The 288358-nt window shown below is 46.1% G+C and overlaps 3 protein-coding genes and 2 non-coding genes across 8 annotated transcripts; 1 reads left to right on the top strand and 4 right to left on the bottom strand.

The window, feature by feature from the left end:
- Positions 1–14630: 14630 nt before the first annotated feature.
- On the bottom strand, positions 14631–135098 carry HELQ (helicase, POLQ like). 3 transcript variants are annotated; one of them, XM_063919746.1, is made up of 19 exons: positions 134734–135098; positions 133381–133887; positions 130856–131531; positions 110754–110932; positions 110259–110459; positions 102864–102936; positions 76636–76733; positions 75690–75788; positions 72803–72948; positions 71290–71529; positions 69405–69546; positions 52647–52751; positions 51836–52049; positions 51582–51739; positions 39565–39663; positions 28471–28644; positions 27089–27202; positions 15574–15708; positions 14631–14857 (listed from the first exon to the last, which is right to left on the bottom strand). In XM_063919746.1, the coding sequence occupies exons 2-19, from the start codon at positions 133558–133560 to the stop codon at positions 14744–14746; spliced, it is 3147 nt and encodes a 1048-aa protein (XP_063775816.1). In that variant the 5' UTR covers positions 133561–133887; positions 134734–135098; the 3' UTR covers positions 14631–14743. The 3 variants fall into 3 exon arrangements, with proteins under 3 accessions (XP_063775816.1, XP_063775810.1, XP_063775818.1); XM_063919740.1 differs by having other exon boundaries at positions 134623–135098; XM_063919748.1 differs by lacking the exon at positions 39565–39663 and having other exon boundaries at positions 134623–135098.
- Positions 135099–135163: 65 nt separating this feature from the next.
- Positions 135164–160541, top strand: MRPS18C (mitochondrial ribosomal protein S18C). Its single transcript, XM_063919758.1, has 6 exons — positions 135164–135521; positions 147960–148006; positions 150355–150438; positions 158254–158311; positions 160303–160362; positions 160435–160541. The coding sequence occupies exons 1-6, from the start codon at positions 135251–135253 to the stop codon at positions 160497–160499; spliced, it is 585 nt and encodes a 194-aa protein (XP_063775828.1). The 5' UTR covers positions 135164–135250; the 3' UTR covers positions 160500–160541.
- On the bottom strand, positions 155039–155159 carry LOC134932355 (U5 spliceosomal RNA). Its single transcript, XR_010179326.1, has one exon. It is a non-coding gene; the product is annotated as a U5 spliceosomal RNA (small nuclear RNA).
- A 689-nt stretch (positions 160542–161230) lies between the features above and the next one.
- On the bottom strand, positions 161231–240241 carry ABRAXAS1 (abraxas 1, BRCA1 A complex subunit). Of its 2 annotated transcripts, none has more exons than XM_063919750.1 (9): positions 239786–240241; positions 239158–239248; positions 237114–237150; positions 236577–236643; positions 228638–228831; positions 228232–228351; positions 227785–227869; positions 188087–188195; positions 161231–161817 (listed from the first exon to the last, which is right to left on the bottom strand). In XM_063919750.1, the coding sequence occupies exons 1-9, from the start codon at positions 239870–239872 to the stop codon at positions 161420–161422; spliced, it is 1188 nt and encodes a 395-aa protein (XP_063775820.1). In that variant the 5' UTR covers positions 239873–240241; the 3' UTR covers positions 161231–161419. The 2 variants fall into 2 exon arrangements, with proteins under 2 accessions (XP_063775820.1, XP_063775824.1); XM_063919754.1 differs by lacking the exon at positions 239786–240241 and adding an exon at positions 239331–239698.
- Positions 165371–165486, bottom strand: LOC134932329 (U5 spliceosomal RNA). Its single transcript, XR_010179309.1, has one exon. It is a non-coding gene; the product is annotated as a U5 spliceosomal RNA (small nuclear RNA).
- Positions 240242–288358: the final 48117 nt, after the last annotated feature.

Consider the following 288358-nt stretch of genomic DNA (forward strand, 5'->3'; position numbering starts at 1 on the left):
ACGGTTGTCCAAGAGTAACAATTGTTACTAAATATACAAGAGATAATATATGGATATTATTTATAAATGAACTTTAAGGGCAATTTTGAAAGAGTTATTGTATGTGGATTTATTTATATTAATCATAGTAATTTTACACATGAATTTATATATATGGTTTTATGTCTTATGTTGTATATTTGGAGTATAAATAAATTAAATACATTTAAATCCAACAAGGTTTCCAGCGCTCCCTTGATAGTGTATACTATCTTTTTCATATAGATTACATTTGGTGGGACAGTGCCACCGGTGGGAGACGCAGGAGTCCTTTGTGTGTGTGTGTGTGTGTGTATATATATATATATATATATATATAGCAAGAAGGATGTAGTAGGCACTCACTAATATAGCAGCCACCGGGGTGCCATCCCATGAATGTATATACAGATGCAGTCCACTGGTGTAGAATAACCAAATAATTCCCCCAGACAGGGACCAGGCGGCACTCCACGGATTTTTGAAAACAGCAGCTTATTTATTTAAAGTGCAAAAAAGTGCATCATAGTGAGCATAATACCGACGTTTCAACGCCCATAGGCGTTTTTTTCAAGGTGCTCAGACTAGTGTAGTAAACACAAAACAAACACAGAACCACCAGTGTACTTACCTAAATAGACTCCACATGTAAGGTCTCCCTCGGTCAGCTTCTGGCACACCGCAGGCGTCCGGAAGCTGACCGAGGGAGACCTTACACGTGGAGTCTATTTGGGTAAGTTCACTGGTGGTTCTGTGTTTGTTTTGTGTTTACTACACTAGTCTGAGCACCTTGAAAAAAACGCCTATGGGCGTTGAAACGTCGGTATTATGCTCACTATGATGCACTTTTTTGCACTTTAAATAAATAAGCTGCTGTTTTCAAAAATCCGTGGAGTGCCGCCTGGTCCCTGTCTGGGGGAATTATTTGGTTATTCTACACCAGTGGACTGCATCTGTATATATATATATATATATATATATATATGATATATTCAAACAGTTTTTGGTGGTTTGTAAGCGCTGTGTTTCTATATAATATATTGTTGGCGATTTAAGGAACTGCAACACCACATTAAGATCCCATGGCGCCGCAGGAGGCACAAAGGGAAGTTGGATGCACAGAACCCCCTTCACGAACGTCTGGACCTCAGGAAGAGAAGCCAATTGTTTCTGAAAGAAAACTGACAAGGCCGAAATCTGAACCTTGATAGATCCTAATCTCAATCCAGCATCCACACCCGCCTGTAGAAATAGGAGAAGTCGTCCTAATCGAAACTCCACCGCAGGAGACTTCCTTGATTCACACCAATATACATATTTTCTCCAAATACGTTGGTAATGTTTGGACGTTACCCCTTTCCTGGCCAGAATAAGTGTGGGAATGACTTCATCTGGAATACCCTTACGGGCTAGGATCTGGCGCGCAACAGCCATGCCGTCAAACGCAGCCGTGGTAAGTCCTGATAAACTAACGGCCCCTGCTGAAGCAGGTCCTCGCGAAGAGGAAGAGGCAGAGGATCTTCCAGTAATAACTCTTGAAGATCTGGATACCAAGCCCTCCTTGGCCAGTCTGGAGCAATGAGTATTGCTCGAACTCTTGTTCTTCTGATGATCTTAAGAACTTTTGAAATAAGTGGAAGTGGAGGGAACAGATACACCGACTGAAACACCCACTGGGTCACCAGTGCATCTATCGCTATTGCTTGTGGGTCTCTTGACCTGGAACAAAATATTTCTGAAGCTTCTTGTTGAGGCGTGATGCCATCATATCCACTTGAGGAACGCCCCAACGACTTGCCACCTCCGCAAAGACTTCTGGGTGGAGGCGCCATTCTCCTGGATGGAGATCGTGTCTGCTGAGGAAGTCTGCTTCCCAGTTATCCACTCCCGGAATGAAAATTGCAGACAGAGCTTTTGCATGTCTTTCTGCCTAGAGGAGTATCTTTGTCACCTCTGCCATTGCTGCTCTGCTTTTTGTTCCGCCTTGACGGTTTATGTAAGCTACTGCCGTTACATTGTCTGACTGGATCTGTATGGGACGACCTTGAAGAAGGTGTGCTGCATGATGAAGACGGTTGTACACAGCTCTCAACTCCAGAATTTTTATGTGAAAATGAGTTTTTTGACTTGACCACCTTCCTTGGAAGCTTTCGCCTTGCGTGACTGCTCCCCATCCTCGGAGACTTGCATCCGTGGTCACCAGGATCCAGGCCTGAATCCCGAACCTGCATCCCTCCAGGAGGTGAGACATTTGTAGCCACCACAGGAGCGGAATTCTGGCTTTTGCTGACAAGATTATCTTTTGATGCATGTGGAGATGCGACCCGGACCACTTGTCCAGTAGGTCCCACTGGAAGACCCTGGCATGGAATCGGCCATATTGTAGCGCCTCATAAGCCGCTACCATTTTCCCCAACAGGCGAATGCACTGATGAATTAACACTGTTCTTGGTCTCAAAAGTTGTTTCACCATGCTCTGTATCTCCTGAGCCTTTTCCACCGGTAGAAATACTCTCTGTAACTCGGTGTCCAGTATCATTCCCAAAAATGATAACCTCGTCGTCAGTTCCAACTGAGATTTTTGGAAAGTTGATGATCCAACTGTGCTGTTGAAGTACCATCAGGGATAACGCTATGTTTTGGAATAGCTTGTCCCTGGATCTCGCTTTTATGAGGAGATCGTCCAAGTATGGAATTATGTTGATTCCTTGTTTGCGAAGGAGAACCATCATCTCCACCATCACCTTGGTGAATATTCTCAGAGCCGTGGAGAGCCCGAACGGTAATGTCTGGAATTGGTAGTGGCAATCCTGAACTGCAAACCTCAGGTATACTTGATGTGGCGGGTAAATGGGGACATGCAAGTAAGCATCCTTGATGTCCATTGACACCAGAAATTCCTTTTCTTCCAAGCTGGAAATCACCGCTCTCAAGGATTCCATCTTGAATTTGAATCTTTTCAAATGCAGATTCAGAGACTTTAGGTTTAAAATCGGTCTGACCGAGCCATCCGGCTTCGGTACTACAAACAGGCTTGAATAAAAGCCTTGATTACTTTGTTCAGCAGGAACCAAGGCAATTACTTTGTCTTGACATAATTTGTGTATTGCGTTCAGGACATTTGTGCTGTCACGAGCAGAAACTGGCAAGGCTGATTTGAAAAATCGGCATGGGGGAAGGTCTTGAAATTCCAACTTGTAACCTTGGGATATTATCTGTAAAATCCAAGGATCCAGGTCTGAGCGAAACCAGACCTCGCTGAAAAATAGTAGACGTGCCCCCACCCGATCGCACTTCCGCAGCGGAGCCCCAGCGTCATGCTGTGGCTTTTGCAGAAGTAGTTGCTGACTTCTGCTCCTGGGAGCCTGAGGGTGTTGTAGGTTTTCTACCTTTTCCTCTCCCTTTTCCTGTGAAAAAAGGGGTACTTTTAGCCTTTTTGTACTTGTTGGGCCGAAAGGACTGCATAGTATGAGAATGATATACTTGTTTAGCCGGTGCAGCTGCCGACGGCAGAAATGCTCATTTGCCAGACAGTAGTTGATATCATGGCATCTAGGGGGTAATTCCAAGTTGATCGCAGCAGGATTTTTGTTAGCAATTGGGCAAAACCACGTGCACTGCAGGGGAGGCAGATATAACATGTGCAGAGAGAGTTAGATTTGGGTGGGGTGTGTTCAATCTGCAATCTAAATTGCAGTGTAAAAATAAAGCAGCCAGTATTTACCCTGCACAGAAACAAAATAACCCACCTAAATCTTACTCTCTCTACACATGTTATATCTGCCTCCCCTGCAGTGCACATGGTTTTGCCCAATTGCTATCAAAAATCCTGCTGCGATCAACTTGGAATTACCCCCCTAGTTTCTCTCCAAAGAGGGCCTCACCATTGTAGGGGAGCGCCTCAATATTTCTTTTGGATTCTGCATCAGCATTCCATTGGCGTATCCAGAGTGCTCTGCGGGCTGAAATCGCCATAGCAGAGGCCCGTGAGCCCAGTAACCCTACGTCCTTCATAGCCTCAACCAAGTAACCTGCAGAATCTTTGATATGAACTAGAATTTGCAGCATGTCATCTTTATCGACCGTGTAAATATTAACAATCAAGTTATCTGCCCACTTTTCGACTGCGTTACCTACCCACGCAGAAGCAATTGTGGGCCTGAGCAACGTACCCGTAGCAACATACTGTAGATGGACTTTAAAGTCGTCTCTAATTTGCGGTCAGCAGGTTCTTTTAATGAAGCTGACCCTGGGGCAGGTAAAATGATTTTCTTTGACAACCTAGAGACTGAGGTGGCTATCATTGGGGGTGACTCCCACTTACGCCTATTCTCTTCAGGGAAAGGGTACGCTACCCGCAATCTTTTAGGGATAGCAAATTACTTTTCCGGGTTAGCTTAGGATTCCTCAAAAAATGTATTTAAGTCGTTAGACGGAGGAAAAGTCACCACCTGTTTTTTATTTAAATTTAAAATAATATTTTTCCTCAGGTGGAGCTGTTGTGTCAGGAAATTCCAACACCTCTTTTATAGCAACTATCATACATTGAATACTCTTAGCCAGTTTGGGGTCCACCCCCCTCAAATCCCCAGTGTCGACGTCAGTGTCGGAATCTGTGTCAGTGTCCCTTTGCATAATTTGGGCCAGGGACCTATTCTGGGAACTGGAGGGGTCCCGAGTGGATGATGCGGAACAATCAGCAAATAGAGCATCTTCCACATACTGTCTCCAATGCTTTGTCTGTTCCTCAGACTCAGAGACTTTCTTCGCTAGTTTTGCCATATTACTCTGCAGCTTTCTCACCCACACAGGCTCAGAACACTCTTGTGCCTCCAAAATGGGTTCCTCTGGGGAAGAGCTTTCTCTAGACATGGTACACACGTGTACATTCACACCACTCACACACACACGGGAGCTAATGGGGACAGACTTACACTAAAGTCTGTCAGAGGGACCCAGAGGGAATGATAGTCCACACCACGCGCCCTATATGTATTGCATACAATGAATATACATATATACCAACACAGCGCTTTATATCCAATGTGAAGCTCGCAGACTTCAATAAATTACGTGCTCCCCTCCCCTCTATAACACCCTGGTACTTGTATCAAAGATGTGTGCGGAGAAGCAGCGTGCAGGATCAGCGCTCCGGCGTCTCTGTGAGGAGAACATGGCGCCAATTGAGTGTTACAAGCAATTCTGAGAAGCCCCGCCCCCTGTAATGGCGCGGTTCAGCCACAGTAATATAATATTTATACTGACAGGGTAATGTACACCAGCGGCTCCCTTGTGTGTACTTTAATGCCAGTGAGAGTAAGGATTTATCATGTCCCTCAGAGCGCTTTCCCCCCTCGCGCGCTCTGCCCCCTGTGCCGAGAGACATGTTTTGCTGGAACCTTTATGCCGCCATGATGACCGGAGAGCCCCTCTCTGCAGGTCTCCGGTAAATACTCACAAGCCTTCTGACTTCTGGCTCTGTTAGGGTGTGGCGGCAGTGCTGTAGGAGTGAGCAGCAGCCAGGCAAGGGCTGTGTTCAGTACCCTTCAGGAGCTAATGGTGTCCTGTCAGCGGAAGCAGAGCCATTAAACTAACTGAGAAGTTGGTTCCTACTTCCCCCCCCTAAGTCCCACGAAGCAGGAAAGCTGTTGCCAGCAGCTTCCCTGTAAAATAAAAAACCTAACAAACTCTTTTCCAGCAGAACTCTGTAGAGCTCCACTGGTGTGCATCCAGTCTCCCGGGCACATTTTCTAAACTGAGGTCTGGAGGAGGGGCATAGAGGGAGGAGCCAGTTCACACTGTTAAAAAGTCTTAAAGTGCCGAAGGCTCCTGCGGAACAGTCTATACCCCATGGTAGTAAAATGGACCCCAGCATCCTCTAGGACGTAAGAGAAATCAGCCATACTCTTCTTCAAATCCTGCGTCTCTTGCTTGGCCGAAGCCAGGAGATGTTAGTAATCATCCCTTTAATGGAGTCTAGCCATGCTGGCTCCTGCAGACTGCGTCCCTGAGAAGGGACACTACATTGTGTACGTATCAATGATCCTTCCGGTGAAGGGTAAAACGTAATGTTACATGATGACAGAGACTTTTTGCTAGACATACTGTACAACAGAATACACACACACAGGAAAAAAAGGGTAAAACACAACCTAACCAGCCTGCTAGCAGAGACAGAGGGAGAGAGAACTAGCACACCTGCCCCATAGCTAAAAGCAATGCTTCGCTGGGCAGTGGATTAAGGGGCCAATTCAGTAAGGATAGCAAATTCTTCTAATCAGCAGAATTTGCTATCCTTTTGCACGCATGCTGGAGGCCGCAAAGTGCTGGGCAAGCAGAAATTGCGATCACCTCTAAGGTTGACTCCTGCCGCGGCCGCAGGAGTCCCAACGCCATCTTACCTGTCGCGGTGGCTGCAGCCACCGCGACCATGCCCCCGACACGACACGCCCCCGTTCGCGCCGCACAGCCCACCGTTTGGGTTGCCTTGCCCTCGCAATGCTCTGTTTCCTCCCTGAAAACGGAGCGTTGCCGCACTCTCCCGCCCTGCGACCGCCTCTGCCTGATTGAAAGGCAGAGGCGACCGCATTTTCTGCGGCCTGCCACAAAAAATGCGGACGCATGTGCAGTAGGGCCCGCGGCACCCCCACAAAAATTCCGGCCAGATCGCGATTTGCAGGGCAGTGGATTAAGGGGCCAATTCAGTAAGGATAGCAAATTCTTCTAATCAGCAGAATTTGCTATCCTTTTGCACGCATGCTGGAGGCCGCAAAGTGCTGGGCAAGCAGAAATTGCGATCACCTCTAAGGTTGACTCCTGCCGCGGCCGCAGGAGTCCCAACGCCATCTTACCTGTCGCGGTGGCTGCAGCCACCGCGACCATGCCCCCGACACGACACGCCCCCGTTCGCGCCGCACAGCCCACCGTTTGGGTTGCCTTGCCCTCGCAATGCTCTGTTTCCTCCCTGAAAACGGAGCGTTGCCGCACTCTCCCGCCCTGCGACCGCCTCTGCCTGATTGAAAGGCAGAGGCGACCGCATTTTCTGCGGCCTGCCACAAAAAATGCGGACGCATGCGCAGTAGGGCCCGCGGCACCACCACAAAAATTCCGGCCAGATCGCGATTTGCGATCCGACCTGAATTAGCCCCCTAGTACACAATACGGTCTTTCCGCTTTTTTATACTGGCATGTCTCTGTTACATATGAAAACGGGGTTAGAAGTTAGAACCCCTTATCAGAGCCAATGTGGGTATTGACCGGAGACACAGTCGCTCTGTTGTGGAGCCGTGCGACTTCACCCTAATGCCGCCAATGGAGCCGGCGACCCGCTACTCGGGACGCCAGCCCTGTACTCACCACTCTTCATCTCTTCAGCTATGTTAGGGGTGGCGGCGTGCTGCAGGAACGTACGCTCACCTTCAACGTGAAGCCATGTCCTGTCAGCGGGAATCGGGACCATTAACCCTATAAGAGGTTGGTACCGACCCCCTAAGTTCCACAATGCAGGCAGGCTGGTGCCAACCAGTATTGAATGAAAATAACAAACAATAAAATAAATGCAGAAAACTTTCTGAACCTCCAGAGGACATGACCGGCTCCATTGGGCACATTTTCTAAACCGAGACTGTTGGATGGGCATAGGACCCAGCACACACGCTAAAGATTTCAAGTGCCAAGGTTCCAATAGGACCCATCTAAACCCCATGGTACTAAGACAATCCCAGTATCCCCTAGGACGTTAGAGAAAATAAGATTTTACTCACCGGTAAATTTATTTCTCGTAGTCCGTAGTGGATGCTGGGGACTCCGTAAGGACCATGGGGGAATAGACGGGCTCCGCAGAAGACTGGGCACTCTAAAGAAAGATTTAGGACTATATGGTGTGCACTGGCTCCTCCCCCTATGACCCTCCTCCAAGCCTCAGTTAGGAACTGTGCCCGGAAGAGCTGACACAATAAGGAAGGATTTTGAATCCCGGGTAAGACTCATACCAGCCACACCAATCACACCATATAACACGTGATAGGAACCCCGGTTAACAGTATGATAACAATTGGAGCCTCTGAAGAGATGGCTCACAACAAAACCCGATTTTTGTAACAATAACTATGTACAAGTATTGCAGACAATCCGCACTTGGGATGGGCGCCCAGCATCCACTACGGACTACGAGAAATAGATTTACCGGTGAGTAAAATCTTATTTTCTCTGACGTCCTAGTGGATGCTGGGGACTCCGTAAGGACCATGGGGATTATACCAAAGCTCCCAAACGGGCGGGAGAGTGCGGATGACTCTGCAGCACCGAATGAGAGAACTCCAGGTCCTCCTCAGCCAGGGAATCAAATTTGTAGAATTTAGCAAACGTGTTTGCCCCTGACCAAGTAGCTGCTCGGCAAGTTGTAAAGCCGAGACCCCTCGGGCAGCCGCCCAAGATGAGCCCATCTTCCTTGTGGAATGGGCTTTTATTGATTTAGGCTGCGGTAATCCTACCGCAGAATGCGCCAGCTGAATAGTGCTACAAATCCAGCGCGCAATAGACTGCTTAGAAGCAGGAGCACCCAGCTTGTTGGGTGCATACAGGATAAACAGCGAGTCAGTTTTTCTGACTCCAGCCGTCCTGGAAACATAAATTTTCAGGGCCCTGACTACGTCCAGCAACTTGGAATCCTCCAAGTCCCTAGTAGCCGCAGGCACCACAATAGGTTGGTTCAAGTGAAAAGCGGAGACCACCTTCGGGAGAAACTGAGGACGAGTCCTCAATTCTGCCCTATCCATCTGGAAAATCAGATAAGGGCTTTTACAAGACAAAGCCGCCAATTCTGAAACCCGCCTGGCCGAAGCCAGGGCCAACAGTATGACCACTTTCCACGTGAGATATTTTAATTCCACAGTCTTAAGTGGTTCGAACCATTGTGATTTCAGGAATGCCAAAACCACATTGAGATCCCAAGGTGCCACTGGGGGCACAAAAGGAGGCTGAATATGCAGAACTCCTTTGACAAAAGTCTGAACTTCAGGCAGTGAAGCCAGTTCTTTCTGGAAGAAAATCGACAGAGCCGAAATCTGGACCTTGATGGACCCCAATTTGAGGCCCAACGTCACCCCTGCTTGCAGGAAGTGTAGGAATCGACCCAGTTGAAATTCCTCCTTCGGGGCCTTCATGGCCTCACACCAAGCAACATATTTCCGCCAAATGCGGTAATAATGTCTTGCGGTGACATCCTTCCTGGCTTTGATCAGGGTAGGGATGACTTCCTCCGGAATACCCTTTTTCTTTAGGATCCGGTGTTCAACCGCCATGCCGTCAAACGCAGCCGCGGTAAGTCTTGGAACAGACAGGGTCCCTGCTGCAGCAGGTCTTGTCTGAGCGGCAGAGGCCAAGGGTCCTCTGCCAGCATCTCTTGAAGTTCCGGGTACCAAGCTCTTCTTGGCCAATCCGGAACCACGAGTATGGTTTTCACTCCTCGCATTCTTATTATTCTCAGTACCCTGGGTATGAGAGGTAGAGGAGGAAACACATAAACCGACTGGTACACCCACGGTGTCACTAGAGCGTCCACAGCGATCGCCTGAGGGTCCCTTGACCTGGCGCAATATCTTTTCAAATTTTTGTTGAGGCGGGACGCCATCATGTCCACCCGTGGTCATTCCCAACGGTTTACCCGCATTTGGAAAACTTCTGGAAGAAGTCCCCATTCTCCCGGGTGTAGGTCGCCCATCGGAGAATCCTTGTGGCTTCTGCCATCGCCATCCTGCTTCTTGTGCCGCCCTGTCTGTTTACATGGGCGACCGCCGTGATGTTGTCTGATTGGATCAGTACCGGCTGGTTCTAAAGCAGGGGCCTTGCTTGGCTTAGGGCATTGTAAATGGCCCTTAGCTCCAGAATAATTATGTGAAGCGAAATCTCCTTGGAAATTTCTTCCCTGTGTGACTGCACCCCAGCCCCGAAGGCTGGCCTCCGTGGTCACCAGGACCCAGTCCTGTATTCCGAATCTGCGGCCCTCTAGTAGATGAGCCCTCTGCAGCCACCACAGCAGCGACACCCTGTTTCTTGCCGACAGGGTTATCCGCTGTTGTATCTGTAGATGGGACCCGGACCATTTGTCCCACAGGTCCCACTGGAACGTCCTTGCGTGGAACCTTCCGAATGGAATTATGCTTCGTACGAAGCTACCATTTTTTCCAGGACTCGTGTGCTTCCACTGGAAGAAACACTCTTTTCTGGTCTGTGTCCAGAATCATTCCCAGGAACAGAAGACGTGTCGTCGGGACCAGCTGTGACTTTGGAATATTGAGAATCCAGTCGTGCTGTTGTAGCACTTCCCGAGAGAGTGCTACCCCCACTACCAACTGTTCTTTGGACCTCGCCTTTATCAGGAGATCGTCCAAGTACGGGATAATAAAAACTTCCTTCTTGCGAAGGAGTATCATCATTTCGGCCATTACCTTGGTAAAGACCTTCGGTGCCGTGGACAACTCCAACGGCAGCGTCTGGAACCGATAGTGACAGTCCTGTACCACACATCTGAGGTACTCCTGGTGAGGAGGGTAAATGGGGACATGCAGGTACGCATCCTTGATGTCCAGGGAGACCCTGTAATCCCCCTCGTCCAGGCTCGTAATAACCGCCCTGAGCGATTCCATCTCGAACTTGAATCTTCTGATATAAAAGTTCAAGTATTTTAATTTTAAGATGGGTCTCACCGAACCGCTCTGTTTCGGTACCACAACCATTGTGGAATAGTAACCCCTTCCTTGCTGAAGGAGGGGCACCTTGACAATCACTTGTTGTGATTATAGTGTTGAATAGCCACCAACACCGCCTCCCTGGCAGAGGGAGGTGCCGGTAAGGCAGATTTTAGGAAACGGCGGGGGGAAGAACGTCTCGAACTCCAGCCTGTACCCCTGAGATACTACTTGAAGGACCCAGGGATCCATGCGAGAGAGCCCACTGGGCGCTGAAATTTCTGAGACGGGCCCCCACCGTACCCGGGTCCGCCTGAGCAGCCCCAGCGTCATGCTGTGGACTTACCGGACGCAGGGAGGACTTCTGCTCTTGGGAACTAGCTGTGTGCTGCAGCTTTTTCCTCTACCTTTGCCTCTCGGCAGAAAGGATGAGCCTCTAGCCCTCTTGCTTTTCTGGGGCCGAAAGGACTGTACTTGATGATACGGTGCTTTCTTTTGTTGTGGGGTAGCCTGTGGCAAAAAAGTCGATTTCCCAGCAATAGCTGTGGAAACGAGGTCTGAAAGACCATCCCCAAACAGTTTTACCCCCTTATAGGGCAAAACTTCCATGTGCCGATTCGAGTCGGCATCGCCTGACCATTGCCGAGTCCATAACCCCCATCTGGCGGCAATGGACCTAGCGCTTATTTTTGATGCCAGCCGGCAAATATCCCTCTGTGCATCACGCATGTATAAGACCACGTCTTTTATATGCTCTATTGTCAGCAAAATATTGTCCCTATCCATAGTTATTTTCCGACAGGGAATCGGACCACGCAGCGGGAGCACTGCACATCCATGCCGAAGCAATGGCTGGTCGCAATATAATGCCCGAGTGTGTGACTATATCTTTCAGGGTAACCCCCTGCTTTTTATCAGCAGGTTCCTTCAGGGCGGCCGTATCCGGAGACGGTAGTGCCACCTTTTCTGATAAGCGTGTAAGCGCTGTATCTACCCTATGGGGTGTTTCCCAACGTGACCTATCCTCTGGCGGGAAAGGGTACGCTGCCAATAACCGTTTAGAAATTATCAATTTCTTACCGGGGGAAGACCACGCTTCCTCACACACCTCATTTAATTTCTCAGATGCAGGAAAAACTACTGGTAGTTTTCTCTCACCAAACATAATACCCTTTTATGTGGTACCTGGGGTATTATCATAAATGTGTAATACATTTTTCATTGCCTCAATCATGTAACGGGTGGACCTATTTGGAGGGTACACTAGTCTCATCGTCGTCGACACTGGAGTCGGTATCGGTGTCGACATCTGTTTCTGCCATCTGAGGTAGCGGGCGTTTTTAGAGCCCCCCATGACATTTGAGACGCTGGAACAGGCACAAGCTGAGTAGCCGGCTGTTCTGTGTCGTCGACCTTTTGTGTAAGGAGTTGACACTTTCACGTAATCCTTCCATAAGTCCAACCACACCGGTGTCGATCCCGCAGGGGTGACATCACATTTACAGGCATTCGCTCCGCCTCCACATCATTATCCTCCTCATACATGTCGACACAGCCGTACCGACACACAGCACACACACAGGGAATGCTCTGACAGAGGACAGGACCCCACAAAGCCCTTTGGGGAGACAGAGGGAGAGTATGCCAGCACACACCAGGGCGCTATATATCACAGGGATATCACATATAAAGAGTGTTTTCCCTTATAGCTGCCTATATATATTGTATACTGCGCCTAAATTGTGCCCCCCCTCTCTTTTTAACCCTTTCTGTAGTGTATTGACTGCAGGGGAGAGCCAGGGAGCTTCCCTCCAACGGAGCAGTGAGGGAAAAATGGCGCCAGTGTGCTGAAGGAGATAGCTCCGCCCCTTTTTCGCGGACTTTCTCCCGCATTTTTATGGATTCTGGCAGGGGTTAAAAAGCACCTATATAGCCTCTGGGGCTATATATGGTGCCAGTTTGCCAGCCAAGGTGTCAGTATTGCTGCTCAGGGCGCCCCCCCCCCCCCCAGCGCCCTGCACCCATCAGTGACCGGAGTGTGAGGTGTGCATGAGGAGCAATGGCGCACAGCTGCAGTGCTGTGCGCTACCTTGGAGAAGACAGAAGTCTTCAGCCGCCGATTTTCCGGACCACCTTCTTGCTTCTGGCTCTGTAAGGGGGACGGCGGCGCGGCTCCGGGAACGGACGACGAGGTCGGGTCCTGTGTTCGATCCCTCTGGAGCTAATGGTGTCCAGTAGCCTAAGAAGCCCAAGCTACCACCACTTAGGTAGGTTCGCTTCTTCTCCCCTTAGTCCCTCGATGCAGTGAGCCTGTTGCCAGCAGGTCTCACTGAAAATAAAAAACCTAACAAACACTTTCTTCCTAGGAGCTCAGGAGAGCCCCTAGTGTGCATCCAGCTCAGCCGGGCACAGAAATCTAACTGGGGCTTGGAGGAGGGTCATAGGGGGAGGAGCCAGTGCACACCAGATAGTCCTAAATCTTTCTTTAGAGTGCCCAGTCTCCTGCGGAGCCCGTCTATTCCCCCATGGTCCTTACGGAGTCCCCAGCATCCACTAGGACGTCAGAGAAATATCAGTTTTCAATACTATGCATTTTGTCGGTCACTCGACGCTTCTTCGGATATGGAAATGTACAGATGGTATAAGAACCCACTAAGGACAGCGAGCACAGCCGAAACACCGTTACACTCCAGCAGGAATAAACACAGCTGCTGACACAATGTCATAATAATCACAAGTTTCGTTCCTTTTACTGCGTAATTTAAGTTGAGATAAGTGTTGCCAAACTGAAGACCATCCAAGCCAGACATTAGTTTTAGGTAAACCAGTTTTAGTGGTGGCAGAATAGGATTACGTAAATGTGAGGGTGGATATGAAAGGGGGCTTTTTCATCATTATAGGACAGAATGGGTAGTTTGGTGTTGATCAACCCTTGCACACTCACAGGTCATGCAGACTCACGGGTAGATGCACCACAAGATGTGTTAAATTCTGTATATGGGCAAATCTACCTTTTTTCTCCATCCTCACAATTTGGTAGCACATTTCCCCAACTTCTGTCCAACTGTGAGCAGACCTTTAACAAGTACATACAAAAGGATAGGACGGTGTACAAACAACCATTTTAATCCCTGAAGAGACTAATTTAGTAAAAAGGGGATGTAGCTCTGCCTACATCCCACCCCCTGAAAATCACAACAGTTAGCTGACTAGCAGGGACTATTCCCACACCGAGCCCGCAAGGGGCTTGTTGCGCTCGCCCCCCGGCATACTGCTGCTGGGATACCGACGGAGGTATGCTGACCGTCGGCCCTGCAGTGGGACAGGATATACCCACTCACCAATACAGCCACTATACTATTCTAAACACCATTATCATCCACAGAACAAGTGCACAGAACTATAGAACTACAAAGCTTAGTTGGATGTGCCTGCTCCACATAATGTCCCCTACGCCCCATGGTTGGCAGTGTCCCCCAGGAGGATAAAAGAGAATATCTAATTATGGACACAAGACATGCAATTTAGGACTTTGGCTAAAAAGATTGACTATATTAATATAGATTTAAAATCTCAACTTCCTTATCCCCCAAGCCCCTCCCCACCACATAGAAACAGAGAATTTGACAGCAGATAAGAATCACTTGGCCCATCTAGTCCGCTCATACCCTGTATAATCCTGTTTTCATCACATCCTACTCTCTCCATTCCACCTGATAATTTCATTGTTCACATCATAAGGTCAGATGAGAAGAGAGAACATGAGATAAGTATTATTTACATAGATGTGGAATGTAAGTTATCAATTTCAAGGGAAGATATATTTGCTGCTAACCAAAAATCAGAATAATTTGCAGCTCAGCAGTGAATGGAGTCCATTGAAAGAAATCCATACCAATTGGTAAAAAAATAAAAAAGGTTTAATTTATTACATTTCCTGCGAGTCAAATGTTCAACAATATTCTGATTTAAATATATATATATATATATATATATATATATATATATATATTTCCACAATAGACAATACAAATTCATTAATTTGTTTTAAGGTGTTCAGTGCCAGTGATTAGTTCTGGTAGATCCGAAGGAAGTCGGAGAAGCTCTTCCACTTCTTCTTGTAGGGCTTCTGCCTTCTCATTCAGTAACATCTACAAAAAGCAAACATAACATTATTAGATGTACAATAAGTCCCACCAGTGTATTACAGCAGAAGAAATAAAACATGTTTAATGTTATTTACAGACATTTTTCCTTGCTTTGTATTTCTTTCCTATGTATTTTTACTTTACATTAATGCTGGCAAACTCATAACTCAGGCCCAAAGCTCAGAATATGGACAGTACACGTACTGGTATACTCTGCATGCATGGTGCATAAGCATCTTTTTTTATGCATGGAACTTTCTGTATGAGAACTGTGTATTTATGGGTGACATGTAGGTGTATGCATGGAGGAGAACGGTCACCTGAGTGTGTTGAGGGAGTGTTGCCAGAGTTACTCACCACTCTGTGTCGTGTGTAGGTGTAAATGGTGGTGACAGAGAGGACTGCTGCTTTTGCAGACAGACCTGCTGGGGCAGTTCATAAATAAAGATGCATACAGTACATAATACAGACATAGAATTGCATTTGCAAACTGATCGTAATGTGCAACTAATAGGCATTATTTGTTCAGGCTTGGGTTATATTTTGTCAAAAATGCAGGAAGCTAATTATAAATGTAATTATCTAAAATTGAAACATTTTTAAAATTGTGTTTAAAAATTTTAGAATATTGTTAGTGTATAATTAGTGTTGGGACTGATATAGTCTGACCATTTTAGAACTAACCCTTTTAAAAGTGTAAATAACTTAGTGATATTCACCTTGGCTGAGCAAACAATCTGGTTTGCCTGTCGTTTTGACAAATGTTCAATGGTCTTCACCATCACCTGTGGATCAGCATTAGCCAGGTGGGCAAGAGTAGTATACCCTGCATTGAAAAGTTGCCTGGCACGAGACTATAGAGGAAATAAAGGAAATGATTACAATGTTATCTTTTGTGATATATTATTTCTGGTTCTATAGTAAAATAAACAAATGTTACAAACCGATAACACAATTTATTTTGTAATTTGTGGGTAATATGCAAAACTGCAACTTTACCCAAAAAGCTAATTAATATTATTGCAGTAAAAATAATAATAATTTAAAAAAATATATATATGAAAAGTTTTTACACCGGTGCATTCTATGTAACAATAAAATTTGTTGGTTTTTTTTTTCCAATTAAAATTAAAACATTGACAGTGCAGAAGAATCAGAAATAACACATGTGTTATACACTAATACAATTATTATCACAGATATGTATTTTGTTAATTAAATGGCTTTTCATAATTAGTTTATCTTCAGTGAGTCTACAATTTTAGTTGGAAACAATAAAATTTCAGTCATAAGTCATTATAAATAAGCTTATTTTTATGGATTTCTAACCTTAGAGTAAAAAAGGCTTTCATGTGCAAACATACACTAATACCCCTTTCACATCGCACAAATAACCTGGTATCGACCCGGTATATTGCCCGGTCTACGCGGGTCACTGTGCGATGTGAAAGGGGCCATGGAGAATTCCCGGGGTAATTCAACACGGGTTATAAGAAGGGTTATTCCCGGGTTGAATACCGGGTCAGTGGCAGTGTGAACGGGTTCCTGGGTCGATGTGACCCGGGTCCTATTACCTACATAGGGAGAGGCGGCACGAAAATGAGCATATTGCCGGATCGGGAAGCCTGCTGTTAGGGTCCAATGCTGGACCCCACCCGGGATGGACCGGTTTCCAATTCCTGGGTGGGATACGGCATTGGAGATGTGAAAGGGGTATAATAGTAAGTGTGCCCATGCCGTCAATGCAATCATTTGGGAAATAATAGTCATAATTTGATAAAACACATCAGAATTAGGGAAAGCCCTGACGCAAGTAACACAGTTATCTCAATACTTCTGTTAACAAAACAGATATATTTTTTCCTATGAAAAAGGTACATCCTAAATGCTATCATACAAGGTATACCTTTATTAAATAGTCAGCTCATGTGACTTTGCCATACAAATACCCTTATGCAGATTACTGAAAATGGAACACGGGCTAACACAGAATAGTATTCCCGTATTCTGCATGAATTTGTGCTGCGTATGCGTGCACAAACATAATGGCAATGCAAAGTGCTATGCATTTCCATCATTTCTACACTACAACTGAAGAAACTGAACAGGGATGTAATCTTGCAATCACACACAGACAAGGATCAGTAAGGGCATGATGCTGCCAATGTGGGCTATCTGCAGGCCTGGACACAAGCAAAAATACAACTGCTTGGAGGTGTATCTTTTGCACTCCGTTAAATACAGATGCAAGATGACTAGTTACAAACTATATGCATATACTACACAGGTAGATACGGTTGCCTGTCAAGAGGTGTACAACCCAGCAATTAACACCCAATTTACTTCCAACTCTGTAACAGAACCATAGTGAGTGGCAGACCAACAACCCCCGCAGACCCCCCGGTGTCTTGGAGGTGCTGGGTGGTTTGTGGGCTCTGGTGGACTGCAGGGGCTATTTTTACGCAACTGCCTGGACCGAGGAAAACCTATCTGCAGTCCCATCGTGCATGCCCCCATTTAAAATGTCCCTTCCAAAATGTCCATTTTGGGAGGAACATTTTTAATGGGGGCAAGCGCGACAGAACCGCTGACCTGACATGGGGGGGGGGGGGGGGGGGGGTAATTTATGGTTACACCACTGACCATAATCTGTCAGATTAAAGAAGAAAATCTAGAACTCTGTCAAGTTCAAACTTTTTGCATTTCTAATAGATTTGATTTTAAATGAAAGCATAACAGATTGCTCAAAGAAGCTGCTGCTGACTGGACTTCATGGTGGGAAACACTCCTTTCCGACCACAAAATCAGATTAGTTACTTTGCTGTAGATGTATTATCTGTCGTTATGGGAGAGAAGTGGTATCAGTGCACATCATGTGTCCTGATATCACTTCTTCCCCATGTATTACAGTGGCAGTGCGGGTCTGAATGACGGGCACCCTTGTCCATATCGGCACTGCTGTCTAAAACATAGCATGCCGATGTGGCAGGTATGTATGAAGGTCAGTTGCAATGACCATTCTGACACCTGCAGCTATCGAATTCAACAGCTGCAGGTGTGGTTGCCCCATTCACCGCAATAGGGACACTGCCAGGTGCCAGCTCTTGGCTGCAGGTGAGATCTTGCGAGACTTGTGAGATGTCGCGCATGCCCAGTGAGCCAGCTGGGGGACAAAAAGCGCATCAGCTGGCTGATAACTGGCATCGCCGGAGGGGAAAACTTTCACTTCCCCTATCCGGAATCCGAGACGTTAATACATCTTGTCGCTAGTGCTTCCTGTTACGCGTCGGTCCAGAGATGAAGCTGGAAGAGTGATATCAGCACCATATGTGCCAGTATTATACATTTACCCCCCAGTTCTATATTATTCCAGACTTAGGGGGACATTTACTAAGCAGTGATAAGAGCGGAAAAGTGAGCCAGTGGAGCAGTGGCTCCATCAACCAATCAGCAGTTCTGTATCATTTTATAGTATGCAAATTATAGATGTGACTTCAGTGCTGATTGGTTGCCATGGGCAACTTCTCCACTGGCTCACTTCTATGCTCTTATCACTGCTTAGTAAATGTCCCCCAAAGTCACAGCCTGGAATGAAATGGAGATATTTATCCTTCAGCGCCATATGTGGACACAGAGATAATGGGGGTAATTCCAAGTTGATCGCAGCAGGAATTTTGTTAGCAATTGGGCAAAACCATGTGCACTGCAGGGGAGGCAGATATAACATGTGTAGAGAGAGTTAGATTTGGGTGGGTTATTTTGTTTCTGTGCAGGGTAAACACTGGCTGCTTTATTATTACACTGCAAATTAGATTGCAGATTGAACACACCACACCCAAATCTAACGCTCTCTGCACATGTTAAATCTACCTCCCCTGCAGTGCACATGGTTTTGCCCAACTGTTAAAAAAATTTCCTGCTGCGATCAACTTTGAATTACCCAAGCCAAGAAGTGAACAAAAAACAAAACAAAAAAAAAAAAAGGACTGGGAAAATTCACCCACCCCTTCCTTTTCAGCACCATGCACAACTCGGTCACCTGACAGATATTTTTGTCTTCCTTCCTCCACCCATCTTCAGGCACGGTGTGCAGTCTCTCCTCTACAACAATGGGTCAGTCTTCCTAGTGCAGCCAGCACCTGCCATTTTTCTAGCCAGTGATGTTTTTATTTCTTGGGGAGTTGCCATTCCTTTTTGTGTCAAGATATCAGATTTTTAGGACACTGCTGTCAAATTAGGAGCTCAAAATCTTTTAGGTTCTTCAGGTTTTTTGTTAGTGCTTTAACATCGGGATGCATTTTATTTACCGGTTGACGGGATCCCGGCGTTCAGGATATCGACGCCGGAATCCCGACATGCCGCCACCCAAGGAGGAATATAATAGTGTGGTGAGTGAAGTTTGCCACCGTGCCCAATGTGCGGCGAGCGCAGCGAGCGCGAGGGGACTCTCTGCCGGCATTCCAGTTGTTGGGATTTCTGTGTCGATCTCCTGGCTGCCGGGATCGCTACCGTCGGTAAATTATACGAACCCCTTTATCACCATCTCTGTGTCCCCCATACGGCAAATCCCTTTATCCTGACCAGTTTTCAGAAGCACATTGTCCTGAATGCACCACCCAAAACGGATCCCAAAAATAATAGGATTTCAATTACCTACCGGTAAATCCTTTTCTCGTAGTCCGTAGAGGATGCTGGGTCCACATTAGTACCATGGGGTATAGACGGGTCCACTAGGAGCCACTGGCACTTTAAGAGTTTGAGAGTATGGGCTGGCTCCTGCCTCTATGCCACTCCTACCAGACCCAGTCTAGAAACTGTGCTCGAGGAGACGGACATCTTCGAGAGGATTACACAGATAGTGGTGAGATTCACACCAGCTCACACACAAGGCAACCCAAGCTAACTAGCTTGAAACATCAGCAACAGCTGAACAGAATTACTTACCAAGTAACAAAACAGTACTTACCCAGAACTAAGCAGTACTGAACTAAAGAACAACTGCAGGACAACAAAGTGCTGGGCGGGCGCCCAGCATCCTCTACGGACTACGAGAAAAGGATTTACCGGTAGGTAATTAAAATCCTATTTTCTGTTACGTCCTAGAGGATGCAGGGGTCCACATTAGTACCATGGGGATGTACCAAAGCTCCTAGAACGGGAGGGAGAGCGCGGAGGCTCCTGCAGAACCAATTGACCAAACTTAAGGTCCTCAGAGGCCAAAGCATCGAACTTGTAGAACTTTGCAAACGTGTAGCTACATGGCAGAGTTGCAAAGCCGAGACACCCCATGCCGCCGCCCAGGAAGAACCCACCTTACGAGTAGAGTGGGCCTTAACAGACATAGGACACGGCAAGCCTGCCACAGAATACGCATGCTGGATAGTGAACCTGATCCAGCGAGAGATCGTCTGCTTAGAAGCAGGACACCCAATTTTCTTGGGATCATACAGGACCAACAGAGAGTCCGATTTTCTGTGACGAGCAGTCCTACTCACATAGATTTTTAGAGCCCTTACAACATCTAAGGACTTTGATGAAATTGAGGAGTCAGTCGCAACTGGCACCACAATAGGTTGATATGAAATGCCGACACAACCTTCGGAAGAAACTGCTGACGGGTCCGACGCTCAGCTCTGTCTTCATGGAAGACCAAGTATGGGCTTTTACATGACAAAGCCCCCAGCTCTGACACACGTCTAGCAGAAGCTAAGGCCAACAAAGTGACAGCCGTCCACGTGAGAAACTTGATCTCAACCTACTGCAGAGGCTCAAACCAGTCCGACTGGAGGAACTGCAACACCACGTTAAGATCCCAGGGCGCCGTAGGCGGAACAATAGATCCAGAAGATCCGCGTACCAAGCCCTTCTTGGCCAGTCCGGACCAATGAGGATCGCCTGAACTCTTGTTCTCCTTATGAGGTTGAGAACTCTTGGAATGAGCGGAAGTGGAGGAAACACGTACACCCACTGGAACACCCACGGAGTCACTAGGGCGTCCACCGCCACTGCTTGCGGGTCCCTCGACCTGGAACAATACCGCCGAAGCTTCTAGTTGAGACAAGAGGCCATCATGTCGATCTGGGTTACGCCCCAAAGATCTGTTACATCCTTGAACACCTCCGGATGGAGACCCCACTCCGCTGGATGGAGATCGTGCCTGCTGAGGAAGTCTGCTTCCCAGTTGTTTACTCCCGGAATGAAGATTGCTGACAGCGCCAACGTGTTTTTCTGCCCAGAGGATGATTCTTGTTACCTCTGACATTGCAGCCCTGCTCTTCGTTCCGCCTTGTTGGTTTATGTAAGCCACTGTCGTTACGTTGTCCGACTGCACTTGAATGGCCCGATTTCTCAGAAGATGGGCCGCTTGGAGAAGACCGTCATAGACGGCCTTTAGTTCCAGAATGTTTATCGGCAGGCCGGCTTCCAGACTTGACCACCTTCCTTGGAAGGTTTCCCCTTGAGTCACTGCACCTCAGTCCCGGACACTTGCATCCGTGGTTAGAAGGATCCAGTCCTGAATCCCGAACCTTCGGCCCTCCAGAAGGTGAGGTAATTGCAACCACCAGAGGAGTGAAATCCTGGCCTTTGGCGACAGACGTATTCTCTGGTGCATGTGCAGATGGGATCCTGACCACTTGTCCAAGAGATCCAGTTGGAAGGACCGAGCGTAAAACCTCCCATACTGCAGAGCCTCGTAAGAGGCCACCATCTTTCCCAGAAGGCGAATGCACTGATGAACAGACACCCGGGCTGGCTTCAGGACATCCCGGACCATTGTTTGAATCACCAACGCTTTTTCCTCTGGAAGAAACACCCTCTGCACCTCCGTGTCGAGGATCATTCTCAGAAAGGACAACCTCCTGGTTGGTTCCAAATGTGACTTTTGGATATTCAGGATCCAACCATGCTCCCTGAGAAGCTGGATCGTGAGAGCTATTGACCGAAACAGCTTCTCCTTGGACGATGCCTTTATCAGCAGATCTTCCATATATGGAATTATGTTCACCCCCTGTCTGCGGAGGAGAATCATCATTTCCGCCATCACCTTGGTAAACACATTCGGTGCTGTGGAGAGGCCGCATGGCAGCGCCTAGAACTGAAAATGACAGTCCAACAGAGCGAATCGGAGATAAGCCTGATGCGGCTGCCAAATCGGAATGTGGAGGTACGCATCCTTGATATCCAGGGATACCAGGAATTCCCCCTCTTCCAGACCTGATATCACCACCCGTAGAGACTCCATTTTGAACTTGAACTCCCTCAGAAAGGGGTTTAGTGATTTTAAGTTCAGAATAGGCCTGACCGAACCATCCGGTTTCGGTACCACGAAAAGTTTCGAATAGTAACCTGTGTTCTGCATTGGAGGAGGGACTGGTACAATGACCAGTGCCTCCACCAACTTCTGGATGGCTCCCTGTAGAGTAGCCCTGTCTGCCGGCAAAGCTGGCAAGCCCGATGTGAAGAACCGATGAGGAGGGAGATCTTGAAATTCCAGCCGGTACCCATGGGACACAATATCTAGTACCCAGGGGTCCAGGCCGGACGACACCCAGACGTGACTGAAATGTCTGAGTCTCACTCCCACCGGCCCCATCTCCAGGCCACGCGGTCCACCGTCATGCGGAGGACTTTGGTGCTCTTGAAGCATGCTTCTGTTCTTGGGAACCTGCAGCAGCAGGTTTGTTGGACTTTGGTCAACCCCCTCTAAAGAAGGTGTTGGCCGGTTTGGTCTTTCTTGGTTTAGAAACCCGAAAGGACTGAGATTCAGGTGAAGAAAATGGGTTTCTTCGTAGCAGGAGCAGCTGAGGGAAGAAAAGGGGACTTACCCGCTGTAGCCGTGGAGATCCACGCATCCAATGCTTCCCCAAATAGAGCCTGACCTGTGTAGGATAGGGTCTCCACACCTCTCCTGGATTCCGTGTCGGCAGACCACTGGTGCAGCCACAGTCTTTGAATTCTGCGTCGGCAGACCATTTGCGCAGCCACAGTCCTCGACGAGCTGAGATGGACATGGAATAAATTCCTGCAGTCATTGAACCCAGGTCTTTCATGGATTCCACCATAAAACCTGCAGAATCCTGAATGTTACGGAGAAACCGTTCGATGTTACTCTTATCTAACGTATCCAAATCCTCAAGTAACGTGCCTGACCACTTTATTATAGCTTTGGAAATCCATGCACAGGCAATAGTAGGACGTAGTATCGCCCCTGAAGCCGTGTATATGGATTTGACCGTAGTATCAATCTTGCGATCAGCCGGCTCCTTTAAGGCGGTTGATCCTGGGACAGGTAAAACCACCTTTTCTGAGAGTCTGGATACAGACGCGTCCACTATGGGTAGGTTTTCCCATTTCTTTCTATCCTCCTCAGGGAAGGGGAAAGCAACCAGAACCCTCCCAGGGACCTGGATTTTTTTTCTCTGGATATTCCCATGCCTTTTCAAAAATAGCATTTAATTCTTTGTACGCAGGGAAGGTTAGCGAGGCTTTCTTATTGTCAGTGAAGTAAGCCTCCTCAACCTGTTCAGGTGTTGTGTCAGTAATATTCAACACATCTCTAATAGCCTCTATCATCAGCTGCACCCCTTTTGCAAGAGATGCGGCCCCACTGAGCACGTCCCCATCAACGTCTGCCGTGTCAGAGTCGGTATCCGTGTTGTCTTGCATGATCTGGGCAAGAGCACGTTTGTGGGAACCCACAGAGGGGGGGGGGGGGGGGGGGGCCTGAGGTAACAGGACCAGACCAAACTGCCAAAGAATTCTGTAAAACCTGAGTTGCAGATTCATTCTGAGCAACCCTAGCAGAAATCTGAGAAATCATAGTTTTGATAGAGGATAACCACTCCGGCTCCCTTGCTGGTATCTGCGCTACAACAGTGCAATCCTGATTACATGGAATGAGATCATCCTGAGAGGACATGTCCTCAGCTGTATATGACACAGAGTCCCTGGATATAGCTAACTGGATACCCCAAACACTCCACACACACACAGGGTAGGTTAGACAGAGGTTCCCCCCTGAGAATGGCAAGAGAGACACAGAGATCAGAGCCAACCCAATCACAGCGCTGTTATATATAAAGGACACCCTTTATCAGCACCCACTGTGTACTGTAATAGTTGCACAGGTCTAATTCACCGCCCTTCCCCCCTTCTACAACCCCCTGGTACCGCACAGGATAGCTGGAGTTGCTTGGAGGGAAAGTGGTGCTGAACGCTGCTGGGTCCGCTCTGAGGAGAAGCTCCGCCCCTTGAAGATGGCGCGTTTTCCCGCACAAATTCTTTATACTGGCCTGAGGACTCCGTTGCACTGTGGGTGGGATTCCGTCCCCTGTTGAGCGTCTGACTACGGAGGATTGTGACGCTAGCCTGGGGATTCAGTCTCTGGTTAGCGTCTGTGACCAGTGTAGGGTATTAAGACGCTGGCTCAGGACGCCCCTCAAAGCGCCAACACTGTGTGCCGCTGAGCCTTCCCGGAGCGCAGCCGCTCAGAGCTGCGCTCCTACCCTTGTGCCGCCATATCTCGCCTCTTCTGATCTTCTGGCTCTGTAAGGGGGTGGCGGTATGCTGCCGGGGTGAGCGATCCCCTGTGGCGGGGAACGTTTGATCCCCTCAGGAGCTCAGTGTCCTGTCAGCGGAGATAGTGGCTCAGACCCCGCAGGGTGGACACTACTCCCCCCCTTTGTCCCTCGAAGCAGGGAGGCTGTTGCCAGCAGCCTCCCTGTAAAATAATAAACTTTAAAATAAACTTTTACTAAAGAAGCTTTGTAGAGCTCCCCTAGCTGTGACCGGCTCCTCCGGGCACATTTTCTAAACTGGGTCTGGTAGGAGGGGCATAGAGGGAGGAGCCAGCCCACACTCTCAAACTCTTAAAGTGCCAATGGCTCCTAGTGGACCCGTCTATACGCCATGGTACTAATGTGGACCCCAGTATCCTCTAGGACGTAAGAGAAATTAGTTTACACAAATGGGAAGTTATTCCTCTTTTAATCAAGCACAGTCATGGTTATTACAGATTGCAGGGGCCCACTAAGATTGAACAAAAAAGTACAAATGAATTGGCAATAAATGCTTTTACCCTACATATTAAATTATTTAACATACTGGATATGACTTATTATAGGCATTAATGTTTGTTCCATGGAGCAGATTTAAAATTGTATAGGATGGATGCACTACATAATTTAGCATTTTAAGTATTTAATGAGTTTATTTTCAGTATATTAAAAATGCAATAGATTTCTTTGGTATGTGCTAGACCTATAACGGAGTGAAGCAAAACAAACTCCCAGATTTTAAAGGTTAACAAAAAATGCTTGGCAAATGCTATTCAAACTTTTAGTACAATATAAGAAAGTGTATGGAATACAGTTTATTTTCAATTGGTTATAAATATATCGTCCAGATAATGGCCTTCATTCATGATACACATTTGTAGACAATTTCTGAAGCTTCGCATCACTCGGCAAGTTCTTGACAAAGCTTACTTTCATTTGTCTGGCTACATTAACAAGCAGAATTTTCATTACTCGGCGGTAAACAATCCTCATCAGCTCCATGAAAGGCCTATTCACACGCAAGGGGGCCATCTAAAAGCTGAGGTCTACAAACATCGACCAAGAACCATTAATGAACTAAAGGCTGATATACGCTAAGAAATTATATCACATTCAAAACCAAAACCAAATGAAAATAAACTGTATTCCATGCACTTTTATATTATGTACTAAAAGTTTGAATAGCATTTACCATGCCTTTTTTGATAACCTTTAAAATCTGGGATTATTTTTTTTTTGCCTCACCCTGTAATTCCAAATAACAATTTCTGAGAAATATATTATTTGACCTTTATCTAATCTATCATTAATAGCTGATGTTACCAATCCCCCCCCCCCCCCACACTTTTTTTTTTATAATGAAACTTAGACTAATGTAACTTCGGCATATCAAGAGCAACATTACTAAATAACTCACTGTATGTATGTATGTATGTATGTATGTATGTATGTATGTATGTATGTATATATATTAAATAGAAACCAAAAAAGTTTAATTGTAGTCTCTTTCAACAGGGGATCATCTCTGTGTGGAAGCTTGCCCATTGATAAAGGTGTAGTGTTGAAGAAATTGATTCAAAATATACTAACTGATTTTGAATAAACAAAACAGTAGTTCTAATTCTAGAGCGCATCAAGGGATTGTGTAGTGTTTATATATATATATATATATATATATATATATATATATATATATATATAATTAGAACACAATCTCCCTTATTGCGCTTTATTAAAAAATATGTGGATAAGGATTTGTGGGCTGCCTTATTACACTAGGTTCTCTGCTAGTCAGAACCAAAACAAACACATATATATAAGGACATTATTGATATTTCAGCAATGTTTTAATAAAAAATCTGTATATTGGAACTCACTGTGTATTTTATGCTCTCTGTAAGATATCTTGAAAGGGATACTAAGAAAAGAGGTGTCAGGGGTATACCTCCCCTAGGGCGCCAATTTCACTATTGTTGTGTATATATATATATATATATATATATATATATATATATATACACACCGTATTTGCTGGCGTATAAGACGACATTTTGGCCCTGAAAAACATGCCACCAAGTGGGGGGGTCGTCTTATACGCCGGGGGTCGTCTTATACGTCGTATACGCCGCAGTGCCTCCCGATGCACTGCGGCCGTGGCGGGTCATCAGCGTGGCTGCGGCGATACAGGGGTGCCAGCCTTTTCGGCGTGACCGTCCTGTTCTGCTCGGGAAGCAGCGTCGCTCCGGCCCGCCCCTTGCGGTCATAATATAGTAATGTCACTTGGTATTAATAGACTGCTGCTAGTGACAGGGAGACAGGGAGGGCAGACAGGGAGCAGGGACCAATCCAATCAGGCTTTGTATACAGCCAACAGCCAACCACAGTACTGCACCATTGTACAGTACAATACAGCATAGAAAAAGTCCAGCCGTCAAACGCCTATCAACCCTATCATGGCACCAGCAAAAAGAAAGAAATATGATGCAAGTTTTAAACTTCTTTGTTCTTTTACGTTTTATTTGGTGTGTGGAAGGTGTGCGGAAGAGGGGGTAGTCTTATACGGCGAGTATATAACAAACTCTATATTTTGAGTGGAAATGTTGGGGGTCGTCTTATACGCCGGCAAATACGGTATATATATATATTTTTTTTTTATTTTTTTTTTTTTTTTACTAACCTCCAAAACACCAGTCACTTCCATTAGTGGTATTAGCTCTGATTTCACACAGTAGCTGAGTTTTTTGGTGACTTCTAGAAGCAAAGCTTTATATGCCCAGAATTCATCTAACTCCTTTTGGGAAGCAAAAAACATAGAATATTCATGAATATTAACTATAGAAAAAGATAGAGAGTAATGTCATCTGAAACGTTTTTCTTAGTGGTAACTATAATGTACTCTATTACTAAACAAAACCATAGAATAGATGTACAGATGTGTCCTCATTCACATAGCGCATTTGACCATAGGCTTGGTGCGACTTAAGGTGCCCATACACTAGACGATATTTTGAGCGATTTGGCCATTTCCGATGGATCGGAACTACAAATCATTCATAACAATGCAGATGATGCGCGGCCCCGCTGGTCGTTGGTCAGAGCTTCTGATCTTCCCTGCTGCAGGGTAGATCTGAAGCTATCATCAACTACAGCATGCTACTGGATGTAGCCACTCCCATATCTTAAGATATACTATATATCTATATACTATATAGTTTGCCCAGGACTGCCGGGGGAGTTCAAGGGAAATCGTTAATGAGAATGCATCATTTACAGACTGTCTAGTGCAGGCATTCCCAACCGCGGTCCTCAAGGCACACCAACAGTGCAGGTTTTAGTGATATCCAGGCTTCAGCACAGATGGTTAAATCAAAATAACTGAGGTACTAATTAAGTCACCTGTGTTCAAGCCTGGATATCACTAAAACCTGCACTGTTAGTGTGCCTTGAGGACCGTGGTTGGGAAACACTGGTCTAGTGTATGGGCACCTTTAGGTGATCCACCATGGGTCATACTTTTTGAAAATGTTGTGTCTTATTTGCATTGTAACTGCTGTATACAAAGTTGCTCACAGGTACCAGACACACTAGATCAGTACTTTTTGCCTGTATGTAGTCATAATGTCGACAATACAGGTTTAGGATTAGGCTACAGTTAGGGTTAAGGTTAGTGTTATGTTACAGTTAGATTTAGGGTTCTAACAGTAGAAAAATATTTCTCAAAATGCGTCACAAAACAATTGGTTTGCAGTCGCAGATTAAGCATAACAATACGTGGCACGAGGCATGGCACGGTCCCTCCTATCAGAATTCTGCCTGTTGCCTTTTTTACCCTACAGAGGAGTATGCCAGCGGCAGTAGTCAGTGTACCTTTGCACTGTACTGTTGTTGCATTGGGGATGTGAATCATTTTGTGAAAATGTCTCTGGCGGGACGCTTGGTGTGCCTAAGATGCAGTGGCGCGATCTGTGCAAAGGTGTATAAAGACACATCTGTATTAATCTGAAGAAACACATACTTACTAATTCATTTAGAACCTGATATTAAAGCTATAAATGTTACCTCACAGAAATGCAATACACAGGAGGAGAACGATGCAGAAGAGCTGAGCAGATTTTGAATGAAACCTCGAGGCATGTTGAATTTTGCAGACACGCACCAGATGTCTAGCTCTTTTATCAAGGCATACAGGATAAAGGACAGATAAAGCCGATTCACCACTCTATCATCTGCACTCTACAAGTACAAAAAATTGAATAATATTTAGTCAAATCACTTTAAATGCTTTATTTAAAAATTAATATTCTGATGAGTCTTGCAAAGACAGTTTACAATCTATATTCCTTACCATATGGACACGATAGGGTAAATTTTGTCAGAAATCAATTTACCTACCATGGAGAATATTAAAATGTCACACACATAAGGTGTCCTTGGTCAGACTCAAAGATGACCCCAGTAATCTTAAGGTAGCAATACTAACCTCTGTGCCAAAATAATATTCCTGATCCATTTTAGATATCTGGCATAATTGTAGACACAACGTGGAAAATTGGATGCACGGTACCAAAGAATGTAGGGTGCCTGTTAAATGAGGCTCTGGGTCATGCACTATTAACCCAGTGAGTAAAGCAAAGAGTCTAAATATATCATTATTTTTATTTATTTATATGGTGCCACAAGGGTTATGCAGCGCCTAACACAGTATATAAACAAAATTGCAAAACAAGAAAACAGTGACTTACAGTACAAGACAATGTAGGACAAGTACATGGTATATAAACATTGCAGGATCATCGGACATGACACTGAAATAAGCATCAGGTGGCAGAAACCAATGGTTAGGTGCTGTTGTATTGAGGATGGAGTAGATGATAGTCTAAGAGAAGGAAGAGCACGAGGGGAGAGGGCCCTGCTTGTGAGAGCTTACATTCTAAAGGGGAGGAGCAGACAGAGGTAACACAGATGGGGTAGACAGTGAGCGTGAAACATAGGGTTAGGGTTTGGATGAGAGACGCCTGGGTTTGATGAAGAAGTGGCTCTTGAGAGCCCTTTGAAGTTTTGTAGAGTTGGAGTCTGATGGGGAGAGGAAGAGATTTCCAAAGATAGGCAGCAGCATGTGCAAAATCTTAGAGGTAGGAGTGGGAGGAAGTAATCAGTAGGCAGGAGAGATGGCATGCATTTGTGGAGCAAAGAGGGCAGGTGGGAGTGTAAAGGAGATAAGGTCAGAGATGTGAATGGGAGTGGAATGGGTGAGAGCTTTATAAGCGAGTTTGAGAAGCTTGAATTGGATTCTGAAGGGGAGGCGAGCCAGTGTAAGTAATTTAATAGAAGGAAAGCGGACAGCAGCATTGAGGATAGATTGGAGTGGAGAGAGGCGGTTGTCATGGAGGCTAGATAGGAGGAGGATTACAGTAGTCCAATCTGGAGAAAACGAGTGAGGGGATGAGGGTCTTAGTAGCATCCAGGGTAAGATATTTTTTAAAATGGTAATGACAGGATTGCAAGAGTGTGGTTTGAAGGAGAGGAGGAGTCAAGGATTACTCCAAGACCTCACACATGAGGGTTTCGAAGTAAAAAAAAAAAATTACATAAAGAGAACATACAAACTACACACATATAAGTAGCTATACTTGCAAATACGCACAGCAATATATGGTAACACACGCATTTACACGGACATGCCACAGAGATGGATTCGACACTTATTTCATACAGTACATAATTATAATAGTATCTTGCGCTGGACATCATGGTGATTTGGAATTATGTAATGAAGTGGTGTCATGTATGTGTATTATTTGAACGAAACCAGATACACCTGTCATGTTTGGTATTGAAGCAAGCAGATTGGTGTGTAGATTAATTTGATACTTGTTATTAAGTTGTAGGACATTGCTACAAATAGTTATGATTACATGTATAAAAGCTAAAATCACTTTTATTAGAACAATGGATGTTCTAAATAGGACAGTGGACAATAAGCTCAGGCCAGCCCCTTTGGACGTCCCCAGGGCTGAGCCTGTTCAGCCCATACAAAGGAACTGGTGACTTATCGTGAATCCCTCCCCCAGAAACTAGATAACACATTGATCACAAAGGAGCTCAGTGGCTTTTTGGTCTCAGAGGATGATGGACTTGCTGCCAGTTCAGTTCCTGTATTTATTTACAGAGAGAGAGGGAGACATAAGATGCATTGGAGGGAATGGTAATTGTATCGCTGGCATGTAACTGTAACTATACGTAACTGTATGTAATTGTATGTTTTAACTGCTTACTGTGTGAGTGTAACCATGTAACTATAGGTATACTGTACTTTGTAATATATATTGAATCCATATCCTTTTAATAACAAATATATACATCAATGAGCTTTGGAACTCAGATAATGTGTGGGTGTATTGTTTTCTCTTATGGGATACAGTGTTTTGCGATGTACAGCGCACTTTTATCGTATATGGTAACAAGATGCGCCTGGCGTCTGCAATATATATTAGAGCGGGCATTTTAAATATTTGTGAGAAATCAATTTGGCATTCTTAGATGGGGACTGGTCCGCGATATCACATTCTTAATGATGCACTGTACATTATAAACGCGACACTGTGGTCGATCAGCTTGTGATGGACGCATCCTAAAGCTGAGAAAATCATCATATCCATGTGTATGGTTGTGTTATTAGTAAGACGCTGATATGAAATTCAAGGGACAATGCGTTTCTCATAATATTTAAGATGCTAAAATGTATTTTTATTGTTGCAAAACAAAGTTCAAATAAGTCATATTGTGTTTGATTCAGATTGGATTGTTTATCTGTTTAAGTAGGTTTAAAAGTATATTTCAAAGTTGCTGCATAGCCTTGATATAGTTTTTATTTTTAACTCAGGCCTAAAATAACTTCTGGTGCTTGTATGATGTGTGATTTCTTTGTGACAAAGGAAGTCGCATGGTCTGTCCTCCATTTTGGACTAACCACATGGCCTGTCCACCATTTTGTGTAACCCTCATGGATGTGGAAGGGGGAGGAGCAGCGACAATTTTGGGAAGGTAATTTTTCTAAATGGCTGATTTTCACTGCTCAAAATAATCTGCTTTCCTTGGTCACATCAACCATCATTTATGAGTTACCAATGCATTTATTTAACCCATGTCATAGTCAATTACAAATAGTTTCAGCTGGGCCTAGTGAGAGTTAAGAGATGAATACTTGATGTAAGAATTACACACAGATATTTAAAAAAAAATAGTTTTTTTTTTCTTTTACCTCTAGGATTCAGGTAACTCTGCTTGCTAGTTTAGGATAGCCATTGAAATGTTAATTAACCTGTCCCACTACCCTCTTGAACAGGCATATGAACCTCTGTTGATATGCAAATTAGAAGCACTGAATGGGTAAATGAGTCTCATAGGGGACCAGTGAATGGTACATATATATAATATTATTATAATTATGTGTATATTTATATCAGTGTATGTTCTGCAGGATAGTTACCCAATCTGAGTCATATCATTTAAATTATTGATTACTGCTAGAGTCATTATAGATCTGTGAAATAGGATACATTTGTTGCTATATAGTTAAAACGGAAATAACAGTATTTTAAGGAAGTAAGCGTAAAGACACAAACGCAGGTCTGCAGAAAAGTTTATACAGAACAAGTTGTGTCTAGTGGGCAATAGTAGTTAGTATTGCTCACATTTATAGAAGCTGTGTGATTTGTTTTATTGCGGACGCAGGGTTTTGTACACGTGTCTCGGACAAAGTAAAGGACTGCGCATGCAGCATAAGAGACACGCACGGTCGCGTGTTTGCGCAAAGTGCATCAGAATGCGGGCGCTGAGTACAAATTATACAATAGTGTAGTTTAGTTCAAAGGTGGGATATTTAATACAATAGATATAGATAGATAGATACAGATAGATATTTAATACAATAGTACATAACTATCAGATTTCAAAAGCAGGTTACTCTAAATTTAGTTTTAAAAAACTGTATTGCCTCTGGGGTAAAGCTGCCTATCTGAATGAATTTAAATATTTTCTGTACAGAAAAACCAAAGTGTATTTGAGTGAGTGAAAGCGGTGCAAGTGGAACTGAACCCAGAAACTGAAGTGGTCTGAAGTGGTAACACCGGGTAAGTAGAGGCCCGGCGGCGTAGGGTTCGCAACCTTGCGTGATTAGAACTGATGTGGTCTGAAGTGGTCTTAGTGATCCCATACAACTAAGTGCTGAAGTGGTCTGGAGTGGTCTAGGCTAAGTGGTCTACAGCAATCGTAGGGCATATAGATAACTAGTATCTATAGGCTGTGCTATTGCATCACACATCCATTTGTTCTGCACAGCGCAACGTGATATTATTGTGTTATATGCGCTGTGGAAGAGCATACGCAGACGTGATTGTATAGACAAAGGGGTTTTTCTTTGACAACGTCGGGAAATCTCCCTGGTGGGCTTCACTGGAAAGGGTGAAGGATAGTTATCTAATTTCTCTGTTTTTCACCCTGCAAACAATTCCAGTTGAAAGATACCGAAAAGGAATTTTTCGCTGCCTCTCTCAGGAAAATATTCCAAACAGAACTTCCACCGAAAGAAATTACGGTGTTGTAAGGTCTGATAGGAGCCCTAAGTTGGGTACATTGCCTTCGCTATTGACAGTGTATGGTAGTACTGGCCAACGTGGGCGGTGAGCGGGTGAAGAGCGCTCTGAGAACTTTCACCGTATTTTGGTGTTTGTGGGAAAAGGCCCACAATTATGGGAGCCAGTTGCTCAAGTAAGGGACGTTTAACCAGGGTTCAGGTTGAAGAGCCGCGGCCCAGGGGGTCAGCGAAGTTTAAAGGAAAAAGTATTATGTGTGCGAAATATGGTCCACACGCTGAAGACTTTTTGTGTGAATGGGAATGTATGACTGACAAAAATAGGGTACCATTCCCTAAGGTGAGCAGCTTTGAACCAGAGATATTGCAGAACTTAAGGATAAGAATATGTCTGATAAAATCCTGAAAACAAAGGGTCAGACATACAAATTGTTTAAACCTGTGACAGCAAGAGGGGTTGGTGAGTTTGATCCTAAGGTATTGCAGGTGGTATGTTTAACCAAAGTCATATAAAACAAGAATGGAAATATAAGAACTGTTTGAACTTGCAGCAACAATAAATAAGTAGGAAGAAAAAAAAAGAGAATGCAAGTACACCGCCTTATGTAGATGTGGAAGCAGTTACGGCCAGCATACAAACTATAGAAAATAATAAAAATATGAAAAATATGACTGTAACCCATATATGTACTAATGAATGTTGACGTTTTATTTAGGAGGAGAAGGTGACCTGATTGTTTTCAGCCATTTCTCATGCACCCAGAGGAGTATCCAACCGGTAAAAGAAGAGCAGTAGCCTGTGGGGAAGTGGCTGAGACCAGTGGAACAGGTAAGTATGGTATCATTCGTGTACATATAAAGTAAACAAAAAAAATAAAGAAAGTAATGTCAGAAATGGAGAAAAACCTGTCCGCACATTAATATTTGCCAGTAGGAAAGCGGACAGAGACAAGGTAACCCCCTGGGTATTTCTTTCAGTTACCATATAAGAAGTATTCATTCCTAGTAATGCCCCTAGTCAAGATGAGCTTGGAAATGTTTGTTGAACCGTGTACAGACCCTTAATACCGGTTGAGAAGAATTGAATGAAATACTTTGCATGACTTAGAAGCTTGTTAAAAAATTTTTTGTTTTTGTCTCTTGCAGAAATAGAAAACTCTCCATCTGGATAAGATCGCTGGTGAACACTAATTCGGCAAATGGGAGGTGGCTGTCTCTGTGCAAATGGACGGGCTCAATAAGGCATCAAGTGTCAGGGTGCAGACTTCTTTGCAAAATTGGAAAGGGGTCACAGTAGCTAATCTTAGATAGTGTGCTATTGAACATCACCAGAATAGTGCTAGGCGCAGAGAACAACAGGTGGAGAGGTTGAGGACGGTAAGTATACTGGCACATACAGGAAAGACCCATCAGTCCAAGCCCCAGATCCCTAATGGTCAATAATATGTTACACTTGTAGGAAAGAAGGGCATTTTGCCAGAGATTGTAGGAGTAGTAGGACACATAGTCAATATAGATCCCCTAGACAGAAAACACAAGCCACATTATTAAACACATAGATGGGACCAAGGGACATATAGTAAGGAATCATAAGCCATATAAAAAACACAGATTCGGCAAATGGGAAGAACAAAATAAATGCAACATTACCCTTTGACAAAACTTGTAGACTAATGTCGCATTCTACTGTTCTAGATGCATGTCCATCACAGGTAGAGGAAATTATCTCACAGATACCGGGTTCCCTATGAACTTAGGATGGACAGGACACTGGATTGATGGCTGGGATAGTCCCAGTAGAGATAAGACACACAGATTTTTTCTTTAGGGGTATAGACCAAGTAGAGAATCACTTCCCCATAGTGCCCAATCCAGTTGTCAAATTTTTATAAAATCTTCTCCACCTCTACAAACTCATCTGTCACCAACCTCTATTCTGTTTCTCTACAGTTTTCCTCTTCATCTTTTGCGTTCACACAGGGTGGTACAATACATGGACCCAAGTACAGTTCAAACTCCACATGCCTAGGTCCTCCAGAGTTCTGCCCGAACCCAGTATATCTCAACAGCACGATAACACCAGTATTACTGCAGTGTGCCTTGTCATGCACAAAGGGTGAAGAATGGGAATACTGGTGAAGGGAAATTTTGTATAGACACTGATATGCTTGTTGGTGAATGGCAAACCTGACATTTTCTTTTTCATTTTCTCCTTCTTTCTCTCCTCTAGAGATGTTTCTTTTTTGAGTTATGCTCATGGTACTCTACATTGCAAACACACGATAGTTAAATTAAGATACAAAAATGTATGTTCCCTGCAGGAAGAGGCAGTCTGGAGGACAAAGGGGTATGGCCAGGAGTCCTCAGGACTGTGGGCAGGTGGACACGGTATGCCAGTAGCCCCCAGAGCATACCTTCCAAGTCTAGCTGAGGTGGCACACGGTCTGACGCATCTAGGCAAAGAGGGTAGGTACAGGCTGATGAGAGCCTACTGGTGTGCGCCAGGATTCTATTCTCATGCAGGTAAGAGAGCAATGACCTGTCTTACTTGCTTGAGGAAGAATATTGGTAAAGCAATACCAACAGAGCCATCCCATATCCCTCCTGCAGACGGATCTTTTCAGGAAATACAAATCGACTTCGTACAGTTAACACCCTTTAGGAATTATTGTTATGTATTGGTGTGCACTAATGTTTTCTCAAACTGGGTAGAGGCATTTCCTGCCGCCACGGATGCTGCTGTGTTTACCGCAAAGAAAAATTGCGCAGAAATTTGTGTGTAGATAATGGTACCCCTAGAAGTAGGAGCAAAGCCTGAAATTGTACTATTGTAATCATAGATACTGCCACTAGTATTATGGAGCTTCGGAACCACTCCCAGATCTTCACTCGACGAATCACCCTCTTCGAAATTTGTTTTTGTTTTGGTATTTGTGTCTTTTTGGGTTGTTTTTGGAAGACAACCTCATGTCATGATTGATCCGCACAATGATCAGAAATACGGGATCCGGTTTGAAGATCGACAGTGTCTAGGTCGACAATGTTTAGGTCGACAGTCACTAGGTCGACATGGATGGAAGGTCGACAGGGTTTATAGGTCGACAGGTCTAAAGGTCGACATGAGTTTTTCACATTTTTTTTTGTGTGGATTTTTTCATACTTAACGATCCACGTGGACTACGATTGGAACGGTAAAGTGTGCCGAGCGAAGCGGTAGCGGAGCGAAGGCACCATGCGAGGGGACGCGGTGCACTAATTTGGGATCCCGGTCACTTTACGAAGAAAACGAAAAAAATTTAAAATCCTCATGTCGACCTTTAGACCGGTCGACCTAGCACATGTCGACCTAGAAACCCTGTCGACCTTCCATCCATGTCGACCTAGTGACTGTCGACCTATAGTGGTCGACCTAAACATTTTCGACCTAGACACTGTCGATAAAACAAACCACACCCCAGAAATACACCAATGAGGTGACAGTACAGTACCTTATTGAGATGAGCCAGCATTTGAGAACTTGACAAAAGAACTTGAAACTGTTGATTGCTGGTATGCCAAATGCTAACTGTCTTGCTTGTGAACCAAGAGACTGTGTGATTGTTCTTACGCTCAGGTTGCCTAATAGACAGGTGGGAAGGACCATACCAAGATTTGTTGACAGCACTAAAGGTCGCCGAAAGAGAGATTTGGGTCCACTCGTCCCACTGCAAGAAGGTCGCTGACCCGGAGAGAACTCGTGACAAAGTAGTTTATTGCTCACATTCATCGAGTTTGTGTGTTCGAAGTGAACTGTGTGTTCCAAGTGAACTGTGTGTTCAAAGAGCAAGGTGGAGAGAAAAGTGAACTGTGTGTTCCAAGTGAACTGTGTGTCCAAAGAGCAAGGCAAAGAGAACCTCGTATCACCAGAGACTCTGTTCCGTGAAGACTGAGAGGCGGCACTGTTGGACACTACCTGAGCGTACTAAAGGATTGCAGAAAGACCAGTCATTGTAATTGATTTGTTATGAACAAGAGTTGTTTTGTTCTCTCTCTCTTTTCTCTCTTTCCCACTGACAAACATTTTCTTTCAGGATATTCTATTTTTGCAAGGTTTTTTTTTTTATGAGGAATCGAGTGTGGGACTGGAACTGGTTCTGTAGGAAGGAGTGATTTCCTTATAGGATCCCAGGATTAGCCGATCAGTTTGTTAAAATCAGAGAAAAATCAAACTAGTAGTTATGGAGTTCAGAGGTAATCAGGAACAATCAGACAATGGCCATTCACACATTGCAGATAAAGAGCTCATTAATATATGTGGAAGAAAGGTTTATGAGTGTCTCTCACCGAACTCCGAAGGTTTACGTTATTTAGGAAGGACACTACTTATAACCCTTGTTCAATGATTAAACAGACCTAGCATACGTTCCAGAAATGGAAACAATGTTCAGAAAGTGATAGGAATATGTAGATCATGAAAATTTTATATGTCACTGTCACGATTTGTTTGTGTCTTTTTCATCTACCCAGCAGAACCTCAATTGAATCCAAACATCAGTGTACAAAGACGTGGGTACATGTATGTGTGAAATGTTCGTCGCAAATCAGACATTATAGGCCAGAGCACTGTCCCAGCATACTCTATAGGTTGAATGTTGTCCCACACCCAACCAGTGGTCCCGTGACCGCCGAGTGCATATAGAGGATGTCTCGTCCTCCTCCCTGTCTTCCCCAAATATAGTCAAGTGTCTGATTTACGAAATGCATACATACTTGTGTCTAGGTCACCAATTATGGTATGAAATATTTTTTTCTTATGTTAATAATTGATGGCAGTTATTGTTTACTGCCAAAGGGTGGACTGTCGAAGTAAAAAAAAAAATATTACATAAAGAACATACAAACTAGACACATATAAGTCACTATACTTGCAAATACGCGCAGCGAGCACAGCAATATATGGTAACACACGCATTTACACGGACATGCCACAGAGATGGATTCGACACTTATTTCATACAGTACATAATTATAATAGTATCTTGCGCTGGACATCATGGTGATTTGGAATTATGTAATGAAGTGGTGTCATGTATGTGTATTATTTGAACGAAACCGGATACACCTGTCATGCTTGGTATTGAAGCAAGCAGATTGGTGTGTAGATTAATTTGATACTTGTTATTAAGTTGTAGGACACTGCAACAAATAGTTATGATTACATGTATAAAAGCTAAAATCACTTTTATTAGAACAATGGATGTTCCGAATAGGACAGTGGACAGGAAGCTCAGGCCAGCCCCTTTGGACGTCCCCAGGGCTGAGCCTGCTCAGCACATACAAAGGAACTGGTGACTCATCGGGAATCCCTCCCCCAGAAACTAGATAACACATTGATCACAAAGGAGCTCAGTGGCTTTTTGGTCTCAGAGGATGATGGACTTGCTGCCAGTTCAGTTCTTGTATTTATTTACAGAGAGAGAGGGAGACATAAGATGCATTGGAGGGAATGGTAATTGTATCGCTGGCATGTAACTGTAACTATATGTAACTGTATGTTTTAACTGCTTACTGTGCGAGTGTAACCATGTAACTATAGGTATACTGTACTTTGTAATATATATTGAATCCGTATCCTTTTAATAGCAAATATATACATCAATGAGCTTTGGAACTCAGATAATGTGTGGGTGTATTGTTTTCTCTTATGGGATACAGTGTTTTGCGATGTACAGCGCACTTTTATCGTATATGGTAATAAGATGCGCCTGGCGTCTGCAATATATATTAGAGCGGGCATTTTAAATATTTGTGAGAAATCAATTTGGCATTCTTAAGGGCTGGAGGAGATAGTTGTGCTATCAATAGATAATGAAATTGTGGGAAGTGAGGTTGTGCGGATGGGTGAGAAGATGATCAACTTAGTCTTAGACATGTTAAGTTTAAGAAAGCTCCGGGACGGACATCCAGGAGGAGCTAGCACAGAGACTATTGGAGATATGAGTGAGTACAGAGGGGTAAGGTGTGGGGGGGGGGGGGGGAGCATCAGGGGAGGAAAGGCAGATTTAAGTATCATCAGCATGGTGATGATACTGGAAGTTAAAAGAGTTAATGAGCTCACCTAAAGAGGATGTATAGAGACAGAAAAAGGTACAAGAACAGAGCCTTGGGGGACACCTACTGTTAGTGGAGGGGGGGGGGAGGTGGAGTCATGAGAAGGGACAGAGTAGGAATGGTCAGAGAGGTAGAAGTACAGCCAGGAAAAGGCAGCATCCGACCAAGGGAGTGAAAGATTTGCAGAAGGAGAGGGTGGTCCACAATGTCAAAAGCAGGAGAAATTTCAAGAATAATAAGCAGAGTAGTGCCAATTTGGCAGCAATGAGGTCATTACAGACTTTTAGGGCACTTGGAGTGGAGAGGACAGAACCCCTACTGAAATGGGTCAAGCAGGCAGTGGGAGGAAAGAAAGGCAGTAAGATGGTTGCAGACAATAAGCTCAAGGAGCTTGGAGGCAAAAAGTAGGAGAGAGATGGGTCGGAAGTTGGAGAGAGTGTTATATAAAATGTTACTGTTCAAAACTTTACCTTTTTTAAGGATTGACCTGACACTTTGCGTGCTAGGAAACTTTCAGGCACTCCAACACTTCCAGCCACTTTCTGATCCACAGGATCAAGCTGATTAAACTGAAAACATATGTAAACAATATCTAGTAAGCCATGGTCATGGAAGCTGAATAAGTTCAGCATATACTGTAACATTCTACGTTACTGAAGTACGTTTGCATTGTCCATATGCAAATGTACAGGCTGTCTCTGAACTGAAAATGTGTCACAAGCACAAAAGAGACATGGCTACACCCTGAACATATTTAGTGACTTCTTCCAAAGCAATCACTGGAAACATAGGGGGTAATTCTGAGTTGATTGCAGCAGGAACTTTGTTAGCAGTTGGGCTAAACCATGTGCACTGCAGGTGGGGAAAGATATAACATGTGCAGAGAGAGATAGATTTGGGTGTGGTGAGTTCAATCTGCAATCTAAATTGCAGTGTAAAAATAAAGCAGCCAGTATTTACCCTGCACAGAAACAAAATAACCCACCCAAATCTAACTCTCCCTGCAAATGTTATATCGCCCCCCCCCCCCCCTCTGCAGTGCACATGGTTTTGCCCAACTGCTAAAAAATTTCCTGCTGCGATCAACTTGGAATTACCCCCATGATGCGGGAGGCCAATGTGCACAACACACCCTGCACCCAATTACAGATACTCCACTGAGATTTGTCAAAAGCTTCAGCCCTAACTGCAAAGTAGAAGCAGTGCAAAAAAAGGAGAAAGAGAATTGAATAAAGAAAGGATGACACAAAAAAAATAGGAATTTAATACCTATCGGTAATTCCTTTTCTCCTAGTCCGTAGGGGATACCGGGATGGTAAGAGTTACCATGGGGTATAGATGAGGTCCATTGGAGCTTGACACTTTAAAAATTCTTCAGTGTGCTGGCTCCTCCCCTCTATGGCCCTCCTGCAGACTCAGTCTAGGAAAACTGTGCACCCAGTATCCCCTACAGACTAGAAGAAAAAGAATTACCGGTAGGTATTAAATTCCTATTTTCTCTCACGTCCCAGGGGACACTGGGATGGTAAGAGTTACCATGGGGATGTCCCAAAGCTCCCAGAACGGGTGGGAGAGTGCTGAGACCCCTGCAAAACCGAGTGATCAAACTGAAGGTTCTCAGTAGCCAAGGTATCGAACCTGTAAAACTTTACAAAAGTGTTCAAACCAGACCAAGTAGCAGCTCGGCATAACTGCAAAGCAGAGACACCACGGGCAGCAGCTAAGGAAGAACCCACCGACCTTGTGGAGTGGGCCTGAACTGAACTCGGCAGCGGCAAGGCTGCCGAAGAGTAAGTCTGTTGGATAGTCATCCGGATCCAACGAGCAATGGACTGCTTTGAAGCAGGACAGACAATCTTCGTAGCGTCATAGAAAACAAACAGGGAATCAGATTTCTGGTCACGAGCTGTTCTCTTGACATACACCTTCAAAGGCCGAACATCATCCAAGGATTTTGAGGCAACTGACGTGTCACACAACACAGGAACCACAATCGGCTGGTTGATGTGAAATGCAGACAAAACCTTAGGTAGTCCTGAGCTCTGCTCTATCCTCGTGAAACACCTAATAAGGTCTTTTAAAGGATAAGGCCCCCAATTCCGAGACACGCCTCGCCGAGGCCAAGGCCAACATGACAGTCTTCCAAGTCAAGTACTTCATGTCCACCCGGTATAATGGTTCAAACCAGTCAGATTGGAGAAAGGTCAGGACTAAATTGAGATCCCACAGTGCCGTGGGAGGTGGTTGAATACAGTGTGATATTTTCACAACAACGGAATGTCCAAATATAAAAAGAAAACAAAAAGCAAACAAACACAGAATAGTGTGATACTGTATAAGAATAAATTTCTCCCAACAAGTGTTTGAAGGAAAAAGAGGTGATTTAGAAATAGTCCCAATCCAGCTTTAGGTTTCCTTCCTCTTTCACGTAAACACACGAAATAGTGATGGATATGACACTCGAATAGATGCTTATATGAATGCTTACATGTAAACAATGGGTGTGAAGCACATAAAGGTTTCTGGTGTCTGTACTCACCACTGCAGCGACTTCAGCTCTGTTAGGGGTGGCGGTATGCTGTTGGAGTGCGCAAACACACCCTGTGGGTAATGCGAAACAACACCTCAGGAGCTCCAGAGAATGCACCCGGCTCAATGGACACATTTTTCTAAACTCAGTCTGCAGGAGGGGTATAGAGGAGAGGAGCCAGCACACTGAAGAATTTTTAAAGTGCCAGGCTCCAATGGACCCCATCTATACCCCATGGTAACTTTTACCATCCCAGTATCCCCTAGGACGTGAGAGAAATGTGGATTGAAAGTTACCACATACAGGTATGGGATCAGTGATCTAAAAATTTCCAGAAAACAGAAATATAAAAAAATGATGTGATCTATGCGGGCCATCAGATCAGATTCTGAGTCAGATGCAACGCTGATAGCCACATAAATGGTCAGTGTTTTTCATCTGCGCATGCATCTAATGCTCTAAAAAGTGGCACAGCGCATGTGTCCCAGTTGCGATTGAGACACATGATAACAGGAATACAATAGAAATATGCTGGTCATTCCTGAGCGGCGACTATTCAGATGTTACCTCCTTGTGAGGAAATAACTGCTTCTCAAAGTTACCATTACTCCCAAACAGAGTGCAGTGGGAACACTGGCATCACAACCTTTGCTCTTATTTTTATATACTGGCGGACAGGCTCATATGAAGACCTCTTAACTAAATCCATGATGCCCTCTCCGGGGTATTTTTACAATGTGCACAACTTAACCAAACATCGAAATTGCTGTAATTCAAGATGCCCCTTTCAAATTTCAGCCCTTATGGTGTCTAAATGGGATAAGCAAGGAACATCTGTCATTTATAGTTGGTTAGCAGTAGCACTGCAATTGGGCTGGGTATGACATCCCGGTGGTTGGGATGCCGGCAGTCAGAAGACCGACCAGCGTGGGGGCCATGATGCCGAATATCTATTTTAGCCATAAGAAAAAAATGTCACTAAGTAAATGTATATTGATTATGGCAAAAAAAGCTTGTCTAATCCCGTACTAGGACCATTTGTTTCTCTCCTATTCTGGGAGAGATGTACCAAACCTCCGGGAGAGCTAAAGGGAAGAGATGAGTACCAACCAATCAGCTTTTAAACACAGCCTGTAAAAAGACAGCAGCTGATTGGCTGGTATTTTGTCTCTCTCCAAGATTTGATATATCCCGCCCTCTGTGTCTCAAAACATATTTTTGGACTAATTTAATTTTACTCATTTCAACAGAAGTGATATGTTAAGATTTGATTGCGGATCCTCATTTCCATTATCCTTTCAGACTCATATTTATTCCTGCAACACAGATCAATCCCTCCAGAGTAGGGTTTTCACCCAAAGGATACCTGATGTATGCATGTAAATGAGTTTACGTACTTCATTATTACAAACCTGCACAGTCAGATTGGGTTACATGGACGTCTGCCCTGAGTAAAGCTATATAATATACTTTGTTCTACATTACATTTTTATAGGAAAGACGCTAAAGTGATTGGTATGATAAAACAGAAGTGTTGCACATCCTTGTAGATGTGAATGACATATTTAATTTTGTCAACTGCTGGCATCACTAGTAATCAAACATAATGTATTTCCCTATGGTGGGCATGCCGGGACACAGCCATGTCAGACAGCAGCACAGATAATATACTTCACACTTGTTTATATATGTACGGTGTTTGAACACTTACCATTACCAACATTGTCTCTCATTACCTCAACCAGATATTACTCTGCCCTGGCCCCTTCATCCTGTACACCAGTTTCCAAAACTCCGCCATTACAGTCCAGGTTTTAAGGAAATCCATGCTTGAGCCCAGGTAACTTATTTAGTACCTCCGTCAATTTTATTCAACCATCTGGACTCAAGCATGGATATCCTTAAAACCTGAACTGTAGTGGCAGTTTTGACATGCTTCTGGACACAAAATTTTCTTTCATGACACATTTAAAAAAAGTAAAACAGTAAATAAATATTTAAAACAAAAAAATAGGAATTTAATACCTACCGGTAATTCATTTTCTCCTAGTCCATAGTGGATACTGGGGTCTTGTACTTTAGTACCATGGGTATAGATCGGGTCCACTGAAGCCTGGCATTTTAAAAACTTTTAGTGTGTGCATGTGTGTGCTGGCTCCTCCCCTCTATGCCCCTCCTATCAGACTCAGTCTAGGAAACTGTGCCCAAGGAGACGGATATAATCTGAGAGAAGAACAATACAATACAACAGCGGTGAAGCAAGCCAACACACAACCATAAACGAAAGGAGGGCGCTAAACAGAACAGAGGATAGCAACACCAACCTAACCAGGATAGCAAAGCTATCCCAACACAGAAGAGGACCGCAACATTGGTCCAACCAAAAACTTACACAGGTAAGCAGGAATGAAGCACTGAGGCGGGCGCCCAGTATACACTACAGATTAAGAGAAAAGGAATTACCGGTAGATATTAAATTCCTATTTTCTCTTACGTCCTAGTGGATACTGGGGTCCTGTACTTTAGTACCATGGGGAAGTCCCAAAGCTCCCAAACGGGCAGGAGAGTGCCGAGACCCCTGTAAAACCGCCTGACCAAACTGAAGGTCAGCCTTGGCCAAGGTATCGAACCTATGGAATTTAACAAACGTGTTCGAACCAGACCAAGCTGCAGCTCGGCACAATTGTAGGGCCGAGACACCCTGGGCAGCTGCCCAGGAGGACCCCACCGACCTCGTTGAGAGGGCCTGAATAGAAGTCGGCAAGGGCAGAGCCACCGAAGTATAGGCCTGTTGAATGGTCAACCTGAGCCAACAAGCAATAGATTGCTTAGAAGCTGGCCAACCAATCTTGGAAGCATCATAAAGGACAAACAGCGAGTCAGATTTCCGATGACGTGCCGTCCTTTTGACATAAATCTTCAGAGCCCTGACCACATCCAAGGACTCAGTGCCCACAAAAGCGTCAGATAACACTGGAACCACAATAGGCTTGTTCACATGAAAGGCAGACACCACTTTAGGTAAAAACTGAGAACGGGTCCGAAGTTCCGCTCTGTCTTCATGAAAAATCAAGTAAGGGCTTTTACAGGATAAGGCCTCTAATTCAGAGACACGTCTGGCAGACGCCTATGCCAATAACATCACCGTCTTCCAGATGAGAAACTTCAACTCCACCCTATGTAAGGGTTGAAACCAAACCGATTGGAGAAAAGACAGAACCACATTGAGATCCCACGGAGCCGTGGGAGGAACAAAGGGCGGTTACATATGAAGAACTCCCTTCAGGAAAATCTGTAATTCTGGCAACAGGGCAAACTGTTTCTAGAAGAAAATAGAGAGCGCCGAAATCTGGACTTTAATGGAGCCTAGACGTAGGCCCATATCCACTCCCGCTTGTAGGAAAAGCAGAAAACGATCAAGTTTAAACTCCACAGGAGAAACCTTTCTACTTCCACACCAGGAAACATACTTTTTCCAGATACGATGATAGTGTTTTGACGTAACCATCTTCCTGGCCTGGACCATGGTGGAAATAACCGGAGAGAGGAGACCTTTCTTTGCTAGAATCTCCCTCTCAACCTCCAAGCCGTCAAACGTAGCCACTAAGTCTGTATAGACGAACGAACCTCGCTGAAGATGATCTTTTTGGAGCCGCAGAGGCCAGGGATCCTCCAGAGACATGGGCCCTCATTCCGAGTTCGCTCGCTAGCTGCTTTTAGCAGCCACGCAAATGCTAAGCCGCCGCCCTCTGGGAGTGTATTTTAGCAGAAGCAGAAGTGCGAACGAAAGGTTCACAGCGCTGCTACAAAAAAAGATTGTGCAGTTTCTGAGCAGCTCGAGACCTACTCCTAGCTTGCGATCACTTCAGACTGTTTAGTTCCTGTTTTGACGTCACGAACACACCCTGCGTTCGGCCAGCCACGCCTGCGTTTCCTCAGGCACGCCTGCGTTTGTATCTGACACGCCTGCGTTTTTCAACACACTCCCCGAAAACGGTCAGTTACCTCCCAGAAACACCCACTTCCTGTCAATCACTCTGCGGCCAGCAGTGCGATTGAAAAGCGTTGCTAGACCTTGTGTGAAACTGCATCGGCTGTTATGAAAGTACATCGCACATACGCATGCGCTGAAGTGGCGTTTTTGTGCCTGATCACTGCACAGCGACCGAAAACAGCTAGCGAACAACTCGGAATGACCCCCATGGTCAGGAGGTCCGAGTAGCTCGCTCGTCAAGGCCAATTTGGGGCAATTAGAATTGCCTGAATGCTTTCCCTTCTTAGTCTGATCCCACAACCATCATGTGTCCTTTCCATCATTTAGCATAGTCACTGTGTATATATTTATTGTTGCCAGTCTGTTATAAAATTGTGCCCGTATATTGGATTAGGTGCTGTTCCTGGCGTAGGATATAACCGTGTGCCTACTGCACTGCAAACAGCCCTCCCACCGCACTGAGTCAGTCGGGTGTTTCCACACAGGAGAGCCGCGGCTTACAGCTGACACGCGCGGCGTTACTGAATAGAACGCTGCGGGACAACAGAACCACACTCTGCAGTCATTAAATGTGGGGCCCCGATAACTGGATACATACATATATATCCCAGTGAGGGAATAGTGATCAGTGCGCTATTGAGGGGATATATTACAACGGGATGTTACACTGTATGTAAGAGAAAGGGTAACACATACAGTGTTTATGAATGAATCTCCCATTGCGTGCAGTAAATGAAAACTCTATGGAAAAAAAAGAAAAAAAGAAAAAAAATTATATATATATATATATATATATATATATATGAAAGTGTCATAGAACCTTTAATACACATCATACACGTGTGTGCAATAGGTGCTGACAGGTAAATCAACAAGCGTGGATTATAACCACACAGAAAAAGAGCGTTGCAATTCTAGCAATAAAAATTATTATATATAAAAAAACATGTGCTCTAAGTTCAGCAGTACATGAAAAACTGTATGTGAGATGTGATATAAACTTCCCCATACGTCACGTGTGTATATATATATTTGGTGGTGATACACAAATCATTAATAAGGTTAATGACATAGAGAGCAAAACATCCTGAATAAATTATAAATTCAGGCTTCATATATAGGGAGCAGCAGCACTGGGAATTCTCCTAGGGGCAGCAAATTCCTAACAACAGGAGGCACTTAAAGTACGATCCACCACTCAAATATAACTAGTCAGTGATGCGCACACTGCAAAAACCATAATAGTGGTGGCATATTGGAATTGTAACAGGAGCATTTCACTCCTAGATACAAAGGTATCAATATCAGACACAAGGCAACTAGCATTGCTACAGATATTGCAACAGTGTTCAGATACTGGAGACAGTGAAGAAACACAACAATTACAGTGACTAAGCTTTTTAATTCACTTTATTATGTTTTCACAATTTATTCACATGCACTATATTTCGCCTATGTTTTAAAGAATTCAATAAAAGCTATATTTTAGATGAGTGGTCATCTATCATGATAGATATTTGACTTTATGAAAATAATACAGTCCGAGTGTGCCCAATATAGGGAATTCTTTCTTTCTTCCTTTTTTGACTTTCTACGGTTATGATATCCCTGGAGCACCTCCCAATAAAAGGCATACATATGCTTTATTGAATAAAGGGAAAGGACATAAAATAATACATGAATATAATTTATCAAAATAAATGTCTGTGCGACCCCTCTCTCTTCCTTGACATCCACGGTGTCGTCAGTACGTCCACTGCTACAGCCTGTGGATCGCTCATTCTGGAACAGTAACGGCATAGCTTCTTGTTGAGTCAAGAAGCCATCAGATCTATCTGTGGCCAGCCCCACCGGTGAATTAACTGTTGAAACACCTTGGGTTGTAATCCCCATTTCCCCGGATGGAGGTCGTGCCTGCTGAGGAAGTCCGCTTCCCTTTTCTCCTCTCCCGGAATGAATATGGCGGAGATGGCCCTTGCGTTCGCCTCCGCCCAGAGGAGGATCTTCGACACCTCTCGTATCGCCACTCTGCTACTTGTTCCCACTTGTCGGATGATGTACGCCACTGCCGCGGCGTTGTCCGACTGAACCTGGATCGCCTGATGAAAAGCCTGTAGAAGAGCATTGTAAACTGCCCTGAGTCCCAGGATGTTTATTGGTAGGGCAGATTCCTGTCGTGACCAAATCCCCTGGAACTGGGCCCCTTGGGTCACAGCCACCCAACCGCGGAGGCTGGCATCCATTGTCAGTAAAATCCACAGGTGGATATTGAAACTCCTGCCCTCCACCTGGTGAGGAACCTGTATCCACCATAAGAGAGAAATCTGGGCTTGCGGGAACAACGTCACTTCCTGATGCATGTGAAGGTGAGACCCTGACCACTTGTCCAGCAGATCCAGCTGAAATGGTCTGGCGTGAAATCTGCCGTATTGGATTGCCTCGTAAGCAGCCACCATCTTGACCAGTAATTGGATGCAAAGATGTATGGATACCTTGAGAGGACCGAGCACCGAGCGAACCATAGCCTGGATAGTCAAGGCTTTGTCCCTTGGGAGAAACACCTTTTGAGACACTGTGTCCAGTATCATTCCCAGGAACTGAAGACGTTGGGTCGGTTCCAGGTGAGACTTCTGAAAATTTAGGATCCACCCATGATCCGTCAGTAGTCGAGTTGTCAGATCGATGCTGTCTAGCAAACGCTCCCTGAACACAGCCTTTATTAGGAGATCCTTCACGTAGGGGACTATGTTCACTCCCATCACGCGCAGCTGCAGCATCATCTCCGCCATGACCTTGGTGAAAACCCTCAGTGCTGTGGATAAAACAAAGGGTAAGACCTGAGACTGGAAATGGTCGTTCAATATGGCGAACCTGAGGCAAGCCTGATGAGGGGGCCACATGGGAATGTGTAGGTAAGCATCCTTGACACCCAGAGATACCATGAACTCCCCCTCCTCCAGCACGGACACTACCGCCCGCAGGGATTCCATCTTGAATTTGCATACCAGCAGATACAGGTTTAGAGACTTCAAGTTCAAGATGGGGCGCACCGAACAGTCTGGTTTGGGTACGACAAAAGACTGGAGTAAAAACCCTGGTTGCGTAACTGAGGAGGTACAGGCACCACCATCCCTGTCTGTAAAAGCTTTTGAATAGCCTCTTGCAAGGTAACTCTTGCTGCGGGTAAAGCTGGTAAGCCCGACTTGAAAAACCTGTGAGGAGGAAGTGTCTGGAATTCCAGCCAGTATCCTTGGGAAATGAGGTCCCTCACCCAAGGATCCCGGCAGGACTCCACCCACACGTGGGCATAGTGTTGAAGGCGAGCACCTACCTGAAAGGCACCTCTCCGCTGGGGCCAACCGTCACGCAGAAGGCTTAGCGGCAGGAGATCCGGTGGTCTGGTCCAGGAAGACGGCAGGTGCAGGTTTACAGGACTTACCACGAGATCCTCTGGAGGTGGTGGAGGCCCCTGCCTCTGAACCTTGCCACACGAAAGGACTGCAAGGAGGGTCCTGTGTAAGAACATCTAGCAGGTGGCGCAGCCGACGGCAGATCGGTAGACTTACCCGCCGTAGCCTGGGAGATCCATTTATTCAATTAATCTCCAAACAAGGCATCACCTGTAAAAGGAAGATTTTCTACACCCTTTGTGGAGTCAGCGTCAGCAGACCACTGACGTAACCACAGAGCCCTGCGCGCCGAAACAGCCATAGCAGTAGTGCGCCCATTTATTTTACACAACTCCTTAATAGCTTCGCTCATAAAGTTTGCAGCATCCTGTGTATGTTGCAGCAGAGTAATGACCTCATCCGGGGTAGAGAGTCTAAACCTTCAATAAAAGTGTCAGTCCACCTGACTACCGCCCGAGAAATCCACCCACAAACTATTGTGGGGCGCTGTGCCGCGCCCGCTGCCGTAGAAATTGCTTTGCGTGTAGTCTCAATCTTACGGTCAGCCAGCTCCTTCAGGGATACAGCCCCTGGTACCGGTAGTACTAATTTTTTGGACAGTCTGGATACAGACTTATCGACTTACAGGGGTTTTTCCCATATCTTCCTGTCCTCAGCAGGAAGGGGAAAAGTAGTTAATAACCTCTGAGGGATCTTACATTTTAAATCATGGTTTAACCAAGCCTCTCTGGCCAGGGAGATTAATTCCTTAGACACAGGCAAAGTTGCTGAGGTCTTTGGTCTAACATTAAAATATAATTCCTCACCTGGTTCCGACTCCTGACCTGGTATGTGGAGGACCTCTCTAATATCAAAGATGAGAGCCTCCACTCCAGGGGACAGAGAGCTGTCCTCATCCATATCATTATCATCCACATCCGGCTGATCAGAGTCAGAATCAGACTGTAATGCCTGAGGCAGTGAGCGTTTATGGGATACCACTAGAGGGGGCTGATAAGCCTTCTTGGCATCTGCAGCCTTAGCCACTCAATCAACAGATTGTATTAGCTGTATCTCTCTTTTAGCAGCCATTAATTCTGAATTTACATTCTGCATCATGCTTTTGAAGCTATCTAGCCAGTCAGGTGCCTGTGAACTGTATCCTTGTGGTGACAAAGAACGTTGCTCACACATGAGTGACCCCGCTGAAGAGGGGGTTGAATTACCAGCAGTACACATTACCATGTCCACAGACATTTTGGACAACCGTAATACAGCTTAGCCCACTGACTAACACCTCCACGCAGACCCTAGAGAGCACCTGGAGTGACACTGAGGAGCGGATACCAGCACACAAACACAGCAGCACAAAGTGTGAAAGTATGTGTATGACCTGATAGGAGTGCAGTGGCGCTACCGCTGGCGTGCTCCCCACTTCTATGACCCCCTGGTACCAGCTTACAGTCTGTAGCAGCATGGATCCCTGGAGGAGCAGCGTTCATGCAGCCTGATGATCCGCAGCAGTAGGAAATGGCGCCTTCCCGCCTCTTTTCCAGCTCCGGAAAGCCCCGCCTCCTGTAATGGCGCGCAGTCCCTGACAGTAATTTTATACTGGCAATGTTAAAAATAACATTAGACATCCATATACAGTCCACACAAAGCCTTAAGACAGTTAGTACTGTGAGGCCTGTAGCCCAGAGCCAGTCTGTCCGTGGCGGGCACTGCAGCTCCGGGCCCGTGACCGCTGTGTGACTTGCCGCCAACAGACCAAGGTGTAACACTCACCGCACCTGGATCTTCGGCATTTGTTAAGAGGGTGGCGGCTAGCTGCCGGCGTGGGCACACACACTAACGGAGTGTGATCAGCACCTCAGGAGCCCAGTGTCCTGTCAGCTGGGATTACGAACCATAAACCCTCAGGAGGTTGGTTCGGTCCCCTTCTAAGTCCCACGAAGCAGGTAGTCTGGTTGCCAACCAGAACTACCTGAAAATAATAAACTTAAAAGAAAAATCTCTGGAGCTCAACAGAAGTGCACCCGGCTCCTCGGGCACATTTTTCTAAACTGAGTATGATAGGAGGGGCATAGAGGGGAGGAGCCAGCACACACTAAAAATTTTTAAAGTGCAAGGCTCCAGTGGACCCAATCTATACCCCATGGTACTAAAGTACAAGACCCCAGTATCCACTAGGACGTAAGAGAAAAGAAAATGACCAAACAATCATTTTTGATTCTTGGGGTCAATTCAATTCAGCGCGGATTGAATAGTGACGGGAATTAGCTCCCGGTGCTATTCAATTCAACGTGTTGTTATGTCGGAGAAGGCCGTTTCTTGCGGACTAAACAGGGCGTTTTGTCGCAAGAACCGGCATTCTCTGACTAAAGTGCTGGGGGCGATGCTGTTTCTGGCTTGCTGAGGCCAGAAACAGTATAAACTAATGTTAAAAAAGGATAGTAGAAGTCACCTCAGCGTTCCATGTACGGTCAAAAAAAGCTCTCAATCTACTGAAACTCTTTTGTGACTACTAACAACCATAGATTTCACAGGAGGTGCATTGTCATATAGCAGTTTTACCTGTCTGAAGTAAATCATCCAGTCTGGGTTGATCTGAGCTACCATATCATATGGGGTCACCAGGTAGAGAAGATGAAAGTGATTCTGAAGGACTAACCCTTCCAGGCCTTTTCTCAGATCACTGTACAACACATCACAGTAAGATAAATCAATAGATCCTAAAAGAGATTAGACACATTAGTGACTACAAAAATACAAAGTAAAGAATTACACAAATCCATATCCAGAATTTGGGTTAGGATCACACTGCTCACCTTTATAGGTTGCCTGACCTAGTCTTGTGACCTCATATATCTCTTGCTCTGTTTCATGGCCTAGTTTGCTGCATATAAGACCTTTCTCTACTAAATACTCCAATGATTCCTTTGTTATGTCCCACAAAGACGTTTCTTTACACAAATGTTGTTGTTGAACACTGAATAGAGTACAACATGCAAAATTGTATATGTCCTTAGCCGTTTCTGCAATCTGGGGAAAAAAAAATAATACATCTTATTTGATATGACTTCTCATTGATACAACAACAACACTGCAATTAAAGAAAGGTGTATAATTATACTGCTCAACAATAATGAAAATACTTTTAACCAGACAATGTAGCTATTGTAAACCTTATCAGAATTATGTTTCAGCAAGTGCAAATAAAAGGCACTAAATAAGAGGAATTTGGTGACAATGAAGCCACATGCCTCATGTTACAGGTAGCAGCCATTCACATCATGCACAAGGTATGTTGATGACATCATGTTAATGGAAGATAAGTAACATTAGGAAAATGAATAATGGCAACTTTACATTTATTTAAAGATTCTCTTTTTAAACAAAGTAGCTTGATAGTTACAGGGCACTCCCCAACAGGCCCTTTAGTACTAGGCCCATTAAGCATGCTATAGCGAATTGGTAGCATTCTGAAAAGTCAATGGTATGGTTATCATCTCAGTTATTCTAAAAAAGGTTTTACAAATTCATAACTAAAGCCCATTACAAAGACATTCACTAAGTAATATCATCAGATATGTGGTTTGTAGACTAACACTATATATACATTATATCTTTAAGGGATACCTTCAGGCCAACTAGTGACAGCAGCATACTTTGGAAACCTTTTCCGCAGTTATACATCAAGTTGCTGTAACAATTCTCTAGTGGTTTACTAACCAATTCCTGAACCTAAAATGTAAAAGAAAATGAAAAATAAACATGTAAGCTATGAATCACCAATACTAAAAACTTAGAGCCACTTTTAATCTTAAGCGTGTTCAGGTGTACCATCAACATGCTGCTTTGCTAATGTGCAGCACTTTTTAATTATTATTGCTTATGTGCTTATAAAAACTTGAAATATATACAATTTTTAAAAGCAAATAATTTTTTATGCAAGACCACAGCAAAAGAAAAATATACCCTATGTACTAATACAATTGCCTGTTACCTAAACTAGAGAATCAACTTTTCCCACACCTACTGTATATGCTTTGGATGACTTAGGGGGAGATTCATCAAAAGTATAAGATTATGGGGTCTACTTACTAAGTCTTGGAGAGATAAAGTACTAAACAAATAAGCTCTCATCTGCCACGTTAAAGTCTGTGTTTGAAAAAGGACAGCTAGAAACTGATTGGTTGTTTTTTTGTCTCCAAGCTTTGATTGATCTCCCCCTCAGTCCATACACTGTGCTTCATTAGAGCTCTACAGGCACAATGGATGGCTGCCAGTGCTTATCAATAAAATAAAATAAAAAATATTGGAAGAAAATGAAAGTAGTGAGCAAGCTCTGTGACACAGGTCACAGGAGAGTTTCTATTAGGGGAAAAGGTGGGGCAGAGCCATTGGCAATACATGGAAAGCATGGTTGATTAAGAAAAGGTTGAACAGAAGTAGAAAACCCCCTTTAAGTAAAATTGATACAAATAATAAGAATTTACTTACCGATAATTCTATTTCTCATAGTCCGTAGTGGATGCTGGGGACTCCGTCAGGACCATGGGGAATAGCGGCTCCGCAGGAGACAGGGCACAAAAGCAAGCTTTTAGGATCACATGGTGTGTACTGGCTCCTCCCCCTATGACCCTCCTCCAAGCCTCAGTTAGGTACTGTGGCCCTCATTCCGAGTTGTTCGCTCGGTATTTTTCATCGCATCGCAGTGAAAATCCGCTTAGTACGCATGCGCAATGTTCGCACTGCGACTGCGCCAAGTAACTTTACTATGAAGAAAGTATTTTTACTCACGGCTTTTTCTTCGCTCCGGCGATCGTAATGTGATTGACAGGAAATGGGTGTTACTGGGCGGATACACGGCGTTTCAGGGGCGTGTGGCTGAAAACGCTACCGTTTCCGGGAAAAACGCAGGAGTGGCCGGGGAAACGGTGGGAGTGCCTGGGCGAACGCTGGGTGTGTTTGTGACGTCAACCAGGAACGACAAGCACTGAAATGATCGCACAGGCAGAGTAAGTCTGGAGCTACTCTGAAACTGCTAACTCGTTTGTAATCGCAATATTGCGCGTACGTCGGTCGCAATTTTAAGAAGCTAAGATTCACTCCCAGTAGGCGGCGGCTTAGCGTGTGTAACTCTGCTACATTCGCCTTGCGAGCGAACAACTCGGAATGAGGGCCCGTGCCCGGACGAGCGTACACAATAAGGAAGGATCTTGAATCCCGGGTAAGACTCATACCAGCCACACCAATCACACCGTACAACTTGTGATCTGAACCCAGTTAACAGTATGATAACACAGAAGTAGCCTCTAAAAAAAAGATGGCTCACAACAATAATAACCCGATTTTTGTAACAATAACTATGTACAAGTATTGCAGACAATCCGCACTTGGGATGGGCGCCCAGCATCCACTACGGACTATGAGAAATAGAATTATCGGTAAGTAAATTCTTATTTTCTCTGACGTCCTAGTGGATGCTGGGGACTCCGTCAGGACCATGGGGATTATACCAAAGCTCCCAAACGGGCGGGAGAGTGCGGATGACTCTGCAGCACCGAATGAGAGAACTCCAGGTCCTCTTTAGCCAGAGTATCAAATTTGTAAAATTTTACAAACGTGTTCTCCCCTGACCACGTAGCTGCTCGGCAGAGTTGCAATGCCGAGACCCCTCGGGCAGCCGCCCAAGATGAGCCCACCTTCCTTGTGGAGTGGGCCTTTACAGTTTTAGGCTGTGGCAGGCCTGCCACAGAATGTGCAAGTTGGATTGTGCTACAGATCCAACGAGCAATCGTCTGCTTAGACGCAGGAGCACCCATCTTGTTGGGTGCATACAATATAAACAACGAGTCAGATTTTCTGACTCCAGCTGTCCTTGAAATATATATTTTCAATGCTCTGACAACGTCCAGTAACTTGGAGTCCTCCAAGTCGCTAGTAGCCGCAGGCACCACAATAGGCTGGTTCAAGTGAAACGCCGAAACCACCTTAGGGAGAAAATGAGGACGTGTCCGCAGTTCTGCCCTGTCCGAATGGAAAATCAGATATGGGCTTTTGTACGATAAAGCCGCCAACTCTGAAACTCTCCTGGCTGAAGCCAGGGCCAGTAGCATGGTTACTTTCCATGTAAGATACTTCAAATCTACAGATTTGAGAGGCTCAAACCAATGAGATTTGAGAAAATCCAAAACTACGTTTAGATCCCACGGTGCCACTGGGGGCACAATCGGGGGCTGTATATGTAGTACACCCTTGACAAAAGTCTGTACTTCAGGCACTGAAGCCAATTCTTTCTGGAAGAAGATTGATAAGGCCGAAATTTGAACTTTAATAGACCCCAATTTGAGGCCCATAGACAATCCTGCCTGCAGGAAATGTAGGAATCGACCCAATTGAAATTCTTCCGTTGGGGCCTTCTTGGCTTCACACCACGCAACATATTTTCTCCAAATGCGGTGATAATGTTGAGCGGTCACTTCCTTCCTAGCTTTAATCAAGGTAGGAATAACTTCCTCTGGAATGCCCTTTTCTTTTAGAATCCGGCGTTCAACCGCCATGCCGTCAAACGCAGTCGCGGTAAGTCTTGGAACATACAAGGTCCCTGCTGAAGCAGATTCCTTCTTAGAGGTAGAGGCCACGGATCCTCCGTGAGCATCTCTTGAAGTTCCGGATACCAAGTTCTTCTTGGCCAATCCGGAGCCACTAGTATTGTTCTTACTCCCCTTTTCCGAATAATTCTCAGTACCTTTGGTATGAGAGGCAGAGGAGGAAACACATACACTGACTGGTACACCCACGGTGTTACTAGAGCGTCCACAGCTATTGCCTGAGGGTCTCTTGACCTGGCGCAATATCTGTCCAGTTTTTTGTTGAGGCGAGACGCCATCATATCCACCTTTGGTTTTTCCCAACGGTTCACAATCATGTGGAAAACTTCCGGATGAAGTCCCCACTCTCCCGGATGAAGATCGTGTCTGCTGAGGAAGTCTGCTTCCCAGTTGTCCACTCCCGGGATGAACACTGCTGACAGTGCTATGACATGATTTTCCGCCCAGCGAAGAATCCTTGCAGCTTCTGTCATTGCTCTTCTGCTTCTCGTGCCGCCTTGTCTGTTTACGTGGGCGACTGCCGTGATGTTGTCCGACTGGATCAACACCGGCTGACCCTGAAGCAGCGGTTTCGCCAAGCTTAGAGCATTGTAGATCGCTCTTAGCTCCAGTATATTTATGTGAAGAGACGTCTCCAGGTTTGACTATACACCCTGGAAGTTTCTTCCCTGTGTGACTGCTCCCCAGCCCCGTAGGCTGGCATCCGTAGTCACCAGGACCCAGTCCTGTATGCCGAACCTGCGGCCCTCTAACAGATGGGCACTCTGCAACCACCACAGGAGAGACAACCTTGTTCTTGGTGACAGTGTTATCCGCTGATGCATGTGCAGATGCGATCCGGACCATTTGTCCAGCAGATCCCACTGAAATGTTCGTGCATGGAATCTGCCGAATGGAATTGCTTCGTAAGAAGCCACCATCTTTCCCAGGACTCTTGTGCATTGATGTACTGACACATTTCCTGGTTTTAGGAGGTTCCTGACAAGTTCGGACAACTCCCTTGCTTTCTCCTCCGGGAGAAACACTTTTTTCTGAACCGTGTCCAGAATCATTCCCAGGAACAGCAGACGTGTTGTCGGGGTCAATTGAGATTTTGGAAGATTCAGAATCCACCCGTGTTGTTGAAGCACTACTTGGGTTAGTGCTACACCGACTTCCAGCTGTTCTCTGGACTTTGCCCTTATCAGGAGATCGTCCAAGTAAGGGATAATTAATACGCCTTTTCTTCGTAGAAGAACCATCATTTCGGTCATTACCTTGGTAAAGACCCAAGGTGCCGTGGACAAACCAAACGGCAGCGTTTGAAACTGATAATGACAGTCTTGTATCACGAACCTGAGATACCCTTGGTGTGAGGGATAAATTGGGACATGCAGATAAGCATCTTTTATGTCCAGGGACACCATGAAGTCCCCTTCTTCCAGATTCGCTATCACTGCTCTGAGTGACTCCATCTTGAACTTGAATTTCTGTATGTACAGGTTCAAGGATTTCAGATTTAGAATAGGTCTTACCGAACCGTCCGGCTTTGGTACCACAAATAGTGTGGAATAATACCCCTTTCCCTGTTGTAGGAGGGGTACCTTGACTATCACCTGCTGAGAATACAGCTTGTGAATGGCTTCCAATACCGTCGCCCTTTCTGAGGGAGACGTTGGTAAAGCAGACTTTAGGAACCGGCGAGGGGGAGACCTTTCGAATTCCAACATGTAACCCTGAGATACTATCTGCAGGATCCACGGGTCCACCTGTGAGCGAGCCCACTGATTGCTGAAAATCTTTAGTCGACCCCCGACCGTTCCTGAGTCCGCTTGTAAAGCCCCAGCGTCATGCTGATGGCTTTGTAGAACCCGGGGCGGGCTTCTGGTCCTGGGCAGGGGCTGCTTGCTGCCCTCTCTTACCCTTTCATCTGCCTCGGGGCAGATAAGACTGTCCTTTTGCCCGCTTGTTTTTATAGGAGCGAAAGGACTGCGGCTGAAAAGACGGTGTCTTTTTCTGTTGGGAGAGGGTCTGAGGTAAAAAGGTGGATTTGCCGGCAGTTGCCGTGGCCACCAGATCCGATAGACCGACCCCAAATAATTCCTCTCCTTTATATGGCAATACTTCCATATGCCTTTTGGAATCCGCATCACCTGACCACTGTCGCGTCCATAAACTTCTTCTGGCAGATATGGACATCGCACTTACTCTCGATGCCAGAGTGCAAATATCCCTCTGAGCATCTCGCATATAAAGAAACGCATCCTTTAATTGCTCTAGAGTCAATAAAATACTGTCCCTATCCAGGGTATCAATATTTTCAGTCAGGGAATCCAACCACACTACCCCAGCACTGCACATCCAGGCTGAGGCTATTGCTGGTCGCAGTATAACACCAGTATGTGTGTATATACTCTTCAGGGTAGTTTCCAGCCTCCTATCTGCTGGATCCTTGAGGGCGGCCGTATCAGGAGACGGCAACGCCACTTGTTTTGATAAACGTGTGAGCGCTTTATCCACCCTAGGGGGTGTTTCCCAGCGCGCCCTAACCTCTGGTGGGAAAGGGTATAATGCCAATAACTTCTTAGAAATTAGCAGTTTTCTATCTGGGTTAACCCACGCTTCATCACACACGTCATTCAATTCCTCTGATTCTGGAAAAGCTACAGGTAGTTTTTTCACCCCCCACATAATACCCCTTTTTGAGGTACCTGCAGTATCAGAGATCTGCAAAGCCTCCTTCATTGCCGTGATCATATAACGTGTGGCCCTATTGGAAAATACATTTGTTTCTTCACCGTCGACACTAGATTCATCTGTGTCGGTACCTGTGTCGACTGACTGAGGTAAGGGACGTTTTACAGCCCCTGACGGTGTCTGAGACGCCTGAGCCGGTACTAACTGGTTTTCCGGCCGTCTCATTTCGTCCACTGACTTTTGTAATGTACTAACATTATCACGTAATTCCATAACTAAAGCCATCCATTCCGGTGTCGACTCCCTAGGGGGTGACATCACCATTACCGGCAATTGCTCTGCCTCCACACCAACATCGTCCTCATACATGTCGACACACACGTACCGACACACAGCAGACACACAGGGAATGCTCTTATCGAAGACAGGACCCCCTTAGCCCTTTGGGGAGACAGAGGGAGAGTTTGCCAGCACACACCAAAAGCGCTATAAAATGTATATAAACAACCCTAAAAGGTGTTGTTTCTGTTATATGCGCTTTTAATATATAAATATCGCCAAAATATGCCCCCCTTCTCTTTGTTACCCTGTTTCTGTAGTGCAGTGCAGGGGAGAGTCCTGGGAGCCTTCCTGACAGCGGAGCTGAGCAGGAAAATGGCGCTGAGTGCTGAGGAGAATAAGCTCCGCCCCCTTTTCGGCGGGTTTTTCTCCCGGGTTTTGAGATATCTGGCCTGGGTTAAATACATACATATAGCCTTAATGGCTATATGTGATGTATTCTTTGCCATCAAAGGTATTAAATATTGCTGCCCAGGGCGCCCCCAGCAGCGCCCTGCACCCTCCGTGACTGGTCAGTGTGAAGTGTGTAGCAACAATGGCGCACAGCTGCCGTGCTGTGCGCTACCTTCATGAAGACTGAAGAGTCTTCTGCCGCCTGTTTCCGGACCTCCGATCTTCAGCATCTGTAAGGGGGATCGGCGGCGCGGCTCCGGGACGAACCCCAGGGTGACCTGTGTTCCGACTCCCTCTGAAGCTATGTCCAGTAGCCTAAGACTCCAATCCATCCTGCACGCAGGTGAGTTGAAAATCTCTCCCCTAAGTCCCTCGATGCAGTGAGCCTGTTGCCAGCAGGACTCACTGAAAATAAAAAACCTAAAAACTTTTTCTAAGCAGCTCTTTAGGAGAGCCACCTAGATTGCACCCTGCTCGGACGGGCACAAAAACCTAACTGAGGCTTGGAGGAGGGTCATAGGGGGAGGAGCCAGTACACACCATGTGATCCTAAAAGCTTGCTTTTGTGCCCTGTCTCCTGCGGAGCCGCTATTCCCCATGGTCCTGACGGAGTCCCCAGCATCCACTAGGACGTTAGAGAAATTATAATAGTTATAGAATTTGCACATGTTCATGTCCAATATAACAGATTGACATGTGTCAATCATAGATTTCGATAGATCCATTACATGTACCACTAAAAATATAAATTAATGTAAAATGGTTCCATAACGTTAACAAGCAAAAGGATTATTAGTATTATTATCATCCTCCATTTATAAAGAGTAGATATCTTACACTCCCTGGATCTATTTAACAGGTAAGGCACAGATGGCGGCATCAGTCTTCTCAGCAATCATAGGGGAATTTAAGTAGTGCTCAGTATCAGTACCCAGCTGGGGCAGAGAATCCTGGTCAAGATAGTCATTCTCACTTACTAAAGGTGGGAAACTACAAGAGACTAATGCGTGACAGCAGTAATAACAGGCTGAAAGAAAATGCTCTATACAGATATCTACTAGTGATGAGCGAGGTTCGGTTTTACTCGGTTCTCAAAACGGCATCTTATTGGCTATCCAAAACACGTGACATCCGTGAGCCAATAAGATGCCGTTTTGAGAACCGAGTAAAACCGAGTAAAACCGAGTAAAACCGAATCCGCTCATCACTAATATCTACTAGATATTTATTAATATCTGAAAAACTACTTAACTTTTATATTTATGACAAACACTCCCTATTTGGGTCCCCACACATGTACTACAATCCTCCATCTACAATGGCTCCCCTTCAGAGTACAATTCAAACTTCCTCTCCCATTTACATATCTAACCTTAAGTGACCTACGGATAGTGGCAGTTTAGGTCTACCCTTTCTACAGAATTACTATTATGCCACCCAACTGAGTGATATAATCTCATGGCACACACCCCCTGGAATAAAGAAATGGGATGACATTGGAAATGCACTGTTCACTTGCTAACCACATATTCACAGACTGGCCTTGGCCTATGCTCATCCCCCTATTCTATTCACACTAACGACCTGGGATGCAGGGAATAGACATTTGTAACTCGTATACCCTTTAATGCCTATTTGGAAGCATCCTTTATTCACCTGGGTTCTCTGGTAGAATAGCCAAACCCTGGCTTTTATAAGAAATTACACATGGTTTGCACATTTCTGCCCAGTTTGCTCCCACCACATTTGCGGACTTTCATTAATATTCTCGTTCCCCTCTACTCTTTACTATCCCTATTTACAGGGTAATGCGCCGGCCTTCTCCATTTGAATGTCAGTGCCTGTATTCCGTGGGACTTAAGGGTGCTATACCAGTGTTATATTTTTCCATCATATCACCCAAACACCCCCCCAAAGGAAATTTTGGAACAAGAGTGGGAACGCAATCTCTGGTTACAGCATGATGATGATGACGGATGGTCTTGCACCAGACAACGGATTGCTAAAGCTTCCATAGCTTTCCTTACATTCTCTACATTTGATGTCCATGCTATATACTTCTTCCAACCTGTTCACCTTTGAGTAGCTGTCATTTACCCAAACTTCTTAACCTCCCCGCTTGGTCTCTCCCAGTGGACCTTCTCACACTCCCATGTGAGTGGGCACTCACTTGACCTAGTCTTCACTTACCGACGTGATATTTCTGACTTTTCCAACTCTCCATCCCCCTTTCTGACCATCACTTGCTCTATTTTAACTTCTCCATCTCTGCTTCTCCATCTCTACTGAAAAGCTTCTCTCTGAAAGCTTCCATCGCTAAGCATAACATTGAGGCCATCAACACTGTTTTCTTACAATGCCTGTTTGACTCCCTTCTCTCCTATTCACTCTCTCCTGTCCTGAACAAGACACTTCCTTATACAATGCCTCCCTTACTTCTGATCCTGACTCTGATGCTCCAGCAACCACTATTCACTCTCGCAGATCAACACCTCAACCCTGGCATTCCAAATTCACCAGATAGCAGAAAAAATGTTCACGCTCTAAAACAGATTTCCTCCATTTCAAATTTATGCTCTCTTCCTATAGTGCTGCCCTTTCTGTCTGTAAACAGTCATACTTCAAGAACCTCATCTCCACCCAGTCTTCGAACTCCTGCCGTCTCTTTGCCACTGTCAACTCCCTCCTCTGCTCACCCCCCACCTCGATTCCCTTCACTCTCTGCCCTTGACTTTGCCACCTTCTCTACATACAACATGGACTCCATACGCCAGGACATCACATCCCAACAGAACCTCAACAACCCACACCCTCCTTTCCCCGACCACCTCTACCCAATTATCTAACCAACTCTAAATCTTTTTCCCCTGTAACTAGGGATGAAGTAATTAGAGATGATCAGCTCGTATTTAACTCAGATTTTCCCACCAAAACAGGAAATCAAAATGAGGCAAAACTTTATAATTTCTCGCCAAAATGGCATCTTTGTCCTTGGAAGATTATGGTGAGAAAACTTCACCTTCCATGGGCTAAAATTACATTTTAGTGGGAAGAGATTACATTTTGCCTCATACTGAGATCCTATTTATTTTGCCAGTAAAAACCAGTCAAATCTGAGCTGCTCAATTCTAGAAGTAATGTCCGTCATACAGTCCTCTCCCTCCTCGGCCCTATCCTCCCTTGCCATCTCCGCTACCGCTCTCCTTCTGCATGTTCCCATCTTTCCCACCTACTCAATCTCTTCAGGCACTGTCCCCTCTGCCTTCAAGCATGCCCTTGTCTCCCCTCTTCTTAAAAAACCTACTTTGATACCAACACTCTCTCCAAATACCGACCCATCTCTCTCCTCCTTTTTGGAGGCTTATGTTCTCCTCACTCGACTGAAACTGCCCTCACGAAAGTTTGCAATGACCTCCATGCTGCCAAATTTAAGGGCCACTAGTCCCTGCTTATTCTCCTTGACTTCTCTGCTGCTTTTAACACTGTGGACCAGATCCCCCCCTCCTTCCCCCTCCACCTGCAAATCCTTCATTCCATTGTTATGCATGATACTGCCATCTCCTGGCTGTCCTCCTACCTCTCCTTCTCTGTCTCCTCTCATGACTCCACATCTCACACACTTCCCCTAACAGTACCGTAGGTGTACCCCAAGGTTCTTTTCTTGTATCTCCCCTTTTCTCTCTCTATACGTCCTCTTTAGGTGAGCTCATTCGCTCTTTTGACTTACAATATCATCTCTAGGTTGACGATACTCAAATCTACCTTCCTTCCCTCCCCAGCCCTCTCCTCCTTTCTCCTCACTTGTATTTCCAGCTGTCTCTCTGCTATCTCTTCTTGAATGTCCCAGTGCTTTCTTAAAGTTAACATGTCTAAGACTGAGCTGATCATCTTCCGACCCTCCTGCATAACCTCACCTCTCACAATTTCTTTATCTATTGATGGCACAACTATCTCCTCTAGTCCCCAAGTACACTTTCTTGGAGTTATCCTTGATTTCGCCCTCTCCTTCAAACCACAAATTCAGTAACTCTCGCATTCCTGCAGCTTCCATTTCAAACATATTTCCAGGATAAGACCCTTTCTCACCCCGGATGCTACTAAGACTCTCATCCACTCATTGGTCATCTCCAGATTGGACTACTGTAATATCTTCCTATCTGGCCTTTTTGACAAATGCCTCTCTCGACTCTAACCTATCCTTAATGCTGCTGCCCGGCTCATCTTCCTCTCCAAACAGTCTACATCCATCTCTTCTTTTTTAGAGGCCCTACAATGGCTCCTCTTCAGAGTACAATTCAAACTTCTTACACTCACTTACAAAGCCATCATCCATTTCTCTCCCATTTACACATCTGACCTTATCTCACTCTACTTGTTGCTTTCTTCGATGACATGCAGGGTCTTTAAAATATAAGTTATGGTTAGAACTTACCATTGATAACGGTATATCTCCTAAGTCCACAGAATAACATTGGGATATGATGAAGTGACAGCGGATTTGCACCAATCGGTCAAAGCTTTGCGGCCTCCCAGCATGTAACGGGTCCGCCCAAATATTCCCGCCTCCTGGATCAGGCAAATCAGTTGAATTCCAAAGCTCAAGGCAGGAGCATCATAGATAGCCCTAATCAGGCAAGAAGAACACACATACACACCCTTCCGTACAAGAAGGAAGAGGTTAGTGAGTAAAAGGATCCTCAACTCAGGTGCGTCAAGGTGGGATCCCTGTGGATCCTGTGGACTTGCCATTATCAACGGTAAGTTCTTACCATAACGTATATTTCTATGGCAAGGTTCACAGGTTATTCACAGGATAACATTGGGATTTCCCAAAGCAATTTAGTGGTGGGGACCCTCCTGATTGGACAGGAGAATCCTTCGCCCGGATTCAGCGTCATGAGAGGCAAAGGTATCCATGGCATAATGTATAATGAATGTGTTAATGGAAGACCATGTGGCTGCCTTACATATCTGTTCTGCTTAAGCACCACGTTGTGCTGCCCATGGTGGACCTACCTTACGAGTAGAGTGAGCAGAGACATTAGTCGGAACAGGGAGATCAGCTTGAGAATATGTTTCTGAAATCGTCATCCAAAGCCACCTTGCCAATGTCTGTTTATCAGCATGCCATCCTCACTTGCGAAATCCATAGAGAATGAAGAGAGAATCTGTCTTTCTGATGGCACTGGTACGATCCATGTAGTTCCTAAAGGCATGGACCACGTCCAGCAATGCATCTACCGCAGAAAGGCCCGGTACCGGGAAAGCCGGGACTACAATTTCTTCGTTATGGTGGAATTTAGACACCACCATGGGAAGATACCCAGATCTAGTTCTGAGAACTACTTTATATGGATAAAAAATCAGAAATGGGGAACGACATGGTAATGCCCCTAAATCTGATACTCTTCTAGCGGACGCCATGGCCAGTAGAAAGAGAACTTTAGTTGTCAACCATTTAAGATCCACTTTATTAAGTGGTTCAAGTGGGGCAACTTGAAGGGCCTTTAGGACTAAATTTAAGTCCCATGGCACTGTAGGAGGAACAAAAGTAGGTTGAATGCGCAGCATTCCCTGGAAAAAAGTACGCACATCATGTAAGTTGGCAAATTTCTTTTGGAACCATACAGTCAATGCTGACACTTACACTCTCAAGGAAGCCACCTTCAAACCTTTATCCATTCCTGCCTGAAGGAATGCTAAGACCCTGGAGACTCTGAAAGACTTAGTATCCATTTTCCGTTCACTGCACCAATGAATATAGGTTAGCCATATTTGGTGATAAATGCGAGCTGTGGAAGGTTTCCTTGCTCTGAGCATTGTTTGAATTACCTGTTGTGAGAATCCTCTTGACTTCAGGATAGAGGTTTCAAGAGCCACGCCGTGAAAGACAGTCGATCCAGACGTCTGTGATAACAAGGACCCTGCATCAGTAGATCTGGACGTTGAGAGAGCAGGAGTGGGGCATCCATCGTCATTCTCTGCAGATCTGTGTACCAATGACTTCTGGGCCAAACCGGAGCTATTAGTATCACGGCACCCTTTCCTTGCTTTATCTTTCTCACCGCCCTGGGTAATAGGGTGATTGGAGGAAACACATAAGACAGATGAAAGTCCCATCTCACCAACAGGGCATCCACAAAGATCGCTCTGTGATCCTTTGTGCTTGACCCGTATGCAATAATTTTGTTGTTCTGGCGGGACGCCATGAGATCTATCTCTGGCAACCCCCACTTGTCTACTAGGGTCTGGAAGACCTCCGGGTGTAGAGCCCATTCGCTTGCTTGAATGGCGTGTCGACTGAGAAAATTTGCTTGCTTCCAGTTTAGGACTCCCAGAACGAACACTGCGGACAAGGCTGGATGATAAAGTTCTGCCCACTTTAGTACGTGGCTTACCTCCTTCTTCGCTTTTCGGCTGCGATTTCCTCCCTGATGTTTTAGGTATGCTACTGCCGTCGCATTGTCCGAGCGGATCTGAACTAGTTTTTCCCGAAGAATGTCCTTTGCCTGAATCAGTGCCATGTATATGGCCCGAAGTTCCAATATATTTACTGGCAGGCAACCTTCTTCCTTGGTACATTTCCCCTGGAAACACAACCTTCCTGACACTGCTCACAAGCCCTGGAGACTGGGAAATACTGACAAAAGATGCCAAATCTGATATCCAAAAGGGTCTCCCCTTGCCCAGATGGGATGTCTGTAGCCACTAGGCTAATGACCTTCTTACTTCTATCGTAAGAACCATAGTCTGTGTTTTTATCATCTGATGCAACCCATTCCATTTGGCAAGAATCAGATGCTGCAGAGGCCTTGAGTGGAATTGTGCATACTCCACCATGTCGAACGTTGACACCACCAATCCCATCACATGCACTGCTGCGTGAATGGATACCTTTTGACTTTGTAGCAAGTCCTGAATCCTTAACTGAACCTTGGATATCTTGTTCAGAGGTAAGCTTACTCTCTGAAGACTTGAATCCAGTACAGCCCCCAAGTGAGTCATCCGCTGTGACGGAACCAGAGACTATTTTGCCCAATTTTTGAGCCACCCGTGCCTTTGCAGACACGTTATTGTCTGTTGCAGATGACATAGGAGCAATTCCTGCAACTGTGCCAGGATTAAAAGATCGTCAAGGAAGGGAAAATTCTTATCGCCTGCTGGCGGAGATAAGCTACCATTACCACCATAATCTTGGTAAATACTCTGGGGGCTATGGCTATCCCAAACGGTAGGGCTTGGAAATGAAAATGCTATTGGAGAATAGCGAACCTGAGAAAGCACTGATGGGACAGTGCTATAGGAACATGTAGGTAAGCATCCTGTATATCCAGGAATACCATATAATCCCCTGGCTCCAAAATGATGGAACGTAAAGTTTCCATATGAAACCGAGGTACCCAAATGTACGTGTTCAGCACTTTGAGATTGAGAATGGAGTGAAATGACCCATTTGGTTTCTGAACTAGAAAAAGGTTGGAGTAAAAACCCTGTCCTCGTTGCAGGAGGAACTGGAATGACTACTCCTGACTGAAGCAATTTCTGAACTGCTTCTTGCAAAGTCCTGGACTTCGTCTCTTCCCAGACGGACTGGTACAAACAAAACCTTCGAGGAGGGTGCTTCTTCAATGCAAAAGCATAACCTAGAGATATCGCTTTCTGCACCCAGGCATCTGTTGCAGACTGCTGCAAGATCTGTGCAAACTGAAGAAGTCGGCCCCCAACCCTGGGATCCCCTAGGTGGAGGCCGGCACCATCAGGCTGATGGCTTATTATCTGTTTTACCACCCAGTCCTCTGGTAGCCCAATGCTTTTTAGTCTTACCAGAATTGTTGTATTGGGACTGCCTGCCATTACTTTTTCCTTTAGCTTTTCGTAGGGCCGAAAAGCCAGAACTTTAGGTTTGAAATTGTATGTGGAAGGAAACTTTACCTTCTTGGAGACTGCTTCCAACTCCAAAATATCTGTCAATTTGTAGCCAAACTGCTCTGCGAGCAGCGATAGTTGAAGCTGATGCCCTGGAGGCAATAGTACCCATATCCAATGCTGCTTCTTCCAAGAACATTGCAGCCTGTTTTATATGTGCTATATGGGATTTTTGCTCTCTTGATGCTATTGATAAATCCCCCTCCAATGCATCAGCCCAGGCAGCCACTGCCTTTGCCATCCATGCTGAAGCCATGGCTGGCCTTATGACTGCCCCAGACAGTGAAAATATGGTTTTTAAAAAACCATCCACTCTCCTATCCGTGACATCATTTAATGATGTTGAAGGCAAAGGTAATGTAGATTTTCACACTAATCGAATCACATGCATATCTACTTTAGGAGCCACCTCCCTTTTTAAACAATCCCCAGCTGGAAGAGGATAATTGGAATTCAATTTCTTAGGAATTCTAAACTTCTTATTGGGCGTAACCCAAGCCTCTTCCATGATTTCCGTCAGCTGATCTGACCCTGGAAACTCAGTCTTAACGATTTTGGGACATTTAAACACGGGTGCCTTGGTTTTTAACACAGGCTCTGCTGAATCCTCTAAGGAAAGAATGGCTTTCATTGCTTTAATTAACTCAGCTATATCCACTGAGCCGAGACCTTCCTCCTCCTCACTGTATGCCGAAGCAGAGTTTATTGAGCTTTCATCCTCCAATGAATCCTCATCTGAAACATGTGTAGCCTGTGAGGATGAAGATTTACTTAGCACTGTCTTATCAGCCTGTTTCTTATGAGAGGCTGCTGCTGGAAGTGAAAAACCACAGGTGGGAAGCTGCATGTAAGGGTTAAATCGTGTAACCTATCCCTGGTACAGGAGTTGGAGGAATTTTCCGTTCAGCTATACTGGATAATGTCTGTGCAAACATAGCCCAAGGTGGATCAACTTGCACCTGAATCTGCCTTGTATTTTCAAGAGACCCTGGTGAAAACTAAAACAAATTTGCACACAAACCATCCTGAACCAGATCCTGAGAAGTCAACACAGCTTTGCAAGACAAACATGATATGAGTGTTGGTGTTGCTGTGAGTGTATCTTCCTCACCTTTGCCGCTCTTAGACATGATAAATAATCAACACTTACACAGTGTACTACACAATTTGTTACTGTAATCACTTTAAATTTCTTAAAGTGACCTACAATCCGACCCTACCCATGCACCAGCATTGAAGATCGGAATAGAAAAAACTGACATAATATAAAGTCAGCAATCACACTAGCAGTCAGTAACATGTTATACATTAGTATAATAAGCAATATTAGCACATCATCAACTACATTTCAAGTATGTAGGAGAACATATCACTGAATCATGTTTAAACAGAGCTACGGTATTCAGACGCATAGCGAAACAAACAACAGTAATAGTATACAGACTCATATGCAATAGGCACTTATCTAACTATTCGTACTGAAAAAGGTAGAGACTTAGTGCTGCATTACCCGTACTCAGTAGAGTGGGATACAGGGAGACTCACCTCTCTTCCAGGACCGATCAATATGTTAGTGAATTCTGAGTGGATCCAGACGCTACTAGTGTGCACTGCCGCTCCATGAACCTATAGTGAACACAGACGCACAGTGAACACAGTTGCACCCATCACGCAGCCGCCTATGCTGCGACTGGGTCCCCTTCGTGTACAGCATCTGAGACTAAAGCGGTAAACTAGTGGGAGACTCGGAGGAAACTGGTCATGGGCTGGGGGGAGGGGCGACCAGGAGAGTGTCTGACTCCCACTGCAGACATCAAGCCTAGGGATCGCGGCCTCATACTATTCCTGGACTCTCTGATCCCTAAGGCCTATCGCTGGTGCACCCGAGGTGGCAGCTGCTTCAGCGACTGTTTGGTAGTCTCCTCCCAAAACAGTGCGGCTGTGTTCCTCTTCTAAGCAGAACCGATGCCTTACCTTCTCTCCATGCTCCGGCCACAGCCTGGTAACGTCTGCTGGACCTGCTAGTATATCCGACACAGACGCCCGCCGAAACAGCACTGTACTCGTGGGTAAGCGTTGTCGCCCTCTGACCATGGTCCGGCTCCTGCCGCACCAAACAAAAAACTGATTTGCCTGAGCCAGGAGGCGGGGATATATGGACGGGCCCGTTGCATGCTGGGAGGCCGAAAAGCTTTGACTGATTGGTGCAAATCCGCTGTTGCTTCCTCATATCCCAATGTTATCCTAAGGATAACCTGTGGACCCTGCCGGAGAAATAAAAGGTTAAAAATATCTTCCTTTACGTGAAGAGAACATTACTAATTTTAGTTAACTATTTAATTTATAAGATTAAACTACTAGAAGAAACACTTGATAAATAAAAATGAAAAAATCCAGCATTAACATTTAAATTGTAGTTTACTGCCTTTGCCTGTATGCACATTACCATTTGTCTGTCTTTTTCCTGTACAATAAGGATACTCTCCCCTGAACTGTCGATACCAGCTCGCCCAGCCCGGCCAATCATTTGCTTATACTGGGCCCTCTTGAGGAAATCTTTGGCAACATATGGTGCTCGTAAAATAACTCTAGAAAAGAGTGTAAAGTTATTAAATTGATATATAAACAATCAAAATTATTTATTTGCATATAATCTGTATGTAGGTGTGGTGGTGTTGTCCTTCTGAGCCGATTTGTCCTGATCACATAGTGCTGATCACCGGCATGTAAACCCTTGCTATCCATGAACTTGCCACAGTAACAGGAAATATGCTTATGGTTGTTACAGTTTTCTTTCCATTTCTGGTTTCTAGTTTAAAACTCTGAGCTGTAGTGTCTCCCTCAGTTTATTTTTACATCTTCTCCTTTATGAGTGGATGAGGAAGATGTATAGATACTAGAACTCCCAGAGGATGTACAATGGGTCTCTGCAGCACTATACTGGCTTAAATAGCCTTGGGATATCCTGACCCAACCTCCTGAGTAGACTATTTGGCACCAGAGGGGATCTGCCAGTCAGGCATATAAGGAGAGCAGGTCTCAATGGAGTGGAGTCTATTGTGGTGGATCCTGTGAACCAGACATCAGCAGGAAACACTCTGAGCTGGGCATCGCTGTGCCACCAGAGGAAACCCTACCAGGACAGGGTCAGTGTGAGCCAGTACCCCAGGCTGGGGGACACAGGACTGTCTAGCAAGAGGTAGTGGTAAGGATACCGATTATTGCTATTGCTACTTATGGATGCTGACTGCAAGAGGCTGCTGGAGGATACGTGCTACCAAATACCCTGTAACATGTGACTATTTTCTGGTGTTGTGCTATCATAATAAAGACTTATTTTTTATATATTCTGATCTGCCCGAGTGAATTGAATCCCACAGAGGGTAACCACCATCCCAGCGAAGCGTGGTTTCCTCACATACATAATAAACTAGAACCTTTTAAATGCCAGCATCTATACAGTAGATTAGTCAGTGCTACAGCAAAGATGGGGCTAGCAAACATAATTACTGAAAAGAAGAGAAACTAGTTCAGACCATGGCCGTAACTAGGGGTGTGCGAGCTGTGTCGTTGCCCACAAAATAGGGTACTATGCCACAGCACCTTAAATTGGCTTGCAGTGTGTCTGGAACAGCACCCTGCAGCCAGTAGGGTTGTTGCAGAACTGCCCAGCCACCTGCAGCCTGTACATCCACCTGGAGCTTCCTAAGGACGCTCTGGGCAGTACTGTACCACTTGATGCAAACGACCCTGCACACTCAGCATAACATCAGGTCACTTGCTCAGAGGTGGGTCAATCACAGACTTGTAAATCACCATTCGCTGGCACAGGTTTATTCTGACAGTCAGAAGATTCAAACTATTAGGGGGTGCAGCTGATTTTAGAGAACAACTGCAAACTGTCAGGAATTTAATAAATACAATTAAAAATTATATATTACAGCTACATTTATCATGTAAAAGGAGGACCTCTCTTTAAAACATTTAAATCTTCCAGTTACATCTCAGCAAAAGCAAGCTTGGGTGCATTTAGATAAAATACTACAGTATACAGAGAAAGTGAGAGTTGACCCCTGCGCACTAAGGAGCTGCTTCCATTGACGATGTCAAAGTAGTGTCACCATAGACATCTACAGGATTTCTAGCAAAAACAAATATTAGAGACACCGCCTTCAACTGCTCTCACATATTCGGTATCACAGTATCTTATACAACATATCATCATGATATGTTGTATAAGATACTGTGATACCGTATATGTGAGAGCAATAGAAGGCGGTGTCTAATATTTGTTTTTGCTTCTTGATAATATGTAACACTGTACGACTCACCTTTTGGCAGGCAGATTGACCCCAGCAGCTAATGTAGAGGTGCAAGTAAGGAGACAGAGGACTCCAGCCGAATAGGCTTCTTCCACCAGTTTCCTTTCGTCACTGGTCAGTCCACTGTGATGATAAGCAATGCCAAAGGGAATGGTGCGCTTTAATACGGAGCATATTGTTCCATTTCCTGTGGTCTTCAGGTCTTCAATTAAAATCTTCTTTTCTGATTCTCGGTGACTCAAGTATGATCTTAAACATATGAAAGTAATGTAAAAAAATATTTGTTTTAATAGCATGAAATAGTGTATAAGTACATTTTTAAATGTTTTCATCACAAGTAAAATGGTTACAGTGATAACCTGTTGAACCTGACAGCGCTATACATAGCAGAAATGAAATGGAGAAAAGTAAATGAAGCCTACTTTAGTTAATAATAATAATAATTTTATTTATATAGCTCTCTTTCTCCAATAGGACTCAAGGCGTTTAACAGATACATAGCATAATATAGTACAGAAAATAATGAAGTACAGAACAGCTTTTCATAAAATACAGAAGCATGTGGGTACTAAAGGGACATTATGGAAATGCTTGAGTAAACAGGAAAGTCTTAAGTCTATTTTTGAAGGATTCTATAGTTGGGGCATCTCGCACTGTGTGGGGAAGTGAGTTCCATAGAGTCGGAGCTGCATGACTAAAAGCTCGACCCCCAGATGAATTATGGGAGATTCTAGGTACTACTAAAAGTCCTTCATCTACAGATTGCAGTATTCGAGCGGGGCTGTATGGAATCAGAAGCTGCGTCAGGTACCTTGGGCCCTGGTCATGTAGTGCTTTGAAACTCAGTAAGCCAATCTTGAAGATGATTTGCCATATTACAGGCACCCAGGGAGGAAGGGAGGAGATGATGGGTGTTATGTGGCTAGAAAGGGGCTGGTTGGTTAACAGCCTGGCACCTATGTTTTGCACCAAGCGGTGCAATTCTTTTGCTGGGAGACAGAGGTAGAGGGCATTACAGTAGTCTAACCGAGATGATACAAATACATGTATGACTTTTGGCAGATCATCTGAGGGAATGAAGTGCTTGATCCTGGCTATGTTCCTCAGGTGAAAGAATGAGGATTTGATAATGGTAGGACTTTCAGTAACTAATAGGCCCTATACAATCTGCGATGGATTGGAGAAATACCCCGATCCCCCAACGCTGTCAAATCAAATATGCTGGGTTTCACAGATTTGCTGAACCCAAACCAAAATATATGCAAGTAAACCAACAAAACTTGTTCAAAGTTGCACTACACCCTAGGAAGATATCCCTCCCCCAACAATCAGCACCTTCCTGGGGATCTTATGGATAAGACTTACAGACCAGGCAACTCATTTGGTATCCAACATTAAAAGTAGCTAGAGGAGAGTATGAACACAAAGACCAACTGCAGGTCACAATAAAATGAGATAATATTTTTTTTACATATTCTAAAGTCAATTATATTAAAAATTACTAAAGACAACAATCCCTTACTTGTTAAGATATTTACAAATCATTTCGGCAACATTTTCACAGTTCTTTTTTGTAGGACAGAAGACCAGGCAGGAGTAATTTGGTATGACTTCGGTCACCAAGGCAATGATATGGTCTGGATCTATTCTAAGCATGTTACTTGAATACTAAAATGTAAATTAATACACACAGCAAGATCAGTAAAAACAACATAACCATTAAAATCTAATACAACGGTTTAAGGAACTTACTTTTAAAGCTTTTATAAGTATATATTACATATCCATTTTTGGCAATCACAAGACTTCTTTAAAAAAGAGCAAAATGGTTAAGGAAAAGCATAGAGAAAGAGGTGGAGATTGCTGCAAAAAAGGATGAGTGGGAATCCTCTAAATCCCAAAGCCCTGGTTGATTTTCTGACCAATGACACTAGAAACATCCCCATGGCTAATGCCTTTACCAGACTTACATTTTAACTGACTTCTCAATAAAAACTACTTTCAGGTAGAATTTCCATTAGCCAACACCTGCATAATGCTTAAACGTGGGAAATATGGCACCATGTCAATCCTCACCAATTTTAAATTTTGATTTAAAATGTTAGCCTCTAGAACCGGCTTTGGTTTGGATGGTCTAATCTACAAATATCAGGTTGGCTCCATCATTAAATGTCAGACAGAGAACAATGTAAGTAGAGTAGCACATTTCTTGCACGGCTCACTTTTCTTTATAGCCTAGAGCAGAGGTTCTCAAACGCAGTCCTCAAGGCACCCAAACGGTCCAGGTTTGAAGTTTATCCATGCTTGGCCACAGGTTACTTAATTAGCACCTTAATCAATTTCATTTAATCATCTGTGCTGAGCCATGGATATACCTAAAATCTGGACTGTTGGCGTGCCTTGAGAACCTCTGGCCTAGAGTGTTCATTCATTGCTAGACTTTTCATACTTCATGTACATATCTCTTTTTCCAAACAGGGCTCTAAGGCTTCAGGAGCCAAACATTTGAGCTTAAGACACAAGTAGCAAGCAGTAGTGAAAGCTGCAAAAACGGGTAGGAAATAGCAGGACAATATGCCAACTGTTCTGACTCTGCTGGGACAGTCCCAATTTTTGGCAACAGGCCTGCTGATTCTTTAGGAAAGTTGGGAGATATGTCCCACATCACTGCTCTGTTCATGAAGGGGGTAATGTGTGCACCTAACAGTAGGTGATAGCAACACTCCTCATGTCAGTAAATGGGATAGGAAGGGGTTGGAGAGCGACCTAGCACTGGCTAAAACGAATGCCATTTCCTTTGTACGGTGGTCAGTGCCCCTCTAGTCCTTTTACTTTTACTAGTATTTACTAAATACTTCTGTATAGTCCAAGGAGAAGCATTTTTCTATTATTTGATGTACAGTATCCATTTATCTAAAGTGATTCTGGCCCAGATTTATCAAGTCTTGGAGAGTGATAAATTTGACAGTGATAAAGTACCAACCAATCAGCTCCTGACATTTTTCAAACACAGCCTGTAACATGGCAGTTAGGAGCTGGCTGGTACTTTCTCACCGTGCAATTTATAACTCTCCAAGGCTGGATAAATCTGGGCCTCTGTCCCTTCACTATACTATAGTTGCATGTGCTTGCCATAGAATCACCTTTGCAAGCAGAGAGGGCTATCCATGTGCAGCAAGACAAAGCAGTATTTTCTGACTGAGTGTTCAACTGTAAATGAAAACCTGCTGTGAACAAGCAAAAGTGATAAACTTTATGCACAAAAATTATTTTCTGCCCGACACTTTTATGTTTCTTAATTTATGCTTTGCAGAACCTGAATTTAGGTCGGTTATACTAAAATAAAAGATTTTATGTAAGCACTCTGCCTTCAGTCTATTTCTAATATAATCCAGCTGTATTTTGGAAGCTGAGTAGCCCGTTGAAAGATCAGAAAATACGACAAACTGGGTGCGATACTATATATACCTGTGCGTCCTTTGCCTATACCTTAAATAAAGAACCACAATTTACTTGATGAAACAAAATAAAATGTTTTATTAAAACTTGTACAAACCAAACAAATGGTCTGCTCAGTAATGCACAAAATGAACAAGCCCACCAATGTAGTGATGATTTGAAATGGAATGAACTGTTGCCAAATGCATACACTAACAGTAGATCGCCAAAAATGTTAAGATAATAATCAAATAGATATTATGTCATTTTTTAAAGCAACCCTGTAAAATGCACATCATAATCTCACTCCTACATGAATTGTTAATGTAAATTATTTTCAACATTCTTTTATAAAATGTAAAAAGTGCTATTAAAGAGGGACAGGTACTAGTTTTACTTCCATTTAATTGTGCGGAAAATACTTTCATAAAGTACCAACCCAGGTCCAGAGACCTGCGGATCCCACCACCAAGACAAAAAATATTGCTAAGCAGGGTACTGGCTATGACATGATTCCCATGCACTGAAAATGTACAGGAGATGACAACAACCTCAGCACAAATGTACTGTAGGGTTCAGATGGGCTTGATTTGATTGGACCCACATGATTCCATTAGTTTGCAGATACATAGATGGGGCAACATTTTCTCTTTAACAAAAACATTTTATATTCATGTTTACTGCACTCTACTGTGTAGCATGTGCTCTGCCAGCCATACAGACCTTATATATACCTAGGGGTTTATTTATGAAGAGTCAGGTTGTAAAAACCTGTGACTCCAGGTTGTGTTTTTTGCCCATATTTAAAAGGGAAATGCTTCTACCAGCCATGTTTTGCTACTAAAAGCATTGCCCTTTTAAATATCAGGTAGAATCATGATTTGAAGTGTTGGGTTTTACAAACTGACTCTTCATAAACAAACCCCCTAGTTTGTTTATTCTCCTTTCCACACACTGCAACAAAAATGTACCTTATAGTTAAGAGGTCGGGATAATGTAAAGTTGTTTTCTGCCTTATTATCAACTTCATATATACAGTCACGCAATTTTACATACTCCTTCAGTTCTACCTGGAATATAACAAAATCTTTAATTTATGGATTATGAAACATATGTTGCATTCGAAACATATATAGTAGATTAAAGTGGCAGAGTTAAAAACGATACTTGATCGATGTCCAATTTGGCCACATGCAACTGCGGGGCTGTTAGTGAGGAGAAACAAATGGCAGTATGCGCAGTTATTTATACAGATCATCTTGCGGCTACATTTACCAGCATGGCGGCTACATTTACCAGCATGACTGATAATGATCCTATCAGGTTTAAAGAGCGGTTGTTTGAGGACCAAATACTGTTGTTGTTTTTTTTTTTTTTTTAAAGACAATTCCTCGGTGTGGCAACTTTACTTTTCTATATGCCATGTCATTGTTCTTTAGTATCTTCTGATGCTTTAAAATAATATTTAGATATTTCATAGGACATAAGATCAAAAGCAGAATGTGTAGAAATATGCTACTCATCAATAATTGCGATTGAAGTAATCCCACCGATTATATGATTTCTCTCTGCCTGAATGTGGTTCACATAAGTAGTGCTACTGCATTGTAAAGATGGCCACACTTGTAGTGACTGCGGTTTGTCATCTTCAGGTGAAATTTACCAGAATGTCCGATAACGATACAATTGATTTTGATTGGCTTATTAATCGGCATTGTGGTAATTTCTGTTTGGCCAGTAGAAAATCAGCTTTGTATGTGCATAGAAACAAATTGGGACAAAAGGTGCTAAGGTAACTGTATAATTAGTATTATAAATTACACATTCCTACAACATTTTCTTTACAAAAAAATAATAAATTGCAAGCAATACCGAGAAAAAACCAACAACAAAAAAAACCAACACATAAATACTTACAGGTCTGAAATTATCCGTGTAATAATCAGCTTTAAGGAATTGCTGCAGCTCAGCAACATTATTTAACGTTGCGCTCATTCCAATGATATGTGTGGTTTCTGTAAATATGAAATGAGACAAAGAGAAATGTATAGAATGCTGGTACTTAGGGGTTCAAGTATATTGTAGTTGGGGCATGATAACCGGGTGCGGAGAATTTCATGTGGATTTAATTTTTCTTTGTTTATTTTGTTACCTCCGGTTCTATAGTCATGATACTTAATTTGTTTATAGTGCCACAGTGTTGGTTATTTGTTGGTTTATTTGGGTGTTGGGTGCAGTGTGGTTTATTTAGTCATCATGGGGGTGGAGATATATTAATTCTTTCAATACAGATAGGATGCTACATCTTTGCAGGACACGTTTCCCTTGTTCGCTGCGGTTTTGCTTGAATGGTGCCTTCTTGCGTGACCATGCGGCCTGGATTTTTTGGTCCCCGTAGCTCGCTTTTTTTCTACACTATGGTTTTCTTGTATAACATGGCTGGCTCCTACTTCTCACGTGATACTCATTACATGCAAAGACAGATATTTCAAGCTTTTATTTGTTATAATTTTGATGACTGTGTCTCACAGCTTAAGATAACCACAAATCCAAAATCTCAGAAAATTAGAATATTACATAAAATCAATAAAAAAAAAGGTATTATAAATACAAAAATGTCGTCCCTCTGAAAACTATAATCATGCAAATGCACTCAGTACTTGGTTTGGGCCCCTTTTGCATGAATTACTGCCTCAATGCGGTGTGGCATGGAGTCTATCAGCCTGTGGCACTGCTGAGGTGTTATGGAAGACCAGGATGCTTCAATAGCAGCCTTCAGCTCTTCTGCATTTTTGGCCTCATGCCTCTCATCTTTCTCTTGGCAATGCCCCATAGATTCTCTATGGGGTTCAGGTCAGGCGAGTTTGCTGGCCAATCCAGCACAGTAATCCCACGGTCACTGAACCAGGTTTTGGTACTTTTGGCAGTGTGGGCAGGTGCCAAGTCCTGCTGGAAAATGAAGTCAGCATCTCCATAAAGCTTGTCTACTGAAGGAAGCATGAAGTGCTCTAAAATGTCCTGGTAGACGGCTGCGTTGACTCTGGACTTAATAAAGCACAGTGGACCAACACCAGCAGATGACATGGCTCCCCAAATCAACACAGGCTGTAGAAACTTCACACTGTACTTCAAGAATCTTGGATTGTGTGTCTCTCCATTCTTCCTCCATACGCTGAGACTTTGGTTTCCAAATGAGATGCAAAATTTGCTCTCATTAGAAAAGAGGACATTGGACCACTGAGCAACAGACCAGTTCTTTTTTTCTTTAGTCCAGGTCCAAGATCCGTCTGTGTGTGGTGGCTCTTGATGCACTAACTCCAGCCTCAGTTCACTCCTTGTGAAGCTCCCCCACACTTTTGAATGGCCTTTTCCTGACAATCCGCTCCAGGCTGCGGTCTTCCCTGCTGCTTGTGCACCTTTTTCTTCCACACTTTTCACTTCCACTTAACTTTCTCTTAATGTGCTTTGATACAGCACTTTGAGAACATCCAACTTCTTTTGCAATTTCCTTTTGAGGCTTTCCCTCCTTGTGGAGGATGTCAATGATGGTTTTCTGCACAACTGTCAGGCCACAGTCTTCCCCATGATTCTGAATTGTACTGAACCAGACTGAGAGACCATTTAAAGGCTCAGGAAACCTTTGCAGGTGGTTTGGATTAATTAGCTGATTAGGGTGCGACACTTTGAGCCTACAATATTGATCCATTTCACAATACAGGTTGAGTATCCCATATCCAAATATTCCGAAATACGGAATATTCCGAAATACGGACTTTTTTGAGTGAGAGTGAAATAGTGAAACCTTTGTTTTTTGATGGCTCAATGTACACAAACTTTGTTTAATACACAAAGTTATTACAAATATTGTATTAAATGACCTTCAGGCTGTGTGACTAATGCCGCTTTCAGATCGCAAATGCCGGATCCTACCAGGTAAGAGAAACGTGTACTTACCGGGTGGGATCCGGCATTTGTGCTCCGTTGCTGGCTTTCCGACCCGGCAATATACCGGGTCGGTTGCCATAGCAGTGGAGGGCGCAGCAGCAGCAGGGGCGGGGGTGGAGGCGGCGCCGGGAGATGAGCTCATCTCCTGCGCCGCCTCTGCCTATGCTGTGAATGGGAGCCGATTCGCATCGGAACGGCTCCCATTCACACTGTGCCTGACCCGGTAATCAACCCGGTAAGAACCCTTCTTTTTTACCGGGTTGAATTACCGGGTCAGGCGACCCGCTAATTCAACAAAGGACCTTTCACATCGCACACGGACCCGTTTCGACATGGCAATATGCCGTGTCGATACCGGGTTTTCAGTGCGATGTGAAAGGGGTATAAGGTGTATATGAAACATAAATGAATTGTGTGAATGTAGACACACTTTGTTTAATGTACAAAGTTATAAAAAATATTGGCTAAAATGACATTCAGGCTGTGTGTATAAGGTGTATATGAAACATAAATGCATTCTGTGCTTAGATTTAGGTCCCATCGCCATGATATCTCATTATGGTATGCAATTATTCCAAACTACGGAAAAATACGATATCCAAAATCCCTCTGGTCCCAAGCATTTTGGATAAGGGAGACTCAACCTGTATTCTAATTTTCTGAGATTTTGGATTTGGGGTTTTCTTAACCTGTAAGCCACAATCAATCAAAATTATAACAAATAATGGCTTGAAATATCTCACTTTGCATGTAATGAGTCTATATAATATATTAGTTTCACCTTTTAAGTTGAATTACTGAAATAAATGAACTTTTGCACGATACTCTAATTTTCTGAGTTTCACCTGTACATCAAGGTAAGAAGTAATCAACATAAATGAAACTTATCAGCCTTAGGATCAATCCAGGTACCTCCGGCCAGCAACCAGTATATGATCTTGCGACTCTATACTATAGTTCTATACTTCTTGGTCTCCTGCTCACTGCAAATTAGCATGTGACGTCACCACGTCAAACATCCTCTAAACCAAATCCAACATGTTTCGGAAGCGGTGACTCACCTTAATTAGTGTAAAAAAGGCAACAGGTACTTTTTTTTATTGCTACTCACAAATCCACATAAAGATACGTAAATTATCAAGACAGCAAAATGTCAGCCAGCACCATCGTTAACAAAGCACCATAAAACACACATTCACCCAGGACTGGTATTTATACCAGTACCAATCAATAAGTAGTAACACAAGTGGGCTGGTTAACAATGTGCCAGAATAAGTGTATCAAAAGTATAGAAATGACTCAACATTAAAGTCCCATCTTGGGAATTAGTCAGCATGCGGCAATTGCCCTCTCTGTGAAAAACAGGGTCACAGAACCAAGTAAAATACTTCTAAAGGGAGAAAACTCCCCGACCAGAAGTTCCTTGCATTCCACCACGTGGAACCCATTCTGACCGGAACCAGAAGTAAACTACCTTAACACTCTAAGTAGCGCTATACATTTTACATACCACATTGATCAAAACTCAATGAATTTTCTTGACGTTACCATTTATCGTGATAATTGTCGGCTATGTTGAACATTGTACCGGACTGAAACAGATCAGAATATGATTCTGCATTCAACAAGTCATTACTTAAGGAGAGCTTACCTATCTCTCAATTTATTAGAAACAATACATCATCTGAAGCTACCAAAAGGTAAGATTGAGGAAATGTATTCATGTTTTTTGGATTGAGGATATCCCAGAAGGACTGTTCAGAGATGTCGTACTATAGCTAGGCACAAGTACTTACAAACTAATGTCTGCTTTCACCGGTCACTTGAGCCTTGCAGGATGATTTTTTTTTTTATATATTACATTTTTATTGAAGTTTTACACAAACATCAGAATATAAAACAAGAAGGGGGGGGCGCAGAAAAAAACAAAAACAGTAAAGACACAGAAAGGGGAAATGGACATATCAGGTAGCAACCCTACATAAACAGAGCAAGGATACAAAAAGCAAAAGCCACATAAAGACTTCAATAGTTAAGGATTCGGGGTCGAGTCCGACCTGTGAGATCTCAGTACAGATAAGTCCACAGGAGCACTATACATAAAGCATTTACCTGACCTCTCTTTATATAAGGTCCACTTATACCATTTCATGTGGATAGAAGAAGCCGACAAAGAATATTTACATTCTGCCGTTTCAAAAAAACGAAATGTTTATGGACCTTATTTTCAATCGTCAATATAGTAGGAATTGCGTCAGACTTCCACATTTGTCCGATATAGGCCCTAGAGGCTATTAGAATATGTCCCAGAAGGTATTTATCACAACTAGATATCTCACCGGGGTAGTAATGGAAAAGTGCTAAGAGGGGGTCAGCCGAAATAACCACTTCCAATACTTTTAAAATAAGAAGGTATACCTTCGCCAAAGTGGCTATATCACCGGACACAACCAAAAAATATGTAAGATATCTCAATTCCACCAACAGCTTGAAGAAACATCAGACCAAATCCTATGTAGTCACTCCGATGTAAAATATACTCTATGAACTAACTTTTAGTACATTTCGAAATGATTTATACATTTGGAGATTTTAAAACAGGAGCGAAAGATGTCATTCCAAATAGTTTCCGTAAATACATTAGGAAGGTCTTTTTCCCATTTGGCCTGTGACGGAAACACCCCACTTCGTGATCCCATAATCAGATGTTGGTACCATCTAGAAATACCACCTCTATTGGTTAGCGACGTTAAAAGGGTTGTCAATATTTTAGGGAGACCTATATGGTGGGAACGCTTAGGGGGCAACCGTGAAGCCAATGTCGCAGTTAGAGGTATTTATAAAAATCTTGCATAGGTATTTGAAATTTCGTTTGAAAGAGAGGAAAGGGAACTAAATTACCTTAGAAGATAACATCCTGTAAATTCGAGAGTTCATGCCATGTATTCAATTGTAAGTCAGGGATCATAAGGGCTGTAGCACGAAGAGACAACTGTGGGGAGGGTAAAGCAACACTGGGTATAGATGAGATCATATAGTTTGCCAAGCTAATAACGTCGTTTGAACTTCTTTACAGTTGGCAACCCTTGAAAAGACTAAAAGGAGTGGGCAACCAAAGCAAATCCGGTAAAGAGAAGGGAAGCACAGCTTTCTGCTCTATAGAAACCCATGGTTTGAGAGTGCCCTGTGTGAACCAGTCCCTGGCCTCACTAAGTATACATGCCGAATGATATTTCTTCACATCAGGATATGCCACTCCTCGTAGCGGTCAAAGTATTTCTTGCAATTTTCGGCTTCGTTCCCCCCCAAACATAATTATATAATAATCGGTAACATTTAGTACAGACAACTTTAGGGAAAGGCCGGGGGAAAGTACGAAATAGGTACATCATTTTTGATAAAAGAACCATTTTCGCAGCTGCCACCCGACCCACCCATGAGACTTCTTCGATGATCCATTCCTTAGTAAGCATTTCAAATGCTCGATAGAGCGGGTCGTAGTTGCACCTTAATAAATCACCCTCACTAGAGAGGTTAACTCCCAAATGTTTAAGCGATCTATGTTGCCTTGCGTATTTATCTTTCAAGCGCTTAAGCATACTGTCAGAGATATTCAGACGGAGGCCCTCAGTCTTTGTGATGTTCAGCTTGTAATAGGAAATTTCCACATATGAATCTAGGACAGAGTAAGTGTGGAAGAGAAGATTCAGGCTCTAGAAGGCATAACAAAATGTCGTCAGCGAAGAGACAGACCTTATGGGGCGTCTCTCCTATAATGGGTCCAATAATCGAGTCTAAAATTCGCTCAGCCAGAGGCTCAATAGACAAAGCAAAAACCAGAGGTGATAAAGGACAGCCCAGGCGAGTACCATTAGTAATATTGAACTTAGAAGAATTACAGCCATTGGTGAAAATGGAAGCCGATGGTGGAGTACAAAGCCAGAATAGAGTTAAGTATCCTATCTGCAAATCCAAATCTCCGTAAAGTAGCCTGTAAATAATCCCAATGAAGCCTATTGAATGCTTTTTCTGCATCCAAGGAAAGGACTAATAGAGGCTTGCCCTTTAGCTGGCAGTTTTCAATTATATTAGTAACTCTACGCGTGTTGTCTGACGCCTGACTGCCTAACACAAACGCCCATCTGATCATGATTGATCAGACTAGGCAAAAGAGGGGACAATCTATTCGCTATCATTTTAGCAAACAGTTTAATATCGGTGTTCAGCAATGCTATTGGGCAATAGTTCTGAACTGATGTGGGCGGTTTACCTGGTTTAGGTATAGTAACAATTCGGGCCTCCAACATTTCCTTTGGGAAGCAGGTAGCGCTGGATGCTTCATTAAAAACCGATAGCAGGACCGTGGCAAGGTTAGATTTAAACTTTTTGAAAAAGTTGGAGGGGTAGCCATCTGGGCCAGACGCTTTCTCTAGGGGAGAAGAATCGATGGCTGCTTCAACCTCTCCTTGCATCCATTTAGAGCTAAGGGAATCACAAATCTCAGAATCAATAGCGGGGATGGATAAACCTTTCAAAAACCCATTAATATCCACCATAGACGGTTGGGGGGTACTAAGGTCATCTTTTAAATGATATAATTGTGAGTAATATTCAGCGAATGCATTAGCTATCTCAACCCGATCCGTAACCTTGGTGCCCTTAGTCGTATGAACTGCATGCACACTTTCTTTAGCTCTACGTCCCCTCAATTTTCGTGCCAATAAACGTCCCGCTCTATTCCCAAGAGTATAATACCTTTGGTTGAGCCGCTCTAGATTGTAGTGCACTTCCACAAGAGCAAAGGTGTTAACCTTGTCCCGGGCAGCAAGTAGTTGCTTAAAGAGAGATATGTTTGATGGATCAATTTTATGTGCAGATTCTAATTGAGCTACTTCTCTCTCAGCTGAAGTATATCGTCGTTTAAAATCAGGTTTAAGCCTAGCTGCTATTTGGATTGCAGAGCCTCTATCCACAGCTTTCAGAGAACACCAATGGGTAAAAACCGACGTATCCTCAGGGCGATTAGTATCAAGATATAAATCTAGAGATCTCAGAATGGCCTGATGAGCCTCCTGCTGAGTGAGTAGGTGTGCGCCTAGTCTCCAAGAACCCGGGGGAACTACCCGCCTGCTAACATCCCAAACAAGCGAAAGAGGAGAGTGGTCTGACCAAGATATCGGTAGTATGTCAATCTTGTTTATGGAAGCTAGCGTCCAACTATCTACTAATGCCAAGTCAATTCTAGAGTATAAACTATGCATGTGGGAATAGAAAGTGTAGTCCCATACTGCGGGATGTTTGGACCGCCATGCGTCAAAATGCATATTCGGCCAACAATTGACGAAACTTACTAGAGGGGTCCTGGGGTTGACTCTAACGAAGGACTTGTGTTGGGGACTCCAATTAATACAGGGGTCCAAGACCATATTAAAGTCTCCGAGAATCAAGAGCGCACCTTTTGAGTGGTCTTGGAGAGTTCAACAAAAGGTCCTAAAAAATTAAATTTGTTTGGTACTTGGGGCGTAGCACAGACCAAGGTAGTCTCAACATTGTGTAAGTGACCAACTAGTATTAAATATCTCCCTTCAGGATCTTCATATTTGGAAGACAAAACAGAAAAAAAAAAATAATAATCCAGGAGAGCGACATCGGCCTTTTTAGTGGGCCCATTAGCCGTATAGCAATGGGGGTATCTAGAATTAGTCAAGAAAAAAAGGGGGGCGGGGGATTTTGACTGTTAAAGTGTGTTTCCTATACAGCCACATGTGCTTTAAGCTTATGGAAATAATTTAAAGCTAATCTCCGTTTTTGGGGGGAGTTGAACCCCTTAGCACTAATAGAAACTATGGCCCTCATTCCGAGTTGTTCGCTCGCTAGCTGATTTTAGCAGCATTGCACACGCTAGGCCGCCGCCCTCTGGGAGTGCATCTTAGCTTAGCAGAATTACAAACGAAAGATTAGCAGAATTGCGAATAGATAATTCTTAGCAGTTTCTGAGTAGCTCGAGACTTACTCCTACACTGCGTTCAGCTCAGGCCATTTCGTTCCTGGTTTGACGTCACAAACACGCCCTGCGTTTGGCCAGCCACTCCCCCGTTTCTCCAGACACTCCCGCGTTTTTCCCTGACACGCCTGCGTTTTTTAGCCAACGCCGGGAAAACGCTGAGTTGCCGCCCAGAAACGCCCCTTTCCTGTCAATCATTTACCGAACACCAGTGCGACTGAAAAGCACCGCAGACGCTAGAGCAAAACAGCTAAGTTTTTAGTAAAATAACTAAGCGCATGCGCTCTGCGTACCATGCGCAGTTAGCGGCTAATCGCAGTATAGCGAAAATCTGCAACGAGCGAACATCTCGGAATGACCCCCTATGTGTACCATACTTCACAATGAATAGGGCTTTTAGAAAATGGGCAAACTCAAATACACGGACACATGCACCTGATAAAAGGGGGATAGTAAACAAAAAAAACCACACATTTGGGAAAACATAGGGAAAGTAGAAAAGACAAAACTAAACTGATCTCCCTTGAGATCACAACCAGTCGCCATAGTGTGGCGACTGTGTATATGAAAGGGGGGTAGTAGCAAATCTCCTACCCTCCACCCTGTAAATATTATCAAGAACAATAGATACAAGAACATACAAGAAATACGAAAACAGATAATCAGACATAGAAAAACCTGAACATTGTGAGCAAACGGAGTAAAACCAAGTATAACAGTATGGCATCACCACTTAGTAATCACAACTGCATGCCTCATCCAGTGTCTCAAAGCATATCGAAATGCCCGAAAAAAAGAGGAAAAGGACATTATCAATAACTGACAAATCCATGGGGACTACGGCAACAAAACATCTATGTCATGAGAGGCACTAGACCAGTGGTCAGGGAACGGGGGTAAATTACCCCAAATGGGGTAAAAATGAAATTCCTGGGGGTAATGGACGATCGCGCTGCCGAGACACAGCCCCGTCCGGCTCGCAATGTGACGTGCTGACGTCACACTGCGCTCCCTCTTGCACGCCCTGCGCTGTGCTCCTGTCCATGGTGTTCTGTGGCGGACCACTGACAGAGTTCCGCAGGATCAGACAGTGGCCCACATAACAGTGGAAAATTCCCACTGGAATTACTGAGGTGAGGATGTGACCATATGTCTCCTAAAAGTCTTGTCCCTCCCCACTCCCCCCTTCAGCCCACATCCATTTTTCTTACATTCATTCTGTTTTGGGGAGAAAGTGTTAATTAACCCATGCATTGCCAAAAATAATAAAAATATAAAATAAACAGATTTTATATATATATATATATATATATATATATATATATATATATATATATATATACACACACACACACATACATACATATATATATACAGACACAGAGAGAAAACCACAGCACTCGCTACCCCAGAGGCGGGGTACAGCTATGCACTTACCACTCACAGGGTGGGGTGCATGTAACACAGCACTCTCCACCACAAAAGCAGGGTACACAGCTGTACTTACCACTCACAGGGCGGGGTGCATGTAGCCCATGACCACATCGATCAAATAAATACAAACAAAAAACCCAGCACTCACCAAAGTAAGCTCACTTATCCTCAACAATTCAATAAATAAATGATGGGGGTTTAGTTAGTGGATTGGCCAATGCACGGAAGCCTGCATACCGATCTCCAAGGTACCCCACCTTCATGCAGGTCCTACACTATCACACAGAGTCTTAAAACCTGACTACTTCACTGCTGTTACACACATCATCTGCCTGCTAGATTTAATGTGTACCTGCCACACTTCTGGGATGGCGAGTGCTGTGGTTTTCTCTCTGTGTGTATACAATGGGGTTAATCTATGGTTAACTCTTATTAACCGTGGCCACTAGCTTTCTCATGCACCCCTGTGTGGACTCTATTATCCTGAACCTGTCTCAGCTGTTCCTTAGCAATCATCTCTGAGCCAGTGCAAGGTGACTAGTGTACCTTTAAAAGCCATAAAGGGTGTGGCAGGTACACATTAAATCTAGCAGGCAGACGATGTGTGTAACAGCAGTGAAGTAGTCAGGTTTTAAGACTCTGTGATAGTGTAGGACCTGCATAAAGGTGGGGTACCTTGGAGATCGGTATGCAGGCTCCGTGCATTGGCCAATCCACTAACTAAACCCCCATCATTTATTTATTGAATTGTTGAGGATAAGTGAGCTTACTTTGGCGAGTGCTGGGTTTTTTGTTTGTATATATATATATATATATATATATATATATATATTAGGATTTTGATACCTACCGGTAAATCCTTTTCTCCTAGTCCGTAGAGGATGCTGGGGACGACATCAAGACCATGGGGGTATAGACTGGATCCGCAGGAGACATGGGCACTCTAAAGACTTTTCATTGGGTGTGAACTGGCTCCTCCCTCTAGGCCCCTCCTCCAGACCTCAGTTGTAGGAACTGTGCCCAGGGAGACTGACATTTCGAGGAAAGGAATTACTTAACTAGTGGTGAGATATCTACCAACTCACACCCTCAACCATGCCGCACACATGGCATTCAACATAACACATGCCAACAGGCATGAACCAATTGCAGCAACATGCTGAACTAAAATAACATAGTAACATAGTATCTGAGGTTGAAAAAAGACAATTGTCCATCGAGTTCAACCTATTTGTGGTCTCCTATGCATACACAACTTGTGTAACTGTAATTACTAAACTGCAGGTAAAATACGCACTGGGACGGGCGCCCAGCATCCTCTTCGTATTAGGAGAAAAGGATTTACCGGTAGGTATCAAAATCCTATTTTCTCATACGTCCTAGAGGATGCTGGGGACGACATCAAGACCGTGGGGTCTACACCAAAGCTTCAGTACGGACGGGAGAGTGCGGATGACCCTGCAGCACCGATTGACCAAACTTGAGGTCCTCATCGGGCGAGGTGTCAAACTTGTAGAACTTAGCAATTGTGTTTGACCCTGACCAAGTAGCTGCTCGGCAAGGTTGTAATGCCGAGACTCCCCGGGCAGCCGCCAAGGATGAGCCCACCTTCCTAGTGGAGTGGGCCTTTACCGACGTCGGTAACTGCAATCCAGCCATAGTATGACCTTGCTGAATCGTATTTCTAATCCAACGTGCAATAGTCTGCTTGGAAGCAGGACAGCCAATCTTGTTGTGAGCATACAGGACAAACAGAGCCTCTGTTTTCCGTATACGAGCTGTTCTAGTAACATAGATTTTCAAAGCTCTAACCAAATCTAGAGATTTTGACTCAGTGAATGTGTCTGTAACTACTGGCACTACAATAGGTTGGTTTACGTGGAAAGATGAAACCACCTTCGGAAGAAAATGTTGACGAGTCCTCAACTCTGCCCTATATTCATGGAAGATCAGGTAAGGGCTCTTTTGATACAAGGCCCCCAATTCAGACACCCGCCTTGCGGATGCCAAAGCATCACCACTTTCCAAGTGAGAAACTTCAACTCTATCTTTTGTAGAGGCTCAAACCAATCTGATTGAAGGAACTGCAATAGCACGTTAAGGTCCCATGGTGCCACTGGAGGCACGAATGGAGGTTGGATGTGCAGAACCCCTTTCACAAAGGTCTGAACTTCTGGAAGAGAGGCCAATTGTTTCTGGAAGAACACTGACAAGGACGAAATCTGGACCTTGATTGATGCCAATCGGAGGCCCGCCTCCACACCATCCTGCAGAAAATGGAGAAAACGTCCCAACTCAAACTCTTCCGTAGGAGCCTTCTTGGATTCACTCCAAGATACCTATTTTCTCCAAATACGGTGGTAATGTTTCGACATTACTCCCTTTCTGGCCTGAATAAGGGTGGGGATGCCCTTCTTCGGGAATACACTTTCTGGCTAGGATACGGCGCTCAACAGCCATGCCGTCAAACGTAGCCGAGGTAAGTCTTGGTACACACACGGCCCCTGCTGCAGCAGGTCGTCTCGAGGAGGAAGAGGCCGAGGATCTCCTATGAGTAACTGCTTAAGATCTGGGTACCAAGCCCTCCTTGGCCAGTCTGGGGCAATGAAGATTGCTCGAACCCTTATTTTTCTTATGATCCTGAGTACTTTTGGATCAGCAGAAGTGGAGGGAAGACATACACTGACGGAAACACCCACTGGGTCACCAGTGCATCCACTGCTACTGCTTGAGGATCCCTCGACCTGGAACAGTATCTCTGAAGCTTCTTGTTGAGACGAGATGCCATCATGTCTATTTGAGGAACTCCCCACAGACTTGTCACCTCTGCAAAGACATCTTGGTGGAGGCCCCACTCTCCTGGATGGAGATCGTGTCTGCTGAGGAAGTCTGCTTCCCAGTTGTCTACTCACGGAATTAATATTGCCAACAGAGCTTGTAGATGTTTTTCTGCCCAGCAGAGGATTTTTGTCGCCTCTACCATTGCCGCTCTGCTTTTCGTTCCGCCCTGCCTGTTTATGTATGCGACTGCTGTTACATTGTCCGCCTGGATCTGCACAGGACGGTCTTGAAGAAGATGTACTGCTTGTTGAAGGCCGTTGTAAATGGCTCTTAGCTCCAGAACGTTTATGTGAAGGCAGGCTTTCTGTTGTGACCAACGTCCCTGGAAGTTTTCTCCCTGAGAGACTGCTCCCCAGCCTCGAAGACTTGCATCCATGGTTACCAGGACCCATTCCTGAATCCCGAACCTGCATCCCTCTAGTAGGTGAGAGCTGTGTAACCACCACAGGAGCGAAATCCTGGTTTTTGACGACAGGATTATCTTTCTGTGCATGTGTAGGTGTGACCCCGACCACTTGTCCAACAGGTCCCACTGGAATACTCTGGCATGGAACCTGCCAAACTGTATGGCCTCGTAGGCCGCCACCATCTTCCCCAACAACCGAATGCACTGATGGATCGACACACTTGATGGTTTCAATATCTGTTTTACCATTTTCTGGATTTCCAGAGCCTTTTCCAGTGGAAGAAATACTCTCTGAACTTCTGTGTCCAGAATCATCCCGAGGAAAGACAACCTTGTCGTCGGTTCCAACTGTGACTTTGGGTAATTTATGATCCACCCGTGTTGTTGGAGTATTGACAGAGAGAGTGATATGTTTTGTAACAACTGCTCCCTGGACCTCGCCTTTATCAGGAGGTCGTCCAGATAAGGAATTATATTGACTCCTTTCTGATGAAGGAGAACCATCATCTCCGCCATCACCTTGGTGAATACCCTCGGCGCCGCGGAGAGCCTAAAGGTAACGTCTGGAATTGGTAATGGCAATCCCGAACCGCGAATCTCAGATAAACCTGGTGAGGAGGATAAATGGGAACATGCAGGTAAGCATCCTTTATGTCCACCGACACCAAGTAGTCCCCCTCCTCCAGACTGGCAATCACTGCCCGAAGTGATTCCATTTTGAACTTGAACCTTTTTAGGTAACCATTCAGATCCTTTAGATTTAGGATCGGTCTGACCGAGCCGTCCGGCTTCGGAACCACAAAGAGGCTTGAATAAAAACCCCTCCCTTGTTGTGACAACGGTACCAGGACTATGACCTGGTCTTGACATCATTTTTGGATTGCCGCTGTTACTGCTTCTCTTTCTGACGGAGAAACTGGCAAGGTCGATTCGAAAAATCGGCATGGGGGAACGTCTTGAAACTCCAGCTTGTACCCCAGGGATACTATTTGCAACACCCAGGGATCCAGGCCAGACAGAATACAATCCTGGCTGAAGAGTCTGAGACGTGCCCCCACTCGAGCGGACTCCCGCAAGGGAGCTCCAGCATCATGCTGGGGATTTGGCAGTAGTAGGGGTAAACTTCTGCTCTTGGGAACCTGGAGCCGCTGTGGGCTTCTTTCTCCTTCCCCTAACTGCAAAGAAGGGGGAACCTCTCGTCTTTTTGTATTTATTGGGCCAAAAGGACTGCATTTGCGGGTGATAGGTCTTTTTTGCCGGTGTAGGCGCAGAGGGCAAAAATGGCGACTTACCTGCGGTAGCCGCCGAGACTAACGCACCCAGGCCATCACCAAATAAGGCCTCACCTTTATATGGGAGAGCCTCCATGTTTCTTTCGGAATCTGCATCCGCATTCCACTGGCGAATCCACAACGCCCGCCAAGTCGATACTGCCATGGTAGCGGCCTGTGAATTTAAGAGTCCAATATCCTTCATTGCTTCTAGCATGTAGGCGGCAGCGTCCTTGACATTCCCTAACTTAAGGAGTATCTCATCTTTATCAATTGTGTCAATTTCTGATGACACGCTTTTTGACCATTTTTCAATAGCGCGACTCACCCATTCGTAGGCAATAGTGGGCCTAATCAGTGTACCATTGGTAACATAAATGGATTTCAATGTCGTTTCCATTTTGCGTTCTGCCGGCTCTTTAAGAGAAGCCGTGCCAGGATCAGGGAGAATTACTTTCTCTGTCAACCTGGAAAGTGCACTGTCTAACACAGGGGGTAAGTCCCACTTTTTCCTGTCCTCAGCCGGGAAAGGGTAAGCTATGTGAATCCTTTTGGGAATACGAAATCTTTTATCAGGATTCACCCACATCCCTTCAAACAGAGCATTTAGTTCGTGTGAAGGGGGGAACGTGACTTTTGACTTCTATTCCTTACATAAATACGCCTTCTCCTGAGGTACAGGAGTGGTTTCTGTAACCTCCAACACGTCCCTTATAGCCACAATCATATATTGTATATTTTTTGCCAATTTATGATCTATCGCTCTGGATTCACTATCGTCGACACAAGAGTCAGAATCCGGGTCGGTATCAGTATTTACAACATTTGCAAATGGTCTCTTATGTGACCCAGAGGGGCCGCCCGCATAAGGAATAACAGCATCCTGAAAAATCACATCTTCCACAGATTTTCTCCAGCATGCAGCCTTAGATTCAGATTTATCTAATCTACAGTTAATCAGATGCATACGGTCACGTATCTTTCACCCATGCAGGCTCTTGGTGTGCCGGTAGCGCCACCACATTAAAACTCTGTGTCCCTAAAATGGCTTCCTCCGGGGAGGAACTCCCTGCCTCAGACATGCCTCACACGTGTACAGCACACTAACAGACACACTGGGACTTATTTTGGGGACAGACCCACAGTAAAATCTTTCAGAGGTACACAGGATAGGAGCAGCCAGTTCACAATCCCAGCGCCAGTATTTCCTGTGAACACAGTATGTCCACAGCCTAACAGCGCTTTGTGCCCCCCCTTAATAGCACCCTGTACTTGTCAGAAGTGGAGGAGAGGACCAGCATGTTCTCTGCAGCCTGAGGAGACAGAGAAAATGGCGCTGAGTAGTGTGCTGGCTGCCTGAGGAAGAAGCTCCGCCCCTGCAATGGCGCGTCCTTACACTCATACAAACACTGTAATATTTATACTGGCGGTGGTAGGGCTGTGCCAGCGGCAACTTATGCCCCCTTTTAGCCAGTTTGAGGTATTTTTCTTGCTGCCCAGGGCGCCCCACGCCCTGCACCCTGTAGTGCCTGTGTGTGTGGGCAGCAATGGCGCGCTGCGCTCCTGCCAGCCGCGCCGCACCTCAGCCGTCACTTACTTGATAGAAGATCATTCTTCTTATACGCACCTGTCTTCTGACTTCTGGCTCTGTGAGGGGGGTGACGGCGTGCTGTGGGAGTGAGCATCTAGACACGGCTAGCATTCAGTTCCCTTCAGGAGCTAATGGTGTCCTGTCAGCCAGAAGCAGAGCCATGAACCCACGAAGCAGGGAGTCTGATGCCAGCAGATCTCCCTGAAAATAAAAAACCTAACATAAGTAGAGCTCCTCAGAGTGCATCCAGTCGACCTGGGCACATTTCTAAAACTGAGTTCTGGAGGAGGGGCATAGAGGGAGGAGCCAGTTCACACCCAAAGAAAAGTCTTTAGAGTGCCCATGTCTCCTGCGGATCCCGTCTATACCCCATGGTCTTGATGTCGTCCCCAGCATCCTCTAGGACGTATGAGAAATATAAATATATATATATATATATATATATATATATATATATATATATATATATATATACACACACACACACACATACACACACACACACACACACACACACACACACATCAGAAATGCCATATGAACAGTGATAACCAGTATATATGCACAGTAATATATGATTTTCTTTCTTTCAAATCAAGGGGGTAACGTCGGCATATCTAAATATATTTTGGGGTCATAAGTAAAAAAGTTCCCTGACCCCTGCACTAGACAAACCCACACAGAAACACATGAAAAAAACAAAAACTTTGAAAGATGAACCATTAACATAGTAATCCACAACAGAGAATCAGACTTATGAAAACTCATACAGTGTGGATAAGAAAGGCAAAACCAGGCATTACAGTATAGCAGGGGTGGGGAACCTTTGGCCCTCCAGCTGTTGTTGAACTACACATACCAGCATGCCTTGCTACAGTTTTGTTATATGGCCATGCTAAAACTGTTGCAGGGCATGCTGGGATGTGTAGTTCAACAACAGCTGGAGGGCCGAAGGTTCCCCATCCCTGCAGTATAGAATCACCATATCGTAATCAAAACTGCATATGTCATCCAGTGTCGCTATATTATGAAAGTCACTAGGTAAACCTAGGCAGAGACACATAGAAAAGGGAAAATGGACCAGCCATACTGCAAAATCCAGAAATTACATACTCTACCCCACCGTGGACCAGTCCAGCTGGAGTGGCTGGTGGGGGGAGGCGCCTGAAATAGAACCTGCAATGTTTCACAATTTAAGCAGTTTTGCTCCTTCATCTGTGTTAGGAATGGAGACAGTGGAACCTTCACGGGAGACTAACAAATTAGTAGGGAACCCCCAGCGATAGGGGGTATTTGCCTTCCGGAGGGCAGAAGTAATGGAGTAAAATGATCGTCGTTTAAGGAGAGTTGCTGCAGACATGTCCCCGAAGAGTTGAAGCTCCCCAAGGGCTGTAGATGTGTCAGACGTTGACCTGGCCGCTTTCAATAAAGATTAAAATAATGCATCCGCATCAGAACATCTCTAGGGGTGTTGTCAGGAGCTGCTCTAGCCTTGGGTAACCGGTGAATCCGGTCAATAAGCAAATCCGGAGGATACTTGAGGCAAAAGAGTCTTGAATAAGGCCACTGCGTAGTCATGCAAACTTCTATTCGACACAGACTCAGGAACTTCGCACAATTTGAGGTTATTGCGGTGCGATCTGTCCTCCAAATCCGTGACCGTACATCCGCCTCAAGTGCGTCATGAGAGTCAATTAGGCCATTATGTGACTCAACTACTTCCTCCATTTTAGTTTCCAGATGATTAGTGTGGCCACCAAGTTCGTCTATGGATTGTTGACATGACAGTAGGGTGGTGCGGAATTCGGCTGCAACATCATCCTTAAAGCGGGACAAAAGTAGCTTCATAGTACCCCTTGAAAAATGAAAGCTAGTTTATAGGGCTTGCTCAGTTTTATTTGAAGGCACAGAAAGAAAACAAAAAACAAACAAACAAAACAAAAAAAACACAGACCGCAAAGGGGTCCCAATTACACGAAATACAGAGAATACGCCTAGTAGGTTGGCATAGACAGGGTCAATAAAGCCAGGAGGCTATCCAGCATCCAATATGTCAGCCAGTAAGTAAAAAGCTGTAATCCACAGGGGGGTGCAGATGAAGTCAGTCTTTGTGGCCAAACCAGGTGAGGGAAGGCACAACCAATAAAGTGACCACAATCACCGCCTTGCAGGTCCCCTCAGGGCAACCACCACAATAATAGCAGCCACAGTAGTTTCCACAGCAAACAGCAGCAGCTTCAGGGGCAAAAGGACGCAGGCTCACCAGAGTTCAGTAGCTGAGGGATCACCAGGGAGATGGAGTCAGGCACCGCTTCTTACTCACTAAGCTGCGTCCGCGGCTGGGCTCCCTCCGGTACCAGGCTCTACAGGGGGCCACCCACACCAAGGGAGCTTCAGGGGCTGACAGCAGGTGATCTCGCCCGGCCAGGCATCCAGGGAGGTCCCAGGTGGACAGCTGACGAAGGCAAAGTCGCCACTGCCGAGCAGGCCGCGTCCGCATCCAGGCTCTGCCTGGCAGCGTGTCTCAGGAGGCCACCGGGGTGCGTGCTGTGACGGGGGCAGCGGAGGGACGACTGCACCGGGCCGAGCAGCAGGTGAGACCCCAAGGGAAAGCAGAGGCGCCTCTTCTGACCAGACCGCGTCCGCAGTGTGGTGACTGACTGCGTCTGGTCCGGCAGGAAAGACCGCGGCTTCTCCCGGTGTGGTAGGTCGCAACCCGACGGAGGCCCCGGTCAGCCAGAGAGATAAGCAGTGTGCTCAGGGCGGCTCATGTAGGCAGGACAGGGGTTGAGGAAGCCGGTGATAAGGCTGAAACAGGCGATACGGGCACTTATAAAGCGGGCCAGCCAGAAGCTTTATCAGAACACGTCTGCTCCAGTGAATTGCTAAGTCACGCCCCTGCAGGATGATCTTTACTTCCACATACGAGGTCTCCTCAAATCGTGCCCAAAAAGTGTTGAGGAAACACTGGCCTATCATCACTACTGACCCCAAATTAAAAAGGGATAAGTAGTGAGTTTCCTTTATGTGCCTACAGACATGGTCCAAATCTTTAACAGATGCTGATTTGACCAACTTGACAGCCACAGTCCTTTAATCAGTCTTGAATGCCAGCCTGTAATAATGGGTGTTATCGATGTGCGGATTGTACAACCTGTAGGTCGTGCTGTATTATGTAGGTAGGACTACAAGCAACTTCAGAGATAGAATGGCCAACCATCACTCTACAAACAAACCAGTCGTTAAGCAAATTGCACTTTTAGGACATTTAGGGGTACATTCAATTAGGGTCGGATCCATTCCGACATGCATTTGTGGGAATGGATTTGACAACCCCTATTCAATCTCATCTCAATTCGACTTTTAAAAAGTCGAATTGAGATGAGGGACCCAGGGGAGGAGAGGGGAGGGAGCCGCGGGGACAGTCGCGGGCAGACGGAGGAGAGCAGCGTTACAGTAGCGCTGCAGAAGGACATCTCACAGCCGCTCGACCTCACGGCAGTGTCTACCCGGCTCCAGCAAGCGTGACCTCACTTGCTTAGAGCCGTGTGGACGCTGCCGTGAGAGGCGCGGCTGTGAGACATCCTGCTGCAGCGCTGTGCTGTAGCGCTTCTCTCCCCTGTATGCCCTGTGGCTGTCCCCCGTGGCTCCCCTCCTCTCCTCCTCTGGGTCCCACATCTCAATTCGACTTTTTAAAAGTCGAATTGAGATGAGATTGAATAGGGGTTGAACGACTTGTGTTGCATCACTTCTGGTTCCAGGGACACTTATATATTTACTTTTAGGTTTGTAAAAACAGATTAGAACATAACTTTTATTAATATACACTTTAAAAAAAAAGTCTGTATCAATAAAAGTTATGGTCTAATCACTTTTTACAAACATAAAAGTAAATATAAATAATAAGTGTGCCCCCGATAGTCTAACAGCCTACTTTGCCCTTGCAAACCTCCCTAACAACTTATCCATCATAAAATACCATCAGGGAGTTGTCTGATTGGCTGCAAATGTATTTTGCAGCAAGACAACAACCCCAAACATACAGTCAATGTCATTAAGAACTATCTTCAGTATAAAGAAGAACAAAAAGTCCTGGAAGTGATATATGGCCCCCACAGAACCCTGAGCTCAACATCACCAAGACTGTCTGGGATTACATGAAGAGACAGAAGAATTTTAGCATGCCTACATCCTTCGGAAGATATTTGGTTAGTTCTCCAAGATGTCTGAAAGAACCTACCTGCCAAGTTTCTTCAAAAACTTTGTGCAAGTATACCTAGAAGAATTGCTTTAGTACACTTTCTTGCAATTTCAATAAAAAAGTACTTCTAGGGTAGATTGTCTTTGCGGTGTGAAGAGAAATTTGTAAACAATCTAATTCTATTTTCTGTAAATTCACAGGGGGTATACTATTAGGTAAAGTACTGCTGCTAATAGGATAGCTGGGGGCTATCCTATTAGCCCTGATGCAGCGCGCTCCTCCCCCTGATGCCGGCACTTATTGGGGATTATGCTTCTGGTGCCTTGACCACCCAAAGCATAATCCGTGATAAGTGGGCTGGCACAGCTGCGATAATACATAGGATTGGATGTTTTTGCGCAATCACAGGTCCAATTTCAGCCTAAAACGGACTCTAATTGGATACTGCGGTAATGACCATCAGTCATTAATCGCAATATCCAGACTTTTATTATGATACTGCCCACAGTCTTCTGAAAAAAAAAAAAAATAAAATAAAATAAAAAAAAAAAAAGGAGGAAACCCCCCCCCCCTCCCCCCCAGGATTTTAATACCTACCGGTAAATCCTTTTCTCCTAGTCCCTAGAGGACGCTGGGGTCCACTTCAGTACCATGGGGTATATACTGTTCCGCAGGAGCCATGGGCACTTTAAGACTTTTCTAGAGTGTGAACTGGCTCCTCCCTCTATGCCCCTCCTCCAGACCCCAGTATAGGAACTGTGCCCAGGGAGACGGACATTTCGAGGAAAGGATTTACTTTAAAGTTAACGGTGAGATTTACACCAGCTCACACTTCAACCATGCCGCACAACATGGTATTCAACAAAACACATGTCAACAGCATGAACATTACATCAAACGTGCTGAAAACATTTTCAACAAAATAACAACTGCAGGTAAAGTACGCACTGGGATGGGTGCCCAGCATCCTTCACGGACTAGGAGAAAAGGATTTACCGGTAGGTATTAAAATCCTGTTTTCTCATACGTCCTAGAGGATGCTGGGGTCCACTTCAGTACCATGGGGTTATACCAATGCTTCAATACGGGCGGGAGAGTGCGGTTGACCCTGCAGCACCGATTGACCAACCTGTAGGTCCTCATCGGCCAAGGTGTCAAACTTGTGAAACTTAGCAAACGTGTTTGCCCTTGACCAAGTAGCAGCTCGGCAAAGCTGTAATGCCGAGAGCCCCCGGGCAGCCGCCCAGGACGAGCCCACCTTTCTAGTAGAATGGGCAGTCACTGAATTTAGTAACGGCAATACTGCCGTAGAATAAGCATGCTGAATCGTACCTCTGACCCAGCACGCAATAGTTTGCTTAGAAGCAGGATCCTCAATCTTGTTGGGAGCATACAGGACAAACAGAGCCTCTGTTTTCCTTATCCGAGCCGTTCTAGCGACATAGATTCTCAAAGCCCCAACCACATCTAGGGACTTTGAAGCAGCGATGGTGTCAGTAGCCACTGGCACCACAATAGGCTGGTTTATATGTAAAGAAAAAAACACCTTTGGAAGAAATTGTTGACGAGTTTGTAACTCAGCTCCATCTTCATGGAGAACCAAGTACGGCCCTTGTGAGACAAGGCCCCTAACTCAGACACCCTTCTTGCGGATGCCAAGGCCAACAGCATGACCACTTTCCAAGTGAGAAATTTCAACTCAATCTCCTGGAGAGGTTCAAACCAATCCGATTGAAGGAATCGCAACACCACGTTAAGATCCCATGGTGCCACAGGAGGCACAAATGGAGGTTGGATGTGTAGCATCCCCTTCACGAATGTCTGAACTTCTGGAAGGGAGGCCAATTGTTTCTGAAAGAAAACGGACAAGGCCGAAATCTGGACCTTGATTGAAAACAATCGTAGGCCCGCATCCACACTCGCCTGGAGAAAATGGAGAAAACGTCCTAACTGAAACTGTTTCGTTGGAGTCTTCTTGGTTTCACACCAAGACACATATTTTCTCCATATACGGTGTAATGTTTAGACGATACTCCCTTCCTGGCCTGAATAAGAGTGGGAATGACTTCTTTTGGAATACCTTTTCGGGCTAGGATTCTGCGCTCAACAGCCATGACGTCAAACGTAGCCGCGGTAAGTCTTGATACACGCACGGCCCCTGCTGCAGCAGGTCCTTGCGGAGAGGAAGAGGCCGAAGATCTTCTATGAGCAACTCCTGAAGATCTGGATACCAAGCCCTCCTTGGCCAGTCTGGGACAATGAGGATCGCTCGAACTCCTGTTCTTCTTATGATTTTGAGAACTTTTGGAATGAGTGGAAGTGGAGGGAAGACATATACCGACCGAAACACCCACTGGGTCACTAGTGCATCCACTGCTACTGCTTGAGGGTCTCTTGACCTGGAACAATATGTCTGAAGCTTCTTGTTGCGACGAGACGCCATCATGTCTATTTGAGGAATTCCCCAAAGACCTGTCAACTCTGCGAAGACTTCTTGGTGGAGGCCCCACCCTCCTGGATGGAGATCGTGTCTGCTGAGGAAGTCTGCTTGCCAGTTGTCCACTCTCAGAATGAAAATTGCCGACAGAGCTTTTGCATGTCTTTCTGCCCAGAGGAGGATCTTTGGCACCTCTGCCATTGCCGCTCTGCTTTTCATTCCGCCCTGACGGTTTATGTACGCGACTGCTGTTACATTGTCCGACTGGACCTGTACGGGTTGATCTTGAAGAAGATGTACTGCTTGTAGAAGGCAGTTGTAAATGGCTCTCAACTCCAGAACGTTTATGTGAAGACAAGCTTCTTGACTTGACCATCTTCCTTGGAAGCTCTCCCCCCTGTGTGACTGCTCCCCAGCCTCGGAGACTTCCATCCGTGGTCACAAGGATCCAGTCTTGAATCCCGAAGCTGCCTCTAGGAGGTGAGAACTGTGTAGCCACCACAGGAGCGAAATTCTGGCTTTGGATGATAGGATTATCCTCTGAAGCATGTGTAGATGGGATCCGACCACTTGTCAAATAGGTCCCACTGGAATACTCTGGCATGGAATCGGCCAAACTGTATGGCCTCGTAGGCCGCTACCATCTTCTCTAACAACCGAATGCATTCATGAATCGACACTCTTGTTAGTTTCAGAATTTGTTTGACCATTCTCTAGATTTCCAGAGCCTTTTCTACTGGAAGAAACACCCTCTGCACTTCTGTGTCCAGTATCATCCCCAGAAAGGACACTCTTGTCATCGGTTTCAATTGTAACTTTGGAAAACTTATGATCCAACCGTGATGTTGAAGTACTGTCAGGGAAAGTGCCATGTTCTGCACCAACTTTTCCCTGGATCTCGCTTTTATCAGGAGATCTTCCAGGTCAGGAATTATATTGACTCCTTGCTGTCGAAGGAGGACCATCATCTCCTGCCATCACCTTGGTGAAAAGTCTCAGTGCTGTGGAAGGTCCGAACGGCAACACCTGAAATTGGTAATGACAATTCTGTATTGCGAATCTAAGATAAGCTTGATGTGGAGGATAATTGGGAACGTGTAAGTAGGCATCTTTTATGTCTACTGACACCATGAAGTCCCCCTCCTCCAGACTGGAAACCACTGCCCTCAGAGATTCCATCTTGAACTAGAACCTTTGCAGGTAGAGATTCAGAGTATACAGGTTTAGAATCGGTATGACCGAGCCGTCCGGCTTCGGAACCACGAATAGGGTTGCCATAAAACCCTTCTCCTTGTTGTAACAAGGGAGCCGGGACAAAAACTTGATCCTTACACAATTTTTGTATTGCTGCTGCCACCACTTCCCTGTCTAGGATAGAAGCTGGTGAGGTCGATTTGAAAATACGGCCTGGGGAAATGTCTTGAAACTCCAGTTTGTACCCGTGGAACTCTATTTGTATGACCCACGGGTCTAGGCCAGATTGAACCCAGAACTGACTGAAGAGTTTCAGACGTGCCCCCACCTGAGCAGACTCCCGCAAGGGAGCCCCAGCGTCATGCTGAAGATTTGGCAGAAGCAGAGGTTGATTTCTGCTACTGTGATCCTGGAGACACTGTGGACATTATTTCCTTTTCCCCTTCCTTTTACCCACAAAGAAAGGGGAACCTTTACCCTTTTTTGTAATTTTTGGGCCGAAATGACTGCATCTGGGAGTGATGTGTCTTTTTTTGCCGGCGCAGGAGCAATAGGCAAGAATGTCGACTTACCTGCGGTAGCCGCAGAAACTAAAGCATCCAGGCCATCTCCAAATAAGGACTCATCTTAATACGGGAGAGCCTCCATATTCCTTTTGGAATCTGCGTCAGCATTCCATTGGCGAATCCACAATGCCCTCCGTGCTGAGATTGCCATGGTAGCGGCTCTTGATCCCAAGAGACCAATATCTTTCATGGTTTCTAGCATGTACGCAGCAGCGTCTTTGATATGACCTAACGTTAGGAGTATCTCGTCTCTATCTATCAATGTCTGATGACAAGTTTTCTGACCACTTTTCAATAGCACCACTCACCCACGCACAGGCAATGGTAGGCCTGAGTAGTGTCCCATTGGCCACATCAATAGATTACAACGTAGTCTCCAACTTGCGGTCTGCCGACTCCTTAAGTGAAGCCATCCCAGGCGCAGGGAGAAACACCTTTTTTCTTTAACCTTGACAGGGCACTGTCTAAAATGGGGGGTGACTCCCACCTTTTCCTGTCCTCTGCATGGAAAAAGCTAAGCTGCCTGACTTCTTTTGGGAATCTGAAAATTTCTTTTTGGGTTAAACCAGACTCCCTCCAAGAGACTGTTCAGCTCATGAGGTGGAGGGAAAGTTACATTACTTCTTTACTAAAGTAAGCCTGCTCCTGTGGTAAAGGAGGGGCCCCCGTAACTTCTAATACCTCCTTTATAGCTAAAAACATGTTTTTAATGTTTTTCGCCAACTTAGGACCTATTCCCCTGGAATCACTATTGCCGACACAGGAATCAGCGTCCGTGTCGGTATCATTTCATGCTAATTGTGCAAATGTTTATGTGACCCAGAGGGGTCCCCTGTGGATGAAAGGCAGAACTATTAAAAATCACATCTTCAACAGATTATTTTCAGTTTTCTGCATGAGACTCAGACTTATCCAATCTCTTACTGATATGATTCACACTATCACGTAAATCTTTCACCCAGTCAGGCTCTTGGTGTCACATTACAACTCTGTGTCCCTAACATGGCTCCCACAGAGGAAGAGCTCCCTGCCTCAGACATGTCACACACGTGCACAATCACACCACAGACACTCCGGGGCTTATAGGGGACAGACCCACAGTAAAATCTGTCAGAGGGACACAGAAAAGAATTGGCAGTTCACAAATCAGCGCTTAAATAAAAAATCCCTGTGTCGTGTACTTTGTACACAGAGACTTTCCGCTCTCTATATATATTGTCCACAATATACACTTTCCCCCCCTTTTTTCACTCGGATACTAAAATCATAAGTTGAGAGGAGGATCAGCGTTTCTTCCCTTGCTTTTTGCTGGAAGAAAATGGCGCTGAACAGTGTGCTGGCTGCCTGAGGAAGAAGCCCCGTCCCCTGCAATGACGCGTTTTTCCTCAGCAAACATGAGGTAATATTTATACTGCCGGGGGTGTAAGATTGTGCCACGGCCCAATATGCTACCTTTTTGCCAGTCAGAGTAGGTTTTCATGCATACCAGGGCGTCCACCCCAGCGCCCTGCTGTGCGCTGTGTATGGATAGCATGTCCGCGCAGCGTTCCCGCTCGCTGCGAGGTACCTTGAGCCGTCACGATGACCGGAGGTCCTTCTTGCAGATCTCCGGTAATAATACTCACGCGTCTTCTGACTTCTGGCTCTGCTAGGGGGGTGACGGCGTGCTGTGGGAGTGAGCGCATAGCCGCAGCTAGTGTTCCGTTCCCTTCAGGAGCTAATGGTGTCCTGTCAGCAAGAAGCAGAGCTATGAAACTATTCAGGAAGTTGGTTCCTACTTCTTCCCCCTAAGTCCCACGAAACAGGGAGACTGTTGCCAGCAGTCTCCCTGAAAATAAAAAACCTAACAAAGTCTTTCAGTGAAACTCAGTAGAGCTCCACTGGAGTGCAACCAGTCTGCCTGGGCACATTTTCTAAACTGGGGTCTGGAGGAGGGACATAGAGGGAGGAGCCAGTTCACACTCTAGAAAAGTCTTAAAGTGCCCATGGCTCCTGCGGAACCGTCTATACCCCATGGTACTGAAGTGGACCCCCAGCATCCTCTAGGACGTATGAGAAAAAAAAAATCAAGATATATCATATGTGTGGGTACAGCGTAAATACTACAGCTACAACACTAAATGTCCATGCTTAGTGAAGATACCACAATTTAGCAGCAATCAATATTTCATGTTAATTGAGACAGTTATGTAAAGTAAAATACCTATTTATGTAAAAGTATGGTGAGTGTTATATTTACGAAGAACAGGGCTTACCACTTGTATAGAGAATTTTTGCCAACGTAATTTCTAAAATGGCACCTCGACTCCCCTCATTAAGCATGTGTAACTATTGCAGAGAGAAACAAAAAAAGACTTTTAAATACAGAATAGTTGAGAAATATCAATCACTCAAAGAAACAAAATTAAGTAAAGAGATCTTATAAATGGTCCAAATATTCTGTATGCAGGAAAGAAACATATAATAGAGATAATGGTTTTGACAAAACAATGTTCTCTGGCCAACTGACTGCTCATGATATACTGTATGCGGTTTATACACAACTCTGCTCAGAACACATCAATACAACATCCAAGGGAATGTAGCGTTCAGGGGAAGGCCTGCATGAACTGAAGCTTGGACTCAACCAAAGTAAAGCTTTTTGGAAAAGGGGGGATGGGGGGGGGGGGGAGAAAGGGGGGGACTGCACACCCTAAAGATATTAAGAGGTGCTATCACATTGAGGCTTCTAATACTATGCTGGAGGATGCAGATGTGCACTCCTAGCACTATGAACACTGATCGTAAGAATAATTTAAATAAGCCCTCACAATTAAAATGGAGTATAATTGAAGTTCTTAGCACACATTTGCACAAATATGCGGGCCAATGTACCGTGACTAGGTGACATCATCACATGGGTCCCTAACATTCCTAACAGGCCCCAGATAAAAATAGGCCCATCACCATGACGATGATTAACTGCACAGCTGGTCACATGGCTGCAATAAATTATAAGAATTACAAAAATATTTTTAGTTTCTCAAAAAGTTATGCTGTTTTTCTACTTTTATGTATTTTGGGAGACATTGGGGCTTATAGTGTAGGGACTGTACACGCCCATATGTCACTGGCCACACCTACACAACATTAGCCACACCACCTCAGCTGCTCACAATAGGCCCTTGATAATTTTTAGCCCCAGGTCCATGTGGACCTATATCCGGCCCTGGTCAAATCTCAAGACATTTAGTAAACAGAGCATCACAATTTATGAAGAGCTAATAGTAAACTTATTATCAAATGAATCAGAACAATGAATTGTATCCAAATAATAAGAATTTACTTACCGATAATTCTATTTCTCGGAGTCCGTAGTGGATGCTGGGGTTCCTGAAAGGACCATGGGGAATAGCGGCTCCGCAGGAGACAGGGCACAAAAAGTAAAGCTTTCCGATCAGGTGGTGTGCACTGGCTCCTCCCCCTATGACCCTCCTCCAAGCCTCAGTTAGGTACTGTGCCCGGACGAGCGTACACAATAAGGGAGGAATTTTGAATCCCGGGTAAGACTCATACCAGCCACACCAATCACACCGTACAACTTGTGATCAAACCCAGTTAACAGTATGATAACAGAGGAGCCTCTGAAAGATGGCTTCCTAAACAATAACCCGAATTAGTTAACAATAACTATGTACAATTATTGCAGATAATCCGCACTTGGGATGGGCGCCCAGCATCCACTACGGACTCCGAGAAATAGAATTATCGGTAAGTAAATTCTTATTTTCTCTATCGTCCTAGTGGATGCTGGGGTTCCTGAAAAGGACCATGGGGATTATACCAAAGCTCCCAACCGGGCGGGAGAGTGCGGATGACTCTGTAGCACCGAATGAGAGAACTCCAGGTCCTCCTTAGCCAGAGTATCAAATTTGTAAAATTTTACAAACGTGTTCTCCCCTGACCACGTAGCTGCTCGGCAAAGTTGTAATGCCGAGACCCCTCGGGCAGCCGCCCAAGATGAGCCCACCTTCCTTGTGGAGTGGGCCTTTACAGATTTAGGCTGTGGCAGGCCTGCCACAGAATGTGCAAGTTGGATTGTGCTACAGATCCAACGAGCAATCGTCTGCTTAGACGCAGGAGCACCCATCTTGTTGGGTGCATACAATATAAACAACGAGTCAGATTTTCTGACTCCAGCTGTCCTTGCAATATATATTTTTAATGCTCTGACAACGTCCAGTAACTTGGAGTCCTCCAAGTCACTTGTAGCCGCAGGCACTACAATAGGCTGGTTCAGATGAAATGCTGACACCACCTTAGGGAGAAAATGCGGACGAGTCCGCAGTTCTGCCCTGTCCGAATGGAAAATCAGATATGGGCTTTTGTAAGATAAAGCTGCCAGTTCTGACACTCTCCTGGCCGAAGCCAGGGCTAGTAACATGGTCACTTTCCATGTGAGATATTTTAAATCCACCTTTTTTAGTGGTTCAAACCAATGAGACTTTAGAAATTCCAAAACCACATTGAGATCCCACGGTGCCACTGGAGGCACCACAGGAGGCTGTATATGCAGCACTCCCTTAACAAAAGTCTGGACTTCAGGAACTGAAGCCAATTCTTTTTGAAAGAAAATCGACAGGGCCGAAATTTGAACCTTAATAGATCCCAATTTGAGACCCATAGACAATCCTGATTGCAGGAAATGTAGGAATCGACCCAGTTGAAATTCCTCCGTCGGAGCACTCCGATCCTCGCACCACGCAACATATCTTCGCCAAATGCGGTGATAGTGTTGCACGGTTACTTCCTTCCTTGCTTTAATCAAAGTAGGAATGACTTCTTCCGGCATGCCTTTTTCCTTTAGGATCCGGCGTTCAACCGCCATGCCGTCAAACGCAGCCGCGGTAAGTCTTGAAACAGACAGGGACCCTGCTGAAGCAAGTCCCTCCTTAGAGGTAGAGGCCACGGATCTTCCGTGATCATCTCTTGAAGTTCCGGGTACCAAGTCCTTCTTGGCCAATCCGGAACCACTAGTATCGTTCTTACGCCTCTTTGCCGTATAATTCTCAATACTTTTGGTATGAGAGGCAGAGGAGGAAACACATACACCGACTGGTACACCCAAGGCGTTACCAGCGCGTCCACAGCTATTGCCTGCGAATCTCTTGACCTGGCGCAATACCTGTCCAGTTTTTTGTTGAGGCGAGACGCCATCATGTCCACCATTGGTCTTTCCCAACGGGTTACCAGCATGTGGAAGACTTCCGGATGAAGTCCCCACTCTCCCGGGTGAAGGTCGTGTCTGCTGAGGAAGTCTGCTTCCCAGTTGTCCACTCCCGGGATGAACACTGCTGACAGTGCTATCACATGATTCTCTGCCCAGCGAAGAATCCTTGCAGCTTCTGCCATTGCACTCCTGCTTCTTGTGCCGCCCTGTCTGTTTACATGGGCGACTGCCGTGATGTTGTCCGACTGGATCAACACCGGTTTTCCTTGAAGCAGAGGTTCTGCCTGGCTTAGAGCATTGTAGATTGCTCTTAGTTCCAGAATGTTTATGTGAAGAGACGTTTCCAGGCTCGTCCACACTCCCTGGAAGTTTCTTCCTTGTGTGACTGCTCCCCAGCCTCTCAGGCTGGCGTCCGTGGTCACCAGGATCCAATCCTGTATGCCGAATCTGCGGCCCTCCAATAGATGAGCACTCTGCAACCACCACAGAAGAGATACCCTTGTCCTTGGAGACAGGGTTATCCGCTGGTGCATCTGAAGATGCGACCCTGACCATTTGTCCAACAGATCCCTCTGGAAAATTCGTGCATGGAATCTGCCGAATGGAATTGCTTCGTAAGAAGCCACCATTTTTCCCAGGACTCTTGTGCATTGATGTACAGACACCTTTCCTGGTTTTAGGAGGTTCCTGACAAGCTCGGATAACTCCTTGGCTTTTTCCTCCGGGAGAAAAACCTTTTTCTGAACCGTGTCCAGAATCATCCCTAGGAACAGCAGACGAGTTGTCGGCATTAACTGGGATTTTGGAATATTCAGAATCCAGCCGTGCTGTTTTAGCACTTCTTGAGACAGTGCTAATCCCCTCTCTAGCTGTTCTCTGGACCTTGCCCTTATTAGGAGATCGTCCAAGTATGGGATAATTAATACGCCTTTTCTTCGAAGAAGAATCATCATCTCGGCCATTACCTTTGTAAAGACCCGAGGTGCCGTGGACAATCCGAACGGCAGCGTCTGAAACTGATGGTGACAGTTTTGTACAACGAACCTGAGGTACCCCTGGTGTGAGGGGTAAATTGGAACGTGGAGGTACGCATCCTTGATGTCCAAGGACACCATAAAGTCCCCTTCTTCCAGGTTCGCTATCACTGCTCTGAGTGACTCCATTTTGAACTTGAACTTCTTTATGTACAGGTTCAAGGACTTCAGATTTAGAATAGGTCTTACCGAGCCGTCCGGCTTCGGTACCACAAATAGAGTGGAATAATACCCCTTTCCCTGTTGTAGAAGAGGTACCTTGACTATCACCTGCTGAGAGTACAGCTTGTGAATGGCTTCCAAAACCGTCTCCCTTTCTGAGGGGGACGTTGGTAAAGCAGACTTCAGGAAACGGCGAGGCGGATCTGTCTCTAGTTCCAACCTGTACCCCTGAGATATTATCTGCAGGATCCAGGGATCTACCTGCGAGTGAGCCCACTGCGCGCTGAAATTCTTGAGACGACCGCCCACCGCCCCCGAGTCCGCTTGAGAAGCCCCAGCGTCATGCTGAGGCTTTTGTAGAAGCGGGGGAGGGCTTCTGTTCCTGGGAAGGAGCTGCCTGTTGGTGTCTCTTCCCCCTTCCTCTGCCTCGTGGCAGATATGAATATCCCTTTGCTCTCTTGTTTTTAAAGGAACGAAAGGGCTGCGGTTGAAAAGTCGGTGTCTTTTTCTGTTGGGGAGTAGCTTGAGGTAAAAAGGTGGATTTCCCGGCTGTAGCCGTGGCCACCAAATCTGATAGACCGACTCCAAATAACTCCTCCCCTTTATACGGCAAAACTTCCATATGCCGTTTTGAGTCCGCATCGCCTGACCACTGTCGCGTCCATAAACTTCTTCTGGCCGAAATGGACATAGCACTTACCCGTGATGCCAGTGTGCAGATATCCCTCTGTGCATCACGCATATAAAGAAATGCATCCTTTATTTGCTCTAAAGACAGTAAAACATTGTCCCTATCCAGGGTATCAATATTTTCAATCAGGGACTCTGACCAAGCTACTCCAGCACTGCACATCCAGGCTGTCGCTATAGCTGGTCGTAGTATAACACCTGTATGTGTGTATATACTTTTTTGGATATTTTCCATCCTCCTATCTGCTGGATCTTTAAGTGCGGCCGTCTCAGGAGAGGGTAACGCCACTTGTTTAGATAAGCGTGTGAGCGCCTTGTCCACCCTAGGAGGTGTTTCCCAGCGCGCCCTAACCTCTGACGGGAAAGGGTATAAAGCTAATAACTTCTTTGAAATTAGCATCTTTTTATCGGGGGCAACCCACGCTTCATCACATACATCATTTAGTTCTTCTGATTCAGGAAAAACTATAGGTAGTTTTTTCACACCCCACATAATACCCTGTTTAGTGGTACCTGTAGTATCAGCTAAATGTAACGCCTCCTTCATTGCCAAAATCATATAACGTGTGGCCCTACTGGAAAATACGGTTGATTCGTCACCGTCGCCACTGGAATCAGTGCCTGTGTCTGGGTCTGTGTCGACCGACTGAGGCAAAGGGCGTTTTACAGCCCCTGACGGTGTTTGAGGCGCCTGGACAGGCACTAACTGATTGTCCGGCCGTCTCATGTCGTCAAACGACTGCTTTAGCGTGTTGACACTATCCCGTAATTCCATAAATAAAGGCATCCATTCTGGTGTCGACCCCCTAGGAGGTGACATCCCCAAATTTGGCAATTGCTCCGCCTCCACACCAATATCGTCCTCATACATGTCGACACACACGTACCGACACACAGCAGACACACAGGGAATGCTCTTAACGAAGACAGGACCCCACTAGCCCTTTGGGGAGACAGAGGGAGAGTTTGCCAGCACACACCAAAAGCGCTATATATGACAGGGATAGCCTTATAATAAGTGCTCCCTGTATAGCTGCTTTTATAATATAATTTTTTGCCACTATTTTGCCCCCCCTCTCCTGTTTTACCCTGTTTCTGTAGTGCAGTGCAGGGGAGAGACCTGGGAGCCGTCCTGACCAGCGGAGCTGTGTAAGGAAAATGGCGCTGTGTGCTGAGGAGATAGGCCCCGCCCCTTTTCCGGCGGGCTCGTCTCCCGCTCTTTAGTGTATTCTGGCAGGGGTTAAATATCTCCATATAGCCCCCGGAGGCTATATGTGAGGTATTTTTTAGCCAAATAGGTTTTCATTTGCCTCCCAGGGCGCTCCCCTCCCAGCGCCCTGCACCCTCAGTGACTGCCGTGTGAAGTGTGCTGAGAGGAAAATGGCGCACAGCTGCAGTGCTGTGCGCTACCTTTAGAAGACTGAGGAGTCTTCTGCCGCCGATTCTGGACCTCTTCATGTTTCAGCATCTGCAAGGGGGCCGGCGGCGAGGCTCCGGTGACCATCCAGGCTGTACCTGTGATCGTCCCTCTGGAGCTGATGTCCAGTAGCCAAGAAGCCAATCCATCCTGCACGCAGGTGAGTTCACTTCTTCTCCCCTAAGTCCCTCGTTGCAGTGATCCTGTTGCCAGCAGGACTCACTGTAAAATAAAAAACCTAAGCTAAACTTTCTCTAAGCAGCTCTTTAGGAGAGCCACCTAGATTGCACCCTTCTCGGCCGGGCACAAAAATCTAACTGAGGCTTGGAGGAGGGTCATAGGGGGAGGAGCCAGTGCACACCACCTGATCGGAAAGCTTTACTTTTTGTGCCCTGTCTCCTGCGGAGCCGCTATTCCCCATGGTCCTTTCAGGAACCCCAGCATCCACTAGGACGATAGAGAAAGGGCTGTATACTACTAATTTCTTAGAACTACAATTTGAGATGCCTCTTATTGTGTAGATATTCTTTCATTTGCAGACTCAATAATGGTCACTTCTAAAATACGGAGTCAAAATGCAGCTTGTGAGTTCATGGCCTGAATTTCTATGACCTAGCACATCAGAGTGCTGGGACTATTAGAGGTACATTTTGTTGCGTCTGATGGGAGGTTTGAAGATTAATGGGCATATGTATTAATAATCGCAGAACTGCCAAGATTATTAATTCTGTACTCCGTATCGCGGCGGATATTCTCATGTTTAATGAAAATGTCCCCACTATGTACGTAGGGAAACCTGCAGGGACAGCGGTAGCGATAACTGTTGTGCCTGAGAATTACTTACACTGCAATTTGGAGGAGTTTTTCATGTTTGTGAAAAACTCCCCTGGGGGATTCTGACACAGCACGTGCGCACAGTGTCAGTTTCCGGGATCAGGGCCGGCGCCAGGCGGTGGCTGCGGGAGGGGGAAATAAAAAAAAGCTCTCTCTCCTGCTGCTCTGCCTCCATAGACTAAAATGAGTATGCACCATCTTAGGGTCTTGTAAACGTATATACACACACATGCAACAAAATATACATCTTTATTACACACACGCAACAAGAATTTGGCTGAGCATTTATTTATATTAATCTTACCTCATCAACAACAACAAGGCCTAGTTCGCTAATTCGTCCAGTTTCAATCAGCGAGTTTACAAGACTGTGACCTTTTTCAATGGTTGCTATGTATAAAGATTTTTTTGTTCTCCTTTTGATTGGAGGAAACCTGCCTTTGCTGCCAGCATACTCCTCTATCAAAAATTCCAACTCAACTCCAAAACTGGACAAGCCACGCACCTGGAAAAAATATATATATTTAAATGAAGACCTGATGACATTTTGGTGTATATTTCTACTGGCAACTGTCTGCGCATAGCTTTTCCAGTCTTTTACAAAATACTGATCTGCTCCAATATACAGAGGATAACTCACCTTTTGATGTTCAATATTCAATGTATACCATCCATTTTAATGTCCAATATACAATACTCTACTGTGATGACTAACTAGATTGGTGTGTTAGGGCAATAGAAAAACACTGTGCTCATTTTCAGATATTCTGAATGAACTAGGCTGCTGTATATAACCCACCTTTTCCTGTACGATGGCTACATAAGGTAAGATCATTAGCACATCCTTCTTTCTGCATAGAAGTTCTTGAAGTATTACAATTTCTGCAACAAGGGTTTTACCACCGCTCGTGGGTAGTGAATAAATTAAATTCTTCCTCTGTTTGAGAGATTCCAAGGTTAAACATGTATGTTGCCAATCTAAAAAATATATAAATAAATCGCTTTATTTTATGGACATTTTCATTAAGATTCAAACTGTACAGGCTGGAACTTAGAATAATAAACTCCCACTGAACAAAGCCTCTAGATATAAAAAATAAAGGTTATCCAATGTGGAACGGTGTAGCAGCAACTATAGAAAATGTTCCATTATTAGGACAGAGCTTCCAGAGTTAAACATTTTATTATTAATAATTAGGAGATAAGTGCAAATCATTATTTTCAGATATTAGCCATTTAATTACAGTCCTTCAACTGGCACTCTGGAGGGCCTATAAAAAATAAAAGATCTCATGATCGTTACAAATAAGTAAAGTGATTCAGACTGCAACTTTAAAAATCTAAATTTCAGATAATAGTACTACAGTTTCGCTGCCTGCATAACCACCAGGGAGGAGGCAGACCATCAGCGTTCTCAACTCAGTGTGACTAATAATAATAATAATAATAATAATAATAATAATAATATCAAGAGATATTTACGGATTGGGTCCAAAAGGTCAGCGGTGAGAATTCTGACGGACAGAATCCCGACAGAGGAATCCTGAGGGATCACGGTGAGTATTCTAACCCTAACCCACCCCTACCGCAGCCCAACCCTAATCTTCCACTTCAGCAGCGTAACCATAATGCTCCCCCTAGTGCCGGGATGTAGCTATGTGACCAGCGGACGGGAGACCGCCGGTCACTATACCGACTCCGGGATCCCAACCGATTAACAGCCTGCATGCCACTGACAGGGACTATTCCCACTCGTGGATGTCCGCAAGGGGCTTCGTTGCACTCGCACCCCCCCCCCCCCCCCCCACACACAGGCAATCTAAAGCTCGGGATCGAGCGTCAGGATCCCAAACGCCGGTCACCCGAGCCCAACCCCTAGTACTTAAACCTAAAGCTGGGTACACACTTGACCAATCCCTGGGAGAACCAACTCCCGATGACCAATCCCTGGGAGAACCAACTCCCGACAGACAGATTTGCCTGGCATCGGACAAAGGTGCACCCTTCGTCAACCGACCTGCACACCCGATCCTGGTTGCCTGTCGGGTCTCCTGGCTTTTAAACCAATACTACAGTCTGTAGGCTGAGGGCGGGAGGTGCCGTGGGGTATGGCGGTGTATACTGCCCTTTGTACGTCAAGTTCGGCAGAGGTTGTGTAGAACACAGGTGGCGCGTTTATTCCATTACAAAAATGGCTTTTTTTGAAAATCCAAGATGGCCACAGCGAGCCATGTTATCACCCCGCTACCTTGGACTGGTTAATTTTAGCCAGCCCAAGGAGGTGGGTTTCAGTCCGACGGTGGAGGAGGAGCGGCAAAGAGCTCCTGAAGACGGAAGATGCTGGGGGAGGCAGCGGCCACGCACAAGAGACTAAAGGCCACAGCCCACCAGGTGAAGATGCCAGGGAAATCCTGGGGTAGGAGGCGGCCATGCAAAAGAACTTACTTGTGGTTCTCCAAGTACCAGCATGCGGGGGAGGCTTGCTGGTACCTGTAGTCCTCCTGTAAAAAGACAATATAATTCTATATTTCAGAAATGGACTGTCAACTCGGCACCCACTGTCCATGGATGCCAGGGATAGCCCTGGACTTCATCCTTGGCCTTAGGTGCCCTGGAGATGGGGGACTCCTTTATTGGGGGTGTTTCCACTTCCCAAGGAAGCTTTGGTGTGGGCAGTCTATGTGTGGGCTCTGTGTGTGTTTGTGTGTGTGGGCAAGTGCTTTGGCCACCAGACCCCGTCTGGCTGCGGCACTGCCCCCTGATAGTGGAGGCAGGTGCTGGTTCTGAAAATATGGGGGACCTCTACTTGTTTTTTCCTCTGCATTTTTAATTAACCAGGGCTGGCTCCAAGAGCCTGGGGCTGGTTATACCCTTGGTGGAGGGATCCACAATATTTTTTTGTTTGTTGGGAGGAACATTAAAATCATGTTCTCATCCCCCTTCACCATTATAATTTATCAAATTCATCATTAATAAATCCCCCTTTCCCAAGGATTAAAATAGGATTTTAATACCTGCCGGTAAATTCTTTTCTCTTAGTCTGTAGAGGATGCTGGGGTCACCATTAGAACCATGGGCTATAGACGGGATCCGCAGGAGACATGGGCACTTTAAGACTTTGAATGGGTGTGAACTGGCTCCTCCCTCTATGCCCCTCCTCCAGACTCCAGTTATAGGAACTGTGCCCAGGGAAACAGACATTTTGAGGAAAGGATTTATTGTTAACTAAGGTGAGATTCATACCAGCTCACACCTCAAGCATGCCTCACAACGTGGCATTCAACAGAACACAAGCCAACGGCATGAACAATTTCAGCAACAGGCTGACAATAACCGTAACACAACATATGTGTAACCATAACTATTAACTGCAGATACAGTACGCACTGGGACGGGCGCCCAGCATCCTCTACGGACTAAGAGAAAAGGATTTACCGGTAGGTATTAAAATCCTATTTTCTCATACGTCCTAGAGGATGCTGGGGTCACCATTAGAACCATGGGGTTATACCAAAGCTCTAGAACGGGCGGGTGAGTGCGAATGACTCTGCAGCACCGATTGACCGAACTTAAGGTCTTCATCGGCCAAGGTGTCAAACTTGTAGAACTTTGCAAAAGTGTTTGACCCTGACCAAATAGCTGCTCGGCAAAGTTGCAATGCCGAGACCGGGTGTGGTATTGAAAGTCGACAGTAACTAGGTCGACAATGTCTAGGTCAACCACTATTGGTCGACAGTAACTAGGTCGACAGGGTGTCTAGGTCGACAGGGTCTTTAGGTCGACATGTTCTAGGTCGACAGGTCAAAAGGTCGACATGAGTTTTTAATGTTATTTTGGTGTCGTTTTCTTCGTAGAGTGACCGGGAACCCCAATTAGTGCACCGCGTCCCCTCGCATGGCTCGCCATGCTTCGGGCATGGTGCCTTCGCTCCGCTACCGCTTCGCTCGGCACAGATTACCGTTCCAATCGTAGTCCACGTGGATTGTTAAGTATGAAAAGGTTCAAAAAAAGAAAAAAATTGTGAAAAACTCATGTCGACCTTTTGACCTGTCGACCTAGAACATGTCGACCTAAAGACCCTGTCGACCTAGACACCCTGTCAAACTAGTTACTGTCGACCAATAGTGGTCGACCTAGACATTGTCGACCTAGTTAATGTCGACTTTCAGTCCGGATCCCGCAGAGACCCCCCGGGCAGCAGCCCAGGACGAGCCCACCTTCCTAGTGGAATGGGCCTTCACTGATTCCGGTAACGGCAGTCCAGCCGTGTTATGGACCTGCTGAATCGTGTTACAGATCCAGCGTGCAATAGTCTGCTTGGAAGCAGGACACCCAACCTTGTTAGGAGCATACAGGACATACAGAGCCTCTGGTTTTCCTAATCTGAGCCGTTCTGGCGACATAAATCTTCAAAGCTCTGACAACATCCAGAGATTTTGATTCAACGAAGGCGTCAGTAGCCACAGGTACCACGATAGGTTGGTTTATGTGGAAAGAGGAAACCACCTTCGGTAACAATTGCTAACGTGTCCTCAACTCAGCTCTATCTTCATGGAAGATCAAATAAGGGCTCTTGTGAGACAAGGCCGCTTACTCAGACATCCGCCTTGCAGATGCCAAGGCCAACAGGATGATCACTTTCCAAGTGAGGAATTTCAACTCCACCTTCTGCAAAGGTTCAAACCAATGTGATTGAAGGAACTGCAACACCACATTAAGGTCCCAAGGTGCCACCGGAGGCACAAATGGAGGTTGGATGTGCAACACTCCTTTCACGAAAGTCTGAACTTCTGGAAGGGAGGCCAATTGTTTCTAAAAGAAAACCGATTAGGCTGAAATCTGTACCTTAATTAAGCCTAATTTTAGGCCCGCATCCACACCTGCTTGTAGAAAATGGAGAAAACGCCCCAGGCCAAACTCTTCAGTAGGAGCCCCTTTGGCTTCACACCAAGAGATATATTTTCTCCAAATACGGTGGTAATGTTTAGACATTACCCCTTTTCTGGCCTGAATAAGTGTGGGAATGACTTCACTGGGAATACCCTTACGGGTTAGGATTCTGCGTTCAACCGCCATGCCGTCAAATGCAGCCGCGGTAAGTCCTGACACACACACAGCCCCTGTCGTAACAGGTCCTCGCACAGAGGAAGAGGCCAGGGATCTCCTATGAGTAATTCCTGAAGATCTGGATACCAAGTCCTCCTTCGCCAGTCTGGAACAATGATGATCGCCCTGATCTTTGTTCTTCTTATGATTTTTAGAACTTTTGGAATTAGAGGAAGTGGAGGGAATACATACACCGACTGAAACACCCACGGTGTCACCAGTGCATCCACTTCTATTGCTTGAGGGTCCCTTGACCTGGAACAATATCTCTGAAGCTTCTTGTTGAGACGAGATGCCATCGTGTCTATTTGAGGAACTCCCCAACGACTTGTTATCTCTGCGAAGACTTCTTGGTGGAGTCCCCTCTCTCCTGGATGGAGATCGTGTCTGCTGAGGAAGTCTGCTTCCCAGTTGTCCACTCCTGGAATGAATATCGCTGACAGAGCGCTTGCATGTTTTCCGCCCAGCGGAAAATCCTTGTGGCTTCTGCCATTGCCGCTCTGCTTTTCGTTCCGCCCTGACGGTTTACTGCTGTTACATTGTCTGACTGGATCAGTACCGGCAGATCTCGAAGAAGATGTTCCACTTGTAGGAGGCCGTTGTAAATGGCCCTTAACTCCAGAACATTTATGTGTAGACAAGTTTCCTGACTTGACCATCTTCCTTGGAAGCTTTCTCCCAGTGTGACTGCCCCCCAACCTCGGAGGCTTGCATCCGTGGTCACCAGGATCCAATCCTGCATCCCGAACCTGCACCCCTCTAGGAGGTAAGAGCTGTGCAGCCACCACAGGAGCGATATCCTGGCCTTGGACGACAGGATTATTCTCTGGTGCATGTGCAGATGGGACCCGGACCACTTGTCCAACAGGTCCCACTGAAACACTCTGGCATGGAACCGGCCAAACTGAATGGCCTCGTAGGCCGCAACCATCTTCCCCAGCAACCGAATGCTTTGATGGATTGACACTCTTGCTGGTTTCAGAATTTGTTTGACTAGACTCTGAAGTTCCAGCGCCTTTTCCACAGGAAGAAAGACTCTCTGTAGTTCTGTGTCCAATATCATTCCCAAAACTGACAACCGCGTCGTCGGAATCAACTGTGATTTTGGCAAGTTTAGGTGCCAACCATGTTGCTGGAGAACAGTCATGGAGAGTGCAACGTTTTGGACCAACTGGTCCCTGGATCTCGCTTTTATCAGGAGATCGTCCAAGTATGGGATAATCGTGACTCCTTGTTTGCGAAGGAGAACCATCATCTCCGCCATCACTTTGGTCTTTCCACATTTCCGGGGATTTTCACCAAACGGCAATGTTTGAAATTGGTAATGACAATCCTGAATTGCAAATCTCAGGTAAGCCTGATGCGGAGGATAAATGGGGACATGTAAGTAGGCATCTTTTATGTCCACCGACATCATATAATACCCTTCCTCCAGACTGGAGATCACTGCTCGGAGAGACTCCATCTTGAATTTGAATCTCTTTAGGGACCACAAACAGGCTCGAATAAAACCCTTCTCCCTGTTGTGACTGGGGAACCCTGATGATAACCTGATTTAAACACAATTTTTGTATTGCGTCGCAAACTACCTCCCTGTCGGGAAGAGAAACTGGTACGGCCAATTTGAAAAAACGGTGAGGAGGGGCGTCTTGAAAACTCCAGCTTGTACCCTTAGGATACTATTTGTAATATCCAAGGGTCTAGGATCGAACGAACCCAAAACTGAAGAGTTTCAGATGGGCCCCCACCGGTGCGGACTCCCGCATAGGAGTCCCAACGTCATGCGGGGGAGGTGGCAGAAGCTTGGGAGGACTTCTGCTCCTTGGAGCCTGACAAGGCTGGAGATCTTTTACCTCTTCCCCTTCCTCTAGTAGCAAGGAAGGAAGAACCCCGGCCCTTTCTGAATTTATTGGGCCGAAAGGACTGCATCTGATAATCATGCGTTTTCTTTTGTTGTGGAGGAACATAAGGTAAAAAAGGATGACTTACCCGCGGTAGCCGTAGACACCAAATCATCAAGGCCGTCTCCAAATAAGGCCATACCTTTATATGGTAAAGCTTCCATACTTTTCTTGGAGTCAGCATCAGCATTCCATTGGTGAATCCACAACGCACACCTAGCTGAGACAGCCATGACATTGGCCTTTGATCCCAAAAGGCCAATATCCCTTGCAGCTTCCTTTAGATATGCTGCGGCGTACCTGATATGATCTAGAGTCAAGAGAACGTTATCCCTATCTAGGGTATCTATATCAGATGACAAGCTATCTGCCCATTTTTCTATTGCACTACTCACCCACGCAGATGCAATGGCTGGCCTGAGCAGCGTACCTGTGGTGACAAATGGATTTCAATGTATTTTCCTGCCTACGATCCGCAGGATCCTTATGGGCTGCCGTGTCCAGGGACGGAAGAGCCACCTTTTTGGACAGCCGGGATAGAGCCTTGTCCACAATGGGGGGTGACTCCCACTTATCCCTATCCCCAAAAGGAAAGGGGTACGCCACCTGAATCCTTTTGGGAATCTGAAACTTTTTGTCAGGACTTTCCCAAACCTTATCAAATAGAGCAATCAGTTCATGAGAGGGAGGAAACGTTATCTCAGGCTTCTTTCCCTTAAACATACAGACCCTTTTGTCAGGAACAGCAGGGTCCTACGAGATCTGTAATACGTCTTTTATCGCCACAATCATGTACAGAATGCTCTTCGCCATTTTTGGATATAATCTGGCATCACTATAGTCGACACTGGAGTCAGAGTTCGTGTCGGTATCCGTGTCTGTCAACTGGGCAAACGATCTTTTTTGTGACCCCGAAGGGGTCTGGACTTGCAACAACGCATCCTCCACAGACTTCTTTCATGCCTGGTTCTAAAACTCAGATTTATCCAATCTCTTACTAATAAAAGCCACATTTACATTCAACACATTAACCCAATCAGGAGTCATGGGTGCCGACAGGGTCACTCCCACAGCCGTTTGTGTCCCCAATACAGTCTCCTCCTGGGAAGAGCACTCCGCCTCAGACATGCCGACACACGTGTACCCAACACTCACAGACACACTGGGCATATAAGGGACAGACCCACAGTGAAGATTAAATGTGAGTGCAGATATCTTAATGGCGCTAACTAGGCAGCAAAGATCTTCTATCGTGGTTATACCCTATAACCAAAAATTAGACTTGTAAAAATTGGGGTGGTGATAGAAAATCAAGTGCGCTTAGGTTCTAGAATAAGTGTATGCATGCAACACCTTGTAATATGGAGTTGATACTTATCTTAATTTCAACTCTAAGTTTTGCAATCAGGGCGGATATTTCTGAATAGATGTTTTCCTTATACATCAAACACCAATGAACATGTAAATAAATGAAAAACAATGTACATAGTGTGATATTGTTTCAAATATGTCCCAAATAAGAACAGCAGAATACCCGATGGTATATAAAATATGTGTATCTCCAATGTTTAAATTGGAGGCTTTACCGGACGAATGAAGTTTTCAAGCATGTAATCAATGTAGAAATCTTCCGTGTTGTTATCAACGGTGCAATCTCATTCAGATATGTGGGGACAAGAAATACAAACCCACATAGCGTGACACCGTTTGCACAATTTATTCAATAAACACTGGATACATAATACAAATAATAAAATAGGATTGGAGGCGTTTACCAGATCGAGAGTCAAATTTAAGCGTGTAGATCTTAAATGGAAGTGCCAGGTTACGGATACTGGACCTCCTCGCTTGAATCGGATTCTAACTGCAGCGCTCTAACCAATCCTGGGATTTGTCCTCCTGTCACAGGCCAACGCGTATCGAGCTGTTGCTCTTCGTCAGGGCGATGTGACAGTAGGATAGACAAAGTGAAACTAAATAGCATGGTGGTGAACTACTTTCGGGTAAATGGCACTTCCGGGTCAATAACCGAAGGTGTTACTCCTTGATAAAATCTCTCAGTGGGGGCCCTAACCACTTAAAAATGGTTATTTAAAATAACATATACAAGAAAATATAAAATTATATACACATATATCATATGGACTCTGAGTCACCTAAAATGCTGCATGGAACGCACAACTGGAAGTGCGTTTACTTCCGTCCGCCGTTAGTATGAAACATTGCGTAAACCCAACACTTATAAGATACAAATGGGCACTGATGGAGCCAAGCGTCCTTATAAACTATGGAGGCTTTAGTGCTGTATTCCGATAGAATAATCCCAATAATACATATATTACATGTATTGTATCGGAAGTGACGGCACTTCCGCCGGCCGTGGAGTGCAAACAAAGGTCCGTGAGGCGCATACCGCCCGGAGATGCCGTGCTGGAAGTGACGTCACCTCCGCTCTCCGTGGAATGCACACAGTACTAATACCCATCTTAAACGGGAAAAATAAGTTGTGGGACGCAACTGAAAAATAAAAAAAGTTGAATACAAGAAAGATTGTTAGCAATGTATGTCTATGCAATACATATATTGTAGTGCCGTCACTACCGCCGGCTGTAATGGTAATTTATCCTTTTCTCCTAGTCCGTAGAGGATGCTGGGGACTCCAAAAAGGACCATGGGGTATAGACGGGATCCGTAGGAGCTTGGGCACACTACAAAGACTTTGACTGGGTGTGAACTGGCTCCTCCCTCTATGCCCCTCCTCCAGACTTCAGTTATAGGAACTGTGCCCAGGAGAGACGGACATTTCGAGGAAAGGATTTTTGCTTAAACAAGGGGCGAGAAACATACCAGCCCACACCACAAACATACCGTACAACTGGAGTAGTATGAAACCAGATAACCGTATGAATTAACAACAGCAACAAGCTGAATAAACTAATACACAACCCATGTGTAAACAAACACAACCAGTAATAGTACAACTGCGAGTAACAGTCCGTACTGGGATGGGCGCCCAGCATCCTCTACGGACTAGGAGAAAAGGGATTTACCGGTAGGTATTAAAATCCTATTTTCTCTTACTTCCTAGAGGATGCTGGGGACTCCAAAAGGACCATAGAGTCTATACCAAAGCTCCAGACCGGGCGGGAGAGTGCGGACGACTCTGCAGCACCGATTGAGCAAACATGAGGTCCTCATCAGCCAGGGTATCAAACTTGTAAAACTTAGTAAATGTGTTTGAACCCGACCACGTAGCTGCTCGGCAAAGCTGAAGAGCCGAGACCCCTCGGGCAGCCGCCCAAGAAGAGCCCACCTTTCTAGTAGCATGGGCCTTTACCGACTTCGGCAACGGGAGCCCAGCCGAAGAATGAGCCTGCTGAATTGTATTACAAATCCAGCGAGCAATAGTTTGTTTTGAAGCAGGATTTCCAATCTTGTTGGAAGCATACAGGACAAACAAAGCTTCTGTTTTTCTGGTAAGAGCCGTTCTGGCGACATAAATTTTCAAAGCTCTTACAACATCAAGAGACTTTGGAACCGCCACAGCATCCGTAGCCACAGGCACCACAATAGGTTGGTTAATGTGAAACGAAGAAACCACCTTCGGCAGAAATTGTTGACGAGTCCTCAATTCCGCTCTATCCGAATGGAAAATCAAATAAGGGCTCTTGTGAGACAAGGCCGCCAACTCTGACACCCGCCTGGCCAACGCCAGAGCCAAAAGCATGACCACTTTCCAAGTGAGAAACTTTAACTCAACCTTACACAAAGGTTCAAACCAGTGAGACATAAGGAACTGCAATACCACTTCAAGATCCCCTGGCGCCACCGGCGGCACAAATGGAGGGTGGATATGCAACACTCCCTTCACAAAAGTCTGAACCTCGGTAAGGATGGCCAATTCTTTCTGAAAGAAAATAGATAAAGCCGAAATCTGCACTTTTATGGAACCCAATTTCAGGCCTGCATCTACGCCTGCCTGCAAAAAATGGAGAAACCGACCCAAGTGAAACTCCTCCGCCGGAGCTGCTTTGGTCTCACACCATGAAACATATTTCCTCCAAATACGTGATAATGTTTTGCCGTAACCTCCTTCCTAGCTTTAAGGAGAGTGGGGGATGACCTCCCCGGGAATACCCTTCCGAGCTAAGATTTGGCACTCAACTTCCACGCCGTCAAACGCAGCCGCGGTAAGTCCGGAAACACGCAGGGCCCCTGCAACAACAGGTCCTCTCGTAGAGGAAGCGGCCAGGGATCTTCCACTAGTAAGTCTTGAAGATCCGGATACCAGGCCCTCCGTGGCCAATCTGGAATGACGAGTATCGCCTGAACCCCTGTTCGTCGAACAATCCTCAGCACCTTTGGAATGAGAGAAAGCGAAGGGAACACTTACACCGACTGAAACACCCACGGAGTCACCAGGGCGTCCACTGCGCTGGCCTGGGGTCCCTTGACCTGGAACAATACCTCGGAAGCTTCTTGTTGAGGCGAGACGCCATCATGTCTTTCAGAGGAATTCCCCAACGCTTTGTAACTTCTGCAAATACCTCTTGATGAAGAGCCCACTCTCCCGGATAGAGATCGTGTCTGCTGAGGAAGTCTGCTTCCCAGTTGTCTACTCCTGGGAGGAAGACTGTCGACAGAGCGCTCACGTGCTGTTCCGCCAAGCGTAGGATTCTTGTGGCCTCCTCCATAGCCACCCTGCTCCTTGTTCCGCCTTGTCGGTTTACGTACGCCACTGCTGTTATGTTGTCCGACTGGATTAGGACAGGGAGACCCTGAAGAAGGTTCTTTGCTTGCAGCAGGCCGTTGTAAATGGCTCTCAACTCGAGAACATTTATGTGGAGACAAGATTCCTGGCTTGACCACTTTCCCTGAAAATTTCTTCCTTGCGTGACTGCGCCCCAGCCTCGGAGACTTGCATCTGTTGTCAGCAGGACCCAGTCCTGGATTCCGAATCGGCGTCCCTCTAGAAGGTGAGAGCCTTGCAGCCACCACAGGAGAGAAATCCTTTATCTGGAAGATAGAGTTATTTTCCGTTGCATGTGCAGGTGAGACCCGGACCATTTTTTCAGCAGATCCCACTTAAACACCCGGGCATGAAACCTGCCAAACGGAATGGCTTCGTAAGCCACAACCATCTTCCCTAGTACCCGAGTGCATTGATGAATCGACACACTTGTCGGCCTCAGGAGCTCCCTGACCATGGTCTGGATTTCCAGAGCTTTGACCTCCGGAAGAAACATCTCCGTGTCCAGGACCATGCCCAGGAAGGGCAGCCGAGTGGCCGGGACCAACTGAGACTTTGGCAAATTTAGTATCCAACCGTGATGTCGCAGAACCGACAGGGAGAGATCCACATTTCTTAACAACTGCTCCTTGGACCTCGCCTTTATCAGGAGATCGTCCAAGTATGGGATAATTGTGACCCTTTGCTTACGCAGGAGGACCATCACCTCTGCCATTACCTTGGTGAAAACCCTCGGGGCCGTGGAAAGCCCAAACGGCAACGCCTGAAATTGGTAATGACAATCCTGCACCGCGAACCGCAGGAAGGCTTGATGAGGAGGGAATATCGGGATGTGTAAGTATGTCGACTGACGCCATAAAATCCCCCCCTTCGAGGCTGGAGATCACCGTTTGAAGAGACTCCATCTTGAATTTGAAAGTTTTCAAGTATGGATTGAGGGATTTTAGGTTCAGAATCTGTCTGACCGAACCGACCGGCTTCGGCACCACAAAGAGGCTCGAATAGAACCCTTTTACCCGTTCTGACGGGGGAACCGGCACCACGACCCTCTGTTGACACAACTTTTGTATCGCATCCCTTACCTCCTCTCTTTCGGAAAGAGAAGTTGGCAAGGCCGACACGAAAAACCGGTTGGGGGGCACCTCCTGAAACTGCAGTCTGTACCCTTGGGACACTATGTCTAAGACCCAAGGATCCAGAGCCGAACAAACCCAGACCTGACTGAAGAATCGGAGACGGCCCCCCACCAGTAGGGTCTCCCCCAGGGTAGCCCCAGCGTCATGCGGTGGACTTGGTAGAGGCAGGGGAAGACTTTTGGTCCTGGGTGCCTGATACTGCAGGCGACTTCCTTCCCCTAACTCTACCCTTTGAAGCGAGGAAGGATGAGCCCTTACCTCTCTTGTATTTATTAGGCCGAAAGAACTGCATCTGCTGATGGGGTGCCGTCTTCTGTTGTGTGGGAACATAAGGAAGAAAAGATGACTTACCCGCCGTAGCGGTCGACACCAGGTCAGCCAGGCCTTCACCGAACAAGACACTACCTTTAAAAGGGAGAGCTTCCATATCTTCTTGGAGTCAGCATCAGCATTCCATTGGTGAATACACAGCGCCCTCCTGGCCGAAATCGCCATGGCATTGGCTCTGGATCCCAAGAGGCCAACGTCCCTCGCCGCATCCTTTAGGTAATCTGCAGCGTCTTAAATATAACCAAGAGTCAAAAGAATATTATCTTTATCAAGAGCATCCATATCAGAAGCCAAATTTTCAGCCCACTTAGCAATAGCACTACCCACCCTTACCGACGCCACCGCAGGTCTGAGCAATGCACCCGTATTGACGAAAATGGACTTCAAAGCCGTCTCCAGCTTGCGATCCGCCGGATCCTTGGGGGCAGCCATGTCCGGAGGCGGAAGCGCCACCTTCTTGGACAATCGGGATAGAGCCTTGTCCATATTTGGAGACGACTCCCATTTTTCCCTATCGTCAGAGGGAAAAGGATAGGCCATCAAAATTCGCTTGGGAATCTGCCACCTTTTTTCAGGCGACTCCCAAGCCTTTTCACACAGCGCATTCATTTCATGAGAGGGGGGAAATTTTACCTCAGGTCTTTTCCCCTTAAATAAACAAACTCTTGTGTCAGGAACGGCAGGTTCCTCAGATATATGTAAAACATCTTTAATGGCTATAATCATGTACTGAATACTCTTGACAACCCGTGGATGCAAAGAAGCCTCATTCAAAATCGACATCGGAGTCAGAGTCCGTGTCAGTACCTGTATCTGCCATCTGGTTAAAAGCACGCTTCTGTGACCCTGAGACTGTTTGTACCTGAGACAAGGCGTCCTCCACCGACTGTCTCCATGTTTGTGTCTGAGAATCAGATTTATCCAGTCTCTTTGACAATAAAGCCACATTAGCATTCAGTGTACTCAGCATAGTCATCCAATCAGAAGTCAGCTGCGCCAACAGACACATACTTAAATCCTTTTCTGCAGCCCCCACAACCTCCTCCAGGGAGGAACACCCAGGCTCAGACATGTCGACACCTCGTGCCGACACACCCACACACACACAGTACACAAGCCCGGGGACAGACCCACAGAGAAGCCCTTAGGGAAAAACACAAAGAGTATGCCAGCTCAAATGAAAAAGCACCAATTTTATGTCTCCCCCCCCCCCCCCCCCGTTTTGTCCTCCCTGTACTTGCGGGAGCGTGGAGGACCGGGCCAGCGTCTCTGCAGCACTGAACAGATACAAGAAAATGGCGCTCGTGAGCAATGTGCGGCTAAGCACCGCCCCCTTCCCGGTGCACTGTAGCCCGCTAAAATTTTAATTCGCAAACTGGCGGGGGTACCCTATACCGTGATCGAACACCGTATAGCCCTTTTTTGACAGCCAAAAACCTCAGTAACTGCTGCCCAGGGCGCCAACCCCCAGCGCCCAGCACCCTGTAAGTGCCGTTGGTGAAGTGTGTGGGAGCATGGAGCGCAGCGCTACCGCTGCGCTGTACCTCCGTTACTGAAGTCTTCTGCCGTTACTGAAGTCTTCTGCCGTCACTGAAGTCTTCGGTTCTTCTAATACTCACCCGGCTTCTTTCTTCTGGCTTCTGTGAGGGGGGTGACGGCGCGGCTCCGGGAACAAGCAGCTAGGTGAACCAAGTGATCGAACCCTCTGGAGCTAATGGTGTCCAGTAGCCTAAGAAGCAGAGCCCTTGAACTAAGAAGAAGTAGGTCTGACTTCTCTCCCCTCAGTCCCACGATGCAGGGAGCCTGTAGCCAGCAGGTCTCTCTGAAAATAAAAAACCTAACAAAAGTCTTTCTGGAGAAACTCTGTAGAGCTCCCCTAGTGTGTGTCCAGTCACTCCTGGGCACAAAGTCTATTAGCAATAAAAAAAAACACAAAAAAAAACATTTTTTAAAAAATTTTTATTACATTCCGCCAGCAAAGTGAGGCGGATTGAAAATGACGAATTTACTGTCAAAAAGCACTGTTGTCGAATTTACATTCTTTAATTGAATATACTTTTGTCGAAAAGCCGCATTTGTACCATTGCAGAAATGTCGAATTTGTCAAATGTCGAATATCAAAAAGTCGAATTTGAAAAGTCCGTTTTTTTTTTTACGAAAAGTACTGTATTGCATTGTCTAATTTTATTTTTTGCCGAAAAAGTCCTGTTTTTCGACTTTTTCGGGAATTCGACCGCAATTGCATATACCCCATAGACTAAAAACCTTAGCCCCAAAGGGGTAAATCAAGATTTTGAATTGAAATGGTTTTTGGAATAAACCACCACCCAGGTGAGGTGGCCGGAAGTGACGTCACTTCCGTCACGGCATCTCCGGGCGGTATGCGCCTCACAGTTCTTTGTTTGCGCTCCACGGCCAGCGGAAGTGATGTCACTTCCGATACAATATGTGCATTATTGGGAAAATTACGTATAAATTTAACATTATGGCCGGCGGTAGTGACGGCACTACAATATATGTATTGCATAGACATACATTGCTAACAAACTTTCTTGTATTCAACTTTTTTTATTTTTCAGTTGCGTCCCACAACTTATTTTTCCCGTTTAAGATGGGTATTAGTACTGTGTGCATTCCACGGAGAGCGGAGGTGATGTCACTTCCAGCACGGCATCTCAGGGCGGTATGCGCCTCACGGACCTTTGTTTGCACTCCACGGCCGGCGGAAGTGACGTCACTTCCGATACAATACATGTAATATATGTATTATTGGGATTATTATATCGGAATACAGCACTAAAGCCTCCATAGTTTATAAGGATGCTTGGCTCCATCAGTGCCCATTTGTATCTTATAAGTGTTGGGTTTACGCAATGTTTCACACTAACGGCGGACGGAAGTAAACGCACTTCCGGTTGTGCGTTCCATACAGCATTTTTGGTGACTCAGAGTCCATATGATATATGTGTATATAATTTTATATTTTCTTGTATATGTTATTTTAAATAAGCAGTTTTAAGTGGTTAGGGCCCCCACTGAGAGATTTTATCAATGAGTAACACCTTCAGTTATTGACCCGGAAGTGCCATTTACTCGGAAGTAGTTGGCTACCATGCTATTTAGTTTCACTTTGTCTATCTTACTGTCACATCGCCCTGACGAAGAGCAACAGCTCGATACGCGTTGGCCTGTGACAGGAGGACAAATCCCAGGATTGGTTAGAGCGCTGCAGTTAGAATCCGATTCAAGCAAGGAGGTCCAGTATCCGTAACCTGGCACTTCCATTTAAGATCTACACGCTTAAATTTGACTCTCGATCTGGTAAACGCCTCCAATCCTATTTTATTATTATTTGTATCATGTATCCAGTCTTTATTGAATAAATTGTGCAAACAGTATCACGCTATGTGGGTTTGTATTTCTTGTATCTGAATGAGATTGCACCGTTGATAACAACACGGAAGATTTCTACATTGATTACGTGCTTGAAAACTTAATTGTCCGGTAAAGCCTCCAATTTAAACATTGGAGATGCACATATTTTATATACCATCGGGTATTCTGCTGTTCTTATTTGGGACATATTTGAAACAATATCACACTATGTACATTGTTTTTCATTTATTTACATGTTCATTGGTGTTTGATGTATAAGGAAAACATCTATTCAGAAATATCCGATTGCAAAACTTAGAGTTGAAATTAAGATAAGTATCAACTCCATATTACAAGGTGTTGCATGCATACATTTATTCTAGAACCTAAGCGCACTTGATTTTCTATCACCACCCCACTTTTTACAAGTCCCACAGTAAAGTCTGTCAGAGAGACACAGAGGGAGTTTGCCAGCTCACAACCCAGCGCTTCGCCAACGGTTCTGAAACCCAAATTAATGCCTCAGACCTGCAGCGCTATTATAATAATAATATTATGCACCAAAATTACTGTGCCCACCCCCGTTTTGCACCCTGTTACTTGTACAGCAGTGTGAGGAAGGACCAGCGTCTCTGCAGCCTGTGTAGAGAAAATGGCGCTGAGCTGTGTTAGCTGAGAGGACTAAGCTCCGCCCCCGCAATGGCGCGCTTCAGACCCGCGTTTTTTCAGTAAATGTTTATACTGGCGGGGGTAGGGACAGTGTCTCCGCACCTATGTCCCCTCTTGCCAGTCTGTTTTGAGGTATTATATATATATATATATATATATATATATATATATATACACACACATATATACACACACATACATACATACACACACACACACACACACACACATACATATATACACTGCCCAGGGCGCCTCCTGCACTGCCTCTGTGTGTGGGAGCATGGCGTGCAGCGCGGCCGCTGTGCGGTACCTCAGTAGCCGTCACTGAAGTCTTCTTTACTTCTTCTACTCACCTGTCTTCTGACTTCTGGCTCTGCAAGAGGGGTGACGGCCGGCTCTGGGAACGAGCATCTAGGCGTACCTAGCGATCAGACCCTCAGGATCTAATGGTGTCTTGTAGCCAAGAAGCAGATCCTTTAAACTCACCAGAAGTAGGGCTGCTTCTCTTCCCTAAGTCCCACGAAGCAGGGAGACTGTTGCCAGCAGTCTCCCTGAAAATAAAAACCCTAACAAAAGTCTTTTCCCGAGAAACTCTGTAGAGCTCCTCAGTGTGCATCCAGTCTGCCTGGGCACAATTCTAAAACTGGAGTCTGGAGGAGGGGCATAGAGGGAGGAGCCAGTTCACACCCATTCAAAGTCTTAAAGCCCATGTCTCCTACAGATCCCGTCTATACCCCATGGTTCTAATGGTGACCCCAGCATCCTCTAGGACATATGAGAAATTATATTTTTCTGGCAGACACAGATTGGTCTGCTGAAAAATTGGAAAAGAAGAGAGGATTGAATGTAGAATCTGCGAGCAGGTCTGCAGAAGGATTGTATAAACAGTCTGATCTGCCGAGTACTGGACAAGTGTGTACCCAGCTTAACACTCACCATTGGGATGCCGCTGTCAGGACTGTGACCCCAGGATTCTGACTACATCCGTTCTTCACCAAACCCATCCAACTCTCATCCTAACCCTCTGTTCCACACTTACTGTCTACCGCATCGGTCTGCCCCTCCCCTTTAGAATGTAAGCTCTCACGGGCAGGGCCCTCTTCCCTGATGTGCCTTTCCTTCTCTTACTTCAATCTTCTACTCCATACTCTCTTGCCATCTACAGTAGAGGAGTTACAGCACAAAAAAAGCGGGAGCAGTGATTTAGCTAAATGTGGGAGACTACTTTTGTTGGGGAAACGGGGGAAGCTGCTACACCAGAAAAAAACAGGGGGAAGTTGCTACACCAGAAAAAAACAAAACAAACAAAACCAGGAGAACAAACCATAACACAAAGAATAACCTAGCCCAGTAGTTCTCAAACTGTGTGCCTAGGCACTCTGGGGTTGTCCAGGACCAATTCAAATTTTTTATAGTCAATGTAATAGGCAAAACCAGTGCTGGTGGTGGTCAATCATAAAACATGTGGACAAACAGAAGCAAATGTTTTCCCTCACCAAACAATGGTCTACTTAATTTAATATTTATTTCTACATTTCTCAATAAGAAACATTCAGTCTAGCGGTGCCATGAAAAAAATACTGATGATCTAGGGCAGTGTTTCCCAACTTCGGTCCTCAAGGCACACTAACAGTCCTGGTTTTAGTGATATCCAGGCTTGAACACAGGTGACTTAATTAGTACCTCAGTTATTTTGATTTAACCATCTGTGCTGAAGCCTGGATATCACTAAAACCTGCACGGTTGGTGTGCCTAGAGCAGTGGTTCTCAAACTCTGTCCTCAGGACCCCACACAGTACATGTTTTGCAGGTAACCCAGCAGGTGCACAGGTGTATTAATTACTCACTGACACATTTTATAAGATCCACAGGTGGAGCTAATTATTTCACTTGCGATTCTGTAAGGAGACCTGCAAAACATGCACCGTGTGGGGTCCTGAGGACCGAGTTTGAGAACCTGTGGCCTAGAGGACAGCGGTTGGGAATACCTGCTCTAGGGTGCAGTGATTCAGAAAGGTTTGGGGACCGCTGACCTAGCCATATAGCTAGAGCCGGCCCTAGGCATAGGCAAACTAGGCAATTGCCTAGGGGCATAAGCAGCTCCTGCTGATTACAATTATATGCGGCATGCCTATATTCTGTGTGTAGCATTTCGTATGCAGATACAGCCACAGTCACACACAGTACATAAGCATGCCGCATATCATTTTAATCAGGAGAAGCTGCTTGTGCATCCTAGCCACATAGCAATGCAAATAAGATGCATTTTCATCAAAAATAGGCACCCGACGTTATCAGAGCTACCAGTTGACTCGCGCCAGGCATCTCCTGCTGCATGGTGTATGGAGGCAAGATTTATGAGGACACATCTGTATCCAAGCAGAGGCAGGGGTCACAGTGTTAGCAGCTGTGTATGTGTGAGTGGATTAGTTGTGCAAAAGTGTTCAGCATATGTGTAAGGGTCATTATGCGTTTCATGTGTATATAAATGCATTAATAATGTACAGTAAATGTGTAAAGGGCACTGTGTGTGTCATTATGTGTATAAGGGCATTAATAATGTGTGACATGTGTGTAAGGGGCACTACGTGTGTCATTATGTGTATAAGGGCACTAATGTGCGACATATGTGTAAGGGACATTGTGTGTGTCATTTTCTGTATAAGGGCATTAATAATGTGCGGCATATGTGTAAGTGACATTATGTGTATAAGGGCATTAATAAGGGTTGGCATTATGTTTATAAGGACATTAATAATGCGTGTCATATGTGTAAGGGGCATTACTGTGTGGTATTATGTGTATAAATGCATTACTAATGTGTGGCATTATGTGTATAAGGTGCTCTACTGTGTGGTGTAACGTATAGAAAGGGCACTACTGTGTGGTCTAATGTGAAAAAAGAGCCATATGGTGTGGCGTAATGTGAATAAGGAGCAATATGGCATGGTGTAATGAGAATAAAGAGCAATATGGTGTGGTGTAATGTGAATAAGGAGCTATTCAGTATGATGTTATGTGAATGAGGGGCACTACCGAGAGTAGTAACGTATATAAGGTAAAGTGGTACTACTGTGTGATGTAATGTGAATAAGGGACACTATCGCATGATAAATTATGAACAAAGTTGCAGTACAGTGTTGCATAATTTGAATTGGGGGTACTATTGTGTGGCCATGCCCCTTCCTAGCAAGAACACATACCTTTTGGACTGTGCGCCGAAAGTGCACACTGTTCTTATTTAAATTACAGGGGGTAGGAAAACCAAAATAAGGACTGCTATGGGTGAGGGGTGATGGTGCTGGGAAAGGGGTGCAGGGTCAGAGGCGGAATTAGCGTTGGTGCTAGGGGGCACCAGCCAAAATCTTGCCTAGGGCATCATATTGGGTAGGGCCGGCTCTGCATATAGCAAACCTCATGGAAGGTCACTTAGGAAGATGGGCATCAAGATCTGGGTGGATAGGAGCACACTTCATTAATTAGAAAATGTAAGCAGCAATATACATGAGAGTTAATTTTATAAACAACACAGCATAAAACAATACATAAACTGCACCCTTATAAGAACTATAGCAAAATAGTTTTCTTGTGTTTGCAGTAACACTTGTAAAATAAATAAAACTATAATTACCGTAAAGCTTTTTAATTCCTCTATATTGTTCAATAAGATCACCAACTTTGCTGGGTAAACCATAAAAAGGACCCAAGTCAATTTCAGATGACATTTCCACTGCCTTTTTGGCAACATCAAGTTCCTCCAAAAGAATACTTTCCTTTATTTGCTTAGACCTAGAGACTTGGGGTGTATGGACTTTAGCATTCCCAGCCAATGTGTTTTTGAGACTGTCCCGTAAGCTTTTTCTTTTTACCTCCTTGTGGTTTAAAGAAAGGACTTTTGATGTATCTGCACCAACTATTAGGTCAGTTTGACACAAGTCACGTGTTCCTTCAATATACAAATCATCATTGTGAGTGGATTTATTTATTGACGTTGTTGCAGTATCTTCACAAAAAAGTTGTGAACATGGAAGATCATCTAAAAAATCCTTTGTTAGATCTTTTGATTCATTCGTACTTTTCTTGACTTGGTGTCCTAGTTCTTGTATTCCAATGTTATATTTAGTGTTTTTAATTTGTGTCACAACATGATTACACGTTTCCAGTTTTTTTTCTAGCGTAAAAGAAGACACACTATTAGCAGTCTCCTGCTTACATTTTTCCTCCAAGTCATCCATCTGCGCTAGCAAAGATGGGTCCTCAGCAAAGCTGTCATATTCTCCAAACAAGTCATCATCACTGCAGTAACCCTAAAATGAAAAATGACAGTTGCAAACAGATATTTAATATTGAGACAGCTTTTCTATTTAACATAACTTACAAACTTTTAGCAAACATAAGCATCTGGATAGTATACAATTTATAAACAGAGAAAGCACTAAATATGTGCAGTGTCAACTTGATATTGACAAATTCTTAGAAACTACAGGGTAGATTTATTAACACTCCTAAAAATGAAAAGTGGTGGTGATGCCCATAGCAACCATTCCCTACTGTATCCTAGAAAAGAATACACAGAATGTGTGTGGGTGAGGCACGCCACCACTTGAATGTTTTAGAAGCTTTAGTACTACCTCTGCTTCTTTTAAATGCTCCCAGAACAATTTACCCTCTGATACATCTACATCTTCTAGCATACATTCAGTGGCACATGTAACGGGTGGTATTCAGTTTGCCGGCTGTTGGGATCCCGGCGCCGGAATCCCGACACCTCGCATACCGGACATTTTTATCCCTCTTGGTGGTCCCCCTGGAAGGAGAATAAATAGCGTGGCGCACGCAGCGCACAACACCGTGCCCGCAGCGTGGTGAGCGCAGCGAGCCCACAAGGGGCTCATTCGTGCTCGCCCAGCTGTCGGTAACACATGGATGCGTTCTTCACAGTGAAAGTGTTCCACAGCTTTAACAGGACTATCCCTTCCCTGTTCTCTACAACATGTAAAAAAAGAAATACAGGTTGATGTCATTTGTAGTTGGAGGGACAGGGGTATATTTACTAATAGTTGATTTAATCGATTTTTTATTGTTTTTAAAATCGAAGTTGTGCTTCTAGGGCTAAAACACAAATTTACTAACATTTAAAATGAATCGAAAAAATAATTTTAGTAAATGTGTATTTAAGCCACTGAAACCCACCATCGATTGACATTGATTTTCACAGGTTTTTATTTATTTATTTATTTCAAACCTGATGAAAATCAGCCTTTAGGAAATAACCCACAAAATGGCCCTCATTCAGATGTGGTTGGCGCAGCGGCATATGCCGCAAAGTACTGATACTCAATATTTTGCTCATGTGTCAGACCCATACTGTGCGTGGGCAGTGACATCGGTCGCACTATGCCATCACACTGTCAGTGACAAACAGGGGAGGGGGCACCGACGGCCTCCGTTTCTCCAAACGGAGGCGTGTCACTGCTGTTGCAAGGGAGGGAAGAGGCCAGGATCTCCATCAGAGGATGGAGATTTCCTGGCCTCTAGGTAGTGTGGCAGCCTGCTTGTGCGACCCCATGAGCCACGCAACAGGCCAATGGTGCTGGGAAGATCAGATGTAGTGTCCTTAGATGCAGTTCGGATCAGTAATACAGCAGGAGGCATGACGCCTCCTGCTGTATTACCATATCAGTGCTATCACTGCTGCTTCTATGGAAGCACCTCCAAACACATCTGAATCAGGCCCAATCTCTATAGAAAGTTTATGAAATCGCATCTGATGCGAGATTCCCCAAGACTACCACAGCTTGACAAGCTTTATAAAAGGTGAAAATCTAGCATCAGATAATGTTAAAAAGCCAAAATTGTATACATTTGGAAAGGTATTTGCTATGTCCTGAGGTGTACAAACAGATCAAAAATAGCTGTACTTTGAATGTACTGTCACATACTGTAATAATTTTAATTGTATGCAATGCCATTAATATTCATGTTTTTGTGCTGAATTTATGCTAATCTTTAAAATATAGACCTAATCTGATTTAACATTATGGATATTGTCCAATGGGTCATGTTGAAGTTTTTAACAGAAAATACTGTACTTCTGTTTTAGAAATGTTGCAAAACGATTGCAAGTTTAAGGCTCTTATTATGTTTGTGTCCTACCTCTTTATCTTCCGCTTTAGGACAATAATCCATATCGTAGGGGTTAGAAGTCATCTGCATGTCCTCTCTATTACTCAGCCTCTTCTTATCTGGAGTAAGAAGACTGTAACCTGAAGAGAGACTCCTTTTCCGGACTGGTGGCCGTCTCTTAACCTGAGGCCCACTAGCTTCCATAGTCATAATGTGAATGACAGCAATCCGCAAACAAAAGATCCATATATAAAACTAGTATTAACAACCTTTTTGTTTTGCAATTATAGTCATAACTTATTTACAGATTTGTGTATGACAAAATCTGCTTAATATCCATGTGCTGTTTGGAAATAACAGGAAATCCATAAGTGATATCATGGAAAGAAGACTCCATTACAAATCAGTGCTAGTTTCTTCTAATTGGTCAGAAGTACATGCAATACGGAATAATATAACAATGCAAAATATAATAGAATGATCCTTATGATGTAATTTATCTGTATTTCTTTCACAAATCACAGGTTTCATCCAAAACTGAAGAGTGGGAGAAAAAAAAAGAGAAGACGAATTAACACTAGAACTTTATAATGCTGCTTAATATGTAACAGTAATACACGAGGCTGAAGTTAGCTTCTTATTCTAATATCCAAGCCATGAATATCTGCAACAATACTGCAACATCTAGGGGTATACTTACTAAGCAATGGATTTTCAAAGACCACAATTTTTGCTGATTTTGCCTGACAAATTGACAAGGGAAATAATAACAAATGCAAGTTCAGCCAGGTTCACATTAAATATTATAGCACTTTTTATATGTGGCAGGCATAATCTGCAAAAATTGTGTTAAAAATCTACTGCTTAGTGAGCAAAACAAAAGAATAAAGCAAATAAACACGTTTTCTGCTATGGAAGGTGATAGATAGATAGATAGATAGATAGATAGATAGATAGATAGATAGATAGATATTTCTGTTATGTAAATCTCTTTTATGGATTGTTCGTTTTCTATGGCTGGATATTGTGTTTTGTAATCATATTTACAATTATAACAACTTCCCATACATACAAGGAATGACAAAAGACTGTTTAAAAAACAAGCTCCACAAAGTATAAACACAACAACAGAGCTTCCCATCGTCACTCGTCTGCCTACAGAGAGGTGATACTGTGCGAGGAAAAAGCCCAGGGTACAACTGCCACCTGCTTGAAACCAAGACCATTTTTATTACACAGATTGCCCATCAGTTACTATCCCCATGCACTCACCGTGCAGCTGCGGGACGCCTAGGTCTGCCTCTTTTCCAGTATTTGCAGCACTTCCTACGGCACTGTGTTATATTATTATTATTATTATTATTATTATATACAATGACTTACGACAGAAGATAGCACAATCGCACTCGCACACATTTCTGCGCATGCCTAGCAGCAGAACCAGAGTGACGCAGACGCGCTGAAATGACGCCAGTGACTGCGGGCAGACATTTTTTTTCAGGGCATTATTTTATACAATAACGCTTATTAAAAGAATTAACCAAAATAAACAAACAAACAAACATGTGTAATTTTATGACATGTGTACGTATAATCATGTTATTTTCTGCACTGTTTCCAAGTCCCCTTTGGTGCTACTCTTCCGGAGTGCGGAACTGTAAAGCAGGGTGCAGCGTTGGGAGCCGGGCCGATGTAGTGACAGGACATAGAGAGTTGCTGCTGAGCCTGTCTTCCTATTACACAGGTCAAACACAGGTAGCGTCTAGATTCTCTTCGTGCAGAGGACCTTTCCCATAACCTCCTGGGTCCATGTCACAATCTATTTGGAATAGAAAAGTGTGGCGAGCGAAGCGGAGCGGAGCGGAGCGAGACACCGAGCCCGAAGCGTGGCGAGCGTCCAATGCTGCATAGAAAAAAGAAATTCCCCAAAACGCACGGAGAACGAAGCAGACATTTAGGAGCTGTAAGGGCGGAAGTTCTCTCCTGCCCACTCGTTTTGTCACGTCCAGGTCCTTTGCGCGAAGGCAACATAGACACAACCAGGTCACACAGCAGTAGCAGGGCTGTGCTGTGCTGCAGGATGCTGCCTGTTTGGTTACTGCGGGGGGCTGTAATTAGGCGGCATCTCCCCTCCACTCTGTGCCGCACCTCGGCCACACACAGCAGCACAGGTGAGATTCCACCACCCTCAGTGCCTGCACTACACCCTGTACTACTGGGGGCACGGTTGGTTCTATAATACCCTGGGGGCACGGCAGGCATGATCTATGTGGTTGTTATATAGGATAGTATTCTTGGTTGGCCTCTGGCCACCTGAGGTAGTGACAGAGTTTCTAAATATGTCGATCTCATGGGTTTTGTTTATTATAAATTGCCTCTTCTAGGGTCTGAGCACATTTTTTTGCATTTCTTTTTGACCACTTGCTCTTCTTCAATATTTCCAGCTTTTATGTGGGTGGAGATGTGGTTAATCATAATGTGAATGGCCACCGCAGCACAGAGTAATTCAGCAGGTGGCTGGAGCCTAGGGCTACATGAGGGAGTAGTGAGCTTGATTGCATTGCCATGCCTGGGTAGCTCATGAGCCTGCCTGCATTCTAAAAAAAACAAAACTTTTTTTTTGAGAATACACTTTGTAGAACTATAATTTTATTAGTAACTGATGATCTGCTGAATGCTCTGCATGACTTATAATCATGAAGTGTGGTCATTTCATTTTCATTCAGTTCACAAATAGCTGCCTGTGCTGAGTTTTGCTGATAGGTGCATTTTAAAGCAGAAGCCCCATTTCTGTCAACATTCAAGTTAAATATTGACGGATATTATTTTCCTTTTTTCTTATGTTCAGCCTATTAGTAATTCATAAATATTGTAGTGTCATGGCATGTGCCATAGCAACTAGTAGCACATGATGTCCTGAGCAGAGACTCTTCGGAATGCCCCTTTAACCTGTTTAAACTGTAAACTGTGAGATCTTCTGCCTCACATTCTATGCTTACATAGACTGACAGCTGCATCCTGGTGCACAGAATCCCGACACCTGCTAGGTAGGTATTCTAACCCACCCTGCTGAGTGCCTAACCCTTTCCCCCTGCAGCCTAACCCCAACCCTCCCCAGCATACTTGTGATCGGGATGCCAACAGGTTTCCAGCGCTGTATTGTGAACGATGTCAGGATCCCGGCATCGGTCTTCTGACCAGTGTTGGGATTCCGACTACCAGCATCCCGTCCGCTGGTATGCTAACCAGATGCCACTTAAAATGGTATGAGATTATATCGTCATTTACTGTTATAATGGCGACATGGATAAATTGTCGACATTAGCATAATGGTTAGGCATACCAGAAAATGGATTATTGACATTGTGATTATGTTGGCATTTTGTCAGTGTCGACGTGCTGAATGCCGACATTTGACCTAATATGTTGAACCTTTACAATCTGCGTCTGTGTAGCAGACTGATTGTGTCTGTGTTTGAGTGTTTTGTGTCAGTGTGCTGTACAGTGCCACTATGAGCAGCTTTGGGCTTCAATATTTTTAAGGGTTCATGTCTGTGTCCTGTGCCATGTATAGGATCAGAGATGGGTGTAGCTAAACCTTCTTGGCTGGACCGTGGGCACTTTGCTGCTTCGTACCCAAGTGCTGTGAAAACTTCCACCGTCCTTTTGCCCCTCTGCCATCACATTAGGGTAGCGGCTAGATCCCCTTCAGTTAATGTACCCCCAGACATGAACAGAACACGTGATCAGACCACGTGACTGCAATTGAGACTGTTCTATCTGGTACCCGGTTAGCGCAAGTGAGACTGTTCTATCTTGTACCCAATACATGTACTGAAGGGTAAATAGCATTTTCCATCTAGCTATCTATCTGTATCTCCTTCAGTTGGTGTACCTGTCACTTTTACTGGAGGAAATAGCATACCTTCTATAATCCAGCTGGTTCCCCTTCAGTAATTGCAGTCCTGTGGTATGATTTTACATAATTTTTATATATATATATATATATATATATATATATATATATATATATAAACGGGGAAGTATTCCCATGTATGGACTTGAATACTGAAAACATCTGGAGATTGTGACATTTGTAGTTGTTGGGACAATCTATAGTGCAAGTGAGACTGTTATGTTTTATCTTGTTTGTGTTCTTAAGTTGGTGGCTGAATTTACTTCCTTCCTGCTGTCGAGTTCAGCGCCATAGGTTGAATATTTTTTTTGTACTACATGTACCGGGCACACTAACTGAAGGGGATCTAGACACAAACATCACATAATGATTAGAGCCATGAACTTCTGGTAGCCATATTTGTTTGCCATCTAGAGCAGTGGTTCTCAACCTCGGTCCTCAAGTACCCCCAACAGTTCATGTTTTCCAGGTCACCTAGCAGTTGAACCGGTGTATTCATTACTCACTGACACATTGTAAAAGACCCACAGGTGGAGCAAATTATGTCACTTGCAATCCTGTGAGGAGACCTGGAAAACATGAACTGTTGGGGGTACTTGAGGACCGCGTTTGGGAACCACTAGTCTACCAGATAGTTCTATAGTGTATGCCCAGCTTAACTGTTAAGAATTGTGGCAGTGCTGCGATTATTAATACATAGATCCCCTTATCTCTGTTGATTCCCAACAGAATTATATCATCTTGAAAAACAAAAAGAAAAAAAAAAGTTTTATAAGGACAGGTTTTTTTTTTTTTTATTCAATAAGTTTTTATTGATTTTTTTGCAGACATATAAAGAAAACATTAAACAAACGCATCATATGCCAAGTTGGTACAGGATATAGATAACAAATACTGTATGCATAACCAGACAATAACAACAAAAAATAGATTTAAAAAAAAAAGAATAAAGTTGCAAACAGCTACAGAATATATAAAGGAGTGGTGTGATTCCTTAATAGCAAATACATATTAGTACCAGGGGAGGGTGACCAGGTGTCAGTGCGGTACAGAAACACAAGTACTACAATTGAGTGGGGAAGATAGCCACCTCTCCCACACCTTATAAAACTTTTCCGGGGCTTTCCTGGAGATATAGACAAACTTTTCATGGGACACCACCGAGTTCACCAACGGAACCCATTTATTTACATCAGGGCCCGAGGACGCCATCCAGGAGCGAGCTATCAGCACTTTAGCCAAAGCACATAAGTTAAGGATATATTTTCTAGAGTGGGCATCCAATATCTCCTCATCTATGACTCCAAGGATGCACACAAGAGGGGTAAACACGTCAGAAGGGATTCCCGTAGAGATTATTATCCGAATCACCGCTTGCCAGAAGGTCTGTACCACCTGACAAGTCCACAGTAAATGCCAGAAAGTACCATCTAATGAGGCGCACTTTGGGCATCTAGAGTTACCCCGTCCCCCTATATTAGCGAGACGAGAGGGGGTAATGTATACACGATGGAGTATAAATAAATGTATCTGCTGAAAGCGTGCTGATGTGGTAGCTGCACGCGAGGCCCCCAAAGCCTCTTCACAGATGTCTAAGGAAACAGGTCCCAAATCAACTTCCCATTTAGACTTAAGGTGGAGGAGACTACCAGAGTGATGGGCACCAAGCAGAGCAGAATAGAGCGCAGAGATAACCCCGGAGCCGTCAGCATTCGTTAAAAGCAGAGGATGTGCAGAGGAGACATCCGAAGGAGAGGCGGAGCCGCACTAAACTGAGACACGCTTGCATGGCGAAGCTGGAGGTACCTATAATAATGTGACGTGGGTATATCAAACTCCGTTTGTAGTTGTCCAAAAGATTTAAGTGTACCCGAGGAGTACAAATGAACAAGGGAACTAATGCCCCAGCGACCCCGAACCGATCCCATTTGTAATGAGGAGAAATGAGAAAGAGCACGAGTGTACGTCAGTGGAGTGTCAGGGTCCCAACCCTCACCGCCCAGCAGAGAATGTACCTGTTTCCACACCATGATAGCCTGTTTAACAAGCGGCATCGTAAGGAGAGTAACATTATCGCTCAATTAAAGCTGCAGAGGTGTCAAATTAATTCCAGATTCTGATAATACACTGGAGATTAATAAATCCCCAAGAGAGTTGGTGACCCATAAGATTAAATGGGATAGCTGCGCCGCCAGATAGTAGAATCTGAGCTTAAGGAGGGCAAGGCCACCCGAGTCACGGGGTCTAGTTAATGTGTCTAACTTAATCCGAGCCCTGCGGCTGGACCAAACCAGTGAGGACAGAAGTCCATCTATAGTTGGGGAGTGCTGGAGGACATACAACATTTTAGGCAATACGACCATTTTAATTAGGTTAAATCTTCCTGTAACAGTGAGTGGTAATTTACCCCATACCCTAATACGAGACCGCAAATATTCCATCTGTGGACGTACATTCAGTTCAATAAATTGTGATGACCGATTAGTAATCCAAACACCCAAGTATTTAAAAGAATCCACCCAGCGAAGCGGCAGGCCCCCGGAAGGGCAAGCAGGACAGGGGCCTCTAAGTGGAAGGATACAGGATTTGTCCCAATTGATGGACAACCCAGAGAATCCCCCAAACGTATCAATTAATTCCAGGACATGAGGCATAGTAGTGGAATAATCTGATATGAATAACAGAATGTCATCAGCATAAAGAGCAATTTTGTCTGTCCTGCCACCCAACCGGAAACCCGCCACCCGCGGGGAGGCTCTAACAATACAGGCCAAAGGCTCTATGGCCAATGCAAAAAGAATTGGGGATAACGGGCACCCCTGTCTCGTCCCCCTCTGTAAAGGAAAACTAGAGTATATTTGTCCATTAACCGAAACCCTAGCCGTGGGAGAAGAATAAAGGAGTTGTACCCATCTTTTAAAATTGGGTCCAATACCAAACCGATCCAGTGCCCCCCACAAGAATCCCCACTCCACTGAGTCGAATGCCTTAGCAGCATCCGGAGAAACGATAACCGAGGAGCAGGAGTTCCCGTGAGGGGCCTGGATGTGAGTATACAGTCTGCGTAAGTTTGGTAAAGTGGACCGGCCCGGCATGAACCCCGACTGGTCATCATGAATCAGCTGTAGAATCACCGAGCTCAGCCTTGTCGCCAGTATTTTAGCCAAAATCTTAACAGCAGTCGTTAATAAAGAGATTGGGCGATAAGATTCAACCCGTGTCGGATCCTTATCTGGCTTTAAGAGAACAATAATTAGTGCCTCCGCCATAGAATCGGGCAACTTTACCTGCTCAAATAAGTTATTATATATATCAAGAAGTTTAGGGCCATATAAGGATAGATGTTATTTATAGAGTTCTAGGGGTATACCGTCAAGACCCGGGGTCTTCCCTCCAGGAAAAGACTTGACCGCAGATTCCAACTCAGTCAACGTCAGGGGGGAGTCCAAAAAGTCAATGGCGTCAAGAGATAATGTGGGTGTCGATATTGCAGTTAAGTACATTTTTTATTTCCTGTACAGTGTGGACTAGTCTAGAACTATACAGCCGTCTGTAGTAATCTACAAAATCCCCTACAATGTCGGGAGTCTTATAGTGAGTCACATTACCTCCAGTACAGCCAGCAGGCACCGTATTAGAAGCCCTATCCGCTCCTGCCAGTGTTGCTATAAAGCTGCCAGGTCTATCACCTGTTGCATAGTACGTATGTTGGTTATAAAGCAGCCGATATTTAGCCTTATCAGCCTGCGCAAGCAACCACCTCTCCCTCGTGGTGTCCAGACTATCCGCAAGATATTGAAGCTCCAACCGTCTACATCTAGCCTCAAGGTCGCGCTCTCTTTGTGCATAACCAGACTTCAAAACAGCTACCGATTTAATTAGGGTACCACGCACATAGGCCTTAAAGGCATCCCATAAAACTGTATTGGATGCAGAGCCCCGATTTTCCAACAAGAAGGCCCCCCACATCTCCTCCAGCTCCGCCCCTGTGCCCATTTAGTCAACCAAAAGGAGTTAAACCGCCAGAACCGTGCACCCCCAACATCCCCCAAATCCAAACTCAGAATTAATGGGGAGTGATCGGAGATACCCCTAGTAGCATACTGCACAGCGACCAATCTCGGCAATAAATCTTTAGAGGTGAGAGCCAGGTCTATTCTAGAGAAGGACGAGTAAGCCAGGTAAAACAAGAGTATTGACGCACGCCAGGGTTACGGACCCTCCATGCATCAATTAGGCCCAGACTTTTTCCACCAAGAGTGCAAAGTTCCTCCTGCGCACCACAGGAGCGTCGGACGATATTCTAGTCCTATCTAAGGCATGATCTATTACATTGTTAAAATCGCCAAGACATATGATGGAGACATTAGAATAGAATGCTACAAATTCAGCTGCCTTCTTAAGAACCTCTGGGGAGTAGGGGGGCGGCACATAAACAGCAAGAACAAGCAATGACATGGAATATACTTGACATTTTATGAAAACATATCGACCCCACTGATCCAGTTGAACCTGATCAAGGACAAACGGGACTGACCGCCAAACTAAAATTGACACACCCCGTGAGTGGGATGTATGAGTGGAGTGATATGCCCAGCCCACCCACGTTTTTTTTGAGAGCTAGGACCTTTGCCCCACCAGGTGGGTCTCCATAAAGCAAACTATGTCCGCTCCATATTGTTTAAAGTGCCGGAGCACAAGGGAACGTTTGACTTTATCGTTCAGTCCCCGGACATTCCAGGACAGAACTTTAAGACGATTAGAGGCCATAAGACACAGCAAGCCAAGGAGTATGATCAGTCCCGCGTATCCCGCACAGGCCACCAACCCTAGCACCAAACATATCTAAAGAAATCGAGGAAACCACAGTGTTTGCAATAAAAACAGGAAAAAAAACAGACAACAAATTACAATCCCTCCCATCCTGTCCCCCCTCCCTGTATACCCACCCAAACTGTGGCATACTTTATTGCAAGAAACCGGTCCCCCTAACAAGAAAAAAAAAAAAAAAGGGGCAAAAGCCCTGCTATACCAACATAAAAAGGCAATGAATTAAATGACCTAAATACAAAGGCGTGGCTCCCCCACCCTTACATGAGAAAAGAGTGGGGACACCACCCCGAGCCCTACATATAGAAAACAAGAATTACTGAAAAACATCAGCGGAGTGAGATGATAAACAGTAACTAAGTTAACGGAGCATCAACCGGGCAACATACTGTAACATGGATATCGGCAATAAACATTAGTATATATATATATTATATATATATATATATAGAGAGAGAACAACCAGACATTAAGGATCAGCCGCAAGTGCCCGTCTAGCCGGGGCCCAGCGGTCCAGCCACAGGGCAGCCTCTCGGGCCGTAGCAAAGAATTTTGTTTCCCCGTCTGCCACCACCCTAAGCCTAGAAGGAAAAAGCATTGCATACTGTAGATTAAGATCCCTGAGTCGTCTAATAATCGGAATAAATTGTGCACGGTCTTTTTGCACCTCCAGCGCAAAGTCAGGAAACACAGAAATTTTGGAACCGTTCCATAACAGAGGGCCCTTAGTGCGCACCAGGGATAGTACAGCGTCCCGGTCTCGGTAATGGAGAAATTTTGCTATCAGTGTGCGCGGCGGCGCACCTGGTGGCAGTGGTCTGAAAGGGATTCTGTACACCCGTTCAACTGTGAAGAAAGGCGTAAAGGAGTCTGCACCGAGGACGTTTTTCAGCCAAGACTCAACAAACTGCTCCGGATTAGTGCCCTCCTCCTTTTCCGGAAGCCCCACAAAGCGGATATTATTCCTCCTGAGTCTGCCTTCCATATCCAGCATTTTGCCTTTTATATCGGACAGCTGGCCATCAATGGCGGTTACATGGGAGCTAAGCGGTGAGATCTTATCCTCCAACGTAGAGGTACGGGTCTCGACTTCCCCAACCCGCTCTCTAGCTTTTTGGATATCGTGATGAATTATGGTCAGGTCAGCCTGTACCTGGCCTATCTCGTCAGAGAGACGGGATTCACTGGCCGCCAGGGCTTCCAACACTTTCTGCAGCACATCATCAGTAGCGTCACCAGAGGAGGATGAGTGACTAGGGGAGACCGGAGGGGGGGCATCCCCATCCGGCATTGCCGCATGCCTTCCAGGGGTATGCGAGTACCGTGCAAGATGGGCTGCTGCAGATTTATGGTGGTTCCTCACCATTTTTAGATATATTAAAACAAATCAGGGTCGGTAGCTCAGAGAAGATACAACAGCAACAGGGAGCAGCACAGAAATTATAGGATCCACAGCCGGGTATTATACTGATATGAATGTGTAGAGGAGGATAGTATAAAATAAGGCGGGTCAGGGATATGGTTCCAGGAGCAGAGAAAGATCCAAGGAGACTGCAGCCGGCACTCCCTGCATGAGAAAGAACACAGCCAGGAATGCAGAATCACTTCAGGCAAACAGCCGTCCAGCCCTGGCTGTCCATGCTAGAATCAGGGGTCCCAAAGTCACAGCACCTCTCAGCAACACAGAACAGCCCAGAGCCAGCCCAAGATATTATGGAGCAGGAGTGAGGAGCGCAGGAGCATGGTCCCTAGTACCAGCAAGGTCACCCAGGCAGCCCCAGGCTCTGTTGCACACAGACAGCGTGGGGGTAGGGGGGGTTCTCACGCACCAATGCCCACAGCAATACTGAGCCGGCTCAGGAGGGCTATATACAGGCTCCGGCAGGGTAAGTAGCACTGTCCCTGCGAGTGCGGGTCCCGCGCGGCTCACACTGTGAAGGCGCGCTGGAGAGCCGGGACCGGAAGTCACGGCGCCATCTTGGGAGGCCCGTACCTCGGGATCCACGCTCGTTCGGCGGATCACTGCAGCTCCCCGGCGGCTCGGCACCTTCCCCCACCAGGTGATGTAGAATGGGCTCGGGGGGGACACCACAGGATAGGCAATTCGGATATGTAGGGTGGAGAGCGCCCGCTCCGAGCTGCTACTCCATGTCCCGCTAGGACACGCCTTTATAAGGACAGTTTTAATGGAAAATCAAAAAAGCACATACAAAACATGACTCACAATTAAAATATACAAATGACAATCTAGAGAGGGCTTCCTTCTTTAAGATGACTGATCAGTATCCAGGACATAGGTTAAATATGTATACTTTAATATATGGTTCTTGTACTATTTTTCAAAATCTACTTCCAACATGGTGACTACCACAAAGTATATAATTTCTATAAAGGCATTTATGCAGTTAAAGCCTCTATTATTGATGTGCTCTGCTAGATTACGGGTCTGGGACTCCAGGTCGACACCAAAAAGGTCGACACACCTTCGGTCGACATGGACAAAAGGTCGACCTGAACACGGTCGACATAAGTTTTTTAATGTTTTTTTTTTTGTTTGTGTCGTTTTCTTCGTAGAGTGACCGGGAACCCAAATTAGTGCACCGTGTCCCCTCGCATGGCTCGCCATGCTTTGGGCAAGGTGCCTCGCTGCGCTCGGCACAGGTTACCGTTCCCAGTCGTAGTCCATGTGGATCGTAAAGTATGAAAAAGTTTAAAAAAATGTGAAAAACTCATGTCGACCTTGTTCATATCGACCTTTTGTCCATGGTGACCTAAGGTGTGTCGACCTTTTTGGTGTCGACCTGGAGTCCGGATACCCTAGATTGCAATGCTGCTCCATCTCATCCATGAAATGTAGATATGAATACTAGGGAGCACTTGTACAAGTAATTTTCTAGGGAAAGACAAAAAAGTCTAAAGGACAATGCACAGGTAATCAACAAAATTATCAGTATAATTGTAGGAAAACCAACCAGTGAAAGAAGTCAATTGGCCTTTCTTTTATGAAAAGGCCTAAAATTATGTTGGGTTGGAGGTGTGCCACTAAGCTAGAGTTACAGTATATATTTCTAGGGGTAATTAGTGTAGACCACTAGTGGGTACTACACTAAAAAAAAGGGAGCTTAGTGTGTGGCGCACTCTTTTGTAATGATTATTAGTTAATAAAATTTAACTTTTATTTCATCATTTAAAATGAATCTCTATAACTAGACATGTAGGTATATTTGATAGCCTGAGAGTAATACCTTTGTAAAATCGTTGCCCCAAATTTAAGATATTTGGATAATGGTTAAATTACCAGTATACTAGGGGCAAAATAATTAAATGTTGTCAAGCTTAGTGATATATTATTAAGAATTAATTATGCTGTAATGGCTATCCATATTGCCTATTAGGGAAATGGGTTCTCTGCGCACTGAGGTGTTAGTCTGAGGCGGGGTGTGCTACTGGTAATGAGGGGTGTCCCGCCCCCCCTTAAATGGTAAGTATACAGATGTGGAAGTACGCTCCCAGAGGAAGACCCTAACAGGTCGAAATGCGTTAAAAAAAAAAAAAAAAAAAGGAGCTACCCATCTATACTACATTGGACTGAGGACGAATATTCACTACAAAGAAGGACAGTACTGCTAATCCTTTCCGCAAACCATCCGGTCACGTGATCCGGAGTTCCGGAAGCAACCGGTTGCCAGGCGACGGAAGAAGCCCGAGACAGCGGAGAGTGGAAGGCGGAGGGGAAGGGAGAAGGTAAGTCCCTGTAGGAGGAGGAGAGGCGCGGCCAGCCGCTCGGAGAGCTCCGGCCGTGTCCACTTCGCCTCTGTGACAGGCGCACACCCCAGGTCAGCGGCCCCACAGAGCGGGCCTGATACGGGCGCTCTACTGTGGGATGTGCTGCAGGAGGAATAGCGCCAGTCCAGGGTCCTTATTCTCCACTCTAACCAAAGCATACACTACCGCTGTCAACTGTTCATCACTTCACAAGAGAATCCTTCACTTCAGAGCACAGATTAGCGGGACGCCGCTGTCTGTATAGACTTGTAAACCGTTTGGACTTTAGTACATATCATTATTATTTTTTTGTGGCATTTTTCTTTTTCTTTTTTTCCACTTTACAAAGATTACAGCATTTGTTCTTTCAATTGAACCTTGCACTTCAGGATTTAAGCTCAAACCAGGAGCGTGCCCCAATCACTGATTGACTTTTAAACCGAATTTATACCTGTTGGGAAAGAAAGTATCTCGGCATCTTAGAATAAACAACCCTAAGTATATTACCTGCTTTTTCATTATTGATTTTAGTTTCACTTTATAACCGTATCATTCACCATTACAAATAGGGTTTGAGCGCTGGTTCCCTGTGGATTTATCCACATCTGTATATTGCCTATTAGCACGACTTAATTAGTCTCGAGTCTCTGACGTGAGTCTGACATTAACTGCTCTTTAAAGAGAATATGTTACTGTTTTGCATAGAGAGGCTTTCTGCGCTGTGAGGCTATGATAGTAAATACAAATCACAAAGGTAAGTTTCATAATTACCTTAAAGGAAACCCCTGCGTAGATCTTCCAGGTTATTCCTCATCCTTATGGATGCATAAAGGGTAGTATGAATATAAATTGTAACATGTGTACACTCTGTCTGCCAGTCTATTGTCCAGACTGCAGTAGTCGTACAGATGTAATTTGATGCGTTATTTTGTATCCACAATGGTGAGATACAATTGTGGCCAAAAGGAGCAGTTCATGCAAGAGAACAGATAAGAAATACCCTGTCTCTGAACTTTCATAGAGAGTACTGTGGACTCACAAGTTGGGCACATTTATAATGAGATGGAGCATGCATGTTTTCATGATATGCTTTCCTCACTACTGTCATTAAGGAGTGGATTTGTGACATGCAATTTAGAGCATCAGTCATAAAGTATTTTTACTGTGACACCTATTTTGAAAGACCGAATGTAAAAATATGGTTGAGGTATCAAAATAAATGTCTTACCATGTAAATGTGCCAGTTGAAGAGAAAAATGAGATTGGGGCAACGGTTCGGGTGTTTTGGAGTGGCAAAGTTACTGTGTAAAGTCTATAGGAGAAGCATGCGCGAACAAGTTTACATTTGTTGCGTGATACGAGTAAGTTCTTTAAAAAAAAAAAAAAACTAAAAGTTGATTGAAACAGGTTTCCACTAGTTTTAATATTAATAGTTTACTTACATTTTATTCATTGTTACACCAATAGCTACTGTATGTAACTGTTTTTGAAATTTACCTATGTTGGCATTACATCTTTACCGATTGGGGTTTTTGTTATGTCATTGGGAGATTTTGTTCAACAATACTACAACTAGATAATATTACTGTATAAAACCGCTTTCACATCGCAATGCCGGGTCGCACCACAAAATTGGAAACGGGACCTTCCCGGGTGCGACACGGCATTGGACCCTTTCAAACTGGCTTCCCGAACCGGCAAATATGCAGGGTCAGGTTGCCATTGCAGGTGGGGGCAGAGCCGGCACTGACGACATCAGGGACGGGGGTGAAATCCTCTCCATGCCGCCTGTCTATACTGTGAACGGGTCCCGGGTCGCATCGACCCGGCAACCCGTTCACACTGCACCTGACCCGGTAATAACCCAGGAATAACCCTTCTTTATTCCCGGGTTGAAATACTGGATCAGGATATCTGGGAATTCAGGAGTGACCCTTTCACACCGCACAGTGACCCGTGTCGACTCAGCAATATATCGGGTCGATACTGGGTTATTTGTGTGGTGTGAGAGGGGTATAACTGATAAAGGATTTTACTAAGAAAGTTACAAGAAGTACCATATATGTACGAGTGCTTATTTTATTTTATTTTTCCTTAGTAACCACGCAAAGCAGCCAAATGGGTCAAGGTGTACATGAAAATATGGTAAGAATAAATATCACAATTCTCAAGGTTTAGTGGTTCATATTTGAATACCGTATATACTCGAGTATAAGTCGACCCGAATATAAGCCGAGGCACCTAATTTCACCCCAAAAAACTGGGAAAACTTATTGACTCGAGTATAAGCCTAGGGTGGGAAATGCAAGTCTAGCCGTACACAGCCCTCAGTGCCAGATATGCCCCCACATTGCCAGATATGCCCCCACAGTGCCAGATATGCCCCCACAGTGCCAGATATGCCCCCACAGTGCCGGATATGCCCCCACAGTGCCAGATATGCCCCCACAGTGCCATACTGCCAGATATTCCCCCACGGTGTCAGATATACCCCCACAGTGCTACATGTGCCCCCACAGTGCCAGATATGCCCTCATACTGCCAGATTTTCCCCACGGTGCCAGATATGCCCCCACAGTGCTACACATTCCCCCACAGTGCCAGATATGCCCTCACAGTGCCAGATATACCCTCATGGTGCCAGATATGCACAGCCCCCAACCCCCCCCCCCACCCCCCCACTGCCGCCGCCTGTCTCTACTCACCATTGACGGGCTATGTGTAAACGAATGAAGGGGCAGCGGAATGCGGGCAGCAGCAGGCGGTGCGGGCATCGGTGGCCGGCCTTAGGTCATACAGGAAAGTCTGCAGCGGCTGAGGAGGCGGGCGGCGCGGCGGTGCTTCAGCGAGCAGGGAGAGGGAGACGGACGGCTGCAGCAGCGTCACTGATTGATGCACCAATTACAGTGCGCTGCTGCGGCTCCCGTGTCCCCCTCCCTCCTCCTCCTTCCCTCCTTCCCAGAACTCTCTACGCTCTGCTCCGGAGCATCACTCGAGTATAAGCCGAGGGGGAACTTTTTCAGCACAAAAAATGTGCTGAAAAACTCGGCTTATACTCGAGTATATACGGTATATAGAACAAACCAAAATAACATGAACATTTTTTATCAGCCCTGGTATAAATGGAGGGTTTAGTATCTTCTTCTAAGTACTGTTCAGACATTAATAAAGTTTATCCTCTTTACATGAATCCCCAATATCTCCAGCTGTAAACTAGCAGTATTTTGTGACTATATGTAGATTTGCTTTTTGATACTGCACTTATCGACTGAGGGCCTTATTCAGGTTTGTTAGCAAACAACTGGGCAAATCCATGTTGCATTGCATGTGGGGCAGGTGTAACGTGCAGAGAGTTACTGTAGATTTGGGTGGGGTGTGTTCAAATTGCAGTGTAAAAAAGAAGCGGCCAGTATTTACTTCTGCAGAGATACAATATAACCCACCTAAATGTAAATCTCTCTGCACATGTTATATCAGACCCCCACCTGCAGTGCAGTGCAGTATGGTTTTTGGTTTGCTCACAAAACTTAAGGGGGCTACACATGTAGCGATGTGTGCTTAATTTCTAAGCAATCTGACTGGATTGCTTAGAAATGAAGCACACATCTCTCCGTGTGTATGCCCCATAGCGATGCGCAGCCTCGCGCGTTGCTAGCGCTGTGTCCTGAGCGGGGGGGAGAGATATGTGCTGAGCAGTCTGTGCTAGAACACTCAGCACACATCGGTACGTGTGTACCCGCCTTAAATAACACAGAGTTGGGACAAAGCAAAATAAAAAAAGTTACTTTGTATCTGGAACAAACCATGCTGCAATGCAAAAGCTACTGCAATTTGGATTTCAGTTTGGACACACCCACCTCAAATATAAATCTCTCTGAAATATATATTTTTTTTTTAAGGTGCAAAGTTACTTGCTCTTTATTGCTTTGCTCCAAACTCAGAATTATTCCCTTAGTAATTTATTTTTGTAAAATGTGGGAATGGAATGGATTGTATATCTTATGCTGGGTAAACACTTGCCGATATATATCGGCCACTCTGTTGAACATCCAATATATCAGTGACCTGTCAGCTAGTGTGTACCAACGATATGTCTGTAAACGCAGTCATTCACAGACATATTGCGTCGGCCCTGCAGCGCACACAGTGACCAATATATCTACAGACTGTATATTTACAGATAGTGTGTGTGTGTGTGTGGTGTCAGTCGGTCAACCGCCCGTACACATGCTGCAACAGCCGGTGGTGATTGACAGCTCAACTGGGCAGGTGCATGTAAATGTCCGTCCAGTTTGTGACATCAGTCACGACGGACCGGGCAGTGTGCATGCACAACACACTGCCTGATCCGGCTATAGATATATCTGCAGATCTATTGATCTGCAGATATATCTACTAGTGTGCACCCAGCTTTAGTAAACACAAAGCTTAGCTTACATGCTATTACACTATAAACTGTATAGATGGTTAATTTGTCTTTTTCAAAACTGTAGCCACAGAAAATAGAAAATCCTTTTCAAGAACCTCCCAAAAGGTGCATCTTGTGTGGCATACCAGTAGATTATAAGAACATACAGGTATGTATCTACAGATTTGAATAGTGTCTTCTATATGCTTTTTGTAACGGATATTAAAATGTATTGTGATGAAGAACTATGTCAAACAGGGCCTGTGACGTGCAAGTATTTTATTAACAAAGGAGGTTCAGACATGCCAATTATCTTAACACATTCTTAGCTCATATTACAACTGGGGGCCTTATGTCAACACAATTTGCAGGGCTGTTCTCTGCTGCATGTGGCGTTTTTTTCCCCTTCCTTTTAATGTACATGCTCGAATTTTCCCAACATTCCAAGTTTTTCCATTCAAACGATTGCATATAACTAGGGTGTCTGTATAGGGGCTGATGTGGGCAAATAACCGTATGGTGTGGTGTAAACATATAGTCACGGAGTCCAGAAAATGTAGCTGCCTGGAGGGCACTGAATTACGGGTCCTCTGACCCTAACTGAAGTGAAACTGTTCATGATACCTGTGTGCAATTGGTCGCACATGGGGCCTAATTCAAGGTTGATTGCAAAACAACATTTTCCTCTGATTGGCAAAACCATGTGCAGTGCAAGTGGGGCAGATATAATGTGCCGAGAGAGTTCGATTTGGGTGGGTGTGTTCAATCTGAAATCTAAATTTCAGTGTAAAAATAAAGCAGCCAGTATTTACCCTGCACAGAAAATAGGATTTTGGTACTTACCAGGTAAATCCTTTTCTTTGAATCCATAGGGGGCACTGGAGTACTCTTGGGATATGGACGGGCGTAGCCGAACAAAGGCACTGAATATTTAAATTTAGGACTCTCCCCCCCCTCCATATCCCCGAGTACCTCAGTGTACTCTCTCAGTGTTTTTTACTGAGCGAACAGGAACTATATAGAGAGGTTGACAATGGAGAATACCTATAACATAACGGACAACCACAATGTTGACCCATAACCTTACTGTCAACTAAACAGTTGACACCATAACCATAACATAACGGACAACAACAATGTTGACCCATAACCTTATGGTCAACTAAACAGTTGACACCATAACCGATAGAACTTTATAATTTGAACCAATCGGTGAAAATGTGTTACCATAAGCTCCTCTGAGCTTAATATCAATCAAGTAAAACTTGTTACCCTAAGCTCCCTTGAGCTTAAAACAACCCAGGTAAAACTGCTCTGGGTGGGCGTCCAGTGCCCCCTATGGATTCAAAGAAAAGGATTTACCTGGTAAGTACCAAAATCCTATTTTCTTTATCATCCACTAGGGGTCACTGGAGTACTCTTGGGACGTACCAAAGCTTCCCTCGTGGGCGGGAGAGCTGTTTGATACTTGTAACAGTAGGCAGGCCAAAGCTAGATGCTGATGGCGCCACCATTCATAACGTGTAAACGTGCACGGCTATGTAGCCGCGTCGTAGACGCTCCACGACCCGCTGGGTCTGACATTCCCACAGAACCTGTGGGATGAGCTATTACTGACGTAGGCGATTGTAACTTAGCCTTAAAGTAAGCCTGACTTGTAGTCATTATTATTATCCCACTGGATAATGTCTGCTGAGAAACTGGCTAACCCCAGTTGGCAGAATCATAGAGAACAAACAACGTATTGATATCACGTACTGTAGACATTCGGGACATATATAAACGCGTAATGCGTGTACCCCATTCAGAATTCTAGAATGTGCTGTCCACACAGGAACCACTATTGGTATATTGATGTGAAGAATACGAAAGCGGAATTCGTCCGAAGATCTGCTTTGTCATGAGAAAACTCAAATACGGTGGCTTGGAATACAAGGCACCCAAATATGAAAACAAAACCCTTGCCGAAGCCAAGGCTAGAATAAAAATGTTTTCCAAAGTGAGAAACTTAATCCCCATTTGTTGTAAGGGTTCAAAATATGAAACTGTAAGAAATCTGAACCCAACCTCAAGCCACCTGGCGCTGTAGGTGAGATAAATAGAATCTGAACTTTGGTGACACCTTGTATAACGGTGTGTACAGACGCAATAAAGACAAACGTCTTTGAAGATAAGTTTACTACACAGATACCTGCACCCTCCGTGCAAGTAAACGCAGTTTTCCATACCACCCCGTTTAACAGAATACGGATAACTTGAAGGATGATGTCGGAAGCTTCCGAGGTTTACGACTTATGTAAGCACACGAAATTTTGTAATAATGAGCTGCCTTAAGCGGTCTACTAGCTCGTAACCTGGTTGGTATAACCGACACTGTAATGCTCTATTTCTTAAGAGGGCGGTTTGAACCCTCACCCCATCAACCGCAGCTGCGGTACATAGGTAACAAGTACATAGGTAACTATGGGTAAAAAAACGTTCCCTGATGTACCAGGTTGGACGTATTATGAGCGGCCCAAGATCGTGTGCAAGTATTCCTTGGAAATTCGAGAAGCAACTTCTCTGACACACATGAGATACCATCAGTATGACTGTGACGAACTGTCTTATGATCCGTTTTGACAACGGAGAGAGGGAGAGAGCAGCGGAAAATGGTGGAGCCAGATACACGATGCTGAATGACCACATGAATGTGAGAGACTCCACCGCCACTGCCCTTGTGATCTGTTGTTTTGTACACATACTGAGCTTTTGTAATTGTGGCGAGATACCATCATGTATACCTGAGGGTAACCCCCTTCTGTGGACTCACATATGAAACACCTCTGGATTTAATGTCCAGTTTTCAGGATCCAAATTCTGACGGGTGAGATCATCTGTCTAACAGATGTCCACTCACGGAATAATCTCTTGACATTTTCACATAATGGTGTTCTGAGCCATTGAGGATTGGAGTTACCTGCCGCATTGCCATGCGGCTTTTTTGTTCTCTGTATGCAACTGCCGTTGCGTTGTCTGACTGCCCGTGGTCAGACTGAAAGCGAAGCATGTAGTGCATTGTAAAATTCACGTAGTTCCAGGACATTTATCGACAGCAATCTATCGTGTTTTAGAACCTCTGTCGCTGATTTTTTGTAAACTACAACTCCTGAACCTCTGCGACTCTCGTCCAGACACCCTCGCCCCTCTGTGGGAACCGCGAGTGAAGGGCGGCGAACTAAATCGCTTAAAACGCATTATTATCTTAACTAGGTGAATACACCAATGTACCGTTAGTGTGCGTGAATTACACTAATTACTAGATGTACATTTGTTCTTGCTGGTGTAGTAGGTAAATGCTTTGAATTACCGTATTTATAATCTTACCTAGGAATTGTGAACGTGATCTGCCACCGCAGTATACATTAGTAGCGCAAGTTAGAGGAACTTTGTTGATACAGAGTTCTTATGAGCAGATCATCTAAGATAGAGAAACTCTGTTGCGACAGAGTTCTTATGTGAGATGAACTATCATCTTCCAACATCACTTTGGTAAATACCAGAGTATAAGAAACGGTAGACCTGAAATGGTTAATGGTTGTGGCGATTTGCAAACGCTAAAACCTGTGATGAACAAACCGGAATGGGTATATCTGCATTGTGCAGATCAAGTGCAAGTATGCAATTTTGTGGCTCCAATCTGCCAATACTAACCGCAGCAAATCTATTTTCAAACTGCAGTAAGTGACTTGCTGATAGAAACTGCGACGTAGCTGTATGGTTTTGTTACCCCAAACAGAGGGGAATAAGCAACCCTGACTCTGTTGTTGTACTACTGCCTGTATTATAAAGACAGCTGAAAACCCAGCAGAGACCAAATGACTACCTGCCAAACCGTTCGACTGAGGCAGTCATGTCCTTTAATTTGTAACTAGCTGAGACCTCCATGAGTTGAAGTCTGGAAACCCCGCAAAAGTAACATGTAAAGACGCGCTTCCACAATTGGAAAAGAGATCATCAAACTACTGGCTTGCTGACCGTAGCGTCCTGTCGTTACAAGGCGTGAGTGTTTTGTACCACCGCCTTGAAAAACTGAAGTCTAAAGGGATTAAACGCCGGCACAAGTATTCCGTTTTGATACTGGATGCGGTAATGGCTGAATATCAAATTTAGGACCAACAAGCTGTGGCCTTGTCGTGCTGAACTAGCGACGATGAAAAGTGAGAATCGAAGTACCGTCGTTAGAAGAGGCTTTACAGATATACTCTGCAGCTTCTTTTAACAGTAATGTCATTGTTTCCATACATAGTCTAGTGACCCAAATGTTTCTTGGGTCTTTATAATGTTTGACACAGACGCATTTACCAATGGCGGATGGCGTCATCTTGGAAACGATTAAATAGTGGTCAAAGTCTACTAAGTGTAACAATGGAGACATTGACTCACTGTAATTTATCAATGTATGTTGGCAACAACCCTGCACTATCTGAGTGCTGGTCTAATGTACCCTTCTCACTCGTAGTTATCGGTGTGAGATTTGACATAGAATCGTGCATTAAATTATAAGACCAGTTAAATAAACACTATGGTACCCAAAGGGAAATTGGCCCTTTGGAAAGACTGTCTTTTGTTAGAGCTGGCGGAATAACTTCCGAGACTCCGACGTTTATTTGAATTGCCATTAAAATAGGACTTGAAAATTATTTTTAGTCTGCGCTAGCCTTACTCGCTATGCAGACAGACACCACAATAGGCAACGGACAGCCATTGCACGCCTTATGACGTTATCATGTCATATATATATTTTATTGCTGAACAGCATATTAATATTAAACTCATGGTTGTTTCTCTCTACGGAAATCTTTAGTAAAAACCGAAAGATTTATTGGCTGTGAAGAGAAACCAGAGTAATCTTTATGTGAAAAGCAGTTCACATGGCATATGAAACCCGAACCAAATTCCTACTAACACCCCTACGCCTCTGGTGGCTTAGAGATGTAGGGCAGGAATGTTCTAGAATTATGTAAAAATACAGTTTACATGGCTAACTTATGCTGACCAAAAATTCCCCCTAACACCCCTGCGCCTCTGGTGGCTTAGAGATGTAGGGCAGGAATGTTCCAGAATTACAAACTGGAAAACAGGAAGCATGGTTAAAATGGCCCCTTTGCCATGCTGACCGTGATAATCACAGAACAAATTACAAATGTTCCCGTGTTAATCTAGCCTATTATACAGTATAATCACAGGCCGGGTACAACACATGCTCTATGAATAAATATATATATATAATATATTTATACAGCATCAATATATAGGCTCAATAGCCTTTTTACAATGTTAATAACAGCCATTAATATATAGGCTCAAAAGCCTATTATACTGCTACATCACAGACAGTAATATAGATTTAATAGCCCATTACTATCAGGCCATCCTTATAAATATCTTATATTTAACCTGGCAACTTCCACCGGGTCTCTTCCCCCCACCGTCTCTGTACTGAGACTGAGAGAGCTGCGGCGGCCGACAGCCTTTGTCATCACCTGCACTGAGGTCTGCTGTGGCCGTTGTGAGGGCGCCTGAGTGGGGAGAGCAGCGGCGTGCCTGGAGCGCTTTCCACCGCTGGGAAACACGGACGCCGGACGGAGCGGCTGATAAATATGGTTTTCCCCCTGCTCTGGTTTTCCCCCTGCTCTGCTGTGTCTGAGTGGGGAGAGCAGCCGCGTGCCGTGCGAAGCAGCGGCCGAACGGAGCGCTTACCTTGTGCGTAGCGGCTGGGCATAGCGCGTCTGAGCTCCCCCTGCTGTGCTGCCGGACGGAGCTCAGTATGAGCGCGAGGCATGTTAACCCCTACATAGCGGGGCGGCAGCCTGCGCTGACCGCCCTGTTCCCCAGCCTACCTTCCTTGCGACGCTGTAACTCCTGGCTGTGACGGGGCTTCTTGTGTGTAAGCTCCGTCCAGTTTCAGTGAAGTGAGTCATGGCTGTGACGGGGCTTCTTCTGTGTAAGCTCCGTCCAGTCTTCATTGATGTGACTCATGGTTGTCATTCTGTAGTCCTGGCTGCAACGGAGCTTCTTTGTGTAAGCTCCGTTCAGCTTTGTAGTCCTGGCTGTGACGGGGCTTCTATGTGTAAGCCCCGTCCAGCTCCAGTCAGCGTCCCAGTGATCTATGGCTGCGACGGGCTTCTTTTGTGCAAGCCCGTCCAGCTCTCTAGTCCTGGCTGCTCTTTTAGAAGCAGTGAGCTGTCTGTGGCTGTGAGGGTGCTCTTTGTGAGGACCGACACGCCATGCTGTCTGTGGCTGTGAGGGTGCTCTTTGTGAGGACCGACACGCCATGCGCTGCCCCTGCAGCGGCACTATCCCGGACCCATGTTTTTCCAGAAACTGGGAAGGGATGTGCTATGTGTAAAAATAAAAATTAAAAATCAAAATCCAAGTGTGGGTATACCACAAGCCGATGTTCGTGCTGTGAGCACCGAAAAAACACAGAGAGTACACTGAGGTACTCGGGGATATGGAGGGGGGGGAGAGTCCTAAATTTAAATATTCAGTGCCTTTGTTCGGCTACGCCCGTCCATATCCCAAGAGTACTCCAGTGACCCCTAGTGGATGAGAAAGAAACCCTTTACAGCACATGGTTTTGCCCATTAGAGAAAAATTTTATTTTGCAATCAACCTTGAATTAGGCCCTTGGTGTACTGTAAAACACACCCTATAGTGCATATATAAAGCCCCTAAAAATGCTGCATCATTGTTTAAACAGTGACTTAACAATGCATCACACAATTGTTTTACACATATAAGAAATGCTTCATACTCTGTTTCGAAGCCTTTACTTTTTTAGCTGGTGTCATTAAAAAAAAAAAAAAAGTTTCCGATTTGTGTCTGCATTTTACATGAGCCAATCGCTCAGTGACTGAACTATACGGCCATTAACGGTAATGTGTTTGTGTAGTCTACTGCAATTTTTAGCAAGTTCAAAACCTAGTGAAATCACATCTCCGGTCATACAACAGACCTAGGTGAGGAAGCTGCAACTACAGACTTTTACATGAATCCAACGATGAGTAAGTTGCAAAGATGCAATTAAACAGAATTGTACATTTTGTCGGCAAGAATTATGCAACTCTGGATAAGGTGTGAACGAGCATTTAAGACTAGTTTGCAATGTTGGTAATGCTATATTGCAACTGAACACCATCATTTCCCCAATCTCATCCCATTACTACCACACTGCTCTCCAATAGTTGGATGAGACAGTGTGTTCACGTTTCCCCATATGTTAGAGGAGGACACCCCTAGTTTAAAGAGGACAAATGCGTCCAACTGAACACCATTATCCCCAGGGTCACATAGCCATTTGTTCCCTTATAATTGTGTAATGTGTTGCAAGTAATTTTTATGCAAAAGAAAGGATAGGAAAATATAGTATTTTGTTATACTGTACCAGTAGCAAAATGCAATTTAAAAATTGTGTCTCTACACTTGGCAGCAAAGTGGTTAAATAAATCCATACTGTAATACCTAGACCAGACTTTCCCAAAACTCCACCATTACAGTCCAGGTTTAAAGGCTATCCATGCTTGAGTACAGGTGAGTTAATTAGCATCGCAGTCTCTTTGATTTATCCATCTGCACTCAAGCATGGATATCCTTAAAACCTGGACTGTAATGTTGGGAGTTTTGGAACCTCACTTAGGCGATATAATAAATGGCTTGGTCTTGGCCAGTGTTTCCAAACTCCAGTACTTGGAGAATTAACAGCGCATGTGTTACATCTCTCCTCAATATCACAAGTGAAATAATTAACACACCTGGGGATCTTTTACAATTCTGTCAGTAAAGAATACACCTGCACAAACTAGGATATCTGGAAAACATGCACTATTAGAGGTCCCTTAGGGAATCACTGGTTTTGACTAATAGACTACCACAGTATCACTAGAAAGACAATATTTGTGTGTTTGGATTGCAGTAATCGTTCTGTTGTGGTTTCCAACAGCTGCTGTCTCAGTTTGTTTCGCCTCACACCGGTCGTATATATGGAAGACATATAACAGGTATTCTCGGTGTAAATCATCCTAGCTGTTTTGTAGTGACATTACTCCCTTTACATAAAAAAAAGCAGCAAGAGGTTTCACAGACAAGGCAACATAAAAATGTAATCGTAGCTTAAAGATCACACATTTGCTAAGGGGGGGAAAAAAACCCTGCTCCTTGGCTTCATGACCCATGTTATGCAAACTGTCTCCTCATGCAAAAAACAAAACATAAAACCAGATATTTTCTTAAGGCCCGTGCACACTAGTTGATAAAGTAAACGACGTTGCTCATTTTTACCCTTCCCTTCCTGAGCGACGTCACTATATCGACTAGTGTGTACGCTGTAAACGACGAGCGATGCACAGCCCCGTGGGTCGTTAATGACCCGCGGTATCGGCCGTGCATGCAGCTCAAATTGGACTCCTTGTCCAAAGCTGCATGATATCACACAGTGTGTATGCCCACTGTCGTGCACCCCACCCAGGAGGGGATCACACTAGGCGATGCGCTCAGTGAGCACATTGCCCAGTGTGTACCCACCTTAAGGCGTGAGTCCTATTTTAATTTTATGGTAAAGGCATCCTTGTTCCCATATAAGGAGAAGAAAAAAAAGATGTACCTAGCCTGAAATTAACACTTAAGTAGAAATGGTGGCGATCTTTCAACAGGAAAAAAGTCCCGAACTCCAAAACCCAAACGGGAGGGTCACAAACAGTCTGAATAGTTCAAAATAGATGGTATAGAATATCACGGATGAAAGTGATTGACAGATATATATCGTGAGGGGATGCCGGGAAAACTTTTAACAGGTACGCACCGTACTCGCATGTACAATGTGCGCAAAGTGTCCATAAAGGTATCTTTTTCCTCCTGGACTGCAGTGGATTTTAATGTTCTTCTTTCCTTTTTAGTCGCCCCTCATAAGACAAAAAGTAACAAACAGGTGTGGAAACCCCAATGGTGTAATACGTTCGTGGAACAGATTTCTGTTTGTGACCCTCCCATTTGGGTTTTGGAGTTCGGAACTTTTTCCCTGTTGAAAGATCGCCACCATTTCTACTTGAGGACTTGCGGATAGCGCAGCAGAAGGCGGACTCTTGTATCTGTTTTGTTATTATTGTGGTGGAGAGAGAGTAACCTCTCCCTGTACGCCCTCACAGCAGCCATCTGTGGGCGCAGTTGATCTTCACCTTTTTTGTTTCTGAAATTAACACTTGTCCAAATGTTTTCTTATTCAAAGCATATATACAAATATGTATTAAAGCTTGGACAGAGCTTAAGTGGAGATACATATTGAATCACATTATTATGACCACCAGATAATAGCCAGAGCAACCGCCGTGTGCAGCACAGACAGCAGCTAGAACTTCACTGAACTGTTGATTTAGACACACGTCTGGTAGCCCCAGGTTCATTGTTCATAGTGAGCTGCTCCACTGTAGCGTGTCGGTCAGCCCTCATGCACCTTTGTAGCAGACGTTCACCTCTCACATCAATAGCACGTGGTGCTCCGCAGTTTCCACGTCAGTTATTCGCAGTGGTGCCATTTGTCCAGTCACGATACACCTTCACCACAGCAGCACGCGAACAGTTCACTAACTGCGCAGTTTTAGAAATACTGCCACCCTTGGCCTGAGATCCGATAATCATCCCTTTTTCGCACCTTTGATAAATCATTCCTTTTACCCATGACAGCAACGAGTGATGTGTGTGCAGACGGCCTATTGCACACTAAGCCAGCGCATGACACGTGACGTACTTCATGGGATACGTGCTGCCGATATCAAATGTAAAGGTGGTCATAATAATGTGACTCGAACCGGTCAGCTCCTGCCATTTTTAAAACACAGCCTTTAATGTGAAAGTTACTGTAGGCGCTGAGTGGGTGGTGCTTAATCCCTCTCAATTGTATCACTCACCAAGGTTTGATACATACTGTATGCCCCTATTTACAACTGTATGGTCTGAACTAGAAACAGTTATTTTTGTCTTTTTTTGCTTCTCGCAGGGTTATGCGGTCTGAAACAAAGAGCAATCGCAAAGGCCATTAAAAGAGCCCATATTATGGGTAAGATTCTATAGTTTGCCAAACTGTAAATTTAAGACTTTGTATAAAAATTAAATGTGTTTTCTTTTATAGGATTTATGCCAGTCACATACAAGGACCCTTCATTTCTCAAAGATCCTAAGATTTGTGACGTCTGAAATAAACATTATCTCGTTAATAAAATATTGTTTTGCCATAAATCTCTGCTTATTCATTGCAATATGTGTTTGCTGTGCAACCTAACTTTTTATTCTGATGCTACTGGAAACTAAAGATTATATTAATGTGAGATAGGTGGCAAGGCCTAGTGATACACCTGAAACACATAGTAGCAAGAAATGAGAACAAAGAAACATGGAATAGCAAGGTATATATCATGAAATGAAGTATGCACATTCTTAATAAAGATATCTTCCAATTGGGCATGATGCTGTTAGGATGTTAGCAGGTGGCATCAAAGCCACTGCCCAGTTCTTGTCTAATCTCCAGCAACTGCTGCTCAGATATAAATGAAAGAGGCCTGAAATTTGGGTCCAAGCAGAAAAACACTTACTGTAAGACCTAATAATAATTCACTATGAAACACTTAATTGTTGGAATGGTATATTAAATTTGCCGGTTGTCGGGTTCAGGATACCGACGCCGGAATCCCGACAGCCAGCAATGCACCTGTTGGAATATCCTGCGATTTACTGGACCACCACCACAAAAATACATTTTAGTTTCAATTCCATGTCACTTATTAATACTAGAAATGGTAAATATAATTAGATAACCAACCATTAAAATTAATTCAAACCAGATTCCTCTCCTACAATAGCTACCATTCTTAACCATTAAATGTAAGTATCTGTTAAACTGAATTCTGAAGCTCTTGAATGAAGGGTGATAGTTTTGATTGTTTTTATTCCAATAAAATAAATACAAATCTGACAGATAAAACAGAATACAAGTTAAAAGAAATAGGACCTGTTCTCTTGGCCCTAACCACATCATATACTCCACTTTCCCACTCACACAGTCAAACAATATTCAAACTAGGGCAGGAGAAACATGTAAAACGTGTCCAGACTGATTATTAAAATGTTGGCGATTGTGAACCCGTGTAGTCCATTTGTAAACGCTCTGAATCCTCCTCTGTTTCTGTGCCACTAGTGAACAGTACTCTGTCACTGCTGTTGCTCTGTTGTGTGGCAGCTCTGGTCTTCATAAGCAGCAAATTGGATTTATTTTTTAGTGGAGGTCTCTTTCGCTTTCCAGCTTTCCTGGTACCAGCTTCTGGGAGGTCACATTGTTGAATCATTAAAGTAAGTTTATTTACCTCGCTGAGGGTATGATTGTCATCACAGTTGTGAGGTACTGGCTCGCCAGTTAGAGAAAGGTGACACGATTGTAGATGAGCTGAACCAGGGAAGAAGTGACGCATAGCCTTGCACAAGAAAACATTTTCTTCTGGGTTTGCAGGTTTCTTCTCACCTTAAAATATTACAATAGAATTAGTGTTTGTAGGGTATTGGGCCACACATCTTATTTGTTAATACAATATTGGTTCAAACTAGAGAACTGGCAGCAATGAGGACTAACAACCTAAAAAACTTTCTCTAACGTCCTAGTGGATGCTGGGGACTCCGTAAGGACCATGGGGAACAGACGGGCTCCGCAGGAGACATGGGCACTTTAAGAAAGAATTTAGATTCTGGTGTGCTCTGGCTCCTCCCTCTATGTCCCTCCTCCAGACCTCAGTTTGAATCTGTGCCCGGACGAGCTGGGTGCTGTTTAGTGAGCTCTCCTAAGCTTGCTATAAGAAAGTATTTTGTTAGGTTTTTTTATTTTCAGGGAGCTCTGCTGGCAACAGACTCCCTGCATCGTGGGACTGTGGGGAGAGAAGCAGCCCTACTCTCTGCAGATAGGTCCTGCTTCTTAGGCTACTGGACACCATTAGCTCCAGAGGGATCGTACACAGGATCTCACTCTTTGTCGTCCGATCCCGGAGCCACGCCGCCGTCCCCCTCGCAGAGTCGGAAGACAGAAGCCGGGTGAAAGAAGCAAGAAGACTTCGAAATCGGCGGCAGAAGACTCCAGTCTTTACATGAGGTAGCGCACAGCACTGCAGCTGTGCGCCATTGCTCCCACACTACACCCACATACTCCAGTCACTGTAAGGGTGCAGGGCGCAGGGGGGGGTGCCCTGGGCAGCAATTAGAGACCGCTTTGGCAAAAGTTGGGCACTGTATATATGTATGAGCCCCCGCCAAAATTGTACATGAAAGCGGGACAGAAGCCCGCCGTCGAGGGGGCGGGGCTTCTTCCTCAGCACTCACCAGCGCCATGTTTTTTCTCCACAGCACCGCTGAGAGGAAGCACCCCAGCCTCTCCCCTGCAGTTACACGGTAGAAGAGGGTAAAAAGAGAGGGGGGGCACATAATTAGGCGCAAAAATCAATATAAACAGCAGTTACTGTGTTATTCCTGGGTTAATAGCGCTGGAGTGTGTGCTGGCATACTCTCTCTCTGTCTCTCCAAAGGGCCTTATGGGGGAATTGTCTTCAGATGAGCATTCCCTGAGTGTGTGGTGTGTCGGTACGTGTGTGTCGACATGTCTGAGGTAAATGGCTCCCCTAAGGAGGAGATGGAGCAAATGTGTGTGTGAGAGGGTGTCTCCGTCGACAAAACCTGTTTGGATATGTGTAAGTGCTAAGGTGAATTTATTGCACAGAAGATTAGAGAACAGACAGGAAATCTACCCATGTCTGTCCCTATGTCGCAGAGACCTTCAGAGTCTCTCAATGCTCACTATCCAAAATAATAGACACTGATATCGACACGGAGTCTGACTCCAGTGTCGACTACGATAATGCAAAGTTATAGCCAAAATGGCAGAAAAATAGGATTTTGGTACTTACCAGGTAAATCCTTTTCTTTGAATCCATAGGGGGCACTGGAGTACTCTTGGGATATGGACGGGCGGAGCCGAACAAAGGCACTGAATATTCAAATTTAGGACTCTCCCCCCCCTCCATATCCCCAAGTACCTCAGTGTACTTTGCCAGTGTTTTTTACTGAGCGAACAGGATATAGAGAGGTTGACAATGGAGAATCCCTATAACATAACGGACAACCACAAAGTTGATCCGTAACCTTATTGTCAACTAAACAGTTGACACCTTAACCGATAGAACTTTATAATTTGAGCCAATTGGTGAAAATGTGTTACCCTAAGCTCCTTCGAGCTTAATACCATCCAAGTTAAATTTGTTCACTAAGCTCCCTTGAGCTTACAACAACCCAGGTAAAACTGCTCTGGGTGGGCGTCCAGTGCCCCCTATGGATTCAAAGAAAAGGATTTACCTGGTAAGTACCAAAATCCTATTTTCTTTATCATCCACTAGGGGTCACTGGAGTACTCTTGGGACGTACCAAAGCTTCCCTCGTGGGCGGGAGAGCTGTTTGATACTTGTAACAGTAGGCAGCCAAAGCTAAATGCTGATGGCGCCACCATTCATAACGTGTAAACGTGCACAAACGTGGTGCACTAAAGGCTATGTAGCCGCGTCGTAAACGCTCCACGACCCGCTGGGTGTGACATTCCCACAGAACCTGTGGGATGCTATTACTGACGTAGGCGATTGTAACTTAGCCTTAAGTAAGCCTGACTTGTAGTCATTATTATCCAACTGGATAAAATCTGCTGAGAAACTGGCTAACCCCAGTTTGCAGTATCATATAGAACAAACAACGTATTCATATCACGTACTACATATATAAACGCGTAACGCGTGTACCACATTCAGAATTTTAGAATGTGCTGTCCCCACAGGAACCACTATTGGTATATTGATGTGAAGAATACGAAAGCGGATTTTGTCGGAAGATCTGCTTTGTAATGAGAAAACTCAAATACGGTGGCTTGGAATACAAGGCACCCAAATATGAAAACAAAATCCTTGCCGAAGCACCCTTGGCGAAGCCAAGGCTAGAAGAAAAATGTTTTCCAAAGTGAGAACTTAATACCCATTTGTTGTACGGGTTCAAAAATATGAAACTTAATTCCCATTTGTTGAAAGGATTCCAAAATATGAAAACTAAGAAATCTGTACCCAACCTCAAATCGCCTGGCGCTGTAGGTGGGATAAATAGAGTCTGAACTTTGGTGACACCTTGTAGAAAGATGTTTACAGACGTAAATAGAGGCAAACGCTTTGAAAATAAGTTTACCACACAGATACCTGCACTCTTAGTGCAGATGAACGCAGTTTTCCATCCCATCCCGTTTAACAGAATACGGGTACTTGAAGTATGATGTTGGAAACTTCCGAGGTTTACAACCTATGTAAGCACACGAAATTTTTTAATTATGAGCTGCCTTAAGCGGCTTACTATTTCGTAACATGGTTGGTATAACCGATACTGTAATTCTCTATTTTTTAAGAGAGAGGTCTGAACTCTCACCCCGTCAACCGCAGCTGCGGTACATAGATAATAGGTACATAGGTAACTATGGGTAAAAGAACGTTCCGTGATGTAACAGGTTGGCCGTATTATGAGCGGGGCAAGATCGTGTGCAAGTATTACTTGAAAATTCGAGAAGCAAACTTCTCCGAAACCCATGAGATACCACCAGTATGACTGTGACGAACTGTCTTCTGATCCGTTTTGGCAACGAAGAGAGAAGCGGAAAATGGTGGAGCCAGATACACGATGCTGAATGACCCCATGAATGTGATGTACATATACTGAGCTTTTGTAATTGTGGCGAGATGCCATTATGTATACTTGGGGTAACCGCCTTCTGTGGACTCACATATGAAACACCTCTGGATTTAATGTCCAGTTTTCAAGATCCAAACCCTGACGGGTGAGATCTTTTGTCTAACAAATGTCCACTCACGGATTGATGTCTTGACATTTTCACATAATGGCGTTCTGAGCCATTGAAGATTTGAGTTACCTGCCGCATTGCCATGCGGCTTCTTGGTTTTCACTGGTTGTTGTGTATGCAACTGCCGTTGCTTTGTTTGACTGCTTAAGGGCAGCGTGAGCTAGGCATGAAAAAACAAAATTACATGAAACTCACGGTTGTTCCTGTCTACAGAAATCTTTAGTAAAAAGCGAAAGATTTATTCGTTCTGAAGAGAACCCAGAGTCTATCCCTGGACAGACTGAAAACGAATTATTTATTGCATTGTAAAATGCACAGAGTTCTAGGACATTTATCTATTGCATTGTAAAATGCACAGAGTTCTAGGACATTTATTGACAGCAATCTGTCGTGTTTTAGAACCTTTGCGTTGATTTTAACTACAAATCCTGACTCTCTGTGACTGTCGTCCAGAGTATACGCACCCTTGTCCCTCTGTGAGAAACGCGATTGAAAACACATCTTTATTCTTAATAAGTGAATACACCAATGTACCGCTAATGTGCGTGTACCTTTGTTCTTGCTGGTGTAGTAGGTAAAAGTCTTTGATTTACCGTATTTATAATCTTACCTAGGAATTGACATCGTTTAGACCGACTTAGATGTGATTGTTTTCGAACTTAATCTGCTACCGCAGTATACCTTAGTAGCGCAAGATAGAGGAACTTTGTTGATACATAGTTCTTATGTGAGATGAGCGATTATTCCAACATCACTTTGGTAAATACCGGCAGCGATAAGCAACGGTATAAATGAAATGGTTAATGGTTGTGGCGATTTGCAAACGCTAGAACCTGTGATGAAGAAACCGGACTGGGTAAATACGCATTGTGAAGATCAAATGCAATTATACAATTTTGTGGCTGCAATAAGCAAAAACTAACTGCAGAAAATCCATTTTCATTTTCTAACTGTAGTAAATGACTTGCTGATTGATATTGCAACGGAGCTGTTTGATTTTGCTCAAACAGACGGGAATAAGTCATTTTGACTCTGTTGGCGTACTATTGACTGGTTTATAACCCAGCCAAGACTAAATGACAACCTGCCAAACCGTTCGCCAGAAGCAGTTTTGTACTCTAAGCTGTAAATAGCTGAGACATATATGAGTTGAAGTCATGAAACCTCGCAAATGTAACGTGAAAAGACGCACTTCCACAAATGTAAAAGAGGTCATCAAACCACTGGCTTGCTGACTGTAACGTCCTGTCGTTACAAGACGTGACTGATGTTTATAAAAGAATAAAACGCTGTTACAAGTATATTGTATGCGCTAATGTAGAATATCGTAAAGGGATAAAATGTCGTTACACATATATCCAATTTAGGAGCAAACAAGCTCTGGGCTTGTCGCGCTTAACTAGCGACAATTTGAAAATAACCGGCGTTAGCAAAAGCTTTACAGATATACTCTGCAGCTTCTTTTAACCGTGATCGGCATGGTTCCATAGATAGATTCTAGTGACCCAAATGTATCTGTGGTTTTTATAATGTTTGACAGAAACGCATATACCAATGGCGGATCGCGTCCTTTTGGAAACTATTATGTATGGTTGTCTAAAACCCCGCACTATCTGAGTGCTGGACTAATGTACCCTGCTCACTTGTAGTTATCGGTGTGAGATTTGACATAGAATCGTGCATTAAATTATAAGACTAGTGAAATAAACACTCTGGTACCCAAAGGAAAATTGTCACTTTGGAAAGATTGTCTTTTGTTAGCGCTGGCGGAGTTATTCTGAGACTCCGATTACCGCTGTTTTAATTTGAATTGCCAATGTTAACATTTTTAGTCTGCACTAGAGCCTTATTCGCTATGTAGACAGACATCATAATAGGCAACAGACAGACACTTGCACGATTATTATATGGCATATATATCTATATATATATGTTATTGCTGAACAGCATATTTATTAGGAAACCAAAGTCTTTATGTGAAAAGCAGTTCACATGGGCATGAAACCCGAACCAAATTCCTACTAACACCCCTGCGCCTTCTGGTGGCTTAAAGATGTAGGGCAGGAATGTTCCAGAATTATCTTGAACTAATAAAAAAAAAAAATTCCCACTAACACCCCTGCGCCTCCTTGTGGAGTAGAGGTGTATGGTCTGGAATTATAACTGGAAAACCAGCAATGATTAAAATGGCCGTCATGCCATGCTTTCCCAGTTTTAATATAGGCTTAATAGCCTATTATACAGTTATTATGCTTAATAGCCTATTATACATAGGATACAGTAAAATATATGTATTCAAATAATATGAGCACTGCCTGCAGTGTATTTATGCAACTGTAACCAAAAATAACAGAAAACATGGTTAAACGTGTAATAGGTTATGCCACTGATAACCTATTGCCAGCCAAAGCCTCATATATATATTATATATATATACAAAGTGTTTACACCTATAATCACAGTTCATACTGATATTATTGCCAGCAAAAGCTTCATTATATTTATATATATAAAACGTGCTGAAACATCACAGTACACAGTGTACATTGTTTAACGTGCTGCGCTGCTTGTGTATTTTGAACCCATGCAGCCTTTGCTGCTGCTATGGGTATTATTCCCCCCCCCCCTGCATCCCTTACCTGCAGCGTACGGAGATCGGGAGCAGGGAGAGCAGGAGAGCCTGATCTAGCGCCGGGGAGCCGTCCGGCAGCTGCTTCCTACAGCAGTACACAGTCTCCCTGTGTCTGCGGTGTGTCTTTGGAAAAGTGGCCTGCGTCCTTTAGTGACGTGCGGCCACTGTCTCGGCGGCGTGTAGCGGTGCCGGGCCATGAAAGCAGTGAGAGCGGCCGGCGTCTGAGTGACGTGCGGCCGCTCTCTTAGTTGAGCTCCCGGAGAATGTCGGCGGCGTGTAACGGTGCCGCAGCAGAGCAGTGAGAGCGGCCGGCGTCTGAGTGACGTGCGGCCGCTCTACTTAGTTCAGCCCAGGAGAATGGCGGTAGCGTCTAGCGGTGCCGTGCCCTCAGAGCAGTGAGAGCGGCCGGCGTCTGAGTGACGTGCGGCCGCTCTCTTAGTACAGCGCACGGAGATTCTCGTACCGGGCCATCAGCGCAGTGAGAGCGGCCAACGTCTGAGTGACGTGCGGCCGCTCTGCGCATCGTCAGCAAGACCTTCAGCGGCGTGTAGTTCTACAGTATAACACTCACGTGCTCAGCGGCTATGTCATTTCTACAGCATAACACACACACAGCAGGGCGGCAGCGTGAGCTGACCGCCCTGACACTCATACCTTGTGCCGCCTTCTCTTCTCTCTGCAAGCTCCGTTTCAGCCTCATCTTGGCTGTGACGGAGCTTCTGTAAGTGTAAGCTCCTTCCAGCTCTTTGTCTTATCCTGGCTGTAACGGATCTTCTTTCTGTAAGCTCCGTTCAGTTTAAAGGAGACAATGGCTGCCTGTGGCTGTGAGGGTGCTCTTTGTGAGGACCGACACGCCATGCGCTTGCCTATAGCGCCTGTGGCTGTGAGGGTGCTCTTTGTGAGGACCGACACGCCATCCGCTGCCTTGCAGCGACACCATCCCGGACCCATGTTTTTCCATAAACTGAGACGGGCAGTGTAAAAATTAAAAATAAAAATAAAAATAAAAATCTGAAAAGTGGCCATTGCCACAAGCCGATGTTCATCTGTGAGCACCGAAAAAACACTGACAAAGTACACTGAGGTACTTGGGGATATGGAGGGGGGGGGAGAGTCCTAAATTTGAATATTCAGTGCCTTTGTTCGGCTCCGCCCGTCCATATCCCAAGAGTACTCCAGTGACCCCTAGTGGATGATAAAGAAAGTATTCAATATATGATTATTGTAATAAAAGATGATTTGCATATCACTGATGACTCATCTGTCCCTGACACAAGGGTACACGTTTAAGGGGAAGAAAGCCGAGGTAAATTTCCCTCCTCTCATGATGAAAAAGAGCGGGAATCTCCAGACAAGAGACTGCAGTTTCCCACAAAGAATTCTCAGGGAGTATCCTTTCCCCACTAGGGCCAGGATACGATGGGAATCTTCCCCTAGGGTGTCACGTTTGCCCAAAAGGTAGCCCTGACGTAACAGCTATTCTCAGGGATCCTGCAGATAGCGTGCACATTCTGGTACACTACTCAGACCGGCGATTGTGTCGGCATGGGTTTATAGCGCTGTGGCAGCGTGGACAGGTACCTTATCAGCAGAGATTGAGACCCTAGTATGTATGTATATATAGAGATATATATATATATACCGTATTTTTCGGACCATAAGACGCACCTGACCATAAGACGCACCTAGTTTTTAGAGGAGGAAAACAGGAAAAAAAATATTCTGAACCAAATAGTGTAATAAGCTTACAATCTATACTGTAGACACAGACATCAGCTTTACAGGCCATTTACATGGAATACGGTACACAGATTTTTCTGGGACAGTGTGTGACAGAGGCAGCCACACAAGCACAGCCATAGTCACAGTACAGAGCAGACGAGAACCTTTTTACCTCACAACATACAGATGATGGCGAAGCAGCAGCAGCAATACTTTGGACGAGGGGAGGGAGCGGGGGAGCCACGTGATGCCGCCTCTTGTATGACGGCAAAGCAGCAGCAGCAGCAGACAGGACCCGCCGCTACCCGCACTCGTAACTGCTGCCTCTCCCACCCAGCGCATTGAGAGCGCTCCATAAGGTTTTTACTCCTGCTCTGTTATTCGGACCATAAGACGCATATTCGGACCATAAGACGCATGTACTTTCCCCCCCCCACATTTTTGGGGAGAAAAAGTGCGTCTTATGGTCCGAAAAATACGGTATATATCAAAGATGCTGTATTAAGAGATAGATATATATATATATATATATATAAAACATGCCCAAAGAGACATGAGTCTACTGGGTCCTAGAGTCAAAGCTATGTCGATTTCTGCTTGACGTGTCCTGTAGAATATGCAATGGACAGATGATGCCAACTTAAGAGGCATATGGAAGGCTGGGGATTGTGTGGAGAAGGGATCTCGGACCTGGTCTCCACAGCTATAGCTGGTAATTCTGATATTTTGCCTTATATTCCTGCACAGCCTAGGAAAGCACGACATTATCAAATGCAGCCTTTCGAACAAAGAAACAAGAAAGTCTGAGGTGCGTCCTTTCTTGGCAGAGGAAAGAAGCTGCACAACACAGCTAGTTCCCAGGAACAGAAGTCCTCCCCGGCCTCTACAAAATCCACCGCATGTCGCTGGGGCTCCACAGGCGGAGCTAGGCCCGGTGGGGGTACGCCTTCGTAAGTTCAGCCACAAGTGGGTTCACCCCCTGTTAGATCCCTGGGCAATAGATATTGTGTCTCAGGGATACAAGCTGGACTTTGAGGAGATAACCCCCTCACCGACGGCCCTGCCGGCTTCCCCCGTTTGGTCTCTCCACGGCCCCGAGAATATTCACCAAGGTAATGGCGGAAATTATGGTGCTCCTGCGGAAGCAAGGTGTCACTATTATCATGTACTTGGACAATCTCCTCATAAAAGCGAGATCAAGAAAGCAGTTGCTGAACAGCGTATCACTTTCTCTGGAAGTGTGACGGCAACACGGCTGGATTCTATATATTCCAAAGTCGCAGTTGGTTCCTACAGCTCATCTGACTCTCCTAGGCATGATCCTAGACACAGACCAGAAAAGGGTTTATCTCCCGATAGAGAGAGCTCAGGAGCTCATTACACTGGTCAGGAATCTATTAAAACCAAAACAGGTGTCAGTGCATCACTACACTCGAGTCCTGGGAAGGATGGTGGCTTCATACGAGGCCATTCCCTTCGGCAGGTTCCATGCGAGGACCTTTCAATGAGACTTACTGGACAAGTAAGGAAAAATTACTTCACAGAAAGGGTAGTGGATAAGTGGAATAGCCTCCCATCAGAGGTGGTAGAGGCTAAGACTGTAGGGCAATTTAAACATGCTTGGGACAGGCATATGAATATCCTTACAAAGAATTAAGGTTAAAAAAGGGTTGAGATTGCCTAAAGGATAAAATAAAAAAGGGGCAGACTAGATGGGCCAAGTGGTTCTTATCTGCCGTCAAATTCTATGTTTCTATGTGGTCCGGATCACATCTTCAGATGCATTGGTTAATCACCCTATCCCCCAGGGCCAGGGTGTCTCTACTGTGGTGGTTGCAGAGTGCTCACCTTCTCGAAGGTCGCAGATTCGGCATTCAGGACTGGGTCCTGGTGACCACGGATGCAAGCCTCCGAGGGTGGGGGGCAGTCACACAGGGAAGAAATTTCCAACAACATCCTGGAACTAAGGGCCATATACAACGCCCTACGTCAAGCGGAGTCCCTGCTTCACGACCAACCGGTTCTGCTTCAGTCAGACAACATCACCGCAGTGGCTCATATAAACCGCCAAGGCGGCACAAGGAGCAGGGTGGCGATGGTAGAAGCCACCAGAATTCTTCGCTGGGCGGAGAATCACGTAAGCGCACTGTCAGCAGTGTTCATTCCGGGAGTGGACAATTGGGAAGCAGACTTCCTCAGCAGGCACGACCTCCACCCGGGAGAGTGGGGACTTCATCAAGAAGTCTTCGCGCAGATTGCAAGTCGGTGGGAACTGCCATAGGTGGACATGATGGCATCCCACCTCAACAAAAAGCTGCAGAGATATTGCGCCAGGTTAAGAGACCCTCAGGCGACAGCTGTGGACGCACTGGTGACACCGTGGGTGTTCCAGCCTGTCTATGTATTTCCTCCTCTCCCTCTCATACCCAAGGTGTTGAGAATCATAAGAAAAAGAGGAGTGAGAACAATACTCATTGTTCCGGATTGGCCAAGAAGGACTTGGTATCCAGATCTGCAAGAAATGCTCACAGAGGACCCGTGGCCTCTGCCTCTAAGACAGGACTTGTGCAACAGGGGCCCTGTCTGTTCCAAGACTTATCGCGGCTGTGTTTGATGGCATGGCGGTTGAACGCCGGATCCTAGCAGAAAAAGGCATTCCGGATGAGGTCATTCCTACGCTGATAGAGGCTAGGAAGGATGTGACGGCTCAACATTATCACCGTATATGGCGAAAATATGTGGCTTGGTTTGAGGCCAGGAATGCCCCTACGGAGGAATTCCAGCTGGGCCGTTTCCTTCACTTCCTACAGTCGGGAGTGACTTTGGGCCTTAAATTGGGTTCCATTAAGGTTCAGATTTCGGCCTTATCCATTGTCTTTCAAAAGGAACTGACTTCTCTGCCTGAAGTTCAGACGTTTGTAAAGGGAGTGCTGCATATTCAGCCCCCTTTTGTGCCTCCAGTGGCACCTTGGGATCTTAACGTGGTGTTGAGTTTCCTGAAATCACACTGGTTTGAACCACTCAAAACGGTGGAAGTAAAATATCTCACGTGGAAGGTGGTCATGGTATTAGCCTTGGCTTCGGCTAGGCGTGTGTCAAAATTGGCAGCTTTTTCACATAAAAGCCCTTATCTGGTTTTCCATGCGGATAGAGCAGAATTGCGGACCCGCCCACAATTTCTGCCGAAAGTGGTTTCATCCTTTCATATAAACCAACCTATTGTGGTGCCTGTGGCTACTACGGACTTGGAGGATTCCGAGTCACTGGATGTGGTCAGGGCTTTGAAGGTTTATGTAGCCAGAACGGCTAAGGTCAGGAAAACAGAATCTTTGTTTATCCTGTATGCTTCCAACAAGCTTGGGGCGCCTGCTTCAAAGCAAACTATTGCTCGCTGGATCTGTAACACGATTCAGCAGGCTCATTCTGCGGCTGGGTTGCCGCTGCCTAAATCAGTTAAGGCCCATTCCTCAAGGAAGGTGGGCTCTTCTTGGGCGGCTGCCCGAGGGGTCTCGGCATTACAGCTTTGCCGAGCGGCTACTTGGTCAGGTTCAAACACCTTTGCAAAGTTCTACAAGTTTGATACCCTGGCTGAGGAGGACCTTGTGTTTGCTCATTCGGTGCTGCAGTCATCCGCACTCTCCCGCCCGTTTGGGAGCTTTGGTATAATCCCCATGGTCCTTACGGGGTCCCCAGGATCCACTAGGACGTTAGAGAAAATAAGATTTTATTTACCTGTAAATCTATTTCTCGTAGTCCGTAGTGGATGCTGGGCGCCCGTCCCAAGTGCGGACTTCTTCTGCAATGCTTGTATATAGTTATTGCTTAAATAAGGGTTATGTTATAGTTGCATCAGAGTATATCTGATGCTCTGTGATTGTTCATACTGTTAACTGGGTAAAGTTATCACAAGTTATACGGTGTTATTGGTGTGGCTGGTATGAGTCTTACCCTGGATTCCTAAAATCCTTTCCTTAAACTGTCAGCTCTTCCGGGCAGTTTCTCTAACTGAGGTCTGGAGGAGGGACATAGAGGGAGGAGCCAGAGCACACCAGAATCTAAATTCTTTCTTAAAGTGCCCATGTCTCCTGCGGAGCCAGTCTGTTCCCCATGGTCCTTACGGAGTCCCCAGCATCCACTACGGACTACGAGAAATAGATTTACCGGTAAGTAAAATCTTATTTTTACTGTCTTAAACCCAACTTTTGTAGGTTTGCCTGCTGAACAGCTCTTGCTATCAGTGAGAAATATAAATATGATTTGGCTCACAGATACCGTGTAGTGTTAGTTAGCACAATAATAGGTTCAATATGGTGGTTTGTGGATGAAAATGAGAATTTAGTCCATTGGGGGACACCAGAGAAATAACCATGGGGTAAGGAGGATGGGTACTGTAAGAAATAGGCAAAGCTTAGGCTACTTCCCTCTAGGCCCCAGTTCTACTTGAGTCTACGTATTGTCTAATAAAGCCCCAAAGTACAGACTAGGAATTCAGAAGGAGAGGAAACAATCCTAACAAGGGTAATAAAAGCTGACCAATGTCCCTGATTTGGAGTTGGAAAATGCATTGTTTGCCCACACTCCAAATAGGTCAGACGTATGAAATTTGTTACTATACGGAATTAGATACATCTCACCCTTATAACTATTACGGTGGGACAGGTTAGGGAAAAGATCATTCAGAGTACAGTAAGGGTGTTATTTGCACCAAATATGGATACGCAGGTGTATGGGTGCAGAGTTATGATGCCTGTACTTATACAGTTGTGTGTTGCTGGTGTAACTACTAATAGTCTGCTGCTTTCAATTTGTTACTTGCAAATTCACCCCTCATACAGCTAATAAGAATATATGTTAATGTTTCTAATAAGTGATATTCCCTATCACATGAACGCAAAAACTATGGTTTTTAGTCATCAGCCAATTTAGCTAATAGTATATTACTTTTTTACTGTGGGTAAAAAACAGAGCAGCCAGAGGAACCCCATGCAAATTTGGAGAGTACATGCAAACACCACACAGACAGTGACTTGGTCAGTAATTGAACTCCTGTCCTCAGAACTAAGAGGGAGTAAAGCCAACTACTACGGAAACCATTATGCAAAAGGCTTAATGCCATAATCTGCCCAGTCCTCCTATCAAAAGAAGCAGTTTTGTACCATGCAGACGTCACAACAAGAAATGGTGTGGAATTCGTAATGTAGGCCAGCAATTTTTTACTTTTGTAAAAGACTAATACTGTCTGGAGGCCCAGGTCAATAGGATGGAGGTTCGCATCTGTAACCATATACTAGGCAAATCTTCTAAAAAGGACAAGTGGAGAAGTTCCTTATAGCAACCAATTTCTAGCTATCACTTAATCTAATACATTCTATAAAATGATAGCTAGGGTCTGATTGGTTGCTATGGACAACCTCTCCAACTACCTTCTTTAGAAGACTTGAAACAACTCCATATTACTATGGAAAACAATCTTTCCCATGATCTCATACCTGTAAAAAAATTCAGGGAAAAGTCCACGAGCTGTCTATTCAATATGCTAGATCAAGATGCCTAGACACATAATCAACACATTTTCTTTAAAAAAAACTATATTTTGCAATGTGCCAGATGTTAGATTGGAAGAAAGTTGAATATGCTTTTCTTTTGAAAAAAGGAGATTTATGGTAAGAACTTACCTTTGTTAAATCTTTCTGCAGGGTACACTGGGTTCCACAGGGATAACATCAGGGTGTAGAGTTGGATCTTGTTCCACGGCACCAACAGGCTAAAAGCTTTGACTGTTCCCAGGTTGCTTAGCGCCACCTCCTTTATATCCCCACCTCCAGGCACTGGAGCTGTTTTGTTAACCAGTCCAATGCAGTAGCAGGTAAGAGAGACGACAACAGTTAGTAGCCACATACACTACATTCTCACGACAGGAGACGGTACCAGCGGCTAATGCCATACAAACCCAAAGAAGGTAAGTGCGTCAGGGTGGGCGCCCTGTGGAACCCAGTGTACCCCGCAGAAAGAGATTTAACAAAGGTAAGTTCTTACCATAAATCTCCTTTTCTGCAGCGGGCTACACTGGGGTTCCACAGGGATAACATCGGGGATGTCCTAAAGCAGTTCCTCATGGGAGGGGACGCGCTGTAGTGGGCACAAGAACCCGGTGTCCAAAGGAGGCATCCTGGGAGTCTGAAGTATAGAAGGCATAGAACCTTATGAACGTGTTCACTGAGGACGACGTAGCCGCCTTACACAATTGTTCAAGGGTCGCACCACGGCGGGCCGCCCATCAAGGTCCAACAGACCGAGTAGAATGAGCTTTGATGGTAGCAGGAGCTGGAAGACCAGCCTGTACATAAGCTTGTGCAATCGCCATTCTAATCCATCTGGCCAAGGTCTACTTAGTAGCAGGCCAGCCACGTTTGTGAAAACCAAGAGAACAAAAAGAGAGCCAGATCTGCTAAGCGAAGCTGTTCCTTTCACATAAATACGGAGAGCCCGTACCACATCCAAAAGACCTCTCTTTAGAGGATAAACCTGGAGAGGTAAAGGCCGGAACCACAATCTCTTGGTTAAGGAGGAAAGACGACGCCACCTTAGGCAGATAACCAGGGCGAGTTCTAAGAACTGCCCGGTCACGGTGAAAAATCAGAAAAGGTGACCGACAGGACAAGGCACCTAAGTCTGAAACCCGTCTAGCAGAGGCGATAGCCAGCAAAAACAGGACCTTAAGAGTAAGCCACTTAAGGTCCACAGACTCAAGAGGTTCAAACGGAGACTCTTGTAAGGCATCCAGAACAACTGACAAATCCCAAGGAGCCACAGGAGGAACATAAGGAGGTTGAATCCGTAAAACACCGAGTGAACGTATGAACATCAGGCAGTCGCAATTTGTTTCTGAAACCATATCGACAAGGCAGAAATATGAACCTTGAAGGAGGCCTAAGTCCAGGCCTTGTTGTAGGAAAGCCAAAAGATTGGCAGTATTGAACTTGAATGCATCAAAATTCTTAGCAGCACACCATGTGAAGTAAGATTTCCAGACCCTATAGTAAATTCTAGCAGAAGCCGGGTTTACGGGCCTTAAACATAGTTTGAATGACTGCCTCAGAAAACCCTTTGGCCCTCAGTACTGAAGCGCCACGCCGTCAAAGCCAGCCAGTCGGGACAGATCCTGGTAGACACAGGGGCCCTGAACAAGGCAGTCTGGTCGTTGAGGAAGTAGAAGAGGATGCTCTATCGAGAGATCCTGTAGGTCTGAGAACCAATGCCTTCTGGGCCACGCTGGAGCAATTAGAATCAGTATTCCTCCTTCTTGCTTAAACTTCCTTATTACCCTGGGCAGGAGTGACACCGGAGGGAACACGTACGGCAGTTGAAAGTTCCATGGAATTGACAGTGCGTCCACGAACGCTGCTTGAGGATCCCTTGTTCTTGCTCTGAAGACCGGAACCTTGTGATTGTGTCGAGACACCACCAGGTCTACATCTGGTAGGCCCCACTTGTCCACTAGGAGTTGAAAGGCTTCCGGATGAAGGCTCCACTCTCCAGTGTGTACGTCCTCACGACTGAGGAAGTCCGCTTCCCAGTTGAGGACTCCCGGAATGAACACTGCCGATATGGCTGGCAGATTGTGTTCCGCCCATTGTAGTACCTTGACACTTCCCTAGTTGCCATGCGGCTTCGAGTGCCGCATTGATGATTTATGTATGCTACTGTGGTTGCGTTGTCTAACTGTACTTGAACAGGTCTGTTCTGTACCAGAGGCAGGGCTAGTGTCAATGCATTGAACACTGCCCGCAATTCCAGAATGTTTATCGGGAGGAGAGATTCCTCCCTGGTCCACCGACCTTGAAGAGAGTGTTGCTCCAATACCGCGCCCCAACCCCGCAGACTGGCATCCGTCGTCAGAAGGACCCAGTTGGAGATCCAGAAAGGACGACCCCTGCCCTGAGTCCTGATCCGGTGAGGCAGGCCATCCCATTAGGAAAGAAATAACCTCTGGAGAGGGCGGGAGTGAAATTGAGCGTACTCTACCATGTCAAAAGCAGACACCATGAGGCGCAGTACTTGCATCGCCGAGTGTATCGACACACGTGGGAGGGATAGGAAGTGTCTTATTTTGTCCTGAAGTTTCAGGACCTTCTCCGGAGACAAAAACAACTGCTGCTTGTGGGCGTACAACAATGCCCACAGGTGCACCATGCTCTGAGCAGGGACCAGGGAGGATTTCTTCCAGTTGATGAGCCACCCGTGGGCTTGTAGGAATTGGACCGTCTGTTCCAGATGACGAAGGAGAACCTCTGGTGAGTTCGCCAGGATCAACAAGTCATCCAGATACGGCAGGATCCTGATGCCCTGATGGCGGAGGAGAGCCGTCATGACCTTGGTGAAAATTTGTAGAGCTGTGGTCAGACCAAATGGTAAGGCCTAGAATTGATAATGTAGGTTGCCAATAGCAAACCTCAGGTATTGCTGATGCGACACGGCAATAGTAATATGCAGGTAAGCATCCTGTATGTCCAGGGATACCATATAGTCCTTGGGCTCCAAAGCCAGAACAATAGAGCGAAGAGTTTCCATATGGAATACGGAAACTTTCATACATTTGTTCAAAGACTTGAGGTTCAGAATGGGCTGAGAGGACCCGTTCGGTTTTGGGACTAGAAACAGCGTACCTGATCCGAAGGGATGTTTGTTGACTGGCGAGGTGGACGTTTCTTGAAAGAGATGGCGTATCCGTGAGTGACAACTTCCCTTACCCAGGCGTCTGAAGTGGTCTGTAACCATACCTGAGCAAACCGTAGAAGTCGGCCTTCCACCCTGGGATCCCCAGAGGGAGGCCCGCCCCGTCATCTTGTTTCGGGTACGCCTGACCCTTTGCATTATCTGGAGGTCGAAAGGAAGTACTTTTAGCCTTCGGAGCCGAAGGAGAAGTACTAGGCAGACATGCAGTCTTAGCTGATGCTAAGTCAGCAACAATCTTGTTGAGATCTTCCCCAAAAAGTATGTTTCACTTAAAAGGGATTACCTCCAAGGTCTTTATAGAGTCCAGATCTACAGCCCAGGACCGCAGCTAGAGAATCCGGCGAGCCAGAATGGACGTAGTAGATGCTTTGGCCGCCAGGACACCTGCATCAGATGCCACCTCCTGAATATAATGAGAGGCTGTAATAATATATGAAAGACATTGTCTAGCATTATCAGGAAAATTAGACGGTAGTTCCGCTTCAACTTCCTGAACCCAGGCGTCAATAGCTATTGCCGCCCAAGAAGCCGCAATAGTGGGCCTATGCACAGCTCCTGCAAGAGTGTAAATGGACCTTTTCTCGTAGTCCGTAAAGGATGCTGGGGTCCACATTAGTACCATGGGGTATAGACGGGTCCACTAGGAGCCACTGGCACTTTAAGAGTTTAACAGTGTGGACTGGCTCCTCCCTCTATGCCCCTCCTACCAGACTCAGTTTAGAAACTGTGCCCGAGGAGACGGACATACTTCGAGAGAAGGAAATACACAGATAGTGGCGAGATTCATACCAGCTCACACAAACAAGGCAAACCAGGCTAACTAGCCTGAAAACTCAGCAACAGCTGAAACATTACTGAACCCAGTAAAAAAACGCAGTACTTAACTAAGAACAAAGGAGTACTCAACCAAAGAACTACTGCAGGATAACAAAGCACTGGGTGGGTGCACAGCATCCTCTACAGACTACGAGAAAAGGATTTACAGGTAGGTAATTAAAATCCTTTTTTCTCTTACATCCTAGAAGATGCTGGGGTCCACATTAGAACCATAGGGGTATACCAAAGCTCCCAGAACGGGAGGGAGAGCGCGGAGGCACCTGCAGAACTGATTGACCAAACGTTAGGTCCTCAGAGGCCAAAATATCGAACTTGTAGAACTTAGCAAACGTGTTCAACCCAGACCAAGTAGCCGCTCGGCAAAGCAGACACACCCCAGGCAGCCGCCCAGGAAGAACCCACTCTACGAGTAGAGTGGGCCTTAACAGATGTTGGACACTGCAATCCTGCCATAGAATATGCATGCTGGATAGTAAACCTGATCCAGCGAGGAATTGTCTGCTTAGAAGCAGGACACCGAACCTTATTGGGATCATAAAAGGGAAAGTAAAGCGTCCGACTTCCTGTGATGAGAAGTTCTCTACACATAAATTTTCAAAGCCCTCACCACATCCAAGGACTTTGAGGTAATTGTGGAGTCAGTAGCCACTGGCACCACAATAGGTTGGTTGATTTGAAAAGCCGACACAACCTTTGGAAGAAACTGCTGACGCGTTCTCAGCTCAGCTCTATCTTCATGGAAAATCAAGTAGGGGCTTTTGCATGACAATGCCCCCAATTCCGACACACGTCTAGCAGATGCCAATGCCAACAGTGTGACCGCCTTCCAAGTAAGAAACTTGACGTCCACCTCCTGCAAAGGTTCGAACCAATCCAATTTCAGGAACTGCAGCACCACAGTAAGATCCCAAGTTGCCGTAGGAGGCACAAAGGGTGCAGAACCCCTTTCAAGAATGTCTGAACCTCAGGGAGGGCAGCCAATTGTTTCTGGAAGAAAATGGACAAGGCCGAAATCTGGAGCCCAAGCGTAGACCCTCATCCACACCTGCTTGCAGAAAGAAGAGAAACCGTCCCAGTTGAAACTCCACCATTGGAAACTTCTTGGATTCACACCAAGACACATACTTTTTCCAAATCCGATGGTAATGTTTAGACGTAACCCTTACTAGCTTGTATCAGCGCAGGAATTACCTTTTTCAGAATACCCTTCCGTGCTAAGGTCTGGCGCTCAACCTCCATGCCATCAAACGTGTCCGCAGTAAGTCTTGATAGGCGAACGGCCCCTGTTGCAGAAGGTCCTCACGAACAGGAAGAGGCCTTGGATCCTCCAGCAGTAATTCCAGAAGATCTGTGTACTAAGCACTAAGCCCTCCTTGGCCAGTCAGGAGCAATGAGGATCGCCTGAACTCTTGTTCTTTTTATCAATTTGATAATCCTTGGGATGACTGGAAGTGGAGGGAACACATAGACTGACTGGAACACCCACGGAGTTACCAGTGCGTCCACCGCCACTGCCTGTAGGTCTCTCGACCTGGAACAGTACCTGCGAAGCTTCTTGTTGAGGTGAGATGCCATCATGTCTACCTGAGGTACGCCCCATCGGCTTGTCACCTCTGTGAACACCTCCGGGTGGAGGCCCCATTCTCCTGGATGGAGATCGTGTCCGCTTCCCAGTTGTATACTCCCGGAATGAAGATTGCTGATAGCGCCACTGCTTTTCTGCCCAGAGAAGGATTCATGTTACCTCTGACATTGCCGCTCTGCTCTTCGTTCCGCCCTGTCGGTTTATGTAGGGCACTGCCGTTACATTGTCCGACTGAATGGCCTGATCTTGCAGAAGATGTGCCGCTTGTATATGGCCCTTAGTTCCAGAATGTTTATCGGAAGGATGGATTCCAGACTTGACCACTTTCCTTGGAAGTTTTCCCCTTGGGAAACTGCCCCCCAACCTCTGGGACTTGCATCCGTGGTTAGAAGGATCCAATTCTGAATCCCAAACCTGCGGCCCTCTAGTAGGTGAGAAGTTTGCACCCACCAGAGGAGTGAAATTCTGGCTTTCGGCGACAGTCGTAACCGCTGGTGCATGTGAAGATGTGATCCCGACCATTTGTCTAGGAGATCCAGTTGGAAGGACCTTGCATGGAATCTTCCGTACTGTAGAGCCTCGTAGGAGGCTACCATCGTCCCCAGAAGGCGAATGCACTGATGAACAGATACCCGGGCTGGCGTCAAGACATCCCGTACTATTGATTGGATCACCAACGCTTTCTCTACCAATAGAAACACCCTCTGCACTTCCGTGTCAAGTATCATTCCCAGGAAGGGCAGTCTCCTTGTCGGTTCAAAATGTGACTTTGGAAGGTTCAGGATCCACTCATGATCCTGGAGTAGTCGAGTTGAGAGAGCAATACTCTGCAACAACCTCTCCCTGGAAGATGCTTTTATCAGGATATCGTCCAGATATGGAATTATGCTCACTCCCTGCCTGCGGAGGAGTAGCATCATCTCTGCCATGACCTTGGTGAACAGTCTCGGTGCTGTGGCGAGGCCAAAAGGCAGTGCCTGGAACGGATAGTGACAATCAAGCAGCGCAAATCTGAGATAAGCCTGGTGAGGCGGCCAGATCGGAATGTGAAGGTAGGCATCCTTGATATCCAGGAATACCAGGAATTCCCCCTCCTCCAGACCTGAGATCACCGCTCTCACGAGACTCAATCTGGAATTTGAATTCCCTCCAGTAGGGTTCATTGACTTTAGGTTTAATATCGGCCTTACCGAACCGTCAGGTTTCAGTACCACAAACAGGTTTGAGTAATAACCCTTGTGTTTTAGGTGAGGTGGAACTGGAACAATAACATGTGTTTGGACCAATTTTCTAATGGCTTCCTGCAGGATAGCACTTTCTGTCAGCGAAACTGGTAAGCCTGATTTGAAGAATCTGTGAGGTGGGAGTTTCTGAAACTCCAGTCTGTAGCTCTGGGTAACAATGTCGGTTACCTAGGGGTCTAGGCCTGATGTGACTAAATCTTTTAGTCTCGCTCCCACCTGCCCGATCTCCAGGCTGGGAGGTCCACCGTCATGATGAAGATTTTGAGGAAGCAGAAACTGGTTTCAGTTCCTGAGAACCTGTTGGTGCAGGTCTTCTGGATTTTCCCCGACCACCCCTAAAGAAGGTGGAAGGGGATTTGGATTTTTTTTATTTTGCGGTCCGAAAATGTAGACATGGGATAAGATTTCCCACTCGGTGGTGCTGCTCAGGGGAGAAAGGTTGACTTACCCGCAGCTGCCGTGGAGATCCACGCATCTAATGCGTCCCCAAACAGAGCCTGACCTGTGAAGGGTAGGTTCTCCACACTTTTCTTGGATTCTGCATCCGCAGTCCATTGGCGTAGCCAGAGTGCTCTGCGTGCCGAGACCGCCATGGAAGTAGCCCTTGCATTCAGCATGCCAAGATCCTTCATGGCCTCCACCATGAAGCCAGCAGAATCTTGTATGTGACGTAAAAACAAGTCAATGTCATTCCTATCCATAGTATCGAAGACCTCTAGTAATGTGCCTGACCACTTTACTATGGCTTTAGAAATCCACGCACAAGCAATAGTAGGCCTTAAAGCTACGCCAGTAGCTGTGTATAAATGTTTTGATGTATATTCTCAATCTTACGGTCAGCCGATTCTTTCAAAGCGGTGGACCCTAGGACAGGTAAAACCACTTTTTAAGACAACCTAGACACAGAAGCGTCTACTACAGGCGGGATTTCCCACATTTTCCTGCCCTCCTCAGGGAAAGGAAAAGCAATGAGAACCCTTTACTCTGACGTCCTAGTGGAAGCTGGGAACTCCGTAAGGACCATGGGAATAGCGGCTCCGCAGGAGACTGGGCACAACTAAAGAAAGCTTTAGGACTACCTGGTGTGCACTGGCTCCTCCCTCTATGACCCTCCTCCAGACCTCAGTTAGAATCTTGTGCCCGGCTGAGCTGGATGCACACTAGGGGCTCTCCTGAGCTCCTAGAAAAGAAAGTATATTTTAGGTTTTTTATGTTCAGTGAGATCTGCTGGCAACAGACTCACTGCTACGAGGGACTAAGGGGAGAAGAAGCGAACCTACCTGCTTGTAGCTAGCTTGGGCTTCTTAGGCTACTGGACACCATTAGCTCCAGAGGGATCGAACACAGGGCCCGACCTCGATCGTCCGGTCCCGGAGCCGCGCCACCGTCCCCCTTACAGAGCCAGAAGCATGAAGATGGTCCTGAAAATCGGCGGCAGAAGACTTCGGTCTTCAACAAGGTAGCGCACAGCACTGCAGCTGTGCGCCATTGCTCCTCATGCACACCTCACACTCCGGTCACTGATGGGTGCAGGGCGCTGGGGGGGGGGGGGCGCCCTGAGCAGCAATATTAACACCTTGGCTGGCAAAATAATCACAATATATAGTCCCAGAGGCTATATATGTGAAAAATACCCCTGCCAGGATCCATAAAAAAGCGGGAGAAAGTCAGCCGAAAAAGGGGCGGGGCTATCTCCCTCAGCACACTGGCGCCATTTTCTCTTCACAGTGCAGCTGGAAGACAGCTCCCCAGGCTCTCCCCTGTAGTTTTCAAGCTCAAAGGGTTAAAAAGAGAGGGGGGGCACTAAATTTAGGCGCAAAATCTGTGTATTATAGCAGCTATAAGGGAAAAATCACTGTGGGTAGTGTGAATCCCTGCATTATATAGCGCTCTGGTGTGTGCTGGCATACTCTCTCTCTGTCTCCCCAAAGGACTTTGTGGGGTCCTGTCCTCAGTCAGAGCATTCCCTGTGTGTGTGCGGTGTGTCGGTACGGCTGTGTCGACATGGTTGATGAGGAGGCTTATGTGGAGGCGGAGCAGATGCCGATAAATGTGATGTCGCCCCCTGTGGGGCCGACACCAGAGTGGATGGATAGGTGGAAGGTATTAACAGACAGTGTCAACTCCTTACATAAAAGGCTGGATGACGTAACAGCTGTGGGACAGCCGGCTTCTCAGCCCGCGCCTGCAGGCGTCTCAAAGGCCATCATGCAGCAGGGGCCCTGCCTGTTCCAAGACTTACCACGGCTGTGTTTGACGGTATGGCGGTTGAACACCGGATCCTAAAGGAAAAAGGCATTCCGGAGGAAGTCATTCCTACGCTGATTAAGGCTAGGAAAGATGTGATCGCAAAATATTATCACCGCATATGGCAAAAATATGCTGCTGGGTGTGAGGCCAGGAAGGCCCCAACGGAGGAATTTCAACTGGGTCGATTTCTGCACTTCCTACAGCCAGAAGTGACTACGGGCCTAAAATTGGGTTACGTTAAGGTCCAGATTTCGGCTCTGTACATTTTCTTCCAAAAAGAACTGGCTTCACTGCCTGAAGTTCAGACTTTCGTTAAGGGAGTGCTGCATATTCAGCCCCCGTTTGTGCCTCTAGTGGCACCGTGGGATCTCAACGTGGTGTTGGATTTCCTGAAGTCGCATTGGGTTGAGCCACTTAAATCCGTAGAGCTAAAATACCTCACGTGGAAAGTGGTCATGCTGTTGGCCTTGGCATCGGCCAGGCGTGTATCAGAATTGGCGGTTTTGTCATGCAAAAGCCCTTATCTGATTTTCATATGGATAGGGCGGAATTGAGGACTCGTTCCCAATTCCTTCCTAAGGTGGTATCAACTTTTCATGTGAACCAACCTATTATGGTGCCTGTGGCTACGTGGGACTTGGAGGACTCCAAGTTACTGGACGTAGTCAGGGCCCGGAAAATATATGTTTCCAGGACGGCTGGAGTCAGGAAAACTGACTCGCTATTTATCCTGTATGCACCCAACAAGCTGGGTGCTCCTGCTTCTAAGCAGACTATTGCTCGCTGGATCTGTAGCACGATTCAACTTGCACATTCTGCGGCTGGACTGCCGCACCCTAAATCTGTAAAAGCCCATTCCACGAGGAAAGTGGGCTCTTCTTGGGCGGCTGCCCGAGGGGTCTCGGCTTTACAACTTTGCCGAGCTGTTACTTAGTCGGGTTCAAACATTTTTGCAAAAGTCTACAAGATTGATACCCTGGCTGAGGAGGACCTTGAGTTTGCTCATTCGGTGCTGCAGAGTCATCCGCACTCTCCCGCCCGTTTGGGAGCTTTGGTATAATCCCCATGGTCCTTACGGAGTTCCCAGCATCCACTAGGACGTCAGAGAAAATAAGATTTTACTCACCGGTAAATCTATTTCTCGTAGTCCGTAGTGGATGCTGGGCGCCCGTCCCAAGTGCGAATTGTCTGCAATACTTGTATATAGTTATTGCCTAACTAAAGGGTTATTGTTATGAGCCATCTGTTAGTGAGGCTCAGATATATTTCATACTGTTAACTGGGTATAATATCACGAGTTATACGGTGTGATTGGTGTGGCTGGTATGAGTCTTACCCGGGATTCCAAATCCTTTCCTTATTGTGTCAGCTCTTCCGGGCACAGTATCCTAACTGAGGTCTGGAGGAGGGTCATAGAGGGAGGAGCCAGTGCACACCAGGTAGTCCTAAAGCTTTCTTTAGTTGTGCCCAGGCTCCTGCGGAGCCGCTATTCCCATGGTCCTTACGGAGTTCCCAGCATCCACTACGGACTACGAGAAATAGATTTACCGGTGAGTAAAATCTTATTTTTGGGATCTGGAATTTTTTACTCTGGTTTTCCCAGGATTTTTCAAACAATGCGTTTAATTCCTTAGACGCAGGGTATGTAATAGAGGATTTCTTATTATCAGTTAAGTAAGTCTCCTCTGCTGGCTCAGGTACCTTATCAGTAATGTGCAAAATGTCCCTAATAGCCTCAATCATTAGCTGCACCCCTTTATCAAGGGATGCATCACCCCCCTGTATATCCCCATCACCGTCCCCTGTATCAGAGTCGGTATCCGTGTCAACTTGCATTATTTGGGCAAGTGCACATTTTTTGGTATATGTATGTGGGGGTATTAGAGGAAGTAGAAGCTGAATGCTGCAAACCCTTTACAGACTTTCTCAAAAAATGCGTCTCTTTCTCATTATGTGACATCCTTGATGAAATCTGGGATATCATTCCCCTTAAAGAATCCACCCATGGGGGTTCAGCTTCAGAGGGTTGGGAAAGCATATTGCAGTCCTGAGTACATGGGATAGACTCTTCAGGAGATGATACACACTCTGCAGCACATGACACTCTTAGACATGGTAATGTGGATAAATACACATACACACACATATACAGGAAAATGTCAGACACAGTTTCCCCCAGAGTACCTTCAGAGAGTCACAGAGTCTAAGGAGCCAGCCACACAGCGCCCCAGTGAGCAGTTATTATGATAACAGCCCGGCGCCGACTAAATAACCTTATTAGGTTAAAAAGTACAGATTACAGTCTCCTCCCCCTGTCTATAACACCCTGGTACCGCAGTAACTGGAGTTATCTGGAGGGTCAGTGCTCCCTGTCAGCGTATCTCAGCGGTCTGCAGGGAGAAAATGGCGCTGGTGATTGCTGGATCTACTGAGAAGCCCCGCCCCCTAAAATGGCGCGCGGCTTCCCGCACATTATATTTAAACTGGCCTGAAGTTTTAATGCGAACAGAGGGATTAGCCCCTGTTAGCTACATTACCAGTGTCCGGGTGATCACGCTGGCCAAGGACGCCCCTCAGCCGCGTCTACAGTGAACGGTTGCTGAACCTTCCTGGAGCGCAGCCTGACAGAGCTGCGCTCCTACCCTTATGCCGCCATTCCCGCCAGCGACCCGCTAACCGGGCCGCCGGCGCTGAACTCACTACTCTTCTTTCTTCTGGCTCTGCTAGGGGGTGGCGGCCGTGCTGCAGGAGTGAGCGGTCACCTCGTGGGCTTGCGATCAGCACCCTCAGGAGTTCAGTGTCCTTTCAGCGGAGATAAAGAAACATTAACTTCAAGAGTTGGTTCCTACTTTCCCCCTAAGTCCCACGAAGCAGGAAAGCTGTTGCCAGCAGCCTTCCTGTACCTAACAACTCTTAGAAAGCAACAAAACTAGAAAAACTCCTAGGAGCTCCCTTAGCTGTGACTGGCTCCTCCGTGCACACATTTTCTAAACTGAGTCTGGTAGGAGGGGCATAGAGGGAGGGGCCAGCCCACACTATTAAATTCGTAAAGTGCCAGTCGCTCCCAAAGGACCCGTCTATACCCCATGGTACTAAATGGACCCCAGCATCCCATAGGACGTAAGAGAAAAGGGATCCATAGGTTGCCTTTTGTGCCAGTCTTTAAAAGAACTGCGTAGTAGTCTATGGGCTTAATGTAATAGCCTGCGAGAAGCAGGAAGTGCGGGATTTTGTGAGAGTCTGGCCAGATTGTTTAAAGTTGCAATCATTTACATGGCATAACCAGGTTGGTTTTGTTGTGTAAATGATTGCTGCTTTAAAAATCTGTCCAGACTCGCACAAAATCCTGCACTTCCTGCTTCTCGCAGGCTATTACATTTAGGCCATATATCTGGGATCCGCTCAGGATCCCGGCTGTCAAAAGACTGATGCTGGAATCCCAACACTGACCAGAATGCCAGCGTCGGCATCCCAACAGATGACTGCTGGGATGTCGGAGGGGTAAGCTGCGGGAGGGAGGATTTAGGTTCAGCCTGTGGGGGAGGGATAGGGTTAGGCACCACCGGGAATGGTTAGGCTGCAGTAAGGGAGGGTAAGGGGGTCGGGATTCTAAACAGCGGGATGCCGCGGTCAGTAATCTGGCCATCTGCATTTCCGCCTCCAACCCCTATATCCCTATCTACATATCAATTTTTCCATATATCTACATGTCTCGATTTATAAATAAACATACCTTTACTTTTCATTTGCAGTATCTCTTAATAATATGGCTATGAACTTTGTAACAATGTATAAGTCTGAAATCAGGCAAACAATTTTTCATTGTTATGCTATTGTGAAATAACAAAAGAGAAATATTACCATCTGAACGAAGCTTTCTCTTCTCCGCTATTTGCATCTTGAGTTGATTAACTTGCTGTATAAGTTGTTCAACAGAATTCTCACTTTCTACCACACGACTGCAAGTGTCCTGCACATGGAAAAAGGGAATGGAAAAATTGTGTTTATTTTTTTTTCCCACCATAACATTTCTTCCTCAGAATGCATCTGGGGGACACTGCATATCTTGACAGGCAAAGGAGTATAGGTACCAAATAGATAAGTGTCAAGCACCACCCCCATCTAACCCCTCCACCGTACCTTAGTTTTTGTCCAACAAAGCCGACGAAGAAACAGAACAAACCACAACTATGTAACATGAAAACCCAAGAACATAGAAGGAACAACAAATCAGGAAGGGAGCGCAGTGACCCCCAGATGGATTCTGAGGAATGGATTTTACTTTGAGTACAAAATCTTATATATTTCTTGTTCCTCCAAGTCAGCCATTGAGTAGGATCCTATTCTACTGTTTAGACTGAAATTATTTTCGAAGGGACCGCCCACCCGGTGTATATAACCCAGCTCCTCCACTGGACGCAGGTCGGATTACTACTGTAGCAGAAGGCGTCTGCTTTTAATAGACACCTCCTGCTTTATCACCATACAGAGCTACAACTGCCGCTTCCAAGGAAGCAGCAGTGATAGCTACTCCAGCCGCATCTGAATAGTCCCCAATAGGTCTGCCTGGCGCATGGCATGTGTAATCCACCTTACAATGAGCGCTTGGGGGCATCGATGAGAGCCAAGAGAGAATCAAAGCAGTGCAGACAATGTAAATCCGTAGAACATGAACGAAGTCCAAAAACTCCAAGGACAAAGAGGTCAAGGAGGAGGCTGCTCCCATAAAGGCAGGAAAAAATATCCTGATTCAAGTGAAATTTTGAAATAACCTGATCGGGATGGAAAGGAAGGCTAACAAAATAATGCAGCCAACCCAGAAACGTGGCAAGCTGCAGCAATGGCCAGGAGGAAAACCATTTTTAAAGGCGAGATACCGTAACTCCACCATGTCCAGAGGCTCGGATTGGGATGGGGGGGGGGGGCTTCTCTGAAAAGCCTCCAAGACGGAGATAATATCCCACAGAGGGATAGGCCAATATGGAGGCTGAATATAAAGTGCTCCTTGAAGAAAGAACAGAATAGACCAGGCTTTAACAAGGAAAGATTAAGACTCTTAAGACGTCTTTGAAATAGGTTAAGACTCTTAGTCAACATGTCCTGAAAGAGAACCAAGACCCTCGGTAGGCATAAAGTAGCTGGGGAAAGAGACTGCTGCTTGCATCAAGAGATGTAAAATTTCCAGACACAGTGATTAATCTTGGAAGAAATAGACTTACAAGCCTGAATCATGGTCTGGAACTGCCGGCCAGGAAAACCCTCGAGTCCACGGAAACTGGATTTTAAGAACCATGCCGTCAAAACCAGACAAGGTGCATCTGGGTGTATGCAAGGAACTGATGAACGAGGTTGTCTCTGAGAGGAAGATAAGGGACGTCCGCCCGCACACCCTGAAGGAGAACGTACCAAGGGTGACAAGGCCATTCCAGAGCGACAAGGACCACAGGAAAAATAAGAATTTACTCACCGGTAATTCTATTTCTCGTAGTCCGTAGTGGATGCTGGGAAATCCGTAAGGACCATGGGGAATAGCGGGCTCCGCAGGAGACTGGGCACTCTAAAGAAAGATTAGGTACTATCTGGTGTGCACTGGCTCCTCCCTCTATGCCCCTCCTCCAGACCTCAGTTAGGGAAACTGTGCCCGGAAGAGCTGACATTACAAGGAAAGGATTTTTGGAATCCAGGGTAAGACTCATACCAGCCACACCAATCACACCGTACAACTTGTGATAACCTTACCCAGTTAACAGTATGAACAACAACTGAGCCTCACTCAACGGATGGCTCATAACAAAAACCCTTATTAAGCAATAACTATATACGCGTATTGCAGAAAGTCCGCACTTGGGACGGGCGCCCAGCATCCACTACGGACTACGAGAAATAGAATTACCGGTGAGTAAATTCTTATTTTCTCTGACGTCCTAGTGGATGCTGGGAACTCCGTAAGGACCATGGGGATTATACCAAAGCTCCCAAACGGGCGGGAGAGTGCGGATGACTGCAGCACCGAATGAGCAAACACAAGGTCCTCCTTAGCCAGGGTATCAAACTTGTAGAACTTTGCAAAGGTGTTTGAACCCGACCAAGTAGCCGCGCGGCAAAACTGTAAAGTCGAGACCCCTCGGGCAGCCGCCCAAGAAGAGCCCACCTTCCTTGTGGAATGGGCTTTTACGGATTTTGGATGCGGCAGTCCAGCCACATAATGCGCCAGCTGAATCGTGCTACAGATCCAGCGAGCAATAGATTGCTTTGAAGCAGGAGCACCCAGCTTGTTGGGTGCATGCAGGATAAACAGCGAGTCAGTTTTTCTGACTCCAGCCGTCCAGGCTACATAGATTTTCAAAGCCCTGACTACATCAAGTAACTTGGAGTCCTCCAAGTCCCGAGTAGCCGCAGGCACCACAATAGGTTGGTTCAAATGAAACGATGATACCACCTTTGGGAGAAATTGGGGACGAGTCCTCAATTCTGCCCTGTCCATATGGAAGATCAGATATGGGCTTTTACATGACAAAGCCGCCAATTCTGACACACGCCTAGCCGATGCTAAGGCCAACAACATGACCACCGTCCACGTGAGATACTTTAGTTCCACTGTCTTAAGTGGCTCAAACCAGTGGGATTTCAGGAAATCCAACACAACGTTAAGATCCCAAGGTGCCACTGGTGGCACAAAAGGAGGCTAAATATGCAGCACTCCGTTAACAAACGTCTGAACTTCAGGCAGTGAAGCCAGTTCCTTTTGAAAGAAAATGGATAGGGCCGAAATCTTGACCTTTATGGATCCTAATTTTAGGCCCATAGTCACTCCTGACTGTAGGAAGTGCAGGAATCGACCCAGCTGGAATTCCTCTGTAGGGGCCTTCCTGGCCTCACACCAAGCAACCTATTTTCGCCATATACAGTGAAAATGTTTTGCGGTCACATCTTTCCTAGCCTTTATCAGCGTAGGAATAACTTCATCCGGAATGCCCTTTTCCGCTAGGATCCGGCGTTCAACCGCCATGCCGTCAAAAGCAGCCGCGGTAAGTCTTGGAACAGACAGGGCCCCTGTTGCAACAGGTCCTGTCTGAGAGGCAGAGGCCATGGGTCCTCTGAGAGCATTTCTTGCAGTTCTGGGTACGAGTCCTTCTTGGCCAATCCGGAGCAATGAATATTGTACTCACTCCTCTTTTTCTTACAATTCTCAGCACCTTGGGTAGGAGAGGAAGAGGAGGACATATATAGACCGACTGTAACACCCACGGTGTTACCAGTGCGTCCACAGCTATCGCCTGAGGTTCCCTTGACCTGGCGTAAAACCTTTTTAGCTTTTTGTTGAGGTGGGACGCCATCATGTCCACATTTTGCAGTTCCCATCAATTTGCAATCTGCGTGAAGACTTCCTGATGAAGTCCCCACTCTCCCGGGTGGAGGTCGTGCCTGCTGAGGAGGTGTGCTTCCCAGTTGTCCACTCCCGGAATGAACACTGCTGACAGTGCGCTTACTTGATTCTCCGCACAGCGAAGATTTCTGCTGGCTTCCACCATCGCCACCCTGCTCCTTGTGCCGCCTTGGCGGTTTACATGAGCCACTGCAGTCTGACTGGATCAGAACCGGTTGGTCGTGAAGCAGGATCTCTGCTTGACTTAGGGCGTTGTATATGGCCCTTAGTTCCAGGATATTGATGTGAAGGCAAGTCTCCTGACTTGACCACAGACCATGGAAATTTCTTTCCTGTGTGACTGCCCCCCACCCTCGGAGGCTTGCATCCGTGGTCAGCAGGACCCAGTCCTGAATGCCGAATCTGCGGCCCTCGAGAAGGTGAGCACTCTGCAGCCACCACAGGAGAGACACCCTGGCCCTGGGGGATAGGGTGATTAACCGATGCATCTGAAGATGTGATCCGGACCACTTGTCCAGTAAGTCCCATTGGAAGGTCCTCGCATGGAACCTGCCGCAGGGAATGGCCTTGTATGATGCCACCATCCTTCCCAGGACTAGAGTGCAGTGATGCACTGACACCTGTTTTGGTTTTAACAGATTCCTGACCAGTGTCACGAGCTCCTGAGCTCTCTCTATCGGGAGATAAATCCTTTTCTGATCTGTGTCTAGGATCATGCCTAGGAGAGGCAGATGAGCTGTAAGAACCAACTGCGACTTTGGAATATATAGCATCCAGCCGTGTTGCCGTTACACTTCCAGAGAAAGTGATACGCTGTTCAGCAGCTGCTCTCGTTTTTATGAGGAGATCGTCCGTGATAATAGTGACACCCTGCATCCGCAGGAGCACCATCATTTCCGCCATTACCGTGGTGATATTCTCAAGGCCGTGGAGAGACCAAATGGCAACGTCTGAAATTGGTAATGACAATCCCGTATCTCAATTCTGAGGTACGCCTGATGAGGTGGATAAATGGGGACATGAAGGTATGCATCCCTTATGTCCCGATTCACGATAAAGTCTCCCCCTTTCAGGCTTGCAATGACCGCTCTTAGCGATTCCATCTTTAACTTGAACCTTTTCAGGTATATGTTCAGGGATTTTAATTCAATATGGGTCTGACCGAACCGTCTGGTTTCGGGACTACAACATGGTCGAATAATAACCCCCTCATGTTGAAGGAGGGGAACCTTGACCACCACCTGTTGAAGATACAATTTGTGAATTGCCGTTAACACTGGTTCCCTCTCGTGGGGGGAAGCCGGCAGGGCCGTCGGTGAGGGGGCATCTTCTCACAGTCCAGCTTGTATCCCTGAGACACAATATCTATTGCCCAGGGATCTAACAGGGAGTGAACCCACTTGTGGCTGAACTTACGAAGGCGTGTCCCAACCGGGCCTAGCTCCGCCTGTGGAGCCCCAGCGACATGCAGTGGATTTTTGTAGAGGCCGAGGAGGACTTCTGTTCCTGGGAACTAGCTGTGTTGTGTAGCTTCTTTCCTCTGCCCCCGCCTCTGACAAGAAAGTACGCACCTCAGACTTTCTTGTTTCTCTATTCGAAAGGCTGCATTTGATAATGTCGTGCTTTCCTAGGCTGTGCAGGAATATAAGGCAAAATATCAGAATTACCAGCTATAGCTGTGGAGACCAGGCCCGAGAACCCTTCTCCACACAATCCTCAGCCTTCCATATGCCTCTTAAGTCGGCATCATCTGTCCATTGCATATTACTACAGGACACGTCAAGCAGAAATCGACATAGCTTTGACTCTAGGACCCAGTATACTCATGTCTCTTTGGGCATGTTATATAATTATATATCTATCACTTAAGACAGCATCTTTAATACATATATATATATATATATATATATATACACATACAGCAATAAACAGGAAGCGGCACTCAGAGACGTGGTAACTCGTGCAAAAATAAAGCAACCAAGCTTTAATGTATCATCACATCATCAACGTTTCGGGGTTGTCCCCCTTCATCAGGATCCTGATGAAGGGGGACAACCCCGAAACGTTGATGATGTGATGATACATTAAAGCTTGGTTGCTTTATTTTTGCACGAGTTACCACGTCTCTGAGTGCCGCTTCCTGTTTATTGCTGCATGTGCAGGGGCGCAGACCCCTTAAAGAAGGCACCAGAGCATCTATAACAATTTATGGTTGGAGTGCCGGATCCTCTGCATGGATATATATATATATATATATATATATATATATATATATATATATATATATGGAAAAACAAGGGGTACCCTTAGGCGCTACGTGGAGCGGAACTGAGCTGCAGCTTAGACGAACCCCGTTAGGTGGGGCCCTAAGATATCAAACCAACAAACTAGAGTCTAAGTGCGCTAATGGATAGTACTGTATATCATAAATAAACAGATTTAAAAGATTCAACTTTCAGTTTTTAATACATAAAAGCCACAATAGCATAAAACATCTGTGAGCATATAAACATCTCTTTACAGAATGTATAGACAATGTATACAAACAGTTTCTGTTAGATGGAAAATTCAAGTGAAACTTGAGATTGGTGGTAAATCTTCCTTAGTAGTATAGAATACAGATGGAATACAGTACTCGAACACAACCCAACGCGTTTCGTCCCTAACTGGGACTTCCTCAGGGGTAATATCGAGTGCCAGATGTTTTTTACAGATAATCCCAAAATTGTGTAAAAAGCTCACTGAATATAAAAGCAGGCAAAGGACCAAAATGACTGGGAAAGCAGTTCAATATAATGAAGCCCCCAGTCACACAAAGTCCAGGTAACAAATGGACAAATAGGTGACCCGAAAACAATGTGGTTTAAAGTCTATCACTGACTCTATAAACCAGTCCCTGATGCGGGCGAGACCGCTCAGTAGTGGGTCAACAGGCAAATAGTGTAGTGGTCATCTCAAAGTCCAAAGTTTGGACTTTGAGATGACCACTACACTATTTGGCTGTTGACCCACTACTGAGCGGTCTCACCCTCATCAGGGACTGGTTTATAGAGTCAGTGATAGACTTTAAACCACATTGTTTTCGGGTCACCTATTTGTCCATTTGTTACCTGGACTTTGTGTGACTGGGGGCTTCATTATATTGAACTGCTTTCCCAGTCATTTTGGTCCTTTGCCTGCTTTTATATTCAGTGAGCTTTTTACACAATTTTGGGATTATCTGTAAAAAACATCTGGCACTCGATATTACCCCTGAGGAAGTCCCAGTTAGGGACGAAACGCGTTGGGTTGTGTTCGAGTACTGTATTCCATCTGTATTCTATACTACTAAGGAAGATTTACCACCAATCTCAAGTTTCACTTGAATTTTCCATCTGACAGAAACTGTTTGTATACATTGTCTATACATTCTGTAAAGAGATGTTTATATGCTCACAGATGTTTTATGCTATTGTGGCTTTTATGTATTAAAAACTGAAAGTTGAATCTTTTAAATCTGTTTATTTATGATATACAGTACTATCCATTAGCGCACTTAGACTCTAGTTTGTTGATATATATATACACATACAAACGTTGTGACAAAGATCCACAAAAACCAGCACACCTTGTGTAGCAATAAACAATTTACTGAATCCTCATTTTAAAGTGCACCGTGCATAAGATAGTGCAAATCGTATACTTAGCAGTTCAATTCACAATGGTAACTCCGCATATTGGCAATATGCGGAGTTACCATTGTGAATTGAACTGCTAAGTATACGATTTGCACTATCTTATGCACGGTGCACTTTAAAATGAGGATTCAGTAAATTGTTTATTGCTACACAAGGTGTGCTGGTTTTTGTGGATCTTTGTCACAACGTTTGGATGTTAATATTTGACCGAGCACCCTGACAAATCGATTGAAGGTGTGTGCGTTCCAAATTTGCATATATATATATATATATATATATATATATATATATATATATATATATACATACATACATATACATATATATATATATCTCTATACATACACATATATGCATACTAGGGTCTCAATCTCTGCTGATAAGGTACCTGTCCACGCTGCCACAGCGCTATAAACCCATGCCGACACAATCGCCGGTCTGAGTAGTGTACCAGAATGTGCACACTATCTGCAGGATCCCTGAGAATAGCTAGTGCTACCGTCTGTGCAAACAGGACACCCTAGGGGAAGATTCCCATCACATCCTGGCCCTAGTGGGGAATGGATACAGCCTGAGAATTTTTTTGTGGGAAGCTGCAGTCTCTTGTCTGGAGATTCCCGCTCTTTTACCTCATGAGAGGAGGGAAATTTACCTCAGCTTTCTTCCCCTTAACTTGTGTACCCTTGTGTCAGGGACAGATGAATCATCAGTGATATGCAAATCATCTTTTATTACAATAATCATATATTGAATACCTTTCAGCCATCTTGGCTGTAACTTTGCATTATCGTAGTCGACACTGGAGTTAAACTCCGTGTCGATACCAGTGTCTATTATTTTGGATAGTGAGCATTGTGAGACTCTGAAGGTCTCTGTAACATAGGGACAGACATGGGTAGATTTCCTGTCTGTTCCCTAACCTTTTGTGCAATAAATTCACCTTAGCACTTACACATATCCAAACAGGTGTCGGCGTTGTCGACGGAGACACCCTCTCACACACATATACGCTCTATCACCTCCTTAGGGGAGCCTTTTACCTCAGACATGTCGACACACGCGTACCGACACACCACCCACACAGGGGATGCTCTATTTGAAGACAGTTCCCCCACAAGGCCCATTGGAGAGACAGAGAGAGAGTATGCCAGCACACACCCCAGCGCTATATAACCCATGAATTACACTACAACTCGGTGTTTACCCAGTAGCTGCTGTATATACAAATTTTGCGCCTAAATTTATGTGCCCCCCCCCCCCTCTTTTCACCCTTTGTGTACCAGGATACTGCAGGGGAGAGCCTGGGGAGCTTCCTTCCAGCGGAGCTGTGAAGAGAAAATGGCGCTGGTGTGCTGAGGAAGAAGGCCCCGCCCCCTCAGCGGCGGGCTTCTGTCCCACTTTCTGTGTAAAAAAATGGCGGGGGGTTTTACATATATACAGTGCCTGACTGTATATATGTATTTTTATGCCAAAAGGTACTTCAATTGCTGCCCAGGGCGCCCCCCCCAGCGCCCTGCACCCTACAGTGACCGGAGTGTGTAAGTGTGCTGGGAGCAATGGCGCACAGCTGCGGTGCTGTGCGCTACCTTAAATGAAGACAGGAGTCTTCTGCCGCCGATTTCGCCGTCTTCAAACTTCTGTTCTTCTGGCTCTGCGAGGGGGACGGCGGCGCGGCTCAGAGAACGGACGATCGAGGACAGGTGCCTGTGTTCGAACCCTCTGGAGCTAATGGTGTCCAGTAGCCTAAGAAGCTCAACTTAGCTGCAGGCAGGTAGGTTTGCTTCTCTCCCCTCAGTCCCACGTAGCAGCGAGTCTGTTGCCAGCAGAAGCTCACTGAAAATAAAAAACCTAACAAATACTTTCTTTTACTAGCAGGCTCAGGAGAGCCCTCTAGGAGCACCCAGCTCTGGCCGGGCACAGATTCTAACTGAGGTCTGGAGGAGGGGCATAGAGGGAGGAGCCAGTGCACACCAGATAGTACCTAATCTTTCTTTAGAGTGCCCAGTCTCCTGCGGAGCCCGCTATTCCCCATGGTCCTTACGGAGTTCCCAGCATCCACTAGGACGTCAGAGAAATACTCTTGTCAAACACCTTGAAGGAGACCCGATATCCCAGCTAAAAGGACGAAGGTGCCATAATGGCATCTAGATCCCTTGAGCTCGCCTGTTGCACCAGAAGCTTTTTGTTTAACTTTGGAAGCCACGCAGTCTATGTCGGGCAACCCCCAGCACTCTGCGATCTTAGTTAAGTTATCCCTCCCCTGGATGGACAGTATGGCGACTGAGGAAGTCTGCCTCAGAATGTGGATGGCAGAAATACCAGGGACCTAACATTCTGCCCAAAGAAGGATGTAATGGTGCCCATACACTTGCGAGATAATCGGTGCTAACCTTCGATTTCGACCGCATCTGTGAGAGAAATCGAAGGATTGTATGCACATTTTAGGTACCTTGCGACGCGATGTGCGGGCACACTGGTCGAATCTCGCGTCTCAAGATAGTATGTGCTGCAGTGAATATTTATCGAATCGCAGTGCGATCGCATGTGTTTTTAAAAACACATGCAATATATTGCTCTGCGATGCACGATGGGCACCCGCCGGGAGCGGCTGGAGGCCGCTCCCACTCTGCGGTGACGTGCCCATCACGTGATCTATCGCATGGTAATCACTTTGGCAGTTCAGGTGCGATTTCATCGCACCTGAACTGCCGGTGCGATGCCCTGCGATGTTGCGTCGCGAGGCATCGCACAAGTGTATGGGCACCATAAGACACCTCCGTCATGGCTTGACGACTGTGTATCCCCCGGCTTGCTGATATAAGATACAGTAGTGGCACGGTCCGATTGAATCCAAAGAGGTCTGAACTGCAAGACAGGTTAAGCTTGGATAAGGACATTCCGGACTGCCCTCAACTCTAGAATGTTCATGGGAAGAGTGGATTCCCTCTAAAACCAGAGACCTTGAAGCCAGAGGTCTAGACTTACGATACCTCAATCCATTCATGGTAAACTGCAGCCAGTCTCAAACTTAGAATGGGGACCCCTTGGACAGATTGTGGGTATAGAGGCGCCACTGAAGTGACTGGCATGTCCAAAGGTATAGTCAGAAGAGCTGTTGCTCTGAAGAGTACAGGCATGAATCCTGGAAAAGGGGACTGCCTTGAATAAAGCTACCAAGTTGAAAGATCTTTAGTCAAATTAACTGAGGATCAAATAGGGTTGAGGTTACTTAAAGGAAAATGAATATGGGCAGACTAGATGGGCCAAGTGGTTCTTATCTGCTATTTATGTTTCAATCTTCCCTAGGAGTTGCATACTGTACATCAGAGGACAGAGCCCTGAGGCACCTGAAGAAGCAATCTCAACAACAACAACAACATTATCCTGGATCTACTGTGGAAGAAGTTAAACCTTCTGACAGCAGGTGAGAAACCAAAGAACACCATCCTCTGAGCAAGAATTAAGTTGGACTTGGGAAAATTCAGAATCCTACCGTGGAGTCTCTAAGAAGCTCGCCATAATCTCCAGATGTTGTAGGAGTAAGGTCTGTGAAGAAGCTCTTATAAGAAGGTCAACAAAATAAGGAATGATGACAATTCTTTTTTTTGCTTCAACAAGGAAACTAGATGGGCCATGACCTTCGTGAAAACCCTGGAGCAGTAGACAGAATGAACTGTAGGACCTGAAACTGGAAATGGAGATGTCATGCGGCAAAACGTAGGAGTTGATGATAACCCTTCCAAATTGGGATGTGGAGGTTAGCGTTCTCGATAGCTACACACGCTAAGAATTTGTCTCCCTCCACTGCACTTATAACTAAGCACAGACACTTCATTTTGAATTTTGCCAGAAAAAGATGAGATTCAGCTGGTTTAAATGTAGAAATGGATGGAATTACCTGTCCGGCTTTCCCACCAGGAAGAGGTGTGTGTAAATCCCTGGCCTTCTTGATGACAGAGAACCAAAACAATAACTCCTGAATCGAAAAGATAATAAACAGCTGAAAGCAGAGCTGTACGTCTGGACAGCTCCTGGCATCTCATGGGCAATGGACTCCGGTCCAGGATGTATCCTCAGTAAAAAAAAACACAATGAATCCAAAAATCTGGAATGGACTGAAGCCATACTTCCCAGGACTGGAGCAGGTAGGCCCCCACCACTGGAAGATGGGATCGGATCCCCTGGAAATTATGCAGGTGGTTGACTTGCGTCCGGGTCCGAGAGAACTCACAAACTGCGGCCTGATGATTTCCCTGTGGGAGTAACCTGGAGCGCCTCTGAAGGTCTGAGATTTGCCTCTTACAGGGAAACAAAATTAATGAAACTGCAGTGTATTAAGCCTTATGAATAGATACCGGAAGGTAAGGGCTTTTATCTCATGTTACTTGTGTGATAAACTTAGTAAGCTCCGAATGGAAAAAGTCCCTTCAAAGGGAACTGCTTCCAAGGTACACTTTGATTGTGTAGCCACTAAAGTTCAGCCTGTAAACCAGATGCCAATTGCCGAATCCAGGACTGACTTGTTGACCCAGGAAATAGCCAAAATGGGACAAAGAGAAACACCAGTAAACTAAAACAGACTTAAACAAGGCCTCACTTTTCTGATCAGTTTGATCTTTTAAGGTGGTTGCCTTGACCATAGAAATGACCGTGACCTTGGCAAGTCTGGCTATTGAAGCACCTACCTGGGGCAGGACCTCCCAAGCCTTGGTGATAGAATATCTGAATCTTAGAGGAATTTGAAATATCTTACCCTCATGTAACCAAGCCTCTTTTAATAAAAAAAAGCAGGAAAAGTAGGCAACTGCTTCTTTCATTTTAGCAAAGAAGTCGATTCATAAACATTATTTCCTGAAGGCTGAGGGTCAAGAAAACAGCATTCACTAATTTGCAGACACCAACACTGGCAGGGGCAACCTCCTCACCAGCCTGGGTCTACAAGTTCACCCTCCCCCTGTAAGGTAATGACCTCATTTTGGACATGTTACAACCAGAGGATGCCAGAATCCTCTTCATAGAAACGGACACCTTAGAAAGACATTTCCCCATGGTAGGGGCCCATAACAGCTCAGTGGAAGAATCCAACAGAAGTTGGGGAACTGCCTAGCCACAAGGGAGACAGAAGTGACTTACCTCAGACTGATTATCAATACGCATGGACACCATGGATTTAGCCTATTCCAGGATTAACAACTCATCCGCTGAACTACCCAACGGCTGATCCAAAGTCTCAATTTCACAGCCGGCAGAGAGAGCTCCTGGCTCTGTGCGGCCTTTGGTTAAATTCATTCCACATCTGGCACATACAAATATGTCAACAGTCATCACAGGTGTGAATAGTCGCACCCACGATCCGTTTGCTGTGACTAGTGTCCCTTCACGGGCATGTGCAGATAGTCGAAGCCACGATCCATAGAGAATGCACTGTGCGGGTCCGTCTATTCGCACCCCGCTCCCATGTAGGAACTGCAGCGATGCATGCACATGTGAACGTATAGCGGCAACCATGAAGGAGAACCCATCTGTACATAGAACAATACAGCAGAGGAACCCTGCCTTGACTTGCCAGCTTTATCTGCATTCCCCGACATGTTGTGAAAAAGAAAAGATACAGACCATTCCCTGACATGTTGTTGTGAAAAAGAAAAGATACAGACAGGAAATAAAGAAAAACTATTGTAAATAGAGTTGTAAACCTGCCTTATAACCTATGAAATAATCAGTGCAGGCAGAAAGGCTGAAAAGCTAACTTCAGAGGAAAAAACAAACACTCTAGGAAGAATACGTAACATAAATTCTCTTGCACTGAACTAATTAGTGTTGGAATATTACAATGCTTGTGTGTGTGATCCTATGCAGCTGTAGTGTGCAGAACGGTAAAATAAGGACAAAACAGTGTGTCACAGCAAACAAGAAATTGCAAATAGTTGCACCCGCAGCTAGTCGTTGCCGCAATGCATGTACACCTGCATAACCATCGCTGCAATGAGGAGAGCTGCTACATGTGTATCTTGTGATTAATCTGTCTCATAAAATATCCCTACCAGGAATGAGACAGCAAATCAATAGAAATATATCAGCCAAGGCAAATAAATCCTGGAAGCAGACTGACCAGCACAAGCGTGAAGCACCTATACAGCCCACTGTGAATTTACAGCAGTTAGGCTGCTGTACACCGCTGACTTTAAGGGTCTAATAAAACCCCAGTATTAAAGAAAGAAAAAAAAACCTTAAGCAAGTCCCCCAGTACGGAGTGTAAGTAAATATAGCACCAGAGCGTCTGCTGAAGCCTGCCAAAGACAGCTGGTGGAAAAGCTACCTGCTAATCAGCACTGGGGAACTTGCCCAACCCACAGCAAACTAGAAGCGAGTTCACCAGAAAGGTAACGAGACCCCGTCACCGGATAATCCGTACAGGTGCTGTGTACTAGGAACACAGTGTGGCCAGATCGCAGCCCAGCGTTACTGCAGTGGCAAGCTGTTGCTGCCCTACCTGTCACCAGAGCACAGATGTCATTGTAATGGTAGAGCACCAGACACTGCTCAGTCATACCTAGGCTTACCACACGATCCCTTTAAACTGGGACACTCAGAAAGTACACAGATTCTGTGGCTGGCTGACTTCAAGCATGCATTTCACCTAGTTTTAATCAGTCATAGAACCTGTGTAATTAATGAGTGTCCTGGTTTGAGATGGTATGGTAAGTCTAGTCATACCCCTTTTCCACTGCCGTGATATTGCCGGGTCAAATCAGGTCGCAGCTTAGTGGAAAAAACAAACCTGGGTTTAGTTACCTGGGAATCCGCACACCAAGAAACACTGCTGCACATGAGTGCAGTGTAAACTGGGACAACCTGGATTAAATATGCAGTGTAAACAGGGTCTAACCTTTTTTTTTTTTTTTTTGGAAAAGCGGTATCAGTGAAGTAGTGACTCACTGAGAGATCCAGTCACAGAGATGGAGGGAAGGCGCTCAGCAGCTGACTAGGTTCCACTCTAGTAAGCACACTAGGCCCTGTAAACATGAACTGGGGCACAGTGTAAGATAATGGAAGAATACATTTTTTATTTTTTGTTTAAAATTAGGAGCCATTGAAAATGTGCCTTATTCCAAAGCACTAAATAAAAAACATAGGTCTGGTGGTGCTGGGAAGGTTTAGAGGAGGATGGAGCTTCACACTTAACTATTTAGTGCCTATACGCCTGTGCTCGCCGCTCTACCCCATTTTCATGATATACAGTGTCCCCCAGATTGGATGATAGCGAAAATAGGATTTTAATTACCTACCGGTTTTCTCGTAGTCCGTAGAGGATACTGGGGTCCATTTAGTACAATGGGGTATTGAAGGGTTTACTAGGAGCCATGGGCACTAAGAATTTGCTAGTGTGGCTGGCTCCTCCCTCTATGCCCCGCCTACCAGACTCAGTCTAGGAAACTGTGCCCGAGGAGACGGACATACTTTGATAGATAAGGATAGTGGTGAGATTCCGAACCAGCACACACAAGAGGAAAGCCAAGCTAACCAAACTTGAAACAGGAACAGCAACGGCTGAACCAACATTACTTAACCAAGTAACAGTGCAGGAAGAACGAAGCACTGGGTGGGCGCCCAGTATCCTCTACGGACTACGAGAAAAGGATTTACTGGTAGTTAATTAAATCCTTTTTTCTCTTACGTCCTAGAGGATATTGGGGTCCATTTAGTACCATGGGGATGTACCAAAGCTCCCAAACTGGGTGGGAAAGTGCTGACGTTCCTGCAGAACTGATTGACCAAACTGAAGGTCCTCAGAATCCAAAGTATCGAACTTGTAGAACTTACCAAACGTGTTCGAACCTGACCAAGTAGCTGCTTGGCAGAGCTGTAAAGCCGCAACACCCCGGGCAGCCGCCCAGGAAGAACCCACCGACCTAGTAGAGTGGGCCTGTACAGATTTTGGACATGGCAATCCTGCCGTGAAATAAGCATGCTGAATAGTAAGTCTGATCCAGCGTGCAATTGTCTGCTTTGAAGCAGGACACCCAATCTTATTGGGATCATAAAGAACAAACAGCGAGTCTGTTTTTCTGTGACGAGCTGTCCTCTTCACATATACCTTCAAAGCCCTCACAACATCCAAAGGCTTTGAAGTAGCAGAGGTCTCGGTGACAACCGGAACCACAATAGGTTGGTTGATGTGAAATGCGGACACAACTTTAGGAAGAAATTGCTGACGAGTTCTGAGTTCAGCTCTGTCCTCATGAAAAATTAAATAGGGACTTTTGTGAGACAAAGCCCCCAGCTCCGACACACGTCTTGCGGAAGCCAAAGCCAACAGTGTGACGGTCTTCCACGTAAGATATTTTACGTCCACCTCCTGTAATGGTTCAAACCAGTCCGATTGGTGGAACTGCAGCACCACATTGAGATCCCAAGGTGCCGAGGGAGGCTGGATGTGCAGAACACCTTTCAAGAACATCTGGATCTCAGGGAGAGAGGCAAATTGTTTCTGAAAGAAAATGGACAAGGCCAAAATCTAGACTTTTATGGAGCCCAGATGCAGGCCCACATCCACGCCTGCCTGCAGAAAAAGCAGGAAACATCCCAGATGAAATCCCATCATAGAATAATTTCTGCTCTCACACCAAGAGAAGTATTTCTTCCAAATACGATGGTAATGCTTAGACGTTACCCCCTTCCTGTCTTGGATCATAGTCAGGATAACCTTTTTAGGGCTCCCACTCCTGGCTAGAATCAGCCGTTCAACTTCCATGCCGCCAAACGTAGCCGCGGTAAGTCCTGATAGACGAACGGGCCCTGTTGCAGAAGATCCTTGCGAAGAGGTAGAGGCCATGGATCTTCGTGGAGCATCTCCAGAAGGTCCGCGTACCAGGCCCTTCTTGGCCAGTCCGGAGCAATGAGCATTGCTTGAACCTTTTCCCTTTTTATTCACTTTAGAATTATTGGGATCAGAGGAAGTGGAGGAAACACGTACACAATCTGATTGACCCATAGAGTTGTTAGGGCGTCTATCGCCACCGCCTGTGGGTTACTCGACCTGGAACAATACCACCTGAGCTTCTTGTTGAGACGAGAGGCCATCATGTCGATCTGTGGATATCCCCATCGACTTGTCAAGCACCTGAACACTTCCGGGTGCAGGTCGTGTCTGCTGAGGAAGTCCGCTTCCCAGATGTCTGCTCCCGTAATGAAGACTGCTGACAACGCCACAACGTTTCTTTCTGCCCAGAGAAGAATTCTTGACACCTCTGACATTGCTGCTCTGCTTTTCGTTCCGCCCTGTCGGTTTATGTACGTTACTGCCGTTACATTGTCCGACTGGACCTGAATTGCCTGATCCTGAAGATGTGAGGTCTGCAGAAGGGTGTTGTATATGGCCCTGAGTTCCAGAATGTTGATTGGAAGGATGACTTCCTGACTTGACCATCTTCCTTGAAACTGCACCACGAGTGACTGCTCCCCAACCTCAGAGGCTTGCATCTGTGCTTAACTGAATCCAGTTCTGAATTCCGGACCTCCGTCCTGCGACGAGGTGAGAAGACTGTAGCCACAGAAGGGAGATCCTGGCCTTTGGCGACAGACGGAGCCTCTGGTGCATGTGAAGATGCGATCCGGACCATTTGTCCAACAGATCGAGCTGGAAGGGTCTTGCATGAAGCCTTTTGTATTGAATTGCAGGCCACCATTTTCCCCAGAAGGCGAATGCATAGATGCACCGACACCCGGGTTGGCTTCAGGACATCCCGAACCATCGACTTGATTACCAATGCCTTTTCCAATGGAAGGAACACTTTATGCAACTCCGTGTCCAGTATCATTCCCAGGAATGGGAGCCTCCGTGTTGGTTCTAGGTGAGATTTCGGAAGGTTCAGAATCCACCCGTGACCCTGGAGGAGTTTGGTTGAGAGACCAATGCTGTCCGACAACCTCTTCCTGGACGACAGGAGATTGTCCAGGTACGGAATTATGTTCAATCCCTGTTTGCGGAGTAGAAACATCATCTCTGCCATCACCTTGGTGAACACCCTCAGTGCCGTGGAGAGACCAAATGGTAGGACCTGGAACTGGTAGTGACAGTCCTGCAGTGCAAACCGTAGATAAGCCTGATGAGGTGGCAAGATCGGAATATGCATCCTTGATATACAGAGACACTAGGAATTCCCCCTCCTCCAGACCTGAGATTACCGCTCTCAGAGACTCCATCTTGAATTTGAACACTCGTAAGTACGGTTTCAAAGACTTGAGGTTCAGAATCGGTCTTACTGAACTGTCTGGCTTCGGTACTACGAACAAGTTGGAATAGTACCCCTTGTTTAGTAGAGGAGGTGGAACTGGTACAATGACCTGAGTCTGTACCAGTTTTTGGATGGAATGCTGTAGTTATACTTGCCTTTTGTGAAACTGGCAAGGCTGATTTGAAGAATCTGTGAGGTGGGAGCTCTTGGAACTCCAGTCTGTAGCCCCGGAAAATAAGATCTATGACCCAGGGATCCTGGCACGAATTTGACCAGATGTGACTGAAGAATTGTAGTCAGGCTCCCACCTGACAGCCTTCTAGGCATTGCGGTCCACCGTCATGCTGAAGTCTTTGAGGAAGCAGAGCCTGAGCTCTGTTCCAGAGCACTGGCAGTTGCTGGTTTGCGTGGTTTACCTCTTGCGCCGCTGGAGGACGCAGAAGCACCTCTGGATTTGCCCTTGAACTTGTCGGTCCGAAAGGACTGTAACTAGAAGCTGAATAAGTCTTCTTGGTCAGGGGGGCTGCAGAAGGAAGATACGTAGACTTGCCCGCAGTAGCTGTGGAGATCCATTTGTCTAGTTCATCTCCAAACAAGGCCTCTCCTGTGAATGGTAGGCCTTCCACGCCTTTCCTGGAGTCTGCGTCACAGTCCACTGGTGTAGCCACAAGCCCCTGCTTGCCGACACTGCCATAGCGGTGGTGCGTGCGTTAAGCACGCCTATTTTCTTTATGGCTTCCACCATAAAGTTCACAGAGACCTGTATATGCTGCAGGAGTAAGACAACATCCCACCTAGATAAGGAATCTAACCCCTCAATTAGGTTACCTGACCATTTCGCAATGGCTTTAATGATCCACGCACATGCAATAGTGAGTCTTTGGGCCACCCCAGCAGCTGTGTACAATGATTTGAGTGTAGTCTCAATTTTACGATCAGCCGTGTCTTTTAGGGTGGCTGCACCAGGAACAGGCAATACAATTTTACGTGACAGCCTAGAGACTGATGCGTACACTATCGGTGGATTTTGCCATTTTTCCCTACCCTCCAGAGGAAAAAGAAAAGATGAGAGCAACCTTTTAGGGATCTGAAATTTCGTATCAGGATTAACCCTTTACATTAAAATAAGATTCCTTACTCTCCTCTAACACCTTATAAGGAATATTCAGAACATCTCTGATAGCTTCTATAAGAGCCACTATTCCCTGACACAGCCACATCCCCCCCCCCCCCCCCTTCAAGTCTACCTCACCCTCCTCCAAGTCTGACCCATCAGTGTCAGATTGCAGGATATGGGCCAGAGATCGCTTTTGCAGACAAATGGGAGGGGACTAAGACGCTTTTTTGGGGACTGAGTCTCTGTGCATAAACTCATCCACAGTTTGTTTTAAGTATTGCGTCTCTTTCTCATTGCGGGCCAATTTTGTAGAAAGAGTGGAAATCATTCCTTTGAGAGAATTAACCCACTCTGGTTCAGCCCCGCTAGCTTGTGATCCTTCAATGGCGCGCGGTCTTCCTGCTTTTTTTATACTGGCTGAGGAATCTGGTGTTTAAAATGGAGAGAAACCGTTTAAGGCTGTACTGTGTACAGTGTACTGAGACGCAGTTGTGTACTGTGTCTGGAGACGCATTCCGCCCCGTTTAGAAGCCGTGCATCTCCGTATACTCGTGCTGCCATAATCAGTACTCATCACTCTTCTGGCTCTGTTAGGGATGGCAGCATGCTGCGAGAATGTACGCTCGGCATGGTGGGGCTTGCGAATAGGTCCCTCAGGAGCTCAGTGTCCCGTCAGCGGGGGAATGGGACCATTAACCCTTCAAGAGTTTGGGCCATGCCATTCCCTCCCCCCCCTCCAAGTCCCACGAAGCAGGCAGGCTGGTGCCAATCAGCCCTGCCAGAAAGCAAACATAGAAAATAAATGCAGAAAACTCTTCAGGAGCTTCCTTCAGTGTGACCGGCTCCTCCGGGCACATTTTCTAAACTGAGTCTGGTAGGAGGGGCATAGAGAGAGAGAGGAGCCAGCCCACACTATCAAATTCTTAAAGTGCCCATGGCTCCTAGTGGACCCATCTATACCCCATGGCACTAAATGGACCCCAGTATCCTCTAGGACGCAATAGAAAAGTAAATGGTTTCCTCAGGTTGACAAAGTTACCATTTCTCTACAGTGACATATGTTCAACCCTTAGCAAACACAACTATGTAGGACACCATAAATAGTGGATTTGTTTTAAAACATTCAGGTTCGTAAAATAGTTGTATTTATGCAAATACATATCACTGAAGAAACTGCCAACACAATTGACATGGGGTACAAGTACTGTACATTTGACTTTACAGATACTAAACATACAAACCAATACATTTGAGGATGCATGCACACTAGTCAGAGAACATACATTTTTGAAGTTATAAATCTCAAGTTACTTCAATTGAGAAATTTGCTTTATGTACCCCATACACTTGTCGCGGGGCATTGCACCGGAAGTTCAGGTGCGATGAAATCGCAAATGAACTGCCAAAGTGATTACCATGTGATAGATCGCATGGTAATCACGTGATGGGCACGTCACCACCGGGTGGGAGCTGCCCGGCGGGCGGCCATCTGGCATTGCAGTGAGATATATTGCATGTTTTTAAAAACACATGGTATCGCACTGCGATGCGATAAATATTAAGTGCAGCACTTAAGACGCAACATTCGAGCGGCGTGCCCATGCATCGCGTCGCAAGGTGCATAATATGTGCATACAATCATGCGACTGATCGCACAAATGCGATCGAAATCACATGATTTTATGCCATATCGCACAAATGTATGGGGGGCCATTAAAGAGATTACTGGTCATTTTGGTGTAGGTTTTACACTGCTGTGTGTATTAGAATGGTTTGTGTATTTAGGTTTACTAGTTTTGTCCACACAGCCCCCCTTCACTGGAATGACCTCCATCGCTCTACTAGACTCTCCCCGACCTTGCCAAGCTTCAAAGGGGCACTGAAAACCCACCTGTTCATTAAAGCGTACCCTTCCGCCTAACCTAGTCTCGAGGCCACTCTCCCAACTCCCTGCGTCATGCCTTGACATCTGTGCCTCACTTACTTTCTGCCATCAGTCCACCTTCCGGTCGCTTGCACCTCATGTCACCTGTCTGTCTCCCCCCTCCCCCTAGATTGTGAGCTCCTTGGAGCAGGGTCCTTTTCTCTCCTGTTCTCACAGCCCTCTTCTTTCACACTTCAATTACAGATCTCTCCTACTCAGCAACATTCTATATCTGCATCTCCTCTTGCTTGTTACTGTTTCTCTTCCAATGGCTGCCTGCCCCTAGTAGTACGCCGATTACTACTTTGCTTCCTTACATTTCAGCTGTATTGTGTACCGAGAATTTTTGGTGCTAATTGTTAACTGTGCGGTTTTAGTTTTTCAGTTAATGTAATGTTAAGTTCTGTGTACCCTGTATTGTTCAAAGGTGTGTCGTATGTATGGCACTGCAAAACACTTGTGGCGCCTTATAATAATAATAATAATAGTTCACACAAAGCCAGTGTGTTTTAAAAGTACCACCAAATGGTCAGTATAGGTTAATTAAAGTATTACACTTTAATAGCCTTTTTCTCATGTGCACAGTGAATACATGTTACATTTCTTAGTGTAACCAAGACCATTTCATATCTGATTTTTAGGTCACTTTTGGTAGCATTTGTAATAAAAATCATCTTACTAAATTGGGGGAAAATAGGGCCGACAAGTTAAGTGTGTCCAAGTATTAGGACTTGGACAGCTTACAGCATGTCCATATTGTGCGGACCTGGATGACAGCAAACTGTGCAATTCTAGTATAAATAAGAATTTACTCACCGGTAATTCTATTTCTCGTAGTCCGTAGTGGATGCTGGGAACTCCGTAAGGACCATGGGGAATAGACGGGCTCCGCAGGAGACTGGGCACTCTAAAAGAAAGATTAGGTACTATCTGGTGTGCACTGGCTCCTCCCTCTATGCCCCTCCTCCAGACCTCAGTTAAGGAAACTGTGCCCGGAAGAGCTGACACAACAAGGAAAGGATTTGGAATCCAGGGTAAGACTCATACCAGCCACACCAATCACACTGTACAACTTGTGATAACCATACCCAGTTAACAGTATGAACAACAACTGAGCCTCAGTAACAGATGAGGCTATATACATGTATTGCAGAGAGTCCGCACTTGGGACGGGCGCCCAGCATCCACTACGGACTACGAGAAATAGAATTACCGGTGAGTAAATTCTTATTTTCTCTGACGTCCTAGTGGATGCTGGGAACTCCGTAAGGACCATGGGGATTATACCAAAGCTCCCAAACGGGCGGGAGAGTGCGGATGACTCTGCAGCACCGAATGAGCAAAAGCAAGGTCCTCCTCAGCCAGGGTATCAAACTTGTAGAACTTAGCAAATGTGTTTGAACCCGACCAAGTAGCAGCTCGGCAAAGCTGTAAAGCCGAGACCCCTCGGGCAGCCGCCCAAGAAGAGCCCACCTTCCTTGTGGAATGGGCTTTTACCGATTTAGGATGCGGTAACCCTGCCGCAGAATGAGCTTGCTGAATCGTGTTACAGATCCAGCGCGCAATAGTTTGCTTTGAAGCCGGAGCACCCAGTTTGTTGGGTGCATGCAGGATAAACAGCGAGTCAGTTTTCCTGACTCCAGACGTCCTGGCTACATAGATTTTCAAAGCCCTGACTACGTCCAGCAACTTGGAAGCCTCCAAGTCCCGAGTAGCCGCAGGCACCACAATAGGTTGGTTCAAATGAAACGCTGATACCATCTTTGGGAGAAATTGGGGACGAGTCCACAATTCTGCCCTGTCCATATGGAAGATCAGATAGGGGCTTTTACATGACAAAGCCGCCAATTCTGACACACGCCTAGCTGAAGCCAAGGCCAACAGCATGACCACCTTCCACGTGAGATACTTTAGCTCCACGGTCTTAAGTGGCTCAAACCAGTGTGATTTCAGGAAATCCAACACAACGTTAAGATCCCAAGGTGCCACTGGAGGCACAAAAGGGGGCTGAATATGCAGCACTCCCTTAACAAACGTCTGAACTTCAGGCAGTGAAGCCAGTTCTTTTTGAAAGAAAATAGATAGGGACGAAATCTGGACCTTTATGGATCCTAATTTTAGGCCCATAGTCACTCCTGACTGTAGGAAGTGTAGGAATCGACCCAGCTGGAATTCCTCTGTAGGGGCCTTCCTGGCCTCACACCAAGCAACATATTTTCGCCATATACGGTGATAATGTTTTGCTGTCACGTCTTTCCTAGCCTTTATCAGCGTAGGAATAACTTAATCCGGAATGCCCTTTTCCGCTAGGATCCGGCGTTCAACCGCCATGCCGTCAAACGCAGCCGCGGTAAGTCTTGGAACAGACAGGGCCCCTGCTGTAACAGGTCCTGTCTGAGAGGCAGAGGCCATGGGTCCTCTGAGATCATTTCTTGTAGTTCTGGGTACCAAGTTCTTCTTGGCCAATCCGGAACGATGAGTATAGTTCTTACTCCTCTCTTTCTTACTATCCTCAGTACCTTGGGTATGAGAGGAAGAGGAGGGAACACATAAACCGACTGGTACACCCACGGTGTCACTAGTGCGTCCACAGCTATCGCCTGAGGGTCCCGTGACCTGGCGCAATATTTTTTTAGCTTTTTGTTGGAGGTGGGACGCCATCATGTCCACCTGTGGCAGTTCCCAACGGTTTACAATCTGTGTGAAGACTTCTTGATGAAGTCCCCACTCTCCCGGGTGGAGGTCGTGCCTGCTGAGGAAGTCTGCTTCCCAGTTGTCCACTCCCGGAATGAACACTGCTGACAGTGCTAGCACGTGATTCTCCGCCCATCGAAGAATCCTTGTGGCTTCTGCCATTGCCATCCTGCTTCTTGTGCCGCCCTGGCGGTTTACATGGGCGACCGCCGTGATGTTGTCTGACTGAATCAGTACAGATTGGTTTTGAAGCAGGGGCTCTGCTTGACTCAGGGCGTTGTAGATGGCCCTTAGTTCCAATATATTTATGTGTAGAGAAGTCTCCAGACTTGACCACTGTCCTTGGAAGTTTCTTCCCTGAGTGACTGCCCCCCATCCTCGGAGGCTTGCATCCGTGGTCACCAGGATCCAGTCCTGTATGCCGAACCTGCGTCCCTCGAGAAGATGAGCACTCTGCAGCCACCACAGCAGAGACACCCTGGCCCTTGGGGACAGGGTGATCAACCAATGCATCTGAAGATGCGATCCGGACCATTTGTCCAACAGATCCCACTGAAAGATCCTTGCATGGAACCTGCCGAAGGGAATTGCTTCGTAAGAAGCCACCATCTTTCCCAGGACTCGCGTGCAGTGATGCACCGACACCTGTTTTGGTTTCAGGAGGTCCCTGACCAGAGATGACAATTCCTGGGCCTTCTCCTCTGGGAGAAACACCTTCTTCTGTTCTGTGTCCAGAATCATTCCCAGGAAAAGCAGACGCGTCGTAGGGATCAGCTGCGACTTTGGGATATTCAGAATCCAGATGTGCTGTTGCAACACTTCCTGAGAGAGTGCTACGCTGACCAACAACTGCTCTTTGGACCTCGCCTTTATGAGGAGATCGTCCAAGTACGGGATAATTATAACTCCCTTTCTTCGAAGGAGTATCATCATTTCGGCCATTACCTTGGTAAATATTCTCGGAGCCGTGGAGAGACCAAACGGCAATGTCTGGAATTGGTAATGACCGTTCTGTACCACAAACCTGAGGTACTCCTGGTGAGGTGGGAAAATGGGGACATGCAAGTAAGCATCCTTGATGTCCAGCGACACCATAAAATCCCCCTCTTCCAGGCTTGCAATAACCGCCCTGAGCGATTCCATTTTGAACTTGAACTTCTTTATATAAGTGTTCAAGGATTTTAAATTCAGGATGGGTCTCACCGAACCGTCCGGTTTCGGTACCACAAACATTGTGGAATAGTAACCCCTGCCCTGTTGAAGGAGGGGGACCTTGATTATCACCTGCTGGAGGTACAGAGCTTGTGAATTGCCGCCAGTACTACCTCCCTTTCCCTGGGAGCAGCTGGCAAGGCTGATTTGAGGTAACGGCAAGGGGGAGTCGTCTCGAACTCCAGCTTGTATCCCTGAAACACAATTTGTACAGCCCATAGATCCACTTGTGAGCGAACCCACTGGTTGCTGAAGTTTCGGAGACGCGCCCCCACCGCACCTGGCTCCGCCTGTGGAGCCCCAACGTCATGCGGTGGACTTAGTGGAAGCAGGGGAGAATTTTTGTTCCTGGGAACTGGCTGCCTGGTGCAGCTTCTTTCCTCTACCCTTGCCTCTGGCCAGAAAGGATGCTCCTCTGACCCGCTTGCCTTTCTGAGGCCGTAAGGACTGCATTTGATAATACGGTGCTTTCTTAGGCTGTGAGGGAACCTGAGGCAAAAAAGTCGACTTCCCAGCAAGTGCTGTGGATATGAGGTCCGAGAGACCGTCCCCAAATAGTTCCTCACCCTTATAAGGCAAAACCTCCATGTGTTTTTTAGAATCAGCATCACCTGTCCACTGCTGAGTCCATAATACTCTCCTGGCAGAAATGGACATTGCATTAATTCTAGATGCCAGCAGGCAAATGTCCCTCTGTGCATCCCGCATATATAAGACGACGTCTTTTATATGTTCTATGGTTAGCAAAATAGTATCCCTGTCGAGGGAATCAATGTTGTCTGACAGGGTATCAGTCCATGCTGCTGCAGCACTACACATCCAGGCTGAAGCAATAGCAGGTCTCAATAGAGTACCAGAGTGTGTATACACAGACTTCAGGATAGCTTCCTGCTTTCTATCCGCATGGTCCTTTAGGGCGGCCGTATCCTGAGACGGCAGTGCCACCCTTTTAGATAAGCGTGTTAGCGCCTTGTCCACCCTAGGGGATGTTTCCCAACGTAACCTATCCGTTGGCGGGAAAGGGTACGCCATCAGTAACCTCTTAGAAATCACTAGTTTCTTATCAGGGGAACTCCACGCTTCTTCACACAAATCATTTAATTCATCAGATGGGGGAAAAGTCACTGGCTGCTTTTTCTCCCCAAACATAATACCCCTTTTGGTGGTAACCGGGTTAATATCAGAAATGTGCAATACATCTTTCATTGCAGTAATCATGCATCGGATGGCTTTTGTAGACTGTACATTTGTCTCATCCTCATCTACACTGGAGTCAGACTCCGTGTCGACATCTGTGTCTACCATCAGAGCTAGCGGGCGTTTATGAGCCCCTGACGGCTTCTGAGTCGCCTGGGCAGGCGCGGGCTGAGACCCCAGCTGTCCCAAGGCTGCTGCGTCATCAAACCTTTTATGTAAGGAGTTGACACTGTCGGTTAAGACCTTCCACATATCCATCCAATCAGGTGTCGGCCCCGTCGGGGGCGACACCACATGTATCTGCCCCTGCTCCGCCTCCACGTAACCCTCATCAAACATGTCGACACAGCCGTACCGACACACCGCACACACACAGGGAATGCTCTGACTGAGGACAGGACCCCACAAAGTCCTTTGGGGAGACAGAGGGGGTCATTCCGAGTTGTTCGCTCAGTAAATTTTTTCGCATCGCAGCGATTTTCCGCTTAGTGCGCATGCGCAATGTCCGCACTGCGACTGCGCCAAGTAAATTTGCTATGCAGTTAGGTATTTTACTCACGGTTTTTTCTTCGGTCTGGTGATCGTAATGTGATTGACAGGAAGTGGGTGTTTCTGGGCGGAAACAGGCCGTTTTATGGGTGTGTGCGGAAAAACGCTACCGTTTCTGGGAAAAACGCGGGAGTGGCTGAAGAAACGGAGGAGTGTCTGGGCGAACGCTGGGTGTGTTTGTGACGTCAAACCAGGAACGACAAGCACTGAACTGATCGCAGATGCCGAGTAAGTCTGGAGCTACTCAGAAACTGCTAAGAGGTGTGTGGTCGCAATTTTGAGAATCTTTCGTTCGCAATTTTAAGAAGCTAAGATTCACTCCCAGTAGGCGGCGGCTTAGCGTGTGTAAAGCTGCGAAAAGCAGCTTGCGAGCGAACAACTCGGAATGAGGGCCAGAGAGAGAGTATGCCAGCACACACCACAGCGCTATATAACACAGGGATTTACACTGCTAATAATAAGAATTTACTCACCGGTAATTCTATTTCTCGTAGTCCGTAGTGGATGCTGGGAACTCCGTAAGGACCATGGGGAATAGTGGGCTCCGAAGGAGGCTGGGCACTCTAGAAAGATCTTAGACTACCTGGTGTGCACTGGCTCCTCCCACTATGACCCTCCTCCAAGCCTCAGTTAGGTACTGTGCCCGGACGAGCGTACACAATAAGGAAGGATTTTGAATCCCGGGTAAGACTCATACCAGCCACACCAATCACACCGTACAACTCGTGATATGAAACACAGTTAACAGTATGAAACAATAGAGCCTCTCAACAGATGGCTCAACAATAACCCGATTTAGTTAACAATAACTATGTACAAGTATTGCAGATAAACCGCACTTGGGATGGGCGCCCAGCATCCACTACGGACTACGAGAAATAGAATTACCGGTGAGTAAATTCTTATTTTCTCTAACGTCCTAGTGGATGCTGGGAACTCCGTAAGGACCATGGGGATTATACCAAAGCTCCCAAACGGGCGGGAGAGTGCGGATGACTCTGCAGCACTGAATGAGAGAACTCCAGGTCCTCCTCAGCCAGGGTATCAAATTTGTAGAATTTTGCAAACGTGTTTGCCCCTGACCAAGTAGCTGCTCGGCAAAGTTGTAAAGCCGAGACCTCTCGGGCAGCCGCCCAAGAAGAGCCCACCTTCCTTGTGGAATGGGCATTGACAGATTTTGGCTGTGGCAGGCCTGCCACAGTATGTGCAAGCTGAATTGTACTACAAATCCAACGAGCAATAGTCTGCTTAGAAGCAGGAGCACCCAGCTTGTTAGGTGCATATAGGATAAACAGCGAGTCAGATTTTCTGACTCTAGCCGTTCTGGAAACATATATTTTCAGTGCCCTGACAACGTCTAGCAACTTGGAGTCCTCCAAGTCCCTAGTAGCCTAGGCACCACAATAGGCTGGTTCAGGTGAAACGCTGACACCACCTTTGGGAGAAACTGGGGACGAGTCCTCAATTCTGCCCTATCCATATGAAAAATCAAATAAGGGCTTTTACAAGACAAAGCCGCCAACTTTGATACTCGCCTGGCAGAAGCCAAGGCCAATAACATAACCACCTTCCACGTGAGATATTTCAGATCCACGGTTTTTAGTGGTTCAAACCAATGTGATTTTAAGAAACTCAACACCACGTTGAGATCCCAAGGTGCCACAGGAGGCACAAACGGGGGCTGACTCTGCAGCACTCCTTTTATAAATGTCTGAACTTCAGGTACTGAAGCTAGTTCTTTTTGAAAGAAAATCGACAGAGCCGAGATCTGTACCTTAATGGAACCCAATTTAAGGCCCATAGTCACTCCTGCTTGCAGGAAATGCAGAATTCGACCTAGTTGAAATTCCTCTGTTGGGGCCCTTTTGGCCTCACACCATGCAACATATTTTCGCCATATGCGGTGATAATGAGTTGCTGTAACCTCTTTCCTGGCTTTAGTAAGCGTAGGAATGACTTCCTCCGATATGCCCTTTTCCTTCAGGATCCGGCGTTCAACCGCCATGCCGACAAACGCAGCCGCGGTAAGTCTTGGAACAGACAGGGCCCCTGCTGCCGCAGGTCCTGTCTGAGTGGCAGAGGCCATGGGTCCTCTGATATAAATTCTTGAAGTTCTGGGTACCAAGCTCTTCTTGGCCATCCACGAGTATCGTTCTTACTCCTCGCCTTCTTATTATTCTCAGTACCTTTGGTATGAGAGGCAGAGGGGAGAACACATAAACCGACTGGTACACCCACGGTGTTACCAGAGCGTCCATAGCTATCGCCTGAGGGTCCCTTGACCCGGTGCAATATCTTTTATAGCTTTTTGTTGAGGCGGGACGCCATCATGTCCACCTGTGGCCTTTCCCAATGGTGTACAATCCTATTGGAAGACTTCTGGAGGAAGTCCCCATTCTCCCGGGTGGAGGTCGTGTCTGTTGAGAAGATCTGCTTCCCAGTTGTCCACTCCGGGAATGAACACTGCTGACAGTGCTAACACATGATTTTCCGCCTATCGGAGAATCCTTGTGGCTTCTGCCATCGCCATCCTGCTTCTTGTGCCGCCCTGTTGGTTTACATGGGCGACTGCCGTGATGTTGTCTGATTGGATCAGTACCGGCTGGTTTTGAAGCAGAGGCCTTGCCGGCCTCAGGGCATTGTAAATGGCCCTCAGGTCCAGAATATTTATGTGTAGGGAAATAACCTGACTTGACCAAAGTCCCTGGAAATTTCTTCCCTGTGTGACTGCCTCCCAGCCTCAAAGGCTGGAATCCATGGTCACTAGGACCTAGTCCTGTATGCCGAACCTGCGGCCCTCTTGAAGATGGGCACTCTGCAGCCACCACAGTAGAGATACCCTGGTCCTTGGAGACAGGGTTATCAGCCTATGCATCGGAAGATGCGATCCGGACCACTTGTCCAACAGGTCCCTCTGAAAAGTTCTTGTATGGAACCTGCCTAATGGGATTGCTTCGTAGGAAGCTACCATTTTTCCCAGGACTCGCGTGCAATGATGCACCGCTACCTATTTTGGCTTCAGGAGGTCTCTGACTAGAGATGACAACTCCTTGGCTTTCTCCTCCGGGAGAAACACTATTTCTGGTTTATGTCCAGAACCATCCCCAGGAACAGTAGACGTGTCATAGGAACCAGCTGTGACTTTGGACTGTTTAGAATCCAACCATGCTGTTGTAGCACTTTCCAAAATAGTGCTACCCCGACTACCAACTGCTCCTTGGACCTCGCCCTTATAACGAGATTGTCCAAGTACGGGATAATTACAACTCCCTTTTTTTTGAAGGAGTATCAACATTTCGGCCATTACCTTGATAAAACACCCTCGGTGCCATGTACAGTCCAAACGGCAGTGTCTGGACTTGGTAATGGTAATCCTGTACCACAAATCTGAGGTACTCCTGGCGAGGATGGTAAATGGGGACATGCAGGTAAGCATCCTTGATGTCCCAGGATACCATGTAATCCCCCTCGTCCAGGCTTGGAATAACCGCCCTGAGCGATTCCATCTTGAACTTGAATTTTTGTGTTCAAGGATTTTAAATATAAAATGGGTCACACCGAACCATGCGGTTTCGGTACCCCAACCCGTGTGGAATAGTAACCCCGTCCTTGTTGAAGTAGGGGCACCTTGAGTATTACCTGCTGGGAATACCGCTTATTAATTGCCTCTAGCACAGCCTCCCTGCCTGAGGGAGTTGTCAGCAAGGCATATTTTAGGAAACGGCTGGGGGGAGACATCTCGAATTCCAGCTTGTACCCCTGAAATACTACTTGAAAGAAACAGGGATCCACCTGTGAGCGAGCCCACTAATTGCTGAAATTTTTGAGACGGCCCCCCACCGTACCTGGCTACACCTGTGGAGCACCCGCGTCATGGTGTGGCCTCACAGGAGGCGGGGGAAGAATCTTGATTCTGGGAACAGGCTGACTGGTGCAGCTTTTTTCCCTCTACCCTTGTCTCTGTACAGAAAATAGGATTTTGGTACCTACCAGGTAAATCCTTTTCTTTGAATCCATAGGGGGCACTGGAGTACTCTTGGGGATATGGACGGCTTCCACCGGAAGAAGGCACTGAATAAATTAATTTTTGAGACTACTCCTCCCCTCCATATCCTGCAGCACTTCAGTGTTTTTTACTGAGCCGAACAGGATCGATAGAGAGATTGACAAAAGGAGAATTACATATAGTCTCACAGACAACAATAAAGTTGACACAACGTAACAGACAACTAAACAGTTGACACCATAACTGATTAACCCTTGTTAAATTTAAACCAGTCGTGAAAGTGTGTTACCATAAGAACCACTGGACTCCTAAAACAGGTAAACTGCTCTGGGTGGGCGTCCAGTGCCCCCTATGGATTCAAAGAAAAGGATTTACCTGGTAGGTACCAAAATCCTATTTTCTTTTTCATCCACTAGGGGTCACTGGAGTACTCTTGGGATGTACCAAAGTCTCCTCCGTGGCGGGAGAGCTGTTTGGCACCTGTAACACTAAACGGCCAAAGCTAGATGCTGCTGCCGCGAACGTATCAAACTTGTAAAAGCGCACAAACGTGTGCACTGACGACCAAGTAGCCGCACGGCAAAGCTGTGTCGTAGAAGCCCCACGACTCGCTGCCCATGACGTCCCCACAGAACGTGTGGAATGAGCTGTTACTGAAGTAGGTGGCTGTAACTTAGCATAAAGGTAAGCCTGACGTATAGTCAGTTTGATCCATCTGGATAAGGTCTGCTTAGAGGCTGGCCAACCCCTCTTAGCTGCGTCATAGAGAACAAACAACGTATCTGTCTTACGCACAGTAGACGTTCGGGAAACATAGATACGCAATGCGCGAACCACATCCAACGTTCCAGAGTCTCCTGTTAACACAGGAACTACTATTGGTTGATTGATGTGAAAAGACGACACTACCTTTGGTAGAAAAGCGGGATTCGTCCGAAGTTCCGCTCTGTCATCATGAAAAATTAAATACGGTGACTTGCATGACAAGGCACCCAAATCTGAAACACGCTTAGCCGAAGCTAAGGCTAAAAGAAAAATCGTTTTCCAAGTGAGAAATTTAATATCCACTTGTTGTAAGGGTTCAAAGTAATCGGACTGTAAGAAATCTAAAACCAGATTCAAGTCCCATGGTGCTGTAGGTGGAATGAAAGGAGGCTGTATCCTCTTTACACCCTGTAGAAACGTATGTATTGACTGTAACGAGGCCAATTTCCTTTGAAAATAAATTGACAACGCAGATACCTGCACCTTTAATGTGGAAAGACGTAGTCCTCCATCTAACCCCATTTGTAAAAATAACAAAAGACGGGATAATTTAAAAGACGATGTCGGAAATTTCCGAGCTTCACACCAACCTATATAAGTACGCCAAATTCTATAATAATGAGTTGCCGTAACCGGCTTCCTAGCTCGTACCATGGTTGGTATAACAGACTCAGGAATGCCCTCTTCCCTTAAGATGGCCTTTTCAACAGCCACCCCGTCAAACGCAGCCGCGCTAAATCGGGGTAAAGGAACGGACCCTGTTGTAACAGGTCCGGACGTAGTGGGAGTGGCCACGGATCGTCTGCGAGTAACCCGAGGAGATCCGAGAACCAAGCCCTCCGAGGCCAATGAGGCGCTATTAGAATGACTGTGACGAACCCTCTCTTGATCCGTTTTAGCACCAACGGGAGCAGCGGAAACGGTGGAAACAGATACACAAGGCTGTATGGCCACGTGGCTGTGAGAGCATCCACCGCCACTGCCCCTGGATCTCTTGTTCTGGACACATATCTTGACACCTGATGATTGTGGCGGGATGCCATTAGATCCACCTGAGGGTAACCCCACTTCTGGATCAACATCTGAAATACTTCTGGATTCAATGCCCACTCTCCTGGATGAAAATCCCGACGACTGAGAAAATCTGCCTCCCAGTTGTCCACTCCAGGAATGAACACTGCCGATAATATCACCTGGTGATATTCGGCCCATCTGAGGATCCGAGCTACTTCCCGCATAGCCATGCGGCTTCTCGTTCCTCCTTGTTTGTTTATATATGCGACTGCCGTCGCGTTGTCTGACTGCACCTGAACAGTCTGAAAACGAAACATGTACACCGCTTGTCTTAGAGCATTGTAAATCGCCCTGAGTTCCAGAACATTTATGGATAGCGATCTTTCGTGATCCGCCCAGAGGCCCTGGAGCCGATAACTCTGAACTACAGCTCCCCAACCTCTGAGACTTGCGTCTGTTGTCAGAATTATCCAATTCGCGACGCCGAATCGTCTCCCTGCAGATAGATTGTGTATTTTTAACCACCAGAGAAGAGACACCCTGACTTGTGGTGACAACCTCACCCTGTGGTGCAGCTGCAGATGTGATCCCGACCACTGTGCTAACACCTCCAGTTGAAACGGACGTGAGTGAAATCTTCCGAACTGAAGTGCTTCGAAAGCCGCCACCATTGTGCCTAGAAGGCGAATGCACAAATGTACTGAGACTGTGCGTGGCTTGAGCACTAATTGCACCAGATGACGAATGCCCTGTACTTTCTGTTGTGGCAGGTAAACCCTTTGTTTTACTGTATCGAGAATCATCCCTAGGAATTGAAGTCGTTGACACGGAATTAGATGTGATTTCTTTAAACTGACTATCCAACCGTGCTGAACTAGTACATTGTACGTTAGTAAGGCATGTTGGAGAAGCAATTGTTGAGACGGAGCCTTTATGAGTAGATCGTCTAAATACGGAACAATTATTACCCCTAGGGACCTGAGATGAGCTGTCATCACGGACATTACCTTGGTGAATACCCGAGGCGCTGATGAGAGGCCAAACGGTAGAGCCTGAAATTGGTAATGGTCTCGTCTTATCGCAAACCTTAAGAAACTCTGGTGAGGTGGCCAAATCGGAATGTGCAAATACGCATCCTTGAGATCTAGTGCAATCATGAATTCCTGTGGCTCTAACCCTGCAATTACTGACCTGAGAGATTCCATCTTGAATCTGTGGTAAGTGACGTAATGATTGAGACCTTTTAGGTTCAATATTGGCCTGACTGAGCCATCTGGTTTTGGTACCAGAAACAGACTGGAATAATAACCCTGCCCCTGTTCCTGCACAGGGACCGGAATTATCACTGCAGCATTCAGCAGAGACTGAATGGCAACCTGCAGAACTGCTTTCTTGTCGTCCGACACAGGCAGTCCTGTCGTGAAAAATCTTCCTGTCGGAAGATAATCGAACTCTATTTTGTAACCCTCTAATACTAAATTGCGGATCCACCCATCTGTGGACGTCTGCAGCCACGCCCCCTGAAAGCTCTGAAGGCGTGCTCCCACAATTGGAGATCCGAGATGGGCTGGGAGCCCGTCATGCCACTGGTTTGTTAGTGGTCTTGGTGTCTTGACGACGTGCATTGGATTGTCGGGCACTACGTCCCCGACCTCTTCTGCCCGGCGTGACTGCTCCTCCCTGCCCACGAAAGGGCTGAGTTCTAAAGGATTTGAACGCCGGACCAGAATATTTCCGTTTAGGTATAGTTGTAGGCGATGGAAGAAAAACAGACTTCCCTCCAGTAGCCTCAGAAATCCATTTGTCCAATTCAGGACCAAAAAGTTTCTCGCCATCATAAGGCAATGCCTCTATACCTTTTTTAACCTCCGTCTCCGCCTGCCACGAACGCAGCCAAAGTGCTCGTCGTACTGTGACTAGCGATGAGGACAGGCGAGAAGTAAGCTGACAGACGTCAGTAGAAGCTGTACATAGATATTCAGCAGCTTCCCAGATTTGATCCGCGAGAAGTATAAGATGATCATCTTGCAGAGCCGACTTGAGCTCTTTTATCCATACCATTAAAGCTTTAGTAACCCAAATGCCAACCAACCCAGGTCTTAACAGCACTCCAGTTGCTGTGTACATGGACCTTAGCATAGCCTCTATTTTACGATCTGCAGGGTCTTTAAGCGTAGTAGCAGTTGGGACTGGTATGGTTAACTTCCTCGTAAGTTTAGATACGGATGAATCCACCAAAGGTGGGTTCTCCCATGTAGCTGTCATGGCCTCTGGAAACGGGTAACTCGATTTAAATCTACGAGGAATAGAAAACCGTTTGTCCGGATTTTTCCGTGACTCCAGTAACATTTTATTAAGAGATTCCGAGATAGGGAAACACATCGGAGATCTCTGTCGTTTAGTAAAGACTACCTCATCATTCGTCAGTGGCTCCTCAGTTTCCGTAAACTCCAGCGACTGACGAACTGCTCTGATGAGATTGTCAATACCTGGGCTGTCAAAGTCGTCACCTTCTGACTGTTGTTCTATTTCGCCCTCCTCGTACTCCTGATCAGTGAGGTCTAGTATCCCAGAGACAGGAAAATTAGTAGGAAAAGGAAACTTATCTTTTCCACTCAAGGTGGACTTATGACCAGTTTGAGACTCCCCAGGTAACTCAAATGGTCTCATCTTAAACTCAGATCTTGCCGCCTCTCTTTCTTCACGAGAGGCGGCCAGTTCTGATTGTAAACCAACTAATACATCTGCAAGTAAAGCCCATGGCGGGTCCTGAGATGCCTTTACTTCTGGAATGGAAATCGTATTTATGGCTGTATTAACAACACATGCTGTACATGTGGTGGATCCATCAGGCAACACACTCTTACAGACATGACATGACAAATGTTTCTTAGATTTTGCTGGTGTCTTACTCATTATGAAGACAGACAATACAAACTCCACACAGACAGACTGCACGACTCAGTAATAACACCAAAGTTCCTGGTATATATCTAGGCAAGTGCAGTGCCTGCCAGAAATACGAAAACTGACCCCAAAAATTCCTCTAGTACCACTCTTAGCCGAGATGTAAAAATAGGAAACCTGGAACAGACAGGAGAACATTTAAACATATTAAGCATTTCTTGCACTGCCAAATACTGTTAAAGTCTCCGTGTACAGCACCGGGTCTGGGCCTGTGGAAGTTTTGCAAAGGGCCGTGTGAGCGGCCTGACTGTAGACCCCGGACAACGGAACTCCTCGGCTGCTGCGGGCGGATGGCGGAAGCAGAGAGCGTGCTGCATGGAGCCGTGGAGCGGCCCATGCACACGTGCTCCCGCCCGCCACACACAGCATAACGGCGTGTCTGTGTAGCCAAGCAGCGCTGCTGCTGCGCAGGGAGCAGCGGTCTTTTAGGATGCTGGGAACCGGAGAGTGAGAGCGCGCCGCATGGACCGTGAAGCGGCCCATGTACACGCGCTCCGGGCAGCGGTGAGTACCCAACAATCCCCAACAGTGGAGCGGCAGCAAGCGCTGACCGCCCCAACCCAACATACCTGGACCGTGACAAAAGTCTATGACGGGGCCTTCATCCAAGCTCCGTCCAGCTTTCCTGCAGGCAGCCTGCAAGTGGAGTGAGGGAGCTCTTTACAGAGAGGTCCGACACTCACGGCTACTCAGCCGCTTCCACTGTCCCTGACCCACGCCTGTTAGAAGGGGGGAAAGGACGTGGAAATTGAAGAAAAAAAAAAACTTAGAAAAAAATTCCAATACTTTGTGGATGAGCTCCACTATGCCTTCTAACTGTGTCGAGCACAGAAAAAACACTGAAGTGCTGCAGGATATGGAGGGGAGGAGTAGTCTCAAAAATTAATTTATTCAGTGCCTTCTTCCGGTGGAAGCCGTCCATATCCCCAAGAGTACTCCAGTGACCCCTAGTGGATGAAAAAGAAAGGAAGCGCCATTTGACCCGCTTGCTTTTCTGAAGCCGAAAGGACTGTACCTTTGTCTGTGAGGAAACCTGAGGTAAAATTATTTCTTCCCAGCAGTTGCTGTGGATACGAGGTCCCAGAGACCATCCCCACATAATTCCTCACCCTTATAAGGCTCTCTATGCGCTTTTTAAGTCAGCATCACCTGTCCAGTGACAGGTCTCTAATACCCTCCTGACAGAATGGACATTACATTTATTTTGGATGCCAGCCGGCAAAATATCGCTCTGTGCATCCCCCATATATAAGACGACGTCTTTAATATGTTTTTATGTTTGCCAACTAGTATCCCTGTTTGACAGGGTCACCGACCACGCTGCAGCAGCACTATCTGCAGGTCTCAGTCTAGTACCTGAGTGTGTAAATACAGACTTCAGGATAGCCTCCTGTTTTTTATCAACAGGTACCTATTAAAGTGGCCGTATCCTAAGACGGCAGTGCCACCTTTTTTGACAAACGTGTGAGCGCCTTATCCACCCTAGGGGATATCTCCCAGCGTAACTTATCCACCTGGCGGGAAAGGGTACGCCATCAGTAACTTTTTATAAAATTACCAGTTTCTTAACGGGGGAACCCACGCTTTCACACACTTCATTTATTCATCTGATGGGGGAACAAAACACTGCCTGTTTTTTCTCCCCAAACCTAAAACCCATTTTTAGAGGTGCTTGGGTTAAAGTCAGAAATGTATAACACATTTTTTATTGCCGGGATCACGTCACGGATGTTCCTAGTGGATTGTGTATATGTCTCCACCTTGTCGACACTGGAGTCAGACTCCGTGTCGACATCTGTGTCTGCCATCTGAGAGAGCGGGCGTTTTTGAGCCCCTGATGGCCTTTGAGACGCCTGGGCAGGCGCGGGCTGCGAAGCCGGCTGTCCCACAGCTGTAACGTCATCCACCCTTTTATGTAAGGAGTTGACACTGTCGGTTAATACCTTTCACCTATCCATCCACTCTGGTGTCGGCCCCACAGGGGGCGACATCACATATATCGGCCTCTGTTCTGTCACCATATAAGCCTCCTCATTCAACATGTCGACACAGCCGTACTGACACACCGCAGACACACAGGGAATGCTCTAAATGAGGACAGGACCCACAAAAGCCCTTTGGGGGGACAGAGTAAGAGTATGCCAGCACACACCAGAGCGCTATATATATATATATACAGGGACTAACTGAGTTATGTCCCTAATAGCTTTTATATAATATACTGTATACAGTGCCAATTTTAATGCCCCCCTCTCTTTTCCCTCTTACTGTACTGTAGAATTGCAGGGAAGAGCCAGGGAGCTTCCCTCCAGCCGAGCTGTGAGGGAAAAATGGCGCTAGTGTGCTGAGGAGATAGGCTCCGCCCCTTTTTCGCGGCCTATTCTCCCGTTTTTTATGGAATTCTGGCAGGGGTATTTACCTCATATATAGCCCCTGGGGCCATATATTGAGGTATTTTAGCCAGCCAAGGTGTTTTTATTGCTGCCTCAGGGCGCCCCCCCCCAGCGCCCTGCACCCTCAGTGACCGGAGTGTGAAGTGTGTGAGAGCAATGGCGCACAGCTGCAGTGCTGTGCGCTACCTTGGTGAAGACAGTCTTCATGCCGCCGATTTTCCGGACCATCTTCTTGCTTCTGGCTCTGTAAGGGAGACGGCGGCGCGGCTCCGGGACCGAACATCAAGGCTGGGCCTGCGGTCGATCCCTCTGGAGCTAATGGTGTCCAGTAGCCTAAGAAGCCCAATCCGGCTGCAAGCAGGCGAGTTCGCTTCTTCTCCCCTTAGTCCCTCGCTGCAGTGAGCCTGTTGCCAGCAGGTCTCACTGAAAATAACAAATTCTAAGACTATAACTTTCTAAGAGCTCAGGAGAGTCCCTAGTGTGCATCCAACCTCGGCCGGGCACGAAATCTAACTGAGGCTTGGAGGAGGGTCATAGTGGGAGGAGTCAGTGCACACCAGGTAGTCTAAGATCTTTCTAGAGTGCCCAGCCTCCTTCGGAGCCCGCTATTCCCCATGGGCCTTACGGAGTTCCCAGCATCCACTAGGACGTTAGAGAAAAGTGATTTTCCCAATAGCTGCTTGTTTGTATCGATTTGCGCCTAAATTTATGTCCCCCCCCTCTCTCTTTTTAACCCGTCTTGTACCTGGATACTGCAGGGGAGAGCCTGGGGAGCGTGCTTCCAGCGGAGCTGTGAAGGAAAATGGCGCTGGTGTGCTGAGGAAGAAGGCCCCGCCCCCTCAGCGGCGGGCTTCTGTCCCGCGTTTTGTGTGACTTAATGGCGGGGGTTTGCACACATATACAGTGCTAGACTGTATTATGTGTGTAATTTGTGCCAAAAGGTATTATAATTGCTGCCCAGGGCGCCCTTCCCCCAGCGCCCTGCACCCTACAGTGACCGGAGTGTGTGGTGTGCTGTGGGAGCAATGGCGCACAGCTGCAGTGCTGTGCGCTACCTTAATGAAGACAGGAGTCTTCTGCCGCCGATTTCAACTGTTCTTCTGTCTTCTGGCTCTGCAAGGGGGACGGAGGCGCGGCTCCGGGAACGGACGATCGAGGTCAAGCCCTGTGTTCGAACCCTCTGGAGCTAATGGTGTCCAGTAGCCTAAGAAGCACAAGCTAGCTGCAAGCAGGTAGGTTTGCTTCTCTCCCCTCAGTCCCACGTAGCAGTGAGTCTGTTGCCAGCAGATCTCACTGAAAATAAAAAACCTAATAAATACTTTCTTTCTAGCAAGCTCAGGAGAGCCCACTAGGAGCAGCCAGCTCTGGCCGGGCACAGATTCTAACTGAGGTCTGGAGGAGGGGCATAGAGGGAGGAGCCAGTGCACACCAGATAGTACCTAATCTTTCTTTTAGAGTGCCCAGTCTCATGCGGAGCCCGTCTATTCCCCATGGTCCTTACGGAGTTCCCAGCATCCACTAGGACGTCAGAGAAATAAAGGCTTGCCTTATATGTATTGCCTTATCTGTATTCATAGTGCTTTTGTGTTAGCATTTGGTACTAACTATAGGATTCAAATGTAAATAGTACACATATTCCTTTGTATTCGTGGTATATTTATGGAGGAGCACATTACTTTATGTTATATGTACTTCCAGTCTGATCGCACATGAATGGGAGATAAAGCAATCTCTGTAACCTGCTGTACACCAGCCTTTACATGCTCCCCTTCTTAGGGGAAAAGTACTAAAGGTCGATTCCAATTGATCTAAAATCGATCAACATCGATGCTGTGTTTCTGGGGCTAAATCGCACATTTACAACACTAAAAATAAAATGTCTGATTTAGCACCTTGAAAACATCATGAATGTTGATCACCTTAGATTTCTTAAAATCAATCTTTAGTAAATGTACCCCTTATACTTCCCTTTGGCTGTGGCATTGTAGGCCTGATTCAGGGCTGTATGTAAACCAGAATGTGTACAGGATTACAGATCTGTGCATGTGCAGATCTGTTTCTGCGGCGAAGGTCACAGTGCCCCCACCATTTGGGGCAGGGACAAAGGGTGGCAATGGGCAGCATTTAAAAAAACGGGGGCGTGACGTTTTCTAGGCGTGCTGAGGCCAGTGGCAAGGCACAGCAGTGTTACTGACCCTGCCAGCGTGAAAACACAGGCCATCTGAGTTATTCAGATGGCCGATATTTATGCAGATGATCCGATGCTGCTTCTTTGCATTGGAATATTATTGCACTACCACTGGGTACACAGATGCAGAGACTGTGCAAAACCATACATCTCTAAGTCAGGCCCTGTGTGCGGTTTCTTATTAGTTGTGCATCTTATGAACTTTAAAACCTATTCCATACCATCATGTACCTTCAGTTGCTCCTGTAGACTCTTACACATACCAGTAATTTTATTAACTTCCTTTAAAGTGCCATCTTCATTAAAGAACTCCAACCTGTTCAAACAAAGAGGTAACAATTAAGGCAGTGCGGGTTAGCTTGCTGTGTTACACATCACAACAGCTGGAGTAAACAATGTGTATGTTAAGGATAACACAAAACCTGTCAAATGTAGATGTCTGTCCATCAGACTCAGGGAAACGTACAGACATCCTATATATAAATAGCGAGGTATTTCTTTTTTGCTATTCGTCCAATCTTCAAAACCTGCGAGTGATCCACACTAAACTTGTTAGCTTTTATCCTCAACTACCACCTGAGGTTCAGTGCTTTTTATAGGTTTATGTTTATAGTAAGCTGCCAAGATAAAGAAGCACCGATTCATTTTCATCCCATGAGTCCAGAATCCTATGCCCACCTGTGATTTTTGACTGCCTGGTTAAATCCAACAGACACACAGGCTCCAGATAAAGTGCTGTATCCCTGCTGCTCCAACATCCCCAGGTTGGCAATTATGAGAGGCACTTTCTGAAAAAGACTGAGACAAATTTTTAACAATAATCAGCCTATAAAATAACAAAATACACTTATGGGCTGTGTACATAGCTATATTTTATAGTCTAATAAGTTACGTTTCACCGCCAACATAAAACTACACAATTGCAAGTGTTGCTCCAGTATACAATCTTAAGTAGAATATGATTTTGTATACACAGGTGTTAAGAAAAAAAAAAAAAGTATGGCGCATTCTATTCACCATAGGAAAATGTTTTTCAGGTAATCTTAAGTTTCTTGTTTCTAATACAAACTAGTAAGGTACTTGCCCATCTTGAGATTTATGTAAGGAGTACTCAATGAGATGAGTGGATTCGGTCTCCGTTGTAGATTGCGTTGTGACTTCCAAGAACACAAGTTCCGAGTTAGACAGGTATGCTTGCAGGTTCTGATGCAAGATCCTCTCCCTGAAGGTCATTGTCTGATCTGTGTTCTGACGAAACTTATACCACCCAATCACATTCTATGGCCACAAAAAAAAAAAAAAATACACAAAAGCTAGAGCGAACAGTGGACAACAGAAGCAGCTCAAGGTTACACATGTGTAATAACAAGTACACTCTAGGTACTGTTGCTACAGGAACTTTAAATGTGCTGTGTTTTGCATCAATTCTATAAACAATCAATAGTACAAAACAGAGATATAAACTTGTGACACCAAAGCTAATAAGACATATCTATCTAACTTTTTATTTATTTAGAAGAATAGGCTGGAGAAGCCTTAGATAGCTATCTATTATCACATGTATTTGCTGCTACCAGTATCATGCTATGCCTACAATACTTCTACAAACGGTCATGACCGATATGAGTGATCAAATATTCTCTGTAATAATATGCATGACGTTTTCCGGACTGCAGATCTTATGAGATCATTTATTTTCAACAGTACATGGTCATTATGAACATTTTGAAAACTTATTTATAAAATTATTATTGTGACTTTAAGGACCTCTATGCTAAAGTTGTTCATACCAGACAGGACCTAATGGGACCATACTGTATAACATTTACTTATACCCCTTTTCCACTAGCTGAATTTACCTGTGTTTTTGCATGGGGCGCGCATCAACACAGGTTTTTAGTAAGTGGAAACAGCTCCCAAACAAAAAAATAAGAATTTACTTACCGATAATTCTATTTCTCATAGTCCGTAGTGGATGCTGGGACTCCGTCAGGACCATGGGGAATAGCGGGCTCCGCAGGAGACAGGGCACATCTAAAAAAGCTTTTAGGTCACATGGTGCGTACTGGCTCCTCCCCCTATGACCCTCCTCCAAGCCTCAGTTAGGTACTGTCCCCGGACGAGCGTACACAATAAGGAAGGATCTTGAATCCCGGGTAAGACTCATACCAGCCACACCAATCACACCGTACAACTTGTGATCTGAACCCAGTTAACAGTATGATAACACAAACGAAGTAGCCTCTGAACAGATGGCTCACAACAACAGTAATAACCCGATTTTTGTAACAATAACTATGTACAAGCATTGCAGACAATCTGCACTTGGGATGGGCGCCCAGCATCCACTACGGACTATGAGAAATAGAATTATCGGTAAGTAAATTCTTATTTTCTCTAACGTCCTAGTGGATGCTGGGACTCCGTCAGGACCATGGGGATTATACCAAAGCTCCCAAACGGGCGGGAGAGTGCGGATGACTCTGCAGCACCGAATGAGAGAACTCCAGGTCCTCTTTAGCCAGAGTATCAAATTTGTAAAATTTTACAAACGTGTTCTCCCCTGACCACGTAGCTGCTCGGCAAAGTTGTAATGCCGAGACTCCTCGGGCAGCCGCCCAGGATGAGCCCACTTTCCTTGTGGAATGGGCCTTTACAGATTTAGGCTGTGGCAGGCCTGCCACAGAATGTGCAAGTTGGATTGTACTACATATCCAACGTGCAATCGTCTGTTTAGACGCAGGAGCACCCAACTTGTTGGGTGCATACAATGTAAACAACGAGTCAGATTTTCTGACTCCAGCTGTCCTTGAAATATATATTTTTAATGCTCTGACAACGTCCAGTAACTTGGAGTCCTCCAAGTCGCTAGTAGCCGCAGGCACCACAATAGGCTGGTTCAAGTGAAATGCCGAAACCACCTTAGGGAGAAATTGAGGACGTGTCCTCAATTCTGCCCTGTCCGAATGGAATATCAGATATGGGCTTTTGTATGACAAAGCTGCCAACTCCGAAACTCTCCTGGCTGAAGCCAGGGCCAACAGCATGGTTACCTTCCATGTAAGGTATTTTAAATCTACCGATTTTAAAGGCTCAAACCAATGAGATTTGAGAAAATTTAGAACCACGTTCAAATCCCACGGTGCCACTGGAGGCACTATTGGGGGTTGTATATGTAGTACACCTTTGACAAAAGTTTGTACTTCAGGCACTGACGCCAATTCCTTCTGGAAGAAAATTGATAAGGCCGAAATTTGAACTTTAATGGACCCCAATTTGAGGCCCATAGACAATCCTGCTTGCAGGAAATGTAAGAATCGACCCAATTGAAATTCTTCCGTTGGAGCCTTCTTGGCCTCACACCACGCAACATATTTTCTCCAAATGCGGTGATAATGTTGTGCGGTCACTTCTTTCCTGGCTTTAATTAAAGTAGGAATAACTTCCTCAGGAATGCCCTTCTCTTTTAGAATCCGGCGTTCAACCGCCATGCCGTCAAACGCAGCCGCGGTAAGTCTTGGAACATACAAGGTCCCTGCTGAAGCAGATCCCTTCTTAGAGGTAGAGGCCACGGATCCTCCGTGAGCATCTCTTGAAGTTCCGGATACCAAGTTCTTCTTGGCCAGTCCGGAGCTACCAGTATTGTTCTTACTCCTCTTTTCCGTATAATTCTCAGTACCTTTGGTATGAGAGGCAGAGGAGGGAACACATACACTGACTGGTACACCCACGGTGTTACCAGAGCGTCCACAGCTATTGCCTGAGGGTCTCTTGACCTGGCGCAATACCTGTCCAATTTTTTGTTGAGGCGAGACGCCATCATGTCCACCTTTGGTTTTTCCCAACGGTTCACAATCATGTGGAAAACTTCTGGATGAAGTCCCCACTCTCCCGGGTGAAGGTCGTGTCTGCTGAGGAAATCTGCTTCCCAGTTGTCCACTCCCGGGATGAACACTGCTGACAGTGCTACGACATGATTCTCCGCCCAGCGCAGAATCCTTGCAGCTTCTGCCATTGCACTCCTGCTTCTCGTGCCGCCTTGTCGGTTTACGTGGGCGACTGCCGTGATGTTGTCGGACTGGATCAACACCGGCTGACCCTGAAGCAGCGATTTTGCCAGGCTTAGAGCATTGTAGATCGCTCTTAGCTCCAGTATATTTATGTGAAGAGACGTCTCCAGGTTTGACCACACGCCCTGGAAGTTTCTTCCCTTTGTGACTGCTCCCCAACCTCGTAGGCTGGCATCCGTAGTCACCAGGACCCAGTCCTGTATGCCGAATCTGCGGCCCACTAACAGATGGGCAGTCTGCAACCACCACAGGAGAGACAACCTTGTTCTCGGTGACAGTGTTATCCGCTGATGCATGTGCAGATGCGATCCGGACCATTTGTCCAGCAGATCCCACTGAAATGTTCGTGCATGGAATCTGCCGAATGGAATCGCTTCGTACGAAGCCACCATCTTTCCCAGGACTCTTGTGCATTGATGTACTGACACAGTTCCTGGTTTTAGGAGGTTCTTGACAAGTTCGGATAACTCCCTTGCTTTCTCTTCCGGGAGAAATACCTTTTTCTGAACCGTGTCCAGAATCATGCCCAGGAACAGCAGATGTGTTGTCGGGGTCAATTGAGATTTTGGAAGATTTAGAATCCACCCGTGTTGCTGAAGCACTACTTGTGTTAGCGCTACACCGACTTCCAGCTGTTCTCTGGACTTTGCCCTTATCAGGAGATCGTCCAAGTAAGGGATAATTAATACGCCTTTTCTTCGTAGAAGAACCATCATTTCGGTCATTACCTTGGTAAAGACCCGAGGGGCCGTGGACAACCCAAACGGCAGCGTTTGAAACTGATAATGACAGTCTTGTATCACGAACCTGAGATACCCTTGGTGTGAGGGGTAAATCGGGACATGTAGATAAGCATCTTTTATGTCCAAGGACACCATGAAGTCTCCTTCTTCCAGATTCGCTATCACTGCTCTGAGTGACTCCATCTTGAACTTGAATTTCTTTATGTACAGGTTCAAGGATTTCAGATTTAGAATAGGCCTTACCGAACCGTCCGGTTTCGGTACCACAAATAGTGTGGAATAATACCCCTTTCCCTGTTGTAGGAGGGGTACCTTGACTATCACCTGCTGAGAATACAGCTTGTGAATGGCTTCCAAAACCGACGTCCTTTCTGAGGGAGACGTTGGTAAAGCAGACTTTAGGAACCGGCGAGGGGGAGACCTTTCGAACTCCAGCATGTAACCCTGAGATACTATCTGCAGGACCCACGGGTCCACTTGTGAGTGAACCCATTGATTGCTGAAAATCTTGAGTCGACCCCCCACCGTTCCTGAGTCCGCTTGTAAAGCCCCAGCGTCATGCTGATGGCTTTGTAGAAGCCGGGGCGGGCTTCTGTTCCTGGGCAGGGGCTGCTTGCTGCCCTTTCTTACCCTTTCCTCTGCCTCGCGGCAGATAAGACTGTCCTTTTGGTCGCTTTTTATAGGAGCGAAAGGACTGCGGCTGAAAAGACGGTGTCTTTTTCTGTTGGGAGGGGGTCTGAGGTAAAAAAGTGGATTTGCCGGCAGTTGCCGTGGCCACCAGGTCCGAAAGACCGACCCCAAACAATTCCTCTCCTTTATATGGCAATACTTCCATATGCCTCTTGGAATCCGCATCACCTGACCACTGTCGCGTCCATAAACTTCTTCTGGCAGATATGGACATCGCGCTTACTCTTGATGCTAGAGTACAAACATCCCTCTGAGCATCTCGCATATAAAGGAAAGCATCCTTTAATTGCTCTAGAGTCAATAAAATACTGTCCCTATCCAGGGTATCAATATTTTCAGTCAGAGAATCCAACCACACTACCCCAGCACTGCACATCCAGGCTGAGGCTATTGCCGGTCGCAGTATAACACCAGTATGTGTGTATATACTCTTCAGTGTAGTTTCCAGCCTCCTATCTGCTGGATCCTTGAGGGCGGCCGTATCAGGAGACGGCAACGCCACTTGCTTTGATAAACGTGTGAGCGCCTTATCCACCCTAGGGGGTGTTTCCCAGCGCGCCCTAACCTCTGGTGGGAAAGGGTATAATGCCAATAACTTCTTGGAAATTAGCAGTTTTCTATCGGGGTTAACCCACGCTTCATCACACACGTCATTCAATTCCTCTGATTCTGGAAAAAATACAGGTAGTTTTTTCACCCCCCACATAATACCCCTTTTTGAGGTACCAGCAGTATCAGAGATCTGCAAAGCCTCCTTCATTGCCGTGATCATATAACGTGTGGCCCTATTGGAAAATACGTTTGTTTCTTCACCGTCGACACTAGATTCATCTGTGTCGGTACCCGTGTCGACTGACTGAGGTAAAGGACGTTTTACAGCCCCTGACGGTGTCTGAGACGCCTGAACCGGTACTAACTGGTTTGCCGGGCGTCTTATTTCGTCAACTGACTTTTGTAATGTGCTGACATTATCACGTAATTCCATAACTAAAGCCATCCATTCCGGTGTCGACTCCCTAGGGGGTGACATTACCATCATCGGCAATTGCTCTGCCTCCACACCAACATCGTCCTCATACATGTCGACACACACGTACCGACACACAGCAGCCACACAGGGAATGCTCTAATCGAAGACAGGACCCCCTAGCCCTTTGGGGAGACAGAGGGAGAGTTTGCCAGCACACACCAAAAGCGCTATAAATGTATATAAACAACCCTAGAAGGTGTTGTTTACTATATATGCGCTCTTAATATATAAATATCGCCAATTTATGCCCCCCTTCTCTTTGTTACCCTGTTTCTGTAGTGCAGTGCAGGGGAGAGACCTGGGAGCCTTCCTCACCAGTGGAGCTGAGCAGGAAAATGGCGCTGAGTGCTGAGGAGAATAAGCTCCGCCCCTTTTTCGGCGGGCTTTTCCCCGGTTTTTAAGAAACTGGCCTGGGTTAAAATACATACATATAGCCTTAATGGCTATATGTGATGTATTTATTTTGCCACTAAAGGTAATTATATTGCTGCCCATGGCGCCCCCAGCAGCGCCCTGCACCCTCCGTGACTGAGTCAGTGAGCCGTGTGACAACAATGGCGCACAGCTGCCGTGCTGTGCGCTACCTTCAAGAAGACTGAGGAGTCTTCTGCCGCCTGCTTTCCGGACCTCCGTTCTGCCGTCTCTTCAGCGTCTGTAAGGGGGATCGGCGGCGCGGCTCCGGGACGAACCCCAGGCTGACCTGTGTTCCGACTCCCTCTGGAGCTAAGTGTCCAGTAGCCTAAGACTCCAATCCATCCTGCACGCAGGTGAGTTGGAAATCTCTCCCCTAAGTCCCTCGATGCAGTGATCCTGTTGCCAGCAGGAATCACTGAGATTGAAACCTAAAAAAAACTTTTCTAAACAGCTCTTTAGGAGAGCCACCTAGATTGCACCCTCTCGGACGGGCACAAAAACCTAACTGAGGCTTGGAGGAGGGTCATAGGGGGAGGAGCCAGTACGCACCATGTGACCTAAAAGCTTTTTTAGATGTGCCCTGTCTCCTGCGGAGCCCGCTATTCCCCATGGTCCTGACGGAGTCCCAGCATCCACTAGGACGTTAGAGAAACATGGGTTGAGTGACCCTGGAATCCTACCCGGGTAGCTACCTGGGTTGAACACAGTAATGACCCGGGTAACTGTCCAGTGGAAACGGTCATTACCCGTGTTTTCAGACTCGAGTAACGCTCTGAGACACTGATTGGTGCTTCTGGGGCACAGGAAGATGATGTCATCCCTGGGAGACAGGCTGGGCGCATACAGCCATCGCAGCAGCTTCTAAACGCAGAGTTGACACGCTGGGCAAAGCTAGTGCAGCAGCTTGCACAGACACTCCACTGGAAAAATGCAGGCATTGAAGCAGCTTGCAAACAAATAGACACTCTGAATTCACGCTGGGCACATGCAGATATTGCAGCATCTTCCAAACAAACAAGACACCATACAGCAGCAGAAGCTCCAGCACAGCAACATGACTACCCATACCTGGTCAGACACAGAGATAAAAGAGATGCTTAATATTCGGGGAGAGGAAGAAATTTGAAGGCAGGTGACTGGAACAGTCAAGGATGCCGTCGTGTATAAGAACATATCCCTTATACTGGCAGAAAGAGGCATCCAAAACACCCAGCAACAAGTCGTTAACAAATTGAAGGCACTATGCAAACAATTTACTAAAGTATACGACCATAACCGCAAGAAAAGCGGTGCTGAACGTATGGAATGGGCATATTATAACCTATGCTATAGTGTCTTCGGCAAATCTGCGATAACAAATCCCATAGCACTATCGTCATCCAGCTGTGTCAGTCTCCAGATGTCAGTACAGGAGGGCCATGAAGAAACACAGCACAGCCTTCCCAGCTCACGATGCAGCCCACCATCCCCGCTGCTTATATCGGGAATAACCCATGTCGAAGTGCAGTGGAAACGGCGTCCAGAGCCGGGGCCGACACGGGTTGTAGCAGGGTTAAAAATCCTGTGTCAGACCCGGTACTCAGGTGGAAAAGGGGTATTACTGTTTGGGGGGGGGGGGAGAGGAAGAATCTGTATGGGATGTGCTTATGTGACCGGGGGTCAGGAGACTGCCGGTAACATAACCAACGGCTACATCCCGCCTCCCTCTACATCCCGGCAGTTGGCATGCCGACTTGCAGGGACTATTCCCTATTGTCCACATCACCCATAGAGTGGGAATATAGCCCGAGCCCGCAAGCGGCTTGTGGCTCTCGACGCCCCCCCCCCCCCTTTCCCCAGGCATTCCAGTGCCGGGATCCCAAGCGGCGGTAACGCATACCCAACCCGTTTGTACCCACTCCCAAAACAAAAACAAAAAAACACAGCATTTTCTGGTCCCTGAGACTCCTGCTGCTACATTTAAGTGGAGAGTTATTTTATTTTTGACAATACTGTATGTAAATAAATCTCAAATTCTAAAATGAATGCTGGTTTTACAGTTCTCTGTTAATCAATAGTTTGATTTTGCTTAGTTACCTTTTCATGCCCAGCAAGTAGCTTCTGTAATGCACGCTTGTCCAATTCACCCGCTCCACTGTAAAAACTACAGACATTTATGCAAACTTAAGTATGACTGAAACATAATCATTTAATTATTACTAGCTCAAACAGACAAAACCCATATGCACTTTTCCAAGTTCGAGCACTACCAATAGATGCTCCGATACGGACAATTAGGCCAAATGTTTGCGGGAAATTGCAGTGTGCGGGTATAAAATGTAAGGCAACCCTAGTCAACTTCTAATCGGTAATGTTCATATTTTGATTGTGAATGGTGGAAAATAGGGTAAAATAGACTATACTACTGCTGTTGCTCCCATGGGATCTGTACAACATGGCAGAGTAGACTTTTTCTTTATTGCTTATTTCAACTCCATCTTGATTAAAATTCATAACATATTTAATGAAAATATGGGGGGAAAAGACAACAGAATTTACGTGAAATGGCATTGTTGCGAAATAAGTAAAACAGTATTTTTTTTATTTTTATTAGTGAGCAGCCCCATTACAAACCTGCAAGGCCGGTAACAGGGTACATGCCTTTGGATATCTATGGGATAAAAAAAAAACCCTTAGATAAGTTTACATTTACAGTACAGGCTCACATAACTAGTTACATATGAAAAATAGTTCTTGCAGCCAGTGTGTTACACTTTAATATTCATTCTGTAACCTCTGGATATACAAACATTCTAAAAATGCCCTTTACAGAATTGTGGTATACTGGCTTTGTGGTTCTGTAATAAGCAATGTTTACACAGTTGGTTCTTGCAAATTTACAAGTACATTTACCACCTTTCCTATATAAAACTCTACTTTGTGTCCTGCTGAAATTGATATTTACTTGAAATATTTCTAAACCAAAAGCTATTTATTGCCTTGAACAATTTTGTTACTTCACATCTGAGATTATGGGGTATATTCAATTGAAGTCGGATCCATTCCGACATTCATTTGTCGGAATGGATCCGACCTGGGCTATTCAATGCAATCTCAATTTGACTTTAAAAAAAGTCGAATTGAGATGCGGGAGCTGAGACGGGGAAGAGCCGCGAGCAGACGGGGGAGAGCAGCCCCCGTAGCTCTACCCCTAACCCCCCCCCCGTATCACAGCCGCCCTCACGGCAGCGTCCACCCGGCTCCAGCAAGCGTGGTCTCGCTTGCTGCAGCCGGGTGGACGCTGCTGTGAGCGGCGGCTGTGACACATTCTCCGGCGCTGCTCTCCCCGTCTCCGGCCCCGTTTCCGGCGAGGCTCTCCCCGTCTCTGCTCCTGCATCTCATTTCTACTTTTTTTTTTAAAGTCGAATTGAGATGGTCGAAACACAAGCACGCGGATCGGCAGCTATTCCGCCGATCCACGTGCTTTTCGACAAGAATTCCTCGACTTGTCGCATAATTTGGGGTTATATTGAATAGGTCGGAACCCCTTCCCACTTAAAAAAGTCGAAAACTGCCCTCTTTTCGACAGACGGCAGCTTTCAACTTCAATTGAATATACCCCTATGGGATAAATTCAATTGGTCGGATCCTTCCCGATTCATTCTTAACCAAAGATGCTGATAATAGAGCAAATGTGGCCCCAATAATAGGAATGGTAAAACTACTTTTAGTTTATTGGTAAATAGGATCAGAAGATTACCAATGACCACTGCTATCGGCATAAAGTACAGCCAACTTGCATAGAATACTGTACTTAATGAGCTGTTTGTATGCATATTTCCCGTATGGTCAAAATTGTTAAAGAGTATGCTATTTTCTTGTAGTCTAATGTACCTTATCGCACTGGTCCTCCTTACTGCCAGCTTGGAATACAGGATAAAATTGGCATTAGGGGAGAGTGGGGTAAGAGGAGCCAATTTTTACTTATGGTGTCCCCTAGGCAAGGAAACATGTCTCAGTAGTAAAATTAAAACATTTTCCTTTATTTCTTGGGGTTGGTTACGATATCCTGGCAGTCGCAATAACGGAAACGGAATCCTAACAGTCAAAGGGGCCCATTTATCATTGATCGCATTTGCAATACAATATGGGCACGATATTAGCGCCCAAGATCGCATTGCAGAATGTGGATCACATCGGGTGAATGTATTACCCGGTACAGGCAGGGACAGTGGCTCCGAAAGGAGCTTGTACCTGCAATGTGGTGTAAAGGCTGCTGGGCACGCGTGATCACATTTCTGACGGAGGGTTGCCGGTACTACAGCCCCGATCTGTAGATCATAGGCTACCACTATCTGAAGATGGCGGAAGCTGTGGGGACCAATGTATATATTGGTAAATCTCGCAGCAATCCCATACCTTTGGGGATGTGGATGCCGGTGGGAATGGAGGGATCGCAGCAGGTACTGGGGATATCGGTCATACCTTCAGGGGATACTTAATATTTGCAGCTAAGTTAATGGTGAACGATGTAACCTTCCAACAAACAATTCCACTCTTAAAACAATGCAGGCAGCTGCAAATAAAATTACTAGTAGTGTAGGTTTCATAGTTCCTGTCCTTTCAAGTAATATAACGTTGAAGTAATACATGTTACCTCCCACTCTGCGGAACATACCGATTGTATAAACTACTTGAATGTCACTCATCTGGGAATCAGTGATGCTATCCTTTGCTTCCCCTTTCACATCTCCAAGAAGAAATCCTTCCTTTGCATCCAAGAAAAGATGGGAAATTACAATTCCATACAAATAATTTTCTTCTTTCTATACAGATCTTATACAAATATACCTAGAAAGTGCCCTGCTTGTTTTGCTCTTGTTGCCCTGCTGTCTGATCCCATTTCTAGAGTAGGTCATCTGCATCCATATACAAAAAGGGACAGGTGGAGTATACACCAGGGCATTACTTGAAAGCTGCAGCCATCTACAGAAAAGTCAAATTGGTGTTGTACAATTACAGCTCCCAGCATGCACTGCAGCCTTATGGTTGACAGGGCAGGCTGGGAGTTATAGTTCCACAAGAGCCGGACAGTTGCAGGATTCCCTGCTCTAAGATATAGCAAAACGGCTGCTAACATCGGATTACAGGAGACAGAGGCTACAGCGCAGAGGGATTAGGCTGACCACACTTTGGTGAAGCCCTGACATTGTGCTGGTCACTAACACTAAAGTGCTCTCATCTCCAACCAGCGCCGCCGCAGCAGCAGCACCCCGCCAGCAGCCTGCACTCCACAATGTACTCACCGAGTCTGAGCCGGAGTTAACATGGTGGAAAGTGAGAGCGCCAAAAACAAATCCAGAGACGAGAGCCCTGGTGCTCTCCCCCGCCATGCTGAGCACGCAGCAGCACGCATACACCCCGCTCAAAGGCAGGCAGCAGCACCGACACGGGGAAGTAACTGCTGTTGCGGGGTCCCTCTCCTCTCGCTATGCGCGGTGCAATACCGCAAGGACCTAACCTACATGGAAAAGCTGTAAGGACACTGCTGCGATATATCTTTTACAGAACACAATGGACTGGAGCAGAGGGAGACTGGCAGCGCGTAAACATCAATAACAGATAATAGTAACTAAAGGCAGCAGCAACAGGAAGTGTCCGTGTAATTCCCCATGCACAGTCACACAGCAGAGAGAAGGGGGAGGGCCGGGCACACAGGCATACAGAGACCTCTGCTGGGCAAAAGCTACACTCTGGTAGAGTGAACTAGGTGTGACATGGCAATCATGCTTGGCCATCATTTGTACAGGCAGGTCTACATTACATAACAAATACTGTGACACTGTGCTGTATGTAGCATAGTTGTCAAATCTTCCCCTCACTATGCATTTCCCCGTGCAGTCCCAGGTTTTCAAGCTGTGTCCCTGGCCTGAGATTTTTGTGGGAATGTATCCGAGGCCACATTTCTGCACAGCTGCCTACTGTACTTAGGGTCGCATTTATCAATAACTCCTTCAGCACTGACTGTTGTCAGTATTCAACAAACAGCAGAAAACTTAAGCTGGGTACACACTAGCAGATATAGCTGCTGTTCAATCGATCTGCAGATATATCTGCAGATGGTGGTTGTTCATACACACAGAAAGATGCACCAATGTATCTTAAAGATATATCTGCTGTTCAATCGATCTGCAGCTATATAAGCAGATGGAGATTGTTCATACACACTGAAAGATGCACTAATATATCTGCAGATATATTGGTCATCTGCTGTGTCGCACAGCAGATGCAATATATCTGTGAAAGACGTCTTTCACAGACATATTGCTTGTAGATCAGCAAAAGATATATTGGACAACCAACTGATTGGCCAATATATCTGCCAGTGTGTACCCAGCATTAGAGTACCGCTACAGATGGCAAGAGTGGTATGGTCGACTGACCACCTGTACACACAGAGCAATGTCTGTAGATATATTGGTCATCGTGTTTGCAACAGGGCAGACGTGTTAAGTTTGTGAACGACGGCTTTCATAGAGATATCGTTGTTACACACTGGCCAACGGGCCAGCAATATATATCGGTCATTCGGGATACGGTCATTAGGTCGACCACTATTGGTCAACATGGTCACTAGGTCGACATGAGTTTTTCACATTTTTGTGAACATTTTTGAAGCATGGCAAGCGAAGAAAACGACACCAAAGAAAGTAAAAAAGACCTCATGTCACAGGGATGTGTCTTTACATTACAGAAGAGGTCATAGGTGGATTTGAATAGATGGGCGATGTCTTTCCCCAACTGCTCTTGTGGGTGGTATCTTCTGGATTCCCGCCGCATACATAATATACAGTAAATACAGTTAATATCTATATTCTGCTTTTGCACATAACTATATGCAGGAACATGCGATCTTTCTCTAACCAACACCGGAATGTTACCCTCAAAATACCCTACAGCTGGATACTAGACATCACCTTCCAACCTTTATCTGACCCTTCCTATCATGCAAAGGCGAATCTCTTAGTCCAGGAACTGTTTAAACTATTAATACTCGCTGACGTGGTCTAGGGGAGCTATATCTAAAATGTACACTATTTGGGTTAAATATGTAATGTTCTTATAACCCTCTATGCGCTCACAAACTCTACCGTAAATGCGCATACCACGCGCTAAGGCGCATGGCCGTGGAAAGCTCCTTTACGCAAATTGCGGATATGTGCACGCACGGCAGACTGAGTGCACGCGCAGCGGGCATGTACATGGGGTTAGTACGTGGGGCATGCATTACAATATTTTTCGACTTTGACAGTCCACCCTTTGGCAGTCAACAATAACTGCCACTATCTAAACATTAAACAGAAAAATATACCATACAATATCTACAGATGGTTGGAGGAGAGGTGTAGGCGGGAAATGGATGACCTAGTGGGATAGTAAAAGGATGTATGTATGAAATCCGTCTGAGGGGCATGTATCATCGTGCCGTACATGTTCTAGATAAGCTTCGAGGTATTGCGAAGTATACATTAAATCCTTCTTATCCCGTATTAAGGGTCTGTAAGTGGGCCAACAAACACTACCGAGCTCTTTTCAGCTTCTTGTTCCAACAAATGGGGTGCACATTTAGTTGATGATACATGGAGGGGGGGAACATATGTGAATGCTAATATATGGGTATTACCTATCGACTATGTGTGACACTACCTGAAGGTTGTAGAGATGAAGATAAGACACGTTTCACAAATACATTCACATAACATTTGTGCAATCGTTCTTGGGTGTTGGTTGAAATCTTGTCCGGATGGGTGTATCTTTGCTGAAAGTGTTAATCAAAGTCTTTTCTGGATGGATGTATTGTTCATCAAAAGTCTTTTCCGAATGGATGTACCGTATATACTCGAGTATAAGTCGACCCGAATATAAGCCGAGGCACCTAATTCTACCACAAAAACCTGGGAAAACTTATTGACTCGAGTATAAGCCTAGGGTGGGAAATGCAGCTCTAGCCGTACACAGCCCTCAGTGCCAGATATGCCCTCATACTGCCAGATATGCCCTCATACTGCCAGATATGCCCCCACAGTGCCAGATATGCCCCCACACTGCCAGATATGCCCCCACACTGCCAGATATGCCCCCACACTGCCAGATATGCCCCCACACTGCCAGATATGCCCCCACAGTGCCTGATGTGCCAGATATGCCCTCATGCTGCCACATATGTCCCTCATGCTGCCACATATGACCCTCATGCTGCCACATATGACCCCCATGCTGCCACATATGACCCTCATGCTGCCACATATGCCCCCTCATGCTGCCAGATATGCCCCCTCATGCTGCCAGATACGCCCCCTCATGCTGCCAGATACGTCCCCTCATGCTGCCAGATATGTCCCCTCATGATGCCACATATGCCCCCTCATGCTGCCAGATATGCCCCCTCATGCTGCCAGATATGCCCCCTCATGCTGCCAGATACGCCCCCTCATGCTGCCAGATACGTCCCCTCATGCTGCCAGATATGTCCCCTCATGATGCCACATATGCCCCCTCATGCTGCCAGATATGCCCCCTCATGCTGCCAGATATGCCCCCTCATGCTGCCAGATATGTCCCCTCATGCTGCCAGATATGTCCCCTCATGCTGCCAGATATGTCCCCTCATGATGCCACATATGCCCCCTCATGCTGCCAGATATGCCCCCTCATGCTGCCAGATATGCCCCCTCATGCTGCCAGATACGCCCCCTCATGCTGCCAGATACGTCCCCTCATGCTGCCAGATATGTCCCCTCATGATGCCACATATGCCCCCTCATGCTGCCAGATATGCCCCCTCATGCTGCCAGATATGCCCCCTCATGCTGCCAGATATGTCCCCTCATGCTGCCAGATATGTCCCCTCATGCTGCCAGATATGTCCCCTCATGATGCCACATATGCCCCCTCATGCTGCCAGATATGTCCCCTCATGCTGCCAGATACGTCCCCTCATGCTGCCACATATACCCCCTCATGCTGCCAGATATGCTCCCTCCCCAAGTGCCAGGTATGCCCCACAGTGTTGTTACTTACCCCTCCGTCGATCCCGCGCTGTCTTCTGGAGGGACACGAAGCGCACAGCACGCGCCTCTCCTGTGTCCCTCCTGCATCTTCGGCGGCAGGTCTATTAAAGGAAGTGCCGGTTCGTGATCAGAGGTCACAAACGGGTACTTCCTGTAATAGAACCGCCGCTGCTGCCACCGGAGATGCAGGAGGGACACAGGAGAGCCGCGCGCTGTGCGCTTCGTGTCCCTCCTTCACACTGCTCTGCCTCTGCCTGTCACTGACTCGAGTATAAGCCGAGGTGGCTTTTTCAGCACAAAAAAAAGTGCTGAAAAAGTCGGCTTATACTCGAGTATATACGGTATTTTTGCTTGAGGGAAAACAAAGGAGAAACGGGTGAAAGAAACGGACCGTGGAATCACGTCTTATCACAACATTGTCTCGATTGATGGGTCATCAATTAAATCAGTTTGTGTAACAATGCCCCCGCTCCTCAAACTCATCACTTTGGTACCGCGCTTGCACCGCATTAAAATTCGAACACATCTAAATATCAAACCAATCATTATGACAACTCCCAGGATGCAAAGGAGAAACTTTCCTACACTCACGATAACATTTTGAGCCCATTCTCATAAACCTGAGAACCAATTTCGTGGGTTCAACCATGAGACCCAGCCGGTCAGTTCATTACTCACAGCAGTAAGGGTAAGGTTGTGTCTCCTTCGGAACTCCCACTTCAATTGCAAGATATCGTCCATCTTTTGATCTATGACCTCGGTTGGGTCATCAGTGCTGTTTGTGATGTACGTGCAACACTTCACACCATACTGAGTTGCCAAAGTGACACAGTACCCGCCTGTCACCGCTGTGATATAATTGAGGACCATCCTGTGCTGGATCAGTTCCGTTTTGTAAGCTTGCAACTCCCTTCCTGTATACCTGAAGGTGTCATCATACATCTCGGTGATATTATCTATCAGGTTCGCTAGCGCATGGACACACCCATAATTTATAATTCCCCTGGCGGTACGGGTGATGTCTAACGCGGGTAGGAATTGAATCCCGGTGGATTCGTGGATTAAATCAGAGGCTGCGTGCTCTGTCCTATCTATGAGGTGTCTCTTAACGATGTGTTCATAGTGAGTATGAGTACAAGGAGCTTGAGCACTGCGATGAACGTCTTTCATCTTATCATGGGTTATGGTCATTACTTCTGGCAACACTCTTCCAATGTAACACAATCCCCCTGAGTTTGGGGCAAGCCACTTATAAGCCTTCCTCCCACATATGAAATAAGCATCATCGGGGAGAACATATGGGACAGAATATGACATTATCATATTGCAAACTTTCCAAGTGAAAAATCCTATCCCTATCTCTCTCATCTGTTCAGTACACGTATCAGGCTGTATGATATGCGCACAGCACCCTGGTGATACTTCTCCAACCCAGATGGCCCTACTTCCTAGAGTATACCTATACCGAAAATACCTTCCACCGTCGGCTATTTGGCGTATAAGTTCAAGGTCTATGGGCATTCTGTCTGCTCTATGTGAAAATGCCACGGTTTGGTCATTCCATGTCACTTCCCAATTTCCCGGCTTTCGGGAATTGGAAATGTTGAAACATACTAAGGACCTATCCACATGATATTGGTGGAGCTTCAGACTAGGGGGCTTAAAAATATTAAATTTCTTGTCCACCGGTCTCCCACCCCGTAATTCAAGTACCTCATCTATTGTTAAAGGATACGGTACTAGTCCTGACTTGCTCTGACCTTGAGGTACTTGTGAGCACACCCAGCATTCTGTTTGGTTTAAAACCTTACCCACTAATGAGTGATAATCACTCAATGGATGACGGTCCATGTTGATATTAAGGCTGGACTGACATCTCTGGATGCACCCATCCTCAACTATGTTTTCACAATTCCTACAGATACAATTTTCCTCAGCCAATAACCCTTCACAGTGCCTCCTAGTTTCTAGACTACCAGATCGTTTTCTGATACTCGCCTTTGCTCGATGGATGTGTTGCTCTTGGAATTCTACAAATCCGTCCTTGCCATCAGAACCCATTCCAGATCCTTTCTCGACCTCTCTGGTACTCTCACCGAAACAGACTGCTCTGGTAAACAACAGGGTCAACAGGAAAACCCGGAATGCAGTCTCTTGTAGTAAGTCCATCTTGTTAAGGGGAGAGAAAAAGGAAATAAGGAGGGGGAGGAAAGGAGGGTAATGGGAGATGGAAAAAATATTAAAAAGGAAAAAGAAAACTGGTACGACAACCGCCTCTAGTCTTGTTGTTCTCCGTGCTCAGGTGCCGTCTCAACAGTGCTGCCTCTCAGTCTTCCCGGAACAGACACTCCAGTGATACGCTATTCTTTCCGAGTCAGCGACCTTTCTGTAGGGAACATAAATCCTGTATTACAATGTGTTTAACTGTTGTGTGAAATAAACCATCCGTGGAAAATGAAAAAAGAGAGAGAGAATAATAAAAAGAAAATTTGTCAGATTTGCGTTCACCATCAGGCTGTCACACCATCATGTCTATCGGTATCTCTGCACAGTCTCCCTTCACCAGTATTTCCACTCTCCACCCTGTGTGCATGGCCAGGCACAATGATGCTGGTGAGATATACTGGGGTTGGGCAGACCTCTGAAAAGACCGAGTAGACATGTGACGTTTGAGCTGTAAATCTGTCGGTGAACGTCAGAGATGAAGAGGAAACTTTAAAAGATAAATCACAGAGTTTATCTGGCCGCCCCTGTATCTACAAGAAATGATCTACCAACTACATCAACTGTGACCTCAGGTTCACTACCAAGGCTAGCAATCAACTTCACTGGCTGCAGACTACAGGTGTGGCCCAAAATTTTCCTATGTGATCCCTGATCCCAATTACGTGTATCATAACTTCGCTCGTGTTCTTGTCTAGGGGGTCTGAATTTATGTGTGCTGTTACAGTTGCTGGCATAATGCCCTTCCCTTTTACACAGATAACAAACTCTTGGCTTCCTCCATGTGCCAGGGGCCTGGGGTTTTGGTCGAGTTGATGCTTCTTCCAGTGCTTGGATGCTCATCACCATCAACCGCTCTCCCTGTGCTTCCCTGATTCTTTGGATATTACGGTCATGCTCGATAGCAGACTCTCTTAATGCAGCCACCGAGATACCTCTCCAGTTAGGTAGAGAGGTTTGTACCCTGGTTCTTAGTGTGTCTTTTAACCCGTCCATTAATACTGACACAGCTACCTCCCTGTGATGTATATTTTCCTTAATGTCCTCGATCCCAGTGTATCTAGACCTTTCCTGCAGTGCTCGGTGGAAATATTCAGATGCCGTTTCACCTTCTTTTTGTCTTATTGAAAAGATTTTGTTCCATTTGACAACAGTAGGGAAATATACTCCTAATTGCAGATTGATTTGTCGTACATTCTCCTGAGTGTACTCCTCAGTGAGAGGTACTTCTGCGTCTAATTTACAATCAGTAATAAATTTCGCAGGGTCAATATTGGAAGGTAGACATACTCGTAGCACTGTTCGCCAATCTTTGTTTGTGGGTTCGGTGGCATTACCTAATTCTTTAATAAACCTCTGGCATGCGACTAGATCTTTTCTGGGATCGGGAAATTCAGACATACTTGTCCTCGATTCTGCCCGGGACCAAGGACAATGCATAGCAATGTTCCTGACGGGAGTGATTCCCTGAGCGTCAGTCTTCCCATTGGGGACTGCGATCACCCTGACAGGATTTAGTTCAATTACATCATTCTGGGATGCTTCTACAATGTGAGGTGCAATTGTCTCTGCATAATGTACTGTACCGTACTTACCTGTGGACACGACCTCACTTATCCCTCCGCTAGGGGGCTTTACTACTGCTCTTACTGGTTGGGCCGTGCCCACCTGGGTGTCCTGTATGGTGGCTGCTGGAGAAAGTGCCGATATCGTGCTGGGTTCATCTTCTTGCTCGTATTCCTGAGGGAAGTTTAAGATGGGATACAACTTGCACGGGTTAGCATTAATACATTTATTAAGTTCATTCTTATCATCATTACTACATTTATCAATTTTACTCTTAGCATATATCAGTATGTCATTGTCTGTAGCCACTTTCTCCCCTGTAATATACGGTGGTGGTGTTGCGGTTGCCATCAGTTTCCTGCTAGGTTGGAACCGGCTGTGTAAGCTAGTTCCCTCTGCATATCACCCTCTTGCTGCCATAAATTTAAACAGTTTGAGTGTCTAATCCTTTGTTTTTTAGATTTTATCAGACAGATCCTAAGCCTTAGATTATGCAATACCTCTGAGTCAAAACTACCTATCCCAGGAAATGATGCTTTATCCCCCACAGTCATTCGTGTCCACTCATCACAAAAGGTCTCAGTGTGGGGACCATACTTCCCCCACATTACTAACCGAGCTGACCCCCTGGGTCTGAAATCTGCAGTCTGAACCCTGACTGAGGAACGTCCCTGTGTTGTGCACTTGGCTTCCATTGTGGACCTTTTTAACACGGGAAAACTTCCTAAAATGCACCAAACACAGTAGTCTACCGGTGGAAGTCCTCAAAGTTCTTCCATTAACTTCTTCTGCTCCGAGTATCACGGATCCGCCTTTTTTAGCAGACACGTGTAGCCGTTGCAGGCCCTACTTTGGCCTATATCCCCTGGGCCTTTAGGTACCCAGTGAATATCTGCCTCTGGAGGGACCAACGAAAACTCCCTAAACCTTTACTTTACACAAATCACGCTTGCATGTGCTTCACATAACGCTTATGATGACGAGATTTACGCACAAATATGCAAAACTTCGTATCACGTTGTGCCGTGTATTGCCCACACTACCGTGCGGTCCAATCGTACCGCTCATAGACACATGCTATATATAAGTGGTAGGATCACTGGAGTCTCCACCCTGTGCTCCAAAACAGCTGGAGTGTAATACCACGAAAACTTTATCACACTCCGTTGCACGTATTCACCTAGACCGTGCTCACCACGTTTTCACCTAGACCGTGCTTCACCAAGTTTCACCAAGCTTCACCAAGATCACCAAGTTCACCAAGCGGGGTTCAATACATTCACACCTTATTCAGCCCACACTAACATTCTATAGTTTTCTGATCAGAAAATATCCTTTCCTGTTAACTGATAGCTTTCCCCAGAGGTACTACAGTAAAAAAGGTTTTTAAACTAAATATTGGAAACTGAACAAATTTGTGCTATTATCGTGTGGCTACCGTCTCGCGCCTAAACTGAAACAATGCTATTGTGTAATTTGTACTTAGCGGTCATACCCTTTACGCATGTTGCGTAAACACGCCACGTGCATAGGCCTTTACGTAGCATACGCAGTCCCGTACTTTGTCCGAGACACGTGTACAAAGGCCGTACATCCGCAGTACTACAAATCCCACACTTCTACAAATGTAAGCGATATTAACAATAATCGCTCACTTAACACTACACACAGTTTCTTCTGTATAAACCTTTACAACTAGGCCAGGCTGCATGTGCGTCTTACACTTATTTCCTTAAATATTAACTCTATATTTTAACTAAATAGCAACAAATTTTCTCAGTACAGGTCAAAATGAATCTAATAATCATCAATAATTCAAATGGTATGATTCAGATTGGATAGCTATCTTGCAGAACATACATTGATATAAACACACACATTATTATAATATTATATATATGTACCATTCACTGGTCTCCTGAGATTCATTTACCCATTAAGTGCTTCTAATTTGCATATGAATGCTATGTGCTATTGGCTGCCTGTAAAGGTGTTTTTTTTTTTCACTGCTAGGAAAAAGCAGTTACACAGGTTAATTTGCATTTCAATGGCTATCTTATAGCAAGCAGAGTTAACTGAATCTTAGAGGTAAAAGAAAAAAAAACTTTGTTTATATCTGTGTGTGGTTCTTACATAAAGTATTCATCTTACTATTAACTTTTCACTAGGCCCAGCTGAAACTATTTGTAATTGACTATGGCATGGGTTAAATAAATGCATTGGTAACTCATAAATGGTGATTTCTTTTTTGACCAAGGATGGCTGATTATTCCGGGCAGTGAAAATCAGCCATTTAGAAAAAATGACCTTCCCAACATGGCCGCTGCTTCTCCCCCTTCCACATCCCTGAGGGTTACACAAAATGGTGGACAAGCCATGTGGTTAGTCCAAAATGGAGGACAGACCATGCAGCTCCCTTTGTCACAAAGAAATCACACACCATGCAAGCCCCTGAAGTTATTTTAGGCCTGAGTTAAAAAAAAAAACACTATATCAAGGCTTTTGCAGCAACTTTTAAATGTACTTTTACCCTACTTAACAGATAAGCAATCCAATCTGAATCAAACACAATATGACTCATTTGAACCTTTTTTTGCAACAATATGATCAGATATGCAGAGTACAAAATACAGGTGTATGCGTGTATTGTGTGTGCATTTTGCGCCAAACAGAAATTCACAGACTTTAAAAATAGCTTTGCGTTCTTACCTTCCGGATTCCACCAGCATCCCAACAAACCTTGCAGAGCAGACGCTTATCTTATCAGCACTAGTGTATCCACCAACCAGGAGAAGGTTTGTGTGGGATACCTTCCCGCCCTTTGCTGATAGATAAAGTCTGCTGTACGCTGCTAGGCTGTGGGTATGAGGAAAAACTGGACGAGCCCTCAATTGATAATGTCGATATTATCTTAGACCGAAAAGCTATACCTCTAAATACACTTTTACCGTGGAGCCGCTATGGCCGCTAGACTGAATACACGTGCTTCGCACTTTGTACGCTATTTGCGTACAGAGTCCTGCACGTGGTACGTACTTGGCGTACACACGCCGCGCTGAGTGTACAGAGTACACACAGCGTGCGCACACACAATTGATAACCTTTAAACCTTGTTAATGATACAATGTAATAATATGATCACACTTTAAACCCTTAACAGCAAAGTACTGCAACGATGTTATACCTTAAACCTTAAGTAGCGCTGACGGTATAAAGTACCCGCAGTGCGTACACCTTATCAATACTTATACACCTTATACAGATAAATACACTCTAAAACCCTTGCAGGAAAGTGAAGACACAACACTGATTTGTAGTTGAAACCACAGGGTTCTAAGGCCACAGTGGATTAATTCCAAAAAGGTAAACAGTACAAATCATACACTACAGGCTAACAAGATAAATCTAAACAGAATAATGGCCACAGAGAATGTACATACGTGAGAATGTTCGCAAAGCGCAACCCGGCCGGTCCTCCGCTAGTCAGATAGAAAGCGTTCAGAGTCTTCTGACTGGCCAGGCAACAATGGGCTTTTTATACACAACATGCATACACAATACAATGGTCACTGTAATCTCATTGTCCATTGGACACAGGGATGTGTCTTTACATTACAGAAGAGGTCATAGGTGGATTTGAATAGATGGGCGATGTCTTTCCCCAACTGCTCTTGTGGGTGGTATCCTCTGGATTCCCGCCGCATACATAATATACAGTAAATACAGTTAATATCTATATTCTGCTTTTGCACATAACTATACGCAGGAACATGCAATCTTTCTCTAACCAACACCGGAATGTTACCCTCAAAATACCCTACAGCTGGATACTAGACATCACCTTCCAACCTTTAGCTGACCCTTCCTATCATGCAAAGGCGAATCTCTTAGTCCAGGAACTGTTTAAACTATTAATACTCGCTGACGTGGTCTAGGGGAGCTATATCTAAAATGTACACTATTTGGGTTAAATATGTAATGTTCTAATAACCCTCTATGTGCTCACAAACTCTACCGTAAATGCGCATACCACGCACTAAGGCACATGGCCGTGGAAAGCTCCTTTACGCAAATTGCGGATATGTGCACGCACGGCAGACTGAGTGCACGCGCAGCGGGCATGTACATGGGGTTAGTACGTGGGGCATGCATTACAATATTTTTCGACTTTGACAGGTATAGACGGGTCCACCAGGAGCTATTGGCACTTTAAGAGTGTGGGCTGGCTCCTCCCTCTATGCCCCTCCTACCAGACTCAGTCTAGAAACTGTGCCCGAGGAGACGACATACTTCGAGAGAAGGACTTAACACAGATAGTGGTGAGATTCATACCAGCTCACACATACAAGGCACAGCAAGACAACTAGCTTGAACTACTCAACAACAGCTGAAACATTACTCACCAAGTAACAATGCAGTATTCAACTAAAACTAAGTTGAACTGAACCAAATAACAGTTGCAGGAAAACGAAGCACTGGGCGGGCGCCCAGCATCCTCTACGGACTACGAGAAAAGGATTTACCGGTAGGTACCAAAATCCTATTTTCTTCTACGCCCTAGAGGATGCTGGGGTCCACATTAGTACCATGGGGATGTCCCAAAGCTCCCAGAACGGGAGGGAGAGCGCGGAGGCTCCTGCAGAACTGATTGACTGAACTTCAGATCATCAGAGGCCAAAGTATCGAACTTGTAGAACTTTGCAAAAGTGTTCGACCCCGACCAAGTTGCAGCCCGTCAAAGTTGTAATGCCGAGACACCCCGGGCAGCCGCCCAGGAAGACCCCACTTTACGAGTAGAGTGGGCCTTGACAGATTTTGGACACGGCAATCCTGCCGTAGAATAAGCATGCTGGATAGTGAACCTGATCCAACGAGATATTGTCTGCTTAGAAGCAGGACACCCAATTTTCTTGGGATCATATAGGACAAACAGTCCGACTTTCTGTGACAAGAAGTTCTCTTCACATAGATCTTCAGAGCCCTTATGACATCCAAGGACTTTGATGTAATTGAGGAGTCAGTAGCCACTGGCACCACAATAGGTTGGTTGATATGAAATGCCGACACAACCTTTGGAAGAAACTGCTGACGAGTCCGGAGCTCAGCTCTATCTTCATGGAAGATCAAGTAAGGGCTTTTACAGGATAAAGCCCCCAGCTCAGAGACACACTTAGCAGAAGCTAAGGCTAACAAACTGACCGCCTTCCACGTAAGAAATTAAAGCTCCACCTCCCGTAGAGGCTCAAACCAATCTGACTGGAGGAACTGCAACACCGCGTTAAGGCTCCAAGGCGCCGTAGGTGGTACAAAAGGAGGTTGGATATGCAGAACTCCCTTCAAAAAGGTCTGAACCTCCAGGAGGGCAGCCAATTACTTCTGAAAGCAAATATGGCTGAAATCTGGACCTTCACAGATCCCAACCTCAGACCCATATCCACTCCTGCTTGCAGGAAAAGGAGGAAACGTCCCAGTTGAAATTCCACTGCAGGAAACTCCTTGGACTCACACAAAGAAACATATTTTTTCCAAATACGATGGTAATGTTTAGACGTTACCCCCTTCCTAGCCTGTATGAGGGTAGGACTAACTGTCTTCGGAATCCCTTTCCGAGCAAGAATCAGGCGTTCAACTTCCATGCCGTCAAACGTAGCCGCAGTAAGTCTTGATAGGCGAACGGCCCCCGCTGCAGCAGGTCCTCCCGAAGAGGAAGAGGCCTCGGCTCTTTTTGTAGTAGATTCAGAAGGTCCGGGTACCAAGCCCTTCTTGGCCAATCTGGGGCAATGTGGATCGCTTGAACCCCTGTTCTCCTTATGAGCTTTAGGATTCTTGGGGTGAGTGGGAGTGGTGAAAACATGTACACCGACTGGAACACCCATGGAGACGCCAGGGCATCCACCACCACTGCCTGTGGGTCCCTTGACCTGGAACAATAACACCAAAGCTTCTTGTTGAGATGAGAGGCCATCATGTCTATTTGAGGCAATCCCCAAAGATCTGTTATTTCCTTGAAAACCTCCGGATGGAGTCCCCACTCTCCTGGATGGAGATCGTTTCTGCTGAGGAAGTCTGCTTCCCAGTTGTCTACTCCCGGAATGAAGATGGCTGACAGCGCTAACGCTTGTTTTTCTGTTCAGAGGAGTATTCTTGTCACCTCTGACATTGCCGCTCTGCTCTTCGTTCCGCCCTGTCGATTTATGTAAGCCACTGTTGTTACATTGTCCAACTGCACTTGGATGGCCCGATTTCTCAGAAGAGGGGCCGCTTGAAGAAGACCGTTGTAGATGGCTCTTAGTTCCAGGATGTTGATTGGCAGGCCGGCTTCCAGGCTTGACCACCGTCCTTGGAAGGTTACTCCTTGAGTGACTGCTCACCAGCCCCCGAGGCTCACATCCATTGTTAGAAGGACCCAGTCCTGAATCCCGAACCTGCGGCCTTCTAGGAGGTGAGGCAATTGGAGCCACCAGAGGAGAAAATTCCTTGCCCTTGGCGACAGACAAATTCTCTGATGCATGTGGAGGCGAGATCCCGACCACTTGTCAGGAGATCCAGTTGGAAGGGCTGAGCATGGAACCTCCCGTACTGGAGAGGCTCGTAGGAGGCCACCATCGTTCCCAATTGGCGAATGCATTGATGAACCGACACCCGGGGTGGCTTCAAGACATCCCAGACCATGGATTGGATCACCAACGCCTTGTCCCACGGAAGAAACACCCGCTGCACTTCCGTATCCAGGATCATTCTCAGAAATGACAATCTCTGGGTTGGTTCCAAATGTGATTTTGAAAAATACAGAATCCGCCTGTGACTCTGGAGCAGCCGCGTTGTGAGAACAATGGACTGCAGTAGCTTTTCCCTGGACGATGCCTTTATCAGGAGATCGTCCAGATAAGGAATGATGTTCGCACCCTGCTTGCGGAGTAGTATCATCATTTCCGCCATCACCTTGGTAAACACCCTCGGTGCTGTAGAGAGGCCGAATGGCAGTGCCTGGAACTGAAAATTATAATGAGATAAGCTTGATGCGGCAGCCAAATCGGAATGTGAAGGTACGCATCCTTGCTATCCAGTGCTACCAGGAATTCCCCTTCTTCCAGACCTGATATCACCGCCCTGAGAGATTCCATCTTGAACTTGAACTCCTTTAGAAAGGGGTTCAAAGATTTTAGGTTCAGAATGGACCTGACCGAACCATCCGGTTTCGGTACCACAATAAGGTTCGACTAGTAACCCTTATGCGGTGGTACCAACACAATGGGGTATATTTACTAAGGTCCCGATTTTGACCGAGATGCCGTTTTTTCATCAAAGTGTCATCTCGGTAATTTACTAAGCAATAATCACGGCAGTGATGAGGGCATTCGGAATTTTTTGGAAGTCCAACAAAAAAAATACGAATGAATACACCATCGGTCAAAACGCGGCTGTTTAAGTATGAATCTCGGTAATTTACTAAGAAGTGCAAAGCAAAAACAAACAAACACTGCCGTGCAAAATGACAACTCGTAAAAAAGTGCTAAAAAAAACAGACCTGCTTTTTTAATCCGTGATTGTATAGGCATGCAGGGATCCATGAGATCCGTGCATGTATATCAGTGGGAAGGGGTGGGAAAGTGGTTATTTTCTTAAAAAAAATTGCGTGGGGTCCCCCCTCCTAAGCATAACCAGCCTCGGGCTCTTTGAGCCGATCCTGGTTGCAGAAATATGGGGGGGAAAATTGACAGGGGTTCCCCCATATTTAAGCAACCAGCATCGGGCTCTGCGCCTGGTCCTGGTTCCAAAAATACGGGGGACAAAAAGAGTAGGGGTCCCCCGTATTTTTAAAACCAGCACCGGGCTCCACTAGCTGGACAGATAATGCCACAGCCGGGGGTCACTTTTATATAGTGCCCTGCGGCCGTGGCATCAAAAATCCAACTAGTCACCCCTGGCCGGGGTACCCTGGGGGAGTGGGGACCCCTTCAATCAAGGGGTTCCCCCCCCCAGCCACCCAAGGGCCAGGGGTGAAGCCCGAGGCTGTCCCCCCCCATTCAATTGGCTGCGGATGGGGGGCTGATAGCCTTTTGTGAAAATGAAAAGATATTGTTTTTAGTAGCAGTACTACAAGGCCCAGCAAGCCTCCCCCGCATGCTGGTACTTGGAGAACCACAAGTACCAGCATGCGACGGAAAAACGGGCCCGCTGGTACCTGTAGTACTACTACTAAAAAAATACCCAAAAAAAGACAAGACACACACACCTTGAAAGTAAAGATTTATTACATACATCCACACAAACATACATACATACTTACCTTATGTTCACACGAGGGTCGGTCCTCTTCTCCAGTAGAATCCATGGGGTACCTGTTGAATAAATTCTACTCACCAGATCCAGGGTCCCAGGCTCCTCGTAGCATCCATTTGTAATCCACGTACTTGAATAAAATAAAAAAACGGAGAGCCGAGCCACGCACTGAAAGGGGACCCATGTTTGGTTCTGGTGAGTAGAATTTATTCAACAGGTACCCCATGGATTCTACTGGAGAAGAGGACCGACCCTCGTGTGAACATAAGGTAAGTATGTATGTATGTTTGTGTGGATGTATGTAATAAATCTTTACTTTCAAGGTGTGTGTGTCTTGTCTTTTTTTGGGTATTTTTTTAGTAGTAGTACTACAGGTACCAGCGGGCCCGTTTTTCCGTCGCATGCTGGTACTTGTGGTTCTCCAAGAACCAGCATGCGGGGGAGGCTTGCTGGGCCTTGTAGTACTGCTACTAAAAACAATATCTTTTCATTTTCACAAAAGGCTATCAGCCCCCCATCCGCAGCCAATTGGATGGGGGGGACAGCCTCAGGCTTCACCCCTGGCCCTTGGGTGGCTGGGGGGGGGACCCCTTGATTGAAGGGGTCCCCACTCCCCCAGGGTACCCCGGCCAGGGGTGACTAGTTGGATTTTTGATGCCACGGCCGCAGGGCACTATATAAAAGTGACCCCCGGCTGTGGCATTATCTGTCCAGCTAGTGGAGCCCGGTGCTGGTTTTAGAAATACGGGGGACCCCTACTCTTTTTGTCCCCCGTATTTTTGGAACCAGGACCAGGCGCAGAGCCCGATGCTGGTTGCTTAAATATGGGGGAACCCCTGTCATTTTCCCCCCCATATTTCTGCAACCAGGGTCGGCTCAAAGAGCCCGAGGCTGGTTATGCTTAGGAGGGGGGACCCCACGCATTTTTTTTCTCCGTTTTACCGTGTTTAAAAAAAAAAAAAAAATGAACCCCAGCACGGATCACACAGATTCATTGTGATAAAGTCGGCAGTGTTTTGCTAATCACTGCCGTAAAAAACGGGAAAAAAACACGAATGACATCGACATCGGAACAAATGAAAAATCCGAATACGACAGCTTAGTAAATTAGGCGTAATAAATTCAAAAAGTTGCAGTTTTACACTTTCGATGTCATTCGTGATTGAACTTTGACCTTTTTCCGAAAATTACGAATGTTAGTAAATATACCCCAATGACTTGTGTCTCCACCAGCTTTTGGACAGCATCTTGAAGCACTGTGCTGTCCTCCAACCGAGTTGGTAAAAAACCGATGAGGAGGGAGACTTTGAAATTCCAGCCTGTACCCCTGAGACACAATATCTACCACCCAGGGGGGGTAATTCCAAGTTGATCGCAGCAGGATTTTTGATAGCAATTGGGCAAAACCATGTGCACTGCAGGGGAGGCAGATATAACATGTGCAGATAGAGTTAGATTTGGGTGGGTTATTTTGTTTCTGTGCAGGGTAAATACTGGCTGCTTTATTTTTACACTGCAAATTAGATTGCAGATTGAACACACCCCATCCAAATCTAACTCTCTCTGCACATGTTATATCTGCCTCCCCTGCAGTGCACATGGTTTTGCCCAATTGCTATCAAAAATCCTGCTGCGATCAACTTGGAATTACCCCCAGGGATCCAGGCCGGACAACACCCAGACATGACAGAACTGTCTGAGTCTCGCTCCCACCGGCCCTTCCGGGTCGACCCGTCCACCGTCATGCAGAGGACTTTGGGGTACCTGAAGCAGGCTTTTGTTCCTGGGAACCTACAGCGGCAGGTTTCTTGGATTTAACCTTACCTCCCCTAAAGAAGGTATTGGATGATTTTGCCTTTCTGCTCTTGTTCGGCCGAAAGGACTGCTGCGCAGCTGAGGAGAAGGATTTCTTTGGAGCAGGTGCTGCTGAGGGAAGATACGGAGACTTACCCGCTGTAGCGGTAGATATCCACGCATCTAGAGCTTCCCCATTGAGAGCCTGACCTGTATAGGGTAGCGACTCCACACTTCTTCTGGATTCCGCGTCGGCCGACCACTGGCGGAGCCACAGTCCCCGACGAGCTGAAACAGACATGGAAGAAATTCCCGCAGCCATGGAACCCAGGTCTTTCATGGATTCTACCATAAAGCCTGCAGAATCATGAATGTTGGGTAAATACAATGCAACGTCCTCCCTATCCATCGTATCCAAATTCTCCATTAAGGCAGACGACCACTTCACTATAGCCTTTGCAATCCATGCATTAGCAATAGTGGGACGTAATATGGCCCCCGAAGCAGTGTACATTGATTCAGTGTATTATCAATTTTCCTATCTGCCAGCTCCTTTAAGGCGGTAGATCCCGGTACGGGTAAAACCACCTTTTTTGAGAGTCTGGATACAGAATCCTCTTAGGGATCTGAAACTTCTTTTCAGGGTTCACCCAGGCCTTTTCAAATATAGCATTCAGCTCCTTTGACGCAGGGAAGGTTAGCGAGGCTTTCTTGTTTTCAGTGAAAAAAGCCTCCTCAACCTGCTCAGGTGTGGTATCATTAACATTTAACACATCTCTGATAGCCTCTATCAACAATTGCACCCCCCCTGGCAAGAGATGTGGACCCCCGCAACACATCCCCATTACCATCTGTAGTCTCAGAATCGGTATCCGTGTTGTCTTGTGTTACCTGCACAAGCGCACGTTTGTGGGGGTATGCATTGGGGTGACCCGAAGTACCAGACAAGGGCCATTCAGCCATACAGGACTGCAATACCTGGGTTGCAGATTCAGTACTGGCAACCCTGTCAGAAATTTGAGAAATCCAAGTCTTGATAGAGGAAAACCACTCTGGTTCCCTAGCTGGAATCTGTGCTAAACCAGTGCTATCCTGATTACATGGAATGGGATCATCCTGGGAGGATAAATCCTCTGCAGAATATGACCCTGTATCCCTGGACATTGCTACAGGTGACCACCAACACACACACACACACACACACACACACACACACACACACACACACACACACACACACACACACACGTGGGGGTAAGACAGAGTTTCCGCCCCAAGAATGGCAAGAGAGAGACAGAGATTGGATCCAACACACACCAGCGCTTTTAGTAAGAAGAAACTCCTTATCAGCGCTGACTTGTGCTCCTTAATAGGGCACACAGTCTAATTTCAGCCTCCCCTCCCTTCTACAACCCCCTGGTACCGTTATACAGTGAGCTGGAGCTGCTGTGGAGGGACCAGCATCTTCCTTTCAGCGTCTGCATGCAGGAAAATGGCGCTTGAACGCTGCAGGGTCCGCTCTGAGGAGAAGCTCCGCCCCCTTAATGGCGCTGTCTTCCTGCTCTTCTGATGATTAAACTGGCCGGAGGAGTTTTGCTGGCTGAGATCGCTGGACCCCGACAGGCTTGCTGACCAGTAAGTGGGGTAAGCGCTGGCCCAGGGCGTCCCTCACAGCACCGCACAGTGTGCCTCTGGTACCGTCCAGGAGCGCGGTTAATACCGCGCTCCATCCCTATTTGCCGCCATCTTCACACCGGCCCCCCGCTTGCTAGGGGGGTTGGTGACTAACTCACCACTACACTTCAGCTCTGTAAGGGGTCGGCGGCATGCTGCTGGGGCGAGCGGTTCCCCTGTGGCAGAGACCGATCAAACCCCTCTGGAGCTCAGTGTCTAGTCAGCGGAGTCAGTGGCTCAGACCCCGCAGGGCAGACACTGCTCCCCCCTTAGTCCCACGCTGCAGGGAGGCTGTTGCCAGCAGCCTCCCTGTAAAATAATAAACTCTAAAAAAAAACTTTTTCTAAGAAAGCTCAGGAGAGCTCCCCTAGCTGTGACCGGCTCCTCCAGGCACATTTTCTAAACTGAGTCTGGTAGGAGGGGCATAGAGGGAGGAGCCAGCCCACACTCTTAAACTCTTAAAGTGCCAATGGCTCCTGGTGGACCTGTCTATACCCCATGGTACTAATGTGGACCCCAGCATCCTCTAGGATGTAAGAGAAAAGCCCATTTCTCTTACGTCCTAGCGGATACTGGGGAACTGTACTTTAGTACCATGGGGTATAGATCGGGCACTTTAAAACCTTTAGTGTGTGTATGTGTGTGCTGGCTCCTCCCCTCTATGCCCCCCCCCCCCCCACCAGACTCAGTTTAGAAAAATGTGTCCAAGGAGCCGGGTGCATTTCTCTGGAGCACCAGAGAGTTTCCTTTATTTTTTATTTTAGTTCTTTATTTTCAGGTAGTACTGGTTGGCAACCAGTCTACCTGCTTCGTGGGACTTAGAGGGGGGACCGAACCAACCTCCTGAGGGTTAATGGTTCATAATCCCAGCTGACAGGACACTGAGGTGCCTTTTCACACCATACTGTGTGTGCCCACGCCAGCAGCTAGCCGCCACCCTCTAACAGATGCCGAAGATCGCAGGTGCAGTGAGTGTTAACACCGGGGTCCCAGGTTAGCGGGTCCCCAGTGCAGTTTAACGGCATGTCACGCAGCGGTCATGGGCCACGAGCTGCGGTGCCCGCCGCGGACTACACTGGTTCAGCGGGCTTTATGTTCCACAAGTGCTCACTGTCAGTAGGTATTGTGTGTACTGTATATCTTAAACAGTTTAGTGGAACCACGCGCCATTACAGGGGCAGGGCTTCCCGGAGAGCGGGACCAGAGGCAGAAAGGCGCCATTTCCTGCTGCTGCGGATCATCAAGGTTGCATGCACGCTGCTCCTCCTCAACGGACCCACGTTGTTACAGACTCTGTACTGGTACCAGGGGGTCATAGCAGGGGGGGAGCACATCAGTGGTAGCGCCGCTGTACATATATAAGTTGATACACATATTTTCACACACTGCGCTGCTGTGTTCTGTGTGCTGGTCTCCGTTTCTCTGTGTCACTCCAGGGGCTCTCTAGGGTCTGTGTCACAACTGAGGGCCTGAGCTGACGGGAGGCAGCCTCAGTTGTAGGGGCTGAGATGTACCGGAACCTGGGAGGTTGTATCAGACCCCTGGACATGTAAGTAACATGAATAATAACTGCCCGAAGGCGTGACCACGACAACTTGGATAAAAGTCAATGATGTTTATTATGACAACTCCGCAACACAGCAGCAGTAAAAGAAAACGTAAAAGTCAGCAAAGAATAAATACAGTTCCTGGGTACTACAGGATGGCAGGAGCCACAGGGCACTGGTAGTGTGAGATAGTTCTTATGATCTTCTAGATGGAAAGTCCTTACCAGGCCCGACTGTAGCAATGGAGATAACCCAGGATTGTGCCAGCTGGTGTTCCAAGAAAAGCTGGGTTGCTGAAGATAAAACAGCTGCTGTGGATACTGGCTGGAACCAGACTGTAGTTAGCACGGAGTGGATACTGGCTGGTACCAGTTAAATAATAAATGAACTTGGGAGCAATGAAATATGAACTGAAATGTAGAACTTGAGAGCGGAGAAATAATAATACCAGTGGAGAGTGGTAAAGTGTAGAAAGGACACCGGCCCTTTAAGGGAAGCTGTACTCTGCTGGAAGCTGAGCTGGAAGCAGGTAAAGTTGTAGCTGGAAACAGATGAATCCACAATGGATTGGAGAGTCAGGCTACACCGCAGGTGGAATGCTGGTGCGGGTCTCTATGGTGGAAGTCTTGAGACAGGAGCTGGAACCTGGAAGACAATCACAGGAGAGAGACAAACAGGAACTAGGTTTGACAACCAAAGCACTGACGCCTTCCTTGCTCAGGCACAGTGTATTTATACCTGCAGCAAGGAAGGGATTGGCTAAGCAATTATGCAGATTATCAATACTGAGAACAGATTGGTGGAAATGATCAGCTGACAGAATCCAAGATGGCTGCGCCCATGCAGACACTTGGAGGGAAGTTTGGTTTGTAATCCATGTGGTAATGAAAACAGTAATGGCGGCGCCGGCCACCGGAGACAGGAGGCGCCAGGCTGACAGATGCACATCCAACCACGCGGACACAGCGGAGGCCGCGGCTGACGTAATCGCCACTCAGACACTCTGCATGCAGAAGTTCAGGGACGGCGGCGGAGGCCGCGGGAGACGCCATGCCAGGTGTAATATGGCGTTTACTGTGACAGCGTCCCAGAGTGACAGGAAAGGATGCAGGAATGTACACATCAGGATAACAGATGGGATCCGGTCCTGGAGCGCTGAGCCAGCCTTAGGAGGCATCTGATGGGTAAGAAATGGCGTCCAGATACCCGGATCGTGACAGCACCCCCCCCTTTAGGAGTGGCCCCAGGACACTTCTTTGGCTTTTGAGGAAACTTGGAATGGAATCTCCGGACCAAGGCAGGAGCATGGACATCAGAAGCATTGGTCCATGAACGTTCCTCAGGACCATAACCCTTCCAGTCAATAAGATATTGTAGTTGACCGTAACGGTGACGTGAGTCCAGGATCTTGGCCACTTCATACTCAACGCCTCGTTGAGTTTGGACTTTCGGAGTTGGAGGAAGTGAGGAATGAAACCGATTCAAGATCAGCGGTTTCAACAGGGAAACATGGAATGTCCTGGGTATTTTTAAGAAGGGAGGCAACTGGAGTCTGTAAGCAACAGGATTGATGACTTGTTCAATCTTGAAAGGACCGATATAGCGAGGTGCAAACTTCATACTGGGAACTCTTAACCTCAAATTCTTCGTGGATAACCATACCCGATCACCCACCTTGAGAGCAGGAACTGCTCGACGCTTCTTATCCGCAAACTTCTTGTACCTGAACGATGCCTTGAGCAGAGCTGATCGTACGCTCTTCCAGATATTGGCAAACTGATGCAAGGTGATATCCACTGCGGGAACAGAAGTTGCTGGAAGCGGTTGGAACTCAGGGACTTTAGGGTGGAATCCAAAGTTAGTGAAGAATGGTGTTGAAGCAGATGAAGAATGATACTGGTTGTTATGACAGAACTCGGCCCAGGGAAGTAATTGAACCCAGTCATCTTGAGAGGAGGACACATAGATGCGGAGGAAGGCCTCCAAGTCCTGATTCACCCTCTCGGTTTGACCATTGGTCTGAGGATGGTAAGCCGTGGAAAACTTTAGCTTGACTTGGAGGACTTGACATAAACTTCGCCAGAATTTGGCTGTGAATTGAACTCCTCGATCTGAGATAATTTCTTCAGGAAGACCGTGGAGTCGGAAGATCTCTTGTATGAATACTTGAGCCAACTTGGAAGCTGACGGAAGACCGGTGAGAGGAATGAAGTGTGCCATCTTGGTGAACCGGTCAACTACCACCCAGATGGTATTGAACTTGTTGCACATGGGTAAGTCTGTAATGAAATCCATCGACAAGTGGGTCCATGGTCGACGGGGAACGGATAGTGGAACCAGTTGCCCCGCAGGCGACTGGCGGGATACTTTATGTTGGGCACACTTTGGGCAAGATGCAATAAACTCCAAGACGTCCTTTTTCAGAGTTGGCCACCAATAGGACCTAGAGATAAACTCCAGGGTTTTTTGGATACCTGTATGTCCGGCAAAACGGGAAGCATGGGCCCAATGCATGAGCTTCTTCCTTAGCATCGGCTTCACAAAACTTTTCCCTGATGGGGGCGTAGAGTCCATCCCTACCGTGGAGAATGCCAACGGATTTATAATAGGATGCTTGTCTGAAGACTCTGACTCATTTTCTTGATCCCATGAGCGGGAAAGGGCATCGGCCTTGCGATTCTGAGAGCCCGGACAGAACTGGAGTTTAAAGTCGAACCTGGAAAAGAAAAGTGCCCATCTGGCCTGACGAGGGTTGAGACATTGTGCGCCCTTCAGGTATAAAAGGTTCTTGTGGTCTGTAAGTATGGTGATTGAATGAGAAGCTCCCTCCAACAGATACCTCCACTCTTCTAGAGCGAGCTTGATGGCTAGCAACTCCTGGTCGCCAATGGCATAGTTGCGCTCAGCTGGGGAGAACTTCCGGGAGAAGAAACTGCAAGGGTGTAAATGGCCATCTTTAGCCCTCTGAGATAACACCGCTCCTACTCCAACGGAGGAGGCATCCACCTCTAAGATGAAAGGAGAGTCGATGTCAGGCTGTTTCAGAACAGGCGCAGAGATGAACCTTTGTTTTAAAAGATGAAATGCTTGCATGGCTTCTTCAGACCACTTGGACGGGTTAGCACCCTTCTTAGTGAAAGCAGTAATAGGCGCCACAATGGTGGAAAAGTCTCGTATAAACTTTCGGTAATAGTTGGCGAACCCTAAGAACCTCTGGACCCCTTTGAGGGTTAAGGGTACCGGCCAATTTTGGATTGCTTGTAGTTTCTCAGGATCCATCTCTAGTCCGGAACCGGACACAATGTACCCTAGAAACGGAATGGACTTGACTTCAAAGACGCATTTTTCTAATTTGCAATAGAGATGATTGACACGGAGACGGGACAGAACCTCTTTAACCCAAAAACGATGTTCCTCTAAATCGTTGGCAAAAATGAGGATATCGTCTAGATAGACCACGACATGACGGTATAGAATGTCTCTGAAGATCTCATTGACAAAATGCTGGAAGACAGCTGGAGCATTGCTCAATCCGAAGGGCATGACGAGGTACTCATAATGTCCGTCACGGGTGTTAAAGGCGGTCTTCCACTCGTCACCCTCACGGATCCGGATGAGATTGTATGCACCTCGCAAGTCCAGCTTTGTAAAGATGGTAGCTCCGCTAACTCTGTCAAAGAGCTCAGTAATCAGGGGTAAAGGATAACGGTTCTTGATGGTAATGTCGTTCAAACCTCTGTAGTCGATGCACGGCCGCAGACCACCATCTTTCTTTTTTACAAAAAAGAAGCCTGCGCCGGCTGGAGAAGAAGAAGGTCGAATGAACCCCTTTGCTAGGTTCTCTTTAATATATTCCTCCATAGAATGCGTCTCAGGCAGAGACAATGGATAAGTTCGGCCTCGAGGTGGAACCTTCCCTGGAACGAGATCAATCGGACAGTCCCATTCTCTATGAGGAGGAAGGATATCAGCAGAAGCTTTACTGAACACATCCGTGAAATCTTGATATGGAGGAGGTGGAACATCAGACGACCTTGGGGAGGAAGAACAGACAGGCAATACTTTAAACAAACATGTCTCAGCACAGGAGGAACCCCATGCCAGGATTTGCGTAGTCGTCCAATCAATTGTAGGATTGTGAAGACGGAGCCATGGAAGGCCCAGGACCACAGGATGTGTGGCTCTTGGAATCACTAAAAAAGAAATAAGTTCGGAATGAAGAACTCCCACTCTCAGACGAACTGGTAGAGTCCTTAAAGAAATAACTGCATCAAAAATTTTGCTGCCATCCACGGCAGTTAAAGAAATGGACGAAGGAAGTCTCTCGGTGGGTAGGGACCACCGTTTAACATAGGCTTCGGTAATAAAGTTCCCAGCTGCTCCGGAATCAAGGAGGGCAATGACGTTCCGATAACGTTGAGCAACTTGAAGCGAGACTGGGAGATTACAATCTTGAGGAGATGGAGAGGAGATCATTACTCCTAGCCGGCCCTCTCCTTGGCGAGCTAGGATTTGGAGTTTCCCGGACGTTTGGGACAGGCATTAATGGTGTGAGACGGAGCTGCACAATAGAGACAGAGAAACTCGGAGAGACGTCTTCGGCGCTCAGCAGGAGTTAAACGGGAACGGCCAAGTTGCATGGGCTCATCTTTAGATGGTGACAGTTGACGAGGAGGAGGAGCAGAAGATTTTGGAGCAGATGATCTTCCACGCTCAGTTGCTCTCTCTCTGAAACGTAAATCAACTTTCGTGCAGAGTGAGATTAGCTCATCTAACTTAGAAGGTAAGTCTCTGGTAGCTAACTCATCTTTAATACGCTCAGATAAGCCATGCCAGAATGCAGCATACAGAGCCTCGTCGTTCCATGCCAGTTCGGATGCCAGGATCTGGAACTGTATCAGATATTGTCCTACAGTACGTGACCCCTGGCGTAAACGGAGAATCTCGGATGAAGCTGAGGTTACCCGGCCTGGCTCGTCGAAGATGCGCCTGAATGTTGACACGAAGGCAGTGTAGGAAGATAGCTGGGTGTCGGACCTCTCCCATAACGGTGATGCCCAATCAAGGGCTGAGCCACTGAGAAGAGAAATAATGTAGGCAATTTTTGTACGGTCACTGGGAAAATTGCCAGGTTGTAGCTCAAACTGAATCTCACACTGGTTGAGAAATCCCCTGCAGAATCTTGGAGATCCGTCAAATTTTGCTGGTGTTGGAAGATGAAGACGTGGAGCAGAAATGGGTAAGGTGGGTGGGGTTATAGCTGGAGTCACTGTGGTTGACGCACCAGACGCGCCTGATCCACGGAGAGTTGTCTGAATCCCATCCAGCCGAGTAGAGAGATCCTGGAGACAGCGGATGATGTGGCCCTGTGCAGCCTCCTGATGTTCTAGTCGGGCTGCCAGTTCTTGCATCGGCCTGGCCGCTTGATCCTGGTCTCCGGCTGGATTCATTAGGTCAGTGCTTACTGTCACAACTGAGGGCCTGAGCTGACGGGAGGCAGCCTCAGTTGTAGGGGCTGAGATGTACCGGAACCTGGGAGGTTGTATCAGACCCCTGGACATGTAAGTAACATGAATAATAACTGCCCGAAGGCGTGACCACGACAACTTGGATAAAAGTCAATGATGTTTATTATGACAACTCCACAACACAGCAGCAGTAAAAGAAAACGTAAAAGTCAGCAAAGAATAAATACAGTTCCTGGGTACTACAGGATGGCAGGAGCCACAGGGCACTGGTAGTGTGAGATAGTTCTTATGATCTTCTAGATGGAAAGTCCTTACCAGGCCCGACTGTAGCAATGGAGATAACCCAGGATTGTGCCAGCTGGTGTTCCAAGAAAAGCTGGGTTGCTGAAGATAAAACAGCTGCTGTGGATACTGGCTGGAACCAGACTGTAGTTAGCACGGAGTGGATACTGGCTGGTACCAGTTAAATAATAAATGAACTTGGGAGCGATGAAATATAACTGAAATGTAGAACTTGAGAGCGGAGAAATAATAATACCGGTGGAGAGTGGTAAAGTGTAGAAAGGACACCGGCCCTTTAAGGGAAGCTGTACTCTGCTGGAAGCTGAGCTGGAAGCAGGTAAAGTTGTAGCTGGAAACAGATGAATCCACAATGGATTGGAGAGTCAGGCTACACCGCAGGTGGAATGCTGGTGCGGGTCTCTATGGTGGAAGTCTTGAGACAGGAGCTGGAACCTGGAAGACAATCACAGGAGAGAGACAAACAGGAACTAGGTTTGACAACCAAAGCACTGACGCCTTCCTTGCTCAGGCACAGTGTATTTATACCTGCAGCAAGGAAGGGATTGGCTAAGCAATTATGCAGATTATCAATACTGAGAACAGATTGGTGGAAATGATCAGCTGACAGAATCCAAGATGGCTGCGCCCATGCAGACACTTGGAGGGAAGTTTGGTTTGTAATCCATGTGGTAATGAAAACAGTAATGGCGGCGCCGGCCTCCGGAGACAGGAGGCGCCAGGCTGACAGATGCACATCCAACCACGCGGACACAGCGGAGGCCGCGGCTGACGTAATCGCCACTCAGACACTCTGCATGCAGAAGTTCAGGGACGGCGGCGGAGGCCGCGGGAGACGCCATGCCAGGTGTAATATGGCGTTTACTGTGACAGCGTCCCAGAGTGACAGGAAAGGATGCAGGAATGTACACATCAGGATAACAGATGGGATCCGGTCCTGGAGCGCTGAGCCAGCCTTAGGAGGCATCTGATGGGTAAGAAATGGCGTCCAGATACCCGGATCGTGACAGTCTGTGTGGACTTTTAAGAGCATGATTCACAATGATTCAGAGATACCAGAAAGGCTTCTCAGCCCCCTATGTTGGTTTCACATAAACGCTCTCTGCCACAGGTGCTTCAGTCTTATTCTGATTCTGACCAGCCTGATGTGGATAATGATGATATGGATGAGGACAGCTCTCTGTCTTTTCCCCGGGGTGGAGGCCCTCATTTATGCTGTAAGAGAGGTTCTTCACATATCCGATCAGGAAGCAGAACCAGATGAGGAGTTGTACTTTAATGTTAGACACAAGACCTCAGCCACGTTTCCTGTGTCTAAGGAATTAAACTCCCTGGCTAGGGAGGCATGGGTGAACCCTGACAAGAAATTCAAAACTCCTCAGAGGTTTTTATGTACTTTTCCGCTCCCAGCTGAGGACAAGAAGGTATGGGAAAACCCCCCATCAGTCGATACGTTTGTGTCCATACTGTCTAAGAAATTGGTACTGCCGGTGCCAGGGGCTATATCCCTAAAAGACCCTGCTAACTGTAAAATTGAGACCACTCTCAAGGCAATTTATATGGCAGCGAGCGTAGCACAGCGCCCCACAATAGTTTGTGGTTGGATTTCTAGGGCAGTAGTCAAGTGGTCTGATAATATTATTAATGGATTAGACACTCTGCACCAGGGTGAGGTCATTACTCTGCTGCAGCACATACAGGATGCTGCAAATTTTATGAGCAAGGCTATAAAGGAATTGTGTAAAATAAATGGCCGCACTACTGCTATGGCAGTTGCGGCACGCAGAGCTCTGTAAGTACGTCAATGGTTAGCGGATGCTGATTCCAAAAAGGGTGTAGAAAATCTTCCCTTTACAGATGATGCCTTGTTTGGAGACAATTTAATAAATGGATCTCCCAGGCATCGGCGGGTAAGTCTACCTATCTGCCGTCAGCTGCTCCACCTGCTCCACGTTCTTACACAGGACCCTCCTTGCAGTCCTTTCATGTGGCAAGGTTCAGAGGCAATGGCCGAGGGGTCTCCTCTACTCCCAGGATCTCGTGGTAAGTCCAGTAAACCTGCAACTGCTGCGTCCCAGGACCAGACCACCGGATCCCCTGCCACTAAGCCTTCCGCGTTGACAGTTGGCCCCAGCAGCAAGGCGACTTTCAGATAGGTGCTCACCTTCAACATTTCGCCCACGCATGGGCGACGTCCTGCTGGAATGGTGAGGGACCTAATTTCTCAGGGATACCGGCTCCTCACAGATTTTTCAAGTCGGGCTTACCAGTTTTGCCCGCAGCAAAAGTTACCTTGCAGGAGGCTATTCAAAAACTTTTGCGGACAGGGGTGGTGGTTCCAGTACCTCCTCCGTTACACTATAGGGGATTTTACTCCAGTCTTTTTGTCGATCCAAAACCAGACAGTTCGGTGCGCCCCATCTTGAACCTGAAGTCTCTAAACCCGTATCTGCTAGTGTTCAAATTCAAGATGGAATCCCTGCGGGCAGTGGTGTCCAGTCTGGAGGAGGGGGAATTCCTGGTATCTCTAGATGTCAAGGATGCCTACCTACACATTCTCATGTGGCCCCCTCATCAGGCTTACCTCAGGTTCACCATACTGTACGACCATTTCCAGTTTCAGGATTTACCCTTTGGCCTATCCACAGCTCAGAGGGTCTTCACCAAGGTCATGGCGGAGATGATGCTGCAACTGCGCATGATGGGAGTCAACATAGTCCCCAAACAACTACAGACCAGTGAGTCTTACATCAGTAGTAGGGAAATTGATGGAAACACTCTCAAAAGAAAGAGTTGTAGATTATCTCAAATCCTGCAATTTACAGGATCCCAAACAGCATGTATTCACTGGGGGAGATCATGTCAAACAAATCTTATTGACTTTTTTGACTGTGTGACTAAAGTGATGGATAAAGGTGGAGCCATGGATATAGCTTATCTAGACTTTAGTAAGGCTTTTGACACTTTTCCACATCGCAGACTGCTAAATAAACTTGAAAGTTTGGGTTTGGATATTAGGATTTTTGAATGGATAAGATCTTGGTTGAAGGATAGAAAACAGAGAGTTGTGGTAAATGGAGTGCATTCACGGAAGTGAAATGTTACCAGTGGCGTACCCCAGGGATCTGTACTTGGACCAGTGCTTTTTAATATCTTCATTGGTGACATTGCAAATGGCATTAAAGGAAAAGTATGCCTTTTTGCAGATGACACAAAGGTATGCAACAGGGTAGACACACCAGGTGGGGTAAAACAAGCGAATTAGGATCTAGGTAGACTAGAGGAATGGTCAAGAGTGTGGCAATTACAGTTTAATGCCAAAAAATGCAAAATCATGCACTTGGGTCTCAAAAATCCAAAGGCTAAATATAATATTAATGGCACTATACTGGAAACTACTGAGGAGGAAAGGGATCTAGGAGTCACTATTTCAGGTGACTTAAAGGCAGGTAAGCAATGTAACAGAGCAATGAGGAAGGCTAGTCAGATGCTTGGCTGCATTGGGAGAGGAATCAGCAGCAGAAAGAAAGAAAGAAGTAATAATGCCACTGTATAGGTCATTGGTACGGTCTCATCTAGAATACTGTGTTCAATTCTGGAGGCCATATCTTCAAAAGGATATTAATAGAAACTGTACAAAGAAGGGCAACTAAAATGGTGCATGGCCTACATCACAAAACATACTCAGAAAGACTAAGAAATCTTAATATGTATAGTTTGGAGCAGAGAAGGGAAAGGGGAGACATGATAGAAACTTTCAAATATATCAAGGGTTTTAACAAAGTCCAGGAAGGAAACATTCTCCAAATGAAGAGAAGCAATAGGACACGAGGACATGCACTGAGACTGGAGGGGGGGGGGGGGGGGGGGGGAGGTTTAGGGGAAATTTGAGGAAAAATTACTTCACAGAAAGGGTAGTGGACAAGTGGAATAGCCCCCCATCCGAGGTGGTAGAGGCTAAGACAGTGGAGCAATTTAAACATGCATGGGATAGACATAAGGATATCCTTACAAAGAAATAACGATAAAACAAGGTTAGAGAAAAAAATAATGTTAAAAAAAAGGGGGCAGACTAGATGGGCCAAGTGGTTCTTATCTGCCGTCAAATTCTATGTTTCTATGTTTTACTTGGACAATCTCCTGATAAAGGCTATGTCCAGGGAGCGTCTACTGCACAGCATCGATTTGATGACTCGCCTACTTACGGATCATGGGTGGATCCTAAATTTTCAGAAATCTCACCTGGAACCGACCCAACATCTTCAGTTCCTGGGAATGATACTGGATATAGTGTCTCAAAAGGTGTTTCTTCCAATGGACAAGGCCTTGGCTATCCAGGCTATAGTCCGCTCAGTGCTACGTCCCCGCAAGGTATCCATATCCACGGCAGTGTTACAATGTAGCGCCTATGCGCTCCATTGTAACCAATGGTGGGAACTTTCAGGTCAGCGGTGAGGTCACTTTCGGTCAACCGCTGACCTGAAAGTTCCCACCATTGGTTACAATGGAGCGCATAGGCGCTACATTGTAACACTGCCGTGTGCCGCCTGTCAGACAGTACAGGAGCACACAGCCGATCAGGAGGGTGCTACAACGTAGCGCTCCCTGATTGGCTGAAGAAACCCACTTAGACATCAGTCAGAGTGGGTTTCTGGCATTCGGGGAAAGGGGGCCCATGTGAAAACATGGGTCCCCTTTCAGTTCGTGGTCGGGTGTCCGTTTTTTTATTTTTTCAAGTACGTGGATTACAAAAGGATTTACAGAGGAGCCAAAAACACTGGATTATGTGAGTATAATTTTTTCTACAGGTACACCTTGGATTCTACTGGAGAAGAGGACCGACCTGCGTGGGAACATAAGGTAAGTATGTGTATATGGAGGTGTGGATGGATGTATTAAAGTTATACTTTCAAGGTGTGTGTGTGTGTTGTCTTTATTGGGGTATTTTTTTAGTAGTAGTACTACAGGTACCAGCGGGCCTGTTTTTCCGCCGCATGCTGGTACTTGTGGTTCTCCAAGTACCAGCTTGCGGGGGAGGCTTGCTGGGCCTTGTAGTACTGCTACTAAAAACAATATCAATCACTTTTCACAAAGGCTATCAGCCCCCCATCCGCAGCCTATTGGATGGGGGGGACAGCCTCGGGCTTCACCCCTGGGCCTTGGGTGGCTGGGGGGGGGACCCCTTGATTGAAGGGGTCCCCACTCCCCCAGGGTACCCCGGCCAGGGGTGACTAGTTGGATATTTGATGCCACGGCCGCAAGGCACTGTATAAAAGTGACCCCCGGCTGTGGCATTATCTGTCCAGCTAGTGGAGCCCGGTGCTGGTTTCAAAAATACGGGGGACCCCTACTCTTTTTGTCCCCCGTATTTTTGGAACCAGGACCAGGCGCAGAGCCCGATGCTGGTTGCTTAAATATGGGGGAACCCCTGTCCATTTTTTTCCCATATTTCTGCAACCAGGATCGGCTCAAAGAGCCCGAGGCTGGTTTGCCTTAGGAGGGGGGACCCCACGCAATTTTTTTTTTTACATTTAAACTTTATTTTTTTGATAAACAAAGTGCACAATGAAGCCCAGCACGGATCTCTCAGATCCGGCCGAGATTCATTGTATTAAAGTCGGCAGTGTTTTACAAGTCACTCACGTAAAACACTGCCAAAAAAAACGAATGACATCGACATCGGAAAACCCGAAAATGCAGAATACGGCATCTTAGTAAATTAGTCGTAATCAATTCAAAAAGTTGCATATTTACACTTTCGATGTCATTCGTGATTGAACTTTGACCTCAAACGGGAAAACACGAATCTTAGTAAATATACCCCTAAGAAGGGAAAGCGTTTAAGCAGTTCTAATTGCCCCAGATTGCCTAGACGGGCGTGATACTCGGACCTCCTAACCATGGCTCTGGAGGATCCCTGGCCTCTGCCGCTTCAAAAGGATCTTCAACAAGGTCAGTTCGTCCATCCAGACTTACCGTGGCTACGTTTGACGGCTTGGAAGTTGAGAGGGAGATTCCAGCAAGAAACGGTCTTCCCCCCATGGTTATTTCCACTATGGTGCAGGTGTCAGGAATCAGCGTTGAGTAGTATCTCACCAGCGCGCTGGTGTGCAGGCCTCCGGAGGTCATGGCCCCAGTCACGGCTGCATGGATGCGCTGACCGCGAGCGTCCTCTTCAGTGTCGCTAAGTACCCCTGAGTCAAGTTCCGTGTGTGCCTTGCTGTGTGCCGGCGTCCGGCCTGTATGGGCGCCGCCATGACACCTGTACTCAGCTGATCCAGGCATCCAATCCACCGCTGTGCTTACCCTCAGAGTTCAGCAACCAATCACCGCAGAGCAAGGGCTATAAGTTCCAGTCCGTGGCTCAGTTACATCGCCTCAGACAACGAGTCACATTGGTGTGTCAAGTCCTCCTGGTTCCCGTGTTCCTGTCTTCAGTGGTTCCCTGTGTTTCTTTTCATCGTTTCATTCATCACTCTGCATTTCTCCCGTTTGCTTCAGACTCCAGCCACAGCCTGCCACAGCTCATCATCAGTAAGAGACTTTCCTCAGGTGTTGTTTCATTGCTTAACCTGTGCACCTCGTTATAGTATACCAACTTGTGCAAGCTTGCTGTATTGGGACTGTCTCCTGCCTGGGCCTTGTGTGGTTATAAGACCTTGATGTCACAACTGAGGGCCTGAGCTGACGGGAGGCAGCCTCAGTTGTAGGGGCTGAGATGTACCGGAACCTGGGAGGTTGTATCAGACCCCTGGACATGTAAGTAACATGAATAATAACTGCCCGAAGGCGTGACCACGACAACTTAGATAAAAGTCAATGATGTTTATTATGACAACTCCGCAACACAGCAGCAGTAAAAGAAAACGTAAAAGTCAGCAAATAATAAATACAGTTCCTGGGTACTACAGGATGGCAGGAGCCACAGGGCACTGGTAGTGTGAGATAGTTCTTATGATCTTCTAGATGGAAAGTCCTTACCAGGCCCGACTGTAGCAATGGAGATAACCCAGGATTGTGCCAGCTGGTGTTCCAGGAAAAGCTGGGTTGCTGAAGGTAAAACAGCTGCTGTGGATACTGGCTGGAACCAGACTGTTGTTAGCACGGAGTGGATACTGGCTGGAACCAGTTAAATAATAAATGAACTTGGGAGCGATGAAATATAACTGAAATGTAGAACTTGAGAGCGGAGAAATAATAATACCGGTGGAGAGTGGTAAAGTGTAGAAAGGACACCGGCCCTTTAAGGGAAGCTGTACTCTGCTGGAAGCTGAGCTGGAAGCAGGTAATGTTGTAGCTGGAAACAGATGAATCCACAATGGATTGGAGAGTCAGGCTACACCGCAGGTGGAATGCTGGTGCGATTCTCTATGGTGGAAGTCTTGAGACAGGAGCTGGAACCTGGAAGACAATCACAGGAGAGAGACAAACAGGAACTAGGTTTGACAACCAAAGCACTGACGCCTTCCTTGCTCAGGCACAGTGTATTTATACCTGCAGCAAGGAAGGGATTGGCTAGGCAATTATGCAGATTAACAATACTGACAACAGATTGGAGGAAATGATCAGCTGACAGAATCCAAGATGGCTGCGCCCATGCAGACACTTGGAGGGAAGTTTGGTTTGTAATCCATGTGGTAATGAAAACAGTAATGGCGGCGCCGGCCACTGGAGACAGGAGACGCCAGGCTGACAAGTGCACATCCAACCACGCGGACACAGCGGAGGCCGCGGCTGACGTAATCGCCACTCTGACACTCTGCATGCAGAAGCTCAGGGACGGCGGCGGAGGCCGCGGGAGACGCCATGCCAGATGTAATAAGGCGTTACTGTGACAGCGTCTCAAAGAGACAGGAGAGGATGCAGGAATGTGAACATTAGGATAACAGATGGGATCCGGTCCTGGAGCGCTGAGCCAGCCTTAGGAGGCATCTGATGGGTAAGAAATGGCGTCCAGATACCCGGATCGTGACAGCACCCCCCCCTTTAGGAGTGGCCCCAGGACACTTCTTTGGCTTTTGAGGAAACTTGGAATGGAATCTCCGGACCAAGGCAGGAGCATGGACATCAGAAGCATTGGTCCATGAACGTTCCTCAGGACCATAACCCTTCCAGTCAATAAGATATTGTAGTTGACCGTAACGGTGACGTGAGTCCAGGATCTTGGCCACTTCATACTCAACGCCTCGTTGAGTTTGGACTTTCGGAGTTGGAGGAAGTGAGGAATGAAACCGATTCAAGATCAGCGGTTTCAACAGGGAAACATGGAATGTCCTGGGTATTTTTAAGAAGGGAGGCAACTGGAGTCTGTAAGCAACAGGATTGATGACTTGTTCAATCTTGAAAGGACCGATATAGCGAGGTGCAAACTTCATACTGGGAACTCTTAACCTCAAATTCTTCGTGGATAACCATACCCGATCACCCACCTTGAGAGCAGGAACTGCTCGACGCTTCTTATCCGCAAACTTCTTGTACCTGAACGATGCCTTGAGCAGAGCTGATCGTACGCTCTTCCAGATATTGGCAAACTGATGCAAGGTGATATCCACTGCGGGAACAGAAGTTGCTGGAAGCGGTTGGAACTCAGGAACTTTAGGGTGGAATCCAAAGTTAGTGAAGAATGGTGTTGAAGCAGATGAAGAATGATACTGGTTGTTATGACAGAACTCGGCCCAGGGAAGTAATTGAACCCAGTCATCTTGAGAGGAGGACACATAGATGCGGAGGAAGGCCTCCAAGTCCTGATTCACCCTCTCGGTTTGACCATTGGTCTGAGGATGGTAAGCTGTGGAAAACTTTAGCTTGACTTGGAGGACTTGACATAAACTTCGCCAGAATTTGGCTGTGAATTGAACTCCTCGATCTGAGATAATTTCTTCAGGAAGACCGTGGAGTCGGAAGATCTCTTGTATGAATACTTGAGCCAACTTGGAAGCTGACGGAAGACCGGTGAGAGGAATGAAGTGTGCCATCTTGGTGAACCGGTCAACTACCACCCAGATGGTATTGAACTTGTTGCACATGGGTAAGTCTGTAATGAAATCCATCGACAAGTGGGTCCATGGTCGACGGGGAACGGATAGTGGAACCAGTTGCCCCGCAGGCGACTGGCGGGATACTTTATGTTGGGCACACTTTGGGCAAGATGCAATAAACTCCAAGACGTCCTTTTTCAGAGTTGGCCACCAATAGGACCTAGAGATAACCTCCAGGGTTTTTTGGATACCTGTATGTCCGGCAAAACGGGAAGCATGGGCCCAATGCATGAGCTTCTTCCTTAGCATCGGCTTCACAAAACTTTTCCCTGATGGGGGCGTAGAGTCCATCCCTACCGTGGAGAATGCCAACGGATTTATAATAGGATGCTTGTCTGAAGACTCTGACTCATTTTCTTGCTCCCATGAGCGGGAAAGGGCATCGGCCTTGCGATTCTGAGAGCCCGGACAGAACTGGAGTTTAAAGTCGAACCTGGAAAAGAAAAGTGCCCATCTGGCCTGACGAGGGTTGAGACATTGTGCGCCCTTCAGGTATAAAAGGTTCTTGTGGTCTGTAAGTATGGTGATTAAATGAGAAGCTCCCTCCAACAGATACCTCCACTCTTCTAGAGCGAGCTTGATGGCTAGCAACTCCTGGTCGCCAATGGCATAGTTGCGCTCAGCTGGGGAGAACTTCCGGGAGAAGAAACTGCAAGGATGTAAATGGCCATCTTTAGCCCTCTGAGATAACACCGCTCCTACTCCAACGGAGGAGGCATCCACCTCTAGGATGAAAGGAGAGTCGATGTCAGGCTGTTTCAGGACAGGCGCAGAGATGAACCTCTGTTTTAAAAGATGAAAAGCTTGCATGGCTTCTTCAGACCACTTGGACGGGTTAGCACCCTTCTTGGTGAAAGCAGTAATAGGCGCCACAATGGTGGAAAAGTCTCGTATAAACTTTCGGTAATAATTGGCGAACCCTAAGAACCTCTGGACCCCTTTGAGGGTTAAGGGTACCGGCCAATTCTGAATTGCTTGTAGTTTCTCAGGATCCATCTCTAGTCCGGAACCGGACACAATGTACCCTAGAAACGGAATGGACTTGACTTCAAAGACGCATTTTTCTAATTTGCAATAGAGATGATTGACACGGAGACGGGACAGAACCTCTTTAACCCAAAAACGATGTTCCTCTAAATCGTTGGCAAAAATGAGGATATCGTCTAGATAGACCACGACATGACGGTATAGAATGTCTCTGAAAATCTCATTGACAAAATGCTGGAAGACAGCTGGAGCATTGCTCAATCCGAAGGGCATGACGAGGTACTCATAATGTCCGTCACGGGTGTTAAAGGCGGTCTTCCACTCGTCACCCTCACGGATCCGGATGAGATTGTATGCACCTCGCAAGTCCAGCTTTGTAAAGATGGTAGCTCCGCTAACTCTGTCAAAGAGCTCAGTAATCAGGGGTAAAGGATAACGGTTCTTGATGGTAATGTCGTTCAAACCTCTGTAGTCGATGCACGGCCGCAGACCACCATCTTTCTTTTTTACAAAAAAGAAGCCTGCGCCGGCTGGGGAAGAAGAAGGTCGAATGAACCCCTTTGCTAGGTTCTCTTTAATGTATTCCTCCATAGAATGCGTCTCAGGCAGAGACAACGGATAAGTTCGGCCTCGAGGTGGAACCTTCCCTGGAACGAGATCAATCGGGCAGTCCCATTCTCTATGAGGAGGAAGGATATCAGCAGAAGCTTTACTGAACACATCCGTGAAATCTTGATATGGAGGAGGTGGAACATCAGACGACCTGGGGGAGGAAGAACAGACAGGCAATACTTTAAACAAACATGTCTCTGCACAGGAGGAACCCCATGCCAGGATTTGCGTAGTCGTCCAATCAATTGTAGGATTGTGAAGACGGAGCCATGGAAGGCCCAGGACCACAGGATGTGTGGCTCTTGGAATCACTAAAAGTGAAATAAGTTCGGAATGAAGAACTCCCACTCTCAGACGAACTGGTAGAGTCCTTAGAGCAATAACAGTATCAAAAATTTTACTGCCATCCACGGCAGTTAAGGAAAAGGAGGAAGGAAGTCTCTCGGTGGGTAGGGACCACCGTTTAACATAGGCTTCAGTAATAAAGTTCCCAGCTGCTCCGGAATCAAGGAGAGCAATGACGTTCCGATAACGTTGAGCAACTTGAAGCGAGACTGGGAGATTACAATCATGAGGAGATGGAGAGGAGATCATTACTCCTAGCTGGCCCTCTCCTGGGCGAGCTAGGGTTTGGAGTTTTCCCGGACGTTCGGGACAGGCATTGATGGTGTGAGACGGAGCTGCACAGTAAAGACAAAGAGACTCAGAGAGACGTCTTCGGCGCTCAGCAGGAGTTAAACGGGAACGGCCAATTTGCATGGGCTCATCTTTAGATGGTGACAGTTGACGAGGAGGAGGAGCAGAAGATTTTGGAGCAAATGATCTTCCACGCTCAGTTGCTCTCTCTCTGAAACGTAAATCAACTTTCGTGCAGAGTGAGATTAGCTCATCTAACTTAGAAGGTAAGTCTCTGGTAGCTAACTCATCTTTAATAAGCTCAGATAAGCCATGCCAGAATGCAGCATACAGGGCCTCGTCGTTCCATGCCAGTTCGGATGCCAGGATCTGGAACTGTATCAGATATTGTCCTACAGTACGTGACCCCTGGCGTAAACGGAGAATCTCGGATGAAGCTGAGGTTACCCGGCCTGGCTCGTCGAAGATGCGCCTGAATGTTGACACGAATGCAGTGTAAGAAGATAGCAGGGTGTCGGACCTCTCCCATAACGGTGATGCCCAGTCAAGGGCGGAGCCACTGAGAAGAGAGATGATGTAGGCAATTTTTGTACGGTCACTGGGAAAATTGCCAGGTTGTAGCTCAAACTGAATCTCACACTGGTTGAGAAATCCCCTGCAGAATCTTGGAGATCCGTCAAATTTTGCTGGCGTTGGAAGATGAAGACGTGGAGCAGAAATGGGTAAGGTGGGTGGGGTTATAGCTGGAGTCACTGTGGTTGACGCACCAGATGCGCCTGATCCACGGAGAGTTGTCTGAATCCCATCCAGCCGAGTAGAGAGATCCTGGAGACAGCGGATGATGTGGCCCTGTGCAGCCTCCTGATGTTCTAGTCGGGCTGCCAGTTCTTGCATCGGCCTGGCCGCTTGATCCTGGTCCCCGGCTGGATTCATTAGGTCAGTGCTTACTGTCACAACTGAGGGCCTGAGCTGACGGGAGGCAGCCTCAGTTGTAGGGGCTGAGATGTACCGGAACCTGGGAGGTTGTATCAGACCCCTGGACATGTAAGTAACATGAATAATAACTGCCCGAAGGCGTGACCACGACAACTTAGATAAAAGTCAATGATGTTTATTATGACAACTCCGCAACACAGCAGCAGTAAAAGAAAACGTAAAAGTCAGCAAATAATAAATACAGTTCCTGGGTACTACAGGATGGCAGGAGCCACAGGGCACTGGTAGTGTGAGATAGTTCTTATGATCTTCTAGATGGAAAGTCCTTACCAGGCCCGACTGTAGCAATGGAGATAACCCAGGATTGTGCCAGCTGGTGTTCCAGGAAAAGCTGGGTTGCTGAAGGTAAAACAGCTGCTGTGGATACTGGCTGGAACCAGACTGTTGTTAGCACGGAGTGGATACTGGCTGGAACCAGTTAAATAATAAATGAACTTGGGAGCGATGAAATATAACTGAAATGTAGAACTTGAGAGCGGAGAAATAATAATACCGGTGGAGAGTGGTAAAGTGTAGAAAGGACACCGGCCCTTTAAGGGAAGCTGTACTCTGCTGGAAGCTGAGCTGGAAGCAGGTAATGTTGTAGCTGGAAACAGATGAATCCACAATGGATTGGAGAGTCAGGCTACACCGCAGGTGGAATGCTGGTGCGGGTCTCTATGGTGGAAGTCTTGAGACAGGAGCTGGAACCTGGAAGACAATCACAGGAGAGAGACAAACAGGAACTAGGTTTGACAACCAAAGCACTGACGCCTTCCTTGCTCAGGCACAGTGTATTTATACCTGCAGCAAGGAAGGGATTGGCTAGGCAATTATGCAGATTAACAATACTGACAACAGATTGGAGGAAATGATCAGCTGACAGAATCCAAGATGGCTGCGCCCATGCAGACACTTGGAGGGAAGTTTGGTTTGTAATCCATGTGGTAATGAAAACAGTAATGGCGGCGCCGGCCACTGGAGACAGGAGACGCCAGGCTGACAAGTGCACATCCAACCACGCGGACACAGCGGAGGCCGCGGCTGACGTAATCGCCACTCTGACACTCTGCATGCAGAAGCTCAGGGACGGCGGCGGAGGCCGCGGGAGACGCCATGCCAGATGTAATAAGGCGTTACTGTGACAGCGTCTCAAAGAGACAGGAGAGGATGCAGGAATGTGAACATTAGGATAACAGATGGGATCCGGTCCTGGAGCGCTGAGCCAGCCTTAGGAGGCATCTGATGGGTAAGAAATGGCGTCCAGATACCCGGATCGTGACACTTGAGTTATACAGAGACTGTGTGCGTTTCAAGTAATACCGGAGTTCTGTTTACAAATCCGTTTGTATCCAGTTCCCAAGTTATTTCACGTTGTGTTACCAGTGACTTTATTTTGCTGTAAACCTTTTGCATTCAGCCATCAAATTATCCTCAATATATATTTGTGTTGCCAGAGACTTTCTGACTATTACCTTGGATTCAGTTACCGTTTATTATTTCATTTCTGCCACTACCGATGCTAAGTACCATCTATTGCTATACCATTGCTCTGTGACCTCTGTGTTTAATAAACATTAGCGCATATGCGCAGGACTTTTATTCAGCCTCCACGTTTTATACATCCCACCAACACTGACCCACTAGTGCCCCCTCCGGGGACAGACAAAATCAGAAACCTGACAGCAGGCCAGGAAGACGGTTACGTCTAAAGACTATCATCGTATCTGGAAAAAGGAGGTTTCCTGGTGTAAAAGTAGTAAGGTTTCTCCCGTGGAATTTAGAATTGGTCGTTTTCTACTTTTCCTGCAAGTGGGAGTTGATATGGGTCTATGTTTAGGCTCCATCAAAGTGCAGATTTCAGCGCTCTCTTTTTTCTTTCAGAAACAACTTGCCATGTTGCCGGAAGTAAACTTTCCTAAAAGGTGTTCTTCATATGCAATCGCCCTTTGTACCTCCCACGGTTCCGTGGGATCTCAATGTGGTTCTATCCTTTCTTCAATTGGACTGGTTTGAACCCTTACATAGGGTGGAGTTGAATTTCTTACCTGGAAGACGATGATGTTATTAGCATTGGCGTCTGCAAGACGTGTCTCTGAATTGGGGGGCCTTATCCTGCAAGAGCCCTTATTTGATTTTCATGAAGACAGGGCGGAACTCAGGACCCGACCTCAGTTTTTGCCAAAAGTGGTATCAGCTTTTCATGTGAATCAACCCATTGTGGTTCCGGTGTTGTCTGCTGCTTCCGTTGGTCCAGGGTCCTTGGATGTGGTGAGGGCTCTGAAGATTTATGCCAAACAGACTGCTCGTCATCGGAAATCTGACTCGCTGTTTGTCCTTTATGATGCCACCAACATTGGTCGTCCAGCTTCTAGGCAATCTATTGCTCGTTGGCTCAGGTTGACCATTCAACAAACCTATACTTCGGCGGCTCTGCCTTTGCCGTCGTCTATTCAGGCCCACTCGATGAGGTCTGTGGGCTCTTCCTGGGCGGCTGGTTCGAACACTTTTGTTAAGTTCTATCGGTTCGACACCTTGGGCAAGGATGACCTTCAGTTTGGTCAGGTGGTTTTACAGGGGTCTCAGCACTCTCCCACCCATTTGGGTGCTTTGGGACTTCCCCATGGTACTAAAGTACAGATCCCCAGTATCCATTAGGGCGTAAGAGAAAATAGGAATTTGATACCTACCGGTAATTCCTTTACTTGTAGTCCGTAGTGGATACTGTACGCCCGCCTCAGTGCTTCAATTCCTGCTTACCTGTGTAAGTGTTTGGTTGGCCCGCCGTTGCGGTCCCCTTTTGTTGTTCAGATAGCTTTGCTGTCCTGGTTAGGTTGGTGTTGCTATCCTCTGTTCTGGTTAGCGCCCTTCTTTTCGGTTATGGTTGTGTGTTGGCTTAGTGCCTCACCGCTGTTGTACCTGTTTTCTTCTCTCGTGGTATATCCGTCTCCTCGTGCACAGTTTCTTAGACTGAGTCTGGTAGGGGGGCATAGAGGGAAGGAGCCAGCCCACACATAAACACACTAAAGGTTTTAAAGTGCCAGGCTCCAGTGGACACGATCTATACCCCATGGTACTAAAGTACAGTTCCCCAGTATCCACTACGGACTACGAAAAAAGGAATTACCGGTAGGTATCAAATTCCTATTTTTACTGAAACAGTGCTCCATCAACAGAAGACTCAACACTTGCAATCTCTATCCTAGTTGGGATGGCCATTGGTGTGATAACCATCAATAGGAAAATATGATATGACTATCGATGGTTAACAACTATGCTATGGATGACCTTCGATGGTTTCACCAACCGATGGTCATCCCTTTTATTTCAGTGACTAGCCCGTGGGGGTGGGGCTTCATGGGTGTCCAGGGTGGGGGGGCAGAGCTATGCTTCATCTCCCAGCACCTTGTAAAAAACAAAAAAAACATTTGGTTATGCTGTGCCATCGATGGAGGGATTTCATCTGGTTCTCACCCATCGATGGAAAAAGTCTTTGAAGTATTCGACATGAGCCATAAATCATCGATGATTATGAATCATCAATGGTCGATGGCCATCCCTACATCATAGTGCATATGCCTAGTCTGGTGCATGCACAGTTCTGTTTATGGCACATGTACAGTATGCAGATATCTGCGAGACCTGTTTGCATTTACACTTGTGTCCGGCATCCATCGGCATTGTGAGCGCTGGGATTCTGACTAGATCCCCTATAACCAAGTTCCGTAAACATTATGGCAATTTTAATACTGAGTACCAGCACCTTTTTTTACCCTCACAGAAACAGGTAGTCTTTCTGGAATATTTTAACAGTCCTGTCTGGGGCTTGTATCACCATGCTTCTGTATCCAGAATACAGTACTTTGCTGAGGAACGAGCATGGTTGAGGATAATGGGGGTGATTCATATCTGACGCAGATGTGCTAAATTTAGCACATCTATGATCAGTTACTCAGACATGCGGGCGGACTCCCAGCACAGGGCTAGTCTGCCCTGCATGTAAGGCCCTGTACCCCCCCCCCCCCCGCGCACGGGTGCGAAAGCATTGCACGGCGCCGAGTAGCTCCCTGCCTGCGCAGCCTTGCTGTGCTGGCAGACGTCTACCCGCTGCGTCCTGGGTCGCAGCGGCTGCGTGTGATGTCACGAAGCCGCCACGGCCCGCCCCCGCAACGGTCCAGACACACCTGCGTTGTCCAGAAAGCGTCCCACCATTGGCGTTATAATGCCGTTGGCCCGCCCCCTCCAGCCCTGCGACCGCCTCTGCCTATCAATCAGGCAGAGGAGATTGCAGCCCTGAGATGCTTTTATCATCTCACTGGGCCTCCTGAAGTGCACAGGCGCACTCCCCGAGGGGGTTTAGACTGCGATTGCCACTGCTTCAGCGATCCAGTCTGAATTAGGCCCAGATTGGAAAAGCACACCCTGCTTTTCCAATCTGGAGTACTCCTCTAGGATCTCCTGGAAAGGACATTGAAAAAGTGAGCAAGTACTCATCAGCAAATGTCCTGTGTATGTAGTTATAAAATATATAAAACATTTTAAGTAGTTGCATCTACAGTGGAATTTAGGTAGGCAGTCCTTAACCCTATACAGTGATGTAATCCTAGAAAGGGACCACAGGAAATATTCCGGGTTGAGAGACCTGGTATTTCAACCCTGTTGGCGACCAGGGTTGAATATGGCTTCAACCCGGGTCACTGTGCGGTGTGAACGGTTTGTCGGCTCGATTCGACCCATTTCTTGTTCACACTATGGGGAGGGGCGGCGCTTGGAGATCATCTGATCTCCAAGCACTGCCTCGTGGGAAAGGGGCCTAAGCGGGTTGCAACTTAGAAGCACCTGTGTACAGCTCCTGGGCGCGACCCGCCAAATGCGGTCTGAAAGGGGTATTAGTGAACTGTCCCGTGATCCTTTAATCAGGCTTTGCATTGTAATTTGCAGGGGGTGTGGAGGTATAGTCTGGTCACAACAGAGAATGTGCCTGAGTGTGAGTGTGCCGATAAATTGGTGGATTTGCAGGCAGGGATGGGGCCATGCATTGTTTAATTGCAAAGCACACCACCGTTCATTTGGCCATGCCCTTTTGGAGGATAGCAATATCAACTATAACTTGCCGAGGGTTGAAACTAGAATTGTTGTCACCCGGGGTAAGGCAGTCATTTGATTCCCCCCCTCAATTCTTATTACACCGCACAGTAGTACCCCTTATTAACATTACGCTACAAAGAAGTGCCCCTTATTAATTTTATGCCACACAATAGAGCCCTTTTTTTCACAATATCCCACACAGTGGTAATGCCCTTTGTGCAGAATCAGAGATATTAAGTAGAAAATATTGATATTACAAGTTATAGTTCTCAGGTGATACTGGTTAATGAAATTCAGAAGAATCTTTGTACAGGACGTCCAATGTAAATGTACATTCACGGGATCTTGTTAGGTTCTTTTGATGTACTGGAGAGGAGGTTGGAGATGTAGGGAGCAGTGGAATTAGAGATGGCCTTGTATGTGAGGGTAAGGAGTTTGAAGAGGATTCTGTAGGCGAATGGGAGCCAGTGTAGATTTTGTCTTAGGAGAGTGGCAGAAGTGGACTGGCAGGAGAAGAAGATGAGCCTAGCTGCGGAGTTGAGGACAGATTGGAGGGGAGCGAGGTGGAAGCAAGTGAGGCCAGTGAGGAGAACATTGCAGTAGTCGAGTCGTGAGATGACCAGTGAGTGGATGATAAGTTTAGTTGCACTCTGGGAGAGAAATGGCCTGATGCAAGCAATTTTGCGTAGCTGAAACCGACAGGATTGCGCTAGAGCTTGGATGTAGGGTGCAAAGGAGAGGGAGGAGTCAAGAGTGACGCCCAGGCAGCGGAGTTGGGGAACGGGGGAGATGATTGTGTTGTCAACAGTGATAGAGATATTTGTAGGGGGTGTTGTTCTGGCTGGGTGAAAGATAATGAGTTCAGTTTTGTCCATGTTGAGCTTCAGAGAGCGCTCAGACATCCAGGAGGAGATGGCAGAGAGGCAGCTGGAGACCTGAGAGAGGACAGAGGGGACAGATCAGAGAGGTAAAGTTGGCTGTACATTTAATTATGCAAAATTAGCCAGCAGGAAGAGTCACATTGTCTGACAGGACCTGGAGAGTGCAAGTTCTTTTGTCTTTAGGTAATTAGGCCACGTGTATTGAGATGCCTACATTGCAGTTCTAGACCTTGTGACGTCCAGGCTGAATGTTTTTTTTGGTGCCCCCCCCCCCTTAAAAACAGGGACAGTGCATGCCAAAGGCATGCTTCAAAAATATAGGGGCATGGATTCATGGGGAAGGGGTGTGGTTACAGAATAGTACCAATTCAATTACACCACACAGTAGTGTCTGTCAGTCACATTACACCACACAGTAGTACCCCTTATACATGCCAGGTAGAGCCCCTTATACACATTACACCAGGTTGAGCCCTTTATACGCATTATGGCAGGTAAAGCCTCTTACACACGTTGCGCCAAGTAGAGCCTCTTATGCAAGTTGGGCCAGGTAGAGCTCCTTATACACATTGCGCCAGATAGAGCCCCTTACACACATTGCACCAGGCAGAGCCCCTTAAACACGTTGCGCCAGGTAGTCCCTTATACATGTTGCACCAGGTAGAGTCTCCTATACACATTGCACCTGGTAGCCCCTTATACACATTGCGCCAGGTAGAGCCCCTTATACACGTTATGCCAGGTAGAGCCTCTTATACACATTGTACTAGGTAGCCCCTTATAGACACTGCACCAGGTAGAGCCTAATATAAACATTGCGCCAGGTAGCCCCTTATACACATTGCACCATGTAGAGCCTCTTATACACATTGCGCTAGGTAGCCCCTTATACAGATTTCACCAAGTAGAGCCCCTCTAGATAGTGTGTATGCATATATATGTGTGTGTGTTTGTGTGCCACTTCCTGTATCCCCATCACTCACCAGTTGCTCCCCCCAGCTCTAGTAATATGGACACCCCATATTTGAGATCATCATATCGTAGAAGTTATGCACAATTATATGAACTTGAGTTATACAGTAGTTATGTAAGCAAGTCAGGGAGGGTTCCCAGCCTCAATTATCTACAGTATACAACCAATCTGTAGGACCTTATCCCCAGGTGCTCGTAAAAGGTATGAATAAAGGCAGCTAGCATACTTATAAGCATGGTTTACTTATAACACCATAAGCGCAGCCTTTTTCCTTTTTCCTTGCTCATAAAAGGTATGCCCATCTATTGTTCAGGGTTGAGACTGGGATACCACTGACGCATTGGTTTAAATCTGTATTTACCAAGCATTTATGCCGGTTTTCCTGGTACAGATTAGCTGCGTGTGAATTGTTAGTTTTCATTTTTATTTTAATTGCTTGTTTGTATGAACTTTGTTACCATTCCTTGTAAATTTTTATAAATAAAGCTTTTCTTTGTTTAGTTCAAATCATATATGCTCCCATGACCCAATCCTTGGAAGAGAAGGTGAGACCGCTAGAATATGCTACACATTGCTATTAGTTGCTGGAACAGTAGGCACCCAACAATTCAGAGTTGTTCGTTCGTTGCCGATTTTCGCTATACTGCGATTAGTCGCTTACTGCGCATGCGCAAGGTACACAGAGCGCATGCGCTTAGTTATTTTACTAAAAACTTAGCTGTTTTGCTGCTTCTGCAGCGCTTTTCAGTCGCACTGGTGTTCGGTAAATGATTGACAGGAAAGGGGCGTTCCTGGGTGGTAACTCAGCGTTTTCCCGGCGTTGGCTAAAAAACGCAGGCGTGTCAGGAAAAAACGCGGGAGTGTCTGCAGAAACGGGGGAATTGCTGACCGAACGCAGGGCGTGTTTGTGACGTCAAACCATGAACGAAACGGACTGAGCTGATCGCAGTGTAGGAGTAAGTCTCGAGTTACTCAGAAACTGCTAAGAATTTTCTATTCGCAATTCTGCTAATCTTTCGTTCGCAATTCTGCTATGCTAAGATACACTCCCAGAGGGCGGCGGCCTAGCGTGTGCAATGCTGCTAAAATCTGCTAGTGAGCGAACAACTCGGAATGACCCCCAATAGTGGGTGGATCTCTGGGTTGCTAAATCTGTGCAATTGGGGATATTTATAATACACTCTTGTAAATTGGCAAAATAGGGAGCGTTATCACAGACTGCATGGATGTGAATATTGCTAAGCCTTGAACACAGCTGTCATAAAGGTATTGTGGGAGGTTGGGTATGGGTTACCGGGATCCCGGCCGCAGAATGCCGGCGGGAGGGGTGAGCGAGCGCAACAAAGCCACAGGTTTTGTTACCACTCTATGGGTGTTGTGGACACCCACAAGAATTGAGAGCCGTCGGGATCGGTATTGTGACCAGCGGTCTCCTGACTGCCGGTCACATAACTATATCCCAGAGCAAGGACCCGTGTTCCCCTTTTTGAAATGTCTTCATGGGTGGTGGCAGCCAGGTGTGTTGAATAACTACAGGGATAAAGTGCAGTCCATGACACCCTTTATAGCACATTGTGCCACACAATAGTACCCCTTATACATGTTATGCCACACAGTAGTGCCCTTATAAACATTATGCCACACATTGGTAGTGCCCTTAAACATTGTGCTACACACTCATAGTGCCCTTACATACTATGTCACACTTTAGAAGTGGCCTTATGCTACACATTATCTACCCCTTCCCCCTCATGCCTCTCAGTAAGGGGAAACAAAAAACTTCAGTGGCCCCTTCAGACCATGCACTGAAGCCTCTGGGACATATGCTGTCGTTTGGTAGCAGGGAACAGGAGAAGGGACGGCCAATATGTGAAACGCTGGGGCAACTGAGTGTAAGAGGTTGCAGAGAGACCCAGTGACCAACACGGGTGCACCCTCCAGGAGGCACACTGAATGCAGCCGGTGCAAGATGGCCACCGCTGCGAGCAGGAAAGCACCACCTGGCCTCCCAAGAGGAGATCCTGTCAGGAGGTCGTGCCCCAAGCCCAGCCACAGGCAGGGAGAGGAGCAGCAGCTAGCTGAGGAAGGGCAGGTGGAAGGAGCCACAAGGAGCTAGCTGAGGAAGGGCAGGTGGAAGGAGCCACGTGGAGGTAGCAAGAGGTGGAAAGATCTGGGTGGAGGTAGCAGCTAGTTGAAGGAGCTGGACCGAGGCAGCAGCAGGAAGGAGCTGGGTGCGGGTAGAGTAGCCAGCTGGCGCCCGTGGCTTGAGGCGTTGGAGCAGGCCCCTGGGTCCAGAGCTGTCACGCAGTCACCCACTGCCTGGTTTACTGTATATTAGTAGTGGTGTGCTATCTCAGTGCCCCCTCAGATCCAGCACCTGGGTTATGTGCGTGCCCCTCCCCCCAGCATGTTCAAGCAGCCATAGTTATTCTGAGCATTCCCAAGGATGTGCAGAAAATGCATCAGCTCTGCCCTCCTGTGTTGCATGGAGTCTATTTACAAGTCACTTTCAAGCCTGTTTGGGATGGCTGATGAGGTATCTCATCAGAGGAGGAGATCCATGTGCATTCTTCATGCATTACCTGTCAGGAATCAGCATTCAGTGGTGTCTCACCAGCGCACAGTGTGTGCAGGCCTCCAGAGGTCACGGCCCCAGTTTGCGGCTGTATGAACATCCTGTCTGCAGAGCGCAGTATCCACTATCGTGCTGAACCCCTGTCGTCCATCCTGCATATACCGGCCATCTGTACAGTATGGGCGTTG

This window comes from Pseudophryne corroboree, chromosome 1, assembly GCF_028390025.1.
Source record: "Pseudophryne corroboree isolate aPseCor3 chromosome 1, aPseCor3.hap2, whole genome shotgun sequence".
NCBI lineage: Eukaryota > Metazoa > Chordata > Amphibia > Anura > Myobatrachidae > Pseudophryne > Pseudophryne corroboree.

Bases quoted from the DNA above. Each gene is read 5' to 3' on its own strand.
- ABRAXAS1 (XM_063919750.1), bottom strand. From the start codon at position 239,872: ATGGCGGGGGAGAGCACCAGGGCTCTCGTCTCTGGATTTGTTTTTGGC. The intron at 227,870-228,231 runs GTGGGCATAGGA...TTGTTTGAACAG, and splicing joins CAGGCAGTCAAAAATCACAG to GTTGGAGTTCTTTAATGAAG. The intron at 161,818-188,086 runs GTAATATTTCTC...TAATATTTTAAG, and splicing joins GAGAAAGCTTCGTTCAGATG to GTGAGAAGAAACCTGCAAAC.
- HELQ (XM_063919746.1), bottom strand. From the start codon at position 133,560: ATGACTATGGAAGCTAGTGGGCCTCAGGTTAAGAGACGGCCACCAGTC. The intron at 102,937-110,258 runs GTAAGATTAATA...TCTCTGCAATAG, and splicing joins GCCTTGTTGTTGTTGATGAG to TTACACATGCTTAATGAGGG. The intron at 27,203-28,470 runs GTAACATTTATA...GCTTCCCAAAAG, and splicing joins GTGTATTGCATTTCTGTGAG to GAGTTAGATGAATTCTGGGC.
- MRPS18C (XM_063919758.1), top strand. From the start codon at position 135,251: ATGCTGCATAGAAAAAAGAAATTCCCCAAAACGCACGGAGAACGAAGC. The intron at 158,312-160,302 runs GTATTCTCGGTG...TGCTTCTCGCAG, and splicing joins ATATGGAAGACATATAACAG to GGTTATGCGGTCTGAAACAA. The intron at 160,363-160,434 runs GTAAGATTCTAT...TTTCTTTTATAG, and splicing joins TAAAAGAGCCCATATTATGG to GATTTATGCCAGTCACATAC.